Source organism: Schistocerca serialis, chromosome 5 (assembly GCF_023864345.2).
Source record: "Schistocerca serialis cubense isolate TAMUIC-IGC-003099 chromosome 5, iqSchSeri2.2, whole genome shotgun sequence".
Classification (NCBI taxonomy): domain Eukaryota; kingdom Metazoa; phylum Arthropoda; class Insecta; order Orthoptera; family Acrididae; genus Schistocerca; species Schistocerca serialis.
Window position 1 is genome coordinate 562,878,964 of NC_064642.1, and position 288,358 is coordinate 563,167,321.

General features: G+C 40.1%; 2 protein-coding genes across 8 annotated transcripts; both read right to left on the reverse strand.

Moving 5' to 3' along the window:
* Nucleotides 1–1,701: 1,701 nt before the first annotated feature.
* On the reverse strand, nucleotides 1,702–71,449 carry LOC126481441 (N-acetylneuraminate lyase-like). 2 transcript variants are annotated; one of them, XM_050105198.1, is made up of 8 exons: nucleotides 71,381–71,449; nucleotides 24,011–24,066; nucleotides 23,791–23,867; nucleotides 17,360–17,505; nucleotides 9,641–9,809; nucleotides 5,214–5,359; nucleotides 3,617–3,788; nucleotides 1,702–1,973 (listed from the first exon to the last, which is right to left on the reverse strand). In XM_050105198.1, the coding sequence occupies exons 1-8, from the start codon at nucleotides 71,417–71,419 to the stop codon at nucleotides 1,828–1,830; spliced, it is 951 nt and encodes a 316-aa protein (XP_049961155.1). In that variant the 5' UTR covers nucleotides 71,420–71,449; the 3' UTR covers nucleotides 1,702–1,827. The 2 variants fall into 2 exon arrangements, with proteins under 2 accessions (XP_049961155.1, XP_049961156.1); XM_050105199.1 differs by lacking the exon at nucleotides 71,381–71,449 and adding an exon at nucleotides 71,137–71,308.
* A 35,244-nt stretch (nucleotides 71,450–106,693) lies between these two features.
* Nucleotides 106,694–240,752, reverse strand: LOC126480686 (protein lingerer). Of its 6 annotated transcripts, XM_050103918.1 has the most exons (22): nucleotides 240,622–240,751; nucleotides 223,538–223,718; nucleotides 222,659–222,739; nucleotides 221,210–221,314; nucleotides 214,550–214,748; nucleotides 200,919–201,167; nucleotides 198,268–198,533; nucleotides 197,749–197,974; nucleotides 189,553–189,707; nucleotides 189,144–189,446; nucleotides 188,828–189,064; nucleotides 170,805–170,926; nucleotides 170,738–170,774; nucleotides 163,153–163,425; nucleotides 153,948–154,107; nucleotides 153,678–153,850; nucleotides 145,758–145,913; nucleotides 143,249–143,374; nucleotides 142,297–142,554; nucleotides 142,015–142,188; nucleotides 132,695–132,738; nucleotides 106,694–108,232 (listed from the first exon to the last, which is right to left on the reverse strand). In XM_050103918.1, the coding sequence occupies exons 2-21, from the start codon at nucleotides 223,670–223,672 to the stop codon at nucleotides 132,733–132,735; spliced, it is 3,441 nt and encodes a 1,146-aa protein (XP_049959875.1). In that variant the 5' UTR covers nucleotides 223,673–223,718; nucleotides 240,622–240,751; the 3' UTR covers nucleotides 106,694–108,232; nucleotides 132,695–132,732. The 6 variants fall into 6 exon arrangements, with proteins under 6 accessions (XP_049959875.1, XP_049959874.1, XP_049959872.1 ...); XM_050103917.1 differs by having other exon boundaries at nucleotides 143,249–143,362; nucleotides 170,738–170,926; XM_050103915.1 differs by having other exon boundaries at nucleotides 170,738–170,926; nucleotides 240,622–240,750.
* Between the last annotated feature and the right edge of the window lie 47,606 nt (nucleotides 240,753–288,358).

Here is a 288,358-nt window from a genome sequence, read left to right on the forward strand (position 1 = left end):
GATGTTACTGCAAGATGTTTCACTGCATGATAGAATGGTGATGTTCTTCCAACATGATGGATGTACGGCACATAACTCATGTGCAGTTGAAGTGGTATTGAATAACATATTTCATGACAGGTGGATTGGTCATCGAAGCACCATACCATGGCTCACACATTCACCAGATCTGATGTTCCTGGATTTCTTTCTGTGGGGAAGGTTGAAGGGTATTTGCTATCGTGATCCACTGACAACGCCTGACAACATGCGTCAGCACATTGTCAACGCATGTGCGAACATTATGGAAGGCGAACTACTCACTGTTGAGAGGAATGTCATTACACATATTGCCAAATGCATTGAGGTTGATGGACATCATTTTGAGCATTTATTGCATTAAAGTGATATTTAAAGGTAATCATGCTGTAACAGCATGCGTTCTCAGAAATGATAAGTTCACAAAGGTACATGTATCACATGTATCACCAAAATAAAATGTTCAAACGTACCTAAGTTCTGTATTTTAATTTAAAAAACCTACCTGTTACCAACTGTTCATCTAAAATTGTGAGCCATATGTTTGTGACTATTACAGCACTATCTATCACAAAGCGAAAAAAGTGGTCCAACTAAAACATTCATATTTCTTTACGTACTACATGAATATGTAATAAAAAATTGGGGTTCCTATTTTTAAAAATGCAGTTGATATCTGTTTGACCTATGGCAGCGCCATCTAGCACGCCAACCATAATACCTTCTGGTTTCCCTCTTCAAGCTAGACAAGTTTTGTTCTTTGTAGTTTTTTCGTTTGACGCTTATTTCGTGAGATATTTGATCCAGTCACGATCAATGGACTACCCTGTATAATCTGACATAGCTCTTCTAAATCCAGAAGAGCAAATTGTCTGATATTAAAATGCAAGAGTCTTTTATGAAGAATTTGAAAGCTGTGAAGGCATAGTGTCCAAAAATATTTCCCACTTGCAAACTGCTCACTACCACAGTGTGGAGAGAGCAATAAAACACTTCAGTGCTGATTTTATCATAAACTGGACAAGATTGATTTCAATGACAAATCAAGTGATAGTGTGTAGTTGGTACATTTGGGGAACCTAAACAGTGTTACATAGCCTCCTGTCACGTGACAACAGAATATGGATAATGTATTGTTCTATTCATCATTTTCACATTCCTATGACATTAACCCATTCTTACTACATTTTTTGAGGGATTGTAAAACTTGAGACTGATTAACCTTGTCCTTCTGCCAGCTCTAGTATATCTTTTGTTGACTGTGAACAGTTTTATCTCTGAGTACATTCCTACACATCAGATATTTTTACTCTGTATTTTAGTACATTTTTAGAAACTCTTTGATGAATTTTGTTCCTTGTTCTGTAATTTGCAAAACTAATTACATTAAGAATATAGTCCATTTCCACTAAACTCAGTCTATATGAAATGTAATTAACTTTTTCTATTCATGCCTTATTTAGCCTTCTACAAAGTATTACATAGGTGACCGTACTTACCTTCCACATTGTTTATCAGTTCTCTCATGAGACATTCTGTTGTTGTTGTTGTTGTTGTGGTCTTCAGCCCTGAGACTGGTTTGATGCACTATCTTTTCTATCCTTTTGAAAACTGGATATCTTAAGAAGTTAATGTAAACAAAAGACCAACTGTATATTTAAATGTAGAAATAAAAGGAGAGCATTGTATTGATGTTTTAGTAGTATATTTGCAAAATGTGCCAATGGCAGTTGAAACACTAATACAGAATTGTAGTTCTATATTCAAGTGTTTGTTATATCATCAGTGAATCATGATATTTCTTCTTCCTTAAGAGATCAGTTTCAGTGACTTCAGTTCCTCCTTAAGTTGTTTCTTCTCTTGCTCTGAGTATCCAACCAGGGGAGGACGTGGCTCACCCACATCAATGGGAGTCATCAGATTCATGGCTGCTTTCATTGCAGGTACCCAAACACCTTTTCCAAACAACAAAAATTTTAATTTTTCCAGTATGCAGTATGCAGTAGGGCTAAAGTAAGCAAAATGGCAGACTGATACACACAAGATCTTTGAAATAAACTGCTGCAGAATAACAGAGGAAAAAAGCAAATCTTGTAATTTCCAATTTTAAAGATGTCATCTAAAGATTTATTTACTCAATTTTTCTTTGGATCTAGGATTATACTGGGTACTGGACAACTCCTCAATTAATATACATATTTCTTGAAATTTTTTAAACACATCATTTTAGCAAAAAATAATATTACATTTATATACTACCCAATATTTTATAACTGTATACACTTTTGAAATATAATCGTAATTGAGACAACAGTTTTATTCTCCTAGATACATCCTTACTACGAAGACAAAATAATCATTCACAGTTGATTTGAAACAGTTTCTGTCCATAATTATTTTTGTGGATTTGGGTAATGTATTGTACAGTTTGATGCCAGGATGGAGTATGCCTTTTGTAATGATGCTGTATTTGTATGTTGTACATACACACCATTTATTTCTTTTGTATGGTAGCTTTGTATAGATTTATTATAAGTAAAGCTTGGACTGCTGCTGTTTAAGTTTTCTTTTACAGTAATTCTATTTTCTGGTATGTAAATACGTGGAAGTGGTAGTATTTTATTTTTCTGAAATAGCTGCATACATGATGACCATGGTCTACTCCTTCCATTAGTCTAATAATCTTATCCTGTAATCTAAATCATTTCAACTGTAATCTAAATCATTTCAACTTGCTCCACAATTTCCTCAAAGTACTGTTCCATATTTCAATACTGAGTGAACATAAGAAAAATATATGGTCTTGAGATTATTGTATGATCTACAGCCCCTTGGTATTCATACTGTAAAACATGCTTTGCTTTTTCTGATTATGTATTCTACCTGTGTGCCCCATTTCTCATTATGTTCTAGCCAAGTACCAAGAAATTTTGTACTTCGTGTTTTTCCAAATGTCTATTTATTTCAGTATGAGGATTAACTGGTGAACTATTCTGTGTGGTGAATATGAATATGTCCATTGCAATAGCTTTTTTTCCCAGATTTATAATCAAACAGTTTGTGTCAAGTATTCTACTGTGTCTTGGAGACAGTCTTAATGTTGCTTTCAAAGGTTTCTTTGTTATTTTGCATGATTAAGATGTTGCTGTTAACTGCAAGTATTGATTAAGCCATTTACTTCATGTGATGGTATCAAAGTGTGTATTTGTTGGCATGTGAAATATTGTATCTACCTGCTCAGTTTTTGATACCAGGTATGTGTGATGTGCTACTAATAAATAATCTTCTTATCTGACAACATTCAGTAAAACTTGATTCCATCTTTACAATCAGAAAAAAATACGAAAAATTGGCTTCAAAACTGTCAGCATCAAATACACAAATGGTTTCTTGAAAGAGTTAGAAAGTTACCAGTTTTGATTATGCTAGTAATAAAAGATAGTAATTCATAAATACATTTTATTTTGCTAGTGTGCAAAGTATGCAAACAGATCAAGTGAAAAATATTTAACAGAATAATCAAAAGAATATGATAAATAATGAAAGAGGACATGAAATAAAATGTGTGAATGCATTTAAATAACACAAATTATCTTACCGTATCTCGTCATGGCTTTAATAGCCTGGTTTAGTATCATTTGCTGTTTATGGGCCTCATGTGCATCACCTTTCTTAATACTCTCAAAAATTTTCTGTGCTGGCCCAGGAAGCATGTTGAGTGTTGTAGCTATAGTAGAATTATATCCAAGAGTAGCTGCACCTGCGAGAACCTGTTCAAACAGTTTTACAGTAGGATTAAAATAATTTGATGTAACACATTCAGTCACATAATTGTTAACACAATAAACCAAAGAACATTTATATGCCTGGATAACAAGAAATGTTGCCACTTTAGAAGAACAAGTCAATAAAATAGATAAATAAAAAAGTAAAATAAAATATGATAGAACTATATGTGTCAGAACTTGACATGATGATATCAGTTGGTCTCTCAGGTGAGGAAACAGGGAAACTGATTTTTCACCATGCACCCTGACCACACACTGCAAGGTGGCTTGAAAATTACAGATGCAGTAGGCATAGATTTTACAGTGGTTCAAAGATTGAAAAATAGTCTTATACATATAGAAATGTAAAATTTTGCACTGCAAAAAATGCAGTAAAATAGTATCCCACAATATCAGTGAGTCACAACTGGAATATATCAACTCGTGCAATCCTTGGCTGTAATGGTTTGTGGAGATTTGAAACGAAGTAATCACCTAACCTCAGCCATAGTAAAATGCATGGCAGACTTCAGTTCATTGGCGAGATATTGGGAAAATGCAGCCTATATATATATAGGTGGCTGCTTATGATGCACTTTTATATTCCATCTTCTCAAATGTGTGGGGCCTATAACAAATAGGACAAATAGGGGACAGTGAACATATTTAGTGAAGGACAGCATAAATGGTCACAGGTTCGTTGGACTCATAGGGGAGCATCATGGAAATGCTGAGAGGCCCAACATAGCAGACACTTGAAAATAAATGACAGATTCTGCAAAAGCTCACTTGCAAGATTTCAAGACCCAGTATTGAGCAAATAAGCTAAAGATATACTTTAGCCCCATTTGTACCAGTCCCAGAGCAATGCAAAGACAAGATTATGCTAATTACAGTATGCACAGAGTCATTTAAGCAGTCATTCTTCCCATACTCCAAAAGTTATGGGAATGAGAAGACACCCTGACATGTGATACTATGCTAAGTACTCATTGTTATGCACTTCGCAGTGATTTGCAGAGTACATATGAACCTAGTTGCAGTTTTAGTATAAAGTTCAACAAAAATTTTTGTTTCAGTGTCAATAACCAACCAATTTTTCACTGCATAGAAGGGGAAAATAAATATATAATAATCTGTGCAGAGACATTCATTCTGTACACATAGTGATAAAAATGGATTAAAAATTGAATATGAAATAATAATAAATAATTTTTTATCCATTCTATAACTGAAGAATAAGCAAAGAACCAGTTATTTATTTAGAAATTATACTCCAAAACACCATCTGTTTTTGGTTACAATATTCAAAGCCAGATATACTCTTGCTTAATGCTAAATATATAGTTTTAACAATAATTAATAATTAAAGATTACTTCTACTTGAACATTTTTAATTATTCAACATAAAAACAATAATGCACATACCTGGTCACATCCTAAGAAAACACTTACATCACCATTGTTTACCAATAAACATTGTATTGCTTCTTCTAAATTTGTGTTTGTATACTTTGCACCTGCAAATGTTGGTATTTCCTTCAAGGCAGCATCCAAGAAATTTGGAACACTGACTGAAACATCAATCAGTTATTAATCACTAACAGACATTTGCACTGAACAATTGCATTAAATTTGGTTGAAAGATTTCAGATGTGGAATATATGTATAGAAAGAGTCACATTAAAAGATTACACATACATTAAAAGCTATAGCATAAGAAATGCCTTGTATATAATATAATGGAGTTTAAGAGTGAATCAAATAATTTTCCTTTGGCCAATTGTTTCTACTCTATTCAACAGCATCTTCACAAGGGCTCTGAAAATTAGTGGGTCTTGTAATGCAATTCACATTGCCACCATGTCCGCCCCAGTAGCTGAGTGGTCAGCGTGACGGATTGCCGTCCTCTGGGCCCGGGTTCGATTCCCGGCTGGGTCGGAGATTTTCTCCGCTCAGGGACTGGGTGTTGTGTTGTGTTCATCATCATTTCATTCCCATCCGGCGTGCAGGTCGCCCAATGTGGCGCCGAATGTAATAAGACCTGCGATATGGCGGCCGGACCTGCCCCGCGAGGGGCCTCCCGGCCACTGACGCCAAACGCTCATTTCCATTTCCATTGCCACCATAACAAAGTAATATTTGTGCACCTTTGACTTCTTTCCACATCCTATAACTGTTTCTCCATTGCAGTTTGATTAATATAATATAATGTAACAGAGTAATCTATGATTATTTTATATTAGTTCTACAGTATTTTTGCAATAGATTCTTCTACATAGACATCAGAGATTAAACTTTCATAGTTGGGTTAAGAAGTATGACATCATGCTCTTGCATACAGCATTTATCACATGGCAGTTTTCCACAAAAAAGGAATTGGCTGTGCTCTTACAGTTGCCCTATTCAGCCAGTTAGGGTGCTTGAATTCCTGAAAATTCTAATATCCTTGTCATGTTTTCAGGCATCTAAACAGCTAGATACCCATTTTGGCACTGGAAGAAAATTGCTCCACTGTGCAGAACAGGTGTGGGCCAGGGATTGGACAGATAGCAGGGAAGGCATTGGGAAAGGTGTCGTAGTGATGCATGAGAGAGTGTACAGGGACATTGTGCAAACAGGATAATGGGCTGCTAGGTGCTGCATTGAGAGGCTGTGCAGTGGAGGGAGACAGGGGGGCCCGGGTGGGGGGGAATAGGGAGAGGAGAGATGGAAACCAGAGAAAGGGAGAGGACTGCACAGATCCAGTGGGAATGTAGAAGGCATGTATGAGGCTGGAGGGGAGCAGGGAAGTGGATAGAGGCACATCAGGAACAGAGACTGGCAAAGCTTGAGGCCAGGATGGTTAGAGAACTGAAGATTATGTTGCAAGGAGAGTTCCCAAATGTGCAGCTCAGAATCAGGGATCAGTCGAAAGAGCAAATCAAGATATTGAAAATATGTTATCAACTTGGATGGAAACAAATGAAACTTCAAAATGGTCTGAAGGGGTGAGGTTTGTGCAAGCAATGAAAAATAGAACTTATCATGAAGGGATCAGATGTTCACCATATGAAGCCATGTTTGGGGTTCCAATGAAAATGGGCATTGTGACCTCAGCTGTTCCATGTGATTTAATAAAAAATATAAACACTGAAGAATACTTGGAAATAATGTTAAACACCACTTCCACTGACTCACTGGAAGTTGAAAATGATGGCCAAGGAATTGATGCCAGTGAATCAAATACTGAAACAGAAGAAACAGAGGCAGAAAGTGCAGCTGCAGCAGGTGAGGAAGCACCAGAGACAGGATTTGATGATAGTTAACAATGAGACATTGGCACCAGATGATGGTTGTGATGAGATGCTGACAACTTTTAAAAGTGTTAATAAAGTGAAATAGATCTGAGAAGCTGCCAAAGAAGATCTTCAATTGCAGGCAAAGAAAATGAAAGCAGCCTCATGTAACAAAATTTCAAAACCTTCAGTTGGACAGAATGTGAGAATTAAAGTACCAGATGTAGACAGGGCAAAAATTGATGCAAAATCTGTAATAGCAGTAGTGCTAAATATTCAGGATGATGAATTTTATCAACCTGGTACCAAAGCTGGTAAAATGAAGTCACTGTACACTAGGAGTAAATTCATATTGTGCAAGGAAAATTTTATAAACGTTGAATGTTATGTAATTTGAAATGCCACAATAGTCAACCTTGTTGTAATAAAAAGTAATATTCACAAGGTAACATTTTTTACATTTTTTAATAATGTGGAATAATCACATCGGAATGCAAGAATGTTTAAAATACATAAATCTACAATAAGTACAAACTATTTCACCCAGAGCTCACTGTAGGCCAAGCATTAAAAAATTACAGATTATGACCCTGCCGTCAATATTTATACTTCAGTGTGTAATGCATATTAAGGAAAACTATCCGAGTTATCAACAGTATGACATGCGACATAATTATAACACAAGAAACAAGCAGGACCTAGTTTCTTTCCGATGTTACTATAAAAAAACACAAAAGTGCTTCTTATACAAGTCCATAAAATTTTTTAATGCCGTACCCCAACATATCAGGGATCTTCCAATTCAACAATTTAAAAAAAAGTAAAAGAATTTCTTCTTGAGCTCAGCATTTATGAAACTGATGAATTTTTAAGGGAGGCAAAGAATATGGTATGACTACACTTTGTGATCAGTTTTTATATGCTTCTATATATGAGTAAGTCTGTAATTGGCTAAATTTACTATGCAATATCAATTTGTACCAGAAGTTTCTCTGTTTTGTTTTTGTGTGAAGGTACCATAATTATTTGTGTAATATTTATATTGTGTAATATCTTTCTTGCTTTTGTAATTATTTGTGTAACATTTATACTATGTAATATTGACTTTTGTAATGCCTCAGATGATCTCTGAGGTCTCTACAACAATAAAAATCAATGAATCAATCAATCAATTGCTAATCTGATTTTTTTTTAAATGAATGCAGTTTTACCAGTTGGTATGGTTATACTCTAAGATTTACCAACGTCTCTCTGGTAAAAGTTCAAAATCTATGCATATAATGAGAAATTTCAGACTTTTACCGCACCGTGATGGTAAGTCTTAGGTTTCACCAGTTAATTCTGGGATTTGCCAATCATGTTACTTTTACAGTAACACATATATTGAAGATGTTAGAGTGTATCAGCATAGCATTTATTTGTGCAAAGGGCATTACATTTTCATCTTAACTTAGTGTCATTGTTTCCATAATATCATGTCAGAAATGTGTCTCTTTTTGGTATTATGCCATTTTATAAAGTCAGTGTTTCATTATTTGATGTTTTAACATTCTACATCTTTTCTAAAATTACATAACATACATCCAAAACTGTACAATTATTGCCTTGCATACAACTCATGGCTACACACTTTTTAATTTTTATACAAACTTGAAACTCGTAGAAAACCATTTGACTTTAAATGAAAGTACAAGCTCCCAGAATCATATGCAACGTAAAGAAACAAGATTTGTGTCACCCTCTATTCCCGGTATTAAAAATACTGAACATTACATGCCTGTACATATTTGAAATGACAGTCCCTACAAGAAAATATTTAAGAACCTCCAGTGCATACCAGGAAAATAGCTTTGTGCGCAGTCATGGAACAAGAAATGGCAATAACATCTATGTCTCCTATGCCAGGACATCAAACTATCAGAAGAGTATTCTTCAGAGAGGTAGACAATTATACAATCACTTTCCTAACAACATCAAATTATCAAAGGAAGAAAGCTTGTTCAGAAAAAAGCTTAACTCATTTCTGATGGATCACAGCTTCTGCTCTGTACATGAATTCCTCACCAATTGAAGTGGAAACTTATAACATAAAATTATCAAACATAATGATATTATATAAATATTACACACACACACACACACACACACACACACACACACACACACACACACACACTCATCAAACTTTTGCAGACCAGTCATTTGTGATAAATTCTATTCTTATATACATATAATCTTTATCTCCTCTGTATTCATTATTGACTTGTCCTGTGTCTGTACAAGATGTCACAGGTCCAAAATTAAACAAACGAACAAATATGCACTTTCTGACAATTTATACATTTCCCAATAATTCATCTTCCTGTTCATACTCCCCACACCCTCAGTCACCCTGCCTCCCCCATCCCAAAAAAAATCTTACTCCCCTTCCTCTCTTTTTCTTTCTATCTATGTATCTATTGGTCCATCTATGGTGAACTTTATATTGTGTGTGTGTGTGTGTGTGTGTGTGTGTGTGTGTGTGTGTGTGTTTACATTTGTTTACATATACAGAAGTTCAAAGTGATTAACACTTACAGTTTACACCAGTATAAGCTGGTAAATGGTAGTATAATAATGGTGTTTTTGGTGCAGCTTTTCCAACTTCTTTCAGGTACCTCACCAGGTCCTGAATTGAAGCAGGGCGATTGAAAAGTTCAGGCAAACAAAGCAGTCCAGAAACTCCAAGGTCCTCACAGTGTTTTGCCTAGAAGAGAATTTTGTGAATTGTTATGTTAGTAAATAATTTTCTATCTCTCAGTCATACTTACATGACATAAAACCTGCATCATTTATCATACAAAACAAATGAAAAATATAGATAATACGGTGCTTAATTTGAACATATGTAATAAAGCATTATTGGATAAGAAGGAATCATTCTGAAATATATTCACTCATTCAGACTGTTAGTGAACTATGAGCTGATGGTATTATAAATTACATTGTACTTCTAGCTATTCCATGCCGTCATATAGAGCTTAATAAGGATGTACATACTGTAAGAACTTGTGATGATAAAAATATGCACTGTCTTTTCCATATGACAATTGAATTAAACTATCCATTACAGATACTGGTTATACCTATCCAACTTATTTGCTTCTAGACAGTAATAATATTATTCTTCGTGTATCACAGAGGAAGAACAGTCAAAACAGTGGCGTCTTATCTTAGTACAACAAGTACACAGGACACCTCTTAGTTTGATTTTGGATTTTTCTTGGAACAGTGAAACCCAACTGTTTAAGGATTTTTACACTGGACATGGCTCTAATAGCCAAAGTTTGTCGTGGAGTAAATACTGTTGCCAAAAAACTTTGTTTCTTCTCAATTGCAGATTTCTTTTTCTCAAACTTCTGGGTCAAATGTACCATAAATTTGAGGAAAAACACTATAAAATCATAGGGCGGCAGTGTAGCTAGCCATTATTTACTTTCAGAAGGTGAAATTAAAAGTACTGCTTATAGACACTTATAAAAATAGAAACTACTAACCCTAATGCCCAGAGGTGACAGCGGCCATGTGTGGGTGAATTATGTACATTTGGTTGTATGTGTTTTGTTTTGTCTGTGTCAGATGAAGGACTTAAGTGAAATAGCTAAATAATACCTAGCAGTTGTGACAGTTTGCCCTGCTTTACTTATCTCTTCATTTAATTTCCTCAGTGTCAACGTACTGTGTTGCTACACTGGCTGAAAAATGGATTGTGGATTCCGACACTGACTGCTGTAAATAATGTAGCTGACAGGTGTTCAGTTGTGTTTCACAGTACTTTAATTTCACTTTTCACAACCCCCTAATAATACACCGTTATATGGCCAGTACACTATTGTTTAAGTTTCAATAAGCCTTATTAATAGTGTGCAGGCAAACCTCCACATACTACTACAATAGTTTACTACTGAACATCTACAAACAGTAAAAACCTAACCACAAAGTTCACAGTTCTTGAAGAATAGAAAGGTACATACGGAGCAGACACTGTCATTGTTTTATCACACAGCCTAATTGTGTAATACTTATTTCACAGTTAAGTTGCAGCATTGTTGTTGTTCTAACCAACACAGGCTCATCTGAAACTCGGCCGTGGACTGACTGTCTCAGGACCAGAAATCAGGCCCTTATATATCATCACAATAATAGGTACTGAAACTACACGTTGTTTAAAGTTAAATTTATAGAAATTACAATTAAAACTTAACTCATTAAATTAACTGAATACATTGAAAAATTCCATCTTTTTTACAGTTTCTTCTACTACAAGGTTTAGGCCAAATTATTTGTTTAAATGATGAAATTAACATATATAGTTATGTAAAAAATACTTCTGACAAAACTGTTAATTACTTTGGAATTAATGAAGGGCTGGTTTTGCTAACATATTTTCGAATAGAGCCAAATAGATCCTTTAAGATTGCTCTTGCTTCATCTCACAAATTATTATAATTAGTACAGAATTTATATTTGTTTATACATCAACAATAGAATTTAAGTTTTGAAACAATTACAGTTTTCACCCTATAACAAAAGATACTAACTAGGAATAGTCGAAATACACTCCTGGAAATGGAAAAAAGAACACATTGACACCGGTGTGTCAGACCCACCATACTTGCTCAGGACACTGCAAGAGGGCTGTACAAGCAATGATCACACGCACGGCACAGCGGACACACCAGGAACCGCGGTGTTGGCCGTCGAATGGCGCTAGCTGCGCAGCATTTGTGCACCGCCGCCGTCAGTGTCAGCCAGTTTGCCGTGGCATACGGAGCTCCATCGCAGTCTTTAACACTGGTAGCATGCCGCGACAGCGTGGACGTGAACCGTATGTGCAGTTGATGGACTTTGAGCGAGGGCGTATAGTGGGCATGCAGGAGGCCGGGTGGACGTACCGCCGAATTGCTCAACACGTGGGGCGTGAGGTCTCCACAGTACATCGATGTTGTCGCCAGTGGTCGGCGGAAGGTGCACGTGCCCGTCGACCTGGGACCGGACCGCGGCGACGCACGGATGCACGCCAAGACCGTAGGATCCTATGCAGTGCCGTAGGGGACCGCACCGCCACTTCCCAGCAAATTAGGGACACTGTTGCTCCTGGGGTATCGGCGAGGACCATTCGCAACCGTCTCCTTGAAGCTGGGCTACGGTCCCGCACACCGTTAGGCCGTCTTCCGCTCACGCCCCAACATCGTGCAGCCCGCCTCCAGTGGTGTCGCGACAGGCGTGAATGGAGGGACGAATGGAGACGTGTCGTCTTCAGCGATGAGAGTCGCTTCTGCCTTGGTGCCAATGATGGTCGTATGCGTGTTTGGCGCCGTGCAGGTGAGCGCCACAATCAGGACTGCATACGACCAAGGCACACAGGGCCAACACCCGGCATCATGGTGTGGGGAGCGATCTCCTACACTGGCTGTACACCACTGGTGATCGTCGAGGGGACACTGAATAGTGCACGGTACATCCAAACCGTCATCGAACCCATCGTTCTACCATTCCTAGACCGGCAAGGGAACTTGCTGTTCCAACAGGACAATGCACGTCCGCATGTATCCCGTGCCACCCAACGTGCTCTAGAAGGTGTAAGTCAACTACCCTGGCCAGCAAGATCTCCGGATCTGTCCCCCATTGAGCATGTTTGGGACTGGATGAAGCGTCGTCTCACGCGGTCTGCACGTCCAGCACGAACGCTGGTCCAACTGAGGCGCCAGGTGGAAATGGCATGGCAAGCCGTTCCACAGGACTACATCCAGCATCTCTACGATCGTCTCCACGGGAGAATAGCAGCCTGCATTGCTGCGAAAGGTGGATATACACTGTACTAGTGCCGACATTGTGCATGCTCTGTTGCCTGTGTCTATGTGCCTGTGGTTCTGTCAGTGTGATCATGTGATGTATCTGACCCCAGGAATGTGTCAATAAAGTTTCCCCTTCCTGGGACAATGATTTCACGGTGTTCTTATTTCAATTTCCAGGAGTGTAAATTCAAAAATCAATTACATACCTAATACTAAGCACAAAATAAGATCTGGTGTTATATTCCTTAAAACTAAGGGCCAATCTTTCTCTTTTATGAATAATGCAGATTATTTTCACATATGTTAATGGTAATCAGTTAAAATTGAAAAAACCAATTTTAAGGAGGCAGATGGCAAAACAAAATGGGAAGTAAAAATATCCCAGCTTGCTTCATCACACAGTTGTTTTTCAGTGTTTCTATCTGTCACTCAGTGCTTCCTCTGTGTGGTGAGTAACAATCTCCCATTTCCATACTGTTGTTATGCTAACTTTCAGGTTGCTAGCTCCTTCATCAAGTAACAAAAAGGGATAATCTGGGGAATTTTAGAAAGGAGTGACAGGCCACTCAGACCCAAAGATGAGAAAGCTCCATCTGTTGTGAGGATAAGGACAGACAGTGATGAAGGGAAGGTGGATATAGTATACAGCACATTGGTAGGCCCTGTGCCAGCAACAGTCCAGAGATAAAAGAAATACAGTGCAATTAAGAACTAAGAGGAAAGTATAATGGAAATGGGGTAAAACCAAAAAGAGGGACAGAGATAAATGATAAGACAGAGTGAAAAATAAAGCTGAGTAAAAGTAAGAGAAGTGACATGAATGCTTCAGTTAAGGACTAAGAAGAAAGTGAGAAAGGAAATGAGGATATGGGAGAAAGGGAGAAACATGAACATAAAAAATTAAAAAGTAACAGAGTAAATTATTGAGTAAATAAATTAAGAAATAGTAACAAAAAGTGAAAAGTAAAAAAAAGAGAAGGTGAGAGAGCATGTTAATGAAAGTTAAATCCAGGAGGATGGTGGGATGTTATAATACAGTATATTGGAGGACTAAAATTTTCTGGGTTTCTGTCACTGATCATGTAGATCATATCAAGCAATTGGCAGCAGCATTTATCCTCCTGAATTAAATTTCTTTCAGGCAAATTTTCAATAAATTGAGACAGTTCTGTGTCAGTTGCAAGGTGCACCACAGAAGTCAGCAGGTGCAGCTAGAAGTTTGTCTACAGTCTGAGATTGTCAGTTTGGATGTGCCCGCAGTCTCTTGCCCATGCACTGTACTGGTTGGTCAGCAGCTTCTAGAGACAGGCCCAGTCAGCTCTAACTCTGTTTCCTCCTCAGTTCGTGCTTTCAGTGACGCAGCAGAAAATTGGAAGGCATACAAACACCACCTATGGCAGTACTTTCATGCCTTCCACATTCTGGATGTGAAGGTATGTCATGCACCGTCTTTGTCATGGATTTCTTTCCCCTTGTATCAGGTGTTGCAGCAGTTGGTCCCATTGCAGAAACCTTTGCCTTTGTTGTTTGACACTTACATTCATTGTTGTCTTCCTATTATCACTGCCACACACACATTGTGACAATGGAGTTGAATTTCACCGATGCAAGAAGGAGCCCCATCAATCTTGTCATGACCCTCCACATCCTTAGTTGCAATGGACGTATGCTGATGTCATGATTCATGATGTTATCATCCACTCCACCCCAGATGAAGAAGTCCAGCAATGGGCTGTCCAGTTGGATAACTCCTTCCTTGAAGAGGTTTTGTCAACTGAGCAGCCATATGAGGTCTACCATACTGCTGGTCTGCAACTAGTGGCCTTGTGCAATGTTGTGACGGTACAGGGTGGCCTGGCTGCATCCAGGGAGGATGACATCATGGCAATATAAACTGACCAATCCAGCACCTCCCTCACAGTGTGTGTACAGCATTCCAGCCACTGCTCTCTGTTTTTATCATGTGTGTTCTTTTACTCCAAACATGACAGATCAGAGTGTCCCCAAGATTGAGCCATCTCTTGTAAGTGTCAGAAAAAAGGTCACTTTGCAGTACTCTGCCACTCAGCTGCCCAGATTGCAGCACCAAAGATCATGGATATGAATATTCAGGAAGTGTTATCGTGGGGGCCAGTTCCCGATCATGATGCCAAAAAGCTTTTTAGCAAGATTTTGGTTCTCTCACAACAGCTGTGCCTGAAGGTAGACACCAGCATGGCAGTTTTCCTGCTTAAAGCCCAAACATATTCAGTCCTCAGCTCTCTGCAGTTGTCACCAGTAAGCAGGCATCTTGAGCAACACAGTAAACAGCAAATCCCTTTGCTTGGTCTATTCGTGGTGGGTGGAGGTCACCTATAAATCAGTGATTCGATCTGTTACTTTTATTGTCATTCACAACACTAGTTTAGCAAACCTTTTCAGGTTTCATGCCTTTCACAGCTTTGGCTTTTCGATCATGAACTCCATGCAGTTGGCATCTGCTGAGATCCACTGTCAGTTTTCGGAATTTCTGTGCTCAGAATTTCAGGATGTCTTTGCAGAAGGCCTAGGGTGCACCACAGACTTTCAAGCCCACATAACCTCGAAGCAGTTGGCTTGGCTTAGATTTTTTCATGCTAGGCAGAAGCCCCTGGTCCTCTCCTCCTCACACCAGCCACTTTTGCCTGTATCCCCAGGCCTTTGGCAACTGGGGATTGCTCGCTCCTCTCACCTCTGGGGCCTTCATGGACATGGATACTGCCTCCAAATCACAGTCATTTGCAACTTGCCCCAGGAATCAGCAACTCTCTGCCTGCCCTCCCCCCCCCCCCCCCCCACAAGGGGGGAGGAGTGTAGTGACCCACATAGATCCACACCTGAGATCCAGGTATACAATTGTAGGGCACACCACAGAAGTCAGCAAACACAACTAGAAGTTCAAAAACCATCAGAGGCTTAGACTTGTGGATGCACGCACAGCCTCTAGTCAGCTTTTAGAGAGGAAGATGAGCTTACAGGCATACAACAGCAAGGATATTAGTGGGCTTTTAGAGATGGGCCAGGCCAGCTCTAACTCATTTACATGTTTACCTATGCATATGTGTTATCAGATTGTTACTGTGAACCACTCCTTGGCTAGTGTACCCATTGTAATAACTTGTTTTCTAGACTCAGTAAAGTTTGTTGTGTCAGTCATCATGTGGTGTTCTCTTGTGCAGTTAGAACAGACCTGATATATCAATGTTAGCTTCAGAGATAGTATAACTGGTTTTCAGGATTCATTAGATGTTATGTCAACTGTTTAGGATAGAGGAGGGAATTGTGGCTCAAATGTGCAAGTGCTTAACAATTGTCAAATGAGAACATCCTATAATGCTGTTGCATGCACTCATTTTCTGTTTAATAGTCTCACAATATTTGTTAAAGGTGAGGGTGTGATTGAGCACTATTATAACAGCTTAGCTTGATATCTTATTTTCTAATTGTCAGCTCTGCACTTACAGAGTTTGAGAACTAAGTGAAAAGTGTAAATTTTGTTCTGCACTGGCTTTTGGCTGTGATAGTAAGTCTATAGATCTTATTGAGGTATTGAAGCACTTCTGTTAACTTGTTCACCACTATTTCAAATTTTGAGGATTGAGCAGTTTATATTGTCACACCTTTGTAAAAGAAAGGTAAAATTGCTCAAGAGAATCTTCCATTCTGCAACACAGTGTGCACTGTTTTGAAACTTGTTGTCAGTTTAAAGGTGTGTGCCAAACCAGAATACAAACCTGAAACTGGGAAGGTTCTGGGTTCAAGCCTCAATCCAACAGCCAATTCTAATGTGGCAGGAAGTTTGAGACAGTTACTGATTATTTACTGATACGCTGGTAACTTGTCTGGCAGCACAGACCAGCATTCTGATCTGAACGGCCAGAGACGGCAGTCGTGTGTGAATGACATGAGCTTGCTTGTGTCAATGAATGTGTGTGTGTGTGTGTGTGTGTGTGTGTGTGTGTGTGTGTGTGTGTGTGTGTGTGTGTTTTTCCTTTTGTGATGAAGGCTGTGGCTGAAAGCTAATGTTTAAGTGTCTTTTAGTTGTGCCTGTCTGCAACTTAATGTGTAACCCTTATGGTAGGTAGCAATCTAACTTTTCCTTATATTAGGAAAAGATAACGTTCTGCAGTGTTACCTTCACACAACAAAGAGGAACAATTTCACTTTTCTGCTTTAATAATGTTTACATAATAAATTCATATTGATAGAGTAGTTGAAATATTCAGGAAGGTTAAATTACAAATCTTACTTATGTCACTCTGATTTGGATTTACTGTAGATAATCATATTAGGCTATTGTTGTTTCATTAAATACTACAGACCAAGTGTATTCGTGTCCAATGTCTATTGATTTAATTACTGAATGGATATTAAACCCACACAAAATAGAAAAGAAATTACTTATGTTAACAGAATGGAATAAAAGGTATATAAAGATTACCATATGAAGGACATCCTTCATACAAGCTCCTCCAACCTGAACCATGACAACTTGTTTGGTGGTTTTTGCAGCATCTACCCATGCCTTTGTAACTGCTTTCCTCTCATCAACAGTCATTGACATTCCTTCTCCACTTGTTCCATTTACTACAAACAACAACATATTAATGTAAGAGAGAGAACCAAGCTCCATAAACAAATATATACAACAATTGCATGCAAGTACAAATACAGTGTTGTAAAATTTTGAAATCCTTGAGTAAATATTTGCTACTTAATTACATTACAGAGAATATTACAAAGGATTCTCTTTGTAGACTAAAAAGTAAGCTGTAGAGTTCCTATCTATTCTAAAAACTATTTATTAATTTTGTTTCTGAAATTTCTTTACAATTGATACATACATCAAAAATTCATTAATTAATCTTCAAAACACAGAGTGACATGACTTTTATAATTCAAATGTCATGAAATACATGTTTTGTGATATTATGTAACCACAGTCATGCTTATTTTGTTATCAACTGATATAAGCAGATTATTCAATAAACTATTTTTGCTTATGGTCACTTTTCGTCTTGACTTGATTTGGGCCTCCTATGTACTATGTAAATAACTACATCTGATTTAACTTTCAGCTTTTCCAATATTTTCCATTCAATCAGAGTGTGGTTGCTTATGAACTCCTCATCCTTTTTCTCCATTTTCCTTTTTTTGTTTACTACACAGAGGAGATTCTAAAACCTTCTTTCAAAATGTATCTCTATTCAGAATTTCATATTCTTCAGTCTTCATCTCTTTCAGAATATTTATCATCAATCACTTTTCATAAATAAATATAGGCTTCATAAGAAATACCAACACTTCATAACTGGCATAACAGTTAGTTATATTAATTACTTAATTCATCCAGTCACACATGTTCCTTAAATTCCATTATGAAGAAAGTCACCAAGGATGTGGAATGAGCCAAGTTTTACATTAACAGACAAAACTAGTCACCGCTGGCTGCTTCTGTAAAGTATGCTAAAAACAAATTATCACCAGTGTTGGTCTTCTCACACAGATAAGTGTGGGATTACTTCTGGATTACTTTATATATGTACTTACAAGACAAACAGCTACTTTGAAGAAAATTTTCCTATTCACTAATCATTTGCTGTTTTCATCTTCTATTTATAGCAAACCATCTGCTTTCTACACAATGTTGAAAGCAGAAAATCCAGGATGGAATGTAACAGTATTATGAAAAGGAAAGTTGCTACTCACCATATAGCAGAGATGCTGAGTCACAAATAGGCACAACAAAAAGACTGTCACATATATAGCTTGCAGCCAGTAAGGCGTTCTTCAGAATAGACAGCAAACACATACATACACACTCACAGAAATGCAACACACACACACACACACACACACACACACACACACACACACACACACACACACACACATGACTGCCGTCTCAAGCAACTGAGGCCTTAGTTGCCTGAGACTATAGTCATGTGAGTGTGTGAGTTGCGTTTGCATGAGTGTGTATGTGTGTGTTTGCCATCTATTCTGACAAAGGCCTTACTGGTCAAAAGCTATATTTGTGACAGTCTTTTTGTTGTGCCTATCTGTGACTCAGCATCTCTGCTATATGGTGAGTAGCAACATTCCTTTTCATAATATTTTTACAGAATTTTGTAGAATTAAACCTTTTAGACATTAGCCGTATTGCCCCAGAAGATTACACCATAGGGCAAGATTGAGTGAAAGTAAATGAAGTATCTCAGCTGTCTCTTCTGCCTGTCAACACAATTAGATTCTAAATGTAAAGTAGGCATAACTGAGCTGTTAGCTTAACTTATCTACATCCTGGTGCCACATAAGTTTATTATCCATCTGAATGCCTAGAAACATCACTCCTGGAACTTCAACCATTGTGTACCCATTGTTATCTAATTCTGGTAACTATAAGTTTGCAGTTAAGTATTATGAGTTTTTCTTTAATTAAGGGTTAAATTGTTAGCTGTGAACCATATGTTATCATGTTCCATTATTATTCTGGCTGCATCTAACATTTATGTGTTTAGGCTCTTTGTCAATATAGTTGAGTCATCAGCAACTCCACAGTTTTTCAAGAGTCCTCCAGTCTCCCAGTTAGGTCAAGAAAAGGAATGGACAAAGCAGTTGATATTGCAGGATGCAATATTTAATATTTCCACCATTCTGAATTTAGTCTTGTTTCGATGATACAATTTTTTGATGTGATCCTCTGGTTTCTTTTGCTAAGATATGATTCCATACATACAAGGGGAATGCCCTTAACACCACATCATTTCTGAATAGAATTTTATGAACGATACAATAAAAGGCAACAGAACAAGATAACAGGAAAAGTCAAGAGGGCATTTTTTCTTGTTCATTTCTACAAAATCTGAGTTCTTAAAAGCATATATTGCATTCTCAGTAGAGAAGCCTTTACAGAAGCCAAATAGAATTCCTGTTATGATGTTACTCTCAGAGTTATGGTTCAGTATACTGTTGTAAGCTACTTTATCGAAAATTTCTGATAAATAGAAAGAAGGTTGATGGATCTTATTTCCACTTTTGTGAATGGGTACTACTACTGCATACATGTCGTTTGGCAACTTCATTTTTAATCGTTGACAGGTTGTAAAGGTAACTCAAGGGGTTAACACATGATTCAGCAAAACTGATGTCTGATGGTGGAGTATGCAATGCCAATCTAAGTAAAACTAATGGATATGTCTGTGATGGACAATTTTTGGTACCTGTGTTTTCAGCTACTGCAAGGAGGAATTAATTGGATTTAGTTGCCAGTGACTTAAATTGAATGTCATCAATGAGTGTATATCATTTCTCCTATCAATTTTATTTGTTTCATGCCTAATAACACTTGTCAACAGCCGGAATCTGAATCCACCTTTCAAAATGTTCCTGCAGTTAATATTTTTGAGTTTTGTGAAGCATGTACGTACTTTCAGGCATTCAACCATTTCAAAGAAAAGTTTCCTGAATTGAGTGAAGCATAGCTGTAATAAGGTATATTTGGTGGATCACAAACAAGAAAAGTGATGAAAGATCCACTCATTGACATCAAACTCACAATTATCAAATTAGCCACTAGTCACCTTACAGAGCAATTGTGAAGGACTTTTTTGGGTAACAGAAGAGATGATAACTATGTTTCCATTATTAATGATTTGTTCTACAGCTGCTAGAACATGGGGTGCAGAACGTCATTTAAAATTCACTTTTAACATTCCCACCTTGATTTACTTTCAGAAAATTTGGGGGCCATAAGCAGCGGGCAGGGTGAATGTTAGATGATGAATGATTACTGCTGTGATGAAATGACATATGAAAGAAGAGCACCATTGTCACATTTTTTGAATATCAAAGAACATTAAAATTGAAAATATATTTAGCACTCATTTGCTGTCATGTCCTTGTATACAGTTTGTCAGGGTACAAGATACTTTGATCCAAAATGTTAGTCAGCCTTTCTCTCAGCTTCCACTGTAATTATCTGACCCACTGCCAAGGAAAACCCAGTTCGTAGTCTTGTAAGAATTTTTTAGGAGAGAATTACATTTCTCCTCTACTGAGTGTCCTTGTCAACTTTTCTTCCATTGTTCAGTCCATAAATTTCTCTCAATAGGGTAACTGAGACAACATAATTCTGTAAAACTGTATGTTTATCTTGGTAATGTAACACCTTTTTCTCCTCATTTTTAAGGGGGGATTTGGAAAATCTGATTGCAGTTTGCATACATCTTACATCAGTAGATGTACGTATTTTCTCCACACACAAAGAATTATCATGTTAAAAGTAATATTTCATTCATTATCCTAAGTAAAAGTTGAGAGAGTAGTGTTTCATTATTGGGTACCACCAAGGAAAAAAAGTACTGACAGAACTCCTTAGAAAGACTTAAATTATGGCTGACAGAGAGTTTAATAGCACACCAACCAGAAACTTCAGATTAAGTGCCAGTTTAATTTTGCACCATCTAAGAAATCTGAATTGATAGTATCTTAATTATAGTTTTGACAAACATATAAAAGTGCTGCCTACATTAATTTCACTCCTCTCTTTGGTTGGATTTTGTAATATATTATATAATTAAACTATAAATAATTGTACTTTGATTTATTATGAAATATTAACAAACAGGGGAGTGTATAGTGAAAGTGAGAATTCAGAACTGATGTAATTCAATATTTGTTTTCATAATTTAGCAGGTACAATTTATTTAATGAAATGGTTCTACAAAGTTTAAGTGCATAACATGTTCATCAATAGTGAATTTTCTGTAAAACTGTAGGTCAGTGGAAAGTGTAAGAATATTTTGTCATTAAGTAGGAAGAAATGGTGGTAAATATGATTCTGTTTTTATCTAGAAAGGAGGTTTGAAAGTGTTTCTATCTTACAGAGCATTATAATATTATATCAAATGACTCCCTTTTTTCCTTGTGTGAATATGTAATACCATTTTTTTCTGACATAAAAGAAAGTCTAAGTTAAAATCAACAAAAGACCAAACAGAACCACTACAGACTGCTGAGTATTGAAATTAAGTAAGTGTTAAGGATAGGTGAGAGAGGCCATGGGGTTAAAAAATGTCTGAAAGGGCACAAAGAACATGTGTGGTGCCTCAAGTAATGCAAAAAGCCAGTCATAGCTGAACATATCCTATTGTCAGGACAAAGATTTTGTGAATGTTCACAATTTATTAGAAGCACCTTACAATGTAAACAGAAACTCAGAAAGGCAGTCAAGATTCTTAAACACCCAAACAGTTTTAACTGTACGACATCCTTAGGCTCCTGATGGCATGGCTGCCTGTCCTTATTGCTACATGGATGATACCAGAATACACAAAGATAATTGCAATTTGCACTCACATCCCATTCCCCAGGCTCTACTACAGCAGTGAACAATTCCCCAACCACAGCAACACTTTAACAGCCTATCATGAACATTTACACCAGTAAATGTAGGAAATACTCCCCTTAAATTACCTGAAATATGATAGTGCACATACGTGTGCAGCCAGTTTCTGTGAGAAGGCTTCAAGCTGAATGTCAAATCAAAAGTTTTCTTGCAAGAGTGAAGTGGTACCAAAGCCTGAGAACTTTTAATCTCACAGCGAATGTAATATGATAAAAGTAATTTGAATTGTAAGAAAGAAAGGGATAAATTGCATCACATTCAAATCCAAATTCGAATTCACCTAGTGTGTTCTATTCCTTTTTTTTTTTTTTTTTTAACATTTAGATGTGAGATTTACTTGATCCAGTTCTTCACTCATTATTTTGTTGCTATCAAACGGTTTCTGTGTGCTTCAGTGTTTTAACACAGATAACACAATACAGCAGAGACAATCATTTCATTAACTTGTAAATGAAAAATTTATCTTCAACTCCTTATATTCATGTTCCATTGGTATACACATCAGTTAATTCACAATTCCAAGGATCCAGCATATACATGGGGTTTACATGATGATGATTCAAATTTTCAGGGGTGATGGAGAAGACTAAGTGTATCAAATTGAGGTAAGTGACCTTGATCTGTAAACGACCAAGTCAAAAGTTAGAAGCAAAAATCGTTCTGATATCTCCGATAGCAGACCTCTTCTATTGAAAGCTCTATGCTTGCTATATTTGGGAAGGAAACAGTATGGATCAAATCAATAAAAAACGTCCAGTAAAGATGGGCTCAAAAGTGCATACTTTAAGAGCTATGAGCACTTTTTCATATTTGCTACTGTGAAATACATATCTTCTACTGGACAAGAGCTCATAGCTCCTAAAGTATGCACTTTGAAGCCCAGTTTCCTGGACTTTTTTCTTGTTTTGTTCCATTTTACCTGCTTCCAAAATATGTAAAACAAAGAGCTTGCAGAAGAAGAGGCCCACTGACAAAGGTATCAGAATGATTTTCACTTATAACTTTTGACTTGGTTGTTTCTGGACCGGGGTCCATTACCTCAGACTGATACATTTATCCTTCTCCATTACCCCTGAAAGTTTGTAACACACCACAGAATCACCCTGCAGGTTAAGTGTTGCTATCATTTGCACATAATTTCTCAGTTGCCATTCATGAAATGATTGCAAAGGGCCACAAATATCCCTGCCATACACTGTGCACTTTTAAACAATGTAGATATATAGATACAGGTGATAATATTAGGGGAACTATGACTTCTGAAATTTTATATCTTTCATGTTTTCAAAATTACTTTGAGTACTATACTGTGACTGCCCAGCAATTAAATTTCATGTTAATTCCTGAATTCGATGTAATTTACATTTCCCTCCTTTGTACTTCTCAAACAATGGTGAAAGTGAATATTAATGAAAAAATACTGCACAGAATAACAATTATCTCATTTAAGTGAAATGTGAACTTACCCAAGACAGCATTAATTCCAACATCAGAGAGATATTTAGCATATTTTGGTATGATATCAAGATTGACACTCTGTGCACTGAAAAAAAGTCAACAAATTAAATTTAAGTCTGTTTAAAACACAGCACAATGAGTATGAATGCAAATATGTAGCATAAAGTAAATTCTCTGTATGATCATGTGCAATAATAACCAATGCAAACAGAGAATATTGTTACCAACCTGTCTCTCTTGAAAGGAGTCAACACTGGTGACATCAACCCCTGGAAGTGGTACTTCTGTAAACATAATCATAATTTGACAATCATGTCACCAAACTTTGATCAGAAAAAATTTGAAAGATTACTTTGCTTTATCAACAAATTAGCACCATTTGTCAAACTTTTTTTTGCATTTTTGAGAAGGTTATAGCTTAATATTAGGAATGTTAAACTTTACTGTTGTATTCATTTTCAAGCAATATATTGTAAGGCAGTGACAACCTCTATCACAAATTTAATGGTAGCAAAATGTTCACAGCAAAAACAAACTGAATAACTCGCCAAAATTATTTCAGCACAGTGACATAGGAATCTCTCATGACATACAATATATTTCTAAAGAATGTTGTTTTTTTTGGGGGGGGGGGGGGCAGTAGAAGCTGTATCAAAATAGATATCAAATGCTGAACTTTTCACTTTCAATGACTAATAGAGTAATAGAGTATACCTGACTTTGATACGAAAACAGCTAGATTTGTAACTGCTACAGCAGCATTATACATGAGAAAGAACTAAAAGATCAATATTACATTGCAAGTTTTTGGTAAGAAAATGACTATTTGTTGGAGCACACTAAAAAAAATCGTTCAAATTGCAGTACCAGTATATCTTTTACAAGCCAATATCTTTGTGTTTGTCTTAGTTAAAATAGACAGGCAGAAAAGTTTGCAAATATTAATGTAGGAAAAATTAAAGAAAAAAATGTGGACAGCTTATAAGCAATTGATTTTCATTCAAAATTTTGACACTCCAGTGGTTCAGTCTTGGGTGCCCTATTGTTCTTAATATACAGGGTGAGTCACCTAACATTACCGCTGGATATATTTCGTAAACCACACCAAATACTGAAGAATCGATTCCACAGACCGAACGTGAGGAGAGTGGCTAGTGTAATTGGTTGATACAAACCATAAAAAAATACACGGAAGTATGTTTTTTAACACAAACCTACGTTTTTTTAAATGGAACCCCATTAGTTTTGTTAGCACATCTGAACATATAAACAAATACGTAATCAGTGCCGTTTGTTGCATTGTAAAATGTTAATTACATCCGGAGATATTGTAACCTAAAGTTGACGCTTGAGTACCACTCCTCCGCTGTTCGATCGTGTGTATCGGAGAGCACCGAATTACGTAGGGATCCATAGGGAACATTGATGGACCTTAGGTACAGAAGAGACTGGAACAGCATATTACGTCCACATGCTAACACCTTTTTATTGGTCTTTTTCACTGACGCACATGTACATTACCATGAGGGGTGAGGTACACGTACACACGTGGTTTCCGTTTTCAATTACAGAGTGGAATAGAGTGTGTCCGACATGTCAGGCCAATAGATGTTCAATGTGGTGGCCATCATTTGCTGCACACAATTGCAATCTCTGGCGTAATGAATGTCGTACACGCCGCAGTACATCTGGTGTAATGTCGCCGCAGGCTGCCACAATACGTTGTTTCATATCCTCTGGGGTTGTAGGCACATCACGGTACACATTCTCCTTTAATGCACCCCACAGAAAGAAGTCCAGAGGTGTAAGATCAGGAGAACGGGCTGGCCAATTTATGTGTCCTCCCCGTCCTATGAAACGCCCATTGAACATCCTGTCAATGGTCAGCCTAGTGTTAATTGCGGAATGTGCAGGTGCACCATCATGCTGATACCACATACGTCGACACGTTTCCAGTGCAAAACGGTCGCTGTCGCTCTTCCTGTCTGAGCCAGCGAGGATTGTCCACGGACCAGTAATGCATGTTCCATAGATTCACTGCCTCGTGGTTTGTAAAACCCGCTTCATTGGTAAACAGGTAAAATTCCAACGCATTCTTTGTTAATGGACTCTATGATTAAAGTCATCACCATGTAATTGCTGATGTAGCGATACATGAAACGGGTGAAAGCGGTAACGATGCAGTATGCGCATGACACTACTTTGACTCAGTCCACCGGCTCATGCAATGTCCTGTGTACTCATGTGTGGGTTCATGGCAACAGCAGCTAACACATCAACTGCACCTGCTTCTCCTGTGACGGGCCTGTTACGGACCCGTTTGCTTGCTACAACCATACCTGTTGTACGCAGTTGGCGGTAGATATTTTGCAATGTGCGGCACGTTGCATGCTCTCTGTCTGGGTACCGTTCTGCATACACCCTGCAGGCTTCAGCTGCATTTCGTCGACACTCGCCATAGATGAGTATCATCTCCGCCTTTTCAGAGTTCGAATACACCATGGTCACAATTCCTACAACACTACACTATCACAGACGTCTGGTAACACGGTGTACTACAGTTGGTCTGCATGCAGAGACGAATGCAGAATAACAATAGCAGCAAGCGCTACATGTGGACACTGCGACAGCTAGACCAAACCACAACTGCATTATCAAGGAGACTACTGCTGCAAATCGCTCCTCCTTCCATTCCTGCCAGGAGGAATTCACCATCCTATGTCATCTCCACATCATACATAATTAATCCATAGTTTTATTTTATGTAACGAGCCACCCTCACATTGTGGTTGTGGAGGCTTACAGTAGCTTAAATGCTGGTGGAATGCCAATTTTTTCTGGCCCCACGCTCAACATGGTCTTCCAAATTCTTTGCCTCTATTATTGATGGGTGCATCATGGACAGTTGAGCTGGTTCTCCATTTTCTCCATAGAAGTGTTTTTTTTCTTACCAATGAAGTTTCAAACTACTTTCTGGATGGGTGTGGGGTGGTTGGTGTTGGAGTATCTCCCAGCACATACTGGATCTAGGGGACTATCTGCCCTATCTGTTTGACCAGTTGCCTTGATCATCCCTCTTTTATTGTTTTAGTTGCTTTTAAATGAGGTTAGCCCCTTTTTCTACACCATCCTTCTGTTTTAGGGATGGTACTCTGATGAATAGTGGGTGCTGTCCCTCTTATTAATGCCTTGACTGTAATAGATCGGGATTGTGACAGCTGTGGGAGGTACAGTCCCCATCGCTTGCACAGCCCATGGGGGTAACTCATCTGGCACCACTGATGTGTTGACCTGATCATTTCTCTCACCTTGTTTTATTATTGACGGTCCAACTGAAGTTCATTATGTGTTTAGACTTCTCATTTTTACTATTAGACTCTCTCGGCTAGAAGACATTCTTTACTCTGTAACTGTCTTCACCCTTCATTGGCTTGGCAGGCGGTCAGCTGTAGGTGGGGTTCCTCTCACCAGAGATGAGTGCTGGGAGGCCCTTCAGTTGCTTTGACCAGCCCGATCTGTACGTTTTTACTCCTCCTTAAATTATTTCTCAGCTCTAATGCCAATATTGCTTTCATTGCCTAGCTCTTAGCACTCGTACATACTTTCATAACCTGAAAAAATTTCTAGCATACGTCTCTGACTCCAGATGAACTATCTCTTGACTGAGGGACTGATGACCTCTCTCTCAAGTACTTCTACCCCCATCACACAATCCACTGCAGGCCATTATAGTTGCAACACCATGAAGACAGCTGGCAACAGATGGCAAATTGGTGTGAAGTGTATTGCATGCTTGGATATATATAAATGATTATATCAATACAACCAAACAAAGTAGGTAGTATTAACACTATCTACATTCTTCATACAAGGAAATATTACGCAGTGGGTATCTCATTCAGAAATCAGATTTGAGTGTTGGTTATCTATGAGAAGATCATGTTATGCCTCTCGGGTGCAGAGATTTGTGTGAGGCCTTGCACTGTTATGGAGAAAGAGAAGATCGTTTGCATTTTCGTAGTGATGAACACATTTAAATCATTTCTTCAGCTTCCTGAGGGGAGTCCAATACATTTCAGAGTTGATCGTTGCACCACGAGGGAGGACATCAAACAGAACAACCCCTTCAGAGTTCCAGAAGACAGTCGCCATGACTTTAACAGCTGACAGTGCGGCTTTGAACATTTTGTTCAGAGGAGAGATGATGTGGCACCACTCAATGGATTGCTGTTTTGTTTCTGGTTCGAAGTGCTTCAGTGACTGTGATGATGTTCGACAAAAAATTGTCACGATCAGCATCGTAAAGCACGAACAACTCTGTTAAGATGGTTCTTCGTTGTTCTTTGTGGTCTTCTATTAGGTGGCGAGGAGCCCAGTGGGCAGACACCTTTGAGTAATGTGAATGGTGGACAAGTGTGTCAGCACTAGCAACAGAGACGTCCAGTTGAGCAGCGAGGGGTCTGACTGCGATCTATCGACCACCTCGAATGAGAGTATCCACACGCTTCAACATTGCAGGAGCCACAGCTGTGTATGGACGGCTGACACCCAGGAGACCGGACAGGTTTGTGCAACATTGTTGCAATGATGACAAACGCCTCGCCCACCGACTCACGGAGCTTTTGTTCACTTCAAGGTGTCCGTAGGCATTCTGCAAGCGCCTATGGTCATCTGCGATGCTCTGGTTTTCCACCAAAAGCAACTCAATGACAGTTCTCTGGTTACCGACAAAATTGGTTCAAATGATTCGGAGCACTATGGGACTTAACATCTGTGGTCATCAGTCCCCTAGAACTTAGAACTACTTAAACCTAACTAACCTAAGGACATCACACACATCCATGCCCGAGGCAGGATTCGAACCTGCGACCGTAGCGGTCACGCGGTTCCAGACTGAAGCGCCAAAACCGCACGGCCACTCCGGCCGGCGTTACCGACACTATTTTAAAGACTACGTAGAGGATCACCAACCAGCGGAACTTCATGAAACCATAGGGGCTGAAACGCGAATATTCCATCATGTCCCACAGCAAATTCCGCGTTTTTTCAACTGAAATTGGCAGAGAAAAAAAGTGTTGCATTACTTATTGGACGTCCCTCGTACTTTGAGACAGACCACTGGTTTGTTTGCAGCAGGCAAGTATCCATACAGAAAGTGCAACAACGTCTGGTACACCACAGACTGCCAGAACGGCTACCACTGTTGCAGCTGCTCTTTATGCAACAGCAGAGAGAGGCATGCCAATGGTGACACACGGCACGCAGCGGCACCTTGTCATCTCTTCCGACGAGTGTCCATTCTGCGTACAGTAACATAATGGACGTATCCCTTTATGGAGGCTTGAGGAGAATGGGCTCAGCACATCACGTCTGGTTTGCGTAGCACCTAATATGGACGGGAGCGGTACGTTTCTGACGAGTTACGGCCGGTGGCTGTGCCCTGTTTTCGAGGTTTCCGTGAAGTTATCTTTCAACAACATAATACAGGAATACATGTTGCCCATGCTGTTCTGGCTTCCCTCGATATATATGGTATTCGACTCTAGCGCTGCCCTGCACTGTCTCCAGATCACTCATTCATTGAGAACATCTCATTGAACGGTTGGTTGATTTGGGGGAAGGGACCAAACGGCGAGGTCATTGGTCCCATCGGATTAGGCAAGTATGGGAAAGGAAGTCGGCCGTGCCCTTTCAAAGGAACGATCTCGGCATTTGCCTGAAGCGATTTAGGGGAATCACGGAAAATCTAAATCCACAATTGAAGACGTGGAAATGACAACATCTGCTGCTGACAAGAAGAAGAATACTATAAAATCTGTCGCTGCACATTCACTACTAGATGGACCCGCTGTTTTTTGTGGATGTAGACTGAACTTCAGTATAGATCTGAATGATACATTTTCGCATGGTAATGGGTGGCTAACTGTCGCAATTGTACGAGGTGGTACAGGTGTACCCAATGTATCAGGACTTGAAAGCTTCGTCGACCGTGACGTCATAGCCTACCGCACATACCATGTGGATTTGAACCGCCGTCCTCCCGCATCCGAGTCCAGTGTGCTAACCATTGCGCCACCTCGCTCGGTGAGAACATCTGACCATGGGTTGCCTAGAGAATGATATACCACTGCTCGCCATCCACTTCGAGTGATAAACTCTGATACAGAGTTCAGGCAGCGCGGAATGATGTACCCACGTCTGTCACTCAAACCCAGTTTGTTCGATGCCTAGAAGTGGCAGCTCTGCTTACTAAATTTTGCACTCCTAAATCATATACACATGTAACTTTTTTTTCACCATACAGTATTCAGAGTGGTCAGAAAGAGTATGGCAGTCTCACGATAGGTCGTACTGAGAAATAACTGTTAAGAAAAAAAAACTACATGTTGCGCCGTTTCCAAACTGATTAACATTGAAGTTAACCAGTCAGTCCGCTGTGCGCGCAAATTCAAGCGGCTCGTCAGAGACTATGTCGCCAAACTTCTTCTTCGCTTGGTTTCCTAAAACCGAACAAGAGAGCGATATAAAAATTGAACATTGGAAAGTAGTATGGATCAAATCCGATCCAAAGGCTGAGCAGTCTCGTGCGCTCATTCTGCGGTATGAGAACAGTTGATACTATCACTGCAGCGCGCGTGCCGACCTGAATGGCTAACTTCAATGCCAATTAACTCGGGAATGGCGCAACGTATTGAACTTATTTCTTAACAATTACTTTTCAGAACAACCTACCGTGCAACAACACCCTACACGCATTTCAGACTGTTTCTGGCCATCCTGTATATACAGTAAGTAAAATTTCGTTGTGGCTCAAATGGTTCATATGGCTCTGAGCACTATGGGACTTAACAGCTGTGGTCATCAGTCCCCTAGAACTTAGAACTACTTAAACCTAACTAACCTAAGGACATCACACACATCCATGCCCGAGGCAGGATTCGAACCTGCGACCGTAGCAGTCGCGCGGTTCCGGACTGCGCGCCTAGAACCGCGGGACCACCGCGGCCGGCAAATTTCGTTGTGTTCTACCGACTGAGCTACCCACGCACGACTCACGATTCGTCCTCGCAGCTTTACTTCGGCCAATGCCTTGTCTCCTGCCTTTCAAGCTTCACAGAAATTCTCCTGTGAAACTTGCCAGACTAGTCTTGCCGGCGTGGTAGCTTATCATGTTCGGCCAGCCGTTTGTCTGTCCTCTATAATAGAAAAACTGACTGAAAGATTCAACAATGAACTTGACGGGCTGTCATATGACTTCCGCCCAGACCAAACGCCGAGAACAATAACAAACAACATGGGGGGAAAAACGACGTTCGAGCAATTGCCCGCTAGTCTCAGTCCGGCACACAGTTTTAATCTGCCAGGAAGTTTCACATCAGCGCACACTCTGCTACAGAGCGAAAATTTCATTCTGAAAATTTCAGTAATGGTTATCCTTCTTGGCATTGCAATTTTCACGGTCACCAGCGTAACTACAACAACGGTGAAGTTAACGGGGGCACCAGGCTACAAGGTCACTCCGTCCCTAGAGTTTATCAGAGTTACGTAAATTCTTATCTGTCACTCTTCAAACGCAGTCCTAGGCAACAGTAAGTTATGTAATTAATGATATAAATAGTAGACGCTATCTTGAGCCGTCATATCTCATCGAGGAAAGGCATCGGAGACAGTAAGCATTGTTCTGCAAGTAAACAACAGTGAATACAACCCAGCAACGGGCACAACGACGTTGTTCACAGCTGACAGTTGGTTCGAACAAAACAGGATTAAATTCTACCATGAATTTGTAAGAGTCATTCTGTCTCCTTTCGTTCAGTATTTCATAGAAAGCGTGGCGCAACAATGATAAATCCTGGCCTTGCACACGATAAATAAAGCGCCGAACAAATAGGCCTAGTCATCGGTTCATCATGATCTGTCGATTTCTGAATCAAAAATCATACCTCCCGTATTTCGGTTTCTTCAGGAGCCGGTGATCAATTTCTCTGCCTATCCTAGAATACCAAGCGGGAAGGAGTGCCGGTCCCCGGCACGAATCCGCCTAGCGGATTAGTGTCGAGGTCCGGTGTGCCGGCCAGTCTGTGGATGGTTTTTAAGCGGTTTTCCATCTGTCTCGGCTAATGCGGGCTGGTTCCCCTTATTCCGCCTCAGTTACATTATGTCGGCGATTGCTGCGCTAACACTGTCTCCACGTACGCGTACACCATAATTACTCTACCACGCAAACATTTGGGTTTACACTCGTCTGGAATGAGACGTTCCCGGAGGGTTAGACTGGGGGCCGAACAGCGCAATAACCCTAGGTTCGGTGTGGGGCGGTGGTGGGGTGAGTGCACTGCTGTGGCCTGTTGTGGGGTTGTGTACCACTGAGGGCTACGGCGGGGACGAAGCCTCTCCGTTGTTTCTAGGCCCCCAGTTCAATACATACATACACAAATCCTAGAATATGTGAGCAGTGTTTCATCGATAATAACAGCCTCGTCGAGTGAACGTTAAACCCTAAACACGCTTTACCTTCCTTTCACTCAAGATATTTTCTTCGTTATTACCAGTCAAACAGCAGAATAAATTTGAAATTATATTTCCTGTTTTAAGTACATTATAGGCAGCAGGCATTTATAATAAAGTGTTAGCATTAGACGTTTGCTGATTCATGAACATAGTTTCTCAATAGTTTTGAGTTTTGTTTTGCAGGAAATGGCGCTTCGTTCTTTCCATCCTTGTCCCTTCACGAAATTAATATGAGTTTCCGTACGTTAAGCTCAATACATAGAAACGTTCATGTTAACAAAGGAAAAAAACGATAGCGGTGGGTTTTCAGTTCTGTTTAATATTTATCCTCGTATCCTAGAAACCACTGCATTGGGCAAGACAGCTCGTATATTGCACAAATATTGCTTGCATGAGAACGTGATTTCCCATGCGATTTCGTACACGTCTAATTTCAGCTGCAATACACTACTGGAGTGAAATGTTTATTAATAATCCTCTGAAAAGACAGTTTCTCAAAATTAGATAATTCCTCCAAGACCTGCACTCGGCCTTGCTTGGAGTTTATGAACTGCCAGTATCTCCGTAATTCTTTCGTTCTGACAAAAAACTCCTCAAAATCCTTGTATATCATCGAACTTTTTCATGCTTTTCGGTCCACTGTGTCTACTCCACGCGTACGAGCGGCCGACCTACTCACTGATAGGTTCCACGACCGTCTCGTGAGCTACTTCCATCGTAAGGTACCGCAGTACCAGGTGAAGTGGTACAGTAAAGAGATTGCAGTCATGTTTCGAAGGAGCGGGATACAAAAAACACGTCCGACTATCCTGGTTTCGATTAATTCTGTGTTCCTTAATCACTTGAGATGAATGCCGAAATGGACCCTTAACTACCTACAGGGTGGCGCACGAAATGTGTTACCATTTTGTTTTTGAATATAAACTTTATTGTCAATACAATCTGAAAGGAACATATACTACAATGAGATTTGTTCTAACTCAGCACATGCTCAATATGTCCACCATTTCGTCTCCTAACTTCCTTCAAACGAACACTGAAGTTAGTGATTACCCTACACTACATATCTTCCGTAATTTCACTGCAAGCTTGAAGAATAAGTCTTCTGAGCTCCATTAAATCACGTGGACGTTTCGGGAAATTTTTTTCCTTTTGGTACCCCCAAAGAAAAAGTCACATGGATAGAGGTCTGGACTATTGGGGGGCCAATTTTGAAGCGACCTGGAAACCTAAGTGAAATGATCCGCATGTCGAAATGCTCGTGTAAAAACTCCAACACAGTGTTTGCAGTATGTGGCCTTGCTCCATCTTGCATGAACAACTGCGTGTTGAAGGGCAAGGCAGTAGCAAGAAGCTGTGGAATGAAGCTATTGCGAAGCATACTCAAATAACGCTCGCTGTTCACAGTTTCTTCAAAGAAAAAGGGTCCAATAAGTCCGTGATAGGAAATTGCTGCCCAAGCTGTAATCCTCGGAGCATAAGGTTGTCGTTCATGAAGCACTTGTGGGTTTTCAGTGGCCCAAAAGCGTACATTTTGTTTGTTAACAACACCGTCTAAATGAAAATGCGCCTCGTCTGAAAACCAAACGTTGCTGAGAGTTTCTTCCCTATCCTCCGCCCACTGAGCAAACATTAGTCTGTGCTGCTTGTGTTCTTCAGTGAGTTTCTGTGCACAGGTCATCTTGTATGGGTACATATGGAGGTCACTTTTAAGAAGAATGCGTTGAACGGAGTATCTGGATACTCCCAGTTGCACTGCTGTCTTTCCACATGATTTCCCGGGACTTCTCTGTAAAGCAACTCGTACCGCTTCAATATTCTCCGGCGAACAAACAGGCTTAGGTCGAGGTCGCTTCGCTTCCAATACTGTTCCTTCCTGTACAAATTTATGGTACAACCTGTGGATGGTCCTCTTGCAAGGGACCAATCGTGTGTTAAACTGTTGTCGAAAACGCCTCTGAGTCACAACAAGGCTTTTCGCTTCATGAAAAAGTAACATAATTGCCGATCGTTGCTCTGTCGTCAGTCTTCCATTGTCAGTCATTGCTGCTTACTAGTCTCCTAGCGGCAATATCGTGAATTACACGTCATTTCGTAACTCATTTGTTTTTCCAAGCTCTGCTGGTACTGCTGTAGAGATCCCAGCGGGATATCTAATGTGCGTCGTAAATTGTGAAAGAAACAATTGGTAACATATTTCGTGCGCCACCATGTATTTGTTAACTGCGAGTGGACTATCTCCCATTCAATCGTAGGATTACTGAATCAGAGACATAACACTCGCAATTCAGGCAGTAGTCAGCGTTATAGACGGTGTCCCAAGAGGAACGGTCAGTTTCCGGGGATATGACAGGAACGATCATTTGAAACCAAAATTGTCTACTCCACATGGGCTCTGGAATGTTTACCTTAAGAGCTACGGGCCCTTGTTCATTTTCGCTAATGTTAAACGCATCTCTTCTACTGCAAGTTCTCTGTTTTCTATATTTTGGGAGGAGGTATGTGGACCAAAATAAGAAAAAATTGTCTAGTAAACACTGGCTCTAAAATGCGTGTTTCGTGGTAGCGAAGGTGGACAAGTGCTAGTAGCTCTTAAGATTTGCGCTTTAGAGACCGAGAAAGCAAAGAGTTTGCAGTAGAAGAGATTTGTTTCGCAGCACCTAAGACAAAGATAGTGCTCATGCTCTTAAGTTATGCATTTTAAAGCCCACGTTCACCAAACTTTTTTTCTTCGAATGATCGTTCCTATCACATCCATAGTGACCATTACTCCTGGGATACACACACAGAGAGTATAATTATATTGTGGATGCTACTCCTAGGACACACAGCCAGTGAGTATAATTATATTGTGGATGTAGTCGAATGTGTGTGTCCCCCTTGGACGCCAGTCGGGCAGAGCCACTGAGGTGCTGCATGCATGCAGATACGGGAGCCGTCGTACGGCGCTCTTGTAACCATCGGTTTTCCATTACAGTCGCGGGCTCCCGTCCGACGACAAGAGCAGCGGTATCGTATAGCGATAAGCCGCAGCCTCGACAGTTCACGATCCTGCCGCTATCGAATTCCGACAGGACCTAGTAGCCGTTCCTCCTTACGTGATGCATAACAGCATCTTCTCACAAACAACGTTGAAATCTGATTTCTGAATGAGAAACACGGTGCATAATTTGTCCTCAAATACAGAATGTCCGCTTCGATGGCTGAATGGTTGCCGGCACGGTAGCTCAGCGTGTTCGGTCAGAGGGTTAGCTACCCTCTGTAATAAAAAAAGCAGAGTGAACGGTTCAACGAACACCCTGAAGAGGGGTCATGTGACGTCCGCCTCGAACATACTAAACGAGCAATATAGAACAAAAAATGAGATCAAGAAAGAAAAAATAAATGGCCAGCGCGGCAGAATGTCACGCAAGGGGCCCGGGTTCGATTCCCGGCAGGGTCGGAGATTTTCTCCGCTCGTGGACTGGGTGTTGTCTTATCCTCATCATCATTTCATCTTCATCGACACGCAAGTCGCCGAAATGGCGTCAACGAAAGAGACTTGCATCACACGACCAGTCTACCCGACGGGAGGCCCTAGCCACACGGCATTTCATTTCATATACAGAGCGCAGATGATGTTAGTCCTACTTAGAGTGGGATCCACATAAAACCTAACTACTTTAATGAGTCATAACATTTGGACCAATAACTGGACACATTTGTAATTTTGGGAGATGATAATACGCAGTTGGGAGATTACATACGTACAAGGCCCTCACAGCAAATGCTGGAAGTACTCTCCACCAGTATAGATGCTCAACTGTACTCGTTTTACCATATTCTCCGACGTTCTATCCTCGCCCATGTTTCTTATTTAGTGTGTTTTGGCCTCACGGAGTTTTGCAGTTGTCCGTGGTCTATGCTTGTACACTCTGCTATTAAGGTACCTCCACAAGAAAACAATCAGGGACGATAAGTCAGTTTGTCGGGAGGAGGGGGGAAAGGATTTATTTATTTATTTATTTATTTTTGAGATTATTCGGTCACCAAAGAAAATGGCTACAAATTGCAGATGCGCGACGCATTGCTCTATCTTGGAAATAGCCGTCAGTAAGTTCGACAACGTCCAGATGCTTTACAAATATATTGAAGATGCCCGTGCAAACTGTAGAGTCTTGTGCCGTATCAAAGAAAATGGGGCCAAAAGTCCTGGAAGCTGATAGCGCGCATCACATTCCAACCTTTTCATCATGCAGTGGTGTTTCGTGGCTAATAGGAAATTTTGCGTCAGCCCAATATCTGCTGTTTCGTGTGTCGATGTAGCCTGAGAGATGGAACTATACTTCATGTGTGAACGAAGTTATGAAGAGAATGTACGGGCGTTGAATAAGAAAACCTTGAAACCACCGACACTAACGCATTCTTTTTTCAAGGTTTGTTTCTTGTAATGCTTGCACCGTGTGCGGTCCGTATGGTCGCAATGCTGACTTTTCCGCAGCTTTCTGACATGTGCCATATGAAACGTCTGCCTGCTTGCTCAATCGGCGCAATGATTTCCATGGAGAGCACTCCAAGCGTCTTCCAACATTATGAATAACCTCTGCACTCAATGATGATCTGTGTTTACCAGTGTCCCTATTTAGTGCACCAGTAGTCTCTAGCTTCCTTACAATAGGTAAAATTGTTGCCTTTGTTGGAACATAGCGCACATTGAATTTTCTCCGGGATGCTCGTTGTGTTTACCCAATGAGTCTGTCTTCCAGTATGTTTCCACAATAAAAATCAACTCTCGAAGTATGTACTGCATGTTTCTGCCAGCTAAAGACTGCGAACAAATCACTAATTTCCTCGTTATTGTCACACGGCCCCAATTACACACTCACAGACTTCACCGCAACGAACGAGGCTACGAGTGAACTAACACGAGCCGAGCAAGCGGGCATTATACCGGACAAGGACCTCAAGAGCAAAAACAAAATGCCCTGTACTTTATGTGGCGCTGAAATGTTAATCATTTGCATACCCAAGCCTTTAGTACACTTCATGCCAATTTCATGTTTGTTGCACGCCGTCTTCATTGTGCTGCAGTGTTAATGGCCAGTGATGTATTCTTCATGTCTTGTGGCTATCCGCTTCACAAATGGATCCTTCGCGTTTTTATAATGATACACAGGGTGTGAACGATTTGACTTCTGCCAGATAATTTGCCATCCAAACTTTAAACCGAAATCAAATACACAACATAAACTTCACACAATACACTGCGAGATAGTACGCACTATTTACGCTCCAGAGCAGTTTACGTTACAACGAAATTGGAGAAAGCAAACATGGAGAAATAAACTTGTGCAAGTTTTTGTTCTAATGTAAACACCGCAGTAAGTGATAGCAGACGTTGGGGAATTTACTTGCTAGTGGACACTAGCCTATAGATCTAACGGAGAAAATCATTTGAACAAATGCGGTTCCTGTCTAGTTAACCATTCCATCATAATTTTAATAAGTGTCGAGTAATACACGTTTTCTGCAATTTCGGTTGTTGCATGTAGAGAAACTAATATGAGCTTTGCACAGTAGAGCAGCAGTTAAGACACTTCCATGCGTGAATCCTTCAGAAAATGCGTGATACGCGTCATATAGGATTTGTCGAACTGGAAAAAGCGTTAGACAATGTAATATGGTGCAAGATGTTCGGAATTCTGAGAAAAATAGGGGTAAGCTATAGCGAGTGACCGATAATATACAATACGTACAAGATCCAAGAGGGAATCATAAGAGCGGACGACCAAGAACGAAGAGCCCGGATTTAAAAGGGTGTCAGACAGGAATGTAGTCTTTCACCCCAACCGCTCAATCCGTATATCGAAGAAGCAGCGATGGAAATAAAAGAAAGGTTCAGCAATGGGGTTAAAATTCAAGGTGAAAAGATGTCGATTGATACGATTCGCTGATGACATTGCTATACTGAGTGCAAGTGAAGAGGAATTACGTGATCTGCTGAATGGTATGAGCAGTGTAATGAGTACAGAATATGCATTGAGAGTAAATCGAAGAAAGACGAAAGTATTGAGAAGTAGCAGAAATGGCAACAGCGTGAAACTTAACATCAGGATTGATGGTCACGAAGCAGATGAAGTTAAGGAATTCTGCTACCTAGGCAGGAAAATAACCGATGACAGACGGAGCAAGAGGACGTCAAAAACCAGACTAACACTGCTAAGAGAAATCTACTAGTATCAAACATAGGCCTCAATTTGAGAAGACATTTCAAGAATGTACTTTCGGAGCACAGCTTTGTATGGTAGTGAAACATGGACTGTGGTAAAACCGGAAGAGAAGAGAATCGAAGCATTTGAGATGTGGTACTACAGACGAAAGTTGAAAATTAGGACTGATAAAGTAAGCAGTGAGGAGGTTCTGCGCAGAATCGGAGAGGAAAGGAATATGCTGAAAACACTGACAAGAAGAAGGAACAGGATGACAGAACATCTGTTAAGACATCAGGGAATGACTTCCATGGTCTAGAGGGAGCTGTAGAGGGCAAAATCTGTAAATGAAGACAGAGATTGGTATACATCCAGCAAATAATTGAGGACGTAGGTTGAAAGTGCTACTCTGACCCGCCAGGGTAGCCGAGAGCACTAACGCGCTGCTTCCTGGAATCGGGTACGCGCGCCGGCCCCGGATCGAATCCGCCCGGCGGATTGACGATGACGGCCAGTGTGCCGGCCAGCCTGAATGTGGTTTTCAGGTGGTTTTCCGCATCCTCCTAGGTGAATACCGGGCTCGTCCCCACGTCCGCCTCAGTTACACGACTCACAGACATTTGAAACTCATTCGCACTATTTCACGGTTTACACTAGACGCAAACAGCTGGGGTACACTAATTCCGTCCCGGGGGCTATGGGGTGGCGGCAGGAAGGGCATCCAGTCACCCCTTAAAATTCACCATGCCAACTCCGTACTTAACCTGCGACCCTGCGCACAATGCGGGATAAAGGCAGTAGTGAAAGAAAGTTGAAAGTGCTACTCTGAGATGAAGACGTTGGCACAGGAGAGGGATTCGTGGCAGCCCGCTTCAAACCAGACGGAAGATTGATGACCCCAATAAAAGAAGCGTCACATTGTCTATGCATTTTTTTCGCTGAGTTTATTGCGATAAAATACATACGATGGAAAATTTTAGTAAGTGTTAATGAACGGAACTGTGTTTACCCGTAGTAAACGCGTTCCGACGGAAACAGCCATCAGCGCCGAAGCCGAGTATATAATTTGGCCTACTGGAGGATGGGGTAGTCAGTTATCACGAAACTAAGTCTAGCTACTGCAAGCACAGTACCTAAAGAGATGGGAGTTTTCCCGCGAACGTATTAAACTATTGCTGAAATATTGTGTGAAAACGTACCGGTCGATCACGATCGGTAAGATAATGTTAAATTGTTTATGCTATATAGTATATTGAAAATACATTTAACTCGTTATTCTGTTAAACAATTGCATCTATATCGTCAGTAGATATCAGCCGAAACCTTCTATATTAATTTTCTAGTCAGAAATATTAATTTGTTTAAAGCGAACATGTAGTGGACATCAGCACAAACAGACATACTTAAGAAATGCTGCAAGGATTCCACTTCTGTATTACCGTGGATTAATGACGATTTGTTTATGTTCGCCAAATTTTTGCACGAAGTCTAGCGGAATGCAGCTTTCCGAATTGATAATTTCGTCGCTAACGAAACCCGTTCTACGTAAGGAAGTCGGCTTTTTCTATGGTAAATTACGATTAGTGCACGCACCGACAAGGACAACAGAAGAGGGAAGTAACCATGGAGATGACAGGCGCTCGCTTACCGTGAGCTCATGGCCAGCATGCGCAAACACCAGACTCCGATGCGTGGCACCTCGCAATGCCGCCGCACCTGGCAAGAGCTATGACGGGGTAAGTACGGGCTACCGACATGTGTGATTGAGTCAATAATAGCGCGGCGTGCGGGGGTACAAATTGCCTATCGAAGTTGGAGGGCTCCAAACGATACGTATCCAACGTGCGATAGTAAATCGATTATGGAAGTCTCGTGGCGCGCATTATGAACAATTATTTGGGATCGTCATTCTTATCAGCTTTCCGTTTTTTCTTCAGTTCGTGTACGTTACATTCCCGCCGTAATTATTCGTGATTCCATTGGGAAATCGACACGGTTTCTCTTGATAGCGAGTGTAATGTCTGCTGCTTCTCACGTTTCTCCCGCGGATTGCCTGACATGGGAAACTATAATTCCATGCATATCCAGCATAGACAAATGTTTGACTTTTTCCCGGAAATATGGACTTCTGCCGGACGAGAAAAAGAGGGACTGTGTTCACTGTGGTGCTGCGAAGATTGTAAAACTTCGTAAGAGGAATGTGGACACCGAGATTCTGTTGCAATTTCATTGCGGACTTTACGGAAAGCGAACCAGCATCAGGAAAAATACGTGGTTTGAGTCCTCCAAATTATCGATTCAGACGAGCGTAATTCTTGCGTCGTGCTGGATTCGAGATTACACGTTGCAAGCCACAGCATCAAAAACTGAGTTTTCGGCAAATACCGTGTGTGACTACTCGGGTTTTGCCGAGAAGTGTGCTTCGTGGTCGTGACAAATGACAGTGTGCCAATTGGTGGACCGAATAAAACAGTAGAAGTAGACGAATCTCCTATTGCCAGACGAAAGAATCAGAGAGGACGACCTTCTAAAAGTGAAGTAGATCATATCTGGGTTTTCGGTGTGATAGAAAGAGGGTCCCGGAAGTGTTTCAAAAAAATGGTTCAAATGGCTCTGAGCACTATGGGACTCAACATCTGAGGTCATCAGTCCCCTAGAACTTAGAACTACTTAAACCTAACTAACCTAAGGACATCACACACACCATGCCCGAGGCAGGATTCGAACCTGCGACCGTAGCAGTCGCGCGGTTCAGGATTGAAGCGGCTAGAACCGCTGGGCCACCGCGGCCGGCGGAAGTGTTTCGTTGTGAGGGTATTGTCCCGAGACAAGGTGACTTTAGTGGGTCACATAAAACGTTTCATACTGCCCGGAACAAAAGTCATCACAGACGGGTATGAGTCGTACCAGACTCTGAAAGCTGAAGGTTTCGACCCAGAATTCGTGAACCACTCTGTGGAGTTCGGAGTGGGCGAACGGTTCTAGGCGCTACAGTCTGGAACCGCGCGACCGTTACGGTCGCAGGTTCGAATCCTGCCTCGGGCATGGATGTGTGTGATGTCCTCAGGTTAGTTAAGTTTAAGTAGTTCTAAGTTCTAGGAGACTGATGACCTCAGAAGTTAAGTCGCATAGTGCTCAGAGCCATTTGAATTGAACTCTACGGAGTTCGTCTCTTCAGATGACGCCAGTGTCCATACCAAGAATATAGAACGGCTGTGGAAGTCTGTGAAGTCTACCATAACAAGAGAAGGGCGTCCAGGACAGAGGGACGATCTGTACTTGTTCCAGTACCTGTACTTGCACAACTTGCGTTTGCAGGGGAAAATCGACGCATGCGACACTCTGCCGATATTCCTGCGCGATATTGGCAGAGTTTACCCTGGGTACGGGAAAAAAGAAATTGCCCCTGTAGCTTATAAATCACGCGGACTGTCACAAGACGATAACACCGACGACGAGTAAGGTAAGTTCACTCCTCTGAATTTACAAGTGCTTCTCTAACGCTTTTGTTTTTTCGTTGCTGTAGTGACAACTTGAAACATACTCGTAACGCGCGCCACGAGACTTCCATAATCGATTTAGTATCGCACATTCGATATGTATCGTTTGGAGCCCTCCAACTTCGATAGGCAAACATTCTTGGAAATTACCCAATAATAGCGCGGGGGGCGGGGGTACAAATTCTCAGATACCCACTTAGGTTTCCGTTGTCTTCGAGACACTTCAGATGAATGATGGGATGGTTCCCCCAACAAGGTCGTCATCGTTTGAGCTAGTGCTCCGCCGCTAATGAGTACGGCAGCGACGAGACGTTAAGCTCCATCCTCTGATATTTGCTCCTCACGTTATTAGATTTGCGTGGTTGTTTTATTTTACTTTCACTCTTTATGTCGCACAAGGCGCGTCTTTTCTTTTTTTCTTTTTTTTTTAAGTAGGGTGCTTCATATTCTTAAAGGAGATAGCACTAGTCAAAGGTAGAAAAAAAATACAAACATACGCCCAAAATTGAGTACTTGTTGAGATACGGGTAATTCTGCTTGCGTCGGTAGTCAGTGGTCCATTCTGTCTTCCTGTTGACGTTCGTTAGCCATTTCCTATTGATTTAATGTCACTTGCATTAGCGATGGGTTCGGTGTGATACAGAGAACACAATTTTACTGTCAATATGTATGACTTCAGAATTATTACCACAGTTAATAGTGAGACAGTTAGCCTTGAATTAACTGGCGATCTTGTTATTCTAGCTCATCATACTCGTATACGGGGAGCTCTGTTTGTTAGTCCAACAGAATGGAATGAGCGTACAGCATCGGTGCCGGGAGGCCCCATCCGGGGAAGTTCGGACGCCAAGTGCAGGTCTTATTTCAGTAGACGGCCCATTGGGCGACTTGCGCGCCGATGATGAGGATGAAATGATGATGAGGACAACACAACACCCAGTCCCTGAGTGGAGAAAATCTCCAATCCGGCCGGGAATTTGCACGGGAGGTGAGCACGCTACCACCCAGCCAAGCAGGCGCGCGGGATTAGCCGAGCGGTTTCAGGCGCTGCAGTCATGGACTGTGCGGCTGGTCCCGGCGGAGGTTCGAGTCCTCCCTCGGGCATGGGTGTGTGTGTTTGTCCTTAGGATAATTTAGGTTAAGTAGTGTGTAAGCTTAGGGACTGATGACCTTAGCAATAAAGTTCCATAAGATTTCACTCACATTGGAACATTTTTTGAGCTAAGCAGGCGGACTAGTCCAAGAGAATCTGGCGACCAGTCGTTTCGTGGAGAATGGAGAAATGCCTAAAACAGCTCAACTATTTTAAACAAAAGTTTAGCACTAAATACAATATTGTTAATTTAGAAACTTAAGGAATCAATCTGAGACATTGTCACGTAGCAGCAGGGGGCCACAATAATGCCTGTTGCCAATTATAAATCTATGTGTGTATGTACGTGCCTTCGAATGATGGCAAAAATCAGCAGTAAGGACACTCTGTTCCAGTACATACTAAGTAGTAAACTTAAAAGAGTCAGCACCTTGTTATCCATTTATTATTGATTGTGTTTCTCTCTGCTTTGACCTCTGATACCGAGCGAGATAGTCCAGTGGCAACGCGCTGGATTTGTATCTATTCAAAGCCTTATCCGATCACACAGATTCTGGTTTCCAGTAATTTTGCTTGAAGCAACAACTGCGATGGTTGCTTTGAAAGAGAGCTGCCGATTTCTTTCCCTAATCCGAGCATGCTTCCGTCTCTAACGACCTCGACGTCGACAGGATGTTAAAACCTAATCTCCCTTCCCTTTGACTGTGATTCTGTTGTCAGACACAGCACTTAAGGCTACATTTGACGTCATTCAGTCAGTACCTACTGTTTCAAGGTTGTTCTGGCATCAGAATAAGATTGGTGATTTCGTGGGTGTAAACTACGTGAACACTGAAACAGAGCCTTGTTAGTCCATGCAAGAAACTGCACACATTGTTTTCTGCTCTGGCTTTGCCAACGGTGTTAATCGACAGACACATGACAAGTACGCTGAACGACACAGTCAGCGCCGCATTCCACCTGAACATAAGTGTTCGCAAGATCGTTCCAGCGAGTTGCAGACGTAGGATCGCTAGCAACCAGGACAGTGGATCGTGGTAAACTCATACAGCTTTCCGACGCGTACATGATCATCCGGAAACAAATAAGCGAAAAACTGTAGCATCTGAAGGTGTAAAACAAGCTCTTGCGTCGTCACTTCAGCCCGAGCAGTCACTTCATGCATATCACTTACAGCGCGTCAAAGCTCGCAGGCCACAAGACTACCATGCCAGGCTAAAATTCTCCCAATAGATTCTGAGAGGGAGCATTGAAAGTCGATAGTTCACAACTTGTACACACACACAAAAAAAAGTTTTGCGCCACCACGGTTCAGAGAGTTCCGGAACCTCTACAGAAAATTGGAATAGAGATCAACATAAACATCATTTCCCCCCTTTGTATTGCTCATGAAAACCACACATTGCATGTTGTACCACCATACAGCGAGACCTTCAGAGATGGTGGTCCAGATTCTTGTACACACCGGTATCTCTAATACCCAGTAGCACGTCCTCTATCATTGATGCATGCCTTTATTCGTTGTGGCCTACTATCCACAAATTCATCAAGGCACTGTTTGTCCAGATTGTCCCACTCATCAACAACGATTTGGCGTAGACCCCTGAGAGTGGTTGGTGGATCACGTAGTCCATAAACAGCCCTGGCATGTTCGATAGGATTCATGTTTGGAGAACGTGCTGGTCACTCTAGTCGAGCGATGTCGTTATCCTGAAGGAAGTCATTCACAAGATGTGCACGATGGGGGCGCGAATGCCTCACCAATATGCCGCCGATATGGTTGCACTATGAGTCGGAGGATGGCATTCACGTATCGTACAGTCGTTACGGCGCCTTTCATGACCACCAGCGGCGTACGGCGGCCCCACATAATGCCACCCCAAAACAGCAGGGAACCTCCACCTTGCTGCACTCGCTGAACAGTGTGTCTAAGGCGTTCAGCCTGGCCCGGTTGCCTCCAAACACGTCTCCGACGATTGTCTGGTTGAAGGCGTATGCGACGCACATCCGTGAGGAGAACGTGATGCCAATACTGAGCGGTCCATTCGGCATGTTTATGGGCCCATCTGTACCGCACTGCATGGTGTCGTGGTTGCAAAGATGGGCCTCGCCATGGACGTCGGGAGTGAAGTTACGCATCATGCAGCCTATTGTGCACAGTTTGAGTCGTAACAGAACGTACTCTGGCTCCACGAAAAGCATTATTCAACATGGTGGCGTTGCTGTCAGGGTTCCTCCGAGCCATAATCCGCAGGTAGCGGTCATCCACTGCAGTAGCAGCCCTGGGGCGGCCAGAGCGAGGCATGTCATCGACAGTTCCTGTCCGTCTGTATCTCCTCCATGTCCGAGCAACATCGCCTTGGTTCACTCCGAGACGCCAGGACACTTCCCTTGTTGAGAGCCCTTCCTGGCACAAAGGAAGGGGGAGGAAGCCGTCCGACCACCCTAGTCATTAACACTGCCAAATCTAAAATAACATGCCGACCCCGTGAAGACGAAGAATAAGGCCAGAAAGGAAGAAAAAGTTAGAACTAATTTAAGAATTATTCATCTGATTTTGTGCGCCAGTTTCTTATTGTGTTAACCGATACCTTGAAAAGATCAATGTAATTAGTGCTGAATATTACGCAAGTCTTAGAGAAAAAAATGAATGAAGAAACTCATGATAATAGGCCTGGAAGCGAAAAGATAAAAAAAAAGAGATTTCTTGAAGTCTATGAAAATTCCTCCAGCACAGGAAATACTGAGGCACTTTAAGCACGAAAGATTGAAATGTCCTCCATAGACACCGTATTTCGTTCCCTTTGACATTCACTCATAACGACATCAACAGAAGTACATGACTGAGAAGCGTTTTGAGTACAAAGAGGTGGTTATGGCAGTCATATATTCTTGTTCTGCAGACCTTTTAGAAACGCTCTTCAGGGACATTGCTTACTTGCTGGAACAATGTTGGAATAAGTGCGCTGGCCTGAACGGGGACTACACTGAAAGACAACCCAGTCAGGATAAGAACATTTCACCTTGCACTCATACAAAAGTAATCTGCAATCCGTTAGACTATGATAATGACTGGTGGCTTTCACTAACTGTACCATAGTTTGACATGGAGTACGAGTGACGTTCATTCAAAAGGTCATCTTGATTTTGACAGCGACCATTTTTTCCACCGTTGTCGAATCAGAGCTGTAACCAATTACTGAAGTGTCCATGGGACGTTGATTTCCGACAGTCTGTCTTCCTCATTACATACTGGCACATCTGTAGCTAGGCTCAATACCGTTTCTTCCAAATCCACCAGAAACAAACACAAAACAATTTTATTTAAAAAAGCGGATAAGGTGTCACTAGAAGCCTTCCTAAGAGACAATCTCCATTCCTTCCGAGCAGACTATGCAAATGTAGAGGAGATGTGGCTCAAATTCAAAGATATAATAGCAACAGCAATTGAGAGATTCATACCTCATAAATTTGTCAGAGATGGAACTGATCCCCCATGGTACACAAAACAGATCCGAACGCTGTTGCAGAGGCAACGGAAAAAGCATGCGAACTTCAGAAGAACGCGAAATCCCGAAGATTGGCTAAAATTTAGAGACGCGCGAAATTTGGCACGGACTTCAATGCGAGATGCCTTTAATAGGTTCCACAACGAAACATTGTCTCGAAATTTGGTAGAAAATCCGAAGAAATTCTGGTCGTATGTAAAGTACACAAGTGGCAAGACGCAGTCAATACCTTCGCTTGCGCAGTGCCGATGGTACTGTTACCGACGACTGTGCCGCTAAAGCGGAGTTATTGAACGCAGTTTTTCGAAATTCCTTCCCCAGGGAAGACGAATGGAATATTCCAGAATTTGAAACACGAACAGCTGCTAGCATGAGTTTCTTAGAAGTAGATACCTTAGGGGTTGCGAAGCAACTCAAATCGCTTGATACGGGCAGGTCTTCAGGTCCAGATTGTATACTGATTAGGTTCGTTTCAGATTACGCTGATACAATAGCTCCCTACTTAGCAATCATATACAACCGCTCGCTCACGGATAGATCTGTACCTACAGATTGGAAAATTGCGCAGGTCGCACCAGTGTTTAAGAAGGGTAGTAGGAGTAATCCATCGAACTACAGACCTATATCATTGACGTCGGTTTGCAGCAGGGTTTTGGAGCATATACTGTATTCAAACATTATGAATCACGTCGAAGGGAACGATCTATTGATACGTAATCAGCATGGTTTCATAAAACATCGTTATTGTGCAACATAGCTAGCTCTTTATTCGCACGAAGTAATGGCCGCTATCGACAGGGGATCTCAAGTTGATTCCGTATTTCTAGATTTCCGGAAAGCTTTTGACATCGTTCCTCACAAGCGACTTCTAATCAAGCTGCTGGTCTATGGGGTATCGTCTCAGTTGTGCGACTGGATTCGTGATTTCCTGTCAGGAAGGTCGCAGTTCGTATTAATAGACGGCAAATCATCGAGTAAAACTGAAGTGATATCAGGTGTTCCCCAGGGAAGCGTCCTGGGACCTCTGCTGTTCCTGATCTATATAAATGACCTGGGTGACATTCTGAGCAGTTCTCTTAGGTTGTTCGCAGATGATGCTGTAATTTACCGTCTAGTAAGGTCATCCGAAGACCAGTATCAGTTGCAAAGCGATTTAGAGAAGATTGCTGTATGGTGTGGCAGGTGGCAGTTGACGCTAAATAACGAAAAGTGTGAGGTGATCCACATGAGTTCCAAAAGAAATCCGTTGGAATTCGGTTACTCGATAAATAGTACAATTCTCAAGGCTGTCAATTCAACTAAGTACCTGGGTGTAAAAATTATGAACAACTTCAGTTGGAAAGACCACATAGATAATATTGTGGGGAAGGCGAGTCAAAGGTTGCGTTTCATTAGCAGGACACTTAGAAGATGCAACAAGTCCACTAAAGAGACAGCTTACACTACACTCGTTCGTCCTCTGTTAGAATATTGCTGCGCGGTGTGGGATCCTTACCAGGTGGGATTGACGGAGGAAATCGAAAGGGTGCAAAAAAGGGCAGCTCGTTTTGTAGTATCACGTAACACGGGGAGAGTGTGGCAGATATGATACGCGAGTTGGGATGGAAGTCATTAAAGCAAAGACGTTTTTCGTCGCGGCGAGATCTATTTACGAAATTTCAGTCACCAACTTTCTCTTCCGAGTGCGAAAATATTTTGTTGAGCCCAACCTACACAGGTAGGAATGATCATCAAAATAAAATAAGAGAAATCAGAGCTCGAACAGAAGGGTTTAGGTGTTCGCTTTTCCCGCGCGCTGTTCGGGAGTGGAATGGTAGGGAGATAGTATGGTTGTGGTTCGATGAACCCTCTGCCAAGCACTTAAATGTGAATTGCAGAGTAATCATGTAGATGTAGATGTAGAATCTTTCACACTGTAGCGGAGTGTACGCTGTTTTGTAACTGTCTGTCAGGCGGAAACTACACTACTGGCCATTAAAATTCCTACACCACGAAGATGACGTGCTACGGACGCGAAATTTAACCGACAGGAAGAAGATGCTGTGATATGCAAATGATTAGCTTTTCAGAGCATTCACACAAGATTGGCGCCGGTGGCGACACCTACAACGTGCTGACATGAGGAAAGTTTCCAATCGATTTCTCATGCACAAACAGCAGTTGACCGGCGTTGCCTGGTGAAACGTTGTTGTGATGCCTCGTGTAAGGAGGAGAAATGCGTACCATCACATTTCCGACTTTGATGTAGGTCAGATTGTAGCCTATCGCGATTGCGGTTTATCGTATCGCTAACATGACTGTTAGCAGAATATGGAATCGGTGGGTTCAGGAGGGTAATACGGAACACCACCCTGGATCTCAAAGGCCTCGCATCAGTAGCAGTCGAGAAGACAGGCATCTTATCCGCATGGCTGTAACGGTTGGGACGTTTGCAAGACAACAACCGTCTGCACGAACAGTTCGACGACGTTTGCAGCACCATGGACTATCAGCTCGGAGACCATGGCTGCGGTTACCCTTGACGCTGCATCACAGACAGGAGTGCCTGCTATGGTGTACTCAACGACGAACCTGGGTGCACGAATGGCAAAACGTCATTTTTTCGGATGAATCCAGGTTCCGTTTACAGGATCATGATGGCCGCATCCGTGTTTGCCGACATCGCCGTGAACGCACATTGGAAGCGTGTACTGGTCATCGCCATAGTGGCGTATCACCTGGCGTGATGGTACGGGGTGCCATTGGTTACACTTCTCGGTCACCTCTTGTTCGCAATGAAGGCACTTTGAATAGTGGACGTTACATTTCAGATGTGTTACGACCCGTGGCTCTACCCTTCATTCGATCCCTGCGAAACCCTACATTTCAGCAGGATAATGCACGACCGCATGTTGCAGGTTCTGTACGGGCCTTTCTGGATACAGAAAATGCTCGGCTGCTGCCCTGGCCAGCACATTCTCCAGATCTCTCGCCAATTGAAAACGTCTGGTCAATGGTGGTCGAGCAACTGGCTCGTCACAATACGCCAGTCACTACTCTTGATGAACTGTGGTATTGTGTTGAAGCTTCATGGGCAGCTGTACCTGTACACACCATCCAAGCTCTGTTTGACTCAATGCCCAGGCGTATCAAGGCCGTTGTTAGGGTCAGAGGTGGTTGTTCTGGGTACTGATTTCTCAGGATCTATGCACCCAAATTGCGTGAAAATCTAATCACATGTCAGTTCTAGTATAACATATTTGTCCAATGAATACCCGTTTATCATCTGCATTTCTTCTTGGTGTACCAATTTTAATGGCCAGTAGTGTATGTGTTGAAATGGGGCTCGAACGCAGACCTTTATAACGTTTTAAAATTTCAACAACTGAGTAAAATGTAAAATAAAGCCAAAAAATAATTAAAGCTCCACCAGATCTATAAATATTCACCCAACATGGTGGAGGTTGCTGCGAGTAACTGGCTGCAAACAATGCAAAATTGCAAGAAAAAGTTCGCAAGTCTCACAAGAGGAGCAACACTAATCGAAGAAAAGAATAAGTATGAAGAGAATTCTGAATTGTCCGCACGTCTGGAAAATAACACGCAAGAGCGTAACTGAAAGAAAAATGAGAGAAAGTAATACTGGTTCAGAACTGATACAGCACCGATGAATAGCGACAAGAGCCCATTCAAAACTTAATCAGGTACTTTCAATAGCTGCCGGCATTGACTACTGAAATTAAAAAAAACGGAGAGATAATTGGCCGGTTTTTCTCATCCCAGAGAATCTAATCTGTCTAAATGATAAACAAAGATCGCCGCTACTGAATTCTCAATTGAGGAAAATCCGACAGATAACCCTATCGCTCTGAAAGTAAGCTACAGACAATTCATCGTAATAACGACGCTATCTGCGTAGATCTCCACAGCTACTGGAAGTGTAATCGCTTGGATTTATATTAACCACTATTGCCCCTAGAACCCCACTGATCAATAAAATGGGACGCGTTGCGAAGAAGAACAGAAAGAAAACAGGACTATGAAAAAACGGGAATAAATCAGAAAGCGTCAAGAATTAAACCGTGCGGCGTACAACTCTGTAACAACTCTAACAAATGACCCCAATTCTCAAGGAATCAGCCTTAAATTTAAAAGTAACAAATGCTCCTACAAGGTCTTTGCATCATTTCTGCTACTTCTAATTACCTTCGTCTTTCTTGAGTTTACGCTCAGTCGATATACTGTACTCATTAGATTGCTCATTCATTCAGAAGAACCTGTGATTCTTCTTCACTTTCAGTGAGGATAGCAGTGTCATCAGCGAATCTTATTATTGACATCCTTTCACCTTGAATTTTAATTCGACTCTTGAACCTTTGTTTTACTTCCTGGGTACATTTCTATTCTGAAAGCTTGACAGCGAACCAAATTTGATTTAGACAAGACCACATCTACATTATAACTACACAGCCGAGAGACGTTTAGTAATAAACAAACCTGAACCTATTTCCCCTTCTTTTTGTTTTTTCAATGCCGTCAGTATTTTGCTTTGATCACCTGACGAAAGAAAAATCCTTGGCAGGACTGGAGATCAAACTCTGGTCCTCCACTCATGGCTCTAACACGTAATAAAAACGTCTAAGTATTAAAACTATTTATGTCTCACCTCTTTTGCACCAAACAAATCAAAGGTAACCAAGGAGTTATTATCCGGAACGACCTTGAGTCGAACTAGCACATAAACTGTAGGTAAAGCAGGTGCCACTAATAGTTCTTCGGAGAAAAGTTCAGCTGTCATCAACCCGAAAGTGCATTACTAGTCATTGTCCTATTGGAGATGGTATGACGTTGCCTATGTCCGACTTTCAAACTGCCGTGTGTGTACGGGGTCCTGCAGCTTTAACGTGTGTCCGAACTACGGCGCAACTAGGCATTTGTCACATTAACAAACAAAAAATCTTACGAAAATGTAATCCATACACGAAAGAGGTGGCTTGCAAAACACTTGCTCGATGGATTCTTGAATATTGCTAATCAGCCTCGGACCCTCATCTAGTTGGATTAATAGAACGGACTATTCACGTCGGTGTGTAGAATGTATGAGACTGTCGATGTACCACCAGACTTTCGGAAAAGCATCATCCACACGATTCCCAAGATTGCAAGGGCTGACAAGTGCGAGAATTATCGCACAATCAGCTTAACAGCTCATGCATCCAAGTTGCTGTCAAGAATAATATACAGAAGAATGGAAAAGAAAATTGAGGATGTGTTTGATGACGATTATTTTGGCGTTGGGAAATGTAAAGGCATCAGAGAGGGTGTTATGACATTGCGGCTGATAACGGATGCGAGACTAAAGAAATATCAAGACACATTCATACGATTTGTCAACCATTAGAAACGTTCGACAATGTAAAATGGTGCAAGATGTTCGAAATTCTCAGGAAAATAGGAATAAGCTATAGGGAGGGACGGGTAACATATAACATGTAAAAGACCCAACAAAGAACTAATAGAAGGCCAAGAAGGAAGTGCTCAGATTAAAAAGGGTGTAAGACAGGAATGTAGTCTTTTGAATCTATTGTTCAATCTATACATCGTCCGCCCCGATAGCTAAGTGGTCAGCGTGACGGATTGCCGTCCTACGGGCCCGGGTTCGATTCCCGGCTGGGTCGGGGATTTTCGCCGCTCAGGGACTGGGTGTTGTGTTGTCTTCATCATCATTTCATCCCCATCCGGTACACAGGTCGCCCAATGTGGCGTCGAAAGTTATAAGACCTGCAACAAGGCGGCCGGACCTGCCCCGTAAGGGGCCTCCCGGCCAATGACGCCAAACGCTCATTTCCAATCTATATATCGACGAAGCAATGATGGAAATACAACAAAGGTTCAAGAGCGGAATTAAAATTCAAGGTGAAAGGATGTCAATAATAAGATTCGATGATGACACTGCTATCCTCAGTGAAAGTGAAGAAGAATCACAGGATCTGCTGAATGAATGAACAATCTAATGAGTACAGTTTATGGACTGAGCGTAAACTGCAGAAAGACGAAGATAATTAGAAGTAGCAGAAATGAGATCAGCGAGAAACTTAACTTCAGGATTGATGATCACGAAGTAGATGAAATTAAGTAGATTCTGCTACCTAGGCTGCAAAATAACCCATGAAGGACTCAGCAAGGAGGACAGACACAGCAGACAAGCACTGGAAAAAAGGCATCCCTGTCCGAAAGAAGTCACTAGTGCCAACACAGCCCTTAATTTGAGGAAGAAATGTCTGAGAATCATTTTATAGTAGTGAAACATGGAATGTGGGAAAGTCAGAAAAGAGCAGAATCGAAAAATTTGAGATGTTGAAAATTAGGTGGACTGATAAGGTAAGGAATGAGAAGGTTCTCTGCAGAATCGGGAAGGAAAGAAATACATGGAAAACATTGACAAGAAGAAGGAACAGGGCGGTAGCACATCTCTTAAGACATCAGGAAATAACTTCCATGGTACTAGAGAGAGCTGTTGAAGGATCGTGCAGTCGACGCGACAGCGTTTCGGAAATTCCTGCGCCAGACGCTACAAGAGAGATGAGCACAGCAGAACGGTGTACTGTTGAAATTCCAACAGCGTCTGTTACAAGAAGAGTCGAGCAAAATATCACTTCCTATCGCATACAAGTTGCAAAATGACCACGACGAGAATACCAGAGGAATAAGAGCTCATAAGGAGGTTTACAAGCATTCCTCTGTAACATATAAGTTTATTTCCGTCTCGATTTTATATTTAATTACGGCGCATAAAGAAGTGAAACCGGCCATGTGTTAAATGAAACACTTTTCGATCCAGATGCAATTAAACTTTTACATTACTAACAGTACTGCGATCGCTACATCGCAGTGACAATATCACCAATGCAATCATTCTTCCCAACACCATTCATGAATGGAAAAGCGAAAACTAGAAAATGTAGTGGTACCAGAAATACCATCCGCCGCACTCCCTGAGGTGAAAACGTGAATTTTCCAGAAAATATGATTGCATATCAGTGTAACTTCGTATACATACACGACATCGGAGGGCATCAAAGTGATTAGAGTTGCTATTTCTTGTTACAGGTAGGACGGCCACCAGGTTTCATTAATTTTGTTTGTGCTTTGTGTTATTCCCAGGCCTAGTAGCATACGTATGGGGCGCGAAAAGCGTCAGATGTTGAGTAATCACTGTAAAGGACACGGAAATGCTGTGTACGCATGTGAGACAGCATTATCAGCAACTGAGAGAGTTTAAAAGGGGCATCATTGCGTGTCTCTTTTTGGCTAGCTGGTCGAAAAGTGCAGTTTCCAGATCTGTGAGGCTTTAGGATGTGAGTGTCCCGATGTTAGGCTGCACGGGAACGAAGGGGGCAGTCACACTTGTCATCAAGATTCTGGTCGACCAAGTCCGACCACGATAAGGGAGGATCGCTATATCGTGCACCAAGCACATTGTAACCCCTTCATATCCGCACCTAACAACCGAGAGCACGTAATGGGCTCCCTGCAAATCTTGGCTCATCCCACATCATTGATCGAAGACTAGGAGCAGCTGACTAGGAAATTACCATCCAATGCGTAGACTGCCACTAGGATCACAACCCGAAGGTTGCCTTTGGAGTGGTGTCTTGACCGGGAAGCATGAAATTCTGATGAGTGGGTCACGTTGTTTTCAGTAATGAATTACAGTTCTGCACTATTCCAGATGTCCATCGTCGGTGAGTATGGCAGCGATATGGGGAGATATGTCCTGTTCTTCCAGTGTTTAGGAGAGGCCCAGCGGTCTTAACACCTGGAGTCATGTTGTGAGGAGCCAGTGGGCGTTTCTTCAGGTCATTGCTAGTAATGATTGAGCGAACTCTTACAGCACAACAGTATGTCACAGACATTCTGCATTTCCATGTGTTACCTCTGATGCGACAGTATCATGGTGCCATTTTTCAACAGGACAATGCTCATTCGCACATGACACGTGTCATTATGAACTATCTGGGTGATGCTGAGGTCCTCCTGTAGCCAGATAGATCCTCAGATCTGTCTCTTTTAGAAAATGTATGGGACTAGAGCAGATGTCAACTCCGCATAAGTCATCAAGGACCAGTTACAACAGCTGCAGGCCACCTAGTCTCAGGAGAGGATACGATGGCTTTATGACACACATCCTGTGTTACCGTAAGCTGTCGCCAGCGCACCGGTCGGCAAAGATGAGGCGCGGAGATCGATAGTAGGTGCTGGATCGAGTGCGCCTATCACGAATGAGGCCAGAAACACACCGACAAGCAGCACGTCGTCAACGCCCTCTCAACAGCATGTATTTAGGCCGCCGCCGCTGACCAGAGGGCTCAGTCGCTCGGCCTCAACACACAGACTCACTCCTTCAGATTGGCGTCTGTCAGGCCACGCGCGAAACGGGTAAAGTTCATCGCAGACTATGACAGTACATAGGGAACAGATTAGTGCCTATAGTGGGAGTAGCAGTGAAACTAAAGTTTGTAATAACCAGATTAACAATATTGTCTGCAAGAGGACTATAACTGATGAGCTTATACCACAACACATGGATTTTATACCAGTTAAGTAAATGTTCATGTAAATAAAAAAAGCACTCCGTCTTCAGGCCACAAGTGGCCCATTGGGACCATCCGACCGCCGTGCCATCCTCAGCTGAGGATGCGGATAGGAGGGACGCGTGGTCAGCACACTGCTCTCCCGGTCGTTATGATGGTTGTCTGTGACCGGAGCCGCTACTATTCGGTCGAGTAGCTCCTCAATTGGCAACACGAGGCTGAGTGCACTCCGAAAAATGGCAACAGCACATGGCGGCCCAGATGGTCACCTATCCAAGTGCTGGCCACGCCCGACAGCGCTTACGAGAACCGGTGTATCCAATGCGGCAAGGCCGTTGCCACTCACGTAAATAAAGAACCATATTAATCCATGTGTGTATTTATGTTGTAGAAAGAGAATACCGGCCACCCATAACAACGTCCTCTCCCTTCCTTCGTTGTGCTACAAGACTCTACACATCCCAACAGAATTAGTGCGTGCATACTGATAAGTGGGCAGAAATTGCAAAGTTCTTTGTTAAGTCGACTCGAATTTGTAATCACTGAGATAACATCACATACCCTCTCAACCCATGAAGTTTCATTTCGTTTCTTCCTCCCCTTCTGGGTGCTTCGTTTTTTTTCCAGGCAGTATCCATGCAGATCTTAGCGTTAACTGTACCTCTACAGTCGACAACAGCATAGATATACCAGTGAAACGAAGAGCTGTGTTGGCTCACTAAACTTTGCCAATGCTATCAAGAGAGATGTTGATGCAGAGGAACCACACGCTCAATTACTATGAAAACAAAAAAATGGTTCAAATGGCTCTGAGCACTATGGAACTTAACTGCTGAGGTCTCCAGTCCCCTAGAACTTAGAACTACTTAAACCTAACTAACCTAAAGACATCACACACATCCATGCCCGAGGCAGGATTCGAATCTGCGACCGTAGCGGTCGCGCGGTTCCAGACTGTGGCGCCTAGAACCGCTCAGACACTCCGGCCGGCACTATGAAAACAGCTTACGGAGCTGCCATTATGAACAAGTCATCTTAGAATTCAGTTAGTGTAGTGTAAGCAATTGGCTTTATATCGTGACGTCTGAAAACGCAAAAGTAAATGAAACGTTTATGGTCTCCCGTGATTAACAGCCAAAACTTGACAGAGTCTGTGGGTCTTTCTATTGCTGTGGTCTCAGCTGGTACAGTATATCAGTTAAAATCCTGAATACTATTAGTAGTGAAGAGTTATTTTGTCTCTGTAATGCAGACTGATGAGTAATTGAGTTAGAGGCAGCTGCCACTTTACAGGGATGCTTTGGTATAGCATGCGACTGCGACATCACCATCGTTGCCGTGGCTGAAGCCGCTAGTACATGCCCCTGTGGCAGAGATAAATTAGTAGGTAACTGGTCCGAAAACCTTTGGTGGAACAAATTTTCATCACTAGAATTTGGCCAGCAGGGGAAGGAGAACTTGTTACATAAAGTTAACTGATTACCAGAGTCTGCGCCAACGTCATAGTATTTTATCGGTGGAAGTTACGATACACTGTATGAGATCACTTTTCAATTCGGTACTCAACAGCGAGAACAAATGAATAGCAATCTTCTCCCCGCGGGGTACAGAAGTCAATAACTTTCCATACCGTAGGGCCTAGACATTAGCACAAACTTTGGAACGCCATCACCGGGTGTAAGAAGCACGGAAAAAAGTCGCTGCGAGGGACGAGCCGTAATGTTTGTTGATGCATTGTGATTGATGAGTAAAGCTGCGTCGAAAAGTACACATGCGATTGGTACTTCTTTCCCACTAACTACAGGTCAAGCTGATAGTGGTATTAGTACATGATGGTTGTTTGTATGGGATGAAGTAGATCCCCTGATACATCCGGACGAGGTTGAGACACTAGTTCCGGATTTTCTTGGTTCTCCCAAATCAATTGTGAGGAATGTTTCGTTGCATTGCTTTAAGTTCACAGCAGATTTCATGCCCAATTTTTTCAGTCCCAGCTAGTGCATTATCTCTAATGATATCCGCTATTTTAACCACAGTTGCAGGTTCGACGTCCACAATGATAAAGATAAATATAACGAGCTCATAGTCGACGGGAAGTTAAAGGCTGGTTTCCTTTTTCCCTTACCTTACCTGTCGGTCTTTCTCATAGGTGAGTCATACAGATACTAGAGACAGACGATATAACTTGCGAGACAGTGCATCATTTTGTCAACCTCTAAATCTCGTGGATGGTTGTTGAACGTCCGTTGATCAGTATTAGCAGCTGTCATGACTTTCCCCTTACGTACATCGCGAGACTGAATTCCAACTGGTGGCGTTGCTCGTACGTGACGCGGTTAGGAAATATACAAAGATAGTTTGATAAGACTGGTAAATTTCAATGAAAGAATGGAACATATTTGTTGTGTCTTCATGGTTGGCAAGCTTGGTTATTCCAAGAATCGTATAAAGAATTCCAACAATGTACTGTATATAATTCATCGTCTGAATTGTTCAGTATGTCCACTTGATTGAAAATGGAGAAAACCAAGTTTCGTGCTGTTACTAAACATTTTCGTTTGAAGGGTTGGACTACTGCACAAACCAAAACAGAATTGGATGACGCTCACGCGAGCTCTGTACCATTACTAACGACCACTTACTTTTTAATTAATGAATTTCAACGTGGTCAGAGAAACATCGAAGACGATACGCACTCCAGTCGTCCAGTTAAGGTCTTTACGAAAGAAACCGTTGACGACATCCATGCTAAAGGAATGCAAGTTCACCAAATAAAAATTCGTGAGATTGCTGAAACTGCAGTCATCTCAACCGAATGGATGCGTAATATGCTGGATGGAGAATTGGCTATGAAGAAGCTGTGTGCAAGGTGGGTGCCGCGATTGCTCATAGTCGACCAAAAATGCATCCGGCACAACATAATCAACACGATGTCCGGCGATGTTTAATCGCACTCTGCAAGACATTTTGCACAGATTTGTGACTATTGATGAAACCTTGATCCCTCATTACAATCCAGAATGATAATGGCAGTCAAAACAATGGACAAAGGCTGATGAAAGAGCACTGAAGAAGGCAAAAAGCATTTTGATTGCCTAGGATTACTCCTCGCAGATTACTTGGAGAAAGGCTGAACCATAACTGGACGCTATTATGCTTCATTATTCGATCATCTGAAACTTGCGTTGGCTGAAAACAGTCCAAAGTGCTCCTTAGTCAGGATAATGCAGCATCACACGCGTCAGCGATAACAATGGCGAAAGTGTGTGAATTGGGTTTGAGTTGGTTCCTCATCCGCCCTATTTTCCACACTTAGTCCCAAACAACTTCGTTCTGTTCCCTACCTTGAAACTTCGGCTTTCTGGGAAGAAATTTTCATCAAATGAGAAAATAATTTGCAGTCAACGAGTATTTTGCAGAGTTTCCCGATGGGATGAAAAAGTTGGAGAATCGATGGACAAACTGTATATCCCTCAATGGAGACCATGTCAAGCAGAAGGTGAGTTGTTCACGAAACAAACTTTTTTCTTAGTCTTTTACAAGACTTATCAAATCACCATCATAGAACCAGAGACAAATAGGTTATCATTCTTCATCGTAAGCAACAAATGGTACATTGTTATAATCTAGCACCTCGGAACGACTATCTCGGAAACAGCGAAACTGCTCGACTGTTCACCTGCTGCTGTCACGAGCAGCGATGGAAACTGAGTGAAGGACGGTGGAATCACGAATAGGTGGCAAGGTGTTGGACGTCCACGCTTCATCACAGGAATTGGTGGTCAGGGGCTTGTCAGCTCTTTAAAGCACAGGATACGTACTGGCGATCTGTGGCAGATCTGATGACTGAATATAACGCTGGTGGAGGCACAAGAGTTTTGGAACACACTTTTCAGTGCACATTGTTGATCATGGGACTCCACAGCAGATGACCTATATGTATTTCCATGTTGACCCAACGACATCGTCAATTACGATTGTATTGGTCACGGGACTATCGAGAATGGACCATGAGAAAAGGAAACATTTCACTTGGTCTGATGAAGCACATTTCTTGTTACATCAGATCGATGGTAGTATCCGGATACGTCATTATCCAAGTGAACAACTGCTTGAAACGTGGATGCAATCTGGTGGAAGCAGCTTTATGTTATGGGAGACATTCACCTGCGCTTCTACTGGATTTGTGGCAGTAATAAAAGGTACCATGACAGATGTGGTCCGCTGAACATCATTGCAGACCACCTGCTTGACGTCTTACCTAAAGGCGGTGACATCTTCCAGCTGGATAACTCCCCATGTCACAACGTTAGAAACGTGTTACACTGGTTTGAGACGCATGACAGTGAACTCAAGCTGATATATTGGCCGCAACATTCTCTGGCCTGAACTCGACGGAACACATCTGAGTTGCTACCACTTGCAGTTCTGCATCCACACACCACTGATCCGTAATGAACAGGAAATGTGAAACCTGTGCGTACACATCTGGTGCCACATACTTCCGAAAACCTGCCAAGTACTTGTCGAATCTATGCCACGCAGAATGGCTTGAATGTTGCCTTCCAAAGGTGGACCAAGGAGCCATTAAGCAGGGGGCCGCAATGTTTTTGCTCATCGGTGTATATCAGTTCCAAAACTCTGACCGAAGTTTCGGATAATGAAGTAGCATGAATACTAAGAGTGTAGAAAATGGAAAGAATCTCTAGAAAATTACAAGCTGTATTTAACACAGGATACTTTTCAGTTTCTTCCCATGTGGATGGGTTTTTGGCCTGATCAGTGGGAGAGAACGTTCAAGCCTGGAAAGGTGCCAATTCACGGGCTGATCATACCTGTTGTCACTAACAAACTTGATAATACTCGTGGGTCCACAGATAGTACTGGTAAACTACAGGAAGTTGAGTAAGGTAAGACAGAAAGGGAAACTTACGGAAAGACTGAATTCCAAGATGCAGGCGGAAGCGACTCAAAGAAAGAGTACTAACACCTCCACAATTACACGACTGAATTGCCACAATCTGTAGATTTGTCTTCACAATCGTAAGGCCCAGTCAAACACTGATAATGGGGCGTGTACACTTTTACATCTAAATCAATACTCCGCAAGCCACCATACTACGTGTATCGGAGGGTACCCTGTACCATTACGAGTGATTTCCTTTCCCGTTCCACTCGCAAATAGATCGAGGGAGAAATGACCGTCTGTATGCCACTGTATGAGCCCTAATTTCTCTTATCTTACCTTCCTGGCCTTTAAGTGAAGTGTGTGTTGGCAGCAGAAGAATCGTCCTGCAGTCAGCTTCAAATGCCGGTCTTCTAAATTTTCTCAGTGGGGTTCCTTGAAAAGAACGTCGTCTTCCCTCCAAAGATTCCCATTTGAGTTCCCGAAGCATCTCCGTAATACTTGCATGTTGATCGAACCTACTGGTAAAAGATCTATGTAGCCTCTGAATTGCTTCACTGTCTTTCTTTAATCCGTCCGATTGGGGATCCCATACACTTGATAAATAGTCAAGAATGGGTCGCACTATTGTTCTGTACACAGTCTTCTTTTTAGATAAACCACACTTTTTTAAAATCATTCTAGTAAACTGAAGCTGACCATTCGTCCTCCCTACTACAAACGTTACATTGTTCTATTTATTATTGCTTTGCAATGTTACACCTAGATATTTAATCGCCATGACTGTGCCAAACAGCGCACTACTGATGCTGAATCAAACATTATGGGATTGTTCATTCTACTCATTTGCATTTATCCTCCGTTGCTGGCGCGGATGACACTCGTCATCCACATGACTTCCCCGCTCCATTTTGTTCGCCAGGGCTGTATTGAGTTCGCGCCATTTTCAGTATCTTTCTGTTAACTCTTCGGCCGTTAGCTCCAATCATTGTTGTCTCTCAGTTACGAAAGACACGTTGTTTATGAAACATTATTATAGTCTGGAGGACACTTGTCATCCGCGCGAGCTCTGCTGCCACAATCTGAAACTAAGTAATTCTGTATTACTTTATTGCTTTCCTATATTCAATCGATCTTTCGTGTGCGTAAATTTAGACGTACTGAAACTGATTGCAATTACCTTCCATGTTACCTAGTATTCTCTTTATTTTTACATTGTGGAAGAAATCTCAAAGGCAAAAAACCTCGGACAGAGTTTAGTAGAGATCCTAATGTATGGTTGGAATGGTTCAATGAGCTGATGATGAAGATGCTCACAGTGATAGCGCTGACTCTGAGACTAAGGATTCTGTTCATGAAACCCGTCATGATTCAGGAACAGAACAAGAAGAGTCAGAAAATGATGAATATGAATCACAGGAAGAAGTAACTCAAGAGGATGCATTTTTTACGGAAAGATGGAATAACTAAACGGGGGAAAAATAAATATCCTACCAGTGTTAGAAGCAGATCTTGTAATTTTATTACCGATTTGCCTGGACCAAAAAATCAAGCTCTTATAAAAAAGGCGAAATAGAAATTCTGAATTTGTTCTTGGATGAAAACATAATAAGCATTAACGCAACATGCACTAATATGTACATCAATTAAGTTCGTGGTAACTTCTCTAGGGAAAGGGACGCTAAAGAAACAGATGCGATAGATATCAAAGCTTTCATTGGTTTGTTATATCTATGTGGATCTTTGAGATGAGAAGTTCTGGTAACAGTATATCGAAATTGTGTGATAACACAAAGGGAAACGGATTTGAATCATGTTATTTATGCATAAGTGAAAACCGATTCAGGTTTCTGTTGAGATGTCTGAGGTTTGATAATATCCGTGATAGAGGTGTTCGCAGAGAGATTGACTAGTTGGCTGCTATCAGAGCTCTCAGAGAGGTACTTGAACTATTCACGAAGAATTGCCAAAAATATTTTTCACCTAGTGAATATCTTACTGTTGACGAACAGCTTTTGGCCTTCAGAGGGAACTGCCCGTTCAGGCAATATGTTCCTAGCAAACCAGCAAAGTATGGGTTAAAAGTGCTTGCTTTGGTTGACGTAAAACCATCTTACACTTTGAATTTAGAACCGTACGTCGGTAAGCAACAAGAGGGACCATGTAATGCCAGTAATTCAGCTGAAGACATTGTTTTTCGAATGGTCAAACTGTTTCAAACGTTAGAATATATTATACTGTGTACAAATATTAAATGCATTATATTTAGAGTTAATAAAAAAATCATAAAATCAGTCATAAAGACCGTTCAAAGTGTACAAATAGACCGCTTGCTTTGTGGATGACACCAATTATCCGCGCGAGTGACGACGTCACGAAATTTCGCGTGAGTAACGGAGGATTAGCTTGCATTTTTCTGCGTTTTCAGCTAGCTGCCATTCATCAAACCAACTGGAAGTTTTGTCTAAATCATCCTGTATCCTCCTACAGTCACTCAGCGACGACTTCTTCCCGTACACCCCAGCATCATCAGAAAACGGCCGCCGATTGCTGCCCGCCCTGTCTATCACATCATTAATGTGTCTAGAGACTCTTAATGATACCTTTGTCTCTGATGAACACTCGCCGTCGAGGACAACATATTGTGTTCCATTACTTAAAAAGTCTTCAAGGCACTCACACGTCTGGGAACTATTCCGAATGCTCCTAGCTTCGGTAACAGTCGTCGCTGCGGCACCATGTAAATGCTTCCCAGAAATATGGGATCTGCCTGTTTCCATCCACAGTTCGCAGTATATCATGTGAAAAAGGGAAAGCTGAGCTGCGCACGAGCAATGCTTTCTAAAACCGTGTTCATTCGTGAACATTAGCTTCTCGGTCTCAAGAAAATTTATTACATTCTAACTTAGAATATGTTCAAAGACTGTGCAGCAAACCAACGTTACGTATACCGGTTTGTAATTTTGCGGGTCCGTTCTTTTACCCTTCCTATGTACAGGAGTCACTTTGACTTCATACTGTGTAAATTATGACGTTGTCAGGGTTGTGAGAGATTGTTGTTATTATGGTTGTTTGAAAGTCATACTAAAGGTATTTAATAATCACTGATGTGTACAAATTATTATTATTATTATTATATTAAAATTTTTATAAATGTTCTTGTTACTAATGAAAATATTACTACATCAAACCGTTTTTTTGTTATTATTTAGAAAACAATAGCCATCTGCGGCACGTTAAAAGCGGAAGCGAGTGACAGATGACGGAAAATTATATTTCGGGCTTGGGGGAGAGGAAGGAAATAACACAATGGGAAAGCCCCTCTCCACCCAGAACCAAACCCTGGAACCATGCCACGGGTTCAGGTCCTCAACTCTCCAGATATCTTGTAGACCCCACGTCACAATGAGTCGGCAACGTTATCACCTCCTTCACAACGCATGCAGTGTGTAAACTGCTTCTTGATCGCTAAAACAGGAGGAGAGCAGAGCACACGGCACAATGACTCCTAGGATGAGAGCATAGCATACGAATATCTATGGAGTGAGCTTAGGGTACTAAATCGAAACGAAACAGTCATGTCATCTTGTTAAGAAATAATTGTTTACATTTTCCGCTAAGACCAGAACTTAATATTACACATAATTATATGTCCTGTTTTCATACTTCTATTTATTGATAACGGCAATGGTGCTGAATTGTTGCAGCTACAGATGCAAATGGAAATTCGTCTAGGAGGAAAAATTACTTTTCGTAGGTAAGTAGCACAGAAGTCTAATAATAGTCATCATACAAGTAAGGAGCCCTTTACATGTTGATTAATGTCGGGAGATTCTGCAATGAAGGCATTAAATCATACGGCTAACTTATGTCACTCTATGGACTTTGGTGCCCACATATTTATGAGGCAAGTGGTGGATAAATTTTGTAGTGCGGGATTGTACAGACAATCAATATGTTTGAATGTACAGTCAGTCTCACAAGAAAGTGTACACCGTTATCTGTATGAAATAAAAGACCCTATTATATGTTTGCATGAAAATACATGTTATTACTAATTGCACAATTACCTAATAGTTAATCCAGTCACCGCCATTATCGATTACAGCTTAGCACCTTAGCCCTGTCCGCCCCGATATCTGAGTGGTCAGCGTGACAGATTGCCGTCCTACGGGCCCGAGTTCAATTCCCGGCTGGGTAGGGGATTTTCTCCGCTCAGGGATTGGGGTTTTCTGTCTTCATCATCGTTTCACCCTCATCCGGCGAACAGGTCGCCCATGTGGCGTCGAATGAATACCTGCGCCAAGACGGCCAGAGCTGCCCCGCAAGGGACCTCCCGGTCAATGACGCCAAACGTTCATCTCCATTACCTTAGCCCTCTCTCCGGTAAATCATCCATGTTTCCAACCTCTAAATATGGATTGACCCGCTTCGCAACGAATGTCTTTGACTTTCTAAGAACTTTAGCAGCAGCTCCATATGAAAGCTTTGGTCCCTTTGGATGATTTACGACGAACATTGGCTCGTGACGCTTCAGTTATTTTGCACTCATTTTAAACTGCAACTGACAAAACAAAGCATTCAACTCTCACACTGTATAAAAGCGCATTGATTACAGATTCGAGATGCTGCCAGAGATGTCGCGGCGGACGTTACATTTAAAATTATGGCGTACACTTATTTGTGGAACTGTCCATATAGACTTATTAGAGCATTAGTCGCCTGTAACTCAGATTTATATATGATCATCTGAGTCATTTCATCCGTATTACACAGTTTTACAAACCACTGTACTTATTTTATAGTAATCACAAAGGTCCTATGACTTGATGAATGATTATGTGTGATTAATGTAATTACTCGAAGGATGTACAAAGACTGAAAAGATTGTATCAGAAAATAAAAACAGAAGACTTTCATCCTTGAAAATATTGCAGATTGTGGTAACTCGCCAATCTGACGTGTGTCATAGCTCCAAGTTCGAAGTTTTCTGGCCACTTTCACTTTGGTGTCTAACTCAGCCATTTCGCAATGCCACCACAGCAGAATTCATTAAAAGAGACACAGAACAACAGTTAAACGTAATGCGAAACCAAAAAATGGTTGTGGCTATCCTTTCTTTCCGTATTAAAAAAAAAAGCTACACATTACCTTGATGCAAAAAAGGAGAAATACCCTCACTCCACCATCATTTCAATTCTCAAAAGTTCATTTTTGCTACGTAAGTCAGTAGAATTCCAATTTTTTTGCTTATTATCACTGTTCGTCATACATGATAGACATACACATTAAAGACGTATAGTAACTATTATGTGCTCATGAAGGTTTTATATACTGAAGTCTGATTTCCTGCCATTGTAGCATGACAAATTGTAGTTAAAACGATGCATTTTGGAGAGGTCCTTCATGCGGTGCAAAACTGAAACTGCATTTTCGTGATATGCAGGCATAAATACAGAAAATAGCAAATATGACAATACCTTCGGAAACCTTGATATCAAGTTGGGGGCTGTGTATTTTATTTCTGATGCTAATTGTCGAGGAGGGAAGGAAAGTGGCGTCACAAAGTTAGAACGACTTTAACTTTCGTGGCGTGGGAAAGTGACGTCATAGTGTGTTACCACAGGAATCAGGGTTTTTACACACACAATTTTGGTGGCGCCACTCTAGTGGCTACCAAGTGGCGTCACTTTTGTTGCATGTAGGAACTCAGCTTTAAGCCATCCTCACACAGGACATATTGCTCATCACAATGCATGCCAAATGTGGTGTCAATCGTAGATGCTGCATTCTCTGAAATGAACTGCTACATCTCATACAACATGGTTCTCATCATATTTGCAACCACTGCACTCTGTAGAGGCAGTTCCCGACAGCATCCCATGCGCAAGATTCTGGACTCGTCGATGGGATGAATAGCTAATTGCTGGTAGAGGAAAACTTTGTACTTCGAAATAATGTCTCTGTTATATTTTCTTTGCACCTAGTAGTTTTCAGACGCCATCTTTGTTTAAAAAGTGTGACAATTTTTGTGTGATGTATTGCGATAGAGAAAGGAGTCTGCGACCACTAGAGGTATTCTATTTCAGTTGTTTTATTTTCACAGTTACATTCACATTTAGTTTTTAGTCAAAACCTCCCCAAAAACCATTTCTGATATAGTGTTTTGTTTTTCCACTAGACACTGTCACAGGTTACCCCAAAGTCGTAACACAACACACACACGTCACATTAACACATACAAATCCACTTGACAGTGAAGGTTTAAACCTTTGAAACATATAGTGTATATAAATAAACAGAGACTGGTAACAGTAATCTTGTTTCTTTATTCAGCACTACATAATGTTGTGAAGTGATCTGAGATTCATAGTAGTAGAACTTATTCGATAACTCGATTAAATCTCCATCTCATTTTCGGTTTTAAACTTAATATACAATGAGGTGATAAAAAGGTATGGAATACTTCCTAATATAATGTCAGACCTCCTTTTGACTGGCGTAGTGCCGCAACTTGACATTGCAAGGTCTCAACGAGTCGTTCGAAGTCTGAACAGAAATACTGAACCATGCTGCCTCTGCAACTGCCCATAATTGCGAAAGCATTGCTGGTGCATGATTTTGTTCATGAACTGACCTCTTGATTACATCTCAGATATGTGTTGGGTAACCTGGATGAGCAAACCATTTGCTCGAACTCTACAGAATGCTCTTCAAACCACTGGCGATTTATCTGCTAATAAACATGCAAGCAGTTGCTTTTTTTATGATTCACTGAACTGTAAATATGTTTTCGAGCCACTGCAGGCAAATCATCAGACGAAGTGTATCTAGATGCTAGTAGCATCAGCACTGCATCTAGCTACACTTGGTCCACAACATAATGTTCTTGTAACACCGCCATTTGATGATGATCCTGTAGGGGCTCGAAAACATGTTCATGGTTGGATAAATCGTAAAAAAGAGACTGGTTGCATGTTTATTACCAGATAAAACGCCAATTTAAATCACAGTTGCTGTTCGTCATACACAACGGATACATGGAAATTCTTCAAACCAATCGTGAACAATGTTGCCCCAGTGACATGGCACGTTGTCATCCATAAAAATTCCATCGTCATTTGGGAACATGAAGTCCATGGATGGGTGGACATGGTCTCCAGGTAGCCAAACATAGCCATTTCCAGCCAGTTATCGTTTCAGCTGGACCATAGGATGCAGTCCATTCACAGCCCATACTATCATGGAGCCACCACCAACTTGCACAGTGTCTTTCTGAAAACTTGGGTCCATGGCTTTGTGGTGTCTGCACCACACTGGAACCCTACCATCAGCTCTTACCACCTTAAATCGGGACTCATCTGACATGCCACAGTTTCCCACTAGTCTAGGGTCCAATCGATATGGTCACGAGACCAGGAGACGGCTGCAGGTGATGTCATGCTACTAGCAAAGGCACTCACATTGGTCGTCTGCTGCTCCCGGCGGTTAAGCCGAATTTCGCCGCACTGTCCTAACGGATACATTCATCATACGACCCACATTGATTTCTGCAGTTATTTACGCAGTGTTGCTTGTCTGTTAGCACTGACAATGCTACGCAAAGGCCACTGCTATTGGTCGTTAAGTGAAGTCCATCAGTCAGTGCGTTGGTAATATTGCGAGAGGTAATATTTGAAATTTGGTATTCTTGGCACTCTCTTGACATCGCGGATCTCGAAATATTGAATTCCCTAACGATTTTCGAAATGGTATGCCCCTTTGTCTAGCTCCAACTGTCATTCCACGTTCAAAGTCTGGTAGTTTCTGTGTTACAGCCATAATGGTCAGAAATCTTTTCATGTAAATCACCAGAGTACAAAATGCTTCGCCAATGCACTGGCCTTTTATACCCTGAGTACACGATAGTACCGCCATATGTATATATGCATATCGCTATCCCATACCTTTCCTCACCAGAGTGCAGTTAAAGAATCGCATCTAATGTCACTTTACAGAAGTTAATATCCCTATTCTCATTGTTGTATTGGCCACCAGCTCTCCAAAGTTACGTACTTAATCATGCAGATTTCAAGATCGAAATTTGTTTCGTAATTTCATTTTAATGGAAGAGGAGATTTTTTCAGTGCTGCTCAGCATCACTAAGAAAGATATTTACCGGCATAAGAAAGAAATTTACCGGCAAGATACAAACATAAGGCAGTCCATAAAACAAAGAGATATGTATATTTATTTCACTGTAAGTTTCATTGTATCAAAAACTTCGGCCGGTCGTTGTGACCGCGCGGCTCTAGGCGCTTCAGTCTGGAACGTGACCGCTACGGTCGCAGGTTCGAATCCTGCCTCGGGCATGGATGTGTGTAATGTCCTTAGGTTAGTTAGGTTTAAATAGTTCTAAGTTCTAGGGGACTGATGACCACAGATGTTGAGTCCCATAGTGCTCAGAGCCATTTGAACCATTTTGAACCACCAAAAACTTCCAGTGTATAACTTTTGTTTACTTCCTGATATAGAATAGAAGTAACGTTAAAATTTCGGGCCACTGGAGAAACATTCCAATCGTTGGAACAAGAATTGTAGCAAATACATTATTTATAATAAATAACATAGCTTACTGCATATAATACTTCTGTTAAATTAATAAGAAAAAACCGAAACGTGTAAAAAAGGTAAAAATACTGGAATGAGCTTGACACGAACTACTACCTTTCTCTATACAGCTCACGTAACTACCCTGTGGCTTCGACATGACAGTCCGCGTCTCAGTACATGGTACGTACTATGTAATGGATGCATCTGGAACTGTCATATTTGATATTTAATTACAACAAATTGTACCAAAAGGACGAGCTTCTAATAGATCATCACTGTCCCATAGCACGGAAGTGGTATATTTTATAGCACACAAGTTATAACACTAAAATCATCAAATAGGGGAAGCCTTTAACTACTGGTATATAGTCACCTATCATTTTGTTATAACAGATCCTACCTAAAACGACGCGATTTTGAGAAATCCTCCATTTTTCTGATGCTTTGAAATAGCTAATATTCATAACACGTACACTATACTGAAGAAAAACACAAAATATGGAAGTTAATTGCAAACGATATGGCGGCAACTAAATTCTGCTTCTAACGTAAAGCCAACGTTGTGTCTCATTGGCCATGTTCTTCTCCACGAGGCAAAAATCTGACATGCCAGATTCTTCATTGCGCGCTTTGCAGTGTAGTCGAACGCGGAAATCCACGCTGTCGCGTCACCAGCTCCTTGTCCAATTGCGTTTTCACGTCCCGTGAGAGGACAGCTTAGACTGTATTTCGAGTGGCACCGACAACTGTCGGCAGACTCAGTTGCCAGAGGCCGCAAGATAACATCGGCCGACAGCTTGGTCTCAAGGCATCTGACCTCCTCCATCAGTTTTTGGAGGGATCAAGGAGGTCAGCTTAGAATCTGGTCTACTAAGTAGTTTAGAATCTATGTTAACCTCCTTGGGCCGGATGGATGACACGACGCCTCTGTGCTAGGAGACCACCGGTGCATTGCAGCTATTAAAAAGACGGCGAATGCATGTGAATGAGCTATATCTATCTCGAAAAGAACTTACTAGAATAAATTAGAACAAATTAGAATAAACAGACAAGTTTTACGAATATGTGAGATGAAGACAGATACGCTCTATTACATACCAGAAATGATTTGTGGTGATATTGAAGAGCAAGATTACAAACACTCCGCAACACGGACATGTCAATTAGTGCATATAAGGCAAACATACATTTTTAGAATAAGATACTCTAAAAATCTAAATCAATGAAAAGCGGAAACACACACCACGTTCGCAAACCACCCCATATAACACAATCACCATCTTACTGGCATAAAAAGATCAATAAGCAGGAATAATAGTTTGTAGACAGTTAATACCCACCTACCAGGACCCAAAAAGGATCCACTATAGACAGTACCTAACTTTAAGCACAAGATACGTCACCATATTCACTTGAACAAATTACTGTCGAGATTCTGCTATAATTTACGTGTAAAATTTCCAATACAGATTTTTGCCTACTTTGCTGCGATTTCAGTTCACAGATTCGGTGGTGTATCCCAATTACGGTATTTCTCACACCTAGGATGCCACAGACTACTCCTTTCTTGGACTAAGCGCATCTGTTTCTCTCAGTCTATATTTCTTGTATGAGGAAATCTGCTGATGCCACCGAAGAAACTGATATTGACATCACCGATTGTCATCCGAAGTATCTCCGTTCGGGCAATGAGACTGGCTGGGTTGTGGCGGCCGATGTCGGTCGTCGGTGAAATCCGCCAATGCCGGTGCCCATGTGACCAGAACTTAACAGCTGACACGACGGGACGTACCGTTTTCCATGTATTCCACGGTGTTTTGCACAAAATGGATGCAGATACAACCAAAACAGTTTGTTAATTAAGCGAAAAGCATCGTTCCAATGGCCTTTGCGTTAAGCAGACACCTAGTTACATTGACAACAATGACTTATTCTTACTTGCTAGCAGTAGCCCCTAAATTTTATAAGTTTAGAATTGCGCAGGCGCCAGTTCGAACCTTAAAAAGCACTGATTATCTTTTACGAACAGCGTTCCTCCGAATTAATATAATGCATACCAAGCAGCATATACAAAATTGTAATTAAACACGTAAGCTTTATTAATGAACTGTGGCTGATTTTCGGATTTTGGAACTCATTGAACCTTATGAACGATAGATGCAAGTACATTCAGATATGTTTCTGATGTGATCAGTTCACATCGACGATTGTAGAAAAACTGTTCGGAAAAATTCATATATTTTAGCAACTATTTCATTAGTACTTGTTCTAATTCTTCAAAAACTACCCAATTCCCCCTTCCTTTACAGAAATATTTAACAATGACCGTGTAGCACATAGTGTAGTTTCTCGCTCGTACTGCATGTTTCATTTTCTGCCTCTGATCGTCTAAAACTGTATTAAGTGCCGTACGTGAAGCGTCGTGCAAAAAGCATGTATAAATAATTTACTCATAATCAGCAGAGTAAATTTCCGTTCTTACCATCCTTGCCGTCCTTACGAGACCCCTTTCCGTAATGAATTGGTACAGCCTTTAAGAGGACTGTGTTTTATATACATGCATTTAACGCACTGATAGTACTGAAGGTCACAGTGGAGTGTAAACAACTTCTTCCCAACTGATAAATGCCGATGTTGTACCTACCTACGGAAAAGACTAGCAATAAAATAAGTGTATTTGAACAATACTCAGCCTAGTTGTTATTCGAAAATGACAAGTTACACACTGCTATAGAACGGCACGCGGCGAACTTGTGTAAAAACATCGTCGTACACGCACAACATCCAGTCAGAGATTTTGTTTGAGTGCGCATGGTGCTCGTTCTTATGCTTGTGGTGTGTCTGGTGACGAAATAGTTTTACTTTCCACCCGGACTTTTAACTCCATCGAAGTACTGTATAATATAATCCCTGAAGTCTTCTGTCTCTAGCTTGCAGAGATTCTACACAAAAAACTACTATTTCATCAAATATGAGACTGAAATAAAGCCGTAGGAAAATTACAGTATTTAAAATGAACACAAATCGGTAGAGTATGAATAATTCGCATTTGAATTGTTCTACGGACGGTACTATATAGCAGCCTTTGATACGAGCGGAAATCAATGTTAAAGTAATTTAGACTGATGGTAAAGCTCTGCGTTTGCGTGCTATAGTGCGCCTGAACTTTGTCGGTATTTATTACCAGTTCCTCGTCATTCAGCAGCCATGGCTGAGCAGACACCGCCACTTTAAAACATATATCTTTTTAAGTACTAGATTACAATATACATTACAATAATAAGACAATCATGTTGCAAAGTAACAGAGTTGCTGCTGTTTTCATTGGCACTGAGTTGCAGCTCAGGTAGACACCGTTCTATCACCAAAAAAGTATTCTTCTGTACTGTACCAGTGTTGGTCTTTTGGTATAAACAATAATTGAATCCTAAATTGTTCAACTGGTTATGACTGAATATCCTTAGGTAGAACATTAAATAATTTTTAGGCCACCTTTCAGAAACTGCCCTGTGTCTTAATTAATTGATAACTTGGCCTGTCTTTATAGTGAGTGATGTATTGATGAACTTCATTTCTCTTTCTGTAGGTCTTATGATCTGTAAGCCCAGAAGCTTAACAGCTGCTGTGTCACCCAGTGCTTCAGTCTCACTTAGACTCCATATCATCCTCTTTGTTTTGTCATCATCAATTTCCATCTAGTTCTTGGCCTCACTGAATGGGACGTCTGCTTGTCGAACAGCTTGAAGTACATTCTCCCCTTTTGAGAACGAAGTTGTGTCGTCTGCAAACTGCCAGGTGTGCCCATTGGAGCCTATGTCATTAACGAAAATTAAGAACAACAAGGCCCCTATTATGTAACCCTATGGCACATGATGTTTCTCTCTTCATTTCAACTGATTCTGCTACTTGTACTGATACAGCGAGTCATCTGTTATTTAGGTGGGATTTGAAAGTATGTAGAACAGCTGCACCAGTACCATATGATTTTAGCTTGCTGAGCAGGGCCATATGTGGGATACAATCAAATGCCATACAAAGGTCATGGAGTACCAGTGCTAAGAACTCAATTTCAGCAAAACCCTGACTTTTTTTGTAAGCGTCAAGTACTGTTGTTGTAGTCAACTTACACTTCCGAAAGCCATGCTGTGTTTCGTAAGGTTATTTCCTTCAAAACAACTTAATAGCTGCTCTCTCATTATGGACTCTGTCACCTTTAGTACATGACATGGATGAAATTCAATGCTTGTTTGTGACTCCATAGTTAAAGAATAACACTGCTGTGGGTGAATAGTCAGTACACCATCATACACAGTATCTGTTCATGTTTTGTAATTGTATTAGTAATGATGTGTTGGAATTTTAAATAAAATCATGATTATTATACCCAGAAAGGGCAGCCTTTTACTATTATTGCCACATATGTTGTAGCATATGAATTGAATAATTGATCTGACTCTTTGCAACGTCAATACATTTCACATAGTTTTCAGCACTTTAATGTGCTGATTGCATTATCGTACGCAAGGTGACCATAAAAAGGCTCAACATTAACATACTTATTATCAAACATAGTGCATATGAGCATGAGTTGTTGAGCACTCGTAGTTTTCACATATAAACAGTTTTGATGTTTTTACTGCTCTCAGTGTGTGTATTATTTTAAAGTAGCAGTACCTATTATTTTTATTGAGGCAATTGTAAATATTGTTAGATAGAGGGATGGTACCTGTGTACCCAAACCAACTAGCGAGTTTAAAACTTTTGGAGAGAACTAACCTCCAGTGACAGATTTGCTCAATGTTCTTATAAGTAAAGTGATTCAAACTCAACATAACAGTGTGCTAATGTCCCCATTGCTATCTGCCTCTAAATCTAAGTTGTGGTGACGGTCTGATATTTAGCATAACCTGAGGTCTAGGTTAGGTTGGAAGCCAAGTTTCATTGATAAAATCAACTAATGTGATTACAAAATAAAGACTGTGGTAACCGACTGATCTGGAACTTAGCCAAAGGCCTACATTCATTCCATATTCAATGCACTTTTGGTTATAAATAATGAAAACTGTGAGACACATTCAGACCACTGTATTACATAATAGACAAATCTCAGATTCCTATTTTGGTTCGCGTATTGTGCATCAAATATGAAAAATGAAAAGGGGGGATGGGCCACTATGTAATTCTTACCAAATAACCTAGAGGATAACTGAAGTAAAGACTGAAGGAGAAAAACCCCAAGAGAAATGAATGGTGCATGACAAAAGGGAAAAGTTCTAGTAATAACTAACAACAGACTATCTTTCAGAAACGCAATGAAATGCAACTTTGAGATTATCAAAATGTATGAATGGCCCCTGTCTGGCTCAAAAATATAGCAATTTAAGATATCAGCTTACTCTGCTCTTGGTAAATTATACATAGTGACAAGCTAAAATCATATGCCAGATCTGATACTTGTGCTTGCAACCAGTGCCCAAGGATGCCTCATGAACCAACTGAAAGCTACATACTGCTCCCCATATATTCCAAGACTAGAAGAATTTGATCTGAAAATAATCCTGCTGCTGTAGGGGAGCCAGAACATCTTGTTGTATCCCCATTTCAAGAAGTACTAGTATTGTCCATCATGGAAGAACCTCTGCAAAGTTGGAAGGAATGGAGTCAAGAAAATGTCAAGCTGAAGCTTTGAGATCGTTTAAGAGATATGCTCAGATTGTGCACGTGGCAGCATACTGCCCATGAAATCCAGGTTCAAGTCCTGGTGTCTCACGGAGTTTTAATTTTGTGATAAATAATAGCCACAAGAGAACATCATAAAGGATAAGAAAGACGTTTGTAGCTAAAACAAGCAACAAAAGAGGGCTACAATCACACATAGGAAATTAGAAGAACATTTAGAGAAGCAGAAAGTGTACAAGTTATGTAATGCTACAAATCCTCTTTGGAGCGCAGCGAAATGTGAGAGGGAAAGGGAGAGGGAGTGTTAGTGACATTGAGAAACAGCTGAAATTGTTAAAATTGAAAAAAGCCCCAATGGAATCCTTACCAGATTGTATTCCCGATTCGTGGCTCAGTTAGCCCCTCTCCTACTATAATCTATTGTAGATCTCTTGAACAAAAAACTGTGCCTAGTAGCTGGAAGAAAGCACAGGTCACATCTGCCTACAAGAAGTTATCAATAAAACTACCATCCAATGTCCTTGACATCTGTCTGTTGTAGAAACTTAGAACATATTGTAAGCTCAAACATAATGAGATAGCTGAAACGTAATACCTCCTCCATGCCATCCATCATGGATTTTGAAAACACAGGTCATGTGAAACCTAACTCACACTTTTCTGATGTGACTTAGTGAAAGCCCTGGATCAAGGCAGTCGGGTAGCTACAGTATTTCTTGATTTCCAAAAAGCATTTGATTCAGTACACACACCTACGCTAATTACCAAAAGTACAATCATGTGAGGTATCAGACTGCATTGAGGATTTCTTGATAGGAAGGATGCAGCATGTTGTCTTGGTTGGAGATTAATCAACATATGTAGCAGTAACATCATGTGAACCCCGGGGAAGTGTGTTGGGTACTCTGATTTCATGTTGTATATTAATCATCTCATGGGCAATATCAATAGTAACCTCAAACGTTTTGCAGGTGATGCAATTATGTACATAGAATTACAGTCTAAATGAAGCTGTACAAATATTCAGTCAGAGCTTGATAAGATTTCATAGTGGTGCAATGATTGGCAACTTGCCTTAAATGCTCAAAAATGTAAAATTGTGTATTTCACAAAGCACAAGAACATAGTATACTGTAAATATACCATTACTGAATCACAGTTGGAATCTGTAAACTCAAACAAATACTTAGGTGTAACATTTATTAGGGACATGAAATTAAAGGATCATATAGGCTCAGTCGTGGCCGACCACTGCCCTTCCCTCTACGTGTGCAACTGACTTCCAACAATTTTGTCTGACACTCATAAATCTACTTCTTCAAGGCAGCTTCTTGCTGAAATGGTGGAAGGATGCTCATTGCACTTGAACAGTTGACTTTGTGCAAATTCCAACATACAAAATGATTTCTCTTGTGGTGTAGTCACCTTGTTGCTACAAACAAAGAACAGCACAGCTGTGTGTAAACTTTGAATCTTCCTCTATCCAGTGACATGCATAATATCTTTCTATCTTTTATAATTTGGCTGTAATAAGCAAATGATATCTGTTCTTTCTTTTTGAATCACCTGGCATTGATGTAGACAAAGAGAGAAAGAGAGGGAGACGGCAGAAAATGTAGGAGTTGTATTGAACAACACTGTTTACAGTTCGGTGAATCTATCTAACTTTTAAGAACTAGTTTAGCTTCTTGTGTCTGTTGTGCGAATATTAAATATTGCTTGTATAATCTTTTAAAATAAAAAGTCTCGGTATATCCGTCACCCTAACCATTTCTCTTTTTAAATTCTTTATCCTACCTACCCAATTAGTAGTTCTAACTTTCTGCACCATGACCTGTAGAACCAGTTTTGGTTTTCCTTGTAATTAGTTTCTGTCCACAGATCCAAAGAGAAACTATCTTACCTTCAGAATATTTTACCCAAGTGGATGCCATCTTCATGAAACCATGCCCCATAGAGCTGCATCCCCTTGACAACAGGGGGTAGGATAGGGAGGGGAGGAGGGGAGGGCAACCAACTGTAGTTTCCCCTTGCTTTTAGCTGTTCATAGTACCAGTACAGCAAGATTATGTTGACTAATGTTAATAGGGCCAGATCAGTTAATGCTCCAGGCTGTCACCTCTGCAACTGCTGAAAAGGCTGCTGTCTTTCTTCAGGTTCCACGAGTTTGCGTGTCCTCTCCACGACACCCAGCCTCTCTATAGATACTCATCACTTGTAGTTGCACTTACAGTGTGGCTTTCTGTATCATTGAGGTACACAAGCCCCCACAACTTGGCGAGGATCGTGGGACATGGAGGAATACATTCCCTTACAAACAACAAAACATTTAACAGTAGAAACTTATCTGCAAAAAAAATTATAAAATAGAGGGAAACATTCCATGTGGGAAAAATGTATCTAAAAGCAAAGATTCTGTGACTTACCAAACGAAAGTGTTGGTATGTTGATAGAAACAATAACAAACACAAACACACACACAAATTTCAAGCTTTTGCAACCCATGGTTGCTTCATCAGGAAAGAGGGAAGGAGGGGGAAAGATGACAGGATGTGGGTTTTAAGGGAGAGGGTAAAGAGTCATTCCAATCCCGGGAGTGGAAAGACTTACCTTGGGGGGAAAAAGGGACAGGTATACACTCTCACACACACACATATCCAGCGCACTTAACAGACACAAGCAGACATCCTTCCCTCTTTCCTGATGAAGCAACCGTGGGTTGCGAAAGCTTGAAATTTGTGTGTGTGTTTGTGTTTGTTATTGTTATTGTTTCTATCAACATACCAATGCTTTCGTTTGGTAAATAGGTTAAAGAATTTAAAAAGAGAAGTGGTTAGTGTGACAGATATAGCGAGAATTTGGGAAGTGAGATGGCAGGACAAATAGGACATCCAATCAGGCGAGTACAGGGGTATAAATACAAAATGAAATACGGGTAATGCAGGAGTAGGTCTAATAATGAATGAGAAAATAGGAATTTGGGTAAGCTACTATGGACATCACAGGTAATGCATTATCATAGGAAAGATGGACACAAAGGCAACAACCGCCACAGTACTACAAGTTTATATACTAACTAAAGTGGAACAATGAAGGAGTCCCTTGTTATGGGTTGTAACTAAGTTCTCACTTCTCGACTGATGTGTCACACCAATGCTTCTTGTGCTCAGATTTTGCCTTACACTAACCTTTGGTAACCTTTTTGAATTTTCTTGAAGCTGTGGATCTGCTACTTAGTTCCACTAATTATACTGTACAGACTTTTTCATCATCTGCAGAGGGTTGAGGGCTGGAAGAGAGCTGACAACTATGCCAACTCACTGCACAATGGCATAACCAATTTTGAAAGAACTCTTCTGTACTTTTTTTGTTCAAATAAAACCATTGCACAATTGGCTGACCAGATCTCACATTAATACGAGCAACATATATGGAGTGAATCTTATGACATAATTTCAAAGAGTATGTTGGGTCAAGTTACATATCAGACTTAAAACATTTTCAGTTGTTTTCTGGGACATTTACATTATAGACACCAACCATTTCTCTCTGCCATTCAAAACACTACCAAGCCACAATGCCAAAACATAAGTGACCCTTTCACATTAGGTGAAGGGAGATCTCCTGTAATACTACACAACCAGTTCTGCAGATGACAAAGAGAGTGAAACAATGTATGATGAGATAAAGAAAATTATTCAAGTAGTAATGGGAAACAAAAATTTAATTGTGATGAGTGACTGGAATTCAATAGCAAGAAAAGGAACAGATGGAAAATTAGTAGGATAATATGGACTGGGGGAAAGGAATGAAAGAGGAAGCTGTCTGGTAGAATTTTGCATACAGCATAATTTAATCATTGCTAACACTTAGTGTATGAATCATGAAAAAAGGCTGTATAGGTGAAAGAGACTTAGGCCACTGGAATATTTAAGACTGTTACATGATTGTAAGACACAGATTTCAAAACCAGATTTTAAACTGTGAGACATGTCCGGCGTTGGTGTACATTCTTGTCATAATTTATTGGTTAATAACTGTACATCACAACTGAAGAAATTACAAAAAGCTAGGAAATTGAGACGAGACCTGGATAAATTGAAGAAAATAGAGCTTGTTTAGAGTTTAAGAGCGAGAATTAGACAACTTTTGACTGAAACAGGGGAAAGGAATAGAATACAATAGAAGACAAATGGGTAGCTTTGAGAGATGAAATAGGGAAGGCTGCCAAGGATCACATAGGTAGAAAGACAAGGTCTAGTAAAGGTCCCTGAATAACACTAGAGATATTGAATTCAACTGACAAAGGAAGAAAATATAAAAATGCAGCAAATGAAGCAAGCAAAATGAAATACAGTAGTCTGAAAGTCAGAATGACAGAAATAGCAAAATGGCTAAACAGAAATGGCTAGAGGACAAATGTAAGATTGTAGAAGCATGTGAAACAATGCAAAAGATAGCTACCACCCATAAGAAAATTAGAGAGACATTTGGAGAGAAGCAGAAATGGTTCGAGGACAAATGTAAAGCTGTAGAAGTATGTTCCCCCAGGAACATCTCACACCACACGAGTATAACCCCAAATGTTTGTGTGGTAGAGTAGTTACGGTGTAAGCATACGTGGAGACAGTGTATGCGTACCAGTCGCCGACATAGTGTAACTGAGGCGGAATAAGGGGAACCAGCCCGCATTCGCCAAGGCAGGTGGAAAACCACCTTAAAAACTATCCACAGACTGGCCTGCACACCAGACCTCGACACTAATCCACCAGGCAGATTCATGCTGGGGACCAGCATGCCTTTCCACCCAGAAAGCAGTGCATTAGACCGCACGGCTAACCAGGCAGGCATTTTAGTATGTACAAATATGGGCACTGTAATTACCAAGGAAGTGTAGACAGACTGATATACTGTTCAAAATCAATGTAATTATAAAAATACAATGGAAATAACAACAGTATGGAAAGGGTAGATTGCTAGTCACCAACCTAGATGAGGTGTTGAGTTTTAGACAGATACAATGAAAAATATTGCTAAAATATTAAGGTTTTGGATCATGTCCTTTTTCTAAAATAGAAAACCCATGCACATCATACAAGCACAATAACACACACATGGCCACAGTCTCTAGGTGTTGGAGTCTGACTACAACTGTGTTTGATGTGAGGAGCAATCTGCTGGGGTGGGTAGTGGAGTTGGGAGATGGCATGGGGCAGAGAGGAGGATGGATGGCAGGGTAAGAGTGGGGGAGATGCTATGTTGCCTGTGGGGGCATGCAGGAACATGGTGGGGACAGGATAGGTCTGCTAGGTGCAGTCTTAGGAGGACTTGCTGGTGGGGGGAGGTAGGAGGAGAGGAAAGAAGTAGAAAAGGGGGAAAGACTAGTGGAATGTTGATGACGTAGAAGGCTTGTGTAGTGGGAGCAGGGAAGGGGATAGACAAGTGGAGCAAGGGACTAGCGAAAGTTGAAGTGCTATGGGAACGAAGGATACATTGTTCCCAACAATGCAATTTGGAAAAGGGGGGTGTTGCTAGGAAGAATCCAGATGGCCAAGCTATGAAGCAATCATTAAAGTGAAGCACACTGTTGGACAGCATGTGCAGCAGCTGGGTGGTCCAGCTGTTTCTTGTCTATATTTGGCAGTGGCCATCTATGCAGACAGATAGCTTGTTAGTTGTCATGTCCCTGTAGAAAGTGGCATTGTGGTTGCAGTTTAGTTTGTAGATCACATGGTTGCTTTCACAGGTAGGTAGCTCTGCCTTTCTTAGTATAGGGGACGCCTGTGACAGGACTGGAGTAGGTGGTAGTGGGAGGATGGATAGGACATTTTTTGCATCTAAGACTATTGCAGGGATATGAGCCATGAGGCAAGGGATTGGGAACAACAGTTGAGGTGAGATTGACAAGGATGTCGTGTAGGTTTGGTGTGGGGGATGGGAAGGTGCAAGGATATGTATTTGAAACCTTGGCAGAGAATGTGATTCAGCCGTTCCAATTATGGGTGGCACTGAGTCATGAGAGGAGTGCTCATTTGTGGCCAGACAGTTGATATTCAGGAGATGATAGATGACTGAAAAGACAAGGCATGGGAGATATGTTTTTGGACAAGGTTGGGAGGGTAATTTCAGTCTGTAAAGGCCTCATTGGGACCCTTGGCATGTTGGGAGAGGAACTGCTTGTAACTACAAATGCGAGGACAATGTGGGGCTAGGCTGAATGGAAAGGCTTCTTGATATGGATGGTGGCAGCTGTTGAAGTGGAGGTATATTTGGTGGTTTGAAGGTCTGATGTAGATGTAGGTACTGATTAGCCGTCCTTGAAGTGGAGGTCGTCATCGGGTAGGTGGCTTTTTGGATCGAGGAGGACCATGTGAAATAAGTGGAGGAGAAGACGTTAAGGTTCTGGAACAAAGTGTATATGGTGTCCTATACCTTAGCCCAGATTGCAGAGATGTCATCAATGAATCTGAACCAAGTGCGGGTTTTGGTATTCTGGTCAGTTAGGAAGGATTTCGCTAGATGCCCCATGGGTAGGTTGGCATAGGATAGCACCATGCAAGTGCCCATTGCTGTTCCATGGATTTGTTCGTAGGTGATGCTTCTAGAGGAGAAGTAATTGTGCATGAGAGTATAGCTGATCATGGTGAACAGGAAGGAGATTGTAGGTTTGGAGCCAGTCAAGGATTTGGAGAAGGTAGTGTTCAATACAATGATCCACTCTCCCTGGCCTTAGGTCGCCCCCTAACCTCGAACCTTGTCTCTCCATCAGTCTGTAAACTCCTCAGCATAGAAATTAATCTTACATCCATAGAAAGGACCACAATCCACCCCTTCAAATCTAATCCCTACCTTGTGGATGTTTACTGTACACCCCCCCCCCCCCCCCCCCAAGAAAATCACTGCTTTCATGGACCAACAGCTTACCTTTTTATGTATAATCTACCCTCCAATATAAAAGGCACCAGCTATGGCTGAAAGTTCCACCACTGGGATTATGGACAGCTGGGATTACCAGATGTCAGATGCGCCCACCTACAAAGCCTGTGATAATGACACTACTCCAAGAGTGCAGTAGGCTCTCCAGTCCCTCCTGAAATCCTTAGGTCCACCCAGAAACTCACTCCCCGCACTCCTACCCACTACATGCTATCTAAAGTCCATAAACCCAACCACCAAGGACACCCCATTGGGGCTGGTTACTGTTCCACCCCCCTCTCTCCTCCTTCCCCCCCCCCCCCCCCCCCTCACAGGGAGAATCACTCCTTTGATGAACCAACACCTTCGCTTTTTACGTATAATCTACCCTCCTATAAAAAAGTCACAACTATATCTTCCATCAATTTTCCACAACCTTGCTCCTTTACCACTTTGTGCCATGCTCCTTACTATTGATGCCACCTCCCTCTACCCTGATGTCCCCAATGCCCATGGCCTCACTGCTATTGAACACTACCTTTTCCATCACCTGACGAACTCCGAAATTGCAACCTTCTACCCGGTCACCATGACCAACTATATGCTCTCCGCAATTACTTCTTCTTTGAAAGCATCAATTATAAACAAACCCATGGTACAGAAATGGGCACCTGCATGGCATCATCCTATGCCAAATTATTCACAGGCCATGTAGAGGACTACTCCTTAACCCCCCAGAATGCCATATCTCTCACTTCCTTCAGATTCAGTGATGACATCTTAGTGATCTGGACTGAATGTGAGGACACCCTACCCACAATCCTCCAGAAGCTCAACACCTTTTTCCCCATTCACTTCACCTCCTTAACCCAACAACCACCTTTCCAATGCTGACCTCAATCTCTGTCCACATCAGCCCTACCAACCACAATGCCTCAACTTTGACCACTGCCATCCCATCCATGGCCATCACATCTGTAGTGACAAGCAGTCCCTCTCCAAATATGCCAATGATCTCTCTGAGGCCTTCACAGACTGCAATTACCCTTCTAATCTTGTCCAGAAACAGATCTCTCATGCCTTGTCTCTCCAGTCACCTATCTCTTCCCACTTACCTATTGCCTGACCACAAAGGAGCACTCCTCTCATGACTCAGTACCACCCAGCACTGGAGCAACTGAGGCAAATTCTGCCAGTGTTTTGACTACCCCTCAATGTGTCCTTAACTGAAAAAAATATCCTGCCCGTTATCCTCCCCACTCCTCCCCACAGCAGTATTCTGCTGCCCACCAGAGCTATGCGAGATGCTTTTCCATCCCCACTCCATTCCTGGTCCCAGTTCCTTGCCACATGGCTCATACACCAGTAACAGACGTAGATGTAAAAACTGTCCTATATGTCTTCCCACTTTCACCCACTCCAGTCCTGTTATAGGCATCTCCTACCGGCCCCAGCAAAGGCAGGGCCACCTGTGAAAGCAGCCATGTTATCTACATATTAAGCTGCATCAAATGTGCTACTTTTTATATGTGCATGACAGCTAACAAGCTTTCTATATGAATGGCCACTGCCAAACTGTGGCCAAGAAACAGCCGGACCACCCAACTGAAGAACATGCTGCTTAACAAGATGTGCTTTACTTTAATAAACTGCTTCATGCCCTGCGCCATGTGGATTCTTCCTCTCAACACTAGCTTTTTTGTTCCTATTGATTTTTTGTCAGGTAGTATTATGTGAACACTTTATTGTGACAGATATAGGTAGGGTATGTTTTGAACCATGGTTGCCTAAGATATCAGTGGACGTCAGGTCTGAACTACCACATTTACAACACTGACAACCTCAGCAAACAATTGTGCTGTAACTGTTAATAAATGCTTTGTATACTCTACTTTGCTTTATGTTGTGCATTGCTCATCGCTTTCTTTTCTCACCTTGACATAAGTGAAGGGATGAACACCAAAAGGGATCAGCAATCACTATGATCATCATATCAGTTCTGCTTCTGCAGCAGCACAGAACATGAATGTAGGCTGCCAACTCTGCGGAAGAGAGAAGGGACTTGTTTCCCAGCTCCAGTCCTCTCCACTTGGGCAGTCTAAATTCTAGTTTGTTTTCACTCACACTAAATGGTGCAATACAGCGTCTGCACTCTATTGACTGGGGGTACATAAGAGTTCTTGAAGTCCAACTCTCGATTATTTGCCACAGTAAAATCCCAGTGAGGATTGAAGGATGTAGTAGAAAAGCAACTGACAACTTGTTTATAGATCCAACAACCTGGAGTGATAAAGCTGTAAAAACCAAGTCAATGGCTTAGCAGACCAAACTGTTAGCTATAAAATATACTGACCAGTTAGGTACAAATCATAAAAGTACTGTATCACAAAATTATAAACAATGCCTCATTAATTGTGTTTAGAGAGGAAATATGGAGAGGATGCTATGACGAAATTTATAAAGCAGTGTGGATGAAAAATTTAACTCTTTCTCAAATGTACTGCAGCATCACTACGAATCTTGCTTTGCCCTAAAACAAACAAAGATAAAACTAAACACATGCTTGGATAACGTTGTTGGATTAAAGTATCTTTTACTATGAAGAGAATCCAGGAAACAAGAAGTCATCAAGAGCTGAAGCTATCACCAGTATTATAAACTCATTCAGTCTCTCATTAAAAATGCAATATTCATGCACTATGCAAATATATTACTATTCCAATAATAAGGCAAAACCAATATGGAACAATATTAAACAAGGAACCAACAAAAATTATGGTCTAGATTAAATAGCATAAATGGTGATACTTTCAAATAATTGGGCTACAAATTCAATGATTTCTTTCTCATTATGGCAGTAAACATTGCACCCATTAACAAACAAGCAAATGAAAAGTTTTAGATTTGCTTGTACAGAAATTGTGTGCAACACCCGCAAAGTAGGAATATCCATGAAGTAAGCATAGAGTACTGCACCTCACTAATATCAAACTGGCATCATCATATGACTTTGGTTCACTGCTCTTTGTTTAAATTTTGCATTAAGACTGAAGCATATGCGGGATGATCCAAAATGATTGTTACAGCTTTTATCATGTACATTTGTGAAACGATGATAGGTGTAGTCTGTGGCATAATATTCACGCAATCTAAAGCTTTTTTTTTTTTTTGTGACAACAGCCACCCGCAGTAGATGGCACAGTGTGTGGAATTGTTGACAGACACCAAATCTGACACCCAAATCCAGCAGAACGTTCGGACACATTACAGAGGCACACCACCAACATTTCTGACTACCAGTCAGTTGTACATGATTCAAGGAATCTGGAAGTGTCATGAAGAGGACGAGTTCTGGGCATCTGAGCATGAGTGTTGCAGATGTGGAAAGAGTGCAATAGGCGTTTATCTGGAGCCAATGAAATGTCTCAGCCACCACCAACCAGAGTACACCAGACTGAAGCTTCATGCCTACAAGGTGCAGCTGCGGGTACAGTTTAACCTAATGATAGGCCAAAGTGCAAAGCATCTGCAGTTGATATTGTGAGTTGCATGAATGATGACTCAATACTATCTGGAAAAGGTGATGTTCACAGACAAAGCTTGCTTGCATGTGTCCAGGAAGGTAAACCATCACAACGTGAGGATCTGGGGCTATGAGAACTTCTACTTCAGCATGGAAATTGTGCACAAAAGGCCGAAACTAAACATTTTGTATGGTCTGCTTCGTGACGATGCGGTGGGACTGTTTTTCCTTGCAGAGGCATCAGTAACCTCAACTGTTTATTTGGTCACGTTGGAACAGCTTGCATTTCTGCAGTTTGTAGAACTACAACCTGACATAATGCTGTAGCAGGATGGTGCACCTCCTCATTGGGCTTGAATTGTTAAAAAACATTGGATGACACATTTGCAGTTTGTGGGACTGGCAGAGGAGAACCCATTTCCTGGCCCACAAGGTCTGCAGACATAACGCCATTAGATTTTTTTCTTTGGAGGTTTGCGGAGAATACTGTCTACCAAACTATGGAACAGGATCTCCAGGAACTCTGAACTCACATCAGACCCACAATCACAGACATTAATGAGGATGTTCTCGGCCAGACATGGGAATAACTGGAATATTGCTAAGATATACTGGGTGCTACAAATGGCACACAGACTGAACCCTATTAAACGGCTACTAAAATTTTAGGTATATGTGATCAAAATTATAAGATCACTGTGAAACACCCTGTATTTATTAATAACTGCAATGAAAGACATCAAAGCAGGAAAACGTACTTTTCAGAGGCAAGAACATTGTCAAGACTAATTATGGTTATCATGTTAGTAGTAGCATTTCATGCACTGAAAAATATTGAGACATAGTGTAACAAAGTGTTAATATTATCTGAATAATTTATTTGAATGTGTGGACATATATTTGCAAGTCAAGTGCTAGATAAATCTGGTTGAGTGGGATTGTGCTGCTTGTCAACCACTGGATGTATATCTTGTTTCAAGCAATTTCAATGAAAACCAAAAAAGGTCGAATAGGGGAAAAAATCATGCAGTCACAAATTTTTGTACAACAGTAGGAAGGCGTTTCATAAACAAACATTATAAGGATCTTGACCAAGGGGGTGTGAATGGGGTGGGGTTAAAGGCCACATTTTATATTTTTCTTGAATTACTCAAAAACTGCAGCTTCTGATGAAAATGTTTCCAGTACAAAATCAAACTACATTAAATTTCCTACAAAAAGGTCCCTTTTTTTTGCAATAATACCTGTTGTAGAGCAGAGGATAGAAAAATCATAATTATTAAAAATAGTGTTTTAGTGGTATAAAATTAATGTTTATTGTTTAATGAAATGAAGTAACAACAAACATTAATTGTCTGAAGCACATCTAAGTGCATTAGAACCATATTGATGGATAAATTGAGTTACGGGGGGGAGGGGGGGGGGCGGGGGGGGGGGGGGGGCGGGGTGATGGGCTGGAGGAGCCGGGGGCAGAATGCAGACACATGAAAAAGGCAGATCACTGGAGTGTTGTTGTCATGCAGTTTCCTTGTTTGTAGATCCGCAAGCTGAAGAGTGAGACGGCGAGTTACCACTCTTATCACTGGAAGCAGCTACAGAGCATTTCACAAAGTTATACTGACCCTTCTGCAACTCACCTCATGAATCATTGGTTACACACTGTGCATACAAGCCTTTAGGGTGTTAATTTTCCACAAAATGTGTTAGCACTACATGGAATACAGGTATGAGCCATTACAAGGGGTGTTCACTAAGTGATACAACACAATTTTTTTCTTGCCCATTTGGGTTGAAAAAATGCACAATTTGTTGTGGGACATCATGGAAGATTACCACTTCAGTCCCCGTAGTTTCATTAAGTTCCGATAGTTGGAAGCACTACATGTAACCTTCAAACTGTTATCTGTAAAGGAGGTGTCCTCCAAGCAGAGAGGTGACATTGAGTTTCTTTTGGCAGAAAACCAGAGCATTGCACATATTCTTAGGCACTTGCAGAATGTCTATCAAGACCTGGCAGTGAAAGAAAGCATCATGAGGCATTGGGCAAACCTTCCCAAATTTCCTGTGTTTCGACAGTTGGGACTCTTTCAGTGTTGGGAACCTGCGGACACTCTCCTCCGAGGTGACTGACAGATCACAATCAAACACCTTGATGCTCAACCGGGTGTCTCTGTTGGTAGTGCTGAAACGATTTGGGGGTACTGAAAGGTGTATGCCTGCTGGGTTCTTCACCGCCTAACAGAAGACCATAACGAGCAACAAAGGACCATCTGTGCAGAAGTGCTTATGCTTTACGAAGCTGATTGTGACATTTTTTGTCAAATATGGTCACAGGCGATGAAGCTTGCGTTCTTTACTTCGAACCTGAAAAGAAAGGTAATCCATGGAGTTGCACCACACCACCTCTCCTCTGAACAAAAAGTTCAAAGCCGCACCCTCAGCTGGAAATGTCATGGTGATGGTCTTCTGGGAAGTATAAGTGGTTACTGTGTATTATGTCCTCACTCATAATGCAACGATCAACTCTGAAGTGTATTGCGCTACCTTCAGGAAATTGAAGAAATGACTTCAGTATGTTCGCCGCCACAAAAATGCAAACGAACTTTTCCTTCTGCATAACAATGCAAGGCCTCACACAAGTCTCTGCACCTGAGAGGAGCTCACAAAACTTCATTAGACAATTCTTCCACATCCACCCTACACCCCAGATCTTGTACCTTCCACCTTCCATCTGTTTCGCCCAACAAAGATGCACACCACAGGGAACAGTACGTGGATGATGGGGAAATTATCAATGTCACAAGACATTAGCTCCACCATCGACCAGTGCAGTGGTACTATGCAGTCATGCACCCCCTCTCAGTAAGGTGGTCTAAGGCCGCCGCATTGAATGATGATTATGTTGAAAAATAGGTTTTGTAACCAAAAGAGTAGGAAATAATATGCTATATTGGAATCCTGAATAAAATCAATCTGTTTCAGAAAAAAATGTGTTGCATTACATATTGAATACCCCTCGTAATAATATTAATGCAAGAAATGCTAGTCCATCTAAACAGTAGATACACCTTGCAAAAGTTGGGATAGGAGATTTTATTTTTTAACTCATTCATATGTTTGGAAAGATTCCAAATCCAAGTTTTGCCAACAAAATTTATGTTGGCTAAATTTTCTATAGTCAAAAAACATAGAAAATTTTGAATTTTTTACAGTTTTTTCAAAAAATCTGTTTCCTGTGCTCCTAGCACTTTGATGTCTGTTTCTTTCTTAAAAAGAGCACAAAATTCTATACATATTTATTACTACAACTTTTTTGTGCAGGGTACAAGGTGCCAAAAAATATCAATTTTTCAAATTTTTTGCAAAATGGAAAAATTTAAGCACTTTTATTTCAGCTTCTATCTATATAGTAGAAATTTATTATATGTTATGTTGTATATTGGAAATGAACATGTCACTTTGCAATATGTAATTATTCCCAGTGCAGTCAGGTTTCCTGGGCATTTTGATTCATATATCACTAGTCGAAAGTAATATCCACAGCATTTCCGCCCTGACTCATGCACATTTATTAAAATACATGGATTACTCAATATGTTACATTTAAATAGCCAGTAACAGAAAACTGAACTATTATTAACTGAAATAGGCAAATCAAAACAGGTAGCTAATTATATGAGTATAAAGGAACTATGCAGCAGAAATGAAACATAGGTAGCTTTATTACAATTAAAAAGCCATTAACATTTACTAACACTTACTGTTATCACTTCTAGGCACATAATACTTCTGACAGTTTACTTTGATGTTTGGTGCACTTGAGCTGAACATGTGATTCACTTCCAATCTCTTGATGGACCAAGTTCCTCGGTGTCACCAGAAACGCCTTGAATAGTTGAATAGGGTGAGTAGGTCATGTGAGTCCCAGTTCGACCCGTTCTTCTGACTGTGAGTCAGCCTCTGCTGTTTCACTGAGTTTGATATTTATTTCCTCAATCAATTCTATAAAAGCTACTCCTTCTTCACTTTTTTCATATAAAAATTCTGGTACATTTCAACAGCTGACTCCACTGCAATTCTTGCAAATGGAAGTAAATTTCAAAACTGATTTTCAGCAGCAGCACACTCCACCACAGCATCTAGGCTAGCTACAACATGCTCAGATGGTCGTTACTGTGAGTCAGCTTCATTTCTCAGAAGGTTTCCAGTTTCCCATCCAACTCTGGATCTGATGGCAACTCTGTAACAAATGATGTTGCACAGCATCTTTTGTGGGTGGCAACCTTGCAACATTCAGTTTGCCTCTTGCGGCCAACTTGGCAAATAGCTGGTACCACGAACTGTCTAGTGTCTGGTCCACTTCCACTACACAATGTGATAATAAACTGTTCTCCAGCTGTTATTATTTCTTCACACGTAGTGTCTGGTTTCTTGAACGATCCGAGTGCTGAGTTTAGGTGTTCATGTTTATTAATAATGTTGCAAAACTTCATTTTTCTTTGACCAAAGAAAGTGGACATTGTGTCACATCACTAATGGCATGAGTGAGCGGAATATGTTCACTGTTGAACTTTTAGGATGCACTGTAAAAGCACTTTCCTGCTACAATTCCTCTTTCTGGCTTAAAAAATAAGTTATTGATGCCTTGTCCTAAACCTGTTATGAGCACAAGGAGGTCAACATCTTCTTCCACTATTGATCACACTTCCAAAATTGTTGGTTCTCAAAATGGCAAATGTTAGAATCATAATGTCAGCATCTTCTTGTGCCTGGCCCACCTCAATGCTACGATCTCAAAATTACTTTTTAAAAACCACGATCAAGCAACTTTTGTCTTGTTTGTCTTACAAAAACTTGTCCTGAGGGACTTGTTCACCATCTCTGTTTCAACAACTTCAACCAAAGAATGTTTTATGGTCCTACGAATTCTCTCAGCACTTTTGCTTTCCCTCACAAGAGTACCCATCAAATACAGTAGCAAACTGAAATCAAAAATGATGTTGCAGGCAAGAAATATAACTTTGGGCTATTTATTTGAAGGAAACATTTCGAGGCCAAGTTGCTTTGTGTGCAAGGTACCATCCATTAATGACAAATTTAATCGGTGAAACTAAGCTCACATTCTCATTGGACCAAAGACATTGTAGGATTATGATTTTGTTCCTATTTGCATGCTTCTTTCTGAGAACAGATACGTTGGTTAAGAAGAAAGCTCTTATTTCCCAAAGGCTATTAATACTTCTTCACTTTGTTCCTTTAAACATATCCTTTGGAAAGAGTTAAAGGATCAACAGGAGTAATTTAGTGATCCCAGCTTTTAGAACATTGACCACAGAAAGGAGTGTCACAACCTTATCTTTTCTATGGAACTTTACATTCTGAAAATTTTCCCTCTCTTTGTGACATGACACGACTACTTCCGACAGACACTATAAGAAGGACGTTCAGTAAGTAATTTAATACATTTTTTTCTCAGCCAGTTTTGGTTGAAAAAACGTGGAATTTGTTGTGAGACATCATGGAATATTTCCCGCTTTAGCCTCAACACTTTCAGGAAGTTCTGGTAGGCGGTGGCACTATACATAGCCTTTAAAATTGTGTCTATAATGGAGGTGCAATCCAAGCATGGAGCTGAAATTGAGTTTCTTTATGCAGAAAACCAAAGCATCACAGATATTCTTAAGTGCTAGTAGAATGTCTACAGAGACCTGACAGTGAAAAGAAACACAGGAGTTGATAGAGGAGGTGTCTGTCATCATCACAACTGGGTCATACAAACCTGTCCAGTCTCCCGCATGCTAGCTGCACAGCTGTGACTTCTGCAGTGTAGGAATGTGCGGACATTCTCATGCAAGACGTCGGCTCTAAAGTCAGACGGTAGAGCAGTACCATGTGGGCATACTGACCTTCCAAGTAAGGTGGCATAAGGCCATCACATTGAACGGAGATCATGTTGACAAATATGAGTTTGTAGCCAAAAGAGTGGGGAATAATATGGTGTATTGGTATCTAGAATAAAACCAATCTGGTTTTCAGAAAAAAATGCTGCATTACTTAATGTGAACACCCATGGCAAAATCACTTTCAGAAGAGAGGGGGGATGCACTGTAAACATGTATCTTTCTATCAATAAACAGAAACTGAAATAAAAGTGCTCAAAAACTTGGTATTTTGCAATTTTACACAGACTTTGAAAAACCTGTATTTTTTGACAAACTGTATGACCCTTGGTGCCGGGTGCAGGAAAAAGTTGTAGAAACCAAATTTGTAGAGAATTTTTTGGTCTTTTAAAAAGTAAAGAGATGCCAAGTTGCTAGGAGCATAAGGAAATGAGTTTTTTTTCTAAAAAACTGAAAAAGTCAGAAATCTTCAGTTTTTTGATGTTATAAAAGTTACCTAACAAATTTTGTTGGCAAAACTTGGTTTTCTGATCTTTCCAATCATATGGATGAGTTACAAAAATAAAATCTTCTACCCCACCTTCTGGAAGGCACAGGCTTTTTCTGACTATTTGCATACTGCTCTTCACTGCTAGAGGGTAAAATGATTCTTAGTCATGCTGTATGACAGTTGTAGTGTTCTTCTGGGAAAGGCCACTCTCCATCATCAGGACTGCTCACTTTCCAGTTTACACACAGACTGTAAGTCCCCAGCATTTTCTGTCCAGCTCTCCTATGTGAGTAGATAAAATACAAGGGTTGGAACTTAAATAGTGGCAACTATTTATTCATAACCGACACAAAAGAATTACACATTTGCATCTGTTACTGTCCTTAAAAGCAGCACTATTGCCAGCGATATGGAAGGCGTAGTATACCGTTAGCAGAACCTGTTCTGTTGATGGTGTGAATGGAGCAGTCTAAAGTTATGGTGATTCTCATGTACGACTGTGATGGTGTTATCCTAACGCATTATGTTCCTCCTCGTCAGACCATCAATGCACAGTATTACTGCTTGTTTTTTGGAGCATCACCTGCGACCAACTTTGCAAAAAAATCGGCGACACTTTCTGCGCAACCCACCCACATTTTGCACGACAATGCGCTGGCGCATACAGCGCAAGCTGAGGCTGCTCTGTTCGGTCGATGGGACTGGGAAGTACTGTACCATCCACCATAATCACTGAACTAAAGTCCTTGTAACTTTGGTTCAATTCCGAAGATGAAGGAACCACTTCGTGGCATTTGCTTCAGCCAGAGATTCGACAGGCAGTAGACCACTCCATTTGCACCATCAACAGAACAGGTTCTGCTAACAGTATACTATGCCATCCACATCACTGGCAATGGGTTCTACACAACGCTGGTGACTACTTTGAAGGACAGTATCAGGTGCAAACATGTTAACTGTTTTGTATTGGTTGTGAATAAATAGTTGCCACTATTTAAGTTCCAACCCTCATAATTCACTGAGATACAGTGGAGTCATTTTCAGTTTGTTCAGTACTTATTTGCTGTTGATAAGTGAACTTTTACATAAAATATATTCCTATAAACAATGATATTTAATTTGTAGGTTTGATGATGTCAATGACCATGTGGTGTTGATGGGAAGGTGTAGCTGGTGTAAACTGAAACGCTAGTGGTAGGGGAAATTTTCTTTTCTGGAAGAATGCTACTACCGCCACACAGGATGACTAAGAATCAATTTCCCCTCTAATAGTGTGCAGTGATTTAAACAGAACATGTTCATAAATATTTCTTCCATTAATATTATTAGGAACTCCTGTCTGCATTCCGTGTAGTTTAACACTCCAGGCAAATCTGCAGTGCATCACCCGCTGACGTATGGAAGGATCGACATAACTTTGTGAAATGTCCTTTAGTTTCTTCTTGTGACACTGTGGTACGAAGAGTGGGGAATCAGCTGCTCACTTATCTGTTTGAAGCCCTCTGAAGGAGGAAACTGCATGACCACTATGCGCTGATATGCCTACCCTCCAATTCCCCTCCATCCTGCTACACACCTGGCACTCAATTTACCCCTTAATATGACACTACAACACTTAGATGTGGTACACACATTTAATATTTGTTCTGTATCCACTTAATTTAACAATAAACATTAACTTAATATCATAAAACACTATTTTTAACAATCTGCAATTATTCTATCCCCTATTAGTACTAAAGAAAAAAAGAACAGCACCTCTTTTGTAGAAAATTTAAGTAGCTTAATTTTGCACTGGGAAACATTTTCACTAGATGCTGCAGTTTTAGTGTTATTCGAGGAAAAAAACTTACACCCCAGTGGTCAGGACATTTACTACGTTATTCACGGCACTCCCTCCTAACAATGTACAAAACTTTTTGACACCAATTTTCCTTCGTTGATAGGACTAATTAGGCATTTTTTCAAGATACTTCCACTTTGGCATACTGGGAAATCATTTTATGCCTCTGCAGCATAATTTAATAAACCAGTACAAAACTTGAAAAATAGCAATAGCTTGCCCTTGTTTTCTAACTTAACAAAAAAAAAGAAGCAATGTCTAAGCTTTGATACTTGTCACAAACCAGGAAATGCCTAAAGATGGCCTCATAAGCCGAAAACTGGTTAACACAATAAAAGTAATATTGTAACTGTAGAACAAAAGCAAACTAGCACTTTCAGTTTATTACAAACAAATGAAACAATCTTGATGCCAATTCTAGATAGCCAGTGTGAATGGTTAATATGCCTCCAAACTGCGTATACAAAATCCAAGGCTATTTTTTAACAGAATCTCTATGTTCTAATGATGTAATGATATTCAAAACCCGCTGAGTGCTTATTGGCAAACCTCATTCTGTCCCACGTGGGGATGCCAATGTGTGTTGTACACAAAAAACCTGTTCTGTCACATGCATGCTCACTCCACAGATATTAACACTTTGTGGCACCATCAAAAGACATCAGTTTAAATATAGTATATATGGAATTTACAAAAATAATCAGATCACTAAACAGTAGTAATTCTTCTGTCTATTATGGTGTTTCTAAAGAATATTAAAATATGAACTAACTTGTTAGGGCATATTTCCCAGCAGACTTAATACATTGCAGTAATAGCCACTTTGAAAACTAAATTCTGCCAACGGTACAAACTTACCCTACGTCGTCCTCAGTCGCCAAGAAGCACTGGATATGGGTGGACATGTGGTCAGCACACAGCTCTCCTGGCTGTTGTCAGTTTTTGTGACCAGAACCGCTAGTTCTTAATCAAGTAACTCCTCAATTGGCTTTGCAAGGACTGAGTGCATCCTACTTGCCAATATCGTCCGGTTGGCCCAGACGTCACCCATCCAAGTGCTAGCCAAGACCAACAACACTGAACTTCAGTGTCCCCTCTGGGGCGAGGCCGTTGGCACTTATAAAACTAGAGATTAGCAAATCACCTCTAATTACAGACAGATGTCCATCCATCCACTCTTTCAAATTTTTTTGAGAAAGAGATCTTTAATAGAATACTGCCACTCTTTTCTGAGCAGAACTTGTTGACTGTCCCTCAGTTTGGCATTTGTGAGGAATTCTCCACAAAGAAAGGAATAAAGTCCCTCACTAATGAAATCTTATTAGTATATTTTTCATACTTGCCAAAACCTTTGTTTTTCTTCATCAAAAATTTCTGCTTGGCAAAGTAAAGTGTTATGAGAACATCAGTTCACTTACCTTCATTTTATAACACAAAGTAGGTTTAATAGTAACTTAAACAGTCATAGGCATAAAAGTAACCACTGAATGGAGAACACAACATGTGGGATCCCCAAAGGATTGGTACTTGTCCCACCATTGTTCTGAACTTATGTATGTGATCTTATGGCAGCTTCCAGCTATTTCTTCACTGTGTTTGTGGGAATACATTGTACCACCTCTGCACGCTCCTGGCATGTACCAGTAGTCTGCTGCATGAGCTGTAACTTCTATTTGTTGTGAATATAGCTTTTAAAGCTGTGGGATGTATACATCCTACCAAATAATGTTGATTTAAAGGTCCTTGGGAAATATGCTCAAGACTAAAGCAGTTTCTCCAAGTGGCTTGGGAAGTATACTTACCACAAGATTAATGGGTCTTTTGTTGACCTTGGAAAGCATACTTGCCACCAACTTAGTGGTTTTGCAAGGCTTTTGGGAATACAGCTTACCATCTGTGGATGTACCTGAGATCTTGCGGTAGTAACAAATGTATAAAACTTGCTACAACAGTCAGTTTGTTTGTTGTTATATCACTACGGTGTCACTTGTGATGTCAGACAAAATTGCTATGTTTCTAGTGAGAAATACACTTACCATCAAAATAACAGCTCATGAAAGGCTTACATACCACCAAAGATTTTGGCTCTAAATTAGAAAAATAATAATATCAAAAAATATAGTCAATAGATCAAAATTCTAATATAATAAAAATTAACTTTCTAAATAATTATAAAAATGCACCTGCAAAGGGTTAAACAATGGTTAAAACTGTAGTGTTTGTTGATGATTCATCATATTACTACGAATGTGGTACATGCTTTAAGGGTTTGTGAGATTTTTGGCCCATTCCCTAGAATTTTAGGAGTTACCTTTTCATGCTTTGGGCACATTGGGACACAGCAGCTAAAGAGCAGCGAAGGAAATAATCAGTGACACAGCATGCATACATACTGGGAGGCAGTTCAGTCTTCTTTTGCCGTTTGTTCAACCTGCACAATGGAATGTTGTATAAGTTTGAAAACATTGAGTTTCTTCATTTTCTTTGGTTCTTTACTACGTCAGTGCTAAAGTAATGAGAAAATGTCCAACTAAATAGGCCCTCTGTTTGAGATGTAACTTCCTCATAATTATCAACATTTTCAATATCTTCATTGTCATTGTCATTCTGAGACACTATTCCCCAGGAGCACATGTGGCTCAAGAAGACACAGTGCTGTATCGTACCTCAATCTGCACTGTTGCATTTGCACCCATTAATCACAAAAACCTGTGCTGTGCTGCTTCGCTCTTTGTTGCCTGCGTCCCAATACTTATGCCCCTGTTCTTAATGTGTTAAATAGGGGGGCTGGCTCACCCGTATTTTTTGGAAGTGATCAGCTAGCCACGTATTCCTGAGAATCTATTTTAGTTATCCTCATCTTAATAGTGTTTTTTAATTGACATTTTTAGAACATATGACCTTTTTAATGCTATCGTCTAGGATATGAGGTACTACAATTGTGCAGATGAGATTAGGTGGGGGAGGGAGAGGGTGGGAAGGAGGGGCGGGGAGGGGGAGAGGGAGAGAGAGAGAGACAGAGAGAGAGAGAGAGAGAGAGAGAGAGAGAGATATATTCTATCTCAGACTGCTCCTTACTTCTTTTACAGCATTTTCTAAGTCTAACCACGATCGTTTCGAGTAATTTTCATATGGGAGCTTACAGCCTCATCAATGAGTGCCTCTAACCCCAGACACAAACAAATCTGAACTCTACCTTACCATATATATAGGACAGATGATAGCTGAACAGGCCTAATAGTATAAGTCTTAATCTCACAGATTCACATTGTTGTTGTTGTTGTGGTCTTCAGTCCTGAGACTGGTTTGATGCAGCTCTCCATGCTACTCTATCCTGTGCAAGCTTCTTCATCTCCCAATATGTACTGCAACCTACATCCTTCTGAATCTGCTTAGTGTATTCATCTCTTGGTCTCCCTCTACAATTTTTACCCTCCACGCTGCCCCCCAATACTAAATTGGTGATCCCTTGATGCCTCAGAACGTGTCCTACCAACCGATCCCTTCTTCTAGTCAAGTTGTACCACAAACTCCTCTTCTCCCCAATCCTATTCAATACCTCCTCATTAGTTATGTGATCTACCCATCTAATCTTCAGCATTCTTCTGTAGCACCACATTTCGAAAGCGTCTATTCTCTTCTTGTCCAAACTGTTTATCGTCCATGTTTCACTTCCATAAATGGCTACACTCCATACGAATACTTTCAGAAACGACTTCCTGTCACTTAAATCTATACTCGGTGTTAACAAATTTCTCTTCTTCAAAAAACGCTTTCCTTACCATTGCCAGTCTACATTTTATATCCTATACTTCGACCATCATCAGTTATTTTGCTCCCCAAATAGCAAAACTCCTTTACTACTTTAAGTGTCTCATTTCCTAACCTAATTCCCTCAGCATCACCCGACTTAATTTGACTACATTCCATTATCCTTGGTTTGCTTTTGTTGATGTTCATCTTATATCCTCCCTTCAAGACACTGTCCATCCCGTTCAACTGCTCTTCCAAGTCCTTTGCTGTCTCTGACAGAATTACAATGTGATTGGCGAACCTTAAAGTTTTTATTTCTTCTCCATGGATTTTTATACCTACTCCGAATTTTTCTTTTGTTTCCTTTACTGCTTGCTCAATATACAGATTGAATAACATTGGGGAGAGGCTACAACCCTGTCTCACTCCCTTCCCAACCACTGCTTCCCTTTCATATCGCTCGACTCTTATAACTGCCATCTGGTTTCTGTACAAATTGTAAATAGCCATTCGCTCCCTGTATTTTACCCCTGCCACCTTCAGAATTTGAGAGAGAGTATTCCACTCAACATTGTCAAAAGCTTTCTCCAAGTCTACAAAAGCTAGAAATGTAGGTTTGCCTATACTTAGTCTAGCTTCTAAGATAAGTCGTAGGGTCAGTATTGCCTCACGTGTTCCAGTATTTCTACGGAATCCAAACTGATCTTTCCCGAGGTCGGCTTCTACCAGTTTTACCATTTGTCTGTAAAGAATTCGTGTTAGTATTTTGCAGCCGTGACTTATAAAACTGATAGTTCGGTAATTTTCACATCTGTCAACGCCTGCTTTCTTTGGGATTGGAATTATTATATTCTTATTGAAGTCTGAGGGTATTTCGCCTCTCTCATACATTTTGCTCACCAGATGGTATAGTTTTGTTGGGACTGGCTCTCCCAAGGCCGTCAGTAGTTCTAATGGAATGTTATCTACTCCTGGGGCCTTGTTTCGGCTCAGGTCTTTCAGTGCTCTGTCAAACACTTCATGCAGTATCGTATCTCCCATTTCATCTTCATCTACATGTACATTCTCTTCCCTTTCTATAACATTGCCCTCAAGTACATCGTCCTTGTATAGTCCCTCTGTATGCTCCTTCCATCTTTCTGCTTTCCCTTCTTTGCTTAGAACTGGGTTTCCATCTGAGCTCTTGATATTCATACAAGTGGTTCTCTTTTATCCAAAGGTCTCTTTAATTTTCCTGTACACTGTATCTATCTTACCCCTAGTGAGATAAGCCTCTACATCCTTACATTTGTCCTCTAGCCATGCCTGCTTAGCCATTTTGCACTTCCTGTCGATCTCATTTTTGAGACGTTTGTATTCCTTTTTGCCTGCTTCATTTACTGCATTTTTGTATTTTCTCTTTTCATCAATTAAATTCAGTATTTCTTCTGTTACCCAAGGGTTTCTACTAGCCCTCGTCTTTTTACCTATTTGATCCGCTGCTGCCTTCACTATTTCATCCCTCAAAGCTACCCATTCTTCTTCTACTGTATTTCCTTCCCCCATTCCTGTCAATTGTTCCCTTATGCTCTCCCTGAAACCCTGTACAACCTCTGGTTTAGTCAGTTTATCCAGGTCCCATCTCCTTAAATTCCCACCTTTTGCAGTTTCTTCAGTTTTAATCTATAGTTCATAACCAATAGATTGTGGTCAGAGTCCACATCTGCCCCTGGAAATGTCTTACAATTTAAAATCTGGTTCCTAAATCTCTGTCTTACCATTATATAATCTATCTGTAACCTGTCAGTATCTCCAGGGTTCTTCCATGTATACAACCTTCTTTTATGATTCTTGAACCAAGTGTTAGCTATGATTAAGTTATGCTATGTGCAAAATTCTACCAGGCGGCTTCCTGTTTCATTTCTTAGCCCCAATCCATATTCACCTACTATGTTTCCTTCTCTCCCTTTTCCTAATATCGAATTCCAGTCACCCATGACTATTAAATTTTCGTCTCCCTTCACTGCCTGAATAATTTCTTTTATCTCATCATACATTTCTTCAATTTCTTCATCAATTGCAGAGCTAGTTAGCATATAGAGTTGTACTACTGTGGTAGGCGTGGGCTTCGTGTCTATCTTGGCCACAATACTGCGTTCACTATGTTGTTTGTAGTAGCTTACCCGAGCTCCTATTTTTTTTATTCATTATTAAACCTACTCCTGCATTACCCCTATTTGATTTTGTATTTATAAACCTGTATTCACCTGACCAAAAGTCTTGTTCCTCCTGCCACCGAACTTCGCTAATTCCCACTATATCTAACTTTAACCTATCCATTTCCCTTTTTAAATTTTCTAATCTACCTGCCCAATTAAGGGATCTGACATTCCACGCTCCGATCCGTAGAACGCCAGTTTTCTTTCTCCTGATAACGACGTCCTCTTGAGTAGTCCCCGCCCGGAGATCCGAATGGGGTACTATTTTACCCAAGAGGACGCCATCATCATTTATCCATACAGTAAAGCTGCATGCCCTCGGGAAAAATTACGGCCGTAGTTTCCCCTTGCTTTCAGCCATTCGCAGTACCAGCACAGCAAGGCCGTTTTGGGTAGTGTTACAAGGCCAGATCAGTCAATCATCCAGACTGTTGCCCCTGCAACTACTGAAAAGGCTGCTGCCGCTCTTCAGGAACCATACGTTTGTCTGGCCTCTCAACAGATACCCCTCTGTTGTGGTTGCACCTACGGTATGGCTATCTGTATCGCTGAGGCACGCAAGCCTCCCCACCAACGGCAAGGTCTATGGTTCATGGGGGGGGAGATTCACATTATGTGATTTCAAACAAGCAATAATGACCTGCTTGAATGAGTAGCAGACATCAATGATAATTTGCTATATGAATTGTTGTAAAAATCTCTAGGACCTAGCTGATAATTAAAACAGAATGGACAATAAGTGGAACTAATCAATATGATCCGTTCAAGTTTTGCACTTAGAAGTACCTCATTATGTGTTGACCTAAAGCCAAGACTTTTTGCTTGTTTTGTATATTGTCTTACATAGCAGAGTGTCTACAGTGAATAAAATATTTATTCAGCACAAATGATCAGTATGAATATTTTTGCAAATACATAACTACATATTTAGCAGCACACTTACAATAATTACTAAATAGTTTTCTTTATTTGCTGGTAGATAGATAACAATACATCTCGTACAAGCTTCTTTAAGCATCTTTGAATTCTTGCATCAACTTCCTATTATATTTTCTATTTGAAAAGTTCTATCAGCTACGGACACGTTTAACGGGACTAGAGGAAATAAAGTTAATTGTGGGGTGTTATTACTGGCCACCAGGTTCCATCGTGACAGTTCTAGAATCATTCAAAGGGAGTCTACATTCTGTATTGCACAAGTACCCGGATCATGCTATATTAGTCGGAGGCGACTTCAGCCTACCTAGTATAGACTGGGATGTCTATGGATTCATTACAGGTGGTACAGACAAGCCATTGTGTGAATTACTTTTGAACACATTATCTTGAGCAGCTAAATCGACAGCCAATGCGTAATGGAAATATTTTAGATCTGGTAGCCACGAACAGACCAGACCTCATTGACTGTGTCAGTGTTGAGACAGGGATTAGTGATCATGATGTTGTCATTACAACTATGGTTACGAAAGTTAAAAAGTCGGTCAAGAAGGCTAGGAGAGTATTCTTACTAGAAAGAGCAGATAAGCAGTTGTTAGCATCCCACTTAATAAATGAACTGACTTCATTTACTTCCAGTACAATGGACGTGGAAGAATTATGGGCAAATTTTAAACACATTGTAAATCACGCATTGGATAAGCATGTGCTGAAAAAGTGGGTTACGGACGGAAAAGACCCACCATGGTTTAACAGCACAATTCGGAGAATGCTCAGGAAGCAAAGGCAGTTGCACTCGCAGTACAAGAAAGATCGGGAGAATGAGGACAGGCAAAAGTTAGTAGAGATTCGTGCTGCTGTAAAAAGAGTGATGCGTGAAGAATTCAACCACTACCACCATCATACCTTAGCAAAAGATCTTGCTGAAAACCCAAGGAAATTCTGGTCTTACGCAAAATCGTTAAGTGGGTCGAAAGCTTCCATCCAGTCACTCACTGATCAGTCTGGCCTGGCAACAGAAGACAGCAAAACGAAAGCTGAAATTTGAAATTTAACATTTGAGAAATCTTTCTTGCAGGAGGATCGTACAAACATACCGCCGTTTGAGTCTCCTACAGATTCCTGTATGGAGGACATAGTGATAGACATCCCTGGGGTTGTGAAGCAGCTGAATGGGTTGAAAATAAATAAATCACCAGGACCTGATGGGATTCCAATTCGGTTTTACAGAGAGTACTCTACTGCATTGGCTCCTTACTTAGCATGCATTCATCGCGAATCTCTTGCCCAACGTAAAGTCCCGAGTGACTGGAAAAAAGCGCAGGTGACGCCTGTATATAAGAAGGGTAGAAGGATGGATCCTCAAAATTATAGACCAATATCCTTAACATAGGTTTGTTGCAGGATTCTTGAACATATTCTCAGTTCGAATATAATGAACTTCCTTGAGACAGAGAAGTTGCTGTCCATGCATCAGCACAGCTTTAGAAAGCATCGCTCCTGCGAAACGCAACTCGCCCTTTTTTCACATGATAACTTGCAAACCATGGATGAAGGGTATCAGATGGATGCCATATTCCTTGACTTCCGGAAAGCATTTGACTCGGTGCCCCACTGCAGACTCCTAACTAAGGTACGGGGATTGGTTCCCAAGTATGTGAGTGGCTCGAAGACTTCTTAAGTAATAGAACCCAGTACGTTGTCCTCGATGGTGAGTGTTCATCGGAGGTGAGGGAATCATCTGGAGTGCCCCAGGGAAGTGTTGTAGGTCCGCTGTTGTTTTCTATCTACATAAATGATCTTTTGGATAGGGTGGATAGCAATGTGCGACTGTTTGCTGATGATGCTGTGGTGCACGGGAAGGTGTCATCGTTGAGTGACTGTAGGATGATACAAGATGACTTGGACAGGATTTGTGATTGGTGTAAAGAATGGCAGCTAACTCTAAATATATATAAATGTAAATTAATGCAGATGAATAGGAAAAAGAATCCTGTAATGTTTGAATACTCCATTAGTAGTGTAGCGCTTGACACAGTCACATCGATTAAATATTTGGGTGTAACATTGCAGAGCGATATGAAGTGGGACAAGCGTGTAATGGCAGTTGTGGGGAAGGCGGATAGTCGTCTTCGGTTCATTGGTAGAATTTGGGAAGATGTGGTTTGTCTGTAAAGGAGACTGCTTATAAAACACTAATACGACCTATTCTTGAGTACTGCTCGAGCGTTTGGGATCCCTATCACGTCGGATTGAGGGAGGACATAGAAGCAATTCAGAGGCGGGCTGCTAGATTTGTTACTGGTAGGTTTGATCATCACGCGAGTGTTACGGAAATGCTTCAGGAGTTCGGGTGGGAGCCTCTAGAGGAAAGGAGGCATTCTTTTCATGAATCGCTACTGAGGAAATTTAGAGAACCAGCATTTGAGGCTGACTGCAGCACAGTTTTACTGCCGCCAACTTACATTTTGAGGAAAGACCACAAAGATAAGAGAGATTAGGGCTCGTACAGAGGCATATACACAGTCATTTTTCCCTTGTTCTGTTTGGGAGTGGAACAGGGAGAGAAGATGCTAGTTGTGGTACGAGGTACCCTCCGCCACGCACCGTATGGTGGATTGTGGAGTATGTATGTAGATGTAGATATGAAACAGAAGAGTTTGTTGCAAAGCTGTATGACAATTAGTGATGTATTGTACAAGACCTGTTTATACATATTAAATGTGAAGTTTCTACCAATAGCAGGCTTTTTTTCTTTTTCTTTTGTATTGTTAATGTACACCAGGACCAGCTAAATGCTGCACACTGTGCTAAAGTGCAACAGTGTGGCACAGGTGCGCACATCACAGAAAGCAGACAAAGCAAAACAGCAACATCTGTGGCCAGGCACATATATCAAATGAGCAGTGGCAGTTCCGCTTCCTTGTTTGTGTGGTACCAGGAGACCAAAGCATATCCAGTCTTGCTTCCCTCTGGAGACCGTAGCCTTACATGAGGTGTACTGAGAAATTGCGAGTATTGCAAAAAAGCAAAGAATGGGAGATTTGTGTTCTTAGTCATTTAAACACGACTGGGAACTACAACTCTTCTCAACAGCAGTAAGTGAAAACACAGTGTTTCCTATGCCACTGAATAATAGGTGGCCAGCACAAGTTCACAATTGAAACAGAAAGACACTATGATTCATTTCATAAAGAGACTATTGTACTGAACAGTGAAGAACAGCAAATGCGCTTAAGAAAATGGATGAGGCACATCAACATGTTATAATTTATACATCTTGAACTCTTCATTTCTTGTGTTAACATTTGCATCTATTTTGCTGTATAACATACTATTTTCAATTTTCCAGAATGACAATCATAGTACATCTGCACTGCGATTAAGTTTCAAAACTGCATTAAGAATAGAAAGGTCTGGGGAACTGTTTTCTGAAGGGGGTTTTGTGTGTGTGTGTGCGTGTGCGAGTGTATACCGTCCTTTTCCCCCCCTGAGGTAAGTCTTTCCTCTTCCGGGATTGAAATGACTCCTTACCCTCTCCCTTAAAACCCACATCCTTTCGTCTTTCCCTCTCCTTGCCTCTTTCCTGATGAAGCAACCTTGGGTTGCGAAAGCTCGAAATTTGTGTGTGTGTTTTTTACTGTCTCCTATCAACATACCAACGCTTTCGTTTGGTAAGTTACAGCATCTTTGTTTTTAGATATAAATATCTTACACGCACATACAAAAATCTAACATGATATCAGGCAATCTCGGAAGCCACTGATGCAATGTGAGAGCTGCACATCTCGAACTGCCAGAGAAGTAGTGCTGCACTCTTAGATGAAAATCATGCCATGCAGTTGCAATTGAACTGCACCTGTTGAATGGAAGTACACTAAATGCTTATTGGTGCAGTGTTATCACCATCTCACTACAGTGCACAGTAGTAACATATGGGCAAGCAAGTGAGCTAGTTGCAATAGGGAGACTCGAGTTGGTAGGCAGATGAACCAGCAATTTGCAGCTGACACCAAGATAAGATTTTAGTTTCAATGTGTGATCCCCAGTTTCTATCTTCATTCATGTAGATTTTATCTTGTGAAATTGGATTAATGGTTTTGAAACACAATGCGAACTGTTTAGTAAATAAAATAATACTGGCTGAGAGCTCTAAGATAGTCAAAATTATATATTTAATGCAAAATATCATGAAATTTTAAAATTTCATCTTTTGGGTGTTGATCGTTTAAAAAATATGAAATGACATGAGTGAGTTTTTCATATTTGCTCATAGTTACATAACTACGAATAGCTATTTGTAAGTGAAAGCATCATTCCACAATGATGGGATGACAAATTAAATTAAAAAACTATAGAAGATATAACAAAGTAGTATTCTAAATTAGAATGTCTTTTCAAAGAAAATTTAATCTCAATAGCTCAGAATCACTCATCGAAAGTAAGTGCTTATGTGATTTTCATACTAAATAGATAATGGCATCTAGTTAGCATTTAATTCTTCATTTATTTATACGTGATTTCATGTAGATTTAATGGGAATTACATATTATATACAATCAGATGCATCAGGCAACTCGCACTGCTGGTCAGAGATGAAAATATCTCCCTTCTTTAGTGTTCTAAGTGCAATTTTTGTTTTCTCACAGGCTTGCCATGAAAACATTTAGGGAATTTTCCACCCAAGTTATAGACAAAATTGTAATGTTAGACAATACTTACCTATTAGAAGCACTGAATGATTACAATAAAGGACATTTCAGGAAAGAAACAACAAACAAGTGAGGAAATGCAAGCACATAACAGCATAGAAATATGACTAGTTTTTAAACTACAACATATTTTCCAGTTGAAGTATGTGCTCTTACTTGAACCACATACACAAATTATGATCCACTGCTAGTGTGACACGTCCACCGTATGTGGGTGCATTTGGTTGTCTGTGCGAGAATGCATAATTTACCCAGATAAAAAGTGGTAGCCCAAAAGCTAATGATAACTGTGCTGTGAAGTGCTCCACCCATCAATCAAGTTCAGGTGAGTGGCTGGGCATCTTTTCTCACTTTTGTTTACTGAAGTGAACAGTTTCTATTTTTACAATACTATTAGTGACTTTATGAGCATTGTGATAAATGTTAAAAATTCAATTCTCCCGTGCAGTATTCAGATGGATGGTAGCTGGGACTGTTACTATGATTCTCCCGTGCAGTATTCAGATGGATGGTAGCTGGGACTGTTACTATGACTCTCCCTGCCATGTGGCAGGCACCGCTGACCTATTTGACGAACTGTATTGCCTTAAACAACAAACAAGTGGATATGGTATTTTGTTCTGCTGGTAGAATGGGTGGATCTTGGATAGCAGGCCCAACAAAGGACTCCACATTCAGGTGAACAAATCTGTCAGAATGCACTCACTCATCGGTCTGTGAAAAGCTGCTTTATGATAATCACTTGCAGCATACTCTACAATGAAAATGACTACATTAGGAATTGAAATTCTATGCTGAAAAATGGAGAAGTTAACATGGCTGGACACCCAAAAATATCTCTCTCAATTGTGCTGAGAAAACTAAAGCAATCACAAGTATCAATACTTTCTTTCAACATTTTAAAATGAACTTTTAACATGTAGAAAAACACAGGTTACATCAAACACAGCCAATCTAGTCTAGTGGGCAAGAATAATTTTTTTCTAGATTTTCTGCATTTATGACAAGGAACAATGCTTAAGATTGTACGCAGCTCGTAGGTAACAATCTCTTGCTGGTGTGCCAATGATTATATTCCCAGTATCATGGAAATAACTTCCATCTCCGTACTTTAGGGGACTCTCATAATTATTCAGTGATTCAGTGTATGTATTTTCCTCCAACTGTCAAAAAACACTGGAAAATATTCAAGTCTCTTGCAATACCAGCCATTACAGAGAAATCAAGCATTGTGCAGTACATCTCTGAAAGATTCTAGAAAAGAAATTTTTTACAGTTTAATAAGCCACAGAACCAGGTTATATGGTGTACTAAAAGTTTAATGTGCTTAAACTGAAAAGCTTCCGCCTTTTGTGAAATTCAAGTTAATGATAATATAATGATTATACTCACTGGATTATTTTAGAAGAACAAATGTGGCTTCTAAGATTTCTTGGAAAAAAGAAAAATATGTCTATTCAAATATGAAATGAGCAGAAAATGATTTGTATTTCTTTCCTTTGACACATGGTACTGGTAAATTACAGTGATAACAAACAAAGCGTGGTAAAAATTGCTCCATCATTGACAAATCGAAATTTATCCAAATGTAATTGACTAGTATATCATATGCAGGTCTATTTCAAAACCACTTTGCTAATTAGGAGTTCGAAGAGAAAGCACAACATATGACAAATTTCTGACCTTCAGAAAATAATGTGGAGAAGCTCCATGTCAAAAATAGAAGAACACTCTTTTAAATGACTGACATATGCTCAGAAAATTGTTCATTTGATTACGAACAATTCACATCCTTAAGGCATCATCATTTAGAAGATATAATACAAAACTAAGTTACATACTGTTCATAATTCTTGTATATTACAGCACTTTCTTTATGCACGCAGATCATTACTATATGTTACTGTTGTCTTTGGTCTAGTTTCTTATTTTCTTTAATCAACAAATATAACATGTGCTTATTTCATTTTGCTCATGCCTTGTTATGATAATATCATTGGGAAAAAATTTAAGAGATGGTATCAACAAGATAAATGCTCAAATTCACTTTCATGCGTATGTTTTATACACTGTAGACAAGAAAAGACAAGTTCAGTGTTGAAAAATTGCTATGTAATTACAAATCAAATTGTCCATTTGCTGTACACTGATTGTAAGATGTATTCTATAATCAAATCTCAGCCTTTTTCATAAAAATTCTTTACTAATCTATTTAACTGTACACAATATTGGCCAGTGCTACTTTGTTACTGCTTGGTGTGAAGTCCCAAATATTAAAGCTTGCACAAAATTTACAAATATGAAAACCACTATATTTTAAACAACAATGAGGTAACAACAATTACAATTCTGAAGTCATTAAAAAGATGTAAAAAACAACATAATTTTTGCAACCCAATTACACCTATTTATTAATTAGCCTTTGTACATGCTCGTTTTATAAGCTACTACCTCCAAGCTTACACTGGCCAATGTGATCTCCAAATTTATACATTAGCTCCTTAAATCAGCCATCAGCTTGGAAATATTTATGGGCCTACAGAGATCACACAGGTTCTCAAATAGTAATATTGTCCATACAACTTGCACCAAAAATATAGTGAATGGCCATTAGTATATCTTTCTTTCCCCCCTTAATTGAAAAATGAGCAACAGCAGCCACTGTTGTATAAACCACAAAATGGAATACAAAATACAGAAAGAAAATATTAAATATTTATATTAATTTGATAAGTTATTTATCATCTCTTATCATACTTACAAAACAACTAAGCTACTCATATAATACACAGGGTTGAGATATAGCTTTCTTTGAACACTACAAGTACACTACAAGTTTATCGAACTCTAATACGTGACAGGATGCGTAAGCCCATGAGGGCTAGCAACAGTTTGTCTCTCTGTGACACATTCTGAACAAGAGAGAAAAATAAAGTCAGAAAGCAAACCAAACAGTCTTTTTAGAGATCACTCAGCTTGTGCCTAAGTGTGTAAGCGGGCTCATCCCATCCAAATGCCACAGCAATTGCTTTGGTAGAGGTTTTTTTCCGGATCATGCAATGAAATAACAAAAATATAGAAATGAATATTAATTTAATTCACTTTAATTCTTCACAAATAAAAACATTCTATACAAGAAAGGGGATGGTACCGCTATTCAATCATTTACAAATGTATGAGGTTTCCTATACACTTTAAGCTAACAAAAATACAATGCAATTTAATCTGTGAACTGTTACTGGAGACCATGAATCCTATTAACAGAAGAAACAATACAAACAACTACTTTAAGTCTTAGAACATGCGCTGCAAAATATTAATACAATGAAAATGAGTGAAATCTTAAGTCATGATCCAACATTTTCTTGCCTTAGGAAATGGCTCTATAATTTGGACAGATTGCATATTTAATTTAAAACAAGGGATGAAAAACTGAACACATTAACAGTGTTTAATTTGGAAAACAGTGAGCCATGTTGTACCATTACGAAGCACCTGTTAAAGACTATGGCAGTGGTACTCAGACTCTCAGTATGGAGCCGGTAAGATGGTCATTAAGTTTGCTTGGCACTGGACTTGTTGGGTTGAGCTGATGTCTGTGACCACTGGTTTCGACCACTGCCGTTGTCCTGAAGCAAAAAGAGATACATTGTGAGTATAGTAACCAAGCTCATTTTTTTCCCCTTTTTTTGGTGTGTGTGTGTGTGTGTGGTGTGTGTGTGGAGGGGAGGGGGGGGGGGGGGAGGGGGGGAGGAGGAGGAGGAGGAACAGTCGTACAGGTATTATGAACATTAAAAAGAAAAATGAATCCATAGCAACATTTCAAAGGCATTGAAGAGATCTCTCTTTAAATGCTCACCAAATTCATTAAGTATTGATTTACTACAAGTCATTCTTAACAAGGCATTGTTTTTTACTTCAAAAGCTTCAAACAACTTTTCTTTAAATATCTGGAAAAACAATTTTTCCACCAATAATCATTTGTTTAACAATTATGCAGGTGAATACCATAGTTTTACTTTCCAGTTTTTCCATGTCCGTGATGGACATTTTCTCTTCAGCCACTGAACAACTGTCTGGTAATATAATTTGCATAACTATAATTTTTTTGCAGCAATATTGGCTTATCACAGAATTGCTTTTTTTTCTGGCTTTGTTTCCACTAAACTCACAACTAAGAGCTTGCTAAAAATATTGGAAGACAGAATGCTTTCAGCATAAATAGTGAGCTTCTGAAGTCAGCAATTTTGTGACTGACTGCACAGTATTTTCTTACATTTTTGTGTGTGTTTTCATTAACATTTAAACAAATTTATGCAAAGTTACCAGTATATTTTAGCTCTATCTTCCTGATACTACACACATCCACGCAAACTGGCTGGAAATGTGAGTGAAGGGTAACAATTATTGGAAAAACTATTTTGTTCTACCTACCCTTCTTTTCTTGTTACTGAAATTCTGTACTAGTACAAAATACTTCACACATGTGAAAACTTCCTCTCATCCTTCCTCCTTACAAAAAATGTACACAGCTGATATGATTCAGGCTGGACACTTAAGTATTAGCTACATTCAACAGTGTTCTATTTCCACATTCTGTCCACTTTAGTTTCAAATCAACCTGAAACTGAACATTCTTTTAAAGGTATCCAATATCTAGAAATTGTGGCCTGTTTTTGCTGTGGTCTTCAGTCCAAAGACTGGTTTTATGCAGCTCTCCATACTACTCTCTTCATGCAAGCCTCTTCATCTCCGAGTAACTACTGCAACCTACAACCCTCGGAATCTGCTTACTGTATTCATCTCTTGGTCTCCCTCTACGATTTTTAACCTCCCATGCTTCCCTCCAGTACTAAATTGGTGATCCCTTGATGCCTCAGAATGCGTCCTAACAACCAATTCCTTCTTCTGGTAAGATTGTATTACAGATTTCTCATCTCCCCAATTTTATTCAGTACCTCCTCGTTAGTTACATGGTCTACCCATTTAATCTTCAGTATTCTTCTGCAGCACCACATTACATTTCAAAAGCTTCTACTCTCTTCTTGTCTAAACTGTTTATCGTCCATGTTTCACTTCCATACATGGCTACACGACTTCCTGATGCTTAAGTCTATACTACATGTTAACAACTTTCTCTTCTTCCAGAAGGCTTGTCTTGCCATTGTCAATCTAAATTTTGTATCCTCCCTACTTTGACTATCAACAGTTATCTTGCTATCTTGCTTCCCTCATAATAAAACTCATCTACTACTTTAAGAGTCTCATTTCCTAACCTAATTCCCTCAGCATCACCTGATTTAATTTGACTACATTCCATTATCCTTGTTTTGCTTTTGTTGATGTACATCTTAAATCCTCATTTCAAGATACTGTTCAGCCATTTACTGTGTATGACAACTTTGCAATGCCAAACCTCAAAGTTTTTATTTCTTCTTCCTGGACTTTAATTCTACTCCAAATTTTTCTTTTGTTTCCTTTACTGCTTGCTCAATATACAAATTGAATAACATCAGCGATAGGCTACATCCCTGTCTCATTCCCTTCTCAACCACTGCCTCCCTTTCCTGCCCGTCGACTCATAACTGCCATCTGGTTTCTGTACAAATTGTAAATAGCCTTTTGCTCCCTGTATTTTACCCCCGTCACCTTTAGAATTTCAAAGAGAGTATTCCAGTCAACGTTGTCAAACGCTGTCTCTAAAAGTCTATCTGACCTATCTTCTATGAGAAGTCATAGGGTCAGTATTGGCTTCTATGAGTTTTACCATTCTTCTGTAAAAGATTTGTGCTAGTATTTTGCAGCCATGACTTAAACTGATAGTTTGGCAATTTTCACACCTGACAGCACCTGTTTTCTTTGGAACTGGGATTATTATATTCTTCTTGATGTCTGAGGCTATTTCGCCTGTCTCATACATCACGCTCACCAAATAGAAGAGTTTTGTCATGGCTGGCTCTCCCAAGGCTATCGGTAGCTCTAATGGAAAGTTGTCTACTCCCAGGACCTTGTTTTGATTTAGGTCTTTCAGTCTTTGTTAAATTCTTCATGCAGTATCATATCTCCCTTCTCTTCTTCCTCTATGCCCTCTTCCATTTCCATAATATTGCCCTAAAGTGCATTTCCCTTGTATAGACCCTCTATATACTCCTGCTTACCTTCTTTGCTTAGGACTGGTTTTCCATCTGAGCTCTTGATATCAATACAGGTGCTTCTCTTTTCTCCAAAGGTCTCTCTAAGTTTCCTGTAGGCAGTATCTATCTTACCCCTAGTGATATACACATCTACATCCTTACATTTGTCCTCTAGCCATTCCTGATTAGCCATTTTACCCTTTCTGTCAATCTAATTTTTTTAGACATTTGTATTCCCTTTCAACTGCATCGTTTATTACGTTTTTATGTTTTCTCCTTCAGCATTTCTTGAGTTACCGAAGGGTATCTACTAACCCTTTTCTTTTTACCTACTCGATCCTCTGCTGCCTTCACTTATCATATTCCCTTTCCCTGTTCTTGGCGATTGCTCCCTAATACTCACTCAAACCAACATCTGGTTCTTTCAGTTTATCCAGGTCCCATCTCCTTAAATTGCTGCCTTTTTGCAGTTTCTTTAGTTTTAATCTGCAGTTCATAACTAATAAATTGTGGCCAGAGTCCACAACTGCCCCTGGAAATGTCTCACAATTTAAAACCTGGTTCCTAAATCTCTGTCTTACCATAATATAATCTATCTGAAACTTTCTGGTGTCTCCAGGTCTCATATGACACCAATTGTGCAACTTTCAACAATGATCACACTTATATTTCAATATCTCTGATTACATCCAGGAATGCTAACAGATCCTTAAAAGTACATGCTATCTTTGTGTAAATTGATGATCTCTGAGAAAGATCAATTGTTGTCTTATCATCAATCCATAACATATTCCTTAAGAACATTTCTGGATACTAATGGCATCATATAAATTACCTACTGAAGTTAATGTGATCTGTCTGTACATAATTTCTAGCCATCTCTCCTGATTTTGTGACAACCTGCGTTATCAACTGTTTTTTCCAACACACACACACACACACACATACACACACACACACACACACACACACACACACACACACACACACACACGTACGTCAAGATTTCCTACTCTCCACTCCAGAACTTTCAATGTATCTATCTATCTACTTCTGTGTAGGCAATGTCAAATGATATTGTTGATATTCCAGCCTGAACTTTCCACTGTTTTATTTTCTGTGTTGCTATTCTCACATTGCTGCAAGTTATTTACATTCAAGAACTTTGCAAAATAAGTCATCTATATGTGTCTTCACCATATCTTCAATGATTAGGTAGCCACTGACACCCATCACACCCTGTCATACACCATTTATGTGACATGTTCATTTTCCCTATCTTTTCTGAGACACTATATGTACTGCTGCTAACATCTGCTGCAGAGCTGTCATTTCTCTTCTATTCTCTAAATACTTTAGCATTTCTCTCCTGTTTGGATTATGGAATATGAAAAAAGGCAGCCATCAGTGCACTGCATGAATAGTTCAAAAGCACAGCAAAAATTACAACAAAAAAGTGAAAATACTAGACATGAAAGGTACGGGAAATACAGACATGGAGTTCTAAAAGCAGTAGAAGACCATATTGTAAGTTGAACAAATTAAGTATTTCTCTCAGTTTTGGCATTAGGCATTTATACAAATTTTAGCTTCTTTGTGTCGTCACTCAAAATAGGTTTTAAGTCTTCAGCCAAAATAAAAGCAACCATTTCATTACCAAACAAAATGCATTCTACCATAATTGCATACTTACGTGCATAAACCACAACTACTGGATTTTGGAAGGCTGTCTTACTGAAGGACCTTTTACAACAGAGAGCAATGCCCTATTCAGAGGTGTGTTACAATTTTTTCACCTTGTTTAACTTACTGAAGAGAGAGATGTCAATGTCTGGACCACCTACCAGTGTTTTGTCCTTCACCCTTAACTGCATAGAGAACTAAACCACTGTCTATGGCTGGTCCATCTCACAATCTATTTCACTAATATGAGCTATGATACACAGCAGAATGATACCTATTCCCCAGTCATTTGTAAGATGAGAAGAGACATTTCTCTGTTTGATATGCTATATTATTTACATGCACCACAACTTCGGGAAAATAAAAACTGAATGTAAATGTACCGGAATGTTCTCAGGGAGTTTGAGCAGATAAAATGTTCTATAAAATAGATGTTCCACACGTGCTCAAAGACCTCAAAGATCACATGTAGTTCTGCACTAAATACATTACGTAATTTTATGAGCCGATCTTCAGAATACTAGCCGGGAAGGCTGTCTCCTTGTTCAGATGCACCAATATAAATGGTAATGCAACTGCGATGTTCACATAAAATTTATAAAATGGATATCTCAAAAAACAATGTGGAGTGAAATCCACTTTTCACTTTCAAAATAATCCATACATTTATACTTCATATTACAAACTACGTAACTGTTCCTAAGCAATTTACTGAACACAGTTGCTAGTGTTTGTCAAGCCATATGGAACATCAATAATCTTAGAACACACAAAAACTTGTATTTCTGAGCAGCAGCTGCCAAGTGGGCAAGTAACTGCTACCAGCTTCAGCATGGTGGCTGGTTGCAGAGGTACTTTTGGCCAATGGAAATCTCTTCATGAATAGATTGTATCAATGACTTTCAGATATAAGCTCAATGTGTAACATTCACAGCTACACCTTCTGCATTTTTACTTCGCTTTCAGTTCCTATTTATCCAGCAGAAGTCTAGAAGCTTCAGAAGGTTTTGTATTAGTGACAATCTTTAAGGTGAGAAACTGCTTACACAGAAGTGTCAAGAGTTGAATTATTGAAAAAAGTCTCACTTTAATTTCATATATTTTGAGTACTGATCTTTCTATTGTACAAGGGTCGCCCAGAAAGTAATGAACGTTTTTTTCTCAGCTGAAAATGCTACGAATGCAAAACATTACGTATGTATTATTTGAAATCTACTGAGTGAGTACACACCCAGTTTTCGTCACTTCCGACAGATAGCATAGCTACAGGACAGATTAAAAATGGCGTCTGTAAATGCTTGTGCAAAGTCTACAGATAATCTGTTGTTGACAGAAGAAGGTTTAGTCTCTGGGCACAGAGAGTGAGGTCATCAGAAGGCAGTTCGGCAGAGCTCCACGATTTGCAACGGTTGGGGAGACCATTCACGGCTGTCACACCTGACATGTTGTAGCGAGCTGATGTTGTCATTCATGAGGACATACGCATTACGATTCGGCATTTGGCACTGCACCTGTCAATCAGCAAGGAAGTGTGGATGCAATTATCTGCACTCTTGTATATTAGTACCGAAAGGCCTTACACGCCCTTGTTTCACACTGGAGGAAGGCCATAGAATGGGATGGAGATTATGTGGAAAAATAGGGTGTGTAGATAAAACACCATTCTTTCGTGTGTGTAATTCTCATTATATTCAATAAAGAATTGTTGTACAGGGCAACCTTAGTATTAAAATATGCCTACAGATACAAATATTAAGTTATAAGGCTATTAGAGCTTTGGATCTGCCTTTCTGTACATTAGCATACTTTCACACATTTTCCACGCTTCCAATAAAAGTTGCCAAGTAAATGATAGCATATAATACTGTTTTGGATCCATGCAACGTAGTCTCCACAGTATCTCACTGTAAGTGGATTACTGAATTTTTAATGTTTTAAAATAATAATCCACCACATGGCAAAACAAATTATTTAGCACCAGTTTATTATTCATTATGTGAACTGTGAAAGGGTGTAGAAAATCTAAGTAACTGTAGAAGACATGATTCCAAGGTTGTTGTAATTTATAGAAGAATAAGAATTCTCACCCAAAATAACTGGTTCAGTGGGCACTTTCTTCCACACTATTATCAATTTTTTAATTTCTGTGACTTCAACCACTTCACAGAGTGTTATATTTTGGGACACTTCTTATGCAGCTGGTGGATTCCCCATTACTCCTCTGAACACTTGCCAGATGTTGCATTCGAGATGCTGCAACTCACATATTTGTTTTGTACAAGCTGTGAGTGTACAATTTGATTGATAGTGCAGGTATTGCTCCATGTGCACTGATTTTCGATACATGCTATGTCACAGGTTCCCGCCATCTCTCGTAACCAGCATATCTAGAAATGGTGCTTGATCCTACCTCCACAGCAAATTTTATGTTAACATGGAGACTGTTCAGCTGTCTTAGGACGTTTCAGAGCTGTTCATCGCCATGATGTACAGAGGAACCTGTGCAACGCAGAAGCTCTACAACTTCAGCTGTATGGACTACCAAAAATTCACAAAGATGACGAACCGTTAATACTGATCATATATGCACAAAGCTCATCGATGTACAAACTGGTGAAATACTTTGCCCCTCTGCTTCACCCACACATGGGGCAGACTGGCACATACATAAATGACAACAAAGCTAAATAATACTTCAGAAAGGGCTATTTACAAGGAATCTGTCAAAGCATTTCCTCAATTTAGATAATAAAAAATAACTAACCATGTCACTGATCAGTAACAGTTGCAGGTGTTCTATCTAACAGCTTCCAGGATCAATTAAAATTTGATTTTCATCATTTCACATGATTACTGACCAACTTTGAAAGTTCAAAATGCTGTCATAATGATTAAGAGGTATAATCTTATATTAAAAGCTTAACAGAATAAGGCAAGTATTACTTTCAGAAACTTGTTTTTGTCTTGAGACAGAGTAACTGGTGGTGCGCTAAAATCTGGACTTGATTCATCCAGTATTTGAGAATGTGAGCACTTAATATCTTCCAACAAACTTTACACACAATTTATATCACTGAAAGTATCTGCAAAATTATATCACTGTACAGTTCATAAGATATGATATCATAAACATTGAGATGTCTTAAAAACTTGCTTTTGCTTAAAATGGTGCACAAATTGTCCAGGCTACTCTCATCCAGTGTTTCATAATCAGGGCACTTTCCGACTTCCAACAAACTTCAAGCATAATTTCAAACCCTTACTAAACTTTTTTCTCACTCACAAGCTTAAAGGCAAATAATTAACATACTAACTCATTTGTCAAGCAAGCAGATGTTTGAAGCTGTTTTATACATGGTAGTTCGATTGTTTAAAGATCAGGGGTTTGCTGATATTTCAATACAATGTCAGTCCCCTTTATACTTGTGTAGTCAACACAACCTAACCTAGTCTTGATATTTGATGTAGTGCCAGTTAAATCATGCAAGGAAAAATCTTTCATTGAAACAATCTAAAATTTAGCTAACTCAGTAACATTACATATAACATACCCCTGCTTTTTCTGTAATATAAGTATTGTGGACCAGTTCTTGTTTTATTGAATAAATAGCAATCAACATAACTGCAATTTTTTGTTGAAAAAAGGCTACTAAATAATCTCTCTGGACTAAAAAAATGTCAGAATGGAAAACTGTGAAAATTGCCATAGAATGGAGTGAAATAGTCAACAGTGTGAAGACTGTATGCTTTTATCATCTTTGGTGCTATGAAGCAATCAACCTGAATGGAGAAGTGGCTTGCCTTTGATGCCATAGTGTTTCACATGTTAGTCCACAGCTATGGAGTAGCACCAGTTGATCTTAAACTTGTTGCTGATTTGGCAGGAGTTAGAATAATAACAGTTGAGAGCTGCAGTAAGGTCATGAATAGGGTAGGTATTGTGGCCAAACCTGCCAAATTAGTTAAGACCTTCAAGATATGTTTCTAGTACACTAGCTTTAGTATAGACATCTGTCAGACTCACTGCTCTGGTTATTACGGACAAAATTGTGCAGGGAACACAGGAGTTTAGGAACATCCTGCAAACCAGAGAAAAAGTGCAATTGAGGCTAGTAGTACTCACCAGGACACCATGAGAGGGGAACATCTGAGTTGTACACAGGTCCTGGGGTATGAAATACCAAGTAACTAGCATTTTAAATCCACCTACATGGCCTAGCTATGTCACCTTGTGTATTACGTTCTTAGGGAAAACATTTTGGTAAAAATCTTGCAGCGACTAGTACGGATATTGAGAATAGGTTGGCCAACATTATCCTCAACCACACAACTGAGGATGACGACAAGCACGTCATTGGCAACACACTACACAGCAATGCTAAGGTTGTGTCACTTGGTTATACATACCCAGGATGTGGTGTACTGTGAATAAGTAAATACTAAGAACTCACTCAATAGAGTGCGGTGACAACATGAATGTGACTGAAGTGTCATTCCCATCAAAGCCACACTACACACAGCATGGTCTCCATCTGAATGTTCTGAGTAACAGTCTTGTATGGATCAGCGGCCTGGTGCAAATCTTTCAACTTGATGAGGATACTTGCATAACTAAATTCCAGAAACATTCAATATAACCAGAGCACTGTCTGTCCAATTCATATGATTTTTAAAAACTTTCGTTACGGCTTTTCTAGAGTAAATTTCTAAAAAGACAGAGCTGCTGAATAAGAGGAGACACAGTATTGCCAGTAAGAAACAATAAACAGAAGCTATGACAGTACAAATGTTAACTTTTCCGTCAAAACATAAGAAGCTTATTCAATAAGAAAAATGAGCTGCTTGTATCGATATAGGGCACTCAAAAATCTACAGCTCTTTCTACAGATGTGCTATGCATACCAGATAATTGTATGGATATGCAGTAAGTGAACAATTGACTTAGATGGATACACGTACCTCATTACTGTAGGCATAATACACTCCTGGAAATGGAAAAAAGAACACATTGACACCGGTGTGTCAGACCCACCATACTTGCTCCGGACACTGCGAGAGGGCTGTACAAGCAATGATCACACGCACGGCACAGCGGACACACCAGGAACCGCGGTGTTGGCCGTCGAATGGCGCTAGCTCCGCAGCATTTGTGCACCGCCGCCGTCAGTGTCAGCCAGTTTGCCATGGCATACGGAGCTCCATCGCAGTCTTTAACACTGGTAGCATGCCGCGACAGCGTGGACGTGAACCGTATGTGCAGTTGACGGACTTTGAGCGAGGGCGTATAGTGGGCATGCGGGAGGCCGGGTGGACGTACTGCCGAATTGCTCAACACGTGGGGCATGAGGTCTCCACAGTACATCGATGTTGTCGCCAGTGGTCGGCGGAAGGTGCACGTGCCCGTCGACCTGGGACCGGACCGCAGCGACGCACGCCAAGACCGTAGGATCCTACGCAGTGCCGTAGGTGACCGCACCGCCACTTCCCAGCAAATTAGGGACACTGTTGCTCCTGGGGTATCGGCGAGGACCATTCGCAACCGTCTCCATGAAGCTGGGCTACGGTCCCGCACACCGTTAGGCCGTCTTCCGCTCACGCCCCAACATCGTGCAGCCCGCCTCCAGTGGTGTCGCGACAGGCGTGAATGGAGGGACGAATGGAGACGTGTCGTCTTCAGCGATGAGAGTCGCTTCTGCCTTGGTGCCAATGATGGTCGTATGCGTGTTTGGCGCCGTGCAGGTGAGTGCCACAATCAGGACTGCATACGACCGAGGCACACAGGGCCAACACCCGGCATCATGGTGTGGGGAGCGATCTCCTACACTGGCCGTACACCACTGGTGATCGTCGAGGGGACACTGAATAGTGCACGGTACATCCAAACCGTCATCGAACCCATCGTTCTACCATTCCTAGACCGGCAAGGGAACTTGCTGTTCCAACAGGACAATGCACGCCCGCATGTATCCCGTGCCACCCAACGTGCTCTAGAAGGTGTAAGTCAACTACCCTGGCCAGCAAGATCTCCGGATCTGTCCCCCATTGAGCATGTTTGGGACTGGATGAAGCGTCGTCTCACGAGGTCTGCACGTCCAGCACGAACGCTGGTCCAACTGAGGCGCCAGGTGGAAATGGCATGGCAAGCCGTTCCACAGGACTACATCCAGCATCTCTACGATCGTCTCCATGGGAGAATAGCAGCCTGCATTGCTGCGAAAGGTGGATATACACTGTACTAGTGCCGACATTTTGCATGCTCTGTTGCCTGTGTCTATGTGCCTGTGGTTCTGTCAGTGTGATCATGTGATGTATCTGACCCCTGGAATGTGTCAATAAAGTTTCCCCTTCCTGGGACAATGAATTCATGGTGTTCTTATTTCAATTTCCAGGAGTGTATAAGGAAAGGGGGCAAGGCTATCTACACAAAAAGTAGAATAAGGTTCCAGGCCATGGCCCTTAAAGAGTATTGTACCGAACAGCTCTTTAGATGGTTTATTACCTGGCCAGGAAGACAGCACCATTGTATTTACATCTGAGAAGTAGGGAGGGGTGGTAGCAATAGCATACACTCCAGTACTCAAAGTGAAGGACTGTCACATGCTACACGTTATGCACCACTGAATAAAGTGCCCATTTACAATAAGAACAGAGACAGGCTACACGGTACATCAGACCTCAGCTTCTCACAAGTGCTTCAATGACAGAATCCATATAACTTTTCCCCTGCTGTCACTTTTTCCACAGAAGTGTGTGTTTATTAGTCTGCTGTTTCAATTCTTTCTAACTCTTTGTTAGAGTATATGATGACTTATTTCAGTTTCCCCAGCTTTCAAAAGAAAAACTGGAAATTCATAGTAAGGTCTTACAGGACCAAACTGCTAAGATCATCAGTCTCTAAACTTACAGGCCACTTAATCTAACTTAAACTTACTCTAAGGATGACACACACACACACACACACACACACACACACACACACCCATGCCCGAGGGAGGACTCTAACCTCTGACGGGGAGGGGGGCTGCGCAGACCATTACAAGACGCCTCAGACCACGCAGCTACCCTGTGCGGCCTGTCGAAAGAGCTCACACTTTTACGGTGTGTTATACGGACCTTCAAGTCTTCCAATATCAAAGCAATAGAAGCTAATGTCACAGCAGCAAGGGTAAACTGACCATATGGTCTAGTGGTTACAGTTTTTGGCAAGTAATGCAGATGTGCTGGGTTTGATTCCTGTTGGCTATCTCACATTTTTCTCCGGTGGAAAGATCTCGAAAGAGCTCCCCCCAGAGTCTTGTGAGGTCAAATGAAAAGCTATTGGAATATGAAAGAAGCAAAATGAAGCGGATGTTGTCTAAGTAGTGTTGCAACGAAAGGCCTGCACCCGGTCAGGTGACATATGATATTTATTTATTGTCAGCAAAAGCAAAAGTTGTTATTTTTTCTGGTTAAAGAGCAAGATGCTTGATGTGTGGTGACTAGATCTTATTCTTTGCAAGATTCCCAATCACTTCTACAGGATTTCTGCATGGCAGCAGTATCAAGGGAATCATTTTCTTGCAAAATTTTGTCAATGGAATAAGAAGTCACGGGTTGGTGCTCCTCAATGCCAAAAATTTGGCTTCCCTTGTGTCTTCATATTTTTAATTTTGTTCTGTCTGTTTCTACATGGTAGTCTGACTTTTCTTGTTTTTGAGAAGTGAACATGAAAAGAAACTCTGTATACACAAAATGAAGTGTTGCCTGGCACTGTTGTTTGACAATACTTCACACATGCAGTCACTTTGCAACATTTATGCACAATGTTCCATATACAAATCCAGGGTTCATCACCACTGGCCACTTTAATTATGATACTTCTTTTTTTTCGTAAAAAACCTAACAGAACACAGTACACACTTCTCTTGTCCACAAACAATTACTTTTTTTTATTTTTGCACCTTTATATTCAAATTTCATATGTGCAACTTCTTTTCTCAGTTTCCTTCCTAGCCTGGAAGTTCCCATTCTGTAGGACAAAAGCTGTGACTTTTTTGAAAAGACAGTATTGCATTGTATTGTTCATAGCATTACAGAAATTGCTATCTATAGCACATCTATCTGCATCATAAATGAAATTATCACTGTGTACATTTTACTTATTCTGTTCTGGGGCAGGTAATTCATTCCTGCTCCACTCAGCATTGTGTTGTTGTTTCTTTAGTTTGCAGATCACTGACTTAAATTTAGCTTGTCAACATTTGCTTAAAACTGCTATTGCCTTCCCTGTCGGCACTATCTCACCTTTTTGTTCTCATTGTCTCTAAAATTAACTGCAACTACTTTTCGTGGTTGCACTGTGAGGTAACAAAGCATTCTACTCGGACTCTGACTATGACTATATATAGCTGCAGAATCAGGTTAGTCACTGCTATGGCCAGGTAACCACCTCGCCTTGCCGAGTAATAATGTGGAAACAGACTTGGATAACATGCAAGATATAGATTCTGACAATGTACAAGACAACCAAACAGCAAATATTTTAAATTTCTACACAGCAAATGTTTTAAATTTCTACACACCCATACTCTGCAAGCCTCCTTATGATGTATGGTCGATGGTACTTCTCGTACTACTTTTCGTGTTCTGGTGAAGCATGGTTCACAGGAAGAACCATCACTGGTAGGCCTCCATGCAGTCCATGATCTCTCTACTTTTATCTTCATAGTCTTTTTGCAAAATAAACTTAGGAGTTACTGGCCGGCACTTTTACGAATGTACACTCTCAAAATTTTAACAGTAGAGCATACTGTGATGCAGAGTGTCTCTCTGACACTTACACAATTACTAAATGAACCTGTAAAAAAAGTGGTGCTCTTTTTTGGATCGTCTCTATTTTCTCGATCAGCCCTTTCTGGTGTGGAGCCCAGACTGGAGAGCAATATTGAAGTACTTGATGAGAAAGTGTATTGCAAGCTGCTACTTTCATTTTGGATTACATTTCCCAAGGATTCTTCCAATGGATCTCAGTACAGCATCTGCCTTACCCGTGGTTAATTTTATGTGGTTGTTCCACTTCAAATTGCTCCATACGTGTACTTCTACATATTTTATGGAGGTAATAACTTCCAGTGATAGTTCTGCAATCATGTGATCATTCAATAAAGGGTCTTTCTTTCTACGTATGTATTTGCAATATGTTACATTCATTTACATTGAGGGTCAATTGCCACCTCTTGCCCCAATCATCGAACGTATGCTGGTCTGCCTGCATTTTGCAACAATATTCTAGCATTGCAACTTTTCTGCGTACAATAGAATTATTCGGGAAAAGCCTCATGGAACTTCTGATGAAATGCTGTGTTCTGTTTACTATAAACTCTTCAATCCAGTCACACAGTCATTAAGCAATCAGAGAGTGCACTAATAAGACTTACTAGAAATGACTGAGAAGTAACTGTACATGGGGATCTCAATGCTGATGTAATCTTAGAAAGAAATACTGCAACAGCAATTGATAATCTACTTCTAAATCCAATCGTCTTTCATGAAATAGAAGCGAGCCCTTTAATAAATGGTTTATTTGATCATGATAATCAAATGGTTGCAAAAAAGCATAAGCAATCAATTACGTTTAACTAAGATCATACACAATTCACAGAATCACAAATGCTGACTCACTCACACAGTGCAGTGAGGATTTATAGAAAGAACTATGGGGAGACATTTTCATTTTCAAAGGACAAACAATAGATGAAAAATTTAATTATTTTCTAAAAAACAGTCCTACAGCACTATTATGCCAGTTTTCTTTTACAAGGCCAAGGAACGATTATAGTGGAAGCTGTGATAAAAGGTAGCTAACATCTGGGACCAGTATATTGTGACAGGAAGAGAGCTTTACTTAATGCAGAGGACTAACTCCAAGAATTAAAGAGGTACTACAAGCAGTACAGCAAAATTCTTTACTGTATAATGACGAATGATGTTATATGAAGATCATTGACTACTCAATTAAATGAATTCTTCCCAATAGTAGCTAAAACTGTAAGAACGAGAAAGAAACATGAAAGCATTACATTACACTTCCTTCTACAGATATTGCATAATTCACTACCAAACATCAGTCTGCCAAATCATTTGCTAGAGAGATAAGAAAATTTTAACCAAGATGGTATTTCTACTATGTACTAAAATCTTATGCTCACTTTGCAGCAGGCCCATGGGTTACATTTGTAATCAGCCAATTAATTCAGAGTTAGTAACACCTGTTTAGCTACAGAAATCTAAACCTGTGACTGACCTCTAATCATAAATGCATTTCCCTCCTTCCTGTGTTCTCAAATATTTTCGAAAATGTAGCTTATAACACGATATTGAGATACTACTTCCATAAACATCTACTTTTGAAGTTTCCAGAAATGGCACTACAAATCATCTCTCAGACCACTACAAGTTTTTGTCTCAAGATATCCACATCCCCCTGTGAAGTGAACTGGACTGTTCTGTGTACCTTTCTATTGGATGGTACGTTACGCATGCCAGAACTCTTACATTGTTACTGCACTGTTTCTTATTTTTCAGCCTTGAGAGGTCTCTTAGACATACTATAACATCTGGATGTCTTATTTTTGGTGAATGTTACCATTTTTTCCATGATGGGGAAAGCTAGATCATCTACATAACATTTTTTTTATGTGGTACTGTTGTTCCACACTGAATCGGTGAATTCTCTGATGAAGGCTCTGACAACAGCAGTAATGTCCCAGATTTAGAGGTTTTTAGCACTCTAATTTGGACCAGGAAACAAAGTGAAGCCGATTTGACACTGATGGCAATGGAGGAGCTTGCTACATTAAGAACAGATGTTTTCAATGGAGAATACAGAAGCCACCAGCTAATGAAAGAAATGGAGAAAGTATCAGAAAAATTCCTGCTGCTTCGAAGGTATGGAATCTGTTCTCTAGTCAAGATACTTCATATGAAATCATTCTATGAACAAACCTGAAAAACACTTAGAGCACAGTAAATTAATTATCACTTACTGTATCTACAAGATGATTTCATTGAAGACACTTGTCGGAATGGTAGTGTTTTTAGCCAATTTAGCCACTAGGATAGCTTTGCGCATTAACAACCTGCTTCCAGGATAGGAAGATGCACTGGACTTCTGATCGAATCCGCCACATGGATTAATGGTGAGGGTTCGTGTGCCTGCCACCCTGGTTCTGGTTTTACGCAGTTTCCTACATTCAACTACATGAATACTGGACTGGTACTTAAATCCTACCTCAGCTACAAGTTCCGCAAACATTCAGGAAAGCTTTCGTACACATTCACATGAATACCATTATACACACGCAGTACTGGAAGTAACAGGGTGGCAACAGGAAGGCCATGGCCATCCCATAAATTACCATGCCAAGTCAATTTCTTAATATGCTGACCATGCACAGATGCAAGAACAGGAAGAAAAAGAAGAGTGTATTCATCCATTTTCAAATCAGGGAACAAATCGGTTTACAGCAGATGGAACAAGCAGAAACCTTTTCACATAAAGATTTATTATTGTATTATCTGCATTGAGATTCAAAAATCCAGATGATCAGGAGGAAAGAAAGGAAGTAGACACATCAGCAGCAATTTCAAAAATCTTTCTGTGCTGAACTGAAAACGACCCTGGCTCAGGTAAACCCAAGATGATCATGTTTTATAGTACAACCAAAGGTGTGCAACTTATTCATCAAGTTGCAAAAGTCATGAAAATATATATTCAGCAAAACAATGATTTCAGATATAGCAAATAAAAAGGTTGTCTGAAAGACATCTCAATAGTAATCTTGTTCATGTCCGCATCCACAGTACTTCGGGGTTAACGGAAGAATCTGAAGATATTCTTCTTCCAGCACAGAGACTGAGACAAGTTTAATTACAGTACACACAGACATTTAATCAATCATTCTTCCCACACTCCATACATCATTGAAATGGGAAGCATGACTGAAATGGGAAGAAACCATAACATGTTGTTCCACAGTAAGTACAACCTGGCATGCACTTCATAATTGTTTGTAGAATACGGATGTAGATGTAGAATAGCCTTTTAATAGTAGTTCAAAATTGGCTTATGTAAAGTCATCTTTATTGTGAAAGCAATAAATTTTATCTCATGAACTTTGTTCAGTTTGAAGTGAACAAGAAAAAATACCATGCTGAAATTTTCTGTGAACTTAAAAAAGTTCTAATACAGAAGGTCACAAACAGTAAAGACTTAATTCAGAGGGAGGAAACACTAAATATTGCGTCTTACAGACTTTTGTGCTCAGGCTGCTAGATAAATGGTTTATCTGTGCATTAAAGGGCTCTTCACAAACTGTGATGTTTGCTGATAACAGGTCAAATCACATCAATACCAGACACAGCCAGACCAACAATTGGTTTCACAGAGAACAGCTTACATCTTTAATCTTACAGAGTCCCATATTATGCAACTCTAAAACAAATCACAATGGCTTAAAGGCCCCAGAAACACACACCATTAGTGGGCACATAATTGATGAGATTCCACGTGCGATGTTCTTAGATATTCAGACTGAGGTGGCACCTGCATGTGAGTAAGTTAACCGGAATACTTATTTGTGCCTGCTTTGGATTTAGAAATAACTTCCATTTTGTTGCTTGGAAATGTGGTTGCTAGCATACCTTTGTGTAATTTTGACTAATATGCCGTTTTCAAGCAGTAGTTGATGTTCATGACAAAGCACCAAGTTGTCCAACCAAGGTCTGAAAACAAGAAACTTTGGAAGAAATGACATCATATTGAAGACAAAGTGACCGACTTATGTCCTTATTTTTATATTTTTTCCTACAGATTCACAAGAGAATGTCACAGTGTAGTTGAAAGTTTCGACAAGCGTCATTATCTTCGGACTGTCAATTTATAAAAAAAGGATACAGAGAATCAGGTCTGTCAAACAATTATCTACATAATGATAAATTTCTTTCTTATATTTACATGGTAAGGGAGTCAGAAGTGGTAACTGCATTGTGAATCCCTCGTGTGTGCCAAACTTGCAACAAGGAAACCTACGCACAATTGTATAAGAACAGTTTAAAAGTAGTAGCAGAAACAAGAAATCATTGTTTGTTGGGGGAGATAAAAATTTAATTGAGATGGGGGAATGGAACCTGACTGTAGGAAAAGGAAGACAAAAGAAAATAGTTGGAGAACGTGGGGTGAGGGAGAGGAATAAACAGAGAAGCCACCTGGTAGAATTTTGCACAGAGCACAATCTAATCATTGCTAATACTTGGTTCAAGAAACACGAGAGAAATTAAGGTGATGGAATCTGCAGTAAGTCATGAACAATGGCGGTCGAGTTTAGGCTTGTTCTGCGCACCTACATCACAAATTCTCTGACAGCCAATGAGTGTTCAATAGTTTTCAGAGTGCTTTACTGCGAATGCCGCAGTTAATGCGGACATTAAATGTGATCATAGCAAGCTGTTTAGTGAATTTTGTTTCCATTTGTTGTGAGTTGTCATCACTGATTGTCGGGGGAAATGATAAATTCAGCATACGCAAGAGAGACATAATTTGCAGGATATATGCTTTCTTCAAGCAGAAAGCAGGTGCATGTGTGTACTGCAGCTGTCACTTGGGATAAACACCAATTCAATTCCCCAACAACAAACCTCTGATAACACATGAGAGATTTTATTTCATTGATGAAAAGATAAAACATAAAAGTGCAGCAAATGAAATAAGCAAAAGGGAATACAAATGTTTAAAAAAGAGTGACAAAGTACAAAATGGTTATGGTGGTACAGCTGGAAGACAACATAATGCCTGGCCATACAAGCATGCATGACTGGCAAAAATGTACAAGCCACCTAAAAATCATTTAGGATACCTTTGGAGAAAAGAGAAACAGCTGTTTGAATATCAAGAACTAAGTTGAGAAGCCACTAAACAAAGACGGAAAGGCTGAAAGGCGGATGGCATATAAAGAAGAGCTATACAAAGGGAAAATACTTGATGACAATGTTATAGAAAGGGAAGATGAAATAGATGAGATGGAGGTGTGGTACTCCAAGAATCTGACACTGCACTGAAAGATCCACGTCAAAACTGAGCCCCTGGAGTAGGTAACATTTCTTCAGAATTATTGATATCTATGAGAGAACTGACAATGAACGAAGTTATGTCACCATCATCTTGTGATTGTACTGCTGAATAACAAACAGTTGTTCATGTTGTATCACCATGTCCCGCAAGTACCTAAAGGAGTCCTTTCAATGATTTTTTGATCATAGCGAATGGAGTGATAAACTAAATAGAAGACCTGCATACTCACCTATAACTATCGTGATTTCTCTCTCTCTCTCTCTCTGTCTCTTTCTCTGTGTGTGTGTGTGTGTGTGTGTGTGTGTGTGTGTGTGTGTGTGTGTGTGTGAACTATTCTTATAGTTGAAAAACTACACTACTCTTCCCCATCACCCCTCTGGTAAAAGAAGAGGTTCCCTGAGACTAACAAAATTTTAGCTCAATTTTCTTTTACTTAAATGTTGATAAAATAAACTTATATAAGATAAATTAAACAACATAATATAAATTTTAATTACCTCAATCTATTGCCATGTACAAATCTTATCTACAGTAATGACCCACTGAAAGCATTAGACAGCACAGTCACACCAGATCCCAGTCCAATGCTTATTCAATTGTTAATTATCTCATAGTTAATCGTCCCACTGTGGGGTTCTGCTGCTAGCTCGGAATCAGAGTCATTTTCTTGCACCGATCGTAAATCTTTTCCCTCAGCTAGCTTGCTATTTATATTATATTACTGCCACTCTCTTGGACATATGACAACACAACTTATCACAGTGTTGGCTGAAGCAGTAACAGTCCCTGTGTTGTACGCCTGTTACCTTCAGAATTCAAAAGAGTGTATTCAAGTCATTACAATCAGAAGCTTCCTCTAAGTTTACAAATGCTACACACATAGGTTTGCCTTTCCTTAACCCATCTTCTAACATAAGTTGTTAGGTCAGTATTGCCTCGATTGTCCGTACATTTCTCCGGAATCCAAACTGATCTTCCCCAAGGTTGGCTTCCACCAGCTTTTCTATTCTTCTGTAAAGAATGTGTGTTAGTATTTTGCAACTATAACTTAATACACTGATGGTTTGGTAATGTTGCCTGTCTCACATATCTTGAACACCAGATGGAAGACTTGCCATGGCTAGCTCTCCCAAAGATGTCAGTAGTTCTGATGGAATGTCATTTGCTGCTGAGGCCCCTTTTTGACTTAGGTCTTTCAGTGTTCTGTGAAATTCTACTCTTAGTTAGCGTATCTCCCATCCCATTTTCATCTACGCTCTATTCCATTCCTATAATATTGTCTGTATCTACCTTGTACAGACGCTCTAAATACTACTTACGTCTTTCAGCTTTCTCTTCTTTGTTTAGGACTGGTTTTCCATCTGAGCTCTTGTTATTCATACAGTTGCTTCTCTTTTCTCCAAATGCTTCTTTAATTTTCCTGTAGATGATATCTATCATTCCCCTAGTTAAATATGCTTCTAAATCCTTACATTTGTCTTGTAGCGATTCCTGCTTAGCCATTTTGCACTTCCTGTCAATCTCATTTTTTAGATGTTAGTATTCCCTTCCACCTGCTTCATTTACTGCATTTTTTATAGTTTCACCTTTCCATCAACTAAATTCAGAAGCTCATGTGCCATTGGGGATTTTTAATAGGCCTTGTCTTTCTACATATTCGATCCTCTGTCCCTTAACTATTTCCTCTCTTAAAGCTACCAATCTATCTTTTACTGTATGCCTCTCCCGTTCCAGTAAATTGTTGCTTGGCACTCCCTCTGAAGTCTCAACAACCTCTGCTTCTTTCATCTTTTCCAGGTCCCTGTACTTAATTTCCTACCTTTTTGCAGTTTCTTTAAACTGTAGGATATTTCCAGGGACATATGCGGACTTTTACCACAATCTGTTGGTTATGAACTGAATGTCTACATTTTGACAAGACAGGGAGAAATAAAATAATAGATATGAAATCCTACTGCCAGTTATTCCTTACTGACATCCTGCCATAGTACGACAGCATCCGAACCGTCCATAGCTAGAAAATGGGTTCAAGTAACCCAAAGCCAGTCTTAATAAAATACAAAGTGAATCTTGCAAAACTTTGGATGTTTCTACACAATATGGTTGACACAAGTTGCTGTCCCAGAATTAATCAAACTTGCTGGAAATGCATAGATACTTAGACAAATTAAGGTTCTGCTGCATCAATTGCATACTTTATACTATTATGCTATTTGAAAATTTACAAAACAGGTGCCCATTTAGTAGTAGTTCTGGCAACTATCACAACAATTGATCAGAGTTATCTTCTGAATGAAGAAGTATCAACTGTGTTTTATTGTGCAGGCTTTCACAAGTTGATCTGAAAAACCTTTTCAGCATGGTCCAAGCAAATAACCCAGTTCCAGATTCCCTAAGTTTTAAGGCAATTCTGTGACTTACTCTGTCACACATCCATCCCACTCAATCCAATACAATTTTCATGTTTCTTACTTCCGAAATACAAAAATATAGGTTGTTTTTGAAGAACAGAGAGACCAAAAATGCGTCAACTTTCGTACATTTTCCACCATCAGCCTTCACAAAATTCTTTTTCACTGTTATTTAAAAGCTGTAAATGTGTTTTCCATCACTAAACAACTGTTAGTATGAAAGTATGGACAGACACTAGCAACTTAGGCTAACACTCCTATAGACAAGTATAGGTTCATCTAACTCACCAGAGCTTCAGCCAATAACAAGAGCATTTTCAATCATGTGGCCAAATCTTAGAATGTAATGATTTTTTAGCTTTAAATTTCATAAAAACAACAATATATTTTGTGAGAATATTTACTGAAAATGTTATTTTAATGTGTAATCATCAATAAAAATCCATACTACACTTTTAACAAAGGAAAATAGCCTATTATTACCAGGTCTGTTTCTTTGCTACCTGATGAGATGTCCCCTTAACAGATCAAAATAAACAGACACCTGATCGATGGTGTGAATAAGTCCCAGCAAATAGTGGTACCGTTTCCTTAAACTGGTTATCTGTGTTACTAAATGGTTTCCCAGTTGCAGGTTGTGTATATAATGGCTATCAGAAGCAATAAAAGTTTTATTTTCATTACTACGTATCTTTATTGACAATTCTGTAATTTAAAATACTGTCAATCTTCTCCTGAAGACGTATTATCTTACATAAAGGATTTAACACGATAAGTCAAGTATTAAAGTTACAAACTCGTATGTGTCTTCAAGCTGCATAACTCACAGCAAGCAAATAACCCATCTAGTATTTGATAATGAGAACACTTAGTGACGTCCAACAAACTTTACACAGAATTTCAAATCTTTTCAAAACTTTTACTCACTGACATCTCCCAAAAAATCATCGAAGCAAAAAGTTTATTGACTACTACATTTCCTTTTTTACTAAAATGCTATTCCGGCACATTTTGCACACAATATCTACATATACCATTGGATGTACATGAAAATTTCTATTACTGCACGACTCATAGTTAAGGAGATGTGACATCAAACACGGAAATTCAATTCTTTAAATAGTCGAGGATGGCGCTACATTAATATACAATTTGTTTAACGTGAAATGTCACAAGAAGTTGCAGAACTAGCATTGTTCTGCCCCACCCTCCTCATCATCCTGCCGGTACTTGCTTTGAATTAAACAATACACACAGTTGGAAAATTCCTCTTTCATCTTCAATGCACTCAGGTAATTTATAGATTAATTGGGAAGCCTTCATTGCATTTCTCTTGCGTGTACTGAACATTCTACTGTTCCGGTACTTAAAACCTTCCCCGCATCAGTCCCTTGAAAATTTGTTGTGTAGAATTAGCTTTATTTAATTTATTCTTTATCTGAAACCACCTATGAACATTACTTTATGTGGCACTACATTAACTTCCTGCTGCACACTAATCATGATTAGCTTAAAAATAGTACTGTATGTTTGCGTCAAACAATTGTGAACTGCAACTGTTAGGTCCACTTTTCTCTACACAGCCTTGGCTTTAATTCATATCCATTATTGATTGCTACAATTTACAACAATTTATAGTTCTTACAGTGCTGACAATACAAGCAAATTTAATGACAATACAATGTCTTCTGGGCTCCATACAGATGAATCCGCAGCAATTGATATAACAGCCAGCCTCGAAAATCAACAGTGTAGTAGAGTGGTAACAGTTCTAGAAATGTTGTTGAAGCTTGGTTTCGTTTTGCTGTGCCACGTTCCAAGTATTCTACGCAAATTTACATCTGTTAGCATTACTAGTCTCCCGCAGAAATATATACTATTGTCGGGTATTTGCATAATTTTGAAGTCAATTTTTCGACTACAAATGGATTCAGGCAAACTGTAGTTTAAACTGGTACATGTTCATAAAAAATGAATGTCCGCGATATACATTTACACAGTTGGCCACAGAATGAAACGCGGTGTCCGCTCACTCCACTTGCCATATTTGTCGTAGTGTTCGGCCAAGCTGCTCTCACTGTTCCTTCCTGCCCTTACAAACTTTTCAAATTAAATCTCTGTGTGACATCAACTGCAAAAGCTTCATCTGTAAATGTAAGATGACTCCTGTACTAATCAATCAGAGAACGTAAAAAAGTTGACCTCAGCAAGAATAGTTTAATTTGCGAATGTAAGATGGTCCTGAACTTTTTTTGAGCGAAGAATTTGGGGAAGAAACCTCGTATTATAGATGGGTATATACAGCACCTCAAACTTTTAGAAGAATGTAATACAACCCTTTCCAAAGAATACAAGTGTTAGCAGGTAAGAACATAAGTGAACCACCAGTTTAATAATACAGTTACGAAGTACCAACATAAATCATACACTGAGAATGGAAAGACTGATAGTATCTGACCTCAGTGAAGATCAGTTCAAAGTTCAGTCTCATTTGAACATACAGACGAAGTAACTATTTTTATTTTCCTCTTACATACGGGGTGATAAATCTATAATGTAACCACTATCGCAGCGTGCGGCTGGCTACTGTGTCCACAGTGTGGGTTACAGTAGATCTGCAGTAAATATAGTATGATTGTGTCAAGTTATTTAACATATATGCTTAAAAAGAAAAATAAATAACTGACTTGCATTACGCAAGGAAATGCTGGAACTGTCTTCTTTTGTTGTGCGAGTGTTTCTGACACCTGCTAAGGAAATTGGCCATTGACTCTGCAGTTACCTCTTAAGATATGACAGCAATTTTTTGACAAGCATTAGATTTAAGTTCACCTAAAGTGTGTGGATCTGATTTGTATGCTCTCTCTTTTAATGCCCCCAAGAGAGAAAATTCGCAGGGGGTTAAATCAGAGAACACTGGGGGTTAAATCAGAGAAACGCCATGTGTTGTTAGTGATAATTGTGTCTTGAACAAAGTCATGAATTATGTAAGACATTCCAGATTTTGTGAATTAATTTATCCATCTACATGGGACCATGAGTCATGCAAAAAGAAAGTTAGGTGAGAGTCAATTTCCCTGTGATGCATCTTATTCAAAATTTAGTGACAAAATGCAACCTTTTTGCAGGGTCTTGGCCTACAGTTATTTTATAAGGTTGTAACTTCATAAACTTAAATGCCATTTGAACAGATCCATAAGAAATTCCCATTTGCTAGAAAGATGTCAAACTGATTTATTTTAGATCCTTCCAGAGCATGCCCAATGTTATCCAGTTACTTCTGTGAGTACTGTAAATGGTTGCGTATGTTTCCTTCTGTGAATACTGTAAATTATTGTGTATGTTTCCTGTCAAGAACAATTCTTGTTTCTTGAAATAATGTCTTCACTGCACGTGTTGATTCTGTATGCACATATGGATCATACTGTAATACTCTTTGGTAAACAGAATACTTGTACTTCACAATTTCATTTGAAACATTTTCACTCACTAAATTATATTATGTTGGCTAACAAACATGTGCTACCTGTGCAAACAAAGGCCTTGCAGCACAGGGGAAATGTACTCCATGTCAGTGCCCGTCGGCCAACAAAATCCCTGCCAGGCAGCAGTTGCATTGAGGATTGATCACACTGTACCTTATGATAGCGTAAAGCTGAAACCAGAGCTGAATTCATAAAAGAAAAGTTTCTTTGTTGTTGCAGAGTTATGTATCTAATTCACTTAGTATCAATTCACAAGTAGCATGAAACATACCCGTTTTCAGCAGCTCCAGGTGCCTATCTCATCCTCATCTAAACCTGTAACAACACAAACATAGTTAAATCAACCACATGAAAGGCTTCTCTCTCTCTCTCTCTCTCTCTCTCTCTCTCTCTCTCTCTCTCTCACACACACACACACACACACACACACACACACACACACAAAATCCATGCCTTGAGAAACAGAGTGATTTTTAAAAAGTAGCTGAAACATCATGATAAGACCAAGTTGCTTTCTTCTCATGAAAATCAAATGAAAAATTTTATTTAGTTATTTCTAATATGTAGGGGTGAGCCCTGTCTGTCTCACAGCAGTACTGACAAAAATATCGATGGTAGCCAATGAAAACCTTTTAACTCCATCTGATTGTGGAAACACTTCAATTGCAGCAACCGGTAGCTCCACAGTCAAAGGGCAATTCCATGTCAAATCAACAAGTGCTACAACCTGACCCTCTCAGTTTTTTTTAAAATTAAGTATGCATATATTACTCATAAATCATGACACAAATTAATTTTTTCACATTTTTCTGACGGAAAGTTACCGAATAATGGACCTCCAAAAATTGAAAAGATGACAAATTTCCGACTTGCAGGACAGTGTTGTTTTCTTTACAACTCGTGTTCTAATTAAGCTAGAATAATCAAATTTACTTCACTGGAAAGCTCTTTTAAAGGTCTTTTACATGATACCAAACCAGTGATATATATATATATATATATATATATATATATATATATATATATATATACAAAAACTGTATAAAAAAAAAAAAAAAAAAAAAAAAAAAAAAAACCACTGTCAGACAAGGTGACATGGTATTAGAAGGTGAAAAGTGTCACCCTCACAACATCCCCACAACGACCCCATTAAGTTTTATTTACATTCCCTCCACAAACATGCCTTCGCCCTAGCCGGATTACGCTCCCATATTTTATTTCCTCAGGCTTGTCTGACATTTGGCATTATCCCCAATGGCCTCACACTTAAAGTTCCCATCTCTGGCTGTAAACCTTCTTTTCATCAGTCGCTATACCAGTTCCAAACTGAACAATCCATTGCCCTCACCCACCTAATCCGTCACCTACTCATCAACTCAGCCAATGAACACACACGACAACTTCTGTCCTTAATAAAAGTCCTCAATCTTTCCTCTCCCACATCCACACCGGCTGTTCAGAGCATCCTCCTACAGGCCAACCACAAATTAGAACAGCATGCCACCCTCCACCTCAAAAAACTATCCAATCTCCTGGTTTCCCACCTCTGGAAAGGCAACTCACTCACCCTTCACAACCTTTCCAGCAAACCTCAACCTCCTCTCATTGCACACAGACCCAGTCTCTCCCATCTACTCAATCTCCCACTTCCAGCTCCACTCCCCCCAAAACCTCAAAATTCCAATCAACACAACCTGGAACCACAACACCCTAATTCAGTAGTTAACCTTTCCTCCAAACCTCTCTCCCAATCCGAAACCTCTGTCCTATCCAAAGGCCTCACCTTCAGCCCCACTCCCAGATTCAACCAAACAGCCCTCGTCAAAGATTTACTGTCCTACACTCTTAGTCTCTGTTGGCAATATCACTTTGCCACGAAGAAAAATGATCCTAATCCTACTCCTAATGATCCAACTCCCCAAGACACTATTCAAATTGAACCCTGCCTGGAACAGTTCCATCCTCCGTCACAGCAGGACCCACCTCCTTTTCCTCAAAATCACCCTCTCCCAACCTTCCAGGAATTTCTGACTTCCAGCCTTGCCTCTCAATCCTTCTTAAAAAATCCTTAATCCTACTCCCAACATCACCACTGCTGAAGCCCAGGCTATCCGTGATCTGAAGGCTGACCGATCCATCGTCATTCTTCCAGCGGACAAGGGTTCCACGACTGTGGTACTTGATCGTCGGGAGTATGTGGCTGAGGGACTGCGTCAGCTTTCAGACAACACTACATACAAAGTTTGCCAAGGTAATCCCATTCCTGATGTCCAGGCGGAGCTTCAAGGAATCCTCAGAACCTTAGGCCCCCTGCAAAACCTTTCACTTGACTCCGTCAACCTCCTGACCCCACCGACACGCCGCACCCCTACCTTCTACCTTCTTCCTAAAATTCACAAACCCAATCAACCCGGCCGCCCCATTGTAGCTGGTTACCAAGCCCCCACAGAACGTATCTCTGCCTACGTAGATCAACACCTTCAACCCATTACATGCAGTCTCCCATCCTTCATCAAAGACACCAACCACTTTTCGAACGCCTGGAATCCTTACCCAATCTGCTACCCCCGGAAACCATCCTTATAACCATTGATGCCACTTCCTTATACACAAATATTCCGCATGTCCAGGGCCTTGCTGCGATGGAGCACTTCCTTTCACGCCGATCACCTGCCACCCTACCTAAAACCTCTTTCCTCATTACCTTAGCCAGTTTCATCCTGACGCACAACTTCTTCACTTTCGAAGGCCAGACATACCAACAATTAAAGGGAACAGCCATGGGTACCAGGATGGCCCCCTCGTACACCAACCTATTTATGGGTCGCTTAGAGGAAGCCCTCTTGGTCACCCAGGCCTGCCAACCCAAAGTTTGGTATACATTTATTGATGACATCTTCATGATCTGGACTCACAGTGAAGAAGAACTCCAGAATTTCCTCTCCAACCTCAACTCCTTTGGTTCCATCAGATTCACCTCATCCTACTCCAAATCCCATGCCACTTTCCTTGACGTGGACCTCCATCTGTCCAATGGCCAGATTCACACGTCCGTCCACATCAAATCCACCAACAAGCAATAGTACCTTCATTATGACAGCTGCCACCCATTCCACATCAAACGGTCACTCCCCTACTGCCTAGGTCTTCGTGGCAAACGAATCTGCTCCAGTCCGGAATCCCTGAACCAATACACCAACAACCTGAAAACAGCTTTCGCATCCCGCAACTACCCTCCCGACCTGGTACAGAAACAAATAACCAGAAACACTTCCTCATCCCCTCAAACCCAGAACCTCCCACAGAAGAACCCCAAAAGTGCCCCACTTGTGACAGGATACTTTCCGGGACTGGATCAGACTCTGAACGTGGCTGTCCAGCAGGGATACAGCTTCCTCAAATCCTGCCCTGAAATGAGATCCATCCTTCATGAAATCCTCCCCACTACACCAAAAGTGTCTTTCCGCCGTCCACCTAACCTTCGCAACCTCTTGGTTCATCCCTATGAAATCCCCAAACCACCTCCCCTACCCTCTGGCTCCTACCCTTGTAACCGCCCCCAGTGTAAAACCTGTCCCATGCACCCTCCCACCACCACCTACTCCAGTCCTGTAACCCAGAAGGTGTACACGATCGAAGGCAGAGCCACATGTGAAAGCACCCACGTGATTTACCAACTGACCTGCCTACACTGTGAAGCTTTCTATGTGGGAATGACCAGCAACAAACTGTCCATTCGCATGAATGGACACAGGCAGACAGTGTTTGTTGGTAATGAGGATCACCCTGTGGCTAAACATGCCTTGGTGCATGGCCAGCACATGTTGGCACAGTGTTACACCATCCGGGTTATCTGGATACTTCCCACTAACACCAACCTGTCAAAACTCCGGAGATGGGAACTTGCCCTTCAGTATATCCTCTCTTCTCGTTACCCGCCAGGCCTCAACCTCCGCTAATTTCAAGTTGCCGCCGCTCATACCTCACCTGTCATTCAACATCTTTGCCTCTGTACTTCCGCCTCGACTGACATCTCTGCCCAAACTCTCTGCCTTTACAAATTTCTGCTTGTGTCTGTGTATGTGCGGATGGATGTGTGTGTGTGCGCGCGCGCGCGCGCGAGTGTATACCTGTCCTTTTTTTCCCCTAAGGTAAGTCCTTCCGCTCCCGGGATTGGAATGACTCCTTACCCTCTCCCTTACAACCCACATCCTTTCGTCTTTCCCTCTCCTTCCCTCTTTCCTGATGAGGCAACAGTTTGTTGCGAAAGCTTGAATTTTGTGTGTATGTTTGTGTGTCTATCGACCTGCCAGCACTTTCATTTGGTAAGTCACATCATCTTTGTTTTTAAATATATTTTTCCCGCGTGGAATGTTTCCCTCTATCATATATATATATATATATATATATATATATATATATATATATATATATATATATATATCAATTTTACCATCATCAGAGTTTGAATACACTTTTGTTATTATTTTGTCCTTGCTAAAAGGAATAAAAGTGTGAAGTTTTTGTGTCCCTACAATTTTGCAGCATTTCTCAAATCTCTCCTTAAGTTTCATTTCTTCATTTTTGTGATCTTCTTTAACAGCAAACTTGAAGTTCATTCCTTCTATGTTACCCTTGGCAAACATATAAAGTTGTTTTGGTGTCATTATTTGACCACTGTATGGCCGTTGAAGACTTGCTCGAGCTGCAAGTCATTTAACTGCTCCACCAACACCATCACTAGCTCCCTTCCCATGCAAGGTGGCTGAAAAATGCCATTCAGCTTCAGTTTGGAAATCATCTTCATGATGGCACAGATTGATAAAGTTCTTCCTGTTTTTAGAATGAGCTGCTGCTCCATCAGAGGAATAATATATTTCTCTTAGTTTTCTACCGAATTTAACAATCAGGAAGTCCGTCAAGTACGATAGGAACAAATGCACAGCAACAGTCTCATGTGTTAGGCATTCTGATATAATTACACGATTTGTGTGCTCGAGTCTGTTCCCATCCTTGTAATAAGCAACAATGGGATGAATCGTTGCTTGCATGTTTGTCCAGTGATAGCCTTGAACTTCGTCCTGGATGACAAAGGAGTAATTCTCAGAAAAGTCACAGATCACTACGACTTCGCCTTCTTTAAGTTCATTTCTCAGTCTCTTTTGGAAAGTTGATTGTTGACTAGCAACAAATGAATGTCGTGTAAGCGATTTTAATTTATCAAAAAAACAATCAATAAAGTTGTCACGTGATTTTATGATTGTTTCTAGAGACGTGTGATCAACGGAAACCCATTGCTGGTAAGCTATATTATCAATATCATTAATATTCAACAAATCTTGTAGATATGTCTTAAATGTTTCTGGGCCAGGGCAGAATTTACATTCACAAAAATGACAAGCAGGTAATGACGGATTACATATAACTCTTGCAATGCAGTCTTTGTAAGTTTTTATTGGATTATCTTCATCCTTTGTCAGCTGAGGAATGTTACATCCAGTCAGCATGAGTTTGAAGTTTTGATGGGTAGTACACACACAGAGACACTACGTGTACCACTACATCCAGCTAAAACAAAATTTTTGGGACGTAGATCTGCAAACTTCGAAAATCCAATGTGGAGCTCTGGATGGTTGTCTTGAAAGTTCACGTAAACTACTTAAAACTAGCCGTTTTTGTACTTGCAGTTTTTCTCTGTTATCTCTCACAAGCACAAAATCTTTTTTCCCAGGCATTGCCCTGCTTATCTCATCAGAACAATAGAAGTTTCTAACAAAAGCAGCAGTTGTTTGATCAAGAGTCTTGCCAGGTTTTGGGTTTGGTGAAGACAAAATTCCCTTGGCCTTCATCAAATCTTTTACTCTTCGAGCCATGTAATTTGTTACATTAAATTCATTTTGAAGCTTCTTAACACTCAAGCTTTTAGGTAAAATGGTAAGAATTTCCATCTGTTTACTTTGAGATTTACATGTACGAAATTTATCTTTTAGCTGACTGGTCATCTCAGATTCTGCATGATCATGTACCTCTTCCTCTTTTTTGGAAGGAAGCAGCAATACCTTTGTTGGAATTGTTGAAGTTAATTTAATTAGTTTTTCCTTAGGATATTTTGCTTCACACAGTTGTTTCTTCTTAATTGGCAATTCACCAACAGACTGCAAAGAAGCATTCAACCTTTCCAAGGCCTCACTTGCCGCAATGTCTTGTACGTCACTATCACATAAAACCTTTTCACTTTCTTGTTTCACCCCAGAATACAGTAGATCATCATCATTTTCTGAGCTAGACGTATCACAAATTTCTACTCGTGCAATTTTTTTACAGCAGTTGTCACACACTTTTTGATTTAAAGTTAAGAAAGGTTTTCTTGCTATCATCCATTGTGAAACAGGCCGTAAGTTTTTCTTGTGGCCCTTTTCATTAAATGGATTACAGCACAAAGCTGAAATTTTAGGCATTTTATACTTCTCAAGTGAACAAACTAATTTAAAAACATGTTTTTGAAGTTGAATGCCCCAGCTTTCTATATTCAATACTACAGAATATTACTTCTCTATTATTTCACTTCCTGTAAAAAAAAAATGTTAATAGTATGCAAACATTAACTGGTTGTAGGCATACAAACTTACAGACTCTTGTGAGATTTGTACAAAAGTACCTTTAAGCTAGATTCAAAACACATTTCAGAGTTAATCACATAATTTCACTACACCTGCCTCACAACAAAAGAATGTGTGGGTCACTTTCAACAATAGGTGAAAGTTGCTGACCATATTAACCAGAAATAAAATACTGAATAGATTGCAGATAGTAACACTAAAGAATAATTTTACATATAATCTTTAAAATGAGAGATAGCTTCTTTTTCTTCCCCCGTGGTTTTACAGCTATTAATAAATAGTTAGCACTAAAGTTTAATAAGCAGTTATTCGTTTCAAAAGTACAATTTGTGGATCATGTAACAAAATCTAACACTGTAATATTGTCATGTGTAGCAAAATAATAGAAATTCACCAATCTGACTGTGATTTTGGAGAATCATGGTACACATAGAATTGCTTTTGATAGTGATCCCATGCTCATCCCAAGTTGAAACTTTCAGAATATGTAGATGTAAAGTGTATCTTTCACATATTTTTTTTTGAGAATTTTAAAAATACAGTTTTTCAAAATTCGATAATTTCATCAATGTTGTTTTTATAAACAATGTGTGTATATATATTAAACTAATGATGTTTGGTATCATATAAAATCTCTTTAAAAGAGCTTTCCAATGAAGTAAATTTTATGGTTCTAGCTTAATTAGAACTAGAGTTATAAAGAAAACAACATTGTTCCACGAGTCAAAAATTTGTCATTTTTTCAATATTTGAAAGTCCATTACTCGGTAACTTTTTCTCAGAAAAATGTGAAAAAATTAATTTGTGGTGCTATTTATGAGTACTATAGGCATACTTAATTTCATTTAAATCCAAGAGGGTAAGGTTGAAAATGACAGTTTCATTTGTTGATTTGATGTGGAATGACCCCAAAACGACATTTGAAAGTGCATGGATTTCTATAATATATCAATAATTAGGCTTCTACTACACAGTTATTCATGTAGCAAGCTTTGGAATCACTTTATATTGTTTCTTAAGAAACAATTTTTGCTTCACCAGCATGATTTTTTACTAAATGGAGTTATGCAGTATTTATTGCCAACTATCAATATGGAAACACCATGAAAAATACATGCTTGAACTGCAGTGCAGATGCTAGCCAAGCCTGTAGATGGCACTGTTGTATTTAGTCATTAATCGCACCCGTGAAATGCCCTCAATATGTTGTAAGTATTAGATGTGGTCAGAACAGTGTTTGGTGTGGCTGTGGGTGCATTATGTCAATGCTCATGTGGTGGGTGCTTCCATATTCAAGGGAGCCAAAGCGTTTGGGATTTCAAAGGGAACTGTAGTGGCGATTTATAATGTATATAGAGAAATCTGAAAGATTTCATCCACTCTGTCAAAATGTTGACAAAAGTATGTGTTGAGTGAAAACAGTCATTAAAGGGGATTGTGACAAATAAGGGGAAGTCACTCATGAACATTATCAGCACCAAAACAGCATGAATATCAAGCTTCATACGCTGGGAATGGTAGGGCAAGCTGGAATTCCAGAGCCATTTATCTGTGATGCACATGCCAATAACAGAACAGCATGGTGCTGAAGCCATAAAACCAGGACTATGATGTAATCAAGGAATATAATTTGGCTGGATGATACTTTTTTCACATTGTTTCCACCATTGGGCAGCCAGATCATGGTATTCCACAGTTACTCTGCAATACTGCCAAGGATTATGTCAGCAGTTTGGCTGACCGGATCTGGCCCATGGTACAATGTTCTCCAATGGTGATGCTGTTTTCAAAGACAACAGGTTCCCTGTCCACACATCTCTCATCACCCAGGACTTGTTCTGTGAGCACAACCATGCCGTGTCTCTCCTGGCCACCAGTCACTAGACCTCAATATTATTGAGCCTCTGTGGTTTACTCTGGAGAGAAGGGTGCATAATTGTTAACCACCTCGATCAGCATTACCTGAGGTTGTCACTATTTTGCAGGAAGAATGGTGCAAGTCATACAAGACCTGTATTTATCCATTCCAAGACAACTGGAATCTTGGAATGCCAATAGTTTTCCTACGCTAGACATGGTAATGCGTTTTTCATATCTCCATAATTTTCTCCACAAACCGACCCCCCCCCCCCTTTTATGCCTACACACAATATCTACAGCATTTTTTTAATGGTACAAATGTTGCTGATAAAATTTATTTTGTTTTTACTTGTGGCCAGCATTCAAAAAATGTGGCACATTTCTTCCAAAATACAATCACACTTAAATTCTTTAAGTGAAACATACTGCAACTTTCATCTGAGATGTGAACTGCATGGACTGTTTTATACATCACTAATCACACATTACAATATTGTAAATTTTCTTAATGAGGTCATTTATGGTTGATGTTCTGAGATGTACTTCAGAAGGATAACTAAGCCACATTTGAGTCAAGTTCCCTGTTTTAAGAACTGAAAATGAAGGAGCACGTTTCACACAGTCTGTTCTCCAATTTTATAATATCAATGCTAACTTGTGTCAGACAAAAAATGTCACCTTGCCCACTCACGACTTTACCATACAATTCTAGAATCTGCCTCCTTGAACATCACACTGAATCACATGTAGAGTAACTTAATCCCAATCCCTTGGAAATAATCCTCACAGGTATTCTCATTTGTGCAATCAACATAATTTTGTTATTGTACATTAAGTACCATAACATCTGCAACTCTTGCTGTATCAGTACCGAAAGCTTGTTAAAATCCAATCTCCATTGCATTGCACATCTACAATTTTTGTATGTTAGCCTCTTTCTCAAAATACTGTACTCATACAGCTCTATGCTTTTCTATGGGTCTCACTTTCTTACCCAAGAAGCTTAAAAGTACACTTTTTGTGAAAGCAAATATTGCCCCACTTCTAATTAAGGCTGTTCTGAAAGGATTTATACTTCTAGTCCTATGACGAATTGTGAAATTGTCCTTACCTGATGCAATGGCTGGTGCATTAGAGTAGTTGAGTGATGTTGCTGATGTGGTGGTATAGCAGGAATAAACAGATGAGGTGTGTACGCTCCACTAGGAGCTATTGGTGTGCTCTGACTGCCAGGCAAGTTGAATGGCGGTGGTGTACCAGAATGGAATCCTTGTTTATCATATGACTACAAAACAAAAATCAGATCATCAAACCAACTGACACACTGGTTTTTAAAAGAGTAAAGGAATTTTTTTATTTCATACAAAAAAATAAAAACTTGTCTTTGACTTACATTAACTTTCCCTATAGCAACATGTGATTTGCCATACATTGTTGCACTCAGATCTGCACCAGAGGACCCTGTTGAACCAGTGTTTGCACCCACTCCAGTCTTACTCTGTGACTGACTACCAGCAACATAGCCAGTTTTACTATAGTCTTGATTCTGCGTCAACCCATCATAGCCAGATGCATAACCAGACCCGTATGTACCAGGCTTAGGATACTGTGATGTCGTCGTCGTACCATGTGCATTTGTGGCAGGTGGCATCTGTTCAAGCACAATGAAAGCAAAAAGTGTCACAATGTGTTTCAACTTTCCAAGAATGTTTCAGAACATTGGTAGATGACAGAAAATTACCAGACAGTGTCCACGAACATACAATATTAAAGTGTGTTTAATGACAGTATAATAATAAACCACAATCTTAAAAATGAAAATGAGTGAATAAAAGTCACAAGAGTGCTAAAGGAAGATGCTCAGAACTGTGTTCAAATCACGCATGCAACACTATGGAGACATTTTCCTTAAATAATTTATTAATCATGTATGGAATATTACTAACGATGGCCTGAGACTGTACTAGGTAGCAAGCCTGCTAGGTTTTCAAATTAACTATTCCACTATCATAAAGAAACTTGATTTTTACAGAGGTCTTCTGACAAGTCACATTAACTACTTTTATCTTTAGTTTGCAACTATCATCAACTGCATAAATTTCCGTCATCTGCAATACTGAATGAAGCAGTTATCCAGAACCAAAACTAAAGTTTACAACGAAGGATCACACCAGGAAAAAGCAGACATTCACTTTGCAGATCAGTTTGTTCTACAAATTTCATTGTGCCACAATAAAACTCACAAGCTCAAAATTTACTTTATTTATTGTAACTGTATCAGTGTTTCTCTTTCCTGTATTCTATACAATGTTTAAAAAATTAGGAACAGAAATAATAATACAGACCTGATATATGGCAGGAGTCCCGTACTGGAAGCTGCCAGGCATCATGCCACCACCATAGAAGTATGCATAACCAGGAGGCAGGGCAGATGGGTTTAACATCGGCTGCTGATGTGCCTGTGTTGCATTCTGCAAAATTAGTAACTCAAAATTGCCTATTTCACACGTTACGACACGTCAATTCACACAAATATTAGGAAATTTATTTTGATAAACATGGCAGTTTTCCAGGATAATATAAGTTTAATAATTCTTTAATGTGTTCATCACTGTACTTAAGTTACATTTAAATAGGAACCAAATAATTGCTTAACCAATATTTAGGACAATAATTTAATTTCTCCAAATTACAAAGGAGTATCTATGGACTACAATATCAATAAAAAGAGAGAACCAAAACACTGTACACAAAAGGGAAAAAAGACATAATTGTAGCAGAAGTGCCTAGTCACTAATGGCATACTTACGAGACACACAACATGTGCATTTATGAATGAACAATACTGTTGTGAAGTGTGATAAAACTGCCTTTCAATTATACAAAAAGAAGCACACACAACCATAAAAAGCAAGCAACAAGTTAATAAAAGGAATACAATGGTGTATGAAATTTTTCTTGCTGGTACTTTTCTCAAAAACATTAATTATTTAGGGTCTCTGAAATAAATCTAATGAACCATCCCCCTAAATTTGTTAATAGTAAAGTATTGATACAGAACACAAACACTTAATAAAAATTTCATTCTTCCCAGAAACAAGACCATCACTTCTCCCCACTCCAAGGTAAGCTGCAAAGTGTAGTACGTAAAAAAAATTACACAATGAGACAAGTACACCATCAAATCTGCATAGTGATTAGTTCTCCACCTTGAAAAGTAAAACTTGAACCACAGAGTAATGTAATACATGGAACCAAATCAGTGTTTCATCTTAAATGTGGATGCACATGCAATAACCAAAATATATTCTGTCCAAACTGTAACTTACTAACTTGCATTTCTCCACTTGCTCCTCTAGTGAAGGAATATATATACCAGTGTTCTACAAACAATGTGAAAATGCAGGAAGTTGTATAATGCATGCAAGTAGTAACACAAACTAAGCTAGTCATACTAGGATGAACTTGCATATGAAATAGCATTAGGAGAATTGGTTTGTTGTTAAGTGAAGCACAAAAGGATGCACAGCAACATATCATCAATACTCCGGCCAAGGCAAAGTGAATGACAAGTCTGGGAAATCAGTTACTGTGATAATGTTGCAAAAGTGAGTGAACGTACGTGTGTGTGTGTGTGTGTGTGTGTGTGTGGTGGGGGTGGGGGGGGGGGTGTTCTTGTGAAAAAACAAGGACTATGCAGAGCTGCACAGCTTTTACAAAGCCTTCATTGCTTAATGAATTAATTACTTCTACGTAATGCTATTCGTAAGTGCTTACTTCAACAAAGTCATTAATGGATTCAAAGTTTGTGGTTGTTACACTAGTCAGGCAAAGTGAAAAAGCAATCAAAAAACCATCACAAAATGACCTTTGAGACAATTTTTGTTGTAACATAGATAAGAGAAATTGAACTGGAAGGGAAGTAACAAGTTAGGCAACTCTCATGGTGCCATTTGTTGTGTGCACTGAAAAGTATCAATTTGAGACAAAGTTGTTTACAAAAATCTTAGGTGATTATTCCCTTATATTGTGTGTGAGAGTACCTACATATATTACTCTTCACGAATGGCATACTGCGAGCCTTCTCCCACTGAGTGGTTTGGCAAATATATAGCACATGGATCCAAAATAGATTACACATTAGATTGTAGCTCATCATGACTCATTCTTATCTAAATATTCCCAATAACTGTTAACTGCACACGCAATCTTCCTGTGCCCAAATCCTAAAGCCGGAAGTGTGTACTGCACAGTTACTTTTAACTCTGATGTATCTATAATTTTAAAGCATTGATTGCCAAATAGGGTTTGTCATATATTCTTGAGTTCTACACACAGCGTTTCTCATTTGTAGGGTATTAACTGTCATGAAATGAGACACTGTGCATTCTCAGTCTAAAGTACCAACAAGCTTGAAACACAAAAGGAAACCTTATCGATCTAATTTATAATGAAACTATTAGTTATTAAATGTTTTCTAAAGCTCCTCATTATTTCATTCTGGATTGTGAAGCTGGATAGTACATTTTCAAAACAAGATGACAGCAACTTTTAAGTGGGAGAATGAGTAAACAGCTGCAAATAGCACACAGTTTGTATAAACCTCCGGTGTTTTGATTTTGTCATGAACAACTACAAAGTAATTTGGTCCATGCCGGAAGTAACTTTCATATCTGGTGTACCAGACTTTACCTACAAAACCTCCAAATTTTCACTACAACCTTTACTGTTCTATTGCACAGAAAGCCAAACAGACTGAGCACAAGCTATAAAAACCATATCAAGTTAACTACTAGTGTTTTCTTGAAACATAACAGCATAAAACAATTAAGGAGGTATTATTTTGCTGCTTACCTGCTGTGAAAGTGTTGAAGGTACAGGTGACGCATTGTTGTCACCTCGTGTGTACCTGCCATCTGACATTGAATACGCTACACTAGCAAGGCCACCTTCCCTCCCCGTAGAGAGGCTCGTCGGCGCCTGGAAGCTCATGTCATAATAGCCAGGGGCCTATAAAAAGTACACCTTTATTTACACACAGTCTCCTTCCAAAATGTCTACACGAAGGAACATTAAAACGTGAAAACTACAAACATCTGGAAAGTGAGGGGGAGGGAGAAATATTTCTCCCACCAGTGCACAGAAGATTGGCACAAATTTATGGAAATGACCTACAAATATCTGAAATCAAATGGACATAAAATCTGGAAAGTATTAAAGGGATCATATTATCCTGTACTAAATTATGTGGCAATATTTGAACCGATATCAGCTTGTTGAGTTTATTTCCAAAATATTCTCTTCTTGTTTTCACAATTTACAACTATAAATCTTTCATTGTCTGGTCATTCTACAATTTTAATGTGAAAAACACTGTTTAATATGCAAGGTAAATTAAGTTAAGTAGTTTCTATTTATGTTGCCGAGTTACCTTGTCAATTTCTTACAAAAACAAATGGTACTGATAAAAAAAATGAAATAAGTGAACAGCATTGCCATCATTGTGTTGGATAAAGAATGAGCTTGTTGGAATGGAACAACTGTGCAATTGTGACAACAAAACTTACAAGCAAAATTTGAAGTTTCAAGTTATGTAACAACCCTGAATGTATATTAAAGGAAATAATATGAAGTGGAAGATGCATAGTGATGAACTTCAGGTTTTGATGTCTTGAGAATGTCAGCATTTTATGATATGCAAAATGCTTGGCTTTACCCTAGTTGTTGCTTTTTTATCAGCAGACATACAGATGATTTACACCAGTGGTCATCTAACTTTGGTCCACAGGCCGCATATGGCACAAACCAAGTATTTTTGGTTCTCAGCTATACTTTATACTGTAATAATGTTCACCTAACAGCCATCGGTTGAATCCAAAAACTCGAACTTGTGTTGGGGGCTTTCAAAGAGTTAACCTTTATGCTCAGTTGTTGTTGTTGTGGTCTTCAGTCCTGAGACTGGTTTGATGCAGCTCTCCATGCTACTCTATCCTGTGCAAGCTTCTTCATCTCCCAGTACCTACTGCAGCCTACATCCTTCTGAATCTGCTTAGTGTATCCACCTCTTGGTCTCCCTCTATGATTTTTACCCTCCACGCTGCCCTCCAACGCTAAATTTGTGATCCCTTGATGCCTCAAAACATGTCCTACCATCCCTTCTTCTAGTCAAGTTGTACCACAAACTCCTCTTCTCCCCAATTCTATTCAATACCTTCTCATTAGTTATGTGATCTACCCATCTAATCTTCAGCATTCTTCTGTAGCACCACATTTCGAAAACTTCTACTCTCTTCTTGCCTAAACTATTTATCGTCCATGTTTCACTTCCATACATGGCTACACTCCATACAAATACTTTCAGAAACGACTTCCTGACACTCGATGTTAACAAATTTCTCTTCTTCAGAAACGCTTTCCTTCCCATTGCCAGTCTACATTTTATATCCTCTCTACTTTAACCGTCATCAGTTATTTTGCTCCCCAAATAGCAAAACTCCTTTACTACTTTAAGTGTCTCATTTCCTAATCTAATTCCCTCAGCATCACCTGACTTAATTCGAATACATTCCATTATCCTCGTTTTGTTTTTGTTGATGTTCAGTAACAAATAAAAATACTTGCAGAAATAGTGATATTTTAATATGTACTTAATAAAATTAAGGTTGAGGATGTGTGAGGGGAAATATTTTATTGTTTGACTGAGTCACTCAAATGAGTACAGTACAACTGACATTTGGCTGAAACTGGCCAATTTGGTTGTGGTGACACATGCACCTGTAGCATGACTTGACGTCTAGGTTATGTTGAAGTGCAGCAGTTTGGTTGTAATTTGGCAAAGCAGACAAATGTAAATACCAAATAAAGGTTGTGGTAATTGACTGACATGTATGGTAGCCTAATATTTACATTTGCATCACAGTACTTACTTGTGGCAAGGAACATAAAATTAAATCAAGGTGGTGATAATCCAACAAAATGAGTAGAAGATAAATGACATTTGTGACTGTTGCATACCACAAAGTGCCTTTAAATGTAAATACAGTTACTGTTATTGATCAATTAATCATCTGCTCACAGAGAAAACACAACATTTCGTCACACAACTACAGTATCACGACTTTGGGGTTGCTGAAGGTGGCAGCAGTGTGAAACCCTTAACATAGCTGGTATATTGGGAACCAATAACATACTAATTTATCTAAGTTATCAACTGATACCAAGGTTGCTACCTACGTGGCCTGAGGCGCTGACACTCGTCAGTATTGGCTCTCAAGCAAAAATGTTTGACGACCACTGTTTTACACTGTCAAGAAAAATATATCTATTGCACTGTGTTTTGTGTTAGCCTGAAGCAATAAAAAGAAACAATTTTTGAAAAACACATTCTCTTGTGTAAAATCTTGGTTAAATAGAAGAAAAAAAACCTAATTTTCTCTCTTATATTAAAAAAAAAAAAGATCCTTAAGGAATGGAGAAACAAAGTGTGTCCTTGTGAAGCAGCTACACCTTTGCATAACTGGATGTTCTGTAACATATTTGTGAAAGGTCACACTGAATGAGATGTCAAGACAATTATCATAGTTCTTTTGCTATTTAAACAGCTGCTCCCTTTATTTAGTGTAGAGTATGTGTGGCATGAAAATAGTTCTTTCTCTCTTTCATTGTTTCATGTATTACAGTTCCCATCAGAAATTCTGTACGTGTACCTCCGGGAAGGAAATCTGTTTAGACCAATTGTAGCTGAAGAAAATCAATTTTTGTCCTCATGGGTTAGATAAAGCTGAGGAAAATATTAATTCAATAGTAGTAATCTGCGAGTGTTTGTTGCAAAGTTCAAAGTTAGTCTTAGTTAACAACAGCAATAAAGCTCAAAGGATTAGGCATAGGAAACCTGGAGAAGCCTGATGGTAACAGCTATAAAATTATCAGTTAAAAAAAGTAAAGACACAAAAGAAGAAAACTAATAGACATGTCTATTGCCAAGATAAGTACAATTTTACTGCACACAAAACACTATTCATTCTATGAGTATCAATACACGCCGGTCAATAAATAATACTGAGACAGTAAACGGTGGGTACAGTGGAGGGAGGAGGGAGGAAGGAGTCAGAACTAATTGATGATACTGCCACAAGGAGAAGGCAAAAGCACTACTTCTAGCTTACCTGTAAATGTATGTGTACCCTAACACCAAGACTTCTGTTTGATGCATTATGGTCTTCAGTGTAGCCTTATGTATCCACCTTCTGGATATTTTCTGTTGTCTACCCACCTTCAGTTAGGTCATTGTTTCAATCTTTTCTTATCTTGGAATCCAAGGAAGAACTTCCTTGATTCACCTACTGCCCATTCCACCAGGCTAAATGCTGTCCAACACCCCCTCCCCCCCAAAAAATTCTTTGCTGTTACAATCACATCTTTAACCGAAGTCAGTTCCTTGAACCATTTGCTTGTTGTCCTGGCCCTCTTTCAAAATTTCCCAACATTCATTATTCTACTCCTTGCTGAACAACCCTCATGTTTTGAAAGTTATGCACATTAAAAATGTATGTCTCACTGCCACAACTTTTCAGACACACCAAAATCTTGGACCTGAAAATTCTACATAGTTTACTAAAAAAATAACCCAGAAATTTCTATTCTTCTGTTTATTTCTTTTTATGTTCATGCAGCAGCCAAATTCAACTAAAAACAAAAACTTATCACGGACAATTTCCTTTTCATTATTATTACAGTTGATTCACAGTCCAGCTTTCAAAATAACTATATTAAGTTCACCCATTTGTTGCTGAGGTGAATAACTAATAAGTGATGCAGACTATACTTCTTGCTGTATGAACATTAATATTTCATCCCATTCATTTCAGAAGTATGTGGGAAATGCTTTTACAATTCTGTGGGAGCTCCAATATGCATAATTTTATCTGCTCATCATTTGGGATAGATACATATGGGAATATTAGTAGTTTGTCGAAAGGTGATTATTGAAATTTTCTAAGACTGGTCTTGTGAGATGTATTGCACCTTTCTTGGGATGTTTGCCAGTTAAGATTTTTTAAACATTTTTGTACAGAAGCATAGGTCATCCTCATGTTTCATATGCCAAACTGCAGTTTCTTAGTGTCCTAACAACGAATCAGAATATTTTCAAAGTTGTCTCAAACCCAGTTAGATATCTAATAGGAATGAATCTTGTTTAGGAAGTGTTGATGTGACAGTGAATTAAACACCTTTCAAAATTCTAGGCATTTTGTATCAAACTGGCACTGATGACATAGTGTGTGAAGAACGAGATACAAGTTTTGTATAAGTGAAATTTTCGGTAGCCATGATGATTTGTACGGAGAAGTTTAAATCATCTTTTCTCTTTCAAATCTAAATTTCTCACTGTTCTAATGAAGTGTGACAGAAGCTGTAGGTTTGATGCCTATATTCTTCAGTATGCTAATGTATGCCAGATGTTCTGTCTCTTTAGGACTGTTAGTAAAGATTTCGCTGAAAGAGTAAAAAGTTACTTGTTATCCATCACTGCTGCCAGTTGTCAGGAAATTTTACTGAATGGATTATAGCAAGTTTTCAAAGTTCCCAAACCATCAATAAAACAAGTTTTGCAAAAATTGTGAAATATACACTGACGGCAATGATCACTTAATTTTGAGTTGTAGATGAAGAAAATTTTGTGTGAAGGATGAAACAATTGTGCACTTTATCATTTATAACTTGTGGACTGTCCTGGTGGTGGGGTCAACTTCTGAATTCCTACACTGCTTGGCGTTTTCAACTCATCTTTTAAACAATAAAAAACTAAGAACAATAGGCGCAAATTACGGGCCTGCCACTTTTCAAGTAATGTATGAGGATTATATCCTCAGATCTCCCCCCCCCCCCCCCCCAACACACACACACACACACACACACACACACACACACACACACACACACACACACACACACACAAAGGGTGGCCACTTACAACTAACCAGCTGAAAAAAATTCTATGCCATCTTCATCCCTGTCTAACTGAACTGTCACCATTATTATGACTATGTTTCAACTACGATGAGTAATGGCAAAAGCATATTTCCTTCACAGCCATGAAACAGTCCAGTACTACAGATTGTGATTAATTACCACCAAACACTATGATTTTGCTCAACATCCAACAATTTGGAATCAACTGTAAACACGGTTCTTTTCCATTTCCAGTTTTTCACACACAGTTTTGTGTACTAATTTGAGCTTCCCTCACATGTAACTGGCAGCCCCATATACATACATTTATTTCTTCAACAATCTCATTTACAATGGTATTAATGGAGTAGTTGGAGAGTTTTTCATCAATGGTGATGTGTATATTTGTTAATCCAAAGTAAACGCTCTTCATAAAATTCAATTCTGATCCATACAACAGTCCAATCCTTTAAATGGATGTGGTTAACAAAAGCATGAGACACCATATTTATGCGACTGTAAGATGATGTTTTTTCCCCAAATTTGTCAACTGAAAAATACAGGTTTCTCCTAAATTTGAAAATTCTTGCTAAGTCCAATGTTTTTACTTTGTGTTGTAGATTACTACAACAGTAATCTTATATTTACAGATGAAGCTTTGACCATTTATCATCCTGTGTGCACTTAATTTGAAGAATTCGTGAGGGTTGAAGGGCGAACAGTGACAGCAACAGCTTGCCCGAGCACAAAGACAAATGCGGGGAGGGAGTGGTGAGTGGAAACATTTCAATGTGCTGCCAAACATGGGAACGTATACAATGGAACTTCACTTTTTATGAACATCTACTATGTTTAAACTGCAGTATCTCTGAATTCCTTTGTAGTCTAAACTGAATTGACTTCAAAATTGGACAAATACTCAACAACAGTATATATTTTTACAAGAGACACATCAATGCTAACAAAAATATGTTTGCACAGAACACTAGGAAAGTGACACAACAAATGAAACACGAACTTCAACAACAGTGCTGCAGCTGCTTTGCTATACAGCACTGCTGACTTTCGAGGTTTGTTACAGTGTTGGATCTGGAGTGGTACAATTTCTGTCAAGTCACCTGTATAGAGCCAATGTATTGTTGTCATTCAGTTTGCTGATATCGTCAAGCACTGTAAGAACTGTAAATTATGGCAATTGATAAGGGACACAAATTACAGCCATGCATGTTGAGGAACATGCACCCACAAGTTCACGATTCACAACTGGTTCATATAGACAATACAACACTAACTTTAAGTTAATGGTGATTCTTGAAGCAGAGGGCACAAAGTAATGTGCAACAGGAACAAAATTTGGCATCACAAAAGCAAATAATAATAATAGGTGATTTCAGTTAAAGACAAACTTAAAGAACACGAGTTCTACACAACGAATTTTCACGTGGCCGAAGCAAAGAAGGTTACACAAATTGGAGCAACATGTTGCGCAGTACTTGCAACAGAGATACATTGAAGGCATCCCAATTACTTGAGAAAATATCCGAATCAAGGCATTCGAGCTGTGTGTCATGTAATACAGAGCAAGTACTGGCTGCTGTGTGAGGATGATGTATAGAGCAAGGTTTACATTACAACGTAGAACAATGTTAGCTCAGTGACTTCCAGTGGCATTCAACGAAAAACTACTTGCTTTCAGTGTCATATTAACAATTTAAAGAAACGGCATGACTACTTGCTATGTCATATGATCAGTACAAATCAAAAACCTGTTTACTTTGATATTCTGTTAAGTATTAATGTTGATGTGAAGGGTGTTAAAAGTGTAATTAAGAAGCTCTGGCAATGAGAGAGACACAACAATTATACTGGCTGCACTAGCAGATGGAAAGAAGCTCCTCTCATATGCAATTCTTCACAGGAAAACTTACTGAAAGAAAATCTGCCTGCAGGACTTCAAGAAAAGGAATGGATGACAAATGGGCTGGTGCTAGGTTCGTTGAAGATTGCTTGGAATGGAATACTAGGCTCTTTGCTTAAGAGAAGGAATATGTTACATGCTGCGGTTTTTTCATTAGCCTCCTCACCCAACCCAAAACTGGTAATGATTCTTGGCAGCATGATCCCACAATTTTAAGTAAGGGATATTGTTGTGACACTTAAGGTTCACCTGCAACAGCTTTACAGTGTGTGGCTTCTTCAAGGAGGCAATGAATCCTTACTATCTGGAGCAGAACCTCTATTCAGGATTCAAGAAAGTGCTGCATATCCAAAGATATGGATGGCTCAAAAGACTTCATGCTATGGGAAGAGGATCAGGAAGCAAGAAATGTCAATAGGCTTGCAAATGAACATGTTGATGCCAGTGATTATGATTAAAAAGAGTGACACCACAATCAACTGGCTTAAATAGTAATCAAAATAAGGAAATCAATGTAAATATTGGTGCAAATCATATCTTTTAGTTTATAATATGTATTATGTTATCTTTTTAAGTACATATCAATAAAACACCATGAAATTTTGATTACCCAAAATATGTTACAGATAAAAAAATTATCAAGGAGCCTCTTAAGAAAAAGGGGGTCATCTTCATTTTCAGTCACCTTCTGGTCAGGTAAATATGGCAATCTTTGTTTCACAGCTGCTGCTGTAATGGTCACTTCAGATGGGTATCAGCTTTTAACTGCCTGATACATCTGGTTGAAACTTTGTTTATAACTGCTCCAAAAATCACACACACTGATAGCAATTCCATTTGACAAAATTTTCTCCCATTTCACAGAAATTTACCTTCCTTAAATATTGAAATTTTGAATTACTCACCATGTGTGGTATCCTCTGTTGCAGCAATTGGATTTCTTCAAAACTATATACAGGCTGCTGGAAGTAAGGTAAGCCACCTTGGCTCATTATGTATTGTGGAGTACTAAGCATAGGAGGAACACCAGGAGGTATGTTAGGCACAACACTGCTCTTTCCAGTAATTAAAGACACACCTGTGGAAAATAATATCAACATGACAATAGCAAAAATCTAAATTTTAATTTTACAAACACACATTTATGCTTTTAGAAAAGTATACTGGAAACCAACCAGTTGAGCTGGTAACTTTGGTAGATGTGGTGTTTACAGTCTGGTTAGTACTAACCAGCCCCAAGGCTGGTGCTGCATTAACACTGGATGACAGACCACTGTTGGCAGTGGTTACATTTGTACTACTAAGGCTGGAGCTTGAAGTAGTAGTTGCATCATACTGAAAAAAGAAAAGAATAAAATATAGTCTTACACACACACACACACACACACACACACACACACAGGGGTTAACAAGTAATAGACAAAACTTTCATACCCAAACTAACTTTCATTACATTCAGCAGTATTTGACAACTAACACACTGGGAGCTTTCCTAATGATGCCTGAAGTTACTAATTCTGTTACTTGCTATTTGTGATTGTCTGCTGCCCCTTGTCCAGCAAAAGACTTTTATCTCTTCATACGAGTGTAGTTTAACTACAATGATTATCTTTTTTGTAAGAAAGATGTGAGTTTGTAAATACTTTAGGAGTAAAGAAGACAACTAACTCACTGGAAAGCAGAAGCATGAGTCATTGTCAGGTGCACACAAAAAAAAGGGTCAGAAAACTTGCAATCCTATCTGAGGCTAGAGTGCAAATACACCCACAGAAGTGGCACCCACCCAACACAACTCTCAATCTACCCTAGTCCTCTTGCCAAACTGCACTCCTGGCATTGTAACCAACCTGCACTATGCAGGGACACAGGTGTGTGTGTGTGTGTGTGTGTGTGTGTGTGTGTGTGTGTGTGTGTGTGTGTGTGGAGGGGGGTTGGCGGTGGTGGCATGCATGGTGCCTGTCTACAACTGCTTGGAAAAGAATCACTCCAAAATCTAGAAAGTTCTCTGTCTTTTTTTTGTGCACGTCCATCACCGGTTCAATGCTTCGGCTTTTTGGAGAGTGGTCTTTACGTCTATAGTGTTTACATTCTACCAGCATGTTTCTACATAATTAAAGATTTCAGTTTTTTATTTGCAAGGAAGTGTACAGTATTAACTACTAACTTCCATTCTAAAATAGATGCTACATTTAACAATGTAATTTAAACTGGAGAATTTCACAAAATTATGTTTTCATGGATTTTTAATCTTGTTAGAATTTATGTCAGTATCTTCAGTGATTGCACTTGGCATTTAAGGCATATTTCATTTCCTTCTGGTGGTTAAATTCTAACAAATATTTCTTTTGGAGGGGGAAAAAAGGTTTCTTTAGTCACCCATTAACAGAAAATTATTAAGAAAAATTAGTTATGAATTTCACAATCACTATCAAATTAATAATGTCTTTGGACTTGTCATTTCTACGTCTTATGAAGGATTTTTTACAGCAGAAACACATTTCTGTCTATGGATACGACAATAACACATCCATAAACAGTACACTCAATATCAAGATTGTCAACAGATGCTTCCAGGAATTAAACCCATCATGTCAAAATGTATTACCCATATTGCAGTTCTCGATGAAACCTGACTCAATTTGACTTTCATCTAAAATGTCACTTCCTGTTTTAAAGACACACTGTTCCTCAGGTGAAAATACACTATAACCTAGTGAAAGTACATTTTTTTTCCGTGTTAGGTGACAATATTCATTCCCTTGGAGCTATAAAACTTGTCAATCCATTTCAATGTTGAAGGCTTTATAATCTGGCCTAGAATTTCCCTGCACTTAAAAAAAAAGTTTTGGAAAGATCTTTGATGAGTGGAAATACTGGCACTGCATATTTTCGTATTACAAAAGTATAAACACGAATTCCACCAAATACCACACATTAACTTTCAACACACATTAACTTTCAAAGCATTATAATCGAGATAGCGATGCGCTTTGGTCAGCCAATCATAACTCATGTCACGTGATCTCGTGAGCCAGTGACAGCAGATATTCAGAGCATAGGACACACGATATAATCAGCCAATAGCCAACATCATTGTTAAGTAGTGCAAACAATAAAGAGAAGTTAACAGTCTAAATTAATATACATACACTAGAGCTCCAAGAAAAACTAAGCTTTCACATATAATATTGGTCGTCAAAATTTTTTTGATTAAATTGCAGCAGCTGAATATTTCTGACAAGCACAATCATAAATTTCATTGCTGTGCACCAAACATTTTGTGGATTACCTGGTTGAGTAAATATTCCATTAACCACTTTGAATTTTCCACAGAAAAGTCAATTACAGGAGAAACTGCTCAAAGACTCACTATGCATTTCTTATGGGTACTTATACTTTTGCCGTATTTTTCATACTAAATATGAAAAACCTTGACACTTGGTCTTTTTTTTGGCGTGTGTTACCCTTTATGATATAACAAACACAAATTTGCCAGAAAAATTTAAAATAATGGCATAAGTGGCTGGTCTTCTGGAGCCGAATTTTTCTAAGCGGCTGGTCCTCAGCGTTCAGTTTTGAATGACAGTCTAACATTCTGTTATTTAAGAAATTCATCGCACATTCTCACATGTAACATAATTCATCCTGCGTAAAAGGAAATTTACTCAAAGTAATGCTTCCCAAACTACAACTTGCAGTATTTTCCAGCAACCTGTTAGAAATGTAAACAGTTATGATGTCACATGGGTTGGGAAGTCTCCCCTGACTTGGGGTTCTGGGTAACTTTTCCAAGGTCTACCCCTTTTCCTAAACCTCAATGGTCCTTTTCCATCACCCCTCTTTGTTCCCCTTCAAACCCTTCTGGCAGAAGGAGCCACTGGTTCTGTAAGGCTGCAAACTGCAATACCTTTTTATATGTGTGTTTTTCTGCTGCCACTTGGTGAGCAGATTTTATTATTCATCACATTACATTACATAAAAACGATAAATATCAAGGTGGCACACCAAAAGCATCATATGCCCAAAATTTATTTACTACACATTACTACAATAGCAAAACACAGTAAGCAGCTGTATAGCTGTCTTTGTCACTTGACCAATTGATGAACATTTCTTGCTGTGAACAGCCAATAAGAGAGACTTATTTCAACCAATCATGGTCAGCTTGTTTCATAGGTGTACTCAACCTGCAGTGTACAGTTGCTGTAGTATTTGGTACTAGTTCGTAAAAAAATGGATTTCAAGACAAAATTGTGTTGTTGCAATCCATTTGAAGGAGGAGGTCACACAAGAACACAGAAGAATTCAAAAAGTGGATGATAAAGAAAGTGTCCTAACCTAATGTTAGGTGGAACACTTTGCAGTGAAAGTAAGAAAGCATTTTAGGTGGAACACTTTGCAGTGAAAGTAAGAAAGCATGTATAATGAAACCCATCAATCCCTGTAAATGTTGCCTCAGCAGTGCTAGGTACTTCACAGAAAATTTAGGTGAATATGAAATAGCATCAGGTGACACTTGATTCTTTAAAGTATTGCCCTTCAGTATTTAGGTGAATCCCCTGTGAAGAAAAAGAGGCTTCAGAGTAAAAGAAAGCACCCACCGCAAAAACTGAAAAATGTTGCTTCAGTGTTGGAGCATGCTTACATGGCACAACTGGAAAGAGAACAGAGTGTGAGAAAACAGTTCAACGAGTTCATGATTTTTTTAATGTGATTATAAAGTAAGCCATGTGATGCAAGGAAGAAAAGACTGCCTGTGAAAGAAAATTGAATTAAAGTACATAAGCAGAAGCAGCTAGTGGTGAACAATCTTACGGAATTATAAGCATATTTCAAAGGCACATACCCAAATGTAAATAATGGATTCTCAACATTTTGAGAGATGCAATCAAAGCACTGTGTTCTTACAAATGGCAGTGGGTCCCAAGCAGTTTTAACTCTCACTTCAGAATTTTAAGTAATTGTTGAAGGGTGTAAACTGAAAGTACTAATTAACTGTGAAGAACATACATTCATGTCATACAAGCACTGTGAAGTATTTGTATATGCAATCTTACACTTCCAGTATGTTTATTAAGTGTGTGTCCCTATTGTTCAAGTGCGACAAGACTGACTGATTACCTGTTTGAACTGTGTGGTACGAACTGCACTGACAAAATTACAAGTAAGTGTTGGTTAACAACAGGTAGGGTAGTTCTAGTGACTGTAACAAAATCAATAGATGACTTCACTGAGGTATCAAGTGTACAACAGCTCATACCACACTCATTTATCATCGAGCATCATTCATAGTTCTGTAAAATCAATACAGAAGAACTCTCACAGTATGTGAATATCTTGCTGTTTGTGATTTTGCAGAGAATGGCTCCTTCACCATTCGGGATGAAGCACAGAGATTTCAATGGAATAATTCACAGGTTACAATTAACCCATCTGTTGCAACAGTTGTTTCAGTGGGACAGAGAAAATAGTCCTCCTTGTGTCTTCCATTATACATTAACTTCCCACCATAAAGACACTGCCAAGCTGAAGCAATGTTTCAAGAATACAAGAATAATTCCAGGCACCCAGAAGTTTCATTGTGTAATAACTTTTAACAAACATATAGTACAAACAAGGACATATTTTGCTTCTTTATTGAGCACAGACGAGACAGTGACTGTCCTGCTTCTTTAGTGAGCAGAGACGAGGCAGTGACTGTCATAGTGAATTAAATGCTGTTAACAGACATACATGGAGTTTTTGCCTGTATGTACAACAGTCATTGGTGGGTCACACAAGTGTTGCAGACTTACGAAGAAACAGGTGAAGTACGGACCAGTTTCTTGCATCCACAAGGACCATCTCCATCATTTGTGTTTCCTGCCAAACCTGACACTTCTATTATCAGAAGTGACATTCTCGCTAGAACCAGTGACACCAACTGGAAGGAGATACAGTCTCCCTGCATCAGATCTGGTGAACATTAACTACTTAACTGGAGACTTGTGAGACAATATTTTACCATATTTTATTACCTTTTCATACAAGTTGTACTCTACGTGCTTCATAATACCACTACAATAATATAATCCATATTTTTTGTACAACATTACTTAATTGAAATTTTTAATAACTTGGGTTTCATATTTATATGCTATCTTCTGCATTTTGACAACATACTGATACGGTCAGAAAAATTTTTCGGGCATGATACCTTTGGTGTGCCATCTTGATGTTTACCATGTTACACATTGGAACAATACATTTTTTTTTCAATAAACCAAAGATGTGGTGTTTTGAGACATTCAAGTTCAAATTGTGAAGTCAATGATATAGAATGTGAAAATTCTTGGAAACCTGCCATGTTGCATATCAATGTAAAGATCTACTTATGAGCTTTTCAACAATACAAGTTTCATTGCTATATATGGACTACAACCAGAATTATAGTCATTTATGTTCAGGCACACACATGTAATTTTCACACAATTTGCAAACTACGCAGACCTGTAACTATCTTCACAACTGTCATAAAGCTCTGCAAATTGAGTTTCCATCTCTTACCTAGATCATTGAATGCAACAAATATGAAAGAAATCTGAAATGGTTAGGCTGAAAATGTCACTTTCTATATTGGATTGACATGGAATTACTCATTTTATTAATTTCTGTTTATACCAACTATACTGAATTGAGAAAATATTTGAGTCCTTTACGTGAGTAATTGCTGGTTGGGTAATTTCTACCTGATATATTAATTTTCTGCAGCTGAGAAAGTCATTTGGAAATGTATGTAAAGTTTAACTTATGCATTACAATTAATTTCCTTATGCATCCACAAACATAAGCAAATATTTGTGCTGCATCTGTAATAATATGCATATCTGTAATACTGTTTACAATTTTGTCTCCTTAGTATAACAAGTTTTTATTATAATTGCTTTTTTTAGCTTTATTCAGTTTGCATAGGCACTGACATTGTTATGTTCTATGCTTTAAGGAAAAATTTGATTACTTATATAAGGTTCTCAGAACAGTTTTATAGTTTGTACCTGAAAATGTATGGACTAATTTATACTTTACTACAGGGCTATTACAAATGATTGAAGCGATTTCATAAATTCACTGTAGCTCCATTCATTGACATATGGTCACGACACACTACAGATACGTAGAAAAACTCAAAGTTTTGTTCGGCTGAAGCCGCGCTTCAGGTTTCTACCGCCAGAGCGCTCGAGAGCGCAGTGAGACAAAATGGCGACAGGAGACGAGAAAGCGTATGTCGTGCTTGAAATGCACTCACATCAGTCATAACAGTGCAACGACACTTCAGGACGAAGTTCAACAAAGATCCACCAACTGATAACTCCATTTGGCGATGGTATGCGCAGTTTAAAGCTTCTGGATGCCTCTGTAAGGGGAAATCAACGGGTCGGCCTGCAGTGAGCGAAGAAACGGTTGAACGCGTGTGGGCAAGTTTCACGCGTAGCCTGCGGAAGTCGACGAATAAAGCAAGCAGGGAGCTAAACGTACCACAGCCGAAGGTTTGGAAAATCTTACGGAAAAGGTTAAAGCAGAAGCCTTACCGTTTCAAACTCATTGATGGGGACATGCTGCGCCGAGTGTGGGAGGAACTTGATTATCGGCTTGATGTCTGCCGAATCACTAAAGGGGCACATATCGAACATTTGTGAATGCCCAAAAAAACTTTGAGTTTTTGTATGTGTGTGCAAAGCATTGTGAAAATATCTCAAATAATAAAGTTATTGTAGAGCTGTGAAATCGCTTCAATCATTTGTAATAACCCTGTATTTATTACCATGTTACTAGATTTAAAGTTCGGCAATATCAATATCGTTAGCATTCTAATTGCAACTAATGTATTATTCAGTAATTTTTGTGTTCTTAATTATGGTTTATGCTCTGATGCTTGTAAAAATTGTGTCTGTGAGACACAGTTTTATTAATACAAACGTGATACACTCTCCCACCTCACACGCAGCTATAAGTGAAAAGTGGAACTGTGTATCAGTAGTACTGCAAAAATTTCTGACTGTACTCTTTTTAACAATTCTGTACTTAACCATATGCACTAGTGCATGTAAGGCCGAACTACAAATGACTGTGTATGTATGTTTCGTAGATACCTGATCTGCTTTTGGCTATATGAGGTTTTTTTATTGTCTATTATTACTGTTGCTCTCACACTTACTATTAATCCATGCATATGACATTTTTGTCGTGTCCACCGGTGACCAAGCAATGTATAAAAATTATAAATAAATGATTTCCATTTTATACTATTTACAAGGATGATGTATCTACAACCACTGGAAGTAATCACGGTCTTACTGAGAAAATACTACATTCATTGCAATTGTGGAGACTTATATTTTGGCTTCCATTTAATTCTGGTGTATTATCCATTGTTGTGGATCCTACAAAGTGACCTTTCACAATATCTTATAAAATTCTGCTGTTCTGCGCAGGGAGGGAAAACATATGCCTGCACACGCTGTCTTTCATACATTTTAGCAAGCCAGTAAAGATACATCAATCATAATGTTCCAGATCTTCGTTTATGGCTATTTGATAAGTTAAGCAAAGGTAAAACACCACGTCTGCAAAACCTATGGCGAAAACTTACTAGAACCTGAATGAATACTACTGTTGTTTAGTCGTGCATGCCTCATCACTGTCTCTTAGCCATGTTTTTGCTGTAACTACCAATTTTGTGTGTGCACTACTTCATAGTTTGTGCATGGACTTTGCGCTCGATTCAGCCACTAGAGGCCACCCAGCCTGCTGATACGACAGCAGTTGTGTGCGCAGCCTGCTGGCTGTGCCCCTGTTGGAACTAATGTCTACATAGGCCAGAGCACAAGACTCCATCGACCACTTTTGTATTGCTAATTGTATTGCACCTTGTCTTTCATGTGTTTGTACTGTTCAAGCAATAAAGTACAGCGTTCTTGGGTTAGAACACTTTGGCAACTAATACTTCAGTCATTGGTTCTCCGAGTTTAATTTCCATTGAGGCAGTGCTTAAATCTCTTCCCAAGAAACAGCAGGCACTGACAGTTGCTATTTCTAGTTTAACAACTACAATGGCACAACCTGCAGCTCCGCCAACAACATATCTGCCACCATTCCCTGTGTATAGCGATGCAGCAGAAGACTTGGACACTTAATACAAAAGCAACTGCTGCAACATTTCCAGGCACTTGGGGTAATAGACTTAAACTTGTGCAAAGAACCTTTTTTTGTCATGGATTTCACCTCATATTTATCAGTTGTGTCAGCTCACCCCCTTACAAGAATCTGAAAGTCTTTCTTTTGATCAGACATGTGAGCAACTTTCTACCTATCACCGTAAACATACCCCGAGTTATTGCTGCTCATATGGAGTTTTACCACTGCCAAAAACAGCCAAAACACTCATACAGGGAATGGGCAGCAGAACTACGTGAATTTAGCCGTAGTTGCAATTTTGTGACAAATATTCATAAGGAATTCTGTGCAGATCAACTGGTCTGTGATGCAATCATATGTTTTGCTCTTGATAGACAAGTTCAAGAGCGAGCTCTACTGTATGAAAATCCTACGCTTTAAGAAATATTGAACATAGCTCACCGATTTGAAGTTTCACACGCTGCAGGCAGGCAGTCAGTCAGTAGCCTGTATCAGTTCCTCTCAATACTCTCACCCTACAGTTCGCAAGGGAACACAGACACTATTGCAGCAGTCCAGCAGACATCTCGGCATTGTTAGGTAGCCACAACAACAACAGTCTGGGTCGCAACAACAACAGCCTTATGCTCCACTGCCTTCATACCCATACTGCTTCATTCAATATGAACGGACTGTGTGTCCTACCATACAGGCAACGTGTAATAGTTGCCACAAAACAAAAAAAAAAATATTGCTTCTGTATATAACTCCTTTCTAAACCTGAGTGGGAATGAAATGAACATGCATGTGGAAAGTGTTTCAGCAGTGACAGTGTTCAAAGCAAGTTATACAATGACGTGTGTGTGTGTGTGTGTGTGTGTGTGTGTGTGTGTGTGTGTGTGTGTGTGGACACAGGTGCAGCAGTAATGTTGGTGAATTCTCCTCAGACTTATATGGATTTGGGTTCTCCCCCTCTGAATCCAGTGTCACGTAGGCTAGTGAGTTGTAACTAACAACCAAGTCTCGTTTTTGGACAGTTTTCTGCAGTTTTAGTCACTTGGGCACCCATCCTTGCTAATAAGACGCTGTCTTTGAAATTCAGTTATTTTTATGTCAACTGTGAAATAAAATTTTCAGGACGAGGTAGTGGTGGGCGAGGACAGAACTGATTGCTGGCACTCTCATTAGCTCATAATTTAAAGCAAAAATCACATTAAATGATCAAACCTGGGGTTCCTTCGACGATGTGCCCAGGGCTGATGCTAACTTAACATGACCCTGTCCTTGGGTTCCTGTGGGTGTACCATAATTGTTCTGGTACTGAGAAGATGCACCTGTTCCAGCATATGCTGCTGACGCCAAAGCTGAAGTACCATATGGTGCAGGCTGATACGCTGGTTGAGCAGGAAACGCAGCTGCAGCAGCTGTCTGTTGTGCCACAACTCCTGGATATGGTGCAGGCTGGTAAGCAGCTGCAGCCACAGCAGCTGCTGATGCTTGCTGGTGTAAAAGAGGCATATCACAAAATTGCATTGTAATAAAACATATGCAGTTCCTTCAACATATATATGATAATCATACTTAAAAATTCTGATCAATAAATTAGAATACGTGAAAGGTAAACACTCAGCTATAGCAGATTGGTGCATGGAGCACAGAAACACACAATAAAAAACAGCATTCACACTAGCTTACGAGCATTACATTCTTTTTAAGCATACAGAACCTGCACAGACACCCAAACCCACACCTCCAAGGCTACGGAAGTGTGTGTTTGCATGTCTGTGTGGCTGCATGTGTGACTGTGTGTATCACTGCTTGAAAAAGTTCTAGTGCTCGAAAGCTAGTGTGAACACTGTTTTCTGTTACACATTCTGTGCTACACACACTGATCTACTATAGGTGAGTTATTGCCTTCAGCTTATTTTATGTACTGCTCCATTCAGGTATTTCCAATATCATTATAAATAAACTAGTTCCATGGCACATGAAGTATGAGATTAGAGGAAACGTATCCTCCACAAATAACATTTGGGCACGAGATTAACACATATTTGGGCATGTGAAATTGTTATAATATTCATGCTATAGGGAATTATAAAAATGTGTAATTAATTACCATATTTTACAATTTCATCAAATCACTTTAGGGGAGATGACTGCAAAAATCATGAAAAAATTTTTTGAAAATATTTTATTTGCTTATTTGGAAGTTCTTATAATTGGGATAATTATCTCATATTTTTACTTTGAAATTCTAACAACAAACGATAAAAAGAACATACAATCCAAAACACTGTAATGCACAACACCAACTTTTTAAGGTTTCCAGTGGAGGAACAACTTGCTTGTTCAATTCTGCCTGTGAACCTTGGATCATAGCTTTAGAACCCAGTTTCTCTCTCTCTCTCTCTCTCTCTCTCTCTCTCTTTCTTTCTTTCTTTCTTTCGCGCGCGCGCGTGCGCTGCACACGCCATTTTGTGGTGAGAGTAGTGCTTTAAAGGAGGCAATTCTGCTTGATGAACAAGTTTTGTGGTGTTTAGAGGAATCTGAGTGAAGTCTGAGTTACTGTGTCATTCTTTATGCAAGGTGAATATACTGAAACTTGCTTGAAGTGTCAAGGCCAGGTCAAGTATTTAAAATGTATAAGAAATCTCATCTTACCAATATAAAGAGGCAAAAGGTGTTGAGATTAGGGTTGGGCCTGCAGTTGCAAACATCAGCTTGTCCCTAAGTGCATCTGAAGTAAAACTTGAGATAGTTGTCGTGCCAGGAGGAGCAAATCACGACATAAATGCAGGTTTCAGAATTGTCAATCTGGAATTCGTAGCAGAAGCACTTAGGAAAACCTGCAAGTGCTCTGTTTGTGGAGCAAATTTGAATATGGTGGATGATGGAAAGAGAGAAGGTTTGGTTTGTACACTACACATTTTATGTCAAACCAATGATGGTGACACACCATTCAAGACACCAAAGGGCAATAACAGAATGTATGAAGCCAATATGAGGTTTGCTTATGGACCAAGATGTGTAGGACTTGAAAGAGAGAATAGAAACCTTTTATGTGGCATGATTAAGATGCCTGGTTCTCCATTAAAATTTCCTGCAATGAGCACTATTCTCCTCAATGCAGTTGCAAATTTAAGTTAAAATGGCTCTGAGAACTATGGGACTTAACATCTGTGGTCATCAGTCCCCTAGAACTTAGAACTACTTAAACCTAACCAACCTAAGGATATCACACGCATCCATACCCGAGGTAGGATTCGAACCTGCGACCGTAGCAGTCATGCGGTTCCGGACTGATGCGCCCACAACTGCTCAGCCACCGCGGCCGGCGCAAATTTAAATGAAGAGAACATGAAAATGACAGTTCATATGGCTAATCAAGAAAATTCTGATGTGCAAATAAGTACCTGTTTCCTGTGACAGTTACTTGACGAAGAGGGGACAAAGCAATGCGTGGAGTTTCAAAAGTCATTAGTGCTGACCAGGAAAATTATTACACTTGCTGGTAATGTCCAAATATTGTTCAGCACGTTCATTACACAAGAAATTTAACAATGCAGCAAGTAACACAATTGCAAAAAGCATGCAAAGCTGTTTGTAGCAGGAATTATTTAGGCTCCAGTGGTGAGAAGAAGCCGCAGGCATGAAACTCAATTTTACATAGGTCTCTGCAAAAAGTTTGGAGCGTAATACATAAAGTATTTAGGAGATGGAGTCTCTAGTGCTTTCAAGACTGTAGCTGAAAGTAGGCCTTATGGAAAAGACTACAGTACCAAAAAACTGGAATGCTTAGGCCATATTCAGAAGAGGATGGAGGGGCGATTCAGAAGACTTGTTGCACACAATAAAGGTAAACTGCAGGAGGATAGAAACCCGCTGGGAGAAAGGCTAACAAAGAAGGGAATCGACAGCGGGTATATTGCAATGAGGTGACAAAATCCATGGGATACTACCAATACGCACGTATACAAATTATGCTAGTATTACATACACAAATTATAAAAGGACAGTACTTTGACGGATCTGTCATTTGTACTCAATGACTCTTGCGAAAAGGCTTCCGATGGGATTATGCCCACACGATGGGAATTAACAGACTATGAATGCGGAATGGTAGTTGGAGCTAGACACAAGGGATATTCCATTTAGAAAATCATTAGAGAATTCAATATTCCGCAATCCACAATCTCGAGCATGTGCTGAGAATACCACATTTCAGGCATTATCTCTCACCACGCACAATGCAGTGGTAGACAGCCTTCACTTGACAAGCTAGAGCAACAGCATTTGCATAGAGTTGTAAGTTCCAACATAAAGGCAACAATGTCTGAAAAAACTGCAGAAATCACTGTGGGACATACAACAAACGTATTTGCTAGGACAGTGCAGTGAAACTTGGCGTTAATGGGCTATGGCAGCAGACAACCTAAGAGAGTGGCTTTGCTAACATCACGACATCCACAGCAGTGCCTTGCCTGGGCTCATGACCATATCAGTTGGCCCCCCAACAACTGGAAAACAGTGGCCTGGTCAGATGAGTCCCGATTTCAGTTGGTAAGAGCTGATGGTAGGGTTCAAGTATGGCACAGACTCAAGTTGTCATCAAGACACCACGCAATCTGGTGGCAGCTTGCTGGCTCCATAAAGGTGTGGGCTTTGTTTACTTGGAATGGATTACGTCCTCTGGCCCAGAGTTCCCGGTTAAAAACACACTTTCTCCTGGGTGAAAACAAACTTTTTCCCTGTTAGCTGACAGTATATTTTCTCTTGCAAATGTATAACTTATCAGTCCTTTGAATGTTTTATACACGGGTATAGAATTTCCCGGTGCTTTAGAAAACTAAACACAGGGGAAAAAAACATGTTTTGAGAAGATCTTTGATGTGCAGCAACATATATCCTGTATATTTTCATATTACTACAGTGTAAATTCAAATTCCACCAAACAGCGCATGTTACTTTCCAAAGCATTGAAATTGAGATTGTGATGCACTTTTGTAAGCTAGTTATAGCTCATGTCATGTGATTTCGCCAGTCATTGACAGTGGGTATTCAGAGCGTAGGACACTTGGTGTAGTCAGCCAATGGCAACATTACTGTTAAGTAGCGCGAACACACGAACAGAAAAAGTTAATGGTTTAAATTAATATACATAGTATTGCTACACGAAAAGCAAAGCTTTCACATATAATATTGGTCTAGAAGATTAATATGCTGCAAGAGAAGCTAAGCTTTCACATATGTTTTCTTTTGTGCGCGTATTACAATTTAAGAGGTATCACACAAATGTGCAGGTAAAATTTTTAACAATAATATATAAGTCTGATCTTCTGGGCTCATCTAAATGGCTTGTCACCGAAGAGTTGATTTTTAAATGAGAGTCAAATGCTCTGTGATTTAAGAAATTCATCATACATTCTCGCACATAGTTTAACTTGCGTAAAGGGAAATTTACTTTGATGGTAACGCTTTTCAAACCATCAGTCGGAATATTTTCCCGTGACCTGTTAGAAATAGGTTCGCTTCTGCAGTTGCCAGAGAGCGTCAGATGACAGGTGTCACCACGCTTGCGCAGCTACAATGTCGTAGGGAGACCGTGCGTTCGCACATCTAAAACATTAAAGGATCATACATTATGTCATTAAAGAAACAAGGCATCAGAGGATACTCCAAGAGCATCGGAATTTTTTGACCCATACTAAAATGTGCACTTTTAAAGTGCACGTTTGTATGTCCAGATTGCCAATGAAGTAGGCCACAACCTGATATTAAGCTTTTCAATGTGGTTTTTGGGATGTAAATTTTCATGAGTACCAGTACTGTGTTATCTCATTTTTGGTTCTTCATTATGGCATAATGCCATACGTGCTAGAAGTTGAAAACATGCACTTGAAATGCAGCGAACAATGTGTGGAATTAAACACTTCATTTAGAATATATTGTCTGCCTCAGTGGAAAAGATTAATAAAAGAAAATTTCTTTAGCAAACCAACAAAAATAACTTAATTGTTCTGCAAGGCAATTAATGCTTGACTGTCAATGGTGGAAATAAAATAAAATCTGCAACTAACAACACATTTTAGCCTTCCATAATTATGTGAATGTATTTTAATTGACTTGATAGTTTTTGACAGTTCCCAGCCACAGAAATCTGTTTTGTATTTATTTGATGTGAGAGCAGTAAACGAAGAGGAAACAGCAAAGTCACTAAATGTAAACACGGGTCACTTCCCCACTATAACTCAGACTGCTCTGCACATCAGCCCCGGATCCAAGATATTTCAGAACCGCGGCAATACCCCGCTACTCCCTCGAGTGTTTGAGATAGGACGTCTAAAATTTTAAAAAAAAATCAAATTTTCAAAAATATGTTCATTTGGTAGCACACATCGTTCTGAAGAATCTGATGCATAAAACGTGTGTTCGAGGAAATGTAAGACATGTTAATTGGTCGTAAGTGTGTCAAAATGCAGTGCCACACCTCTTCACACAGCATTCTCCTATTGCATGTCACTGTATTTCGTTCTGTGGAATTGAAATGTGTATATTTTGTAATGGATGCCATCAAACCATATTCCGGACAATGGAAATTAAAATGTCCTGTGGCATCTCTCCTGCTTACAGTCGGCTGGTTTGACATCCTGCCGACTCTTCAGAAAATTTGCATTCTTTATTCCATATCAGTTAACAACTTGCTGCTTTGTGTGACATAAAATTAAATATAGGATACATAAACCCAGTAACACATTTCTTCAATCCTTAGCTCCTAGGATTTTTTTTGTCTCTAATCTTGCTACAGCTTTACATGGTGAGCTTTCCTTTCTGCGAAAAAATCTATTACCTCATCAAAGTTTGTCAAACGTTTTGCTACATGAAAAATCGAAATGTCATTGTCTAATACTGAAAAATCTGTTAATACAAATAGGACCCAAGATTGGTGTAATTTCCCAATCTGATTACGTCTATTTTGTCACTGTCTGCTAGATAAATAAAATAGGCCTTTCCAATACTGCAACAGTAGTAACACACACCAAATAAGATAGACTGTTTTGGCGCAAACAGTCTTTTTTGTAACGTCAGACTATAATTCACAAAGCACCAATATCAAATGCCTATTGGGCCTACTACAAGCAAAAAGCTTTACGTTACGAAATAGTTTCACACTTCATTCATATGCTCCAGTTTCTCAAGCATGAGATCGAAAAGTAGTACGAAATTTTTATACAAACTTGGAATCATCGTATTGTTCCATAATTTATGTGATGTTCCAGTTTCTTCTCCTTCCTCGTTCTCACAAACAGTCTTGTTATCACTAATTCTGTAACTATTCCTGCCAATGTCAAAGCTTATTCGCAGGTTAATTTCACTAACTCTGCCAGAATCACCAGTTTACTTATCCCGCAATTATTCTCTGGTTAGGCATTGTTACATGTTCGTACAATGCATTTTCTGCGCTTCTTCCAGAATAGAACTTAAAGCAGCTGCTAGCTGGGGACTGCACAACTGGCCCTTACAAGTATAGCGATCTGGCCAGATATTTTCTGTCAAAATTTCATTTTCTTCGATACACCAAGAAGTTAATACATAATCTTTCTTGCCCATTAGTCATTTAATTCCACTCCTGTAGTCTGAATCTGTGGATTTCACTAGTAATTATAATAACACTCATTATTCACAAACCCAATCAATCACACAATCAGATAGCGGTTGGCATTCACCCGTTCAACCTTCCTCCGCTCAAGTCGTATAGCCCCTTTTGTCCGCAGGAAAGTTTGTTTCTACATGTGATGAGGATTCCCCTGACAGACACATCATGTACACTATGCACACATTCACAAATCAACTTACAATTAATTCAGAAATCAACTTAGAATGTGTTCAAAAATGTTCGAAAACTGACAAGGGATGTGTTTCAAAGTCATATGAATAATGAATAGACCAACGTGCGCTGGATGCTAGGCGCTTTGTGAAATGAGGTTTTCTCCCTCAAGAATATGAATTTGCCGCCACCACCACCACCACAAAGATATAGCACAAGAAAATAAATAATAAAAGTCTGTCGTTGCAAACATGTTTTACTGTCAACTGCAACAGTACATTACAAACTACGTGCATTCCGTGGTATCAGGAATCTCCCCAAAAATTCTCAGTAACATTATGTGACACAAGGATAATGCTTTCGAACACGTGAAGACATTGCCATAGCAGTGACACGCAAGATATAATGGTTCGGTCATGGTGAGGCCACGAGTACTCAGTGTCTTCCACAGCATTGGCAGCGTGTGATGGATTCATTGGGAGACTGTTTTGATGGACTCTTTGGTGTCACAGGTCCGTGTTCCTGCCCTGTACTATTGTGTGCTGTTGTAACTGGCAGTAAAACATGTTTAAAAAAAACAAAATTTGCTATGTCTATTTTCTCATGCCATATCTTTATGGCGGTGTATGTATGTTCATCTATCTCCCTATACATAATGTTTACATTTGAACTAACCTTCCATTCCCGTATTTCAGATTTTTTAAAAATTCATTACCACTTTCAAGACAAAAAGCAGTTGTCATGACTTTTGCAATAACACTCATTTTTACACTGACCTGTGTTACTTTATGAACATTACATTCCTCCAAATAGCAACTACAGACACCATCATATTCTGAGAGTGGAGAATCATGAATAAACAACAAAAGTGAGATGACACACAGCTGTTCAATTTTAAAACAGTCCCAAGTGACAGTAATTTTATGTGCATATCCAAAACTTGCACACTATTTTTACAGCAACAATATAACAATCACTCTGTACCTGTGAGTATGAGCTGGCAGCAGCCGGGTATGGGTTTGCAGCTGCAGCAGCCGCTGCGGCTGCTGCAGCAGCTGCAGCAGACTGACTGCTGTAACTGGTGCTGCTGCCTGCACTATTACTGCTGGAGGTGTAGCTCAGCTGGGGTGGTTGCTGATGCTGAGATGAATATGTAGTTGTCGATGATGTAACCTTAAACACAAACAAACTCTGCATGAAAACTCGTCCCATTGATTAATAAAAACACTTAACAGAATTAGGCAGAGCAGAATTATTGTCAGCATCTTGTATGAACAATGTATACGTATGAATGAAGATTGCTGACAGGCAAAATATTCTTATTTACAAAAATCTGACTGCAGCTCAGATACAAAGGGTTTGAAAGTCACTGGAAACTCTGCACCAATACAACATTATTTATAGCCTTATAAGCAATTAATAATCAAGGGGCCACTGCCCATCTTTGGCCCAGCTATATAAATGAAGTATTAACCTATTGCTCAATTGTTTTGAATGCGCATTCGCCTACCCAGAGAGTAAGTATTTTAGGGTGCACTGGACGTAACATCTGTTTCTCGACTTTCATCCACGATGTACCACAATTTCACCAAATCTGTACACTGTTGAATACAGAATATGTAGCAAGAGTAATAATTAAGCAGAGCTAAATGAGAGTGGATGATGATGATGACGACGAACCCGGCATGGTCTTCAGTCCGAAGACTGGTTTGATGAAATTTTCCATTATACTACACACTTTGCAAACTTCTTCACCTCTCTAGAAATACTGTAATCTACATACAATTAACTGTACAATTTAAAACCGCTACACATCGCTCCATTACCAAATTTATTATTCATTGGTGCTGTACAATGTGTCCTACCTACAGACCACTTTCTTTCAAAGAGGATGTGCTCTTCTCTCTACAGTTCAACTATGTAGCCTGCCATAAGCTGTCTCATCAACCCATCAAATTGTCTGCATTATGCTGCTGCACTGTATTTCAAAAACTTCTACTTGCTCCTTGTCTGTACTCCTTATCACCCATGCTTCACTTCAGTATAAGGCTACACTCCTGACAAACATCTGAAAAGAATTCTTAGCACTGGAATTTATATTCAGCATTAAAATACCTCTCTTTTTCAGAAATTAGTTTCTTGCTATTGGCAGTCTGCATTTTTTTTTTCAGCCATCAGTTATTTTGTTGCCCAGATAACAAAACTAATCTACTATGTTTGGTCTCTCATTTTCTAACCCAAGTCCATCAACATTGCCTGACTTAATTAAACTATATTCCACTACTATTGTTTTAGTTCTATTGATGTGTATTTTATAACCATATTTTCAACATAGTATTCATTCCATTCAACTGATCATCTAGATTTTTTGGCACCTCTGGTGGGGGGGGGGGGGGGGGGGGGGGTGGGGGGGGGGGGGGGTGAGAAGGAGAAAGAAGTGACACTGCTGATGGTAACAGGGTGGAACCTGCAAGCAAAATCTTAAAATGGTTGAATACGTTGATAGTATGCAAAGTGAAGGAGAGGTATGATGCTGATTGAAAGGATGCTGAGGTATCTACTTACCAGAAGAACAAGCAAAGTGTGCACAATTAATATTCCATTGGCAGTATTTTTAATATCTATATAACTAGGCAGCAAATTCTGTAATATCACAAACATCACAAGGAATTTTAATAGGTCACTAGGCCAATTACTTAGACGGAAAACGTAAATGAGAACATAAGTGGTTAAAAAAGGGCAGTCCATCAGGAAATGGTGAATTGTCAAGAGGTTGAGGGCAATCGCATATAGTTGGGGGAGCACCACTTAACAAATGGTGATGGCTAAAAGACAGTGCCCAATACACAACCTAGCTAAAATGATCACCTCGTGGCAAGAGGGCTGAGAGGTAGTCATCCAAGCCACTGGGAGAGGCTTAATTCCCCAGAGCTTGTTTTGTGGTAAGATTCTATGGGACCGACCTGCTGAGGTCATTGGCCCCTAGGATTACAAACTAATTAATCTAACTTACTCCATGCGTGAGGGAAGACTCAAACCTTCAACGGGGTGGGGGGTGGGGTGGGGGGGGGGGGGGTGGGGGGCAACACCACATATCATCATAGAACTCCATCAAAAATGAGCAAGTGAAAGCTTTCCTGGACCCGTTGCACTAAGGGATGGATGGTATACAGCACACAGAGGCTCTGAAGTGCACTGAGAGAAAGTCTGAGCACATGACGCAATTGAAAAGCTGGTGTCTCCGGATGTACTCCATGGCCTGATACAGTACAAATTGTCAGTGTCAATGACGAAGGCACACCTGACACTACGGTCAGTCGAAGAACCATCAGTGTACACAAACATACTATTTTGAAGTACCTTGTGAAGGTCGTGAATCTTGCGGTGATAGAGTGAGGCTGGAGTAGGGTCCTTAGGAAGCGAATGAAGGCCCAGATGAAAACGGGCCGCCGCACAAAGCTAAGGTGGTGAAGGGTTCACACCCATTGGGAGAGTTGCAGGTTGTGTTAAGTTAAGCTGCCAGAGCAAGAACAGAAAGTGAACTCCAGGAGGTAACACAGAAGAGGGATGTGCCCCATACTGGCGTTCGAAGAAGGTATAGGATGGATAGCCAAACATGGCAGACAAACAGAATGCATATCTGCTGAGGAGAAAGTCATGGCAGTGCAGCAGCAGCATTTCAGCAGCTTCTGCATACAGATTCACTACTGGGTTAGGGTAAAAGGCACCAGTGGCCGAACGTATGCCCCGATGGTTGATAGTATTGAGGCAGCGTACGAGGGATGGATGTGCAGATGCATAAACAAACACCCATAGCCTAGTTTCGAATTGACAAGGGACGGGTACAAACACCCATAGCCTAGTTTCGAATTGACAAGGGATAGGTACAAACTGAGAAGGGTGATCTGATTTGCTCCCCATGAAGTACTGCTGAGGACACGTATGACATTGAGGGACTACATACACTGGGCACACAGGTAATGCACATGGGAGGACCACAGAAGTTTCCTATCAAGCTTGAGGCACAGGAATTTCGTAGTGAACTGGGCTGGAAGAGCAACAGGCCCAAGATGTAAAGATGATGGAAGAAACCAACTGCACTGCCAGAAATTCGTACAAACTGTTTTGTCAGTGGAAAAGCAAAAGCCACTGTCGACGCTCCACAAGTAAAAGACAATTGAGACATCACTGAAGATGCCACCCAAGGAGATGAGTCTGCGGAGAACTGCAACAGATCACAAAATCGTCAACAAAAAGGAGCCAGAAATGCACAGTGGGAGACAGGCCATAATTGGGTTAATGGCAATAGCAAAGAGGACCATGCTCAGCATGAAACCCTGAGGCACACCATTTTCCTGGATAAAAGTGTCCAACAAGGCAGAACCCAAACGTACATTGAAAACTCTGTCTTTTACAAATCCTTGAAGTAAATGGGGCATGCAGCCATGGAAGCCACACATGTCGAGAGCACGGGGAATACCAGTCTTCCAGCACATGTCATAGGCTTTCTCCAAATTGAAAAACACGGCCAGTCTAGTATTTCCACAGAAAAATGGTCAACTGCAGAACGGTGCACCCTAAATCCACTCTGTGCAGTGGTTAGTGAATTGTGATACTCTAGCAACCATCCCAGCCGGACATGAATCATATGTTTCATCACGTTGCAAACATAGCTCATAAGACAAATGGAGCAATAACTAGAAGGAATTTGCTTGTCCTTACCAGGCTTAGGTATGGGTCTGCCAATGGCTTCACGCCAGCATCTGGGAAACCTGCCCTCTGCACAGATGCAATTGTATGTATAAAGGAGAAAGTGCTTGCCAGCAAGAGAAAGGTTCTGCATCATCTGAATGAACATCTTCTGGCCCTCGGGCGGAAGATCAGAACGAAGTGAGAGCAAGATCTAGTAAAGGTGACACTGTAGCACTCCCGATTAAAGGCGACACTGTAGCAATCCCAATTCTGAGAAGAGAAGGGTATCACCTGAGCCTCTTCCACTTGTTTCCTATGGAGGAAGGCAGGGTGATAGTGGCTGGAGCTCGAAATCTTCGCAAAAAAGAGACCCAAGGTGTTGGAGATAGCAATAGGGTCCACTATGACATCATCTGCTACGGTCAGGCTGGAAACTGAGGAATGGACCTTGGTCCCAGAGAGCTGTAGGAGGTTGGCCCACATGATGGAAGAGGGAGGGGGAACTGTTAAAAGAACTAGTAAAGAAAATCCAGCTGGCCTTTCTTCTATCCCGAAGAAAGTGACAACACTGTGCATGTAACTGTTTATAATGAATACCGTTTGCCATCGTAGGATGAATGTTAAAAATATAGAGCACATATCCACGTGTGAATTGCGCGATGGCACACCTCAGTCCCCCAAGGGACCACGACACGGCACAGTAAAGAGGAAATGCAAAGAATTGAACGTTCTACAGCGGCAAGGATAAACGTTTGTAAGATATTCTACCTGGTCATCACAACTGGGGAAAGTTCGTCACAGGTCGCCAGGGAGGAGCAAAGCCCCCAGCCGGCCTTAGAAAGCTGCTATTTGAATGTGTGTGTAGATTGGGTAGGAGTCAGCAAACGGATAGCACACAGGAAATGGTCGCTCAAGCACGCATCGGAGATAACGGACCACCTGAGACGATGGGCAAGCTGGGTAGTGCAGAAGGAGAGGTCTAAACCTGAATATGTGCCCATAGAGTGAAAGGAACATGGGTGCTCCGGTGTTAAGGCAGATGAGGTTAAACTGAATGTCAGCCAAGAGGGTACCTCTGTGACAGGTGCTGGGAGAGACCCAAAGGGGATGATTTGCATTAAAGTCACTGAGCAGCAGAAAGGGGTGAGGGAGTTGCCCAATAATCTGGATACAGTCTGCCCTGGTGACACCGAATGATGGAGGGATGTAAACGATACAAAGCAGAAAGGTCAAGTGAGGAAGGAAAATGTGGACTGCAACAGCTGAAGCCAGGTAGTCAGGGAGAGAGAGTTGACTATGAATGTCATCCCAGATGAGGAGCATAAAACCTCCATGAGATGGAAAGCTGGCCTCGGCGGGTAGGTCAAAGTGGACCGGGAAGAAATGTGAGAGCTCAAAGCACTCATGAGGATGCAATTTTGTTTCCTGGAGCAGAGAACAAGAGGATGCTGCAATTCCAAGAGCATCCATAAGTGCTCTTTGTTGGATCGAAGGCCGTGAACATCCCATTGGAGTAGCGTCATGACAAGGAAAAGGAAGGATAGAAAAAATGAAGCTGTTTCACCTCGGTGAATGCCGAGTGTCGGCCTTCGAAGAGTCACTGCTGTAGGGTGCAGAGGCTGGAGGATCCTGCTCCATGAGATCTATAGAGGCACTGGCATTCACCTTCTGTCAGTCTGTGGAATCCAGGGCAGAAGAATGGGTGGCAGTGTGCACTGGTGAACGGAAGTCGGCCGGGTGAGAGTATCACATGGTGACACCGTCAAAGAGGATCTCTGAGTCAGTGAACGAGAAGACCTTTTGCCAGTGTTTGATTTCTTGGAGCCTTTCTGGCTGGCAGAGGAAGACTCAGATGTTTGTTGGCTGGAAGGACGTAATAAATCTTCGTGGAAGTATTCTTCTCTCCTTTCCGGCCTGCTTATTGTGTAGAAGGTTACTTTGCCCCGTGGGGCAGAAGTCTGGTGACTTGTTGCACAGATGGAGTGGGAGACAGGAATGCTACCATGACACTGGCGATTTTACAACCACAGTGCTGAATTTGAGGTCGCATGTCTGCATGGCCATGTCCTTCATGAGCAAGATGTAGCAGGAACAGTACTGTAAGTGCCGGATGGTAGAATGCAGTTTCCTATTAGCCAACAACTAGATACAGTGGGGAGAAGGGGGGCAGACAATTGCCCTCGTGAGCATCCCTACCACAAGTTACACATCTGGCCAGCTGTCGACAGGACATTTGAGTTTGGGTGTAACAATGTCACTACTAGGAGTGCATCAGATTCGTAATGTACGGTGGGACTATGATAACTTCATAGCCTGCTTTGATCTTTGATGGAAGCACCACAATCAAAAGAAAGAAAAACAGGGCTTCTAGGCACTAACAATGCATCAACCTTTTTCATCACCCGATGGACTGCAAAAAAATGTGTGTGAAATCTTATGGGACTTAACTGCTAAGGTCATCAGTCCCTAAGCTTACACACTACTTAACCTAAATTATCCTAAGGACAAACACACACACACCCATGCCCGAGGGAGGACTCGAACCTCCACCAGGACCAGCCGCACAGTCCATGACTGCAGCGCCTTAGACCGCTCGGCTAATCCCATGCGGCGATGGACTGCAACAACATACTGATCAGAGATGTATGTTTGGTTTCTGCAGCAGTCAGACCTTTGAGCAGTGTAGTGTAAATAACACCAGGGGAAGAATTCAGCATTCGACGGGCCTCAACACCAACATGATAGCCATGGAGGAGAGAAATTGCAAGCAACTACTCAGGCAATCACCCCTCCCTCGACCTGGCTTGTACGTGCGAAACCTCCCTTTGCCCCGAGGCTTGGAATTACGCGTTATTCAGTCACCTCTTACACATCAGATGCATGGGTTGGCTTTTAGGAGTGCACATGGAGGAAGAAGAAAAGGAGGAACCTCAAATGCTGAAGTGGAGGAAGGATAGAAGAAAGGGAACGAACAAAGGAAGAAGGAACAAAAAACAATGGAGAGACTGTTCTGATATTGGCTACTGAAAATGAAGAACACATTTCCAAAAACATCCCAGACATGTTCCTCAAGGAATAGCTAGAGGACAGACATGCAACAAATAAGGGAAAAGACGCTGCAAAGGTGGGGACTCATGGTAGCCAAGCACAAACCCGTCATTAGGTCTCCAGTCACCCACCATCTCTGAATGTCTCACCATCCAGTCACAGAGGAGCATTCCCCCTCGTAACTCAGTATCATCCACGACTGTAGCAACCAAATCACATTATTTGTCAAGGATCTGACTACCTTTCCTTGTGCCCTGAAATGAGAAAGGTCCTGCCCCCTATCCTTCCCACCTCTCCTACAAAATATTCCGCCATCCACCGAACCTACACAATATCCCATCGCTCATAGCCTTGTAACAGACATAGATGCAAGACCTGTCCCATATACCCTTCCATCATCACCTACTCCAGTCCATTCACAAGATTCACCTATCCCATCGAAGGCAAGGCTACCTGTGAAACCAGTCATGTGATCTAAAGGCTAAGTTGCAACTACTGTGCTGCAGCCTACATGGGCATGACAACTAACAAGCTCACTGTCCGCATGAATGGACACTGACAAACTGTGGCCACAAATAGCTGAATCACCCCGTTGCACAGCACCCCACTTGACATGGCGTTCTTCATTTCAATGACTGCTTTACATCCTGTGCCATCGGGAACCTCCCCACCAACACCAGTTTTTCTGAACTGCGCAGATGAGAACTCCCCTGCAATATCATATCACATGTTCCCGTATCCCTCCTGGCCTCAACCTTCGTCGGTCACTGTCCTTACCCATCTAGCCCCTTCCCCATTACCATTCCAACAATACACTGCCTTCTATTCCACCAACGCACCCACAGTCTTTTTACTTCTCTTGTTTTCCAGTATCTCTCCACCCCCTTCCCGCCCTTCATCTAACCTCCCAACTGCACCCAGTTGCCCTACCATCTCTCCACTTCATCCCTGTACATTCCCACAAGCAGCACTTTACCATTCCCCATCCCTAACTTGCTATCCCTCCCCCACCCCCACCAGCCTCCTCCTCACCCCCATCACCCAGTTGCCCCTCCCATTATGTGCTATGTGCTGCTGCTCCCAGTCTGGCCTCAGCAGCTAGACAATGTGGACAAGTGTGTGTGTGTGTGTGTGTGTGTGTGTGTGTGTGTGTGTGTGTGTGTGTGCGCGTGCGCGCGCGCGCATTGTCTATTTCCGAAGTAGACCCTACTAGCCAAAAACTCACTTCCTGACAATTTTTCTGTTGTGCCTACCTGCTCAGCGTCTCCTCTATATGGCGAGTAGCAACTATCCTTTTCATAATATTGTTACCTTTTTTAAATAAATAGAGAGCCAGGTTATTCCAGCATTAGCTCTTAGAGGTATAGTTTGTTTACATAATGCTTCTTATCGAAACAAGCAGGACAATTAATTACCTTCCTTTAGTTCACTAAAAAGTATAATCAGGTCCTGGCTGAGCAGTAATCACATACATTATGAGCCAGATTTAAGAAAAATCTAACTTTGGTGCTCCGTAATAAATGCCAAAGCGCCTGTTTTTCATTGACAAAATTTTCCAAAAAAATGGATTTGTTCCCTCTAACTGGCCATACCATCTATATGCAGCTCATCTTCAATCTTACACAGAGTAACATCCATAGATGCACAAGGGTCATTGAAATATAAACTAGAACTTTGTTCGTTTGGCTAGCAAAGTGGCAAGAGCAACACGATGCAAAAATGAATTATTTGTGGGCTACTGGAAATGCCTTGCACACAGCCAACATGCTCAATTCCACCACATCAGTATCGCTATGAGTGAACAGGAAATACCAAATTTATTTTTTTGCCAACACAGGTGCAAAATCAAGAAGCATTTTGGAGAATCTCCAAGAACAGCTTGGCGATGCTACGATGAGAAGAATCTAGGTGTTCAATTAGGCCAAGAAGTTCTGAAATAGTCATGATAATGTTGAAAATCAACCCACAATCATCATCTGGCAACCACAGTAAATGAAGTCAATATGTGGAAGACCACTGCCAAATCACTGTTGATGAGATTGCATCATAGGTGGTGGGTGTTTACTGCAGGAAGTGTCCATACCATTTTATCACACACACTTTCGTAAGGAAAAATACCGACAAGATGGGTTAAATAACTTATCACCGACCCACAAAAGAGTGAGCAGAAAGGTATCTGTCAATGAGGTCTGAATTGTTTTGAAAAACAAGAGCCTTTTCTGGACCATATTGTTCTCTGTGATTAAATGTGGGTCCATCATTGTAACCCGTAGAACAAGAGGATGAGCATAGCATCTAGGAAAGTTGGAGAAGAGGCACCAATTAAGGCCAAGAATTGACTGTCAGCCAGGAAAGATTTGACAGCTGTTTTGGGTATTGGTGCTCGACTACATGCATGAAAGAAAGACAGTAAATACGGTCTACTACTACAAGCTTCTGTATGATGACAAGATCACTTATCGCAACAAATGACACAAGCAACTAATTGATATTGTCCTCCCTGTGTAAGGATATGCAAGGTAACATGAAAAGCTCACTAAATTGCACTTCCAGTTTCTTGGACAACTACCTCACTAACAAGATTAGTCTCCACGTGACAACGGCCCTAGGAGTGAAAGTTCTGAAGACTACATCACAATCAAACAGTACATGTGCATTTGGCTACTGGGCAGCCAATTTGTTTCTTCCATGAAAGGATCTGACAGAATCCTGTGTAATGATGAAAATTTATCTGTTGAGTAACTATTTAGAAAAATATAGCACAGCATTTTTATTGGTATGAATCAGCAATAAAGCTGGGTTACAATATTCTGGTTTATACATGAATGATCCTCATAATATGTTAAGCATCTTACTCTCCGATGTAGTGTTTTTGCTGTTGTACCATGAAAAGACTGGAAACGTTCTGTGTCGTGTTAAAAAACTGATGATAACTGGAGGAGAGTTCTTTGAGGCTCAATAAAACTGAAAAATGTGGTAATGATATTCCACACAGATTCAAGTGTTGAGATGAAATGTTATCGTGACACTGTACTCTTTCCCCAAGGGTATCTTTTCAGGGCAGCATTTGGCTCTGACTTCATTTTTATGGATGGCAATCTGCAACTGCATCCAACAGTGCAAATGGAGCAGTTCTTTGAAGAAGAGGATATTCAGTGAATGATCTGCCTGCCCATTCCGCTGACTTAAATACCATTTAGTATGTGTGGGAAGCATTGGGGAGACGTATTTTAGAACATTCATGTCCAGGTGAACGAACGACAATCCAGCAGTTGTCAGCTGCACCAGTGGTGGAATGGAATGGCCTACCACAGGAACTCCTTACCAACCTTATGGTCAGTACTGTAGCTTTTTGCAGAGCACCCACTGCCCTCCATGGTGATCACACACCCTATTTAGAATCGCATCCCATCATTTGTAATGTCAACGGGATGACAACGAAATGTGGTGACTCCTGTTCAATTATTGTCTTCGAATAGACTTGTCATTTCCGCTCATCTCATTGTGTATTTCTTTCATCTCCTTGCACATTTCTTTTGGTTATCTTCTATACTATACCATAGCAGTTTTATGCCTGCTCCAGGTTTCATCAAGTTACGTTACTTGTCAGCGACACATCATGTGAAAATTACTTTCGTCCTTAAGTTTCCCACACCAGTATATAATGCACATCCTGTTCCTGCTCTTTCTACTCAAAAGCAATAAGTGACTCCTGTACCTCCAGCAAGAGCTCAGTCAACATCATAATGGGAATTAATATATAGAAGCATAGCATTTGATACCGTTCTACTTTTAGGAGTGTACAGTATACTATAGTCTGTCTAAAATTACTTCAGGATTGACAGCGAGGACAGAAGTGGTAGTGGGGAAAGTCCACTTGGCAGGCTCAGGCCAGTTTCTGCTGATACCACATTACCTACAGCAGCAGCAAACCCTTTAAGCTGCCACATTTTCACCCTACACAACAACACTTCCTGCTTCCAGTGAGCTTCAGTAGCAATCGGCTAGCTGTCCTATGCAATCAGTGCACCCGGTGACTTTCCGTGCATTTGTTTTCACAGTTGCAGGAGTTATTCTTTTATTTGTTGTTACTGTTATTTGTTGTGTGGACTCAACAATGTTAGCACAAAGTTCCTTAAAAGTTGTAAGTGGAAAAACTTGACACCATTCTTTTGGTCAGAAGACTGCTGTATAGGGCAGTCAAGAGAAACTGTTTGCATATTATGTGCCTGTTTTGAGAATGAGGAACTTAATACTGGCCTGCTACTCTCCATTAACAATAATCGACAGAACTGCTGCAGCTTTGTTTACAAACAAAAACACTGTTGCAAAGATTGGGAAGGAAATGTCTGACAAAGAAATGTATGTTGAAGAACCATCAAAACTTAATCATCCTGGGGGGGGGGGGGGGGGGGGGGGGGGGACCGTTGTACAGATAAGAGGATTACCAATATTTATTCGCCTACAAAGGATGCGATTCATCACCATGTGTACGATTATCATCGCAGGAAGAAACATCGACACTAATGAAGTTACTGGCAACACGTAAGGAATCAAGGCCTTTGTAGGGCAGTCGCACATCCTTGCCCACAGTTTTAAACAACCTAGGTTTGAACTATGGATATTTCTGAGGCCATAAGCTGTTGATGGAGAGAGGATATAGCTGCATGGTGATGCAGATTTTTAAGGGACATCCATAGCATAAACATAGATGAAGTGATGCGGCTTGATGAAATGTGGATCAATTCTGGTCATGTTGTCAAGCAGGGCTGGACAGATGACAGAGCTGAAGGAACAATAGCAATAGCTTCTGGCAAGGAGGGGGGGGGGGGGGGGCGGGGGGCAGGGAGGCTACTCTGAAGGTTTCTCCCATTCTGTCTCAATGGTCATATAATTCATGAAGTTCCAATATCAAATGCCAAGGCCTACTACAAGCAAAAAGCTTTATGCTAGGAAATAGCTTCACATTTCATTCATAGGCTGCTGTTTCTCAAGCACAAAATCAAAAATTAGTAGTACAAAGTTTTTATATGAATTTTTAATAGTCATATTCTCCCATAATTTGTGTGATGTACCCATTTCTTCAGCTTCCTTGTTCTAATAAACGATCTTGTCATCACTAATTCTGTAACTATTCATGGCAGTGTCAAAACTTATTCTCCGGTTAACCCTGTCACAATAGCCGGTTTATTTATCCCACGTTTATTCTCTGGTTAGGCGTTATTACGTGTTCGTACAACATGTTTTCTGTGCTACTCCCAGAATAGAACTTACGCGACTGTACAACTGGTCCTTACTGGTGTAGCAGTTTGGCCAAAAACTTTATCAAAATTTCAGTTTCTTTCATACAAAGAGGATAACACAATCTTTCTTACCTGTTATTCCTGTTAGTCATTTATTTTCACTCTGGTAGTCTGAATCTACAGCTTTCACTAGTAATTATAACAACGCTGATCATTTGCAAGCCTAGTCAACCACATAAACAAACAGCGATTAGCATTCATCCGTTCGGCTTTATTCCACTCAACTCGTATAGCCCCGTCACCTTTTTCCTGCAGGAAAGTTTATTTCTACATGCGATGGGGATTCCCCTGGCAGAGACATCATGTACACTACGCACACATTCAAAAATCAACTTTTGATTCATTTAGAAATCAACTTAGAATGTGTTCAAAAAGCAACAGGGATGCGTTTCAAAATCATATGAATAATCATATATAAAAACAAAGATGAGGTGACTTACCGAACGAAAGCGCTGGCAGGTCGATAGACACACAAACAAACACAAACATACACACAAAATTCAAGCTTTCGCAACAAACTGTTGCCTCATCAGGAAAGAGGGAAGGAGAGGGGAAGACGAAAGGAAGTGGGTTCCTTTCGTCTTCCCCTCTCCTTCCCATCTACCAACACTTTTCAGAACTTCCGCTTACTTTGCACTCAATTCTAAGCCGCACGCGGTTTTTTGGATTACAAAAATCAGAAAAAAAGTGTGGCTTAGATTCGAGTAAATACAGTACAATATATCGGAAGTTACAAAGTGAACCACACATCTGTATGTCTACCACTGACTATTGCAAATCTTCACTTGGTTTTAAGTGAAAGTACCTAACCTGGCAATGATTAATAACTGTTAAATAAGTATGGGAATTGGATACACATTCTAATCTTCTTCTCCACCTCTCTCTGTTAATGTCTTATCCCCCACTCTGTCCATCACTCCCCCCCCCCCCCCCCCCCCACCCAAATCACCCATCTCCTCTTCCCCTGCTCGACCCTCCTCTGTGCCTCTTCTACTTTCCCCCTCCCCTCTTACACACATCTCCCCCCCCCCCCCCCATTCATTCCGTCTCCTCTCAGCCTTTCTCTGACTAAGCCTTGGTTACCACAACTTTCTGCTTTCTATGAAAACCAAATGATAGGAAAACAGCACATTGTTATTTATAGACTGTTTGTTTAAAAATATCTATAATGAGATTGAATATACTTTGGAGAGCATTTTATCTAATAGTTTAAATGTTCGTTATTGTAGCTGAAACTGACTGCAAGAAAGAAAATAGAACAGCGCACTTTTGCAGCATAACAGGAGACACAATTTTCTATCTTGCAATCTATTTTTCGGAGAAACCCTGCACACGGCTGTTTAAAAAGTATACAATACAACCACGCTTTTAAGTTCCCCGATTTAATTTTTCCTGCCATTTACAAAATTTTTTATATCTCCCATGAAATTTCCAATGTTTACAATGCTAATTCACATCCAATTTTATGTTAACATATCTACGATTTTTCTGTGATTTATGTTTTACAAAAAAATGTTCACGCAAAACAAAAAAAAGTAATTGATATAAAATACAGGCATGGCACTGGCCTTGAAGTGTTGACAAACATTATGCGATTTAGTCTCTTGACACCATGACACACTACTCAAAAGGTCTGAATCGGTAAAGTTGTAAGAATTCGTGTTTTATTTCCTTCCTCTGACAACCTCTACTTCGCATGGTGGCTGCTGGGAATACCTAGGTTCTTTTGAATAATGACTGATCACAAAAGTTTTCAGTGTATTGTGCATACGCAACTTCATAATTTTTGGACACCACGTTAGCAAAAGCTTTCGACTTTGAACAAGTCCCGCCCATTTACCACCCTCCATATATACCTGCGACCCGCACATGGTCTGCTGCTTTTGCTCTCATCATGACAACTCCATAGCACATTTGTGTGTTCTGTTGTTCGGTTGCTTGTAGCCCTAGCTGACACCTTTGCATTGCTCAAATGTTTCTGGTTTGAATAATGAAATACTGCACCAGTTAATATTTTTTCAGTGTGTGAGTGGTGTGTGTAATGGAGGGTGAGCAGTACCTTATAACCTCAAAATGACAATGGGAATAAATTCATGGAATGCATCATTCCAAGTGTGGAAAAAAAGAGAGAAAGAGAGAGAGAGAGAGAGAGAGAGAGAGAGAGAGAGAAATAACTGATGTGATGTTTCATTACTTAAATAATGAATGAAACAACTGCACGCTTTCCAAAAACATCGATTATGATGAACGAAACAAAGTCAAACGTTTCTACTTTCCAAACAGTTAAACAGTGCCAGTTACACCAGTGGGTAAACAGTAGAAAATTCAGGTAACATTTATTGGATAATAACCAAGTCCCTAGCGAGTATTTGAAGTCTGTTATGTACATATATCACACACAAACTATGAAAATGCTAGCGGGATTACAAATGTAACTTTTACCGCTTAAAATGTTATTTCCCACTTCTTACACCACTTTTTGAAGTACTACCTTGAAAAGTGTAAAAGCAGAGTTTCAGTGCACAGCCCATGTCCATATGACTTTATTAGAGTATCATGGAAATATTTGAAGTAAATCGATCAAGAACTTTTCAAGACTTTTACATATACCACATATCGCCTACGTCCATCCAAATCTTTATTAGAGCAACATGTAAAAATCTGAAGTAAATCAGTCAAGAGCCTTTCAAGATTTTTGCTAATCACTTTTCCCTATTATATGCACGTTTATATACAGGGTCTCTCTTCGGAGAGTCATCAGGTGCACATTCTATGGTGTTTCAGCAAACATTCACAATTTTGTTTTTGCGGCGTGTAGATGGAATCAACCCAAACAAAGACTGCTCATTATGTCTTTCATGCAACACATAGCACCAAGGGAAGTATTGGTTTGTTTCCTGTAACAAACAAAATGCTTTTTGAAGTGGAATTTTATGTGCCTACTCGACAGAAAGGTTCCAAATTATCCTAGGGGGATGTTTGTTTTATTGATGTGTATAAATAGGGACAGTAAAACACGAAGAAAAACTAGTACTCCAGCAGTGATAGCACTGCTAGGGCCTGCACAGACTGCTACTGCCATCACAAATGCTACTTCGTCGCTACTAGGGTACTGGTTATTCTTCGTACTTTACTATTCACGTTAATACATACTGGTAAAGCAAGTAACACACTGAACTAATTTGGGTCTGCTCTATTGAATGTTCACAAAAATTCCACTTTCAAAATAATTTTATTAGTACCGGGAAACAAACAGATTTTCCGTTGACATTGGGCATTGTACGAAAGATGCGATGAGCAGGATTTAAACTGTAAGGCTGCACACTTTTGGTGAACCTAGAATGTGCTGGATGATATCGTGAAAATTCTCTGTTACCCAATATCACACATTTTGCCTATTCACTGCAACATTCACAAAAATTTGCTTAAAAAATTGTAAATATCTGCTGAAACACCAGAGACAATACGCTTGACAACCCACAGGAGAGAGACCCGGTATATTAAAAAATATATAACCTCTGTCCATCCAAACATTTATTATTAGAGCAACATGGATCACTCACACACGCGCGCGCGCTGCAGCCTCTGGCATCTTAAGTCACACAGTAGTGTATGATGGGAGCAGCAATTTGGGTAGGGGAAGGAGGATGCTGAGGCGGGGAGGCTGAGGCAGAAGGATAGCAGGGTGGGGGTGGGAGACAGTGAAGTATTGCTGGATATCACGCAAAGATGAGGTGACGGCAGCTAGGTGCAGCCAGGAGGTTAGACGAGAGGAGAGGTTTGGGTGGGGGGAGGGTGGGGGGGGGGGGAGTGGGGGCTGGATGGATGAGAAAAATTACTAACAAAGGTTGATGCCAGGGGGGCTACGAGAATGTAGGATATATTGCAGGGAAAGCTCCCACCTGCGCAATTCAAAAAAGCTGGTGGTGATGGGAAGAACCCACATGGCACAAGCTGTGAAGCAGCAGCATGCTTAGCAACAGGGTGGTCCACTTGTTTCTTCGCCACAGTTTTTCAGTGGCCATTCATATGGACAGACAGTTTGTTGGTTGCCACGCTCACATAGAATGCAGTACAGTGGTTACAGCTTAACTTTTAGATTACATGGCTGGTTTCACAGGTATCCCTGCCACTGCTGGGATAGATGATGTTTGTGAACGGACTGGAGTAAGTGGTGGGGGAGGATGTATGGGACAGGTCTTGCACCTAGATCTACTACAGGAATATGAGCCATGATGTAAAGAGTTAGGAGCAGGGGTTAGGATGTAAGGGGTAGGGATGTCCAAGTAAATTCTGCAGGTTCGATGGACAGCGGAACACCACTGTAGGAGGGGTGGGAAGGATAGTGGGCAGGAGATTTTCCTTTCAAGGCACAACGAGAGGTAGTCGAAACCCTGGCAGAGAATGTAATTCAGTTGCTCCAGTCCTGAGTGATACTGAGTTATGAGGAGAATGCTCCTCTGTGGCTGGAGAGTGAGACTTTGGAAGGTTGTGGGAGACTGGAAAGATAAGGCACTGAGTATTTGTTTTTGTACAAGGTTAGGAGGACAATTACAGTCTGCGAAAGCCTCAGAGAGACAGACGGTATATTTTAAGAGGAACCGATAATCACTGCAGATGTGATGACCATGGGTGGCTAGGCTGTATGGAAAGGACTTCTTGGTATGGAATGGGTGGAAGCTGTCGAAGTGAGATATTGCATGTGGTTAGTAGGTCTGATATGGACAAACATACTGATGTAGCCATTTTTGAGGTGGAGATCAAAATCTAGGTAGGTAGTTTGTTGGGTTGAGTAGGAAGAGGTGAAGCAAGAGGCTGTTGAGGTTATGGAGGAATGCGGATAGGGCATCCTCATCCTCGATCCAGATGGCAAAGATGTCATCAATGAATCTGAATCAGGTGACAGGTTCAGGATTCTGGGTGTTTAGGAAGGATTCCTCTAGATGGCCCATGAATACGCTGGCATAGGATAGTGCCATGCGGGTTCCCATAGCCGTACCCTGGATTTGTTTGTAGGTAATGCTTTGAGAATCAACAACAATGACAGACAACAGCTCACCAAAAAGATGATTGCTGAGCCGCAGACAGGCACATAGAAAAAAACTAACACACTTTCACAACTAAATTTTCTGCCATAGCTTTTGTCAGGAAACGAGAGCACACACACACACACACACACACACACACACACATTAACGTAATCACTTAGACACAACCCATGAACACATGACAGCCATCTCTGGTCGCAGTGTCCACAGTCTCTGAGAATCAGATCCAAACAAACCACTCCTTGTCTCCCCCTGCCTCTCATCGGCAGCTGCTAGGCTAGCTGTTAGAAGTGGTGGCAGCACTGACTGCAAGCTGAGGGGAGTGGTAAGAAGGGGAGAAGCAGTAGGAATGAGGGAGTGGGGAAGTGGCTCTAGTACTCAGCTGCACCCAGTCAACTACGGTGCATGACAGCCCAGCAAACAAAGCATTTCATCTATTGAGACAAAAACAAGATTTTTCGAGTGTAATTTTCAAATTTCTCAGAAATGTTTGAAATTCCCTGATATCCAGAACCTGTGGCAACACTGAACACATGTGTTAAAAGTAGGATTATAAAAAATACCTTTTTTTGAAGTATGGCAGTAAATGGAGGGAAAACAGCGGGTACATATTACAAAAACATTATAGCAGAAATGTGATGATATGCTTGGGAGCACTTTCAAACATTTTGATTGATTAAATTGTAGAAGCAACAGCAGCATGTAAAGAGTGTCAGTACACGAAGATACATGTGTTGGTTTTTCCTTTTTTATCAAACATGCAGATAGTACATGTGCAAACAGCAGTACATCAGTAATAACCCAATGACAGTATCAAAATGCATCACTTAATCCCTTATGTTAAAACTAACCAAATTTAAATAAGTAATAGAAAGCATTTTAGACTAACACACACATCTGATAAATGGTCAAATGATTATAAAGCTAAGTACAGAATTTGCATTTTGGCTTTCATGTAAACCAAGAGAGATTATATCAAATACCTGTACAGACGAGTAGTTTGATGGCGTATAGCTGGAGGCAGTTGGATAGACGGAAGATGACGACTTCTGATTCTGGTAAGTGGATTGATATGTGACTGTACTGGGTGCGGAGTAAGATAGGCCCACTTCGCTTTTATCTACATCCAAAGCAGATGCAGTCGATGACCTTGTTTGTGTGAAACTGGACTGGCTAACTTTGTGGTCTGATGTAGACAGAATAGATTCAGAACCTGGAAGCTAGAAACAAAGTTTATACATACAGTACCAAACTTTTAACTTTTTTTTTACTAAATTATGCAGAAATCCTTAACAGTACCTTCTGACTTTGACTGAGTGATGAAGCAATACTGTTTTGACTCGATTTTTGAGTTGAGGATGCCGTGTATGCATCTAATGCAGATGTTTGACTCGTACTCAGGTCAAGATTCGTGGAAGCTCTAGGCGATGGTAAGGAATCCAGAACTGAGTTTGATACACTGTTGGAAAACTTGTTCTGTTCAGAATTTGTTTCAAAAGAGTTCGTTTCACTTCCGAATTCTAGAGCACCAAACTGAACATCTAGATATCCTATACTGCTGTTAATAGCATCACCAGGCATTTCAACTGCTGTTGCTGGAATCTGAAAGTTTCCAATTAGTGCTTTCCTCCGTTCAAGAAGTATATTTACAATTAAATGTTAACAACACACTAAATACATGAATGCACAAGATTACACAAGTATTTACTTTTGAGGGAGGAGGAACTCTTGGCCGCTGTGTTTTCGTCCGCGTTGGTATGGATTGTGACTGGGTGGTGGTTGATGGAGATTCTGCAGGCTGCTCTTGTATCTGCGGGCTGTAGGTACTAGAGGAACTTACGTAACTGGATGTAGAAAATGGCGCTGTAACACAAGTTGCGTAGTTACAGTGTTTTGAAAAGCATGTAAAATTTACATCAGTCAAGTTTAAAATTATATCAAGTAACACATACACTCATGCGCATGCCTTACACTACATGCACAGTATTGGTCTTAAAGACCGAGGTTTTACACATATCCTTAGTGGCTACATCAGCTAATCTGATACAAATAGACCATATGCGCTTAAGTTTACAGTTTATATACACACAACCCATTTCCTTCAGATCATCATCAAAGACAGCAAAAGACCCTGAGCACACGTCACACCTGTGACATTCATACAGGTGGAAAACTATAAAGGTTTTCAGAAGGAATTGTGCGTCAATATAAAAAAACCTATTCTGAATCCAGCAGACACCAAAAATGTGCAGTCCTAAGTATCAACTGCATGCCAACCAGCACAGTGCCACAAAATGGCATCAAGACTGCACTAACCCACACGCTAATGATATGAGCAGGCAATGCCACACCACCACGAAGACACAGTTCAGCAGCCCCTGGCAACACTGTTTTTAGCCACCCGCCCTTCACTGGTTGGCCCAGTTAAGTCGCAGTCTTCGATAGCATTAGTACTGACTAATAGGAAGTGTGTGTGTGTGTGTGTGTTGGGGTTTATGGGCGCTCAACATCGAGGTCATCAGCGCCCTGACACACAGTAAAAGGAACGAATGTGGAGAGACCTAATAAAACTGAAAAACACACTCAAAGCAGGAAAAGAGGGAAAATACGACCTGAGAAGGTAAAACCTAAGGTAAGGGATAACATAGCGACAAGAATGACATAGGAAACCGTCAGTGTCTGGCCACTTACATAAAATATGGGCGAGCTTGTCACACAGGAAACAAGTTAAAATCCCCTCCCTAAAATCTTTGTAAAAACATTCGACATGGCACAGAACTTTAAAACTTTAACCACATTCGTCCGAGTGTTGCCTAAAAGAGTTGGCAGGTCCGCTGGCAAGGCAGCCTCGGCCCGCTGGTCAGAAAATAAAACGCAATCCAATAAAACGTGGCGCACAGTGACCTGGACGCCGCAAGCACCACACAGTGGAGGGTCCTCCCGCCGGAGCAGGAAGCCATGCGTCATAGGGCTGTGGCCTATTCGAAGCCGAGTGAGGAGAACCTCGTCCCGTCGATGGGGCTGAAAGGAAGTACACCACACACGCGTTGTGGGCTTGACTAGACGGAGCTTATTGTCAGTCACGTCCAGCCACTCGTCCTCCCACCGACACATGACTCGGGAGCTCAACAGCGAGGTGAGTGCGTGCAAGGGGATAGCACACTGAGATACGTGTGGATCAAGACACGCTTCCTTGGCTGCGAGATCTGCCCCTTCATTCCCAGCAATGCCAACATGCCCCGGAACCCAGCAGAAAGCTACAACCTTCCCCAGTCGCTGTAGTCGGAGGAGGGCATCCTGGATGGTCTGGACTACTGTAACTGCCGGATACAAATGGTGCAATGATTGAAGGGCACTGAGGGAATCGGAACAGACAAGAAATTTAGGAGAGGAAGAATGTCTCATCTCCTCCAGCGCCCGCAAGATCGCAGACAATTCTGCATCAAAGACCGTGAAAGGCGGAGGCAGTCGGACCTTAAGGACACGATCCGGAAAAACAACGGAGCAGCCAACGGAATCCCCTTGTTTCGACCCATCCGTAAAAACCGCTACATAGTCGTGGTGCTCAGATAAAACAGCAGAAAATGCTGCATGAAAAACGGTGGCAGGAGTGCAACCCCTCTAATAATAGGACTAATAGGAAGACGTTACTTAGCCAGCATTCTGCTAATAGTAATGGAGATTGAAGAACTATTATATAGGAGACACAGGAAGCACTGAAAGTTAAGTGCTGTTTCTTCCCTTAATAGAAACAAAGTTTTCTGTTAACTAGAAAGTGTTTTGTACAGATGATTTTAGATTCCTGCCACCAGCCATTGATACTTCTCTTCTTCCTTATTTGTGTCAACACTGACTCCGATAGTAGCCGACACAACAAACAATGTATGGGTACAACACCATCTCTTTAAGTTGTTGCAGAACCATTTCCTAGATGTAGGTATTATGCTACCAAATGGTTTGAGTGAAATATGTTCATCAGGACAAATAAAATAACTTCACTGAGTTTGTTGACAAAGTCTTCAGCGCACTGAATTCTTGAGATTTCCAAAAGATGAATGTTAACTTGCACATAGTGAATCCGGAATAAAGACCAGTATGTGCTTTTTCAAATCTACATGGTTACTTTGCAGTTCACACGGAAGTGCCTGGCAGAGGATCCATCAAACCATTTCCATATTACTTCTCTACCATTCCACTCTCGAATGGCGCGTGTTAAAAAAGGAACACCTAAATCTTTCCGTTCGAGTTCTGATTTCTGTTGTTTTATTATGATGATCATTTCTCCTTACATAGGTGGGTTTCAACAAAATATTTTCACATTTAGAAGAGAGAGCTGGTGATTAAAATTTCGTAAATAGATCTCGCCGCAAAGAAAACTGCCTTTGCTTCAGTGACTGCCACTAAAACGAGCTGCCCTTCTTTGCACTTTTTCAGTGTCCTCCACCAATCCTACCTGGTAAGGATTCCCTCCATCAATCCTACCTGGTAAGGATCTCACACCGCGCAGCAATATTCTCCAGCAGAGGACAGACAAGTGTGATGTAGGCTGTCTCTTTAGTGAGCGTTCTGTCAACAAAGTGCAGTCTGTTTCGTCTTCCCCACAATATTATCTATATGGTCTCCCCAATTTAAGTTGCTTGTAACTGTAATTCCTAGGTATTCAGTTGAATTGACAGCCCTTAGATTTGTGCGATTTATCATATACCCAAAATGTATCGGATTTCTTTTAGTACCCATGTGCACGACCTCGCACTTTTTTAGTTTAGTGCCAATTGCCACTTTTCACACCATACAGAAATTCTCTCTATATCATTTTGTAATTGGAATTGATCATCTGACGATTTCACTAGAAGGTAAATTACAGTGTCATCTGCAAACAATCTAAGGGGGCTGCTTAGATTATCACCTAGACCATTTATGTAAATCAGGAACAGCAGAAGGCCTATGAAACTACCTTGCGGAATGCCAGATATCACTTCTGTTCTACTCGATGATTTACTATCTATCACTACAAACTGTGACCTCTCTGAGAGGAAATCACGAATCCAGTCACATAACTGAGGCGATACTCCATATGCACGCAATTTGATTAATAGTCGCTTGTGAGGAATGGTATCAAAAGCCTTCTGGAAATCTAGGAATATGTAATTGATCTGAGATGCCTTGTCGACAGCACTCATTACTTCATGGGAATAAAGAGCTAGCTGTGTTCCACAAGAACGATATATTCTGAATCCATGTTGGTTATGTATCAATAAGTCATTTTCTTCAAGGTGATTCATAATGTTCAAGTACAGTATATGCTCCAAAATCCTACTGCAAATTGAAGCCAGTGATATGGGTATGTAATTCAATGGGTTACTCCAATTTCCTTTCTTGAATATTGGTGTGACCTGTGCTACTTTCCAGTCTTTAGGAACAAACATTTCGTCAAGATAGCGGTTGCATATGATTGCTAAGAAAGGTGTTACTGTGTCTGCATACTCTGAAAGGAACCCGATTGGAATACCATATGGACCGGAAGACTTGCCTTTCTTGAGTTGTTTCGCAACACCGAAGATATCTATTTTTATGTCACTCATGCTTCTGTTCTTGTTTCAAATTCTGGAATATTTACTACTTGTTCTTTCGTGAAGGAATTACAGAAAACTGTATTTAGTAACCCCGCTTTGGTGGCACCATCATTGGTAACATTTCCATCATCATCGTGAAGTGATGGTATTGACTATTTTTTGCCACTGGTGTACTTTACATACGACCAGAATCTCTTTGGGTTTTCTACCATATTTTGAGACAATGTTTCATTGTGGAAAAGGCTTTGTTGCGCAAATAAAATCTCTTTATGGCCTTTTGAAGGGACTAAAAATGATTGAAGTCAATTACATATCAACATCTATTGAAATTTTTTCTTCTAGGGTACCAGAACTAGATATTTTTTGTAACAAGTAAGGAACATAGTGGTTTTCCCTTATACTGATGGGTAACAAGTGGTTATTGTTTCTGTGGACACTTTACTGAAGAATTAAACACAGGGTTTTCTCAGTATGACAATGATTCAGATTCTGCATCCCTCTGCACTATCACCATTGATATCAGTGTAAATAACATTGAATCACCATCAGCATAAATACTAGAGGCTGTCAACTTCAAAGAAAATTTGTCAACAGATGTGGCAACAGTGTGCAATGACACTAATCTATGATAATCTTCCAGATGTGGTGAAGTACACTGCATCTATAAGTTTTCCTGCAGCAAAAGGCAAAGTAGAAGTGCCTAATGCAGATTGGATACGAATTATATCTCTTGTGGTCTTTACTCTTCCAACACCATCATGGATACCTAGTACGCAAACAAACAAATTTCCTAAAATATCTGTGCTCAGTTTCAAAACAAAAGGTTCCAAAGTTAAAGACAGTTATTGATCTGCATGTAAGACTAAGAAAATTTATAAAGATTAGCTACCTCAATCACAAAGCTAAGTTGGAAGCAATGAAGAAATGCACCATCAAGGAGGAAGTAGCTATGAAGTGCGTCTTCATCTGGCAAAGTAAATAAAAAACTGTAACAGGCTACATTAACATCTACTTCCCCATCAGATTAGTGTTTCTCCCCCCCCCCCCCCCCCCCCACACCAATATTAACCCTTTTGCTGCTGTGGACATGTATTTACTGCCTGCTACACTCTTCCTCAGGTGCTGTATATGTGTACATGTGCACCTCCTACAGTGGTGTGTGTGTGTGTGTGTGTGTGTGTGTGTGTGTCCTGACCTGCCGACCTCCCACTGCCATGAACAGCTTACTTCCAAATTTCGGTGAGTAAAAAAGTTTCAAGTATTTATCATACAACATAAATACCTCATTGTGTGCTATCATTTGCGAGAAACCTCATTTCAATATCTTGAACTGCTTATGAGATATGATGATTGTTATGACAACAAGATTCACTGTGCACAAGGACACAAATGGGCACATTGCACACAACTGTATCGGATATAAAATCTAATAACTTCAAAACTGAATGAGATATCGTTCTGCCCTCAATTTTAAATAAAATTTGGTATCTTACGTACATATTGTTTGCCGCAATATAACAGCTAAAATCAATCATATGCAAAGTGTTGCAACCTGTTGTAATCGCGGGGCGGAACAGTCACGGGGTGGCCGAGAAAACGCGGCGGGACCAAACAGAGAGAGGCCCGCGAATAAACAAACAAACGGAAAGGACAGACACGAAACAACGACAGACGATCGAGAGAAATCTTACGACAACAACATGCAAGAAGCAACGGAGTGACAGAGACAACCAAACGAACCCAAGACGTCCACTAGCAATGAAGACAAAGAATGGTAAACGCGCCATTTGTTATCGAGGCGATATGTCAAGACACATGCAACAATTAGACTCACTGGCTGAGTGAGAGGCAGGATCTTAAACACATGATTGGGGGCGCCGCTATGGGCCGCTGGAACCACGTTCCACTATGGTGCCTCACACTAAATGCGGGCCAGGAGGCACACACTGCCACGGCTTACGGCACGATAGTGAGGAGACCTCTTGGGGTCTTCAACGTCCATGACGTCCAGCGGGGATTCAACTTCCATGGTGCGTGGTACCAGACAAAGTTTACACAGTGCATTTTTACCTCTTCCAAAAAATATCAAACCATAAGATGTGCAAAAATCAAATTTTTCACCTAATACTTTCTGAAAGATCAGATGAAAAGTATTTCAAATTGGTTGGAATGTGTATTTCAGGCACCAGAATCTGGGGAGCAGTGCAGCCATAACAAAAGCCACCCTCAACATGGACTGCAGAGAGCACATCTGTAGCATTGAAAAGGATAACTATTATTTAGTTAGTCCTAAGGTAAAGTAGCCCTAAATCCGCCATGCCAAAAAATTTGACTTCTCTAATGTCTACTGAACTGAACGTATAATGAACTAGTAGTATGTGGTGCATTCAAGTTGTAATGCCTCCAATTTTTCTCACGTTGAAACTTATATTACTTCTTGACCTTATCTTCCTGCAGCTGTCCACACTTTTCAAAATATCAGTGCCATGATTCCACAGCCACTGTGAATGCTTTACAAGTCTGGTTTGAGCACTGGAAAATCATTTGACGCAATAGCAGCATTACTAGTGAATGGGCATCCAGGTAGTGTCTTTCGTTGTTGGAAACAACCAAAGTGACTAGGAACCTGGTCATGCGAGTGGGGAGCATTAGAAATCATTTCAGTCATTATGAAAAAGAAACTGCAGTATCGCATTCACCCGATATGCTGGTGAGTTGTCTTGGTGAGAAACTACACCTGGTGCTTTTCTGGCAGTTTTTCATGCAATGCAGGAAGGAGCTTGTTCTTCCAAATATCTTGGTATGATGCACCTGTCACTATAGAGTCCCCTGGAAAACAATAAATAAGGATTACACCACTGCTGTCTCAACATGGGCACCATCACTTTTTCAGCACTGGCGCTTAGCCAAATTTTTTTTGGCAGTGGCTAGTGCGTGTACGTATTGGCACATACACACGCTTCCGCTGGGCTGATTGGCACTTCATTTAAGGACTGAAAAAGGACATTAATGTTTCATCCCTTATCACAATCAATGAAAAGAAAGTCGCATTCATGCAATCACTGTGTGAACATTGTCCAACAATATGCTACACGCATGGCATTGTGGTCATCCATCTGGATTCATGACACCCACATGAAAGATTCACATTTTCATGTCTTCATGCAGGACTGTGTGCACAGATCACACGGAAATTTCAACATTGGGGGTGGTGTGTTCCATACACATTCGGCAATCACCCAAAACAAAGTTCTGCACTCACTCGATCATGTGGTCAAACTGGCTGGTGCGAGGCTGAGATTGTCTTGGTTTGTTAACACAAGATCTTCTACCTTCTTGAACTGTCACACCCATATAACCACATTAGACTCATCCACGACACCATCACCACCTCTCAATTAACTAGTGATTAATTTCAATCGATGTTGCACTGTGTAAATGAAGAAAACGTATGATTGTATGCTGTTCTTATAAAGAAAATGCCGCCATTTTAAGTATGGAAAACATTCCTCACTCTCCATGCAGTCACTTTAGTTCTGTATGGTGTACAGGGCAGCCATCTCTTTCATGCATTCACAAATGCATGCTTTTTTTAAAACAAATTGCATGTTTTTATCTGTTTTCAGTTCTGAGAGAAAAGTCTGAAGTTTCATAGCCTGAATGCACCTTCTACATCACAGCATCTGGAGTGAAGCACCTTTGCCTTATAACTACACTGCCACATCACATGTCCTCAGTGTGGCATAAGGATTCCAGCCAATAGCAAGAATTTTCATGTGCCTTTCACTACTGGTACACAAGAATATGAATGCCATTAGTAGTCAAAGGGAACCACAGAAATTAGATTCTAATAAAGCAACCTTGTAGTGAGTGTGTATCCGTGTCCAAGTTGGCCCGATCTATCCATGCCTGGCCAAAGTTACCTCCGCATCTCAGCCAGTTCTCATTAAAACACTTGACAACCACACCAGAGTCCTTTTGTTGGTGAAATGTCACCATGTTTAATGAATTGCCTCTGAGGATACTTATGTATAAACTCTATTGCAAATCTTTGAAGTCAATGTGTATCCACTGGCCTCATACAAGATATTTGGTAGTTCAGAAAACTTTGTTGTCCTAAAGCTGCAAAGCATGCCTAGAGACAGGCCATTATGGCTCATTTTTCGCATTTGCTGGACATTATATAGGATGTGAACTTTGCTTTCAAGCGGGCTTCTAGCCAACACACAAGATGCTAAAGAGAAGGATTAAATTTTTGCATGGATCATAAATTTGTCTTTTCACACGAACAGCATGGAGAAAACAAAGTATAATTTGTGAAAATTAATTACCTGCTGAAGATGTGAACCCTGATGGAGGACTAGGAGGCTGGTAAGATGATGCTGACGATGATGAGACAGTGTAACTGCTACTACTTGTTGTCCCAAAGGAAGTTCCTGCAGACGTACTTGTGCCAATACCAACAGCAGATTTTAGGTTTTCTGTTGCTTGTGATAATTGATTCAGGTACTCAGACTGTGTTGAATTTAATTGGTTGACACCTACAGGAACTGGACTCTAAAAACATACCATACACAAATTATTTTCAGATGAACGACTCTGACAATAAAAAAAGAAGCAGTTTCACAAATTATATACAATATCAAAACAGTAACATTTTGTCCAGGAAGCATGAGAAGGGCCAAAGTATGGTTCCACATAACCATATATTGCAAAGGAGTACTTTTCGCAAGGAAGATGTTTAAAACATTTAAGTAAGGCTCATCAAAGAATTTCATGAAAAAAGAACTAAATGAGCTCAAACTGAAAGTAGGTCCAAACAATATGTATTTCTGGTACACTGTTCTTACTTGCGACAGCTGATTTGTTGTTGACTGATGTATTTCAAGGTTCTGAGACATCTGGCTTGAACTAGATGCCACACTGCTTGAAAGAGTCTGCGACGTCAATGCAGACGACAACTCTGTAGTTGGTTCCTGTGTGGGAATAACTGGTTCAGAGTTGACTACAGGTTCCACTGTACCACCACTGGGCGTGAATACCTTGCTGTCTGCTAGTGAACCAGTGTATTCTTCATTGTCCCAATCTTCCGGTGAAGGGAATTCGCCCCATTTTTCTGTGCCAAACCAGAGAAAATGCACTAATAAAGAAGTAGTGATATGAAATTATTGTACCTATACTAAAGTTAACAAAAACAAAATGTATACAATTTGTAATATGATACTGCAATTTATTTTCATCCTATTTAACAGTGTATATTCCATATTTATGCAATGCTGAAAGAAGAGGGAGGGAAAGGAGGCAAGTATGAATTTAGAAATTTAAATGGTGCAACACTACTCCTATTTTATGGCAAATTTGATTTAAGAAGCACAGTCATTTTACCACACACAACCCACATTAGTGTGATCCTTCTTAAAGCACTGAATTGCATGATTTTACATCATCATATGCCAAATACGGATGCTTCAGTGCTCAACAGAGGAGCAAACATATCTTCTTGTACTTAACGAACATGACAAAAACCAGATAAGGAAAGACTTGCAATGATAAAGGATACTACCACTTTCCCGTGTTTATATCTGCAATTCACTTATTTCTTAATAAAAAAATAATTAGCATGGCCTAAGTACTCGTCTTTGCTTCTCTTTTCACATAGTTTACCATTTTTCCAATCCTTATGAACTGATGTCACTTCTTACCATCCTTGTCTTTCTGCCTTCATTTGGCTTCCAATAATTACACACTATTTCTGGAAACATGTGATGTTCCCTGAAATTTCTAGGGTGTTCACTGATGCTTATATGAATTCAGTTGATGGTCCTATCTCTCCCTCTTTTTTCACTCATTCTTCTGACTGGTTCAATGCAGTCTACAATGATTTCCTCTCTTGTGACAATCTCTTCATCTCAAAGTAGTACTTGCACCCTGCATCAATTATTTGTCAGGTGTATTCCAATCTCTGTTTCACCTACAGTTTCTACCCTCTAGTAGCATTCCCTGCTGTCTTAATACATGACATTTCAATCATATCCTCCTCCTTGTCAGTGTTTTCCACATGTTCCTCTCTTCACTGATTCTGCAGAGAACCTCTCATTCTGAATCTGTCCACCTTTATTTTCAACTTTCTTCTACAGCACATAACAGTTTGATTCTCTTCCTTTCCAATATTCCAACACTCCACAATTCGCTACCATACAACACTGTGCTCCAAACAAACATTTTCCGAAATTTCTTCCTCAAAATAACCAACCATTGTATGGTGTTGCTATTTGTTGAAAAGTAAATTCAAAAATAATGCCAAGAAAACCATTCGCATATGCACAAGAATGATGATGTGTAGCAATGCACTTATTCTGGCAGCAAGCACTTGTAGCGTCGACAAGTAGGAATGGCATATCTCCGTCATCGCAAGTTATTTGACTCTGTAACTTAATGGCCCAAACCATCTTGCTAGTTCTGTTTGCTGTAAGACTTCTTGTAATGTGGACATCTGTATTAAATATACTGAGTCAAGGCTGGGTCACACTAGACTGGTTTTGTCATCATTTTATGAAGTATGTAAAATGATGCTTAATGGAAGCACAGATTATGTTTTCATGTTTCTGGAAATGAAGGAAGAATAATATTTTCAGTTTGTTGGCATATGTCAACATTATGATCGGGGGAAGGGGAGGCTCCCTGCCCCAGCCTCCTACTTACCCCCACCCAGTCACCACTCCCTTCATGCACTGTTGCTGCTGCTGCTGCTCACAATGCAGTTTCAGTAATCTGAGACTGCAGACTGTGTGTGTGTGTGTGTGTGTGTGTGTGAGAACACCCCCCCCCCCCCCCTGCTCTCAAGGAAAGAAAGAAAAACTGGAACTTTTTGTGGCTACATACAAGTCACCATTCATCTTCCAAGATGTTGAGTTTCAAATTATTGATAGTGGGTCAAGGACACAGAATGACTTTCTTTGGATACAGCTTGGAACCATTCCAGCTCCTGCTTGAACTATTTTCGAAAATGATGGAAAGTCCAAAATAATACTTTGATGTGTATCTATATTCTTTTAAAATTTCTCTTATCTCACAAATATAGCTACAACTTGTTTACCACAAGTTGGTCAGTTCCAATCTGGAAGAAGCTACCGTGGAGACATTGCTTTTGATTGATAGCACACAGCACAAATATTAGGCTTGACAGTCTACACTGAGCAACCACAAATCAAATGCACTTTCAATCTAGAATGTTCTTACACAGAAGTATCAACAAAGTAGGAAAAGATAGATTGCTTCTTACTGTAAAGATAAAATGTTAAGTGCACACAGATACAATTGAAAGACACTTACACATAAGTTTTCGGCTTCAGCCTTTGTCAGAAAAAGAAAGTGAAACACACAGCATTCATTCTCACAAGCAAGCACATTTCACATACACGAGACTGCCAACTCTGGCGTCTCTGACACTAATAATAAATAGTTATTGGCAGATATATCACAACAGTAAATATTGACCTACCCATTTTTAGCGGATCTCCACCAGAACTGTCATCTGCAGTGGGGTTGTTCCACGTATCTATAGACCTTGGGAAACCAGTCTTGTCACGGCTCTGGAATGTACGAGGACCTAGGCGACCTCCACCTCGTCCACCTCTACCAGATCGACCTGGGCCATTCAGCACTCGTCCTCCACCTCCACCACGATAAAAGCCCTCCCCTCGACTCTCCTCTAAATTTTTCTCATTTTCTTTATTTTCACGTCCACGCCCTAAAAAAAAGGCACACAAATTGTAATTTTAACTTGTAGAAGTAATGTAAATAATGTGTATCAAATAAGGTTTGAATGAGCATTTATTTACAACTCTACTATTCTAATTTCCACCTTAAGGCCACCTGCAACAACATGAACAGTAAAAATACAGCTGCACAGAGGAAAACAAAAATAATACAAATGAGTACAACATTAAAATACAGTGAAACCTCACTCGTACACTTTTCAAGGGACTTACAAAAAATGGTGTAAAATGTGGGAAATAAAGTTTTAAGCTGTAAAATTTACATATAGGATACCCCCTTGCACTTTATGTATTATATATGTACATAACAAGCGTCAGAAGACCTGTCAGGGATTTGTTTATAATCTAATGATGGTTTATTATCTAATAAAAACCGCTTATGTAACTAGAACTGATAGCTGCCTGGGAAGTAGGGACGTTTGATTCAATTTAATATGTCATAATCAATGTTTTTGAAAGCCTGCAGTTGTCAGTAATTATTTAAATAATGAAATACTGCACTAGTTACATATTTTTCTCATGCTTAGCATCATGCATTTCAAGAATTTTTTTTCTCATTGTCAAGTGCAGATATGTAAATAAGTATTTTGTATGCTGTTTGAATAGGAAGTGGAATAAAATCAAGAAAACTTTCCTAAAGTGGAGTGAGAAGGTATTAGGATTCCAGGACACCAGAAGAAAGCCATGGATATCTGATCATATATGGCAGAAGATTGAAGGAAGGAGAGAAATAAAGGCCTTGATCAATCAGCGTAGGGACGAAGAAGAAAAACAACGCCTTAGGGCAAGGTACAATGAAGTTCACTGGCAAGTGAAGAGAAACACTAGATCTCATAGAAGAAATTGGGTAGAACAGCTTGCAGAAAGAGCTTAAGAGGCAGCAGGAAAGGGCGATTTGAAATAGCTATATAATATCTCCAAACAGCTGCCCCAGGAAAGCATTAAAGAAAGTAAGCCAGTGAAGTCTAAAGATGGTGAACTGTTGACCAATAGTGAGGAGCAGCTAAAGCGATGGAAGGAATATTTCAGTGAGATATTCAACATGACCCTAATCCATCAAGAAGAACAAGAGCAGGAGGAACTAGACCTTGTGATGAAGCAAGCTGGGAAAATTTTAATTCCCCTCTTGTTTTGCCATCTGCCTCCTTAATTCATTTTCTCACTTAATTTACCACCAGATCTAATTGTGTGCCTAGTTTTATTTATGTAATTTTTTTTTTTTACTAGTTAGCATCTTTTGTTATAGGGTGAAATCAGTGATTTTTTTCATAACTTAAATTCTACTGTTGACGTATAAACAAATATAAATTCTGCACTAATTATAAACATTTGGAAGACGAACTAATAGTATTCTTAAAGTATTTATTTGGCTCTATTCGATAACATGTTAGCAAAGCCAGTCTTTAATTAATTCCAAAGTAATTAATAGTTTTGTCAAAAGTATTGTTTGTGTGACTACACATGTTAATTTCACGATTTAAACAAATAATTCGGCTTAACCCTTGTAGTGGAAGAAACTTTTATAAGAGACGCAATTTTTCGATGTATTCGGTCAATTTAACAAGTTAAGTTTTAATTGTAATTTCTGTAAACTGAACTTCGAACAGTGTGTAGTTTCAGCACCTGTTATTGCAAGGATATAAAAGGGCCCCATTTTTGGTCACGGCCGAGTTTCAGAAGAGAAACCTGTGCTGGTTAGAATAACAACAATGCTTCAACTTAACTGTGGAATAAGTGTTAAAAAATTAGGCCATGCGTAAAAACAATGACAGTGTCTGCTCCATATGTACCTGTTTATTCTTCAAGAACTGTGAACTATGTGGCTATGTTTTTATTGCTCACAGATGTTCAACAGTGAACTATTGTAGCAGTATGTGGAGCTTCGTCTGAGAACTATTAATGAGGCTTATGGAAAGTTTAAACGATAGTGCACTGCCATTCACATATAACTGTTTATTGCTGGGTGGTTGTGCAAAGTGAAAGTAAACTACCGTGAAACGCAAATGTGTACCTGTCAACTACATTATTTACAGTAGTCAGTACCCAAATTACAAACCCCATTTTTCAGCCAGTGTAGCAACGCAGTACGTTGACACTTAGGACAACAAATGAATAAATGAAGCAGGTGGAACCACCACAACCAACAGGAAATGCCTGCACTGCAAATCAATACTCACCCTACCAACAAGAGCGAAATTATCAAGGCTCTTAAAAGCTGCAAGAATAACAAGGCAACTTGTGTAGATAGTTTGGTGACGGAAATGCTCAAGGCAGACTATGAAGTAACAGCAGATGTGTTACTGCCCCTGTTCCAAGAAATCTGGAACACAGAAACCATCCTGGAAGATTGGAGGAAGGGAATCCTTATCAAGTTGCCCAAGAAAGGAGACCTGGCAAAGTGCAACAACTGGTGTGACATCGCATTTTTGTCTATACCCAGTAAAGTATTTTCAAGGATTGTTTTAAATCGTCCCAGAGTGTCCATGGATTGTAAGCTCAGGAAAGAACTGGCTGGTTTCAGAGAAAGCATACCATGCACAGACCAAATCAACACCTTAAGCATCATTATTGAGCAAACCACGGAATACTGGTCTCCTTCGTCGACTTTGAAAAAGCCTTTGATAGGATGGAGTGTGAAGCCATCTGGAAAACAACGCAAAGTTATGGAGTATCTCCAAAGATCATCAGTATCGTGAAGATGATGTACAGAGAATATACTTGCCAGGTGAAATATGATGGAAATCTCTCAGAACCATTTACTTTAAATTCTGAAGTAAGGCAGGGTTGTTTGTTTTCACCACTGCTGTTTTTGCTGACATTAGATGGCATGAAGGTAAACCGAGAGAAAAGGAGAGGTATACAGTGGACTCTATATGATCGCCTGGAGGACCTTGACTTTGCGGACGACATCTGCCTTCTGTCCCACATTTTCAAGGATATGAGTGAGAAACTTAAGGAATTGGAAACAGAAGCTCAGAGAGTTGGATTAAAAATAAACATGGCTAAGACTAAATAACTTAGTATATCTAAAAACAAAGATGATGTCAATTACCGAACGAAAGTGCTGGCAGGTTGATAGACACACAAACAAACACAAACACACACACAAAATTCAAGCTTTCGCAACAAACTGTTGCCTCATCAGGAAAGAGGGAAGGAGAGGGAAAGACGAAAGGATGTGGGTTTTAAGGGAGATGAGGCAACAGTTTGTTGCGAAAGCTCGAATTTTGTGTGTGTGTGTGTTTGTGTTTGTTTGTGTGTCTATCGACCTGCCAGCGCTTTCGTTCGGTAAGTCACACCATCTTTGTTTTTAGATATATTTTTCCCACGTGGAATGTTTCCCTCTATTATATTGATATCAGTAATTTGAACCCAACAATTACGTTTGTTATTGTCACTGTTGCATTTCGAAATCTTTTCTGTCGTTTTATTTTCTCTGTCTGTTTTTGCCAGTAGTTTCACTTTGCATTCACCTTCTCCTTTTTACCGTAATCTGCTATATAATTTTATCCCACCTATATATACTCTGGTGAGCAAGATGTATGAGACAGGCGAAATACCCACAGACTTCAAGAAGAATATAATAATTCCAATCCCAAAGAAAGCAGGTTTTGACAGATGTGAAAATTACCGAACTATCAGTTTAATAAGTCACAACTGCAAAATACTAACGCGAATTCTTTACAGACGAATGGAAAAACTGGTAGAAGCGGACTTCGGGGAAGATCAGTTTGGATTCCGTAGAAATGTTGGAACACGTGAGGCAATACTAACTTTACGACTTATCTTAGAAGAAAGATTAAGAAAAGGCAAACCTACGTTTCTAGCCTTTGTAGACTTAGAGAAAGATTTTGACAACGTTAACTGGAATACTCTCTTTCAAATTCTGAAGGTGGCAGGGGTAAAATACAAGGAGCGAAAGGCTATTTACAATTTGTACAGAAACCAGATGGCAGTTATAAGAGTCGAGGGGCATGAAAGGGAAGCAGTGGTTGGGAAGGGAGTGAGACAGGGTTGTAGCCTCTCCCCGATGTTATTCAATCTGTATATTGAGCAAGCAGTAAAGGAAACAAAAGAAAAATTCGGAATAGGTATTAAAATTCATGGAGAAGAAGTAAAAACTTTGAGGTTCGCCGATGACATTGTAATTCTGTCAGAGACAGCAATGGACTTGGAAGAGCAGTTGAACGGAATGGACAGTGTCTTGAAAGGAGGATATAAGATGAACATCAACAAAAGCAAAACGAGGATAATGGAATGCAGTCAAATTAAATCGAGTGATGCTGAGGGGATTAGATTAGGAAATGAGACACTTAAAGCAGTAAAGGAGTTTTGCTATTTAGGGAGTAAAATAACTGATGATGGTCGAAGTAGAGAGGATATAATGTGTAGACTGGCAATGGCAAGGAAAGCGTTTCTGAAGAAGAGAAATTTGTTAACATCTAGTATAGATTTAAGTGTCAGGAAGTCGTTTCTGAAAGTATTTGTATGGAGTGTAGCCATGTATGGAAGTGAAACATGGACGATAACCAGTTTGGACAAGAAGAGAATAGAAGCTTTCGAAATGTGGTGCTACAGAAGAATGCTGAAGATAAAGTGGGTAGATCACGTAACTAATGAGGAGGTATTGAATAGGATTGGGGAGAAGTGAAGTTTGTGGCACAACTTGACTAGAAGAAGGGATCGGTTGGTAGGACATGTTTTGAGGCATCAAGGGATCACAAATTTAGCATTGGAGGGCAGCGTGGAGGGTAAAAATCGTAGAGGGAGACCAAGAGATCAATACACTAAGCAGATTCAGAAGGATGTAGGTTGCAGTAGGTACTGGGAGATGAAGAAGCTTGCACAGGATGGAGTAGCATGGAGAGCTGCATCAAACCAGTCTCAGGACTGAAGACCACAACAACAACAACAACATATATATATACTCAATAATACGTAACCCACTTCCAAACCATAACCAAAAAAATTTTTCTACCCCTTTCAACACTACCGCCGCTATAATATCCACCATTTCTGGTTCACAAACAGTTCCTTTCACCTTTTAAACAACCATTTCAACCAGTTCTAATAACTTTCGCTTTATTTCCATTTCCGTTTTCCCCACATCACTGATAATTTTTATCCGCTGCCCACAGGTTTTAACGTCATTATTTCTTCGTCAGACAATTGTCAGCCTCATTTTGATAATCTGCCACTGCAAAACCACTCCTTTTAATATATTACACGCAGTTTTTTCGAAATTTTCCCGAATATCTCCGTCCTTTAACGTGTTTTGGTGGCAACACAACCACCTAACCTTTGTGCACATCGTTGTCTACCATCCCAAGTCCAACATAGCCCAGCTGCAACCAACACCTTCTTGCCTTTTTTCACACCAGATCTGCAGTTACTTTCCAGTCCACATTTATCTCTCCCCATATATTTTTATTTTCATTTTCATTTAAGCCTCATGTCACACTTGCCACCTTCTAATACCATGTCACCCTCACAACACCCCCACAACGACCCCATTAAGTTTTATTTACATTCCCTCCGCAAACATGCCTTCGCCCTAGCCAGATTACGCTCCCATATTCTATTTTCTCAGGCTTGTCTGACATTTGGCATTACCCCCAAAGGCCTCACACTTAAAGTTCCCATCTCTGGCTGCAACCATTCTTTCCATCAGTCCCTATACCAGTTCCAAACTGAACAATCCATTGCCCTCACCCACCTAATCCTTCCCCTACACATCAACTCAGCCAATGAACACACCCGTCAACTCCTATCCAATAAAAGTCCTTAATCTTTCCTCTCCCACATCCACACCGGCTGTTCAGAGCATCTTCCTACAGGCCAACCACAAATCAGAACAGCATGCCACCCTCCACCTCAAAAAACTATCCAATCTCCTGGTTTCCCACCTCTGGAAAGGCAACTCACTCACCCCTCACAACCTTTCCAGCAAACCTGAACCTCCTCTCATTGCACACAAACCCAGTCTCTCCCATCTAATCAATCTCCCACTTCCAGCTCCACTCCCCCCAAAACCTCAAAATTCCAATCAACACAACCTGGAACCACAACACCCTAATTCAGTAGTTAACCTTTCCTCCAAACCTCTCTCCCAATCCGAAACCTCTGTCCTATCCAAAGGCCTCACCTTCAGCCCCACTCCCAGATTCAACCAAACAGCCCTCGTCAAAGATTTACTGTCCTACACTCGTACTCTCTGCTGGAAATATCACTTTGCCATGAAGAAAAATGATCCTAATCCTACTCCTAATGATCCAACTCCCCAAGACACTATCCAAATTGAACCCTGCCTGGAACAGTTCCGTCCTCCATCACAGCGGGACCCACCTCCTCTTCCTCAAAATCACCCTCTCCAAACCTTCCAGGAGTTTCTGACTTCCAGCCTTGCCTCTCAATCCTTCTTAAAAAACCTTAATCCTACTCCCAACATCACCACTGCTGAAGCCCAGGCTATCCATGATCTGAAGGCTGACCGATCCATCGTCATTCTTCCGGCGGACAAGGGTTCCACGACCGTGGTACTTGATCGTCGGGAGTATGTGGCTGAGGGACTGCGTCAGCTTTCAGACAACACCACATACAAAGTTTGCCAAGGTAACCCCATTCCCGATGTCCAGGCGGAGCTTCAAGGAATCCTCAGAACCTTAGGCCCCCTGCAAAACCTTTCACCTGACTCCATCAACCTCCTGACCCCACCGACACGCCGCACCCCTACCTTCTTCCTAAAATCCACAAACCCAATCATCCCGGCCGTCCCATTGTAGCTGGTTACCAAGCCCCCACAGAACGTATCTCTGCCTACGTAGATCAACACCTTCAACCCATTACATGCAGTCTCCCATCCTTCATCAAAGACACCAACCACTTTCTCGAACGCCTGGAACCTTACCCAATCTGTTACCCCCGGAAACCATCCTTGTAACCATTGATGCCACTTCCTTATACACAAATATCCCGCACGTCCAGGGCCTCGCTGCGATGGAGCACTTCCTTTCACGCCGATCACCTGCCACCCTACCTAAAACATCTTTCCACATCACCTTAGCCAGCTTCATCCTGACCCACAACTTCTTCACTTTTGAAGGCCAGACATACCAACAATTAAAGGGAACAGCCATGGGTACCAGGAAGGCCCCCTCGTACGCCAACCTATTCATGAGTCGCTTAGAGGAAGCCTTCTTGGTTACCCAGGCCTGCCAACCCAAAGTTTGGTACAGATTTATTGACGACATTTTCATGATCTGGACTCACAGTGAAGAAGAACTTCAGAATTTCCTCTCCAACCTCAACTCCTTTGGTTCCATCAGATTCACCTGGTCCTACTCCAAATCCCATGCCACTTTCCTTGACGTTGACCTCCACCTGTCCAATGGCCAGCTACACACGTCAGTCCACATCAAACCCACCAACAAGCAACAGTACCTCCATTATGACAGCTGCCACTCATTCCACATCAAACGGTCCCTTCCCTACAGCCTAGGTCTTCGTGGCAAACGAATCTGCTCCAGTCCGGAATCCCTGAACCATTACACCAACAACTTGACAACTACTTTCGCATCTCGCAACTACCCTCCCGACCTGGTACAGAAGCAAATAACCAGAGCCACTTCCTCATCCCCTCGAACCCAGAATCCCCCACAGAAGAGCCACAAAAGTGCCTCACTTGTGACAGGATACTTTCCGGGACTGGATCAGATTCTGAATGTGGCTCTCCAGCAGGGATACGACTTCCTCAAATCCTGCCCTGAAATGAGATCCATCCTTCATGAAATCCTCCCCACTCCACCAAGAGTGTCTTTCCGCCGTCCACCTAAAATTCGTAACCTGTTAGTTCATCCCTATGAAATCCCCAAACCACCTTCCCTACCCTCTGGCTCCTATCCGTGTAACCGCCCCCCGTTGTAAAACCTGTCCCATGCACCCTCCCACCACCACCTACTCCAGTCCTGTAACCCGGAAGGTGTACACGATCAAAGGCAGAGCCACATGTGAAAGCACCCACGTGATTTACCAACTGACCTGCCTACACTGTGATGCATTCTATGTGGGAATGACCAGCAACAAACTGTCCATTCGCATGAATGGACACAGGCCGACAGTGTTTGTTGGTAATGAGGATCACCCTGTGGCTAAACATGCCTTGGTGCACGGCCAGCACATCTTGGCACAGTGTTACACCGTCCGGGTTATTTGGATACTTCCCACCAATACCAACCTATCCGAACTCCGGAGATGGGAACTTGCTCTTCAATATATCCTCTCTTCCCGTTACCCACCAGGCCTCAATCTCCGCTAATTTCAAGTTGCCGCCACTCATACCTCACCTGTCATTCAACATCATCTTTGCCTCTTCACTTCCGCTTCGACTGACATCTCTGCCCAAACTCTTTGTCTCTAAATATGTCTGCTTGTGTCTGTATATGTGTGGACGGATGTGTGTGTGTGTGTGTGTGCGCGCGCGCGCGCGCGCGCGCGCGCGCGCGCGCGCGCGCGCGAGTGTATACCTGTCCTTTTTTTCCCCTAAGTTAAGTCTTTCCGCTCCCGGGATTGGAATGACTCCTTACCCTCTCCCTTAAAACCCACACCCTTTCGTCTTTCCCTCTCCTTCCCTCTTTCCTGATGAGGCAACAGTTTGTTGCGAAAGCTTGAATTTTGTGTGTGTGTTTGTGTTTGTTTGTGTGTGTATCAACCTGCCAGCGCTTTCGTTCGGTAAGTCACAACATCTTTGTTTTTAGATATATTTTTCCCACGTGGAATGTTTCCCTCTATTGTACTAAATAACTTAGAATGGACAGTAAGAACAAGAATGCACTAGCTGTGAAAGAAGAGGAGACTGAGCAAGTGGAGAGCCTTTGTAGTCTGGGAAGTACTGTTTCCAAAAATGGAGGAGCGACAGAAGATGTTGAAACAAGGATAAAAAAGGCAAAAGGGGCTTTGCCCAGCTGCGACCAGTTTGGACATTTCGTGAAATACTGTTGAAGGTAAAGCCTACAATCTTTGACTCAAATGTAAAATCTGTTAGCTCTTTTACAGGTGTGAGACGTGGAAGGTGACAGCACAAATTAAAACACGAGTAGGGCTACAAACCTCCAACAATAAATGTTTGAGGACTATACTGAGAGTATGCTGCCCAAATGATATCTCAAACCAAGAATTAATGCAAGACACCCAACAACGGAAAGCCGACATAACCATGAAAGAAGGGAAATGGAGATGGATTGGACACATTCTGAGAAGAGGTCTGCAACATATTCCAAAGCAGGCTTTAGAATGGAATCCACAAGGAGCAAGGAGGAGAGGCAGACCGAGGTCGACCTGGCGCAGGACTGTTGAAGCTGAGGTGGCAGCCATTGGCCAGTCCTGAAGTAACATCAAGAAGACGGCAACGAACAGGGTCAGATAGAGAGCTCTAATACAGGGTGTTTCAAAAATGACCGGTATATTTGAAACGGCAATAAAAACTAAACGAGCAGCGATAGAAATACACCGTTTGTTGCAATATGCTTGGGACAACAGTACATTTTCAGGCGGACAAACTTTCGAAATTACAGTAGTTACAATTTTCAACAACAGATGGCGCTGCAAGTGATGTGCAAGATATAGAAGACAACGCAGTCTGTGGGTGCGCCATTCTGTACGTCGTCTTTCTGCTGTAAGCGTGAGCTGTTCACAACGTGCAAGTGTGCTGTAGACAACATGGTTTATTCCTTAGAACAGAGGATTTTTCTGGTGTTGGAATTCCACCGCCTAGAACACAGTGTTGTTGCAACAAGACGAAGTTTTCAACGGAGGTTTAATGTAACCAAAGGACCGAAAAGCGATACAATAAAGGATCTGTTTGAAAAATTTCAACGGACTGGGAACGTGACGGATGAACGTGCTAGAAAGGTAGGGCGACCGCGTACGGCAACCACAGAGGGCAACGCGCAGCTAGTGCAGCAGGTGATCCAACAGCGGCCTCGGGTTTCTGTTCGCCGTGTTGCAGCTGCGGTCCAAATGACGCCAACGTCCACGTATCGTATCATGCACCAGAGTTTACACCTCTATCCATACAAAATTCAAACGCGGCAACCCCTCAGCGCCGCTACCATTGCTGCACGAGAGACATTCGCTAACGATATAGTGCACAGGATTGATGACGGCGATATGCATGTGGGCAGCATTTGGTTTACTGACGAAGCTTATTTTTACCTGGACGGCTTCGTCAATAAACAGAACTGGCGCATATGGGGAACCGAAAAGCCCCATGTTGCAGTCCCATCGTCCCTGCATCCTCAAAAAGTACTGGTCTGGGCCGCCATTTCTTCCAAAGGAATCATTGGCCCATTTTTCAGATCCGAAACGATTACTGCATCACGCTATCTGGACATTCTTTGTGAATTTGTGGCGGCACAAACTGCCTTAGACGACACTGCGAACACCTCGTGGTTTATGCAAGATGGTGCCCGGCCACATCGCACGGCCGACGTCTTTAATTTCCTGAATGAATATTTCGATGATCGTGTGATTGCTTTGGGCTATTCGAAACATACAGGAGGCGGCGTGGATTGGCCTCCCTATTCGCCAGACATGAACCCCTGTGACTTCTTTCTGTGGGGACACTTGAAAGACCAGGTGTACCGCCAGAATCCAGAAACAATTGAACAGCTGAAGCAGTACATCTCATCTGCATGTGAAGCCATTCCGCCAGACACGTTGTCAAAGGTTTCGGGTAATGTCATTCAGAGACTACGCCATATTATTGCTACACATGGTGGATATGTGGAAAATATCGTACTATAGAGTTTCCTAGACTGCAGCGCCATCTGTTGTTGAAAATTGTAACTACTGTAATTTCGAAAGTTTGTCTGCCTGAAAATGTACTGTTGTCCCAAGCATGTTGCAACAAACGGTGTATTTCTATCGCTGCTCGTTTAGTTTTTATTGCCGTTTCAAATATACCGGTCATTTTTGAAACACCCTGTATGTGTCCTATGCTCCACATCGGAGTAAAAGCAATTAAGTCAAGTAAGTCATGGTGTTCGAATATGTGTTGTTCTGCATATTTTGCACTGTAGTTGTCTTTTTAAGGTTATCAGGTACAGTGCCGGTGCCATATCAGTTACGTTGTGTTTTATTTGCTGAAGAAGGCTTTGGCTGAAAACTATGTGAAACAATCTTTTCGTTGTGCTTGTCTGCAACTCAACTGGTCGTCTTTACAGAGAGCAGCAATCTATCTTTCTCCTAATATTGCTGATATTCCAACCCGAAGTTTCCACTGTTTGAAATTGAAGTTATTGGTAAATACGAAGGAAACAGTGAGCTGCCCAATGTGAACGGTATAGACTACATGAATGACAATAAAAAGATTGTGTAGTCAGATGAGGATGGTGAAAGAGCTTAATGTTTATAACATTTAAATAAATGAACTCCACAGTACACGACGACTCCCAATGGTGAAAGAATTCTTATGGCAATCATTTTTCCATGACTGTATCACATTCACTGAATAGCAAAGGAAGGAACATCAAGCTCTCTGTGTATGACTACATGGTCTAATTTTATTTTACGTCAACTTACTACACATGACATGTTAGGATCTGCATGTTTGGGGTTCAGCAGGAAGCTAATTTTTGTAGTCTCCACAGTGAACAGGAACTTCTTGAATCAATTACTCTACATAAATTTCCAGGTGAGTAACACCAGAAAATATTTACATTGTCAAGTTTGAAGTTTCCCCGTAAAATCTGATAAAACGTTTCTATTGTCAGCAAAGAGAATTGTTTCTGATTCTTGAATGCGTGATGGCAGATCATTTTATATAACAAGAAAATGAGTGGACATGATATCGATCCCTTCAGTATTTTTAACAGAAGTCAAGGAAAGAGTGATAATTTTGAGCTGCAAAAACACAACAATAGAAAATAATTTGAACAAATTAATTTTGCTTTCATCATTTCAGAGCTCACTCATCACTGTGTTGAGCCATTAGACATCATATGGTTGACATGTTTTTAATTTCACTGATAGTCATTCTTGAGAAGGTAATGGGCTATACCCATATTAGAATACTGAGTTGTCATATCAATGTGTGAACAACAATTGTTGCCCATGGTGTAACCACTGCGATTTGTATTTCTCAGGTTCTTTACTTCTCTGCAAAGCTACTTTTGTCTTAAGAAACAAGCAGCAGGGATGAGAACAAAATTGATAAGGCTATTATAAACCTACGTAGAGACTCAGCACTGCATATTAACAGAAAACAAGCACAGATTAAGTACAATATCTTAAAGCTGTTTTTACTACAATTATACTGTCTGCTTAGCTAACAACGAACCAACATCACCTGCTTCTGCAAGTAACTAATAATACCTTTGTTATTCTAATCAAAGATCAGTGTATATATGTTCTTAGTTCAGTTCAAAGACAAATTAAGCATGTGGTCCAATGGTACAACACACTGGCATTGTAAAAAATCATGTTCTTGGGGTAATTCATACCAAATTTGTTTTTCAAGTTCCTGCACTGAACTACCCACATGTTGGCACTGCAAAAATCATGTTCTTACGGTAATGCATAGCAAATTTGTTTTTCAAAGTCCCACATGGAACTACCTGGAAATAACTCAGTCATCCTTCACTGTGTATGACATAGCAGCAAATAACTATTCCCAAAAGTGTAAAGTTTTAGTGGCACGAAGAATATTCAGTACACCTAAAAACTGAATTATGTACCAATTTGACAATTCTACAACATTTTCCAAAGCCTGTAGAAATGAATTATACTTTTGTATTGGAAACTTTAAAAACAGTTTCCCCTTTCTGCATGACAGCTGTTGTATTAATTAAATAGTAAGAACACTGTCCAACAAGGTGGTGACGCCTGTCCAAAGTAGAGATACAAACCATTCAGCTAGATGAATAATTTTCGATGCAAACTGAGCAACTATCAAGTGATGAGCTTGAAAAAGAAACATTTTACTAAGGACTCTTGTCATGCAGAATGATAAAGTAATTCATTTTTTCTGTCCCGCTGAAGAATCTGGACAGATCATAATTTATGGCAATTTTATTTCTTGAACAGCATACCCAACAGTGTGGGCTAATTTTGAATCAGATAACAGAAAAATACACAATTCCATATACCCATACACCCCACATATCTAAATTTAACCAATACGTTCAATATAATTGCAAAGCCACTTCACACAATATGCAAAATTGAGAACTAATAACACAAGTTTCCTGTTGTGTACAAATAAACTTTTTAGTATCCACAAGAAATGGTTGACTGAAATATCTTTCAGCGTCAGGTAACAGTATCCATAGATAGGTCTTAAAACTTTTTATAAACTCACATCTTCTGGCATCATTTCGTCCACCCCTCATACGTGGAGGCCCGCCACCCCGTATGCGGGAACGGTCCCTTTCCTGAACAGCTCCGCCTTCTCGGTCCCATTCCTCTTGTTCTGTGTCCCTATTATTCACAGTTGCTTCTGTCTTTGCAGCACTGGGTTGTCGATTCTTTTTCTTTTTACTTGTAGTTTCCCAACCAGTCTGCAATCAGAAGAAAAATATAAAAACTTTACTTTAAAAAACCAGACTGAAAACAAAACATTAAGGCTTCTGTTACCGCTTACATGTTTTCAAAAATACTTCAGTACATTAGAGAGCCTGCACGTTTCAGTAACTGATTGATCACGATTACAGTTCAACATCCCATCGACAACATCAAATGGACCAGAAACTCAAATTGGGGAATGAAACTGGCTGTGCCCTTACAAGGAAACAGTTCTGGCCATTGCCTTAAGTGTATAGTAAAATCAAGAAATACCTAAATGTGGACTGACAGACAAAGAATCTGAGCTGGCATGACTGAGTAAGAGGCCAATGTCTTATCGCTGTCATCTATCTCTGAATTTCTGTTCACATCATTAACAAATTTCTGTACACATCATTAACATCAGCTCAATCACACTCCTGAGGAACTATTAAAATTAAGTTTGTTCTATGACTCCTTATAATACACCAGTGGCTTTTTAGGCCAATTGCATAAAAGGGCAAATCTTTAAATGGAATATTTACTACTACCATTATTACCAATCAAATACAAAGAAAATTATTAAAAATTATAGCTACATATAGATACCAGTAAATCATCATCCCTGACATTTAATCAATATTTCCACAGTGTGATACCAGGGTGTATACGTGGATAAGTCCCCCCCATGAACCTTGCCGTTGGTGGGGAGGCTTGCGTGCCTCAGTGATACAGATAGCTGTACCGTAGGTGCAGCCACAACGGAGGGGTATCTGTTGAGAAGCCAGACAAACGTGTGGTTCCTGAAGAGGGGCAGCAGCCTTTTCAGTAGTTGCAGGGGCAACAGTCTGGATGATTGACTGATTAGGCCTTGTAACACTAACCAAAATGGCCTTGCTGTTCTGGTACTGCGAACGGCTGAAAGCAAGGGGAAACTACAGCCGCAATTTTTCCCGAGGACATGCAGCTTTCCTGTATGATTAAATGATGATGGTGTCCTTTTGGGTAAAATATTCCGGAGGTAAAATAGACACTCATTCGGATCTCCGGGCGGGGAGTACTCAAGAGGACGTCGTTATCAGGAGAAAAAACTGGCGTTCTACAGATCAGAGCGTGGAATGTCAGATCCCTTAATCGGGCAGGTAGGTTAGAAAATTTAAAAAGGGAAATGGATAGGTTAAAGTTGGATATAATGGGAATTAGTGAAGTTCAGTGGCAGGAGGAACAAGACTTTTGGTCAGGTGAATACAGGGTTATAAATACAAAATCAAATAGGGGTAATGCAGGAGTAGGTTTAATAATGAATAAAAAAATAGGAGTGTGGGTAAGCTACTACAAACAGCATAGTGAACGCATTATTGTGGCCAAGATAGACACGAAGCCCATGCCTACCACAGCAGTACAAGTTTATATGCCAACTAGCTCTGCAGATGATGAAGAAATTGATGAAGTGTATGATGAGAGAAAAGAAATTATTCTGGTAGTGAAGGGAGATGAAAATTTAACGGTCATGGCTGACTGGAATTCGAGAGTAGGAAAAGGGAGAGAAGGAAACGTAGTAGGTGAATATGGCTTGGGGCTAAGAAATGAAAGAGGAAGCCGCCTGGTAGAATTTTGGGCAGAGCATAACTTAATCATAGCTAACACTTGGTTTAAGAATCATGAAAGAAGGTTGTATACATAGAAGAACCCTGGATTTACTAGTAGGTATCAGATAGATTATATAATGGCAAGACAGAAATTTAGGAACCAGGTTTTAAATTGTACGACATTTCCAGGGGCAGATGTGGACTCTGACCACAATCTATTGGTTATGAACTGTATATTAAAACTGAAGAAACTGCAAGAAGGTGGGAATTTAAGGAGATGGGACCTGGATAAACTGAAAGAACCAGAGGTTGTACAGAGTTTCAGGGAGAGCATAAGGGAACAACTGACAGGAATGGGGGAAAGAAATACAGTAGAAGAAGAATGGGTAGCTTTGAGGGATGAAATAGTGAAGGCAGCAGAGGATCAAATAGGTAAAAAGACAAGGGCTAGTAGAAATCCTTGGGTAACAGAAGAAATATTAAATTTAATTGATGAAAGGAGAAAATATAAAAATGCAGTAAATGAAGCAGGCAAAAAGGAATACAAACGTCTCAAAAATGAGATCGACAGAAAGTGCAAAATGGCTAAGCAGGGATGGCTAGATGGCAAATGTAAGGATGTAGAGGCTTATCTCACTAGGGGTAAGATAGACACTGCCTACAGGAAAATTAATGAGACCTTTGGAGAAAGGAGAACCACATGCATGAATATCAAGAGCTTTGATGGAAACCCAGTTCTAAGCAAAGAAGGGAAAGCAGAAAGGTGGAAGGAGTATATAGAGGGTCTATACAAGGGTGATGTACTTGAGGACAATATTATGGAAACAGAAGAGGATGTAGATGAAGATGAAATGGGAGATATGATATTGCGTGAAGAGTTTGACAGAGCACTGAAAGACCTGAGTCGAAACAAGGCCCACGGAGTAGACAACATTCCATTAGAACCACTGACAGCCTTGAGAGAGCCAGTCCTGACAAAGCTCTACCATCTGGTGAGCAAGATGTATGAGACAGGCAAAATACCCACAGACTTCAAGAAGAATATAATAATCCCAATCCCAAAGAAAGCAGGCGTTGACAGATGTGAAAATTACCGAACTATCAGTTTAATAAGTCACAGCTGCAAAATACTAACACAAATTCTTTATAGACGAATGGAAAAACTGATAGAAGCTGACCTCGGGGAAGATCAGTTTGGATTCCATAGAAATGTCGGAACACGTGAGGCAATACTGACCCTACGACTTATCTTAGAAGAAAGATTAAGGAAAGGCAAAACTACATTTCTAGCGTTTGTAGACTTAGAGAAAGCTTTTGACAATGTTGATTGGAATACTCTCTTTCAAATTCTGAAGGTGGCAGGGGTAAAATACAGAGAGCGAAAGACTATTTACAATTTGTACAGAAACCAGATGGCAGTTATAAGAGTCGAGGGACACGAAAGGGAAGCAGTGGTTGGGAAGGGAGTGAGACAGGGTTGTAGCCTCTCCCCGATGTTATTCAATCTGTATATTGAGCAAGCAATAAAGGAAACAAAAGAAAAGTTCGGAGTAGGTATTAAAATCCATGGAGAAGAAATAAAAACTTTGAGGTTCGCTGATGACATTGTAATTCTGTCGGAGACAGCAATGGACTTGGAAGATCAGTTGAACGGAATGCACAGTGTCTTGAAAGGAGGGTATAAGATGAACATCAACAAAAGCAAAACGAGGATAATGGAATGTAGTCTAATTAAGTCAGGTGATGCTGAGGGAATTAGATTAGGAAATGATACACTTAAAGTAGTAAAGGAGTTTTGCTATTTGGGGAGCAAAATAACTGATGATGGTCGAAGTAGAGAGGATATAAAATGTAGACTGGCAATGGCAAGGAAAGCGTTTCTGAAGAAGAAAAATTTGTTAACATCGGTATAGATTTAAATGTCAGGAAGTCGTTTCTGAAAGTATTCGTTTGGAGTGTAGCCATTTATGGAAGTGAAACACGGATGATAAACAGTTTGGACAAGAAGAGAATAGACGCTTTCGAAATGTGGTGCTACAGAAGAATGCTGAAGATTAGATGGGTAGATCACATAACTAATGAGGAGGTATTGAATAGAATTGGGGAGAAGAGGAGCTTGTGGCACCACTTGACTAGATGAAGGGATCGGTTGGTAGGACATGTTCTGAGACATCAAGGGATCACCAATTTAGTATTGGAGGGCAGCGTGGAGGGTAAAAATCATAGAGGGAGACCGAGAGATGAATACACTAAGCAGATTCAGAAGGATGTAGGCTGCAGTAGGTACTGGGAGATGAAGAAGCTTGCACAGGATAGAGTAGCATGGAGAGCTGCATCAAACCAGTCTCAGGACTGAAGACAACAACAACAACAACATGGAGAAGGAAAAAATTCAACAAATTTTTCCCGGATGTCCTGGTTAAGAACACACTCTCTCCTGGGTGAAAATACATTTTTTCCAAGTTCAGTGACCAAATATTTTCTCTAGGAACCATAAAACTTATCAACCCTCTGAATGGTTAAGCTTTTTTATAGACTGGCGTAGAACTTCCCGGCACTTAGTTTCCAAAGCATTGAAATCGAGATTGCGATGCTCTTTGGTAAGCCAATCATAGCTGATGTCAGGTGATCTCACCAGCCGATGATAGCAGATATTCAGGGCATAGGACACATGACTGTAGTCAACCAATAGCAATCAACGTCACTGTTCAGTAGCGCAAACATATAAATACGAAAGTTAATGGTTTAAATTAATACACATACTGTAGCTACAAGATAAGCTAAGCTTTCACACACAATATTGGTCTATTTTTGCACCTTAATAATATCACTCAAATGTGCCAGTAAAACTTTAAATAATACATAAACGTCCGGGCATTGAAATTCTTCTAAGTGGTTGGCCCTCAGAGATTTAGGCTTTAAATTAGATCGAATGCTCTGTGATTGAAGACGTTCAAAGCACATTCACACACATAACAATTCATCTTGCGTAAAATGAAATTAACTTCGAAAGTAATGCTTTTCAACCACCATTTGCAGTATTTTCCTGCGACCTGTTAGAATTCACTTCAGCAGTTGTCAGAGAGCGCCACAAAAAGGCGTTACTGAGCGTGCGCAGCTACGATGATGTAGGAAGCCTACATGTTCGTACCTCTATAGCATTAAGAGACATTATGTTGTACACGAGACAGAACATCAGAGGATACTCCAAGAGCATCAGAATTTCGTAAACCAGATTAAAATGCATAATCCAGCTGAAAGTGCACATTCATATGTCCAGATTCACAAATAATTAAGCCCCAACCTGATTTTAAGCTATTCATTGTGGTCCTTGTGCTGAAAATTTTCTTGGAGTACCAGTACTGTATTATCCCTTTTTTTGTTCTTTATTATGGCATAATGCCATAGGTGCCAGGAGATAGAAACGGGCACTTGTAATTCAGCAAACAGTTGACACTAGCCACTACTGTGGAATGAAACACTTCATTTCAAATAAATTGACCGCCTCTGTGAAAAAGATTAATACAAGCGAAATTTTTACAGCTAGTAAGCTTGCTAGCTCTCGGCCACAGAAATCTGTTTTGTTTTCATTTGACAGAAATCTGTTTTGTTTTCATTTGACATGAGAGTTGTAACAAAGAGGAAACAGCAAAATCACTAAACAAACTCTGGTCTCGTGGAAACTAACGCCCTTCCCACAGCAGTTCCGACTGCTCTCCGCATGCGCAGATCTGGCAGCTAGGGCTCGCCAGAAGAATTTTTCCGGCTAGTGTCTGGCTGCTTGTTGCATCTGACACACCTAACAGCCGTACTTCCAGCAGCCATAAGAAGGAGCAGGTACTGCTCATATGGGACTCAACTGTGCATGCGCACGAGCCCGCTGGCAACTGCTCAAACGAATCTAATGAAACTGCTGTGACGTCTCGGTCATCCAAAGCAGTTTGTTGTTATAAAGTATTGCATAGTCTTCGTTCTAAAGCCTTTGACACTTTTGGCAGAACACCTGTGTGTGCACTGTGTTTTGTTGTTGGAAATGGTGCATTTCCTTTGCAGCTTAAGTTTACTTTGGTTTGCTTTCCCTCTTTTATATTTTATTGCTGCAGTATTATTTTGCAATAGCACGCTAAAGTAGAATTCTTTGTTATACTATCAGTTCTTACCAATCAAAACTACAAAAATTTATCCAAAAACTAAAACAATGAAAAATTCCCAGGTTTTGCCCAGTTTTCTCCTGGATCAAAAAATTCCCGAGTTTTTCCCAGGGTGTATACACCCTGGATATGAAGTGATGTGGCCCACTATATTTTTCCAAAAAAAGAATCATATATATTTGACATGATTTAGGGAAACTACAGAAAACTTGGCAGACCAGATGGATATTTCAAATGCTATCCTCTCAAATGTGAGTTGGTGTGTTTCACTGTGGTGCCAACTCACTAGGTAAGAGATGAACAGCTATGTCACACCACTGGCACTGGTGCCCCTAAAGAGTACTGAGGTGCACTGAGATGAGCAATATAAATGTTCTGCAAACGTAAAAATGAATCAAAAGTAATTGCTTTTTTTTTTCATATTATGAACCGTTTTAAATTGCTTGTAGACTGCCAAAAGTGTATTGAGAGCATTTGAAGGTTTGTTGCATACTAATAAACACAAAAACATAAAAAATCATCTCATAATGATAGTAAATATTTGTAAAAATTCAGTTTAGTTAAAGAAACGTAAATGATTTCCAGGTGTTCACCAAATAATGACAAGTATTTTTTCATAATTCTACTTGAGAACCTAGACAGATTTTATGTAAATTCTGAAAGTGGTTACTCTCAATGCTTGCTTCTCCTTGCATTAATATTTGTTTTTAATAATTAAATAATGTCATGCTGTTTTACCGGTATGCCTTCCAACAGCATGTTAACTGCTTTATTAGGATCATTATCACAATCATGAAGGGCAGTGACAACTTCATCCTCACTTTTTCTTGTGGCATCCATTACCTGTAACAAAATTTGAAAAACGGCAATCTTTGCTTAAAATGATAACTCACAACAGTGTCATACTAAGACTCACTTAACTAAAGATATACGAATAAAACTATATGTTTCTTACAGCATCATTTCAATTATGTAAAGGTAGTACCAGAAAAACAATCTTACTGCCTCACCAATAAAAGTTCAGTGCATGTACCATGAATGCTACAGATCTCTACTAGTCATAATGCAATTATTTTATTTGCATAGTTCATGTCAATGCAAAACAGCAGGCCAATTTTTAGCATTGAAAAATTCAATAAAAAAAATAATATTTAGCAGCAAAGTAATGAAACCATTACTATGTGAGCAGAAGACATTAACTCAAGCATTTTCCTTGTAGAAGAAATTTAGCCAGAAAACAAACATCTCATCAAGCAGAAATACTTAACAAAATACCCACTTTTTTATATTCCTCTATGTTGTTCCCTAATGTCAGAGCTACGTGGGTCACGTGACAAAGGAGTCACATGTTGTGGCGAAACACTGTCCACAGACTGCAGTTTGTGGTGTTTTACAAGATGCTAACAAGATAATCTTACAGGCAAGAAGGTATTGTAAATGCGCCATTATAACAGAGTATGCAAGTTGTTCAATGGTTACGACACAAAGCATTGAGAAAAGTGAAGATAATTAAGAGACAAATAAGATCTACAAATTTGTAGTGTACTGTCACATATAATGCAGCAACATAACCATAATCTGCAGTAATACAAGTAGTCCTGATCACAACCACCTTCTCCAACATTTCAACTTTGAAGTGCCTACACAATATTACTGTTTCATAAGTATTAAATGGGTAGATGGTGTAGGGAGGGAGAGTTTCTTTAATACACAAGCTTAAGTTACAATCACACAAAAAATATGAATATGTAAATGACTCTTCCACATCATTACAATTCAATGTGCAAATGATCCATGGAGCATAAAACCAATCGACCTAGCTCACATTCTGACGCCAAACTACGACTTTATTATAAACATAGGAATGGTCCACCCCACAATATGAGCACCTGAATACCTTAAACAAGCACGCGCGCGCGCGCGCACACACACACACACACACACACACACACACACACACACACACACACACACACACGAAGTGCACCCAGAGAAAAAAAGTGTATGCATTCAGCAAAGCAATATCATTTCTTTTAAAAATTTCTGTGAAATTCTCCTGACATGTCAGTAACAGGGTAGGCAGGAAACAAAATCTACACTTAATGATATTAATATCCCTGACCAAACAATTATTCACTATCAAATATGGGTTATATGGTTTGATTTTTAAGGCAATGAGAACAGTACCTGTTTTATTTTGTCTTTTAAATCTGGATCTTCTGGCTTTGTTTCAATGATCTGGGCTATACGCATCTGCTCGGCTGTAGGCTGCAAACATGAAGGTCAAAGTTTTATTACCTCCCGAAAAAAATATATAAATACAAGCTTATTTAAAAATAAGAATAAGCAATGCATAATACAGTAACTACTCACTAAAAATCTGAAATTATATAACAGAATACTCCAAACCATTTCCTGACATTAGAAAGGTGCACTCCGCACACAGCAACCCACTGTCAAACTTACTTTTCACAACCGATATTCTTCATGCTTTGGACTTTGGTACTTTAAGCCCAATTTACTGAGGAAACAATCTAAACCTCAAAGTTATGCACTTATACAGTAGGATGCAATCTATTGTAAGCAAAAGTATTTATTCTCAACCTGCTCCTGAATAGAATTACTGGCAATACAATCATAACTACGGGGCACTGCAACCCCTAATGTAAAGTTGAGTACATTTGTGAATCTACCAACTATTTTCATCACAATAGTGATACAAGGATACTGCAATTTTATAAACAATTCTGTGTGGAAAAGAATTGTAAAACATTTTCTCATATCTAAGCCTATAATATGCTACTTCCACACACAATCTTACTGGTTAGGACACACACAGTTATAAAATGGATAGTAATTCAAATTGGCAGCAAAGTAAAATACCTATGTACCAGATTCCTTTATTGGGACAGTGTCAAACAAATATTCATTACAACAGTCTAAGAAAACAAAAATATCTTTATCCAGCATTTTGTGTGTAAGCCATTTAAAGACTGAATGTTATGACAAACTGATAACACAGCATCATATAATCTACACTTTAACCAACAGAAAATGAAGTCTTACCTGTGTTTTAGGGTGATGGTCCAGTGACTTTGGTGATTCTGATTTTGTGTCTGTTTTTTGTGATTTGCCTGTTGCAGAACTTTCCTGTTTTGCACCTTTTCCACCACGTGAGGTGGTGCGGTTTACTGTACTCATCTTTACAATGTCTATGTACAATCACTATTTACAAGTTGTTCTGCAACTGAAATGAAGTTATACAAATATATAACTTTCACACAAAGGATTACATATGAAATCACACACACTTCTCAGAATTTCTTCATCTTGTTCTCTGAAACCCACCAAACTACACAAATACTTCACCAAAATGTGTTACAACCTTTGTGCACAATGGCAATCAATAAAGTATGTTCAAATACGTTAATCTGGATAAATTCTGAAAATTATACCTTCAGTCTTTAAAATGGAATTTATAGTTTTCAAAAGCTTTTCTAGATGCTCGATCACGCCCAATACCATCGAACAATTACTAATTATGTAACACGCCACAGAGATACACGTTTATCACACTCATATTCGTATAAAGTGGGAATTCTATTGAAATACACCGCACAGCTGATAAAAATATCAGTAAACTGCATCTCTCCACTTGATCGAATACCATGCAATTCTGGAAGTCCAGAAGCTTTTCGCACACACGCATCATCCTGGCAATTTTTAATAGCACAATCATAAAATCCAGGGATCATTAGTGCTCACATAACACTTAAAACTAAAACTCCGCGAAACGGATAATCCAACATCTATTACTTACAAGGTGAAATAACAAACTTGCTTTACTCCACAATTTAGAAAACAGACAACTGTCCAGGAAGTATACACAACAAACTGAAAGCAGAAGCGCGCACACACCCTACAAGGCCGCGTTTTCTCAAAAAATTCACAAGTTACTTAAAATAAAAACACAAAGGAAGTCGATCAGATTAGGTTAAGTACTCCGTCGATGACACCATGACAGTGCTCGAGACATTTTCTTTTATAAATAAGTACAACCAATCACTGCGTGGGAAACAACTCTTGGCTCTTTACAACACCAACTTAGTACATAAACAAAAATTTGTGGATAAAAACTAATATTATTGTTAACACGAGTAGCACGTTAAAGACAGCTCTACTGTTGAAGATGTGTTGATTGGTGGAACTTAATTAAAGCTCCCAGAAACGTAATTTTCACAGTAGCTACATTTCACACAAAGAAATTTATTTTCATAAAGCCGGGTTAATTTCAGCCATGTGGGGAGGACGCCATTTCAAAGCCTTGTTAGGCTTACTATTGACAACCTTCCGAAATAGAGAAAAGTTCTTTCGGGAACGGCTCATTTCCGGTGGATTAGTTGTTTGTCGTGACCGACTAACAAATCCCAAGAACGCGTACGTAGCACAAACGACTTACTTTTCGGTCAGTATCACCGTAAACGGAAAAAAATAAGCAATTCTCGTACCTGCAAAATGCGCTCAAAACGCAATCAAGTCACGTGACATACACTTCTCGGAAGACGTACTCCATAGATATGACTAGATATTCAGTAGGGCCTTCGCATTGTCTGGCGCTTTATTTTCTCTGGAACGAAGTTAGCGCTGCTAGTGAAGGTAGTGAGAAACATTAAATACGTAGGTAATTTGAAATACTGTTGACGAAGCACATTAGATGTTAATCCACTGAAACGCTTTTTGAGTAATTGCTTCGGACAAATAAACCAAATTTAAAGAACACCACTGTCAAATGCTATTTTATTACCCGGTTTCAACGAAATGGCATGAACTATGAAAATTTATCATCGAAGAAACTATTTACATCACAATTAAAAAAAAACACGTCTGAAAACTCTTGAGAACAGAGACCCATTCTGTTAATTGCCATATTACCTGTAATTAGAAGCGTATGTTTAGCGTGTCTGCAAAGAAGCCGCTATGTAAAATGACACAAACGGCATTCTTTTCTGAAGGTAAAATATGGATACTACCTACCCTGTGTCCAAACTCTTACAATTTCTGAGATTGGAGTGTGTTAAATGACGTTAAGGAGTCTCATTATTTTCAATTAATGTATGACGACCAGCTTCAGGGAGCACACCTAATTTCACATGAATAATATGAAGTTACTGCATACTGGTACTCTGTAAGTAATTTATTTGTTTATTCATCCAGGGATCGCCTCACAATGATATATAGGATTTGTTACTATGATACAATGAAAATAAACAGTTCAACATATACCAGAATATATAAGTAGGCTTTCATGATGATAGAATAGGTGGTCGGCTGTGGCCTTCATTAAGGCACAATCCTGGCATTTAATTGAAATAATTTAAGAAAAGCTAAATCAGAATGGCTGGACAGAGTAACTCCACCCCCCCAAATATGAGGCCAGTGTCTTTTAAAAACTGCTCTGCCTCATTTGTTTGGTTCCTATGGACAATGTTCTTTGATTAATTCACAATTTGCTCAGAGTACCTTATACAAAATAGTTTTATCCTTCATTGCTGTATACACCAAGGACTCCCTTTGGTGATTCCTGGACCACAAATGTGTTGTATGCCCCTTCCACTACCTCCAGTATTTTTATAAAACTGACTTCAGGTGTATAAAAATGTTAATGTGCCCCATGCACATCTTAATATCCTCCCCTAAGTCCACCTGAAAAACTGAGTGTGTAAATGAATTACATTGTAATCATACACAGAAGTGCCAAAGATACTGGTTTAGGCGTGAATATTCAAATACAGAGAAATGTAAACAGGCAGAATATGGAGCTGCAGTCGGCAACACCTATATAAGACAACAAGTGTCTGGCGCAGTTGTTAGATCAGTTACTCATGCTACAATGGCAAGTTATCAAGATTTAAATGAGTCTGAATGTTGTGTTATAGTCAGCGCACAAGTGATGGGACACAGCAACTCCGAAGTAGTGATGAAGTGGGGATTTTCATGTACGACCATTTCAAGAATGTACCGTGAATATCAGGAATCCAGTAAAACATCAAATCTCTGACATCGCTGCAGTCGGGAAAAGATACGACAAGAACGGGACCAAAGACGACTGCAGAGAATCGTTCAATGTGACAGAAGTCCAACCCTTCCGCAAATTGCTACAGATTTCAATGCTGGGGCCTCACCAACGCCTGTGTCTGTCCACACCGACACTGGACTGTTGATGACTGGAAACAAGTTACCAGGTCAGATGAGTCTCATTTCAAATTGTATCGAGTGGATGGACATGGAGGGCTATGGAGACAACCTCATGAATCCATGGACCCTGCATGTCAGCACAGGACTGTTCAAGCTGGTGGAGGCTCTGTAATGGTGTGGGACATTTGTAGTTGGAGTGATATGGGACCCCTGATACATCTAGATATGACTCTGACAGGTGACACATATGTAATATTCCTGTCTGATCACCTGCATCCATTCATGTCCATTCTGCGTACTGATGGACTTGGGCAATTCCAGAAGGACAAAGCGAAACTCCACACATGCAGAATTGCTACAGAGCAGCTGCAGGAACACACTTCTGAGTTTAAACACTTCCACTGGCCACCAAACTACCCAGACATGAATATTATTGAACATATCTGGGATGCCTTGCAATGTGCTCTCCACCCCCTCATACTCCTACAGATTTATGGACAGTCCTGCAGGATTCATGGTGTCAGTTCCCTCCAGCACTACTTCAGATATTAGTCGAGTCCATGCCATGTCGTGTTGCGGCACTTCTGCATACTTGCAGGGGCTCTACATAATATTAGGCAGGTGCACCAGTTTCTTTGGCTCTTCAGTGTATGTTGCAATTGACAGGGTGTTATCCCCTTTCATTATTAACCACTACTCTTGAGTTCTCTTAAATAATATTTAACTGTGTAGTATGCATTACTTATGAAGAATGTTTTACCTGCCTTTTTAAACAGATGTATTTTAAATTCACTTTTGGATGGTATACTGTCTTCTGCAAACACTATTTTTTCATCTTTTACCCAGACATGTTTCACGGAAGTTACAGCACCATGCACTGCTTATGCTGTAACCTCAGCAAGACATACCTGGGTAAAAAGAAGTAAGAAAAATTTGTTTATTCAAGGAAAACACAAGAGTGAGCTTCAACTTCAAGATGAAGATCTAATTTAGTAATCTTTTTCATCTCCTTGGGCAATTTATTATACAAATTTATTCCCTGCTATAAAAATGCTGTTTTGATTTGTTTCTTTTTCCTTAGCAAACATAAGCCCACACTGGCTCTTGTTCCATGATCCAGTGAAATGCTCAGTAAACAATGCCCGCTTATACGCCAGTAAGTTAAATAAAACAATGGAAAATCCAGGATGGAATGTAACAATACTGGAGAAGGGAAGTTGCAACTCACCATATAGTGGAGATGCTGGGTCACGATAGGCACAACAAAAAGATTCACACAATTATAGCTTTCGGCCATTAAGGCCTTTGTCAGCAGTAGACACACATACACACACACACACACTCAATCACACAAACGCAACGTGCATACATGTCTGCAGTCTCAGTGTCAGACACTGAGACTGTAGACGTGTATGCACATTGCGTTTTTGTGAGTGTGTGTGAGCGTGTGTATGTGTGTCTACTGCTGACAAAGGCCTTAATGGCCGAAAGCTATAATTGTGTGAATCTTTTTGTTGTGCCTATCGTGACTCAGTAATTTAAATAATCTTTACCAATACGGGTGACACATTGCTTTTAACAAATAAAGGTAACAACCTATATACAATAGTGACTAACTGTTGACTTTTGTAACCTGAAAAAAACTGGTATCAGAAATGTCACAAGACCAATACAGGTCAAACAAAGTCCACAATACCACGAACTCACACATATCTCCATAACCTGGTACTGGAAATTTCACTTGATCTATATGTCTCGAACAAAGTCCACAGTGCCCTGGACCCACAAATAGCTCCAAAGCTCAGTCTGGAAATTTCTCTTGACTTATATAGCTCAAACAAAATCCATGGTACCACAAAACCACATATAACATGACAGATCTACTATGTAACACTTCATGCTCAACCAAAGCCCAAAACACTAACACACCACAACTTGGAGTTCGAACAATCATTGAAAACCTAACCTGACTGAAATAACACACACCATGATACCCACCAATAGCTGCTAACAATTATGTACTTATCACACACACACTCTTCTCATAATGAACAACATAAACTTACTAATTAAAGTCAGCTAATGAATACATCTAGCCTGGCACATTAATCATAAACACACAACTACTTGCACCCACACATACAACACTAAAAGAAACAAAATAACAAACATTAATGAAGTGTATACAGAACACACTAACACAAGCCTAATTCTGCCCAACATGCATATTCCAGCACATACACTCATCTCGAGTTTGAGACGCAGCAACTTTGGTAAATATGATTAATTCACCCTGCTGTTGACACTTCACACATTTTCATCACAAGGCAATATAACTGCAGAACTTTATTTGTAGTGATCATGTTGTCACCCATAACAGCAACAACATATGACAAAAAATTAAATTTCCATCCAGTGACCACAGGCATACTAACAATTCCAAAACTGAAAATAAATGAGTAACCAATTACTTATGACATTACAATAATTCACTGACAAGCCAACAAAAATGAATTTCCAGAATGCAGCGTAACATACAGCACTAAGTACAATGCCTCACTATCATCACTCACATACAACAAGTAAACCCTAGAGACTGTCACAGCAGATGATAAAACACTGTCTCCAAACATGAAGCTTTTCAAATACGCCTTGCAAACATGACATCACATAACACAACATAGCTACATCACAGATCAAAGCTGACACTTGGTACCATACACTTCAGGGCTGCCTTAATTTTTCCAGTATCCTATCTATGAACTGAAGTCTGCTGCCTGCTTTACCTATGATTGGGCCTTGTGATCCATTACACTTGCTCACAAACTGTTACACAAGTATTTGTATAGGCTGAACGATTCCAGCTGTGACTCAGTGATGTTGTACTCATCGGATACTATGGTTTTGCATTTTATGAAGCGGTCAATGTTACATTTCTGGATCTTTAAAGCAAACTGTCAGTCTTGCACTACTTTGAAATCTTATCAAGATTTGACTGAATATTTGTCAAGCATTTTGAAGGTATTATTCATTTTAGGCAGCATCATCAACAAAAAGTCTTATCTGCTTTGTAGACAAGTGTGACCTGTGCAATCTTCCTACCACTGGACACAGAATTTTGTTTGACTGGTCTACAGTATATTATGGTTTGGAGAGGGACTAACTCAGATGTAAATTCTGCATAGAATCTGGTAGGGATTCCAATGGGTCCTGAGGATTGTTCAGTTTTTAAGATAATGGCTGTTTGTCAATGCTGCTGACATTAATATCTATATCAAAAATTTCTACAATTGTTCGAAAACTAAACTGTGGCAGTACTCCTGGATTTTTCAATGTAAAGAAACATCTGAAAATATAATTCAGCATTTCAGTTTTTGCTTTGCTACCTGGATTCCTGTGACATCCATGAGTATCTGGACATACTTCGGTGCCACTTACAACTTTTGCATGTGACTAGAATTCATTTGGGTACTGTGAGATGTTCTTTGATAATATCCAGCTGTGGTAGTTATTAAAAACTTCATGCTTTGCCCTTTTGACAGCCAAACACATTTCATTTATCATCTCTCTCTCTCTCTCTATAATCTACACTTTGATTTGCTGTTGTAATCACTGTTTGGGCCCTTCCATCCTGAAATGTTCCTCCTTGAGATATGAAACTACTGCCTCTTTATCTAATTTACTGACAGTTTAAATCTTTCTGGATGCTTCAGTTGACTTTGGTACTTAGGTAATTGTTGTTACTGCAACTTCCTCAAGGTAACTGGTGTCAGATTAAATTCAGACATCCTCAAAGACATCAGGTTTACTTGTTGCCATGAGATGTAATTTATTTTCATTGTGAATGGGCTTCCAAACTTTATTTTCTGTTTTGAAGGTAGCAGGATATCTTGCCATGCCCACTGTGTGTAAAACTGTATTATCCCAATGGATTGTTTAATGATTTAAGCTTCCACCAATGTTAAAAGTATGATACTGGAAGAAATGTTGCAAAAGAAAACAATTCCAAGAAACTGGAACAATGCTGGAATTACTCTCATTCATAATAAGGAAAACAAACATGATACATCACTCCATAGCCTTATTTGCCTCTTATTTGTAACATAGAAGATATTCACTAAAATGATCACCAAATGCCTAAAAAGACATTGGATTTTAATTCAGCAAAGCAACAAGCTGCAGGATAGTGATAAACTCAAAACTGAAAGAGAAATCAAGCAATGAGATCCAGTATCAACAAAACTATTTCAGGTGTCTTATAGGAAGTTTTGAACATTCTTGCAATGACAAAACAAAAAAAGTGTTAGAGGAACATACAGTATCTGATCGGAAGTATACAGATATCCCTTTGTAATGCAGAACTGACCACTAGACGTCACAAGAGGCAGACCCATCAGTATAAAAGGAGGCAGGGGGTATTCTGTCGTCAGCAGAGAAGCAGTAATAGCAGAATGGGTCAGTCAGGAGGTCTCAGTGATTTGAAAGTCGACCTGTTATTGAATGTCACTCAAGTAACAAATACATCAGGGACATTTCAGACTTTCTAAAGCTACCCAAACTGATTGTTGGTGATGTGACATTCAAGTCAAAATGCAAAGGAACAACCACAGCAAAACCAAGACCAGGCAGGTCTCATATAGTGACAGACAGGGTCTGTTGGGCATTGCAGGGTGGCTGAAAAAAAATCACTTGAAATAAATGGAACAAATCACTTGTGAGTTCCTAAGTGCTACCAGCAGTCCAGCTAGCACAATGGCTGCACATAGGAAGCTGAAAAGAATGGTGTACAATGGTCAAGCAGCTCCTCATAAGCTACACATTTCTGTAATAAATGCTAAGGTGGTGTAAATTAGCAATGCATCTGGACAGTGAATGACTGGTAAAGAAAGATTTGGGGTGATGAATCATGCTATACCTTGTGACAATCCAATGGAAGGGTTCGGATTTGGCAAATGCCTGGAGAACATTACCTGCTATCATGTGTAGTGCCATCTGTGAAGTACAGAGAAGCTCGTGTTGCAGTGTGGTGGTGTTTTCCATGGTAAGGGTGGGGTTCCCATCTTGCACTTAAGAAAAAACGTTTTATAGCAATGTGTACTGCATACAATAGAGGAACAGTTCGGAGATGATTGTATCACACATCTCATAAAAGAGATGTTGTTAGATATCAAAAAAAAAAAAAAAAAAAAAAAAAAAAGGAGAGAGAGAGAGAGAGAGAAGAAGAAGAAGAAGAAGAGAGAGAAGCAGCATGGGAAATCTTATGATACCACAAAAATGGTATGGAATAATCAGGTTTAAAAGCAGAAACTGGATTCAGAATTTCTAAGAACATTAGATAATTTGTGGTGGGTACAATAGCTGAAAGATGATATAAATCTTTAACTAAGAATCATATGTAAAAACCAGGATCTGTTAAGTTGTATGTATGGGGATAGGACATTGTTCCTCCAATAGAAGACGGGTTGTGCAGTGGACAGGCATGTGGAAATGACAATAATTAGCTGATCCTTTGGACAAAATCCTCCTTCAGACCTAGCACACAGAGAGGGGATGACTGACAGGTACAAGAACAGAAAAATGGAAATGGCTACTGTATACATTGATACCAAAAACACTAGACTTATCAAAATTCAAATGGAAGAGATCTATAAATAAAGGCCTTCAAGGGCATCTCCCATTTGAAACAAAACTACCACTAGTACACTCTACAAAATACGAAGATACAAAGGACTTACATCTGCAAACAAAAGATGTTCTCATACATACAGAAATTTCTTGTTTTTTGTTATATCTTACAATTTTTCACAAGCACTTACTCAACAAGAAAACAACTAGTACATATCTATTTTGTGGGGGAATGTAACCTTCTCATCTTTGCTGTATCATTCACTGAATGCCAGGCACATCAGGTGTCACCATCACCCAGTATGTAACTTGAGTCAAAGAGACAGCAAGGTATTGGGTTATAAATCTCTCTTGCTGACTCCATAGTCTGAATTGGAATGGCACTGAAAAACTTCATGAGTACTAATTTGAAATACTCTTCAAAGTAGGCTTACCAGTCATGTGGGTCCCTGCCTTCATTGATGGTCTCAGTTCCTAACTAGAGCAGCCCCTTCGGTAAAATTTCCGGCAGCATGTGTGGATATGTAGCATACACAGACAACCATTGTAAAGTGAAATGAGAATTCAATCTTATACAGCCTTACCCTTTTTTTAAAAAAAGAAATTGTCTTATTTATCAAAACTGCAAAATAGTGCAGTCCAAATTAAGTTATGTGGCAATGAGAACTGGACTGTTAGTCAAAAAGAGTAGGTTCATCTTCATTTAAAGTTCATATGAGTACTGCTCTGGTCCCTTCATTGGAGAGACACATTTTCTATTTGCATCTCTGTCCAAACACAGTAATTCTTCATCTCAATGCTTTTGATGTTGATAGCATGTTGTATACTAACAAGAAGGGATAAAAACCTCTGCACAAATCACATTGTAGAATCTCATAAAACAACCATCCTTAAAGTAAACTTGCTCACTGTCCTGTAGCAAACAAATTACAAAATCTTCTTGTTTTTATTAAGGGTATAATATCATTCTAGTACATAACTGACAATTGAAAATAACCAAGAGCAAGATGCAGTTACCAAAATAAAAATTGTTATGAAGGTTTTTAGTGAACAACAACACAGAAACAGTGGATCGAGTGGAGACTCCCACTAAGTTTAAGGAGAATCGTTGATCATTAAATAAATATAGTGCTGGAATCAGAGTTCTGCTGATAATTGCTACTATGGAAGGCAATAAATGAATGAATGAAATATTCCTTGTTATTCAACTGGATAGCAAACTACAATGGAAATACCATATTAAAAAACAGTTCAAAAAGCTCAGTCCTACTACATAGGCATGAAATCAAAAAACTGTTTGTAAAGAAATGGGCAATTCTGTTAGATTTTTGGATGCTAATTCCAAAGAAAATCAAAGAAAAAATACATCATCTGTTAATTTCTTACAAAATCACATTTTCATTTAGTGTGCATAGAAAAAAATATACAGCATTGATGAGGATGTTGTTGTTGTAGCCTTCAGTCCAAAGACTGGCCTGATGCATTTAATCCCACTAGTCAATCCTATGCAGATCTCTGCATCTGTCTATTTTATTGCATCACAAATCCATTTTAACCATTTAACCAAGCCCAGTTCTTGGAAAAAGCAAAGGTCACACCTGTCTACAAGAAAGGCATTAGAAGTGATCCATTAAATTACCATCCAATATCCTTGAGATTATTTTATTGTAAAAGCTCAAACATTAAGAAGTATTTCAAATGGAATGGCCTCCTCCACTCCAACCAGCATGGACTCTGAAAACATTGATCATTTGAAATCCAACTAGCACTTTTCTCACATGACATACTGAAAGCTTCACAACAAGACAGTCAGGTAGAAGCAGTATTTCTTGATTTCTGAGAAGCATTTGATTCATTGCCACACCTACACTTATTGTCAAAAGTACAATCATACGGGGTATCAAGTGAAATTCGTGACTGGATTGAGGAGTTCCTGGTAGGGAGGACACAGCATGGTGTCTTGGATGGAGTGTCATTGTCAGATGCAGAAGTGCCCCAGGGAAGTGTGTTGGGACCCTTGCTGTTCATGTCATATATTAATGACCTCCTTAGGCTTTTTGCAGATTATACTGTTATCTGTAATGAAGTGCTGTCTGAAAGAAACTGCATAAATATTCACTCAAATCTTGCTAAGATTTCAAAGTGGTGCAAAAATTGGCAACTTGCTTTAAATGTTCAAAGATGTAAAATTGTGCACTTCACAAAACAAAAAAACATAGTATCCTATGGCTATAATAACAATGAGTCACTGCTGGAATTGGCCAACTCATACAAATACATGGTGTAACACTTTGTAAGGATATGAAATGGAATGATCACATAGGCTCAGTCATGGGCAAGGCAGGTAGTAGACTTCAGGTTTTTGGTAGAATGCTGGGGAACTGCAATCAGTCTACAAAAAAGATTGCTTACAAATCACTCATGTGACTGGTTCTAGAATATTGCTCAAGTGCATGGGACCCATATCAAATACGGCTAACAGCAGATATTGAATGTATACAGAGAAGGACAGCACGAATGGTCACAGATTTGTTTGATCTATAGGAAAGTGTCACAGAGATACTGAAGAAACTGAACTGGCAGACTCTTGAAAATAGATGTAAGCTATCCCGAGTAAGTCTGCTAGCTACGTTTCAAGAACCGGCTTTAAATGATGACTCAAGGAATATATTATGACCCCCTATACATTGCTCACATAGGGATCGTGAGGAGAAGATTAGAATAATTACAGCGTGCACAGAGGCATTCAAAGAATCATTCTTCCCATGCTCTGTATGTGAATGGAATGGGAAGAAACCTTAATAACTGGTACAATGGGATGTGCCCTCTGCCATGCACTTCACAGTAGTTTAAAGAGTATAGCTGTAGATATAGAACCTGTATATTGTATTCTAGTCATGGTCTACCTCCATAAGTTAACCCCTCACATTTCCTTCTATTATAAAATTAATTATTCCTTTATGTCTCAGAATGTGTCCTGTCTACATACCACTTCTTTTACTCAAGTTGTGCCAGAAAGCTCTTTTCTCCCTGATAGGATTCAGTACCCTTTCATTTGGTTATTCATTCTAATCATATGATCTCCAGTTTTCTTTTGCTACTTACATTCCATTTCAAAAGTTTCTATTCTGTTTATCACGCATGTTTCATTTCCATATAAGATGATTTTCCAGACAAATAAATTCAGGAAAGGCTCTCTAACACTAAAATTTATATTCACTGTTAACATATTTCTCTTTTTCAAGTTGCCAGTTTGCATTTCATGTTGTATTTACTTCTGTCATGGTTAGTTATGTTGCAGTAGAGATATCAAAACTTACCTACCACTTTAGAATCTCAGTTCCTTACCAGATTCCCTCAGCACCTCCTAACTTAATTTCACTACACTTCTTTACCATTTATTTTACTTTTGTTGATGTTTATCTTATAAACCTCTACTTAAGTTACTACACATTCCATTCAACTTATCTTCAAAGTCCTTAGGCATCTCTGATAGAAGTACAATCTTATCGGCAAACCTTGAAAGTCTTTAGGTCTTCTCTTTGAACTTCAATTCCTTTTCCAAATTTCTTCTTGTGTTCCATTATTTTGTTCTCTTTATATAATGAAATGTGCCACAACTCTGTTTTAGTCCTCTCTGAAATACTTCCTCCCATCCATGCCCATCAAATCTTCTGACTGCAGCCTTGTTTCTGTACAGATAAACTTCTCCTTTCTGCATTTCATTCATGGTAACTTCAGAATTTCAAAGACTGTATTACAGTAAACACTGTCAGAATCATTCACAAATGCTTTAAATGTGAGTTTGCCTTCCTTCAACCCATCTTCTACAAAAAGCTGTAGATTCAGCATTACCTCACGTGTTCCTACATTTTTCCAGAATCCAAACTGAACTACCCCTGTAACATCTTCAACCAGTCATTCCATTCTTCTTACTGTTCTACAACCAGGACTAATTAAACTGATGTTTTGGTAATACTTACACCTGTCACCACCTGTGTTCTTTAGTGTTGCAGTTATTAATTCTTCTTGATGTCTGAAAGGATATTTAACCTATCACATATCAGGCTTGTTATCCAACGATCTTAATAAGTTTCATAAAAATATAGTCTGCTCCAGGTTTGTTTTGAACTTTCCTTCCAGTTTCCTGTCAAACTCTTCTTGCAGTATCAAGTCATGTATTTCATTTTCATCCACTTCCTCTTCTCTTTCTACAGTACATTTGAGCTAGTGACATGAAGATGGAGTGTCAGTGACTGTCAGTTATTAAAAAGGATTTTTTTTTCAGTCACAGTTGCCAAAAACTTCCACGGCTATGATCAGTTTCAGTGTTAATATCAGATAAACTGTGCTACTGTGGCTTTTGATCTCTCTAGAGATGTCATCTTCTGTTTGTTCAGCTGTGGGAGACTACTGAAGATGACATTTTTGGATGGACTGAGAGTGGCTATCTGGTAGAGATCAGATATGAGTTACAAAGCCACTGATCTTTCTTTTTAAATTGTCCAGCTGCTGTTTTTAGCCAACACTTCAAATGAGACATTTACGTAATTTTACACTGAACACTAACAGCTGTGTGCATATTGGAAAAGTCAAGATTTGTTTAATACAACTGTCACAGTAAAGCATGATGTATATTGTTAAATCCAAATACTCTGATAAATTGTAGCAGTTGCTAATTAGCTGCCAACATTCTTTTTCACTTTCAAATACCAGGAGATTTTCAATTTCCTGTCTTATGTCTGTCAGCAATCTTTTTGTAGGCTTTTGTGCCAGAATCGTAAAATTCCATTCTGAAATATAGATGGGGATTCATACTTTATAAGGAAGCTATTTGTACTTCTAGCATTGTGGATGTGAGTTTCACTGTTTACCTACATTCACTCTTTACTTTTAACTACAAATACGATTAGTGAGTAAATATAAAATGACTGAAAAAAAAGCACAGGTCATTCCCATTTTGAAGATGGGTTGTCGAATAGATGCACACAACTATAGGCCTATATATCCAATGTTAGTCTGCAGTAAAATTTTAGAACATGTTTTATGCTCACATATTATGACATTTCTTTAGACTGAAAAATCTCCTTTGTAGTAATTAGTAAGGGTTCCAAAAGTAGTGATTGTGTTTGTCCTTGAGTAGTAGATACTGGCACCCACATTGATGCCATGTTGCTCAACTTCTGGAAGGCATTTGATATAGTTCTGCACTGGAGTCTAATGAACAAAATATGAACATATGGAGTATCAGACCAGCTATGTGATACGACTGAATATAACACAGCATGTCATTCTCAACAGAGAGAATTCTGCAGACATAAAAGTAGCTTCGGGACTATACCATAACCCAAAGGAGTGTTATAGGACCATTTCTTTTCAGGATATATACATAAATGACTCAGTGATACTGTCAGAAGTTTCATGAGGCTTTTCATGGATGATACTGTTATATACAGAGAAGTTAAATGTTTGAAAACTGTAGCAAAATGCAGAAAGATCTGCATGGGATTGACACTTGGTGCAGGAAGTGGCAACTGACCTTCAGCATAAGCAAATGTAACACATTTTGCACAAATAGTAAAAAATACCCCTTCCTGTACGATGATATAATTGCAAAACAATCACTGGAAGCAGTTACATCCATAAAATATCTAGATGTGTGCATAAGGAGCAGTTTAAAGTGGAATGGCCACATAAAACTGATGGCAGGTAAGTCAGATGAGATTCAGTGGAGGAATCCTAGGGAAATGTAGTCCATCTACAAAGGAAATAGCTTACAAAACCCTCCTTTGACCAATACTTGAATTTTACTTGTCAGTCTGGGATCCATACCAGATAAGGCCGACAAAGTAAATAGAGATGGTCCAAAGAAGAGCAGCACATTTTGTTATAAATTCATTCAATAAGTGCAAAAGTATCAAGAGATGCTGAGCCACACTAGCAACAGATGCAGCAAGAGGGGCTTTCTGTTTCATGGCATGCTTTACTGTTAAAGTTCTGGAAGCATATGTCCCTAGAAGAGTCAACCAATAAATTGATTCCCCTATGCATGTATCACGAAAAGGTCATGGAGGTTAGTCAGAGAGACGTGAGATCACACAGAGGCTTACCAGCAATTATTCTCCATGCAAACAATTGGTGACTGGAACAGGAAAAGGAGGAAGTGACAGTGGTACACAAAGTACCCTCCACCACACACTGCAAGATGGCTTGTGGAGAATAGCTGTAGATGTACCAGACACATAACTGTAAGAATACCAGGGCCCCTAAGGAAGTTTCTGCAAGATGCCTGGTTGTCTACTTTACATAATTTTCTTGCTGTAATTTTCTGTAGTATCAATCTATGTCTTGACTGGAGTTGTGTTGACACAGAAAATTATGCCACAGGACAATACTCAATGAAAGTATGTTATCAATCCTGTCTGTAGATCAACACAATGGCTGAAATTTTTACAGTGAAAAGCAGGTAGAGCTGAGCTTTTTGATTAACTCGTCCACTCCTGGTGTCATCTCAGTTTATTATCCATGGAACCTCTCACATGAAGTCTCGTCCAGTGTGTGCACATTTGCTACCTTTAAGTCACTTTTTTGTTTGGAATTACAAAAGTCTATAACAGATTTGGACTAGTTAGTTTGCAATAGTGTGTGTGAGTTGAAGGAAGTTCTCCTGTCTCCACTACACTTTATACTGGGATTAATGAAACAAAAAAAGACAGAAATATTTTAAATATTTTTGTGAAACAGTTTCTGCATTGTCAGAAGCTGGGTTTGTTGGTTCAGACATTTGAACTCTTTTTTTTTTTATGTATGAAGTATTTGTAAAAAAATGAAAAATGTTCAGAAGAGACATGGGTGGTTGTTGACTACTGCTGGATTTTACATGGATTTCTGTCTAATTTTGCAATATTTGTTTAAACAGTTCAATATAACATGCACATTTTTCCCACCTTTTGTGACTAGAGAAAAAGCTGTGATTATACTTGAAATCAGCACCTCAAGCTGCAGTGTGATCACTTGGAATTTTAAAAATGGTTTTCAGTGCCCCTAATTTAGCTGGCATGTGTTATTTGCTAAATACTGTTACAGGAAATTTACAATAATGATTAAGATCATATAGACGGTTTTGGTGATGAAGTCTTTGCTCATCAGTGCTCTCCAGTACAGTCATGGACACCATCATAAGCAAAGTTTCCCAAGCATCAGCAGCATATAATATGAAAATCATAACATATGTAGACAATGTGATGATATGGGAAGATAATGAGTAGAAATTAGAACAACTGAATAGCTGCAGAGGGTACAAGAAGTAGATGATTTGAAATACACAGGAAGTAAGGTAAGCAGAAAACGAAACATCAACAGAGGACAGAACGTTGCTTGAAATTTTATTATTATTGTGTATCAGATATAGTTAGGCATTGGAAAATGTATGCCAAACCATTATATATTTGTAAAAGTCATATTATCTACAGTTTAGAACTATGGATGAAAATGTTGGGTCTGGACAAAGAAAGATTTGAGTAAAATACAAGCAACGGAGATGCGCTTTCTAAGAGGGATCCTAAGAAAGATGAGAAGGGATAGGATATGAGATGTGAAACATGCTCTGTATGAACTGCCTAAAAGAAACTAGACCATCAACAAGATGGAGAGAACAAGTGAAGCATGACATCAATCGAAGAGGCCTCCAATGGGAGGAAATGGTGAACAACAGTCTGTGGGAGAAAAGAGAACGTTGGAAGAGACTTTGTGAATGATCTGTGTAAACAGCAGTGTTCCGGGAGGAAGAAGAAGAACAATGGGAATAAATTTAACTCACTTCCTACAGCGGCATTTATACTTTCCTCCCCCCCCCCCCCCCTTCTTCTTGCAGATGAGAGTAGTTTTGAAAAGAACTAGGTAGAAGAATGGTTAATGTCTGATATGAAAGAAAGCAAGAATTAATATAGTTCAAAGCACTAGCTGTAGTCATGAATAATACTGTAAAGTCAGAATGTCACAAAAAAGCATGAAATAAGCACAGCAGTCATAAAAGTCTCCCAAGATAGAATAGAATGGTGCAATTGAGGTCCAATTCTATAATCAGATGAGGATATATTGAATTGCTGATCACCAATTTCATTTTTCCAAATAACTGTCAGGAAACAGAAGAAATAAAAACTAAACTTTCAGATGCTACTGCATTATCTTCACTGGTGTTGTATGTACTTAAGGATATGTATTTCAAGGACACATCTGCTTATGAAATTACACAGACTAATAGATTGCCAAAAAGCAGTAAGACATGTTACAGAGGTATGTCTCACAAAGAGCTAAACAACTGTACTCACTTGATCAGAATCCAGTTGAGTTCTGTTTGTAATCAGCCAATATTTTGAGATATAGTACCTAAAATAAACATTAACAAACCATACTTATAAATGGAGAGACAAGAAAACAGTCTATAACTATAGGTATCACAGTTTGGCTTCTGTTACTTAAAAAATCTTAGGGAAAAAACTTAAGATAGAATGTTCAAAGTGAAAAACGTCTGCAGCATTCGCAGCAGCTGTACAAACTGAAAGTGACACAGTCACTTTCTGACAGGTCTCCACTTGTGTTTGGAATCATACTATCTGCAGTGCTACAGTGTTGAAAGATGTGTGATAGAGGCTCGAAATAACTAACATGATATCACAGGTTATGATTCAGCCAGGGAAACTGCATCACTCTTGATATAAAAAAAAACCGCAGTGTCATTAAAAATGAACAACTATTATGTTAGGTCCCAGTAATATATATTTATAGTCAAATACTAAATGAAATGCCACATGTAGAACTAATTTTTTCTCCTGGACATCACAAAGGAGAAGAATTAGTGGACTGATAAGCAAATCTTAACCTCTTTTCAGTGTTTTTTCCATATAGAAAACAGTGATAGAACCTTTAAGATATTTTCACCCAACTTACTGTACAGGGAGATCTTTTTGTTTAAACCAGTGAACAGCTATTATTTATTCTGCAAAATTGAGTAGTAAAATTTTGTGGTGAATCAATGACCAAACGTTTTGCAGAGATCTTCAGGTAAAAAGTAGTTGTAATATACATTCACATATCTACTTAAGTAATATCTACTTGTAAATTATAAATTCAAATACTATTATTTAATCATTTCAAACAAAATATATACTCAAAAAACAAAGATGATGTGACTTACCAAACGAAAGCGCTGGCACGTCGATAGACACACAAACAAACACAAACATACACACAAAATTCAAGCTTTCGCAACCAATGGTTGCTTCATCAGGAAAGAGGGAAGGAGAGGGAAAGATGAAAGGATGTGGGTTTTAAGGGAGAGGGTAAGGAGTCATTCCAACCCCGGGAGCGGAAAGACTTACCTTAGGGGGAAAAAAGGACAGGTATACACCCGCATACACACACATATCCATCTGCACATACACCAATATATACTCACTCATAATGACTAAAATCAATATGCATTGTGATATACAAGAATTTTATTATGTTTGTCTTTTGAAGCTGATTTCAGTTTTTGCTGTAATTTTAAGTGCTACTTTCCTGGTTGTGATAAACAGATGCTGTTCATCTACTACTGCTATGTTAATGTTCATGTGACTACACTGATAGTTATCAGAGAATCTGTGCTTGCCAGGGTTGAAACTTTGTCATTAGTCTGCAAGTTGCGCCCATGGAATCAATAATAACCAGTGTAGAAGCAGGCATTTGTGGTGTGGACATGGTTACACTGAAGAAATCCATATAGAAGCTCTGGGAGTATAGGCTCACACAAAGCTTCCAAAAAGTAAATTAACTCTGGGCAAGAGGAATGCCATAAAATACCTGAATGAGGATGGCAGTATTATCATTCCCCCCACTGACAACGGAAATATGATAGTTGTTTTGAATGTGACCGACTATCACAATAAGATTAATGACTTATTAGAGCCACAACCATATAGGAAGCTCAGTAAAGGCCAAAATGATAAAGTTCTTAGAATTGTTATGTTGTTGTTAAAAAAAGAAAAGTGCTCTATCAAACAGAGCATTCAGAAAAGTCTGCTCAACTCAGCTGTGCTACCACCAAGGCTTTATGGGTTGCTGAAGGTGCACAAAGAACAAGTTCCTCTAAGACCTATAGTGAGTGCTATTGGTTCACCAGCCTATTCAGTTGCCAAGTTCTTGGCAACATTAATGCGGCTGTATGTGGGCAAATAGAATAGTGGTCCAGCTATCGCTGTCTCCGTGGTTCTGCTCGAGAAGGTGTTGCAACAGGTGAGACAGATTTTTCCTCCTGATATTGCAAAACTGTTGAAATATTGTCTCACAACCATATATTTGAACTGGAATAATGAGTTCTATGAACAGACAGATGACATGGCTATGGAAAATATAAACTTTCATGGTGGAAAATGTCACAGTTAATCAAATTTTCCAGGGTATTATGCCATGCTCAAATGGATTTTACATTTAAACCCAGCATTTCATCCCCATTTGCAGAGGACATTTTCAAGGGTGATTGTAGCTTTTTTGAGTGTCTGATTCACGCCTTGGCTCGCCAAGTTACAGCGAATTTCTTCATGGAAAAATTTGAGGAGCAGCAATGGAAACTGCCAACAAGAAATTGAATAGTTGGTTCTGATATGTGGATGATACATTTGTTTTGTGTAAGCATGGCAGAGAGAAACTGGGTCAGTTTCACAAACATCTCAATGGGATTAATTATAAAATTCAGTTTACTATGGAGGAGGAGGTAGGCGGAAGATTAAATAATCTTGATGTGCTTGTTTTCAAGAAAGTAGAGGGCAGCTTATGCTACATGGTTTACAAAAAACCCATGCACACAGACCTACACCGGAATTTGGACCACCACCCACAGCAAAAGCAAGGCATCATAAAAACATTGGCGGATAGAGCAAGGAATACCTGCAAAACAGAACTGCTTGATGCAGAATTAAAACATCTCACCAGTACATTGCTCATGAATGGTTATTCGTCTGCTGAGGTAAAAAGAGCACTAAGCCCACTGTGCAGAAATCATAGTGATGCACAAGTGCCTGTGAAATCAAGTTTTCCTACCTTTCATTAAAGATGTTACTGACCACAAAGGAGAAAAAAAAGGAACATCACAGTAATCTACAAACCCACGTTGAAGGTACAAGATCATCAAAAACTGGCCAAGGATGCTTGCAAACCGCTGTAAAAACCTGGAATTTATATGATTAGGTTTAGTTGTGGGGAGGTGTAATGGTAAAGAAACGACTAGAAGAGCACAAGGACAAGTGCAGAAGAGAGGAGACTGACAGATCAGCTGTAGCAGAACAAGTTTTGCAGCTAGGAGACCAGCACATTCATTTTGACAGGACTCAAGTCCTGACCCCAACAAGCGACTACCATGAAAGGCTACACAGAGAGGCCATAGAGATTGCAAAATACCCCAGGAATTTCAGTAGGAAGGAGGAAGGTATGAGATTGAATGACATCTGGATTCCAGTGCTGAAGAAGATGTGTACCAGTCTTTCACCATGAGGTGATAGCAACAGCAGACGATGGCAGTTGACAATGGCCAATTGCAGTCAGGTATTCAAAACATGTGACATCATACCAATGCATGGAAGCACATGTAAAAGGAAGTTTGCTGTTGCAGTTGGTTGAGAGCCAGGCGTGAATCGGACATTCAAAGAAGCTACAATCCCCCTTGAAAATGTCCTCCGCAAATGGGGGTGAAATGCTGGGTTTAAATGTGAAATACTTTCACCATGGCATAATAGCCCAGAAATTTTTTATTAACTGTGACATTTCCTGCCATGAAAGTTTACATTGTACTATGAGAGAACCACAGTTACCTGCATGTTATAATAGTAGAGGCCTTTTATAGAATGTGATGTTGCCAGGCAAGAAAATGGTGATGTGCAAACTAAATTAGATCTTTGGAATGAAGAAACCACAAAAATGGGTCATAAAATCAGTGGAACTAAAACAACTTGTTTGACATTGAGTAAGAACTCTTCAGTATCCCATCCAACAATTGCAGAAGAGGAGATGTATAAGGCGGACAACTTCCAGTGCTTGGGTAGTGTTGTTTCTTCAGATAATGCTATACATTAAAGACACTGGAGAGAGATGTGCAAAAAGCTTCTATATTCAGGTCATGACAGATTTGCAATATTAGGCACAAGCTTTGACCCGTGGCATAATGGTAGTTGCTGATGTGATGTCACTTCTTTTTTTTTTTTACATGTATTGTGAATTGCACTTTTTTAAAAGTGCTATTCACTGTCATATTCTTTGGTTTTCAGATTAGTGCTTTCTTAAAATCTCTGCTTTGTGTAAGAGTCAAAACATAATCCTTTCTGTTTTGGTGAAATTCCACTGCTTTGCCCGTTTATCAATCTTTCTTCTTTACAGTAAAGATTTTTTCTAATTTATATTTAAAAACACGCACAACACATACACACAAAATTATTTTTCTTTTGTTCTTCTTATGATAACTGTGATTTACTACTGGCACATGCAAATACTTATAAATATGAATGGAAATTCCCACTTGAGCTGCAGTTAAATTAATTTTTTAAGTTCACGCCGTGTGTTGTGATATCTGTTGATAATGTAGAGCTTTTTATGATGTTCAGTTTGTTTTATTTTCAATAAATGTTTCTTTGACTAATCTCTAATTGAGCATTGTAGTTGTAACTAATTTTTTATGCACCAAAGTCTAATAATAAAAACTGTTTGTTTCATTCGTGTTTAAAAATATGTCCAAGGATATGACATAGCAGTCACCATGTTTATGTCACCTGATGCATGTTTGCTACATCACTAGTCAAAACCAATGATTAGTATCACATTTCCCACTTTGCCCTAAATCCTACTATGTGATATGTCAAATACACTACTTGACAAAAAAAGTAAAGCACCCTGCGGCCATAGGAGGAAATGAAATGAAAAGAGGGTATATGATGTTAATACAGTGATTATAAAATTGAGTCAAAAGTACAAAGAACTTTGGCAGTATGCGGCCACTTATCAGTATTATGTTGCACCCTCTTTGGCCTGGATGCTTGCACTGATTCAGTTGGGAATGGTGTTATGCAGCCGTTCTCTCACGAGGAAAGCTAGCTCCCAATTGTTATAACTGAACCTTGATATATAGGTATTGGGACAGAGTTGATGTGTAAGCTGGTCCCACTCATTTTCTATCAGGGACAGAGCTGGGGATTTTGTTGTCTATAAGAGTACTGTAAAATGAGGTGAATCCAATCCGATCCTTTACCGGTTTTTCCCTGTTTGGATAACTGAGTGTAGCATTTAACAATTACATTGCAGATGACCATTGTCATGAATTTTTGACTAATCTAAACAACAATGGCATGTTGGAGTGCATGCAACCAGGAAATTGCATTGTCAGTAGGTATGTGATTCTTGTGCTACACTCGTGTAGTCAATATAACAGTGTGAAAACTTCCACTGGTGCCAGTTACTTCTGAAGTGTAACGGCTATGCTGCAATATTATTGCTTGCATAAGAATGTTTTAAGTGGTACAGTTTCGTATTTTTGTTCATTGCTAATACTGCTTGGTCACTATGCAGGTCTACTTACAAAACTGCATTTTTTAGGGTGAATCTGATCATGCGAGTATACCAAAAGTTTCTGGGACCAACACAGAAAACTAACTAAAAACCAGAATTTCTTCTAAATCCAGTGAAAGCTGTCAAATCAGAAAAAATAAGCATCCGGAAAGCTTCAGAGCAATATGCAGTTCCATATACCACATTAAATGACAAACTCATGGAAAGGTACAAATACGAAATAGGCGGCCAACCAGCATTAACCAATAGTGAGAAAAAAAGCCTGGTTGAAGGATTATTGGTTTGTGCAAAATGGGGGTTTATTTGCAGGAATAATGGCATTAGGGACATTGTACAGGCATATATCAATCAAGCAGGGAAGATTGAAATAGACTTTGTGACAATCAACCTGGGCAAGAGTGAGTAAAATCTTTTCTGAAAAGAAATAAAGAACTAACGATTAAAGTAAGTGAAAATGCAAAGTGGGCAAAGGCAGTAGTTACCTGAAAAACAGTGATAGATTATTTTAAAAACCTTGAAGTGACCTTGAGTGGTGCCCCTCCCTCCAACATTATAAACTAAGACAAGACAAACTTTTGTGACGATCCTGGACAAGTGGAAGTAATAGTCAAGCGAGGCACAGGATGTCCTGAACTGACAGTGGATAGTTCCAAGTCAAGTATCAGTGTGATGATAGCAGCAGCTGCTGATGGCTCAGTCCTCCCACCATACATAGTTTACAGGGCAAAACACCTGAATGATACTTGGAATGAAGGGGGCATAACTGGTGCAGGTTATAATAGGAATCAAAGTGGTTGGTTTGACATAACCATGTTTGAATCATGGTTTGTTAAAATTGTCTTGCCTTATGCCCAGCAATTAGAGGGACCTAAAGTGATTATAGGTGACAATGTCTCGAGTCATCTGTCATATAACCTGATTAAACTGTGCTAGGAGCAGGATATTAAATTTGTGCTTCTACCACCTAATTCTAGTCATTTGTGTCAGCCACTTGATGTGGCCTTTTTTAGACTTTTAGAACTTGCTTGGAGAAATGCGCTAGATGATTGGAAAAGGAAGAATAGTGGAGTGGTGCCAAAATTCGAATTTCCTAGGTGGTTGAAGAAAACCTTTGAAAATATAGCTATCACATCCAAATCAAATATCTGGGTTCACAAAACAGGAATTTTTCTTTTCTGTCCTGATAAAGTCATTTCACAGCAACCGATAACAATGCACATGGCACCAGCTCATCAGAAGTTTCTTGGGCAGCAGCCTCCGAAATGCAATTGAAGCAGGTTGGCTCTAATGAAACAAAAGGAAAGCTGCGCCAAGTAAAGCATTTAGCATTAACTCCAGGAAAGGAACTGTTATCAGTGACTTCAATGAAAATGGTAGTGATGGGGCTGCAAGCAGGGAGTCCCTATGCAGAACATCTAAAAATGATCTAGAACAGCACGAATCAAATGAAATGAAGAAATGGACAAGGAGAAGGATAAAGATTGGCATGAATTTAAAGAAAATGATTTCACCATAGCAAAATTTCCTATGATAAAAGGTTCAGGTTTTTTATTGGTAAAGTTGAAAGCATCTCTAATGATGCCTCTGAAATGCCATTTCTGAGCAAGTAAGTTCTTGATCGTAATATTTCTTTTGTCCTTCCAGAAACTGATGATGCAACTTAGGTAGAAAGAGCCCAGATTATTAAAAAAGTTGTTCCGGAACATACAAGGTGAGAGAAATTTATTTTGAAGAGATAAATGATTATGACATTGAGTAAATACTTTTCACATTCATTATGACATACAATAACCAAAAATTAATATTTGTTTGTCAAATTTTGTGAATGCATATGTATGTATAGCAAAAATCTCAAGTTTAATGTGCTTATAAAAATCTGTTTAGGCTAGAAATTGTAAAATTTTGTTGCAAATACAGCAATATATTTTTTTAAAAATCAAAATAGTGATTGGATTCACTCCACCAGAAGTCTGATTCCATCCCTACATACAAAATCCAATGGTGATTGGATTCGCCCCAACTGAGGAGGTGAAACTAATCAACAATTAACTTAAAATAATAACTGCAATTATAAACTAAAAATAATGAAATACTTGAATATAACATTATCAAGTTTGTGGAATTAACATACTGAATTTTTATTCCGATGTCGCAACAGTAAATGGACAAAATTTAAAATGCTGTTTTTGATCTGATTGATCTCATTTTACAGTACCTCAGCATCAAACAGACAGTTCATAGAGACACCTGCCATGTGTGGACAAGTATTGTCCTACGGAAAATGGCCCCATGATACTCTCGCATTGGAGGTAACACATGAGAACACAAGATGTCCATGGCATACCACTGTACTGTTGAAGTTCCCTCAGTCACTACCAGCTGTAACTTGAAGTCATACCCAATTGCTCTTCACATGAAGATGCTGGGAGTACTACTTCTGCGCCTCTCCAAAACACTAGACGAATGGGAACTCTCACCAGGTCACCACCATATTTGCCGATGATGGTCATCCGGGGCTAGTGCAGAACAGTGATTCATCACTGAACACCATGTGACACCTTTCATTAACAGACCATCATAACAGTCAAAGCACCACTCCAAATGCAGCCTTTTGTGTTGCAGTTTTATTGACAGCCTTTGTGTGGGCAGTAATTCCCAGGTATAGATATGAAGCGATTACAGTGTGACAGGTGCACAAGAGGACAATTCCCCCCCTCCCCCTCCCCCCCCCCCCCCACCTGTGGTTGCAACACCCTAATAATTACATCATCTTCATTACCAAGATATTTCTCCAGAGAGTGTATGCTACAGGTGGCATTCCTAATCCCAACAGTTGAATACAAATACTAGTCATGTGGTATTCCCCACTCAAGGAGTTCTCTAATGACTTAGGCATTCCTTTCACATGACTACTCTCTAGTACAAAGATCTCTGTGGTTTACCTGTTTTGTCAGAGTGTTACTGTAATGCTAGGGTTGTCTGCACACTTTTGTCTACAGTCTTCAAATCAGTAAAGCTGTTGGGAGACATATAGACTAATTAGCAGATTTGCAGCTTCCTGATTTTGCAAGTTTGACTACAGTCCAGTCATATGTTCTATTAGATTAGAATAGATTAGATTAGATGTACTTTTCTTTCCGATTGATCCATAGTGAGGATATCCTCTGGGATGTGGAACACGTCAGAAAACAAGAATACACAATAAATATTTACAAAATAAGAACAGATATGCTAATGTACCTTTGACAGATCCTAAATGAAATTCTCATTGGTGATGTGCAATTGGTCAAAAAATAAATAAATAAATAAAATCATTCATCAATGAGTAGAAGGAGTTGACCATCAATAAATCCTTTAGACTCTTCTGAAACTGAGCTTTATTGTTAGTTAAACAGTTTACAGTTGCTGGCATTTTATTGAAAATGTTTATTGCTGAATGGTGGACACTGTTCTGAACCAAAGTAAGTGACTTTAAATCTTTGTGAAAGTTATTCTTATTTCTAATGTTGATTCCACGAACTGGGCTGTTAGTTTAAAAATACAAATTCACTGGTAGTGGTGGTTTCGGAGTGAGGGATAGGATGGCGAGGGGAGCAATTGTGCAGAAGTAGCACCATTACAAATTCCATCAAGGAATGAATAAATATATAGGAAAGCAGTACTTATAGTTAGTATCCCCAGTTCCTTAAACAGTCCTCTGCAGGACGTTATTGAGTTCCCCACCACAAATAATTTATGTTGCATGTTTTTGGGCTGGGAAAACTTTGGCCTGGCTTGGTGAGTTACCCCGTAAAATAATCTTGTATGACATTATGGAGAAAGTAAGCTTAGTACACCAGTTTTTTTATATCACCTCTCTCTGACAACATTCGCATAACAAATAGAGATTTGTGTAGTGCTTCAGCAGTTCTGTGGTAGGGTTCTCCCAGTTAAATTTGTTATCAAACTGTAATCCTAAGAATTTAGCACTGTCACCATCTTCTATCTGCTTGTCATCATATTTTAGGTATATACTGGCAGAAACCTCTTACGAGTTCTGAACTGCATAAGTATGTTTGTTTTTTTAATGTTCAGTGATAGAGAATTGGCTGCAAACCATTTATTATGTACACGACTATTTCATTAGCTGACCTTTCTAAGGTTATACTTTATATTGCAACATTTGTATCATCTGCAAACAAAACGAATTTGGCCTCTGGTGATGTTACTGATGGAAGGTCATTGATATACACAAGAAAAAGCAAGGTCCCTAAGATGGAGCCTTGGGGGATATCAGATGTTATTGGTTCCCAGTTGGGTAATGCCTGATAGCTTAATACATGTCTCTCTCCTCTTGACACTCTTTCTTTTCTAACAGAGAGATATATAGGATTTGCACCGTTTTGCAATATTTCCTGTTAAACTGTAATATTCTAATTTACTTAAAAGGATATTGTGATTTGCACCATCAAAGACCTTTGACAGATAACAAAATATACTAGTAGCCTGTAACTTATTGTCTAATGAAATAAATATATCCTTCACTGCATTTTTAGATAGCCTTTTGAATATCAGAACCTTTTAGAAATACAAATTGTGACTTGGATAATATTTTATTTGTTATCAGATGGTTAAGAAGATGACTTTATATTATCTTTTCTAAATTTTTAGAATGCTGACAAAATTGAAAGTGGATGGAAGTTTGATGGTATTTCTTTATCTCCTCTCTTATGCAAAGGCAAGTTTGATGGTATTTCTTCATCTCCTTTCTTATACAAAGGCTTATCAACTTCAGCATATTTCAACCACCTACAAATGTGATAAAAGACTGGTTACACAAATAACTTAAAATGTCATTAAACTGAGGCACACTGTTTAATCAACTTTGTTGATATATTATTATAGCCACCAGAATATTTTAATTTAAGGATTTTATGTTGGACATTACTTCTACTGGTGTTGTGAGGGTCCTACTGATATTATTGTAGTTAACAGATATTATTGTAGTTATTTGTAGTGACTGATCTGAGATATTCCATATAAGCATGTACTGAACTTGACAACCTCATCTTTTCAATAACAGCTATGAAGCGCTTATTGAAAAGCTCACACATCTGTTACCCCCTTTGTCATTTATTGTTAATGCTATGTGCTCCTCTTCATCTCTGGCTCTACCAGTCTCTTTCTCCACTATATTCCACATTGTCTTTATTTTGTTATCTGATGTGACTGTCCTTTTCTGATAATGCATTTGCTTTGATGTCCATATTACTATCTTGAATATCTTGCAATATGTTTTGTAATGATCTATAGTATTTACACCAGAGCTGTTTCTGGCTCATAGATAGTTTCTTCTTTGTCTTACAGGATACCTTTATTCCTTGAGTAATCCATGGCTTTTTTGTAAACTTCATTCTAATCTGGATCTATTCCAGAGGAAAACAGCTTCCAAATGAGTTAAGGGTATTGTTAATAAAAGTGTTGTATTTCTAATTCATGCTATGAGTATTGTAAACATCACTGCAATTCACATCTTTGAGGAGTTTCTTTAAAAAATCAGTTTTTGGCTTACTGACTACTCTCTTGAATTTAGATTTAGTGGATTTTATATGCTGATCGGTATTGACATTTAGCAAAAAGAGGTGCATTTCATGGTCTGAGAGGCTACTTATTATTGGCTTTATAATATAATTTTGTCCATTAGACATTTCTATCAAGATATTATCAATGGCTGCCTTTGGGCCCTCAGCTATTCTGGTTGGAAAGTTAACAGTAAAAATTAGTTAAATGACAATTCTACTGTAAGTTCTTACTGGAAGAGTTTTCATGAAAATCTACATTAAAATCACCAGCAAACACTAATTCTTTATTTTTTGTTATTAAATAGGCCAACAGAGCTTCAAAGTGATTTATGAACAGATTAAAATTACCTGCTGGTGCTTAGTATGCACTTACTGTTATGAATGATTTATTATGAAATTTTACTTTTGCTGTACATGCTTCCACATGATGCTACAGGCAGAGTTTATGAATGTCTATGTTATTAAATTTATGGCAATTTGTGATGAATGAGGCAACTCCTCCATCTTTCATTTCATGAAGCCCTACAGACATGAGAAGGTAAGCTAAAACCTGCAACACTTAACATATCTATACAAGTAGTCACATGATGTTCAGAGAGGCAGATTATATCAACTGGGTTGGAAGACTCTAATTCATCTATGCAGATAATTAATTCATTTATTTTACTTCTTAGCCATTGAATGTTTTGATGCACTAAACATAGTTGGCTTTTTGCAATAACTGAAATAAAACTGGGTGGAAATAAAATTTATGCTGATTATTGAAAATTTTTAACCAACAGCGGTGTTTGTTGATCCACTGTCCCAGAATTATTTTTTTTTAGTTCCATTCTCAAACTGACAGTTCATTTCATTCCTAACCTCTCTTAGAACTTGACTTCTTTCTGTCTTACCTGCCGTAAAAAAAGGTGTTTTTCCAACACCTAGAACCACTGGTATTTACCACTTACAGCAACACCTTTCCCCTTAAATTTTCTGCTATTAGCCCTGCCAGTGTACCCTCCTTTTTTCCTGTTAAGGTGTATGCCATGCCAAGTATAATCCCACTTACTGAGAGAATCAACAGAAACCATACCAATATGTGACCATGCACCTCACTCAGACAGCCATTCCAACTCCAGATTAACTCTCCCGACAGCACAGTTCAAATGAGGTCAGTCATGGCATCTTAACATGGCTGCTGCCAACTCCATATCCCAGTGGCTCTAATTCTGATTATGCTTCTGCCAGACTGGCTTTGAATTTTAGAATCAAATGCTCAGTTTCCACAATTGTGAAGCAATAAGCACAGTGTCAAATACTACCACATCTCCAGCCATGCTGGTCTCTTAACAGCATGCAATGTGAAGGCAGTCATCACATTGTTGACCATTTCTCATGGCTCTGCAGCGTTTTTTTAACCTAGTTGGATTTTTTAGTGATAGTTATTCAATGAAAAATTGCAGCTACAGGTTTTATTTTTTTATCTTTTTAATTTTTATTTTCATTATTTATTTATTTATTTTTGCTGTTTGTGTTATTAAATACTGACCTGTGGTACTCATTTTACAGAAGAAACATGTGTATGCAATATAAAAGTGTTGCTGATTTGGCTACATATTAGGTTACTAAATAATTTTCAAAGCAAGATAATGTTTCTTACATGTGAATTAGCTGGCACAACAGCAGAGACTGACATCAGGTTAAGTTGCATATGATACACAACTATGAAGCAATCAGTCTACAGTAGTCTACATTGATCAAAAGCTTGTAACTATTCATTACAAATAGCTCTTCATAAGCTACTGACTCTTGTTGACTATAATAAAACATTACTTTACTTTGTTGTCAGTGGAAAAATTATTTGGCACTTAACTATTGTAAACACACATATGCTAACACTTCTACAGTTTCAGATGCACTGCAACTAAACCAAGGGCTTTCACTGCCTAGTAGCCCACAATGTACTATTTTACATAAGTGATATAACTGCTGTTCTTCAGCACAGAGTGCTAGTGTTGTGGCATGGCAGCAAGCCAGCACAATCTCACTCAGAAGATTGGCTGAAAAGGATATTACTGTGTTAAAAACACAGTGCAACCCAGATTCAAATAAACCTGAAAATAATGCTAGTAAAGCTCACTATAAATCAGCACTCTTGTCCTTTCAGATCAATACTGAGGCTATTTTTTTACCTAGATTTAGAGGCTGACAGCGTTAAATTCTTGGGTTACACTTTGATAAAAAAAACTCATCTGTGAAGTGCCTCAACAATCTCTAGCTGCCATGCAGATGTCAGTCATAAGCGGTATAAAAACAATAAAGCTAGCATATTATGATTAATTCCATTCCAAAATGCCATGTGGGATTATTTTTTGGGTTAACTTATCAAGCCAAGCAGAAGTTTTCTGAGTCCTGAAACATGTAATAAGAATTCTTTGTGGAATGAATTCAAGAACATCCTGTAGAGGCCTCTTTAGAAAACTAGGGATACTAACTACTGCTTCCCAATATATTTATACCTTAATAAAATTTGAAAAACACACACACATTTTCAATAACTTGTCAGCAGCCATAAAAAGTTTAACTACTAATAAAACTCAGTTTAAGAAGAGCCTAAAGGATTTATTGATGGCCAAATCCTTCTACTCCACTGATAAATTTCTTTGTAGAACCAACCATGTGTATATTTGACTAATAATATAAAATAATGCATATTTAGGAGAATCTGACTTCTTTACAAATTTAGTGAAGTAATTCAATCATTGTAAATAAATGTTATAATATGATTTTTTTTATCTGGTGATAAATGGCTACAATAATCTAAGAATTATTATGTGCGCCTCAGAGTATTAAATATTTACATGTTTTGTGATAATTATTTTTTACCTTTTAAACAAAAATATGTTTAAGATTTTTTTCTTTTTTTACTTATTCCACATCCATGAGGACCATTTCACATCAGATCTGTGGAAGGTACAGTAGCATATTTATTTTTCTGTGTATGTATTTATTGTGTAATCTTGTTTTTCTGACATGTTCTACATTCTGGAATATCCTGACATGTTCTACATCCTGGAAGATCTCCTCACTAGGGATCTATTGGAATACAAAGGACATTTACTCTAATCTTAATATGGAAATATATAACAGAATTGATTCTCAATTGTTATCTACATCTACATCTACATTTACATTTATACTCCGCAAGCCACCCAACGGTGTGTGGCGGAGAGCACTTTACGTGCCACTGTCATTACCTCCCTTTCCTGTTCCAGTTGCGTATGGTTCGCGGGAAGAACGACTGTCTGAAAGCCTCCGTGCGCGCTCTAATCACTCTAATTTTACATTCGTGATCTCCTCGGGAGGTATAAGTAGGGGGAAGCAATATATTCGATACCTCATCCAGAAACGCACCCTCTCGAAACCTGGCGAGCAAGCTATGCCGCGATGCAGAGCGCCTCTCTTGCAGAGTCTGCCACTTGAGTTTGTTAAACATCTCCGAAACGCTATCACGGTTACCAAATAATCCTGTGACGAAACGCGCCGCTCTTCTTTGGATCTTTTCTATCTCCTCTGTCAACCCGATCTGGTACGGATACCACACTGATGAGCAATACTCAAGTATAGGTCGAATGAGTGTTTTGTAAGCCACCTCTTTTGTTGATGGACTACATTTTCTAAGGACTCTCCCAATGAATCTCAACCTGGTACCCGCCTTACCAATAATTAATTTTATATGATCATTCCACTTCAAATCGTTCCGCACGCATACTCCCAGATATTTTACAGAAGTAACTGCTACCAGTGTTTGTTCCGCTATCATATAATCATACAATAAAGGATCCTTCTTTCTATGTATTCGCAATACATTACATTTGTCTATGTTAAGGGTCAGTTGTCACTCCCTGCACCAAGTGCCTATCCGCTGCAGATCTTCCTGCATTTCGCTACAATTTTCTAATGCTGCAACTTCTCTGTATACTACCGCATCATCCGCAAAAAGCCGCATGGAACTTCCGACACTATCTACTAGGTCATTTATATATATTGTGAAAAGCAATGGTCCCATAACACTCCCCTGTGGCACGCCAGAGGTTACTTTAACGTCTGTCATGAATGAACCATTATTCAAAGACCTATAATGAACAAAATATTCCAATTAAGGTCAAGTTTAAAAGAAAAAGCCAAGTAGTTCATGAAATGCCATGGCATAAATTGAAGTGACAAATACCTTAGGGCTTGAAGCTTTTAAAATTTTTCATTTCATCAACGAATCTGATTGAATAAACTACCATTTCTTTTGATAGAAACAAAGAACTGTGAAATGAATACAAATCACTGTTCATGCCAGAAGCTTACAGTAGTACCAAAGCTCTGTATGAAGTACCCAGTAACATTTTTGAGTTAAATAATCAATTAATGCAGAGATAGTTTGTCTCCAAAGTTTGAGCATCACTGAACCCATTGCCTCAAGTAACTGGGCTATTCCAGTAGTTGTTATCAAGGAGCCATGTGAACTGCTTTGATTAGGTGTGGATTTCAAACATTCAGTCCATGATAGATTCATTTCCAATTTTCAGACTGAAAGGAATGTTAAAATTAGCAGAAGGTAAACAGATTTGGCTGACACATATTTAGAGCATCCACTAGACACTAAGTCACACAATACAATGGTTATTAGCACACCATAGGCTCAGTTACAGGTAAAGCAGGTGGGAAACTTTGCTTTATTGGTAGAATACTGGGGAGCACAATCAGTCTACAAAGAAGATTGCTTAGAAATCACTTGTACGACTGGTTCTAGAATACTGCTCAAGTGTGTGGGGCACATACCAAACAGGATTAACAGGAGATATTGACCATATAAAAATAAGGGCAGCATGCATGGTCACAGGTTTGTTTGATCTGTGGCAGAATCTCCCCAAGATACTGAAGGAACTGAACTGGAAGACTTTTGAAGATAGATGTAAGCCATCCTGAGAAACTTTATTAACAAAGTTTCAAGAACTGGTCTTAAATGATGACTTTAGGTATATATTAAAACACCTTATGTGTCGCTCACATAGTGATCATGAGGATAATATTAGTATAATTACTGCATGCACAGGGGCATTCAAACGATCATTCTTCCTGCAGTCCATACGTGAAAGTAGGGAGAAGAAACCCTAAGAACTGGTACAATAGGATATACCATATGCCATACACTTTATGGTGATTTGTGGAGTATAGATGTCGATGCAGACCTTTTGACTTACACAAGTACTGTATCTAAATGTTGATCTGAAGTTGAAATCTTTCAGAAATTCTTCAAGCAACTCACAGAATCCATTCCATGCTCTGCCAACTATTTGCAAAGACTCAGGATGGATGACCTCTATAACGGTAGGGTTGCAATGAGACAGTGGATTGTTGTCAAGATATTGACCAACAGTTATTCACGGAAGCATCATTATTAATCAAACCTTTTATTACTCCTTGGTTTACATAATCATGATGATGCTTGAGCCCCCAGAACACGCATTGTTTATGGTGTATGGAGAGGTGCACCCACAGCAGGTTGCCCCACACCCACCTGCAACCTGGCTGGAGGAACAGCACTGGTAGTGGCTCTGCCTAAACATTGACCCAGAATGGTGGCAGCACACAACATAGACAGGAGACAGCCTGACTGCCCAGAATGCAGTGCAGTGCAGTGCAGTGAAGTGCTCAGAATCACACTGATGTCCAGGCATGGGACAGATAGCTTCCAGCTATAGTGCCTGCACAAGCAACCAGCATTGGTGTTTGTCTGCCCAGGCACGATGAGTGAGTGGCTGCACTGCCCTGGGCCTGAACTGTAGGCCACCAAGATTGAAGAGTAACGTGTCTGATGACTGGCCTGCAGGAGGCCCACTTGTCAGAAGGCACCAAGACATCAGCATTTGACTCAGCACAGCTGGCAGGCCTGCTGCTAGTATAAGTAGAGTCCAGCAATGGCAGCTTGTAAACTCATGTTGTCTCCTAGGCTAGTGTAGCTCTAACCTCATATGTAGTGGCTGCCTGACTGCATACATCTATGTAAAACTGAGGGGTATTTATATGGACTTCACTGGCCCTTGTTGTGCTGAAATGCTGATCTCTATCACAATACTCATGACAGTGCCCTGGCTTGGTCATGTGGTAATCAGGGCACTGACATTACAGAGTCCCTGACTGTATTATGCCTTTGGTCTGAGATAATTGCTCAGTGCTGTCACACTGGTTCTTGCTGCATCAATAGGTTAGGCCTCTTGTAATTGTGTCTTCCTTGCCCCATTCTGTGTTCGTTCCATGGACTCCTTGCAGTAACCATGGCAGAATTCACATTTTACTTAACCACCTAAATAAAATAATTACAGTATTACATACTTAACATTAGTTTAGCAAGCCAGAATAAAGTATATAATTTGAGAAAATTAGTAGCTGTTTGTAGTTGCCTGCAAGAAACAGGCTTAAAAGCTCAGGACTGCAGGAATAATACTATAGCACATCGTCTAGCCACAACTAATGTGTTTCCTGATCCAAAGAATCTCACATTCCTATGGAAAGTTAACTTCTAAACAAAATTCATCTTTCAGGCAGCAGACATTATGCATCTTTGCAGCAAGTGCTGTAATTACCAAATTTGTGTGTGTGTGCTGCTTCATAGTTTGTGCATGAAATTTGTGCATGATTTGGCCACAAGAGGCCACCCAGCCTGATAGTATGACAGCAGTTGTGTGTGCAGCCTGCCAGCTGCACCCCCTTTAAGAACTAATGGATATATGGGCTGGAGCACAAGATTCCACCAGCCACTCATGTGTTGTCCATTGTATGTACTTTCTCTCTCGTGGTTTATGCTTTTTTTTCATGTAATAAAGTTGCAATGTTCTTGTGTTGGAACACTTTGGCAATGAATACAATATTCGACTCTGCATGTTCCACTTCTGAGTTTAATTTCCATGGACGTAGTGCTTAAGTCTCTTCTCGAGCAATAGCACATGCTGACAATATCCACCGCCATTCCTTGGGTATGATGATGCAACAGAAGACTGGGACACTTTTGAAGAATGCCTGCAACAACATTTCCAGGCATTTGGCATAACAGACATAAACGTGTGCAAGGCTCTTTTTTGTCATTGATCTCACCTTGCTTGTACCAATTGTGCCCCCTGACAAGAACCTTCAGTCTTTCTTCTGATCAGGTGTGCAAGTCACTTTCTACCTATCATAGTAGATGTCCTCACATTGTTGCTGGTCATGTGGAGTTTTACCATTGCCAAAAGTGGCCAAAAACAATCATATAGGGCACGGGCAGTAGAACTACATGGACTTAATCGTTGTCATAATTTTGTGAGAAATCTTCATAAGAAATCTTATGCAGATCAAATGGTTAAAGATGCAGTTATAAGCCTTGCTCCTGTTAGAGAAGTTTGAGAGTGAGCCCTACAGTGTGAAAAATCATACACTTAAAAGGAAGTATTAAACATAGCTCAGTCATATGAAGTTTCACAGGTTGCCTGGTCCTACGTTTCAGATATCAGTTCCTCTCACATCTCTCAGCCTTCAGTCAGTCCACAAAAGAATGGAGAATCTATTGCAGCAGCCCAACAGATGTCTCATCATTGTATAGGTAATCACTGTACACGACAACAGCAGTCTGCATTACAACAGCAACAGCCTTGTCTCATGTTCCACTGCCTTCGTGCCCATATTGTTTCATTCAACACAAATCAACTGCATGCCCCAAGCGTTGGATAATGTGTAATAGGTGACATAAAAAGGGTTACATTGCTTCTGCGTGTAACTCTCTTCAGAAACTGAGAGAAAATGAACCAAACATGGATGTGAACAACTTGTCAGCAGTGACAGTGTCTCTAAGCAAGTTATACACCAGAGTTGCTTGTGTTTAACGAAACATGTAAATGCAAGTGGACACAGATGCAGCAGCAATGTTGGTGAATTCTGAAACTTATGTGGATTTGGGTTCTCCCCCTCTGGCTCCAGTGTCATGGAGGCTGGTGAGTGATAAAACAATAACAGAGTCCCAGTTTTTTGTACTTGTGACTTTCAAGACTGTGGTTTGTTCATTAGCATTCCTAGTTGTGGACAATGCTTACACTGAAAGTCTGTTTGATTTGGACACTTTTAAGCTTCTTGGGTTCTCCATCGACAAAAAAGGGCATTTGGTTTCTGATCAAGTTCGATAACAACAGTTAAATACTTTCTGCATCGAATTTTCCTCTTCATTTTCTCTAGAACTGGGTTGTGCAACAGAATTTCAGAATCACATTATGATGAAACAGTCTGCCAGCTCCCATTTTTCTGGGCCTGCACAGGACCGGTAACTTTACGAGGTCATGTAAGAGCTGAATTAGATCGTCTTCAGTCCATTGATGAAATTCGACCTATTCCTTTCACTTGTAGCGGCACCACCGTTTAGGATAGGGAGAGTTGGTTTTTTGCAATATCCCAATCACAAGTTACAGCCAGGTGTTGGCCAGATTGCAGTGAGTTACGCTGACCAGCAGTTGCGAAGGCAAACAGAGGCCACAGGGGCATAGAACTGCCGGAGAGGGTGCACACAGCAGTTTCCATGGCGCAAGTCACAGGCAGAAGGGGGCTGCAGGCCAACATAAGTGTTACGCGTACGTGACGTGAACCGGCGCACTTGGCAAAACAGAGATGTCCAGCCGAGTATAAATAGGTGTTGTTTTCTAACAAGATTCATTCAAGTGTGGCAGCTCCCCTGGACAGCGAGGCATGTCACACCGCCAGGCTACACGCAGCAAAAGATGGGGTGGGCAGCATCCCAGTCCACGGTGGGTTGTTGGTTTGACCCACTGAGACCGGCATGGGGTCCGCAGCCTGCCAGGGCGGGCCACTCCTCGGCTCGCTACCGTGGGCAGTCGTCTCAGCTCCTGACACGCACACAGGAGACTTCCGAGGCAAGGGCGCAGATACGGACGCCAGATAGCAGGCACTTGTTCGTCACCATGATCTCAGCCATGCCGGCAAGAAGAAGGGCGCAGCTGGCCACCTGCAGCTCACACCGAGCGGCGCTGAGTCGACAGGAACGCAGATCGTCAAGTCAACTGCGGCATCCTGACGACGCCACACTCTGCTGGTGTATAAGGCCAGGACGACACAGCATTGCATTGCACAGGCTGCTGGGTACTTCCTCAGTATTACGGGGCCCAAGACACAGACCGAGGTGAATGGAGCACTGGAGTGGAAGCAAATAAATCATTTAGAAAGTTCTCACTGAGTTTTAATACGACACCTCCTGGCACCCATCCACTACATATGGTGTCAATACACCACATTTGGCATCTGATACCAAAACATTTGGTGTCAGAATAGTGGACATCATCTGTCCAGTACGACGTTCGAGCCCACCGCCTGCAGTACAGTCACAAGATGTGGTGAGTGCTGTCAAAATTGTTCTTTTGAGTGTTGGATGTTTTCTTTCTTTTTTGTTTGTGTTTTGAGTATGAAGTGTCAAAAGCCACATTTTTAGATGTTTGCGTGGACATAGTATTTTTTTTTTTTTTTTTTTTTTTTTTGTCATAGTAAGTGTTAGTATGTTTAGGGAGTAACAGTGTTTTGTGGTGTTTAATTACTTTTGGCATTAATTTGAGTATGATGATACAGAGTTGTAGGAAGTCAGAGTATTCTTGTACTTAGTCCCGAAACAAAACAACTAACTGGGAACGAAAGCAACATAATGGCAGAGTCAAGGAAACAAGGTGTGTTGGAACCAGAAGTGGTGCGGATATTGATGGAAAAGATAGCACAATTGATAGCGGACAATAAGCAGGAGAAATGTATTAGCATCTAGAAGTGAGCATGAAACCGCATCTGATCAGTCGTTGTTGCCTAGGGTGCAGCGGATTGATCCAGCTGCCACAAGTTAGATTACTCCGTTTTCTGGCAAGGCATCTGGGGATGTGCGTTTGTTTGTGGAGCACTTGGAGACTTCAGCTGTGATGAATGGTTGGTCTGATGAGGAGTTGTTATATATAGCCAAGATTAGATTAACGGGTGAAGCGAAAACATATGTAAGGTGTTCTGAGGCCTTAAGGAAGGCAGGGCAGTTTAAGCAGTTAAAGGAAGGGCTTTTACAAAGGTACAAGAAACAGAATAGCACTCTGTACTTTAGAGAGAGGTTTAGTACAATGACAAAGAGACAGGGGCAGATGGTGGAGAAATTTGTGGACAGGATAAGGGAAATTAATGAGAATACTTATGAGTTGGGTCAGAGCGATGAAGCAAATAATGTTCTGTTGCAGGAGGCCAAGCAAAGGGCACTTGATGTATTTGTGAAAGAGTTACCGGCGCATATGGCGCAGAAAGTGCATGAAGGGACTTCAAAAGATTTGTATTTAACCATTCAGCTGGCAATTCAATGTGAAGAAATATATGTGGCAACAGGGGTATGCGAGAGGCAAACAGCATTTGCAGTGGGTATAAAATATTTTAAGTGTGGTCATACGGGACATGTGCAGAGGCAATGTAGCCAGTCACTGAGGAAGAGAGGAAGGGGAGGAAATCAGCAGCGTGGAGGATGGAGAACTGGAGAGGGGCGAGGTGGATAAGCATTAAATGGCAGAAGGGGCCCAAGACCCACCTAAGGGAGCTCCCGTTTAATTTCAATGCTACGAATACATATGCAGAGGTGGAATGTTCAGTGGTAGGATCTGTAGGAACTAAAAAGTTTAAGATTTTGTTGGACACAGGGGCACAAGTGTCAGTGGTTACTAAGAATATAATGGTATGAAGGAAGCTAGACCCACCATGTTATAGGTTGCATGGAGTGGGGGATAAGGAGGTCACGCCTTTGGGGTCGGTGACAGTTGACTTTCGCATAGGGAAAGTCTGATTTAATGCATGCATGGAGGTGGTACCATGGGTAAGCGAGGGCTATGACATGATCCTAGGAGTAGATTACCTGCATCAACATCATACCAAAATTGACCTTGAACAACGAACTGTGGAACTTGGTGGAATGTTATTTCCGCTAGGGGAAATTGTTGTCAATGCAGAGCTGTCGCAAGGGGCATTCAACGTAATGAGCAAACCAATTGAACCGTGTACATTAGCATTAATGCTTAATTTGCATGAGTGTGTGTCTAGTGGCACCGGGAAGCCCCTTTGGGTAAGTGTGGAGTCGAATATACCTGTGAGTACGGTATGTGTTATTGAACCATTGAAGGATATTGAAGTTTTGGGTTCATTGGGTTGTTTTGTGAAACGTAGTGTTGTACGCATACAGGAGGGGAACGACGGGAGAGTAGTTCCCATGAACATGGATAATTTTAGCACTGTAGACGAGAATTTGAGGAAAGGAGTTTTAGTAGCAAATTTGGATGTGCCAGATGATGAAGACTGGTGTTCGAGAGGTAGGCAAAGCGATCAACCACTAACTGCCAATAGAACTGCATTGCGTGACAAAATTAAGCATTTTAGAGGAGAAGAAAGATGGCATATGGAAGAATTATTGTGGCAATTTAAGGATTTGTTTTTTCCACAAGGGTCGTTACCAGCAACTCCAATAGTTCAATATAGGATACCAACAGGGAATGAAGCACCTGTGTACCGTAAACTATACAGAATACCAAGGTATTTTCAGCTGATTGTGGAAGATTTCATTGATCAGCAGCTTGCGGATGGTATTATAGAGCATAGTAATAGTTGCTGGGGAGTGGGCATTGTCGTTGTGCTGAAAAAATCTACGGATGGAACTAAGAAATACAGGTTCTGCTGTGACTACCGATACCTCAATAATAAGACAGTAATGGACGCATACCCCATTCCAAACATATCAGAGACTTTGGATCACTTAGGACAGTGCCAGTACTTTTCTACGATGGATTTGACAAGTGGTTATCATCAGTTAAAGGTGGCTCCAGAGGATCGTCCAAAAACTGCTTTCTCTACTCCTGGAGGCCATTACCAGTACATTAGAATGCCATTTGGTTTGAAAAACACTCCAAAAACGTTTCAGTGGTTGCTATACAGTGTCTTGAGAGGTTTGAAACCACATCAGTGTCTTGTCTATTTGGATGACATTATAGTGTTTTCAAGTAGTATGGAGCAACATAGACAGTGGTTAAGGGAAGTCTTTATGAGGTTAAGAGCAGCTTGTTTGACATTGAGCCTGGAGAAGTGTCATTTTGCATTAGAAGAAGTAAAATATTTGGGTCATATTATCAGTAAGGACAGAGTGCTAACAGATCTGAGGTTGGTACAGGCTGTAAGGGATTTTTGGGAACAGAAAACAGTTAAGGAAGTGCAGTAATTCATCAGAATCTGCAATTTCTATCAAAAGTTTGTGAGGGGTTTTGCAGATTTAGCATGGTCATTGACGCAATTGTTACAGAAGGGTGTGAAATTTGAGTGGACAGAAGAGTGTCAGAAAGCGTTTGACAAACTGGAAGAAGTATTAACATCAAGTCTGGTTCTTGTATTTCCAGATTTTGAAAAGGGGTTTATACTAGCATGTGATGCATCAAATCAAGCATTAGGGTGTGTTCTTAGTCAGGAAATTGATGGGAAAGAACATCCTGTAGCCTATGCATCTAGGCAGTTGAATGCAGCAGAGAGGAATTACTCAACAACAGAGAGGGAGAGGCTTAGTGTAATCTATGGAGTGAAATATTTTAAATGTTATTTATATGGGTGAAGATTTCGGGTAGTGACGGATCATGCTGCGTTGAAGTGGTTGTTGGGGTTGAAGGATCCGTCCACTAGACTCGCTAGATGGGCTGTGAGTCTTAATGAATTCGACTACGAGGCGGTGCACAAGCCTGGGAAGAAGCATGGTAATGCAGAAGCACTAAGTAGGAAGGTAACAAAAGTAGAAGTCATTGGTTATGACCTAACAGTATGGCAAAAATTACAGGACTCTGACAACGATTGTAAATTGTATCGGACACAGCCACAGTTTAATGTGTACGATGATCTTTTGTGCAGTGAAGTGAAGTTAGAGCCAAGGGTAGTGGTGCCAGCGAAGTTGAGGGATGAGGTTTTAAAGGAAGCACATGATCACGTGTTATCCGGTCATGGAGGATGTAGAGCAACAAATAGGAGAGTAGTGGAGAGGTATTGATGGAGAAGTAGGAAAGTAAGTGTGGATCAGTATGTCAAGAATTGTATACCACGTGCGCAGAGAGCAGATTTGAGTCAGAAACAGATACAGCTACAATGGTTACCGGAAGCGATATGTCCATTTTCTTTTCTGAGGATTGATGTCTTAGGACCTTTTAGGCATACACCATCAGGGAACAGATTCGTTCTCACAATAATAGACCATTTTTCAAGGTATGTGGAGATGGTGGCTATGCCAAATCAACAGGCAGCAATGGTCATGCAAGCCTTAGTGAACAACTGGATTCTGAAGTTCGGTGTACCAGAGACAATAATTACTGACCAAGGGACCAACTTCATGTTGGATTTAACAAAGGAACTCTGTAAATTGTTGAACGTAAAGAAGTTGAGGACGAGTGCACTGTATCCACAGGCCAACGGAAGGACAGAACGGGTACACAGAACAATCAGGAAGATGCTGAGTTTTTATGTGGATTCTCATCACCATCAGTGGGATGAGTATTTGAAACATATTGTATGCGCATATAATGCAAAAGTCCATACAAATACCGATTTGCCTCCATACGAGGTAGTGGACAGGGGAAAAATGCCATCTCCTTTTGAGTTAGTGAAGCTACAGAAAGGAAGGACTGGTGAATCTGTACATCAATTCACAAGGACAATTTGGGATGTTTGGAAACAGGTACAAAAGGTGAATACAAAGGCTTTGGAAAGGCAGGAAGTCACCGTGAAGCAGAAAGAAAGTTTATCGCAGTATTAAGTGGGGCAATGGGTAATGCTATCCAGCCCCTATACGCAAAAAGGGAAATTGAAGAAGTCCCTCATGAGGTATCAAGGGCCATACCAAGTTGTTGAAACCACATCTCCCATTAATGTTAAGCTTCAGCTGCCAACAAGAATGACGATAGTACACATTGGGTGGTTACGGCCATTTAAGGGTTGCCCGAATGTGATTCCAGGTGTGTCACAGGAAGGAAAGGGGAAGAAAGGGAGAGTGAAGAGGTGTTCAGCACAGAGAAAACCAGGAAAATAGAGTACAGCATGAAGTACCGTATGCTTTGCGATCTAGAAAGTGGTAGAGTATTTGTAGTTTTTTAGTTTTTTTTGTTTTCATGTCATGTATCATTGTGTTTGTGTACATTCATTAGGCATTGTATTTTATATGTGTTTTCGAGTATTGTGAGCCTGCTAGGGGCAGCAGTCTTTTGAACAGGGAGGAAGAGTGATGGTGATCCCTGCCCTCAGGTCATTGGATAAGGAAGTGTAGTGTCTGACGTATTTCTGGGGAAATAAATGCATCAGAGTAAATTTTGTGGCAAAGCCATAATAAACATATGTTGAACGATGTCAGAGTCATACAATTTCTTGTTTAAATTTTTAGTTACTGACTGTGCTGGGTCAGTTCATATAATGTAATTTAAGGATGAAAGTAGTCACACAATCGGTATTGGGTTGGGATGAAAAATAGTGAATGTTGGAGGAAAATCTGTGAAGCTACAGATATGGGACACATGCACAGTGCAGATATTTTTAGCCAGGAGGAAAGGAATAGACTGTCCAAGGGACATCTTGGATCCAAAATTGAGCTTGCAACGGGTTGGGATGCATTGGATCTTCTCCACCTATGAGAATTTGGTAGTAGTAGCAAGTTGTTTTGAGCGGGGAGTATTTGCAGAAGCTAAATGTATAGAGCTCGAGGGGAGCAGAATTTTAATCACTGGAACTAAGTATAACATAATAGGACCAACCTTCCATCTGCCACCATCAATTTCAGGAGTCACGCAATTGAATGTTATGCAGTCACAGCTGTACTGGCCAGAAACCACTTTAGAGTTTTTGCCAAGGCAGAATTTGACCTTGTTAAATCAAACTCTGGAGCCAGGTCTGTTGAGATCCGTAAAGCAGTTCATTTTAGAGCAAGAGGGGTGCACATCAGCTGAACAGCTTGTTCAACATGTCGCGCAGTATAGGGAAAGGCAATGGCAAATAACGATCATTTTGAGCACCTCAGTGCCAAGTGTCATCGCAGCCTTAACTTTGTTATGTGTTGTTTTCTTTCTGATCAGGCGGAGAGCTAATTCCAAGAGGGAACCAAGGGTAGTCCAAGTCCCAGTGGGAGCGGAGATACTGAGGGCATGAGATGAGTAGGTAAGGGGTTGAATGAGCGTTCACCGGAGTGGTCATCCATTAAGGACTTTTTAAATGTTTTTCCCCTCATGTCATGTGCTTAGGAGCACTGGACTATATCTAAGTTTTCTAATAGTAAGTAAGTATGTCATAAGTGCCAATCCAAACAAGTTTAAGAGCTAGTTAAGGATCAACCTGGGGACTGGGTCTTTCCGAAGAGAGGAATAATGTAGCGGCACCACCATTTAGTATACGGAGAGTTAGTTTTGTGTGATATTCTGAGCACATGTTACAGCCAGGTGTGGGCCAGATTGCAATGAGTTACGCTAAACAGCAGTTGCGAAGGCAAATAGAGGCCACATGGGCATAGAACTGCCAGAGAGGGCGCACACAGCAGTTTCCATGGCCCAAGTTACAGGCAGAAGGGGGCCACTGGCCAACCTAAGTGTTACGCGTACGTGATGCAAACCGGTGGACTTGGCAAAACAGAGGCACGCAGCCAAGTATAAATAGGTGTTGTTTTCTAACAAGATTTATTCAAGTGTGGCAGCTCTCCTGGATGGCGAGGCATGTCACACCGCTGGGCTACACGCAGCAATAGATGGGGTGACAGCATTCCAGTCCATGGCGGGTCATTGGTTCAACACTCTGAGGGCAATGCAGGGTCTGCAGCCAGCCAGGGCGAGCCACTCCATGGCTCGCTACCGCGGGCAGTCGTCTAGGCTCCCGACACACGATGGAGACTTCTGAGTCGAGGGCACAGATATGGATGCCGGATAGTAGGCGCTTGCTCATCACTGCAATCTCAGCCACTCTGGCAAGAAGAAGGACGCAGCTGGCTGCCTGCAGCTCACACCGAGTGGCGCTGAGTCGGCAGGGACGCAGACCACTGAGTCAACCATGGCATCCTGACGATGACGCACTCCACTGGCGTACAAGGCCAGCATGACACAGCATTGCATTGCACAGGCTGCTGGGGTACTTCTTCAGCATTGCGGGGCCCATGATGCAGACTGAGGTGAACGGAGCACAATAGTGGAAGCAAATAAATCATTTAGAAAGTTCTCACCAAGTTTCAATATGGCACCTCCTGGCACCCATCCACTACATTTGGTGTCAATGCACCACATTGGCATCTGATACCACAACACACTGAATGGTCAACGCCACTTGAGATATTAAAAAAACCCACAAGTAAATAACAGCTCTGCAGTTGTTATACAAATCAATTAATGTACAGTCAATCACTAACACCTATCCTTTACCACACCCTGATGGGATGTTAGCAAAATTACAGGAGGGAGGGGGGCATAATTTTTCAAAGATTGACTTAGCATATGCATATTTACAGCTGCTGCTAGATGAGGAATCTATCTAAATGCCTTCTAGTTATCAATACACCATTTGGGCTTTATCAACATCAGCATTTACCTTTCTGTGTGGCAAGTGCACCAGCTATTTTTCAGTGCTTTTTAGAGCAACTTACTGCATAAGTTAGAGGCTTCATCAACTATTCAGATGATGTGGTAGTGTTGATGCCTCTAGAGAGGAACATTTGCAAAGCCTTTGCACTGTACCCCTGTTTTACAGTCTGCAGGGTTAAAGTCCAATTTGGACAAGTCACAGTTTCTTCAGCCATCTATTATTTATTTGTGTTTTGAAGGGTCACATGCTGGTATTAAACCACTGCACCAGTATATAGTGTGGCACAACCACTCCATGCATTATTACGTAAAGATGTTCCTTTCCTGTGGTCCCTGGCTTGTGACCAGGCGCATTTAAGTTGTTGAAATCTAAGCTGCAGTTGGCCCCATGTTTTGTCACTTTTCAGCCAGGCCAGCACCTTGTATTAGCCACAGACACATCTCAGTTCAGTCTTGATACCATCCGTGTTCATAACTATACAGATGGATCAGAATGTTGCACTTCATATGCTTCTAAAACCTTAAATTCAGTGCAACAGCTTTAACAATTGTGTATGCTCTACAACAATTTTATGTTTTTCTGTATGGGTCTAAGTTTCACCTGATCACAGATCACAAACCACTGTGCCTCTTTTTAATCCTTCAGCATCCTTGCCAGACAAATCTGCACATTGCTAACAACAGTGGGCTGTTTTCCTGTCATGATACAATTATGAGATACATTGTTGAACTATGGCACAACATTCAAATGCTTATGTCTTATTGCATTTGCTAGTTGGTCCAGATTCAGAGTCTGATAAAGAGGAATTGCTTTGTTGATGATTTTCCCATTACCAGTACTAAAACTGCAGCTGCAGTATCTGCAAATCCTGTATTAAATGAAGTTGTTTCTAATTGTTTCTTTTGTGCAACATGGCTGGCCAGACTAATTTCTGGGACATGCTTCTGATCCTTCAAGATATTATTTTGCATTAAGAAATCATCTTTCCTTTTGGGACAGAGCTCTGTTGTTAGCTACAGAGGACACTGCTCCCCAGGTTGTGGTCCTGTCCACCCTTCAGCATGAGGTTCTGTTCATTACATGTGAACCACTGGGGAATGTCATGTACCAAAGCGCTAGCACACAGACATGGTTTTTTGACTGAGCATTGATGGAGAAATAGTGGGAGTTGCCGCAGCTTGCCAAAAGTGTGCCACCCATCAGCACCCTCACCCCCCCCCCCCCCCCCCCTTTTCCTCTGCCGCTATGGCCACCTCTACAGCAGTCTTGGGAATGAATTCATGTAGAATTTGTGCCATTTTTAAAAAACATGTCTACTGGCTTCTTGTAATTGATGCATATTCTAAGTTTCCATACATGGTGCATTATCTGTCTGCTTCTCTGGTGACAACAATTTCAGCACTGTCAAAATTTTTTGCAGTGGAAGGTGTTCTGTACATGTAACATTACAGACAATGGCCCCCAGTTCATATCACAGGAATTTGAATATTTTTCTAAAAAAAGGGCTTTCACCATGTCATGGTTCCTCCTTTCCACCCTCAATCAAATGGGGAAGCAGAATGATTAGTAAGAACATTTAAGATTCAGATGAAAAAAATATGTCCCAGATGTGTCACCGAAGGTGGCTCTTTACCAGTTCCTCAGTTCTTACAGGTTTACCCCTGTGGGAGATAAAGAGTCCAGCAGAGTTGTTGCTTGGCTGTCAGCCCCGGACTCTGCTACATCTGCCTCGTCCATCAACACCAGCACTGCCACACTTGGGGTGGCCTGGCATAGCTGTTTGGGCTCACAGTTTTGGCAGCCAACTGAAAAGGGTGCACACATGGTCATCGAGAGTCAACATGGCCAATACCTCTGCATTGTATGCACTGCTGAGGGGAGGGTGTCGTGACACTTTGACCAGCTAGGACCTCATGTGGGCAGCTGCACACTGAGAGCACCTCCACCGCCTTCATCTCCTCCATCTGCCCAGCCATCTCCTACATCATGGCCAGTGTCCTTGCCTTCTCTACAGCTGCTGCCAGTACCTTCAACAACTGCCTCCTCTGCTGTGAGTGCCCCTTCAGCTGTCGGGCGGCAAGGTGGGACCCCGGCTCCTGCACAGTTGCAGCCAATGCCTCTGCTGCTGCCACCTCCATTGCACTCAGTGCCAGCTGTTCAGCTGCCGTCATCATGGCCTCCTTCACAAGAGTTAGACTTGGATGTGACAATGGAAGCCACACAAGCATTGCCTATCCTACCATACGGTCTCTCACAGGGGTGTGGATGCTGCACCTGCCCGAACTCCTGCTAGTTTCGAATGCATGCACCGGTGGCAGAATTTCACATGACTCAATAACCAATGTCAATGACCGAAGAAATGGATGTGAGAACGGTGGTCACTTCTTCACAAAGAAAGAGGAGTACTGTAACTACCAAATTTTTATGTGTGCCTCTTCATACTTCATGCATCAAGTTTGTGCTTGATTCAGACACTAGAGGCCACCCGGCCTGCTAGCATGACAACAGTTGCATCCCTGCTGGATGTATGCCTTGTTAGAACTAATGACTATTCAGGCCACAGTACAGGGCTCCGCCAGCCACTTGTATGTTGTCTGTTGTATGTGCTTTGTCTCTCGTGTGCTTATGCTTCTTTCATGTAATAAATTACAGATGTCTTGGGTTATAACAGCAAGCAATCCCACAAGGGGTTCATTTTCTCATGTTATGATTCATGCAAGCATATGATTGAGGCTCGTCAATAAATTACATCTTGATTCCAGTATAAAATATTATTTCAAATGCAGCCAAAATTGCACAACCTTTCAAAAATTCATAGGAAGAAGATATAATGTGTAAGTGGACTCTAGAATGTCAAATTAAAAGGCATTTTACATGCTGGAAAATTGCTTTTAAGTCTATGTCATTTCTAGATACCTCCATGCCTGGCAGATGCCTCCTCTGAACACTGTTCTATCATGCAGTCATCCCGACAGTTCAGAACCACTGCTAGAATAGACGCTAAAAATGTTGATGTTAGTGCCAGCCAGTTATTTGCAAATAAATAAAATGGTAGTGACAACAATCTGTGGCATTCAGAATTACCCCATTTTCTTCTATTGTGCAAGTTTAATCACAGTACCGACTGTAATATTATATAGTCCATAAGAAAGATTACCTTACAAGGCCTCTTAGTGTCTTCAGTGTTGGGCTCTTCACCTAATCAATTTCAATAGTACAATATATTGCTAGATCACTTAGCAACATGTGAATGCCAAAACAACATTACTTCTGCCAATGGGTCTAATATATACTTTTACTCTTATGAAACTTTGTGGATCTTGAACTGCAGCACAAAGTAGACAACTTTCCCATACCTTCATAGGAAGTTCCCTACACTATTGCCAAGGCCCTAGTGCTGCTGATTGTTCACAGCTTTCTCCATCAGGCTTAGCCACAGGGGCCACAACGGGGTTCTCATAACACTTGGTATCATGTCTGCACTATGTCATCACTTGTTACAGCCTCTTACTGCCGTAACTGCCATACCATAATGCAAGATTTTATCCCTTAGGTTGTCCATCCCAAAATCCTCAATTTGTGGCACAATCACTCTAGTGAATCCCATGTGTGAAAGGTCTCATCTGGCACCACACCAACTCATCAGGCACAAATGCAGAGAATGAATGCAGCACCCATGGGGACAAATTCATGTAGACTTAAAGGACCTTTTTTGGGACCATGTGAGTCCTTCTTCATGACACTCTTAAAATTCTCTTCTTACTGGAAATATGTCACCTGCCACTGCCAGAACCACTACCACAACACTGATGCACTATCACTTCACATAGCTCACAGGTTGTTTCAGAATAGTCTCAAAATTTTTGTAATAGGAACAGTGCTGAACATCCAACAACTGCTCTATTCAGTCCTGCATCCAATTCAGAAGTTGAGTGCACTGTCCATTAATTCAATACAAAATGAAGAAAGCAACACATACTGCATCACAAGAAGATGGCCTCACAAAGTTTTTGGTTACTTACCTACCAACTCCAATGCAGGACTGCAGCCATGGAAAGATAACAAACAGATGTTGCCATCAGTCTTTATTGGACCTTCTTCACTTGCAGTTAGCAGCAGTGACACCAGAGCAGCAGATTTTGGGACATATGTGTTAGACCCCCCTCAGTAGTGATTGCTGACCACAAAATATAATAGCATGTAAACAACATAAGGAAAAGATAGATTGCTACACACCGTAAAGTTGACATGTTGAGTTGCAGACACGCACAAAAAAAAGACACACATTAGCTTTCAGCCAAAGCCTTCATCAGAAATGGAAAATGGTAGTCATGTGTATGTGTGGCATGCTTGCTTGTGTGAATGAATGAATGTGTGTGTGTGTTTCCTTTCCTGATGAAGACTTTGGCCAAAAGCTAATGTGTAAGTATCTTTTCATTGTGCCTGCTTGCAACTCAATGTGTAGCAATCTATCTTTTCCTTATAATGCTGATTTCCAACCTGCAGTTTCCATTACTTGGTTTTACAATAGAATGTAGGCAGAGATGTGGCATAAATGCCACAATATCTATGATGCAATCCACAGAAGTGCCAATTCTTTAATAATTTGTGCAAACTGTCACTCAATTTATATATATGATGCAGTCTACAGAAGTGCCATTTCTTTGGCACATGTCTTCTGAAAAGTTGGGATATCACTGAATTGTAATGATGCCACTACTCACCACCATAGAATGAACTCTGTAAGGTCAATGTACTAATCATTTCAACAGCTTAACATGCCTACTGCAAGAATCCTGAACCACCAAATTGCCATTAGAGGACACAAAGATTACAACAGCAGCCATTGCTATTGAGTAACTACAATTGTAGCATTAATTTTAAACATGCACTCTTTTATCTCAGTAATGGCATAAATCTTATTTTACAATTAGGTGTTCAGAGGCCTTCGATGGATACTGAATAACATAATTCAGAAACAGGAATTTATACATCATCGTGTAATAAGGGGAACCAAGCTGATCCATGTCCCTAAAGAAAAATTGTTGCCAAGCTAACCATCAACACTACAAAAAAAAGTACCATATTCATAGATGTAGTCATTGTGTATCAAATAAATAACCATTCATCCAAAAAGCAGTCATATCACAACAATGGCACTAGTGTTTTAATACTTCCTGGTATCAGTGGGTCAGACTATGCTAAATGTGGCCCAAGTGGCACAGTCACGGTGTATTCAACTCGTGGCACATTCTGAATTGTATCAACTTCTTCATTTATTCAAATGTCTGGTGGTAATACTAAATTCTTCCCCCCTTCAACAATCCAGTAGGGGGAGAAATACCCAGATCAATATTGCATGTGCTGTAGATGGTGTGGGTGAGAGCACACACCGCTGGAATCCTCACCATGGGTTTCTGCATGCTGGAAGCTGGAGACTCTGTGTAGTTGCTGAGTAGATCTAATTCTGTGAGGGGTGATGGAAGGGGCTTTAATGGCAGTTACGTTCAGCTGAGCCATAGACTCTGTTGATGTTGGTGCTTAGAATGATGTAAGAGTGATGATGGTTCTACCTCCATCCCGTTACAGTTGTCATCCAGATGTTTTGGTAAAACTGGTGTCTTTGACGGTGGTTGGTTGCTGCATGGACTTAGTTGCAATGATGAGTGCTAAGATGTTAATAGAATACTGACTGCAGGGCACATCAGCTACCTGTCTTGTTCTATGATTAAAAATATCTGCAAACCATATAGAAAAGATTTTCATTGATGTACCACATGGTCTTGAGAGTGTGAGAATAATGGGGCAAGTGGGAGCTGTACCATGCTGGAACATAGAGAGATGGTGTGATTCATGTATTAGGCTGGGTGCCAAGATGCATACCTTTCATTTTTTATATTTAATGTTTAAATGTTAATGTACTACTCCAACCATGCCAACCTGTACTGAGAACTTGTTAACATTAATTTCTATAACTTACAATTCACATTCAGAGACTAATTACAAATTTCAGTTACTACTGATAGTCATTGGTAGGTACCTAGGACCAATCACTAGTGCACCCCGAGTGGGAAGGTACCAAACTGTTAAGATGGCTCACTATTAGTCAAAAATCAGTTTTCCAACCAGGTGTTATAACTGTTAACAAACTCAAAAGCAGAGTTAATTTATGATAAATGTAGATAATATATAGGGCTACTCCTGTTTAAGGGAAAACTAGATATAACACAATATTGTAGAATATCTGCTACAGATTTACTACAAATTAGGTTATACACAGGACACTGGTAGTTTCTGACAATTCTCAAAAATGCATGTTTATTTGCACTGATGTGCAGAGAAATTCAGGGATGATCTGCTATGAAATAAGTTATGTACCCAAAACACTCATACTGGTAACTTACAAAAATACAATTTTGTAAGTCTCTGACAATTCTGAAAAATAACCTATTTCTCACATAATTATGCAATGAAATTAGAGACTGATTGTTTTGAATGAGGATAGGTGATAGGCCACTGTCTTGATGCTGTTGAACATGATGAACCGACACATGATGGTTATCATTTTTCTTTGCAGAAGGCATAACATGACCTTCTCAGTAACAAACAACATTAAAATACAGTTTTGGAATGAGAAATCCTGTATATAATCTTTTCCTACAAACAGAATGTAAAATGGAATTATTTTTACCTCACTGTGCAGTTGCACTGAAAGGCTGATCATTTGCCAAGCACATAGTACATACTCCAAGCATGTAGTACACTTCATGGCAGTGTGATGTTTGTTGCCTGCTGCTTTCAAGGTGTTGCAATTGTAATGGTCATCATTGAGTAGAATAGAAGTATCATCTGCATACTGTACTTTCTTGGAACTGGGAGAACAATATTTTATTTCAATAACATAAATCAGTAAGTGAAGGAGTCCTAAAAAAGAGCACTGAATAACTCCATATTTGATATTAATATATTCTGTATTTTTATGAATCACTCTTATTTTTAGAAAATTCTTATTTCCTCTTACATGTCCACTTCCATTATATACTCTGTTCTCTGTGGCAGTCTTTGTCTCATCAATTAAGTGATCCACACTTAAAGATGTTTTTGTAAAGCCACTCTGATTCTCAAATATTAAATTGTATTTATTCACTATGTCATGTGCATGTAGTCAGATATAAGTGATGTAGAAATAAATAATTCGGCATATTAACTCCGCCATAGCCGGTCCCAAGCCCGGTTGAGAAAGGAGGAGGGGGAGGAGTAACACCTCGTTAAAAAACCTTGGTTCACCTGGCCCAGGTGATAGTACCTCATGAGGGCCCCTTGCCAGGGATATGGTGAAGACCTCAATGGCAGCGAAGGCGCAGAAGATGTTAGTGGCAGCGCCCCGACAGCGTCTGTTCCACATGTTAGTGGCGGCTGAATAAATAATATTCCAGGCTAACAACCTGGTCTTACTTTGGGAATTCAGGGATGACCTTGGATTCCCTACTCTTTACAATTTACAGCTTCAAGTCGCAATATGGAAAGTTCGCACAATGGATGCTCTACCCTACGTGGTAACTCTGATGAGGAATCCACCATTACATCGTGTAATGCAATGGGACCTAGCATTCTGGGGAGTCCCAACATTTGTGGTGAAGAAAAGGTGAAATATATAGAAAAGCCTTCCAAGTTTCAGTTCAAGAAGAAGTACTACTTTGGAACCTTAAATGTAAATTCTCTTCTGAAAACTGGGAAACAAAAGGAATTAGAATTATTTCTGCAGAAGAATGATATACAGATTATAGCAGTTCAGGAAACACGATTCTTAGATGAGGATGTAGTTGATACACAACATTATAGAATCTATAAAGGGAAACCAGCAGTGAGAATAACGGAAAACATGCCAATGTTTGGAACAGCATTTTATGTAAACAAAAAAAAATCATAGGTAGTGTAACAGAATTTAGATCAAATTCAGAAAGGATATCCATGTTAACAATGAAGTGCAAGAATAAAAGTTACACCCTGATAAACCGTCATGCACCTATAAATGCTGACAACAGAAGAAATCTGGAGAAGCAAATAAATTCTGGGATCTTTTAGAATCTGAAATTTCTGTCATACCTAAAAAGAACATTAAAATACTTCTTGGTGACTTCAGTGCAAAAATTGGGAGGGAAAAGAAAACTATTGTAGGTGAATATCCAGAACACTCAAGAACAAACAGAAATGGTGAAAGACTGATCAACATGTGTAAAATGTTCCAGTTAAAACTCGTGTCCACACATTTCTGCAAACTGACAAGAAAGGCCAAAACCTGGAGACATCCAAATCCAAACCTAGGCAAATTTCAACTGGATCACATAGCCATATTTAAAAGGTACATCAGGGAAATTATGAATGTAAAAATAGTCAGAAATGGGGAATTCAATTCAGATCATTATCTCTCTAAGATTAAAATAAAATTTCTCCCATCTAAACCAAAAAAGGCGACCAAGAAAGTGATCAGATACAACACCACTACAGCTAATATTACAGAAGAAAATATAGAAAAATTTAGAGAAGAAATTGAGACAAGTAAATAAGGTGATTGGCATGAACTCCAGATAACTCAAGCAGCAGAGAAAACTTTAGGATTAGCCAAGAATAAAAAGAAAACATGGTGGAATGAGGAGTGTGAAGAAGCACTAATAAAGAGCTCAAAAATGGAGAAAATGGAGATGTTCGAAAAAAGAGGAAGACCATGAACAATTCAGACAAAAAAGAAAAGAAACATAAAAAATAATCCGGAAAATCAAAAGGAACTTTGAAAATTGTCAGCTTATTGAAATAGAAGAAAATTTCACCAAAAATAATTCTAGAAATTTTTACCAAAGTAATGGCCAAACGAAGATTAACCTTTTTTGGACATCTCTACCGAATGGATGGAAATAGACTAACAAAACAAATACTCCTATATTTCTGGAAGAAGAAATTGACAATAGCATGGATTACAGAAGTAAGAAAAGATCTTGAAAGAAACAACATAAAAGAATCATAAACAGTAGAAAGAAACCATTTTAAAAACAAAATACTAAATTTGGAAGGCTTTCAAAGCAGAAGAAATAAAAAACCGGGAACAACATGGACAGAAGAAAGGAAGAGACTTCATGGGGAGAAAATGAGGGAATACTTGAAAAATAGGAAACAACAACAAAGGAAGAAGAGGACCTGAAGTTGTTAATGTGATCCTAGTTGGTCAATACAGCCATGATAAAGTTTTCTATTACAAACTTCCAGCATGCTGGAGTAGCTGTGGGTCAGCAACTACTGTTAATCAGTACAATGAAAAACAAGTCCAAAATTGCAAATTTACTTTTTTTTATTTACTCAGTGACTAGTTTCAGGCTGTGACCCATTTTCAAATCATCATAACATAGTCAGAAATGGTATTTCTGAAGATGTGAAAACCATGTCAAAAATGTGCAATGAACAGTTACAGCACATACATATAACTCAGGCACTGAATGTGCTGTAACTGCTTGTTGGACATTTTGACATTGTCTTCACATTTTTGGAAATACCATTTTTGACTATGCTACAATGATTTGAAAATGGGTCTCGGCCCGAAAATAGTCATCGAGTGAATAAAAAAGTAAAATTTGCAACTTTGGACTGGCTTTTCATTGTAAAGTTTGAAAGAGTGAAAAAGGAATTATTTGTAATGCGAATTCAAGAATGTATTCCAGAAGTTTGTTCCAAGAACACTAACTACTGCTTCTCTGTGTAATTATTCCTTGAAGAAATTTGTCTCCTTGATCTTCATTCACTTTGGTTTAGAAATGTGTCAGTTTTCAATAGACTGCCAGCAACCATAAAAAGACCAGCTACTAATAAAGCACTGTTTAAGAGGGAACATAAATAATTTATTAGGGGCCAACTTCTTGTTCTCCACTGATGTAGTCCATAATAGAACAAACTAATGTATAAATTATTGACTGCATCACATAACATGGATGCTATGTAATAGTGGACTTCAGCACAACTTTAGTGTACTAACACAGTCTGTGTGATTAAGTCCTTAAAAGATGCTTTTGTTTTGATAATTCTTAGGGATTGCCTTGTTCTTTTTTGTATTTTCTCATTTAAATGTTTAAATGTTTTTAATCAGTGTGTAAATGAAAAAAAGGTACACGTTTTTAAAACTTTTCCCACACCATTGAGGACCATGAATTAAATATTTCCCAAAATATGAAACAGGAACAATGAGAGCCAGAATGTCAGACATGAATGTTAAAAGAACAGGAAATTCTTTCTTCAGGTATAAGATCGAGAACAGGAAAAATAAATGATACATAACATACACTGAAAGGAATAAAAAGCAACTTCAAAGTAGATGGGACACAAATTATAGGAAGTGATAATGACAGATAAATAGATAAGATTTGAATTCAAGAGTGCTCTTAAAGAGCTGATATTTGTTTGGTAAGTCAAAGGTGAAACATAATATAACACAAACTAAGTAAGAAAAAAAGAAAAACAAAATGTTCATCAAACAAAAGTGAAAGCAAACAGGATTTGAGCAAAGATGTAACAGGCTAAAGAAATTTATAGGAAAGGAGAACAATAGTAAATAATTATGTATGTATACAAATGCATAAAATGAAGTAAAGTAAAAATTAATGAGCACACTGAGTGAGAACAAAAGGGAAAACATATATCAAAAAATGAATGAAGGAAGACTTTGAGTGAGAAACAAAACAGCAAAAGGCCAGTATAAATTAAGGCTAGGCAAATACAGGAGCTCAGTACATACTGGAAGACTCTTTTAACCTCTCCAGATTGATAAGCATTGGTTTTGGGAGAGGAGATCCAGATGACTTTAAGGGAAGTTAAAAAACTGTTCACTAATGACACTCGAGTCCAACCTTATCAGATACAGCGTAGATGCTAGCTGAACACGTCTACAATTAATTCACAGCAAACAATTTAAATCTTAATTTCACACGGACTTACATTATGCAGTTTCAAACAAGCAACAATGACCTGCTAGCACTAGTAGTAGTAGGTTAAAGAAATACACTAAATGAAACGCTGAGTGTAAAATTCATTGAAGGTTGGATTGGATAACAAGTTAAAATGGAGTTGAGTATAAAAAACCTGAAACATTAATTTTATGTGTTTCTCTGAAAATTCTCTTCAGTAGAGCAGAACAGAAAATCATTTAATTCAGTTTTAAATTCCACCCCAATACCTAGAAAACATTTAATAAGCTGTGGTAGGTTGTATTATAAAGTGCTTGTTAAAATACGAAATTTTTTGAAGAGGCCTCTGTGGTATGTTCTACAATTAACATCAGATATAATTATTACAACATGTCCCTGTATTGTGAAACTGCTCTCCCTGAAAAATCCGGGTTTCCCATAAAAAGTAACTCCATAACTCATTAGTGAATGGACATACATAGAATGTGCACTTTAAATGCAGTTAAACCAGGTGCTTCATTAATTTTTAGCAGTTGATTTTCCAATTAAGTTTTTGATCAATCTATAATCTCAAAAACGTAACACTCTACTCCTGGTGTTTCAACATCTGAGCACAATGTTTTTTATAGCTTGTAGAGTTCTATGAGGATTACTGTAGTGTGTGTATCGAGACTTTTCAAAACATAATATTAATCCATTTGCCCTGAACTATCTGTTGATATTTCTAAATATTTTGTTAGCCAGGTTTTCCATAAGGGAACTGGCACGTGTTTTATTCCTCTATTTGTATCATTTGTCTGCCTATACAGTTGAGGGCTCAGCATGGCCAACTGTTATGTGGAGGACCCAGGTTTGATTCCTGGTACTTACAATGATTTTTCCTTGGTAGAAGGATTGGTATAGGGTGTACTCAGCCTTGAGATGCCAACTGTAAAGCTGCTTGACTGAGCAGTAATGACTCCAGGTCACAAAAACTGATAACAGTTGGGATAGCAGTGCACTGATCCCACATCACTTATGCATCCAGTGATGCCATGGGTGGAGTATGACTTGGCAGTCAGCCAGAACTGAAGGGCTCGCCAGGGGCTGTGGATGGGGTTTATGTTTCATATGTAGCGTTTGCAAGTTTTGTTTGTATTATCTGCAAAAAGGGAAAAAATTGGTACACCAGGTCTGATTGCTTGAAATTCTGACTGAATATTGTTATGTCTTTGATGGTGAACTGATACAATCTGATGTCTATTATGCACATAAGATAAAAACTATGACCTGCTGTGTCTTCTGTTCCATAATATTTATAGTACAGAAAGTTCAGGAAGAATGTAAATAATTTAGGAGTAAAGGAGACCACTCACCAAAGAGCTGAAGCATTAAGACATTGATAGGCACACATAAAAGACAAAGAAAAAAAAACTTTCTAACTAGGAATGCAGGATGGAGCAGTAGCAGGTGCATGAGCTAGGCATGAAAAACACAGGTTCTGGAGCTGATAAGGTGTTGAACACAGGAAAATTGATGTCGTGGCATGGATTGGGAGGGTATGAGAGAACAGAGGAAGGGGAACCTGTCATATGCAGGGTATGGGGACAGGGCTAGTGGAGACAAGGCCGGGAGGGTCATGGGAGCACTAATCCATTACCCCTGCATCCTCTACCCAACACTTTCCCCTTCCTCTGTCCTATTAACCTTCCCAATCCTTTTCCTCACATCCTCTTCATCATATGCCACACCTCACTGCCTCTGGTACCTGTGTATCACATACCTAGCATGTGCATCTGTCACCTGTCACTCTCACACTGCTAACCAGCAAAACTGCTGCCTCCTTCTGAGTCTCTAGCTATCCATCAACAACCCATCTTCCTACCTCTCACCCCTCTCTCTCTCTCCCTCTATGCTCCCCACCTGACACAATCCCCACCTCACCCTAGTCATCTTGAGAAATGCAATCTGGGCATTGCAGCTCAGTCAGCAATGAAGAAACACAGTGTGTGTGTGTGTGTGTGTGTGTGCGCGCGCGTTTTCTGTTGCATCATCCGTGAATTTAAATTTAGCCTGTCTAGTTGTGATTTCTTTTTAACATCCGATGATGTCTTCTATAAATTATTTGATTATGCAGATATAAGGATTGATAATTCCTATTATCAGCATGGTAAATAGGAGTGTTCCTTGTAAATCAGTACAATAAATAGCAGAGTATTGTAAACAGGGCTGTGTATTTACATTCATTGCTAACTATTAATTCAAAACTTAATAATGTATCAAGTAAACACTAATCTAGTAATAGTAGATACACAGCAGCAATTTAATATAACTGAAGAAGCAGCAAGCTTTTTTTCTCAAAGTACTAGCTTATCTTAAAATTTACTAGATTACATTTAACTGGTGCAGTCACAAATAGTATTAAGCAATACTCTGGTGATAGTTTATGTTTAGTATGGGGTACAGTTTAATTTCATATGTTTTGTTTGGCTAATTCCTAACCCCTGAAGGTCCTCATCCTCAATGAGTTCTATGGAATATAATGAATGAATGCAGGAAAGGAGTGGTACAATAGAATCATAGTTCTCACTGTTATGTTCTACAGCAGGCTCCACAAAAAGCTGCAGAGTAGAGCCAATGCATTTTCTTTGTGGCCATTTATTCTGTCTTATAATGTAGTCATGTACTTGCCAATTTAAAACACAAGATTCATTGGAAATTATCACTCTGGTTACCTTTCTCGTGATATGTGTGTTTTATCATTAGGGGTCTGCAGTATGTGCTACTCACAGGGAGTATAAGACAGGTGTCACAACAGGACCAGTTATACACAAGGATAACTGCTATAGTTCTGGAGTGCTGTAAGAAACAACAAGTATATTGGGATGTCTGAGTGGAAGTTAAGTGGTTACTAAAACAGTTTATGAGATCGTTACCTCTGACGGAGAACAGATGTCTTTCAATGCCCAAATAAAGTTTAGCATCTCACTAAACTTAAAGAGAGAGAAAGAGAGATAGAGGGGGGGGGGGGGGAGGGGGGGGGGAAAGCTTGTGTTTTTAAAATGATGAATGGTAAATAACATGCAGTTAAAATATGAAAAAATAAATTCATGTATTTTTATCAATAAAATTCTTTTGGGTATGTAACAACACCATATGTGTTAAAACTACTGACATTTCAGCTGCTGTTACAGGCAGCCTTCATCAGGGTTCCTACTTGTGGCTTGGGGTTACATCAGAAGAAATAATAGAGTCAGTGGAAGTGACTTTATGACGTACTCCAGCCAGAAGCAGAGAAGATCAGATAGGAGATGGTCAGGACCTTGCTACATGCAAAACTGCCAAAAGCTAATATCTCAAAGAAATAACAATATTCCATGCTTGAACCAAGGAGCAATTCTAACACTGTAATGTTACAAGTTGGCAAGGCAATGTGTCCATCAGTATGAACAGAGTAGATATGACACCAGGATGAAGGACTCATCATTCAACCTGTATATAATAACCTGAGAGTGAGCTTGCTACCAAGATAATTAGATAGACACAGGCTTTAATTAAGCAGTCAAGAATAGAGAATGATACAGCAAGAAGGATCACCCCTGACAAGCACCGAGGATCTATCTACTATCTGACATAAAAAAATAAGAATACTCATTAAGGAATATAGTTCATGACATTAATTTCCCAGCCGGCCGGAGTGGCCGTGTGGTTCTAGGCGCTACAGTCTGGAGCCGAGTGACCGCTACGGTCGCAGGTTTGAATCTTGCCTCGGGCATGGATGTGTGTGATGTCCTTAGGTTAGTTAGGTTTAATTAGTTCTAAGTTCTAGGCGACTGATGACCTCAGAAGTTAAGTCGCATAGTGCTCAGAGCCATTTGAACCCATTAATTTCCCTTAATGAACAAACTGAGACATCTGGTGGGTCATACAGAGTCATATGCTTGGGATTCTGTACATTTCATCTAGCAGCACTTATTACCCACTGCACCTACAGGCTTAATATTGAGTTTTAATATCAAATCCTTGTTTATCAATAATTGCATTTAGGAGGAGGATGGTTCAAATCCATGTCTAGCCATTCAGATTTAGGTTTTCCTTGGTTTCCCTAAGTCACTTTACGGAAATTCCATGATTGTTACCTTGAAAGGGCACAGCTGGTAACCATTCCCATCCTTGAAATGTCCTAAGCATGTGCTCCGTCTCTAATAACCTCAGCCTCAACAGGATGTTAAACTTTAATCTTCCTTCCTTCCTTTTGTTTACCAATGTGTCAGTAGGAGTCACTGTGAATATTTTACAGGAGTGTGTTGCGCCAGATACAGCATGCCAGATGACCACTTACTTCAAGTGGAAATTACACTTAGCCTTGAATTTCACTATCTGAAAATATTTCTTCATTCACTGAGTATTGTATGGGATCCCAAGCATTTATTTGTTAAATTTCCAAAACGAAAACTATATAGTCTCTGTCATGTCAGAAGGTGACCCAGTTTTGAGCCATTCTGTGTATTGAGGACAATATTATGGAAATGGAAGAGGATGTAGATGAAGATGAAATGGGAGATACGATACTGCGTGAAGAGTTTGACAGAGCACTGAAAGACCTGAGTCGAAACAAGGCCCCGGGAGTAGACAACATTCCATTAGAACTACTGATGGCCTTGGGAGAGCCAGTCCTGACAAAACTCTACCATCTGGTGAGCAAGATGTATGAGACAGGCGAAATACCCTCAGACTACAAGAAAAATATAATAATTCCAATCCCAGAAAAAGCAGGTGTTGACAGACGTGAAATTACTGAACTATCAGTTTAATAAGTCACAGTTGCAAAATACTAACACAAATTCTTTACAGACGAATGGAAAAACTGGTAGAAGCCGACTTCGGGGAAGATCAGTTTGGATTCCGTAGAAATATTGGAACACATGAGGCAATACTGACCTTACTACTTATCTTAGAAGAAATACACTCCTGGAAATTGAAATAAGAACACCGTGAATTCATTGTCCCAGGAAGGGGAAACTTTATTGACACATCCCTGGGGTCAGATACATCACATGATCACACTGACAGAACCACAGGCACATAGACACAGGCAACAGAGCATGCACAATGTCGGCACTTGTACAGTGTATATCCACCTTTCGCAGCAATGCAGGCTGCTATTCTCCCATGGAGACGATCGTAGAGATGCTGGATGTAGTCCTGTGGAACGGCTTGCCATGCCATTTCCACCTGGCGCCTCAGTTGGACCAGCGTTCGTGCTGGACGTGCAGACCGCGTGAGACGACGCTTCATCCAGTCCCAAACATGCTCAATGGGGGACAGATCCGGAGATCTTGCTGGCCAGGGTAGTTAACTTACACCTTCTAGAGCACGTTGGGTGGCACGGGATACATGCGGACGTGCATTGTCCTGTTGGAACAGCAAGTTCCCTTGCCGGTCTAGGAATGGTAGAACGATGGGTTCGATGACGGTTTGGATGTACCGTGCACTATTCAGTGTCCCCTCGACGATCACCAGTGGTGTACGGCCAGTGTAGGAGATCGCTCCCCACACCATGATGCCGGGTGTTGGCCCTGTGTGCCTCGGTCGTATGCAGTCCTGATTGTGGCGCTCACCTGCACGGCGCCAAACACGCATACGACCATCATTGGCACCAAGGCAGAAGCGACTCTCATCGCTGAAGACGACACGTCTCCATTCGTCCCTCCATTCACGCCTGTCGCGACACCACTGGAGGTGGGCTGCACGATGTTGGGGCGTGAGCGGAAGACGGCCTAACAGTGTGCGGGACCGTAGCCCAGCTTCATGGAGACGGTTGCGAATGGTCCTCGCCGATACCCCAGGAGCAACAGTGTCCGTAATTTGCTGGGAAGTGGCGGTGCGGTCCCCTACGGCACTGCGTAGGATCCTACGGTCTTGGCGTGCATCCGTGCGTCGCTGCGGTCCGGTCCCAGGTCGACGGGCACGTGCACCTTCCGCCGACCACTGGCGACAACATCGATGTACTGTGGAGACCTCACGCCCCACGTGTTGAGCAATTCGGCGGTACGTCCACCCGGCCTCCCGCATGCCCACTATACGCCCTCGCTCAAAGTCCGTCAACTGCACATACGGTTCACGTCCACGCTGTCGCGGCATGCTACCAGTGTTAAAGACTGCGATGGAGCTCGTTTGCCACGGCAAACTGGCTGACACTGTCGGCGGCGGTGCACAAATGCTGCGCAGCTAGCGCCATTCGACGGCCAACACCGCTGTTCCTGGTGTGTCCGCTGTGCCGTGCGTGTGATCATTGCTTGTACAGCCCTCTCGCAGTGTCCGGAGCAAGTATGGTGGGTCTGACACACCGGTGTCAATGTGTTCTTTTTTCCATTTCCAGGAGTGTATTAAGGAAAGGCAAACCTATGTTTCTAGCATTTGTAGACTTAGAGAAAGATTTGACAATGTTAACTGGAATACTCTCTTTCAAATTCTAAAGGTGACAGGGGTAAAATACAGGGAGCGAAAGGCTATTTACAATTTGTACTGAAAGCAGATGGCAGTTATGAGAGTTGAGGGGCATGAAAGGGAAGCGGTGGTTGGGAAGGGAGTGAGAAAGGGTTGTAGCCTCTCCCCGATGTTATTCAATCTGTATATTGAGCAAGCAGTAAAGGAAAGAAAAGAAAAATTTGGAGTAGGTATTAAAATCCATGGAGAAGAAATAAACACTTTGAGGTTCGCCGATGACATTGTAATTCTGTCAGACACAGCAAAGGACTTGGAAGAGCAGTTGAACAGAATGGACAGTATCTTGAAACGAGGATATAAGATGAACATCAACAAAAGCAAAACGAGGATAATGGAATGCAGTCAAATGAAGTCGGTGATACTGAGGGAATTAGATTAGGAAATGAGACACTTAAAGTAGTAAAGGAGTTTTGCTATTTGGGGAGCAAAATAACTGATGATAGTCGAAGGAGAGAGGAAATAAATGTAGACTGGCAATGGCAAGGAAAGCGTTTCGGAAGAAGAGAAATTTGTTAACATCGAGTATAGATTTAAGTGTCAGGAAGTCGTTTCTGAAAGTATTTGTATGGAGTGTAGCCATGTATGGAAGTGAAACATGGGTGATAAATAGTTTGGACAAGAAGAGAATAGAAGCTTTCGAAATGTGGTGCTGCAGAAGAATGCTGAAGATTAGATGGGTAGATCACGTAACTAATGAGGAGGTATTGAATAGAATTGGGGAGAAAAGGAGTTTGTGGCACAACTTGACAAGAAGAAGGGACCAGTTGGTTGGACATGTTCTGAGGCATCAAGGGATCACAAATTTAGCATTGGATGGCAGCGTGGAGGGTAAAAATTGTAGAGCTAGACCAAGAGATGAATACTCTAAACAGATACAGAAGGATGTTGGTTGCAGTAGGTACTGGGAGATGAAAAAGCTTGCACAGGATAGAGTAACATGGAGAGCTGCATCAAACCAGTCTCTGGACTGAAGACCACAACAAGAACAACTGTGTAGCTCACTCCACTAATGTCCAGCAACCAATGGGATTTAGCCTTCTTCTCGACACCTTGCTGAGAATATTGCTGAGTGGCCTTACATGCTCTCCAGACCTTGATGTGGTCATACTAAAGTGGTGATGCAACACTTTATAAAGCTTGGCAGCATGGATGGTGATGGCCCAGTCTCTGCCACTGTGCATAGGCAAACCTCATCCTCTATATGTTTCCCTATCTCTCTCTCTCTCTCTCTCTCTCTCTCTATCTATCTATCTATCTATCTATCTATCTATCTCCCTATGCACAGAGTCACTTTTGATGTGATGTCTACTGCTGTACAGTAGAACAACTTTATTGTGTAGGCTTAAAATTTTTATTAAAGTTCCATCAGGTGAGCTCAGAGGAGACTGAGCAGAACTGATGAGCCACTTGTTATGTCAGCATGCGTACCACCAGTGCAATAGACCTCAGGACCAAAGTAGACAGAAATGTAAACACCACTGTACTACATAGCGAGTCACTATGAGGTGACAACCAGCATTCTGGACCACCATCGGTAGATGTCATTTGAATGCAGGATGGGCTGATCATTGAGAGTGCTGAGATGGGAGCCGGATGAAGTCATCAAAGCATATCCAGTGGGCCATGCCTCTTCATTTGATACTGATGCCTGGTCTACACATGGCTGAGGCACTGACCTGTGGCCTAATGATATGCTCATGAAGCATCAGCATTCATTCATGGCACATGTGCCTCGAGCCTGTCCACCAACACAGCCCTGAAGAAACTAAAACCTTTATAAAGTTTGCTTGACAATAAATGTATTTACAGATAACACTGTCTTCCTGATACCACCCTCACAACTCGCTCTACTTCCCGATTACAACGCGATCCCATGGCTGGGTCATAAGAGTACTATAGTGCTGGATACTTCTACTGCATGCAGAAAAAATGAAATAAACAGAAGAGTAAAAATTAAATGGGGTGTTTTCTCATGAAGTAAACTAATTTCATGAAAAAAAGTTAAAAATGTGTCTGAAACTGAAAGTTTTCAATCAGTTTGTGTTTTGAATGAGATATGAACTGAGGCTGAGATGATATATTAGTGGAAAAAGGGTAAAGTAAGTCATAAAATATGCAGGAGTTTCATGAACGCAAATTAGTGAAGACAACAGTACATGGAAAGGTTTGGAGGAGGTTTGGAAAAGTCTGGAGGACGCCTTTGTCCAACATTAGATGTCAAATGATTGTTTTGGTGATCCAGTAAATATTAGAGACTAATGAAATAGAATCAATGTTTAGAAAATAAATAATTAATAGTCATGGTTACACCAAAATCAGATCATGCATATTTTCAACCCTCAGAAAATTTCATTTTAGGTTTCCAACATGGCTTCTGAAAAACATCGGTCATGCAAAGCTCAGCTCACTATTTTTTGACAGGACATCCAGAAAGCTGTGGATAATGGCAGTCAGATAGATACAGTATTTCTTGACTTCCAAGAAGCATTTGACACAGTGCCACTGATGTTTCTCTCTATGGTTTCTTAACATAATACAACCTCTGACAATACAGTTTGGTGAATGAAGTCAGAATGGTCAATCGGGCAACACTGGTGACTCACAACACTGCACCTATGTAGTGGCCAGTGTTGACAACCTGCCCCTGACATAGTTTAGTTGAGCATCATATGTATTCTGTGTTAGACCTGTTGGACGAAGTGCTCGTTTAGTACATTGGTTGTGAACTGAGAACAGGAGAATGAATGAGCAAAGGATCAATTTAAATTTTTAAGCTTGGCAAGACAATGAAAGAAACACATGCAATGCTGGTACATGTTTATGGGGATCAAGCAATGTCC

What these genes read in the sequence shown, in the direction of transcription:
- LOC126481441 (XM_050105198.1), bottom strand. Translation starts at nt 71,419, where the DNA reads ATGTTTTTACACAAGTTCGCCGCGTGCCGTTCTATAGCA. An exon ending in AGCTTATACTGGTGTAAACT is followed by an intron (nt 5,360 to 9,640) that starts GTAAGTGTTAAT and finishes TTGATGTTTCAG; the next exon opens with TCAGTGTTCCAAATTTCTTG. An exon ending in TTTTCTTAGGATGTGACCAG is followed by an intron (nt 3,789 to 5,213) that starts GTATGTGCATTA and finishes CTGTTTGAACAG; the next exon opens with GTTCTCGCAGGTGCAGCTAC.
- LOC126480686 (XM_050103915.1), bottom strand. Translation starts at nt 223,672, where the DNA reads ATGAGTACAGTAAACCGCACCACCTCACGTGGTGGAAAAGGTGCAAAA. An exon ending in TAAAAGACAAAATAAAACAG is followed by an intron (nt 221,315 to 222,658) that starts GTACTGTTCTCA and finishes ATTTTGTTACAG; the next exon opens with GTAATGGATGCCACAAGAAA. An exon ending in CAAAGTTACCAGCTCAACTG is followed by an intron (nt 153,851 to 153,947) that starts GTTGGTTTCCAG and finishes TATTTTCCACAG; the next exon opens with GTGTGTCTTTAATTACTGGA.